Source organism: Anolis sagrei, chromosome 1, assembly GCF_037176765.1.
Source record: "Anolis sagrei isolate rAnoSag1 chromosome 1, rAnoSag1.mat, whole genome shotgun sequence".
NCBI lineage: Eukaryota > Metazoa > Chordata > Lepidosauria > Squamata > Dactyloidae > Anolis > Anolis sagrei.
In genome coordinates this window covers 301,323,827-301,612,184 of record NC_090021.1, presented here as the reverse complement: position 1 = coordinate 301,612,184, position 288,358 = coordinate 301,323,827, and the positions used below count along the sequence as shown (strand labels likewise).

Here is a 288,358-nt window from a genome sequence, read left to right as displayed (position 1 = left end):
TTCATTATGGGCTGGTGGATCGGAAATGAAGGCAAGAAGAGCTGAGAAATGGAAAGAGGAGGAAACAAACAAAAAAGTATGAAGTTTCTGAGGAATGTTTGTTGAGTTGTAGTAAAGCAAAGGGGTTGGGGGAAGTACTGTGGTGAGCATGTTGGTAAATGTGAGGGATAGTAGTGGATATTTCTCAAGTAGTGTAATGAAACTGGCAAAAAGTTGAATAACAACCAGTCCACCCAACACATACACAGAGAGAGAGAGAGAGATTCTAAAACAGAAAAGACATAGCCCTAGTCTTCATTGTAAAACATGTACAACTAGCTTTACTTGCAAATAACATTATCATAATCAAACATGTTGTGTGAACAACAAATGGTTTCAGTGTTGAACAATGTAGGACAGGACAAGGTGTGGATGACAGAAGATTAATTGGGTCAGGAGTGGGTGCTGGAAAAGCATCTGGCTATGCTCCATAACCAGGTGCAAACGAATAACATTTCACACCGAAGTCCACCTTGGCTGATGATATCAGCATACATCTGTTATGACACCTGCAATCCTATGTGCTCTCCATTAGCCACAAAACTGCCATTCAGGAAGGCTATTGCAGTAAAACTATGAGTCCAAAGGACAGGGACCTTGGGGGGTTTTAGAGAGGGACGCAGAATACCAATTCTGTAATGACAAAAATAGATACAAAGGCACAAAATGGAGATATATGTCAGTAACAGGTTGCCAGCCTATGTATTATCTCTCAGATCCCTCCCTCATTCATCTTACATGCCTTCCTTATTGGAGCTTAGGGAAAGATGAGAAGCCACCCTTCAGACCCTTCAGAAACCAGATCAGGACCCTCTGTGGGATGGATTTAATCCCCAGATTAAATATTCCCCTCCAGCTGTGCAAGAACTCCCTGTCTATCGACTGATACTGCGTCTACATTTCATGTATGATTTTCCAGTTTATATATAATAAGCTGTAATTGTAGCCATACAGCTTTAAGAAAAAACAACATTTACTGATTAATAAATGTTTGTGTGATAAGAGATTTCTACAGGACTGGTTTGTCTGTTTCCTTTTATGCACCCACCAAACACTCGGCTTTGCTTATTGTCCTGTGCCCTCCCCTCTCCTTTCAATCTTCATATTCCTACAGCTAAAAGGCAAAATGGAGCTGGTTATTGAGACAGTAACATGTATTTGTGTTCTTAAGCGGACAGCAGCAGAGCCAGAAGATAATAGATGCCTCATTTATTCAGGCTTTCAATAAACATATTTAATTCCCAGTGACAGCTGTCTTTGCCACATTAGCATTGCAAATCATCTCTGTTTTGTAATGGCCTTCTATTGAACATGATTCAATTATGCATGATCCGTAGTAAGGCAAGACACAGTCTCAGTATCTATAGCTATATTTCTCTAAGCGCTGCTCTTTACACTGCTCACATTTAAACTGTCTGTTTACAACAGTGCTTTCCTTGAACTATAGTGAACTCCCTGTACTTTCCAGATAAATAAAGGAAAATTAATATAATTTGTAAAGCAATTATATTTGCAGTCATTGCATGCCTGGCATTCTTTACAAATCCATTCAGCCAGGAAACACTTGTTAAACCAATTCTTTGTTTCTAGACCAAAAACATTCACAATTTGAACCAACTGACGGATTTTCCAAAACATGAAATACTGAGATTTTATTATTTATTCTTGCCCTGATCGGAGCAAGTAGCCTGATCTCACAATGGATATAATAGAGTGGTCCTTGCTCTCTGCGTATGCATGTGTTCACATACACTCATGTGCATATGTGTCTGAAAGAAGGAAGGAAGGAAGGGGAGACATATTTGTTCAAAAGGGTTAATTCTTATTTACTGTTTAGAGAAAACACTAGTAATGAACTAATTTTTTCATTTCATTTCATTTTGCTTTTTAACAAAGAAATCAAGTTAAGACACTAAATGAATTAAAAATGTCCAGTATTGTTTTGAAGAAAAAGAACAATTCTTTAAGATTTTGTGCACTGGAAAGGGCTAACTTAAACACAAGGGTGCATTAATGTTGTTTGCCCCACTTTAGCTGCCATGGTTCAGTGCTGTGGAATAATAGGAGTTGTAATTTTATAAGGTCTTTAGCCTTCTCTGCCAAAGAGTGCTGGTGCTTTACCAAACTTCAGCTCCCAAGGTTCCATAGCCTTTAAAGTAGCGTCAAGTTGCATAATAATAATAATAATAATAATAATAATAATAATAATAATAAATCCCACTCTATCTCCCCAAAGGGACTCAGGGCAGATTCCAAACATAAAAGGCAAACATTCAAAGCCCGAACATAACAACAATACAATACTAACAAAATTTAACAATCCAACATATAAACACAAAATTACGACTTAACAACTAAAATTAAATTAAAAACACTGCCTGTTTTAACAGACATAAGACAAAACATCAAACATCGAACAGAGGCATCCATTTCCCAATTCCTTGGGGCAAATAGATTGATCATTGCTCAAGATATCTATTGAGCTGATGGGGCGAGCAGGGCAGGGATACAGAGGTATGATGGTAGTATTACCAACTACTACTACTCCTCGTAAGCCAGTGAGCAAAGGTACGTTTTCAGCTGTTTCTTGAAAGTGGGGAGGGAGAGGGCCATCTTTAACTCCTTAGGCAGGGAGTTCCAGAGGTGTGGGCCAGCCACAGAGAAGGCCCTTTCTCTTGTTCCAACCAGCCATGCTTGGGACGTGGGTGGCACTGAGAGGAGGGCCTCCTCCGATGACCACAGCGTCCGAGTTGGCCTATAGTGGGAGATGCAGTTTATCAAATAGTTTGGATCTGATCTGTTTAGGGCTTTAAAAGTAAGAACCAGCACTTTGCATTTAGCCCGAAAGCAGACAGGCAGCCAGTGGAGCTGCCACAGCATGGGAGTAGTTCCCTCCCTGAACAGCGCTCCAGTTAGTAACCTGGCTGCCGATCTCTGGACCATTAATTCTAAAGCATAGATGCATCCCAGGATGTTAGTGAATGTGTTCTTTCTATAACATATTACGCAATCTACTACGAGCCCCTGGTGGCGCAATGGGTTAGACCTTTGTGCTGGCAGGACTGATGACCAAAAGGTTGGTGTTTCAAATCTGGGGAGTGGGGTAAGCTCCTGTCTGTCACCTCCAGCTTCTAATGCAGGGGCATGAGAGAAGCCTCCTACAGGATGGTAAAACATCTGGGCATCCCCTGGGCAACGTCCTTGCAAACAGCCAATTCTCTCATACCAGAAGTGACTTGCAGTTTCTCAAGTCACTCGTGACACACACAAAAACGTAATCTACTGCTGTTTCTGGTGATAGAATTCCAAGCTAGCACACTTTCAGCTTACATTAACCTTTTCACTCAAACATGGTATCTTTTCAAGGGTAAATAAAAGATGTCCCAGCCCATAACAAATAGCACCCTACACTACCTAGTAGTGATTACCATCTTTTTCCAAGATAGCCTCACTCAATGAAACAATCTTTTTCTATCTCCCATTGTGTACTTTGGACTAACTCTATTGTTTTCATCACAGTCAATCCATAAAGCCCATCAAGGACTCATTGCCTGATGCCACATCACATCCTTTGAGACTGCACCCCTCTCAGAGGGGGACCAATAAAAGGACCAACACTTCAAATGCTCCAGTGACAGTTTATTCAATTTCATGTCACCACTCAGGAAGTGGATCTTAGCCAGACAGTTTTTTGGCCAATCATGAACAAGCATGGTTGTCTTAAATAGCTGTTAAATTAAATTAAAATGTTCTGTGTTCACAATTGCAGAATGTTGGTACTTTGGAATACTTTTTCTACTTTTATCCTCTTTGGCCACTGAGAATAAAACTGCTTTTGCCTTCTACCAGTTTGTGTCCAATTTGGCCTTCTGGAAAGCTAGGCACACCGGGAACTCAAACTTGCACTTCTTTGGTAACTGAAATAATAATAATAATAATAATAATAATAATAATAATAATACCCTCTATTTATATTCCACTCTATCTCCCCGAGGGGACTCAAAGTTGATTACAGTATATACATATATAGGAAAACATTCAGTGCCTTTTATAGAGTGAACAATGACATACAACACATAGGGAAAGGTTTCCCTTTTCCATCTCCGGTGCCTGGAGGTGATGCTCTACTCTGGCCATGGGGAGGTGCTTTTATTCCATTTTCCATGTCAAGAAGCCTGTTGTCTGTAGACCCTCCTGGTCGTGTTTTGCTGGCATGGCTGCAGGGTGCCTTTTTACCTTCCTGTTGAGGCGGTACCTATTGATTGCTCCTGACACAAAGAAAAAAACATAAAAGGGCATATAAATTTATAATGGCACATTAGATAAAGCCATAATTACAATGTAAATTCCTTAAGGCCTCTACATACCTGTTTAGAAATTCCCAGACAAGAATTTCTCAAACCACTTACTAGACAAATGAAAACATGAACAAAGCTAAAGATTATTTTATACCTATTGTGTAAGCAGATGTTTATCAATAATGATGAAAAAGATAACAATCAGAGATACATAATGGATGGGAAAAGGACCATCTGAAAACCATGGAATGTTTTGCAAGAGTAGAAGAGGTCAATGCCACTGAAATTTTTCCACTTCAGGAGACTGCTACTGTTTTAATGTTATGTTTGTTTTTATTGTTGTTGTCATACAATACTTATTGTTGTCATTGTTTTCTATCTTGTTTTATCTTCTAGATTAGCATATTATACCAATCTGATTGAAACATTTTTTTCTTTTGGTTTTTTTGTTTTTTTGGAGGATGTGTTATTTTTCAATAGCAACATATGCATTTGACATAAATCCAGAATCAAACTCTCAGATATTTTTGCCATTTCTAAAAAACCCCAAAAAAACAACTTTTATTAAAATATCACAAAGTGAACAAAAATTGCCTAAAGGGAGCTGTACAGTGTTCATGGGGGGAGGGCGACATTATTGTCACATTAAAATGACTGTTTATTGCCAGCTGAGAAAGGAAAATAAATGAACAGGTTTCTCAGTGTGACAGATACTAATGAAAACTTGCTCATACTAATTTGGCATAATTAGAGTAAATTAAATCATTCAGTGTGGTAATTGTAAAAAAAAAAGTCAGAACTGAAGTTCATGAATACTCAAATGGTTTCCATATACTACGTTTATATTTAGCATCTTATGCTACCATTAGCACTACACATTCAGGCTGGGCCTCAGTCTGAAAAATAATTCAGCAGCACAAGAACTAACTAGAACAACGGTGGATAAGAGCTATTGTAGTGCTTTGGCTCCTAACTCAGCAGATGTCGTCTACACAGAATAGCATTCAGTGGTGGAGATGCAGCATAACTTTATGCTTATGGAATTACAGCTTGGTTTTTCTACACTAGCTTGTTACAGATTGTGATGTTACACAACCAAATTCACATCATACATTGTTACACAATGTACAATTTTGTGCAATCATGGAATAAATGCACAATTATACACCAGGCAAAAGACATGATGATGGGAAACAGCTCGCCATATATAACTCTACATTCATAAAAATACAAACAAAGCAGTTTAACTTATTAACAAGTACCTCAAGCTGTGTTTCTCTAAACTCGGTCGATCTGATTTGATCCAGAGAGTATACAAAGCAACCTAAACCTACCAAGTTAATTTCATCATCTGGGATGCATCCAAACTGATTACTGGGCAAAATGCTTCATGTGATTTTATTAATTCGGGAATTACAGAAACTTTTCCCAGTCTTTGCTTAAGTAGAGCTAGATGAATGTGATGATAATCAAATCTTTATCCCAATATAGTGTATACTCATAAGCAGAGGCGGCCCTAGATAATTTTCAACGGTAAGCAAACAGTATTTTGCCCCCCCCCCCAACCAATCACTGATATATATTTTCTGTTCGTCATGTGAGTTCTGTATGCCATATTTGGTTCAATTCCATCATTGGTGGAGTTCAGAATGCTATTTGATTGTAGGTGAACTATACATCCCAGTAACTACAACTTGCATATGTCAAGGTCTATTTTCCCCCAAGAGCACCCCTGGGCAAAATCAACTATACCGCAAATGCTTACATTGCGTAATGGGTTGAGCCGCCCCTGCACATAAGCCAGTTTCATGCCTTGTGAAAATCTCTCTATGAAATGAAAGCCAAAAAGGAAGCAGAATTCCAAAACTCATCTCTTCAGAATGGTATGGGAGCACATCAGCTCAACTGTTACTCCTCTGTGCAGGCTTGCTATCAGTTTCTCAGCTTATGAGTCTGCTGCTGCTCTACAAGGGGCCTAAAAATCTCCATCCAGCTTTGTTGTTTTCTGAATTTCTTGTGAGTAGATGGCAGCCCCAGGCCCATTCCATCTGGGTGTGACTCGGCAATCTCCAAGGAGGGAGAAACCAGAGAGTTCACAAGGATTGGGAGGACTTCCATTTTAATGTGTTATATGTTGTATTTGCCAGCTCATTGGGGGGATACTGGTAACTCTGGGATTGTTATACCAGCTGGTGGTGAGAAAGCCTGCTGAAGGGCTGGGTAGTAGTGAGAGGGCTACCCAGAATCATCTAGTCCAGTGATTCTTAACCTGTGAGTCTCCAGACGTTCTAGCTTTCAACTCCCAGAAATCCTAACAGCTGGTAAACTGGCTGGATTTCTGGGAGTTGTAGGCCAAACACCTGGGGGCCCACAGGTTGAGAGCCACTGATCTAGTTGGCTACAAGGAAGTCCCCTGGTGGAAGTAGGGTGCTGCTGGACTAGGCAGCTAATTGGCCTGATTGATTGTTGTTGTATAAATGTATTATAATTCGTCTTTTGTTGTTTACGTCTTTTTTGCTTTTGGTTGTTTGTTTGCCCCTATATTGTTGTTTTTAATTCAATGTATACAGAAACTGGGGTGGCAATACAAATTTTGCAAGACGGAGACAGCTATGGTGATGGCAGGGTCAAATGTCCTCATAGAGGAAGGTGAGAAGGTGATACCTATCCCACCTACCAGTCACCCTGCCAGCCGGGAGAACTTGGAGAGTGAGCCAGGCAACCCACAAAACCTCACCTTGCTCTTAAATGATGCCAGATCAGTCAAGAATAAGACACACATATGATCTCCTCATGGATGAAGGGACTGACCTGGCATGCTTCGCTGAAACTTGGCCGGCAGATGATAGGCTCCAACCTGGGCTCAGACTCTCCCAGTCAGGTACTGTGTCTGTGAGCAGGTGAAGAAAATTGGGACAGGGGGTAGCTGTGGTCTATAAAAACTATCTTAACCTGGCCAGATGACCTACTAGGGAGATGAATCACTTAGAGTATGTGTAACCAGGGATAGACTAGGGATTCTGTTAGTGTACCATCCATTCCGCATAACAGACTTCCTGATCGAGCTCACTGAACTGGTCTTGGAGGTACTGTTGGAATCACCCAGACTTTTGCTTCTGGATGACGTCAACATACCATTGGATGCCAATTTGTCAGGTGCAGCTCTGGAGCTCATGGTATCCAGATCAAACACGAGCCTATCCCCAAATGAACAGATCATTTCCTGATCAGGGCTAGTACCCCTGCAGGAGTGGAGAACCTATTAAAATGGATCCTTTGCAATTCCAGGAGGGCTTAGGGCAGTATGTCCAAAGTCCACCCCAGGGGACAAATGTTGCCTCCATTCACATTTCCATTGGCCCTCTCTCTCCAGGCCTCCCTCCCTCGCTCACTTATTTCTTTCCTCCCTCCCTCCCTTGACTTTCTTTCTCTCTCCCCCTTCCTTTCTTCTTGGGGATCAGGGCCCCAAAAAAGGTGGGCACCTTGGGAGGAGAGAAAGAGAAATGGCAACCTTTTGCATCCTTCACCCTGATTAAGTGTTGCCTTCCCTCTTGGTGGCTTTGGCCTAGCTCACCCCTCTCAGTGACCCCTTGTCTGTCTCTCTCTTCTAAGCAACTACATCTTTATTTCTTTGCAAATGAAGATTCCCCAATTGCCTTGCTTGCCCCAAGTGCTTGCTGCTGCTGCTGCATGGCCAGGAAGGATAGGCCCTGGAGGCCAACTGCCTACCTGGCTTCCTTCTCCTCCCCCCCCCCCTTTTCCACCTTGCCCTTGTCCTGTATCACCACCTTGCATTTTCCAAAAAGGCTGCCCTTTGCCATGACTCCTCCCTTGGGAAGTAAAGGGGAATGCCAAGAGGCAACTATAAGCCTCCATGACCACAATCAAAGCCTATTAAAATGGATCCTTTGCAATCAAGTTTGGATATCCCTGATCTAAAGTGAACAAGATTCCACCCCCATCCCTGTATTTTTAGGTGTTGGTACTTCATTAAAGGCAGGGATATGTGCATCATGCAGAATCAGGATTAGAGATCAAGACTTGCCCTGCTTATTGATTTCTGGGTGTCATCAAACTATGGTCTGCCCCCCCCCAACAGTCTGAGGGGCCCTAAACTGGCCCTTGGCTTAAAGATTTTAGACACCCCTGCCTTAGGGGGTTCTATGGCTGGCATCAACGATGATTCTGTTGAATTCTTGATCAGTAATGGAATCAAAATCTAGGCACAGCTATCAACAGAATCAGTCCCAAATGTCCTCTCCAACCTGTTACAAATCAGACTCCCTGGTATACAGAGACTATCAGGGAAATGAAACAGAAAGGACAATGATTAGAACACAGATGGAGGAAAACTCTACTTTTATGTTATAAGACACAGTATGGAGAGCACCTTTGCTTCTATAAGGTGGCAATACATGCAGCAAAGAAAACTTTTTCTCTGCACGCATTTTGTCTTCAGATTCACGTTTAATAGAGCTGTTCAGAGTGATGAGATGCTTAACCCAGGTGGCCTCCCTTCCAAATCCATTGCTAGAATTTTCATAGCTCACTGTGATGCTTTTAACAAACAGTTCGCAGATAAAATCTCTCACATAAGAGCTGACATAGATGCTGTCATTGGAGCAGAGGCCAAGAATAATGTGTCCAGCAACTCTGTAAGTGGAATTACACTGGATCAGTTTCAATTGGTGAGTACTGTTGATGTGGACAAGCTGTTGGGGCAAGTAAAGAAGACGGCCTGCTTTTTTCATCCCTGTCCATCTTGGCTAGTCACTCGAGGAGAATATGCAATTTGATCTCAAATACAACAATTATTAATGCATCTTTCAGGGAGGGAAACTTTCCATTCACACTAGCCTTCCCTGGATTCCATGGAACCTAATAATTGCACACCAGTGTCTAACCTTCCTTTTTCAGGCAAGGTGATTAAGAAGGCAGTTGCCCTCTAACTCCAGGCAGACTTGGAAGACACACACTTCCTTGATTCATTTTAAATTGGCTTCAGAGCAGGATATGGAGTTGAGACTCCTATGATTGTCTTAGTGAATGATCTTCATCTCAATACTGGTGCTTCTAGACTTCTCGGTGGTTTTCAATACCATTGACCATGGTACCCTTCTGGAACGCTGGTAGGGGCTGGGAATTGAAGGTACTATGCTGCAGTAGTTCCAGTTGTACCTCTGAGGCATGTTCCATGGTGGTGCTTGTGGATAGCTGCTTCTCAAAAAAAGGAGCTGTTATGTGGCATCCCACAAGGTGCCATTCTATTCCCAATGCTTTTTCATATTTACATAAAACCGCTGGGAGAGATCATCCATAGGCATGGAACGGGGTATTATCAGAATGCTGATGACAACCATATATTTTTGTCCATGCCTTCAAAAACAGCCTCAGCTAAGGATAGCATGTCTCCTCTGAATGAATGCCTGGAAGGGGTAATGGGCTGGATGAGGAAACACAAATTGAAACTGAATACAGACAAAACAAAGGTGCTTGCCATCAAGTGTCCTAATCTGGGATGGTGGTATAGCAACTAGTCTTGGATGGGGTTACACATCCCCTGAAAGACTCTGTTCGCAGCTTGGGAGTACTCCTGAATCCATCTCTCCAAATGTCAGCTCGGGTGGATGCGACAGGAGTGCTTTCTACCAGCTTCAACTATATGCCGGCTGTGCCCCTTCCTAGATTTGGAGGATCTGAAGATGGTAGTGCATGCACTAGTAACCTCATGGTTGGACTTCTGCAATGCACTTTATATTGAGCTATCTTTATATCAAGTTTAGGAACTCTAGCTGGTTCAAAATACAGCAGCCAGACTGGTTACAGGAACATCTAGGAGTGAACATATTACACCTATCCTAAAGTCACTACATTGGCTGCCAATCAGTTTCTGGGCAAAGTACAAGGTGTTGGTTTTGACCTAAAGCTCTTCATGGTTTGAGTCCAGTGATCACCTTCTCCCGTTCAATTAGTCCCAAACACTTAGGTCTTCTGACTGGCAAACATTTCCCAGAGGACATTTTCATCTGCCTCCCCAAGAGTGTGGAATGACCTGCCAGAAGAGCTCCAGCAGCTAAATGAGCTGCCAGAATTTTAAAACCATCTAAAGACCTAACACTTCTGTCAGGCCTACCCAACCGGTTTTTAAGCATGAATTTTAAACTCGTGTCCTTTGTTTAACCTCTGTTATGCGTATTTTAATATGTATTTTATAGAAATATTCTTTAATATGTATATTTGTGGTATATTTACAATGTTTATGTGCTTTAATTATTCTGTAATTCACTTCAAGCCATGAGGCAGGTAAGAAATAAAATTATTATTATTATTATTATTATTATTATTATTGGTGTTGGTAATAAACCTGTTAAATAAACTTGGTCCTGAGTAACAGAAACACCATATTTTATGTGTTCTGCCTTATTCTTTCAGATCTTCAAATGTAACCTTTCCTTATGTACTCCACATTTGTGAGACTTTGATTGGTTTAAACTCAAGCAAGGTCTTTTAAGTGGTGGTACATTGCACTTAGTGATTTCTATTTTCAAGTAAATACTTGTAAAGTTTCATTTTGGAGAGCTTGTAACCAGTGCCTATAGCCTTTATACATCTGATTATACATTTTTCATTTATTAGTTCTATATACTCTGGAAGCCAAAATTAATACACAGAGCCTATCATACTCTGAATATATTATGAGAAAACATGACAAGTTGGAAAATACATAGTTACTAGCATGGAATACATTAGAAAAGAGGACATCCCACATTACAAATGGACTGACTTATTAAAGGAAGTCACAGCCATGAGTTTGCAAATCTTAAGGCTGTTTATATCAGAATTTTTCAGAGGTCTTACATTCATAAGAGTCACTGTGCATTGGAACCAACTTGATAACAAGAACAGTATATTTTCAATCAATTATGTGTTAAGTAAAATTGTCAGAAAAGAAACTAAATGGATGGAAGCACTTTCAAACAGACAGAGTCAATCCAGACCATGTAAGAAAAACTGAAATTGCGAAATTGTTTACCACTGGTTAAATTATTGCTTATTTTTTAAAAGAGGTATTAAAAATCTATAGACAAACAAAGAGATAAAAAAAATTACATTTAGCTAAGACTTCTAAGCTAAGACTTCTAAGGTATTTTTTTCCACCAGGGAACTATCTCTTATTGTTTTTCATTAACTTTTCACTAATTTCAGGACAGAAGCTAAAAGGAACAGAAGCAAAAGATTCTCTGTTTACAGGCTGCACATTGTTAGCAGAATTGTAAATCATTTCTGGCTGGCCTTGGAAGTACGTGCTTCAATCACACCTTTCCTTCACCTCTAGATGATACCTCAGTGGGGTCAAGGTTCATGGTTAACAGAATAAGCATAATTGAGAACAGATACAGGTTGCTTGACTTTCTGACTCCAAAGTGATTCTCCAGAGTGGAAGGTAAAAACCAAAGAGTAATTTCGAATAATGCTTCTAGCATTGTAAACATTAGTTGGCCCTATAAGGCTAATCAACTCATTTGCTCCACATTTTAGACAGAAACCAACATTCTCATAATTCGAGTAGTGGTTCTAGAATATCATGTGACTCCAGAGTGCAGCCTGAGTTTGAAAGGTAGTATTAGAAAAAAAAATCCAATTCCTTCCTGGAGAGCTATATTCCATTTTACAGAAAGAGAAAAGTGGATGCCAGTCAGGTGAATGCAATGGGAAGATACAAACACCTGGGAAGACAGAATATTGCAAAAATGTTCTATGTCTTTGCCTACAACAACAAAATATAAAACAATAGGTGTATTTTGCTGTAAATGCCATGAGACTAGAGGTCACACATGAGACTAAAAGTGGGGCCAGGAGGGCGGGGCCAGGGGTGCCGGTGGGGCTCTCTGCAAAGAGAGCATCTGCAGTGGGGGTTTCATAGAGCGTGGGCCAGGGCCCCGGGAAAACGCAGATGTAGTGCCAGAGGAAAGGCGGCTTCCAGGCCTCACCGGGGGGGGGGGGGGCAGCCCAGGGCTAGCTGCAGGACTCTTTCTAGATGGAGTGGTGGATTCTTGCCACCAAGGACTTGATGGAGAAACAGTATTGGATCCTGCTGCCGCCATTGCCACAGAGAGCTGGAACATGGTGAAGTTGGTGACCCCAGCCGTGAAGGGCTTCCTTCCCTTTCCCTCCCTTTCCCTTTATTCCTTTCCTTCCTCACCATGCACACCCTTTCCCCTCATGTCTTCCTTGCTACCAGAACCTTTTCTTGCATGGCAGAGAGAGGTTGGACTGGATGGCCCCTGGGGTTTCTATTACTACTACTACTACTAAAAAGGCTGGATGGCCACCTGTGGGGAGTGCTTTGATTTGTGCTTTTACTGCATGGCAGGAGGAGATTGGACTGGATGGCTCCTGAGATCTTCCACTTGAAATACTGTTCAGTTTATGTTGGTTAAAATTGTTGGTATTGTTCCATTATCTGGGCAGAGACCACAAGGGGGCAAGAGAAAGCTTGGAGAAGATAGCGATGCCGGGGGAAATGGAAAGGAAAAGGAAGAGGGGCCAACCAAGGGCAAGATGGATGGATGTTATCCTTTAAGTGACTGGCTTGACCTTGAAGGAGCTGAGGATTATGACAGCTGATAGGGAGCTCTGGCATGGGCTGGTCCATGAGGTCACAAAGAGTCTGAAGCGACTAAATGAATAAACAACAAAAATGTGTAATTACTTAACATACAGAGAGAAAGAGATTAGCTGCATTCTTCTGGGATCCAGGACAAACTTGGGAGAAGTATTTTTGGTTTCCTTTTCAAATACATACACACCCACATGTACAGACATAACATATACCCACTGAAGTAAGTGCAGCTTCAATTAATTGTAACAACAGGTTGCATGAATTTCAGTGTATCTATTGAGTAACTGACCTTTTGTGAAACTTAAGTATAGCACAATAATGCCCCTTTAACTGCCATTGCAATGTAAATAGAGAATAAATAAATGGCACCCTATGGAATCCTGAACTTCGAGTTTGGCTAGGCACTAGAGCTCTCCAGTTGAGGGTTCAAATGACACATGCTTGCCAGGATCTGTAGTCATTTAATTTCATCATTCTTAATTGGAAAGAGTTGAACCCAACAGAGTAAAATCCAGGACACAAGCCCATATTCAACACACACATATGTGCACCATGGAATCTTATTGCAACATAGCTGTATTCTGGAGAAAGTACACTGAACTCTTCTGGTTCATGAATGACAAACATATGAGTAGCAAATAACAGTTACCTAAATTGTTTCTAAAACAGAAAAGTGGTTGGGTTAGAAAAGAAGAAGACAACTTTAGTATTCATATATGCAAATATGTCTTGACAAAATGTTCCAGTTCCCAACACAGCAATTTGGAAAGTTACTACTAACATTAGTGACCCTGCGGGAATGATTTTAATCTATCAGCCATTTGTGTTTGTTCATTGTGTATTCTATGGAAAAATCTAGTGCATTTTTGTCAGAAATAACTTATCTTTGCATTCTCTTTTCTAAAGCTCTGCAGAAGACAAAATAACCTAAAAGAAATTACTATACTAATTTATCCCCCTGCACATTCCAGTAATTGTCACATTGTACCGGCCACAATTAGACTGAATGACAGTCTTTTCTCTGTTGATCATAGGGATTTCTTATATATACACAAACTGCAGCACAATATCAATCTCCTTCGGCTGGTTTTTCAACCAACAACTGTGGCTGATTGCAAGTCATTTGAAAATACTGAGCCATGCATGAGCATGACAAAAGTCAATTTAGATGGATTTGCGGGAGCACAAAGACCTACAGATGTAACACAATTCAAAACGCTACATTTTGGCAGCATATGTTTCAATCCATAGCCCCTGCTATTTCATTAAATGATGTAAGAAGGTCAAAAGTTTAATAAACTTCAATTTTATGTGCATATTGAGTAACATTTTATATCTCATCCTAAATTAGCAAAGGTTGTGGTGACAATGATCAAGGTCAACGGAGCAATTTATAAGGACAGCCCTCAGCTCTGCAGGAGCAAAATTAATCACTTGACTTTGGATCATGCCTTAGGACTATTAGATGACTTTGGGGATATAAATATACATTTGGCTTTTTTAATTCCTCCCTCATCTCTTAGAGGCCCAATTGAATTCACTTCTCAGACAAACCATTAGTGCTCATGTCATGTTACATATCTCATTTAATTTTTGAAGTAGCCTTCTTTATAGACCTTCCCAAAACACTTCAAAGAGAGTGTTACCCACAGGATAAAAGAAAAGGGAACAGCTTAAGGTCACATTTAAATAGAACACTGGTAAAAGGGGAAGACAAAAGAGAGTTCTTGATAGAGAAGGCAGTTCAGCAGAGGCAGGAAACCATCAGCTATAGGGAATAATATAGGAAGAGGTGTTGAGTTTATAAATAGTTAAATACTGCTCTATGGCAAATCAAAATCCCATATAGTCCAGTATACTTCCGCCCGAATAAGGTTGTTGTTGTGTACCTTCAATGGAGCCCCTAGTGACGCAGTGGGTTAAACTGCTGAACTGCTGAACTTCATGACTGGAAGGTTGCCAATTCGAATCCAGGGAGCTGGGTGATCTCCCACTGTTCGCCCCAGCTTCTGCCAAGCTAGCTGTTTGAAAACATGCAAATGTGAGTAGATCAAGAGGTACCACTCTGGTGGGAAGGTAACGGCACTCCATGCAGTCATGCCCTTGGAGGTGTCACATGACCTTGAAGGTATCTACAGACAATGCCGGCACTTCGGCTTAGAAATGGAGATGAGCACCAACTTCCAGAGTCAGACACAACTGGACTTAATGTCAGGTAAAAACCTTTAATTCATCATTAAAACTGTCTGGATAGGCCATGCCAGAAGATATGGGTCTTCACTTGTAACTTATATTCCAACAGCTGATTCAGCTGTATTGACAGGTTCACAGTCATGGAGTGGCTGAGAATAATAATAATAATAATAATAATAATAATAATAATAACTTTATTCTTATACCCCGCCAACCATCTCCCCTAGTGGACTCGGGGAAGCTTACAAGGGGCACACCCAAGATTACAATTAAAACACACATGTAAAACACTTTAACCAATTAAAATATCATATAAAACAAATAACAACATGATAGAAAGCAATATAAAAACAATACAGCTGAAAGAAACATAGCTGAGGTCCAGATTCAATGAGTGCAATACATTTTTACAGGTGTTTGCCAGCTGGGTTTTGGCTAGTTGGAGCAACTGCCCCCCAGAGGACCTAAGTGTGCAGAGCACATTGTATGGGAGAAGGCTAGCCTATAAGTAACCTGGACCCATACCATGTAGGACTTTAAAGGTCAAAACCAACACCTTGTATTTTGCCCAGAAACTAATTGGCAGCCAGTGGAGTGAATTTAGGATAGGTGTCCTAGATGTTCCTGTAACCATCTGGCTGCCATATTTTGAACAAGCTGGAGTTTCCAAACTTGGTACAAAGGTAGCCCAATGTAGAGCATGTTGCAGAAGTCCAATATTAAGGCTATCAGTGCATGCACTATCATCTTCAAATCCTCCAAGTCTAAGAAGGGGTGCAGCTGGTGTATCAGCCAAAGCTGATAGTAAGCACTCCTGACCATCATATCTACCTGGGCTGGCATTTGAAGAGACAGATTCAGGAGTACACCCAAGCTCCAAACACAGTCTTTCAGGAGAAGTGTAACCCATCCAGAACTAGTTGATATACCTCCACCCCCAGATTAGGACCCTTGATGGCAAGCGCCTCTTTTTTTTCTAGATTCAGTTTCAATTTGTTTTTCCTCATCTAGCCCATTACCTCCTCCAGGTATTCATTCAGAGAAGACACACTATCCTCAGCTATAGCTAGCTACTTTTGAAGTCATGGAGAAATATATTTGGGTGTCACCAGCATTCTGATAACACTCTGCCCCATGCTTATGGATGATTTCTCCCATGCAAATATTTCATACAAGTATTAAAAAGCATTGGGGATAGAATGGCACTTTGTGGGATACCACATAGCAGCTGTCTTTTTTAGAAGCAGCTATCCCCCAGTACCACCATCTGGAACCTGTTTGAGAGGTACGACCTGAGCCACTGCACTACAATGCCTCTGAAACCTGGCTCCCAGGGCCGTAGCCAGAAAAAAAAATTGGGAGCGGTTGAAAATTTCAGGGGGGGGGATTAAAATTTTTGCAGGGGGGTTGAAACCTGCCTCCTAGCTCACGCTGAAGCAAAGAGCACAGCAGGGGGCAGAACAGCCTTCAATACCCTGCAGCTCCGCCCTTGTCAACCACCTCCACCAAGTCTGACCTCCTTAATGAGAGCATTCAACACTCCCCTCCTCCCCCAACTTGGTTACTTCACTACATCAGCTATTGCTGCAAGTAATGACAATGTGAATAAATTGTCAATATTTGCTTGAGATAGTGCTTGCAGTTCTGGAGGGACTCTTAATGTTTTGCGTCTCATAGACTTAGCATAGGAAATTGGTTAAGCAGTTAAAATTCATGAGTAAACCAGTTTTTTTAACATGAAAAATTTGGGGGGGGGGGGTTGAACCCCTAACCCCCCCCCCCCCCGGCTACAGGCCTGCTGGCTCCCCAGGCGTTCCAGAAGGATATCACGGTCGATGGTATCAAAAGTCGCTGAGAGGTCTAGAAGTACCAAGAGTGGTATTGAGATAGAGATCATCCACTAAGGCAATCATAGTAGTCTGAACTCTGTATACTGCTCTGAAGCCAGTTTGAAATGGGTCAAGGAAGTGTGTGTTATCCTAGTCTGCCTGGAATTCAAGGGCAACTCCCTTCTCAATCACCTCACCCCAAAAAGGAAAGTTAGACACTGGTCTGTAGTTATTAAGGTCCAGGGGATCCAGGGAGGGCTTTTCCAGCAGTGGTCTAACTACTACTTCTTTTAAACAAGATAGAAAATTCCCCTTACTGAGAGATGTGTTAATAATTTGTTGTATTTGAGATCGAATTGCATCTCCTCCCTGGACAACGAGGCAAGAGGGACAGGGATCAATAAAGTAGGTTGTCCTCCTTACTTGCCCTAGCAGCTTGTCCACATCAACAGTATTCATCAATTGAAACTGATCCAATGTAATCCACTCACAGAGTTGCTGGACACCTTGGTGTTGGCCTTGTTGTTGGCCAATGACAGTAGGTAAGTCAATTCTTATGTGAGAGATTTTATCTGCAAAGTGGTTTTTAAAAGCATCACAGTAAGCTACTGAAGGTTCTAATAACACCTACAAATTTTCAGTTTTTCTCAGTTGCGGAAACGAAATGTGCCGTTACTTAATAAATTTAGCATGCTGAATTCAAATATAATAATTAAATGTGTTAATTGGCTCTGGTTTTTATGCAACAGCTATTTCAATTTTCTCCACAATAGGTAATTCGTTAATATTATGATAATGCGCCTAACCTTACTGCATGTATGTAAACCATGAATATTTACTAAATTTTAGTCAAATTATATTGCCAATAGTTTATACATGAGAAATATTTATTTAATTAGTCTATTGTTTATGTTTGTGCAGCAAGAAACTATATTAGTAGGCCTAATGCAGTTGAAAAGTCTGAAAGTTTAAATGTCGCTTTAATCATGACTTTAGTTTATATCCTGTTTGCTTCTCTTGACTTTTCTTTTGTATTCAAGGAAAGGATTGTCTCTTACAATGCTCCAGCAGTAGTCTGACAGCATTGACGGAGTCCATTTACCTTGATATCTTTTTTCCATAATGCTTTATTTACACACATGCGAGGCATAACTACAGTAAAAAGAACAATGTAAAACGATGTTTAACGATACTGTCTCAGTCTTCAACTGACTGACCCTCACCATTCAAAAGTCTGGCCTTATATAGGGCTTTCTGGCTTTTGCACATGGCACTAATACTGCGTCATCAAATTTTCTAGAATATTCTAAAATCTTCCATAGTGTAAGTCGCAACATGCATTTTTTCAATCATATGTGATCATGTGATTGCTTATATCATAAAAACTAGAGCCAATATACATTTTTAAATGTCATTTTCATTTTCAGCACCCCAAAATCACAAAAGAACAACTATTTTCAGGCCCACAACTTTTTTTTCCATTGAACAGTGTAATGTGTTCAGAGATGAGGACACCTGGGTTAAGCCTCTCACTACTCTGAATACCTCATGTTGTTAGAATCCAATATTTGTTTATTTGTTTAGTGAGAATTGCTATCTAACCCACTGCTTCTTAATCTGAAGATCCCAAATCGAAATGGAGTCCTATAAGAGCAAATAGGAATCATGAAAAAGAAATGGCAACAGCAAAAGATTTCCGAACACTCCCTAGCAGCTGTTTTATACATTTACACAAATTAGTTAGCAAAAAATGTTGAGGCTTGATGAATCCCAAGTATCTTTTCCTTCCAATTAGATATTAGCGACAGGAGATTCAAACTACATTTTATTTCTGATCAGGACAAACTGAGGGGGACCAGCAAATTGTGTCACAAGATTTGAGCTGCAACTTGGTACTTTTTATAGTCTAAAGCTAACATATTTACAAAAACATGGGTGCACAAGCCTTTTCCCCATTCAGATGACTTCTTTTTTCCCTTCCATCTATGCCTTTTCCACAACCATTTCTCCCTCTCTTCCCCTCCTCCTGCACTCCCTCTCCCTTCCCTTCAGGCCATAAAGTCCCTTTGAACTCTTTTACCTACTTGTTTTTCAAATGTTTCTCAATTGCCTATCCAAGGCATCTGCTATGCTGTTTTCTCTAGCAGGCTGGCAGAGTGAACTTTAAATCCTGTTTCAAATTCTCCAATTCCCCCTCACTTTTGTCTCAATCTTTCCTTTTCTAACTTTCCTAAAACTTAATTCTTTATCAAATCTCATTTTTTTCAATAACATGCAATGTTTATAGTGGACTCCACAAAACAATGCTTCAGCTGTACTTCATAAAAAGAAAAATCCACCTATTTAGCAAGCCTTACAAATGCTGATTTATTATCAGTAAGGTAAAGGTAAAGGTAGTCCCCTGACATTAAGTCCAGTCATGTCTGACTCTGGGGTGTGGTGCTCATCTCCATTTCTAAGCCGAAGAGCCAGCGTTGTCCGTAGACACCTCCAAGGTCATGTGACCGGCATGACTGCATGGAGCGCTGTTACCTTCCTGCCGGAGCGGTACCTATTGATCTACTCACATTTGCATGTTTTTGAACTGCTAGGTTGGCAGAAGCTAGGGCTGACAGCGGAAGCTCACGCCACTCCCCGGAATCGAACCTGCGACCTTTCGATCAACAAGCTCAGCAGCTCAGTGCTTTAACCCACAGTAAATGATTGGTTTTTTAAATATCGATTTGATATACCTATATATACAGTGTCATATAAAAACATATTGGGCAAGTGGGAAGAGATTGCAAGTAGAAAAAAATAAGAATCTCTGATTTAACCAAAGTTCTCAATGTGTTGTACATATATGTTTAATCTGAGAGGACCCTCTTTCCCTAATTCATTGCAAATTTTCCTTCGTCCCACATCTCTGTGGCAGTTCAAACATTTAACACTTCAATGGCAACTTCCCTCTGCATCACACTTAGCAACACTTGTGTCTTTCCAGTAAATGGTTTCCCCTTTTAAACTAAGAGGAAAAGGTCGCCTCCCTTTCATTGTATAGTGCACTACACATCCTGTGTGCTTCCAGTTATTGTCTTGCCTTTTCTTTGGTTCTTTCTTTACAATAAGATAAATAACCATTTTTCTAACAATGGCGTCCTCTGAACCAAAAAGAACACTATTTATGAATTGATTGCAAAAATGTCTCAATATAGCTTTAACATATTTCTGGTTTTAGCACATGGGAGAAATAATCAAGTATAAACATATCAAAGACTTTTAAATAGTTAGGTATAATTCTATCTAAAGCAATACAAGGTACCAAAATTCAGAGGGACAGCAATAGCTGTCTATTATCTGGATTGATGCTTGCTCTAATTTGTCAGTTGTAATGTAATTCCAGCAATGAAAAACACCTACCTCTGTTTGAGGTAGGGGTGAATGTAGCCATTGGCCACCTTGATTATCATTTTGGCCTGACGGTTTCAAGGTCTAGGTTCTTACTGCCCAGGGGAATCCTTTGTTGGGAAGCAATTAGCTGGCCCACAAAATATTATTTGAGAACACAGAAATGCTGGACCACTCTGACAACATAGAGAAGCCACATAGAGAAGCCACTGAAACCCACAAGCATGTGGATGATTTCAACAGAAAGGAAAAAAAAACATTAAAATGAACAAAATCCGGCTGCTACCAGTATTAAAAAAACTCAAAAACCATAACAGTAGATAAAGAACAACACTCAAAAACAGGGGAATTCCAGACAAGAAACAACCAGCTAATAATCTCCCAACAAAGGATTCTCCCAGGCAGTAAGAAGCCAGACCTTGAAACTGGCAGGCGATTAAATGCTAATCAAGATGGACAGTGGCAACATTCACACCTACCTCAAACAGACAAGAGTTCTTTCTCCCACCCTGGACATCCCACAGATAACCCCCATTTCCTAGTTTCCAACAGACTCACAACTTCTGAGGATGCCTGCCACAGATACAGGTGAAATGTCAGGAGTGAATGCAGAGTAGCTAATAATAGGAAATTGAATGACCTGACAATGGAATTGGGCAATGCTTGAGAATAATGAGACACTGATGATGTTGCTTTTATTGCTTTTGTGATGTCTTATACTGTTTAATGTTTTTTGTCTATTATGTTTTATGTATACTGATTTGTTGGAAACTGCCTTGAGTCACCAATTGTCACCAAAGGCGGTATACAAATACAGTAAGTAAGTAAGTAAGTAAATAAATAAATAAACAAAGCCTCTGGAAAACTCACAACAACCCAGTGATTCCTGCCATGAAAGCCTTCAATAATCCAAAACTCACATTGTTTCCAGACAAGTAGAATGATGTCATGAATGTGCCTTGCAGTCTATATTAAATGGATTGCGACACAGTTGATATCAGAGTGCATTCTTGATAGTGAAACACCATGACATTTTACCAGAATTTTACAGTACTTTAGTGAATTTCAGAGGAAGATCTCAGGGGCATTTCTGATCAGTTAAAGTAATCACATTTAGCAGCCAGAAAAGTAAATCAGATAGTAACTTAACATCAATATGCAATTACCTGAAATTGTTATCCAACAAAACAGCCCAGTAACCATTAACCTTTTCATATGGTGTCTTGTAAACAAAAGGGTCCGACACTGCAAGCAAGCCACATGATGTTGGAAATTATCTGCATTAACTTTGTTTAGTTCTTATTTCACATATGATAAAAGGCTACATTCAAGATACCTTCCAAACTTTTTCAGACCCATTCTAAACAAATATATCTCAGTCATCACTAGACACATAGTGACTACTCTAGTTAGGAAGATGCCTGTGCATGAGTTTTTTTAATGTGTGGAGGTCGGTGTACAGCCGATCAGCACACAGTCTTCACAGAGTGAGATCGCACATGTGGCACGGTTAATACAACAAAGGTGACTTCTCAATCTCTTGCAGGCTTCTTCTGCCTTTACAGTCATTGTAACATTTACCATGTTATCCTCTGCCTATTCCACTGTTGAGTCTTTGTCTTGTTCTTGGTCTGGATCCTCCCCTGTGGCCCCTCCTGGGAGTACATGACTCTGGAGGTTACACCTGCAGGTTCATTGGAACATGCAAGTCCCCTCACCATGACAAGGTGACAGTCCATCGAGAGATTTAAATATGAGCTTAAAGCCAACCTTAAAAACTGGAAATTGAGAACTGGAAAGCCCGGGCCCTTGAGTGGCCCGGGCTAACTGGAGGTCAGCTGTGACCAGCAGTGCTGCAGAAATTGAAGAGGCACGAATGGAGGGCGAAAAGGAGAAACGTGCCAAGAGGAAGGCACATCAAGCCAACCCTGACTGGGACCGCCTACCACCTGGAAACCAATGTGTGAATCAAGAATAGGGCTCCACAGCCACCTACAGACCCACCGGCAAAACACTACATTTGGAGGACCATCATCCTCGGGCTATGAGGGTTTGCCTAAGTCACCTAAGTCACTCTAGTCGGGGATTCATTTGCAGTTCTTTAAAATACCTACTCAGAAGTAAACCTTACAGAGTGTGCTGAGCTGACTGGCAGGTAAGAAGATACACGATTATACCCTTATTAGTGAAAAAAAAAACTTTGATGAACACTAACTACACAATAATAAGCTTGATATACACTGGCTAAACAAAATGCTTTCACAGGTGACCTTTCCAGATCCTGAATGCTTATTCCTAATCATGCTGTGTCTTGTCCCAAATTTTTGCATTTTTCATTTAACAAAATAACTGCAAATGTCAGCTATTAGAAGAGTTGAAACATCCATTGCTGTTTGGTTGTCTTAAGACCTCCATCTTTTATTCATAGCGTCTCTTGTGGTGCTGGAAGGCAGACAGTGTTGCTATAGCAATGCCCTGCATATCCTTGTGGATAGCTTACAGTTCCACTTTTTTTAACAACAAAGAGCCATTGATAACACATGTTGCCAAAGGTTACAGAAGTTGAATGTTAAAATGGAAATATTTCTCTTTTATAGAGTTGCACTGTGGATGTGTCCTGCAAATTCAAAGAAACAGGTAAGGGTATGACCTCTTTGTGAAGAATGATGAATAGTTTGGTTTCACAACATTATTCAGAATGAAATGCAACCTTGGTTTTTATGATTTCACTGAGATATATTCTGTCGCTCAGAATGTAGAAATGCTGAAACATTTTTTTACAAAAAGAGATCAGTGTTAAAATAACCCTATATTATTTTCATCATGTCAGATAATAAAATGTTATCTCAGTGCCCAAGTAGGACCTAAGGAGAAACGTACTCAAGTCTCAAAGCAGTCTCTTAAGAAATCTCAAGCCACCCAGAAGTAATATTAAGCATGTCTGGAGTGGGTCCACTTAGGCCCTGGGGTCTCTGAAACATTTTTGTCATCCTAATTGATTTTTCTCCCTTCATTTTTTGTGAAACTGACACCAAAAGCACCCCAAACGGGCTAACAATCTGAGAAGTGACAAGAGAAGGTGAAGCACACCAGTTCACAACTGAGGAAATGAAGGAGGGTGAGATCCAGGGAAAGAAGGAAAACAACTTTGTCATACAAATACCAGGGAAATGCAAAGTGCAACAGTTTCCCTATCTGTATACACTTTGCCTGTTACAAATCAAAAGGGAAATGTGCAAACTAGTATTTAGCAAGATGCTTTTTTCCCTCCTTGATCCCACTGTAGCACTCCAAAGCTCTGAAATGCTCTTTTACCAATTGCCTGCCTCCTTGCCTGCCTACTTCTTGACTCCTTTTCCTTTCTGTTAATTGTAAGCAGTATATAAAACTTGAGAAGACAAAACGAGCCTTGTTGGGTCAGAGGAGGAAAAAACTGGGTTGCTGTAGGTTTTTTCTGGGCTATATGGCCATGTTCTAGAGGCATTCTCTCCTGACGTTTCACCTGCTATGGCAAGCATCCTCAGAGGTAGTAAGGTCTGTTGGAACTAGGAAAATTGGGTTTATATATCTGTGGAATGACCAGGGTGGGACAAAGAACTCTTGTCTGTTGGAGCTAGGTTTGAATGTTTCAACTGACCACCTTGATTAGCACTTGATGGCCTGGCAGTTTTAGAGGAGACAATAGCAGAATATTTGTCACAGCTAATCTCCGTAGCATACTCCCATGATTGTCCCAGTAGGGTAAAGGTAAAGTTTTTCCCCTGACATTAAGTCTAGTCATGTCCGACTCTGGGGGTTGGTACTCATCCCCATCTCTAGGCCAAAGAGCCGGCATTGTACGTAGACATCTCCAAGGTTATGTGGCTAGCATGACTTCATGGAGCACCGTTACCTTCCTGCCAGAGCGATATCTATTGATCTACTCACATTTGCATGTTTTCAAACTGCTAAGTTGGCAGAAGCTGGGGCTGACAGCGGAAACTCACACCGCTCCCCGGATTCGAACCTGCAACCTTTTGGTTAACAAGCTCAGTGTCCACTGTGCCACCGAGGGCTCCCTAAATAATATTATTTAATTCTCTACTTTCCTACTTTTATTTATTTGTTTAATTCATACATGTGTATCCCTTCCTTCTCACCCCTGGCTTCACAATTGGCAATCATGAGATGCCCAAACAAAGACAATTATAATAACAACTTACATTTAAAGCAATTGCTAAAATATCAAATATAAAACATCCAATTAAAATCACGCAAGTGCAAGTCATACTCCAGATCACTCCATTGCCAGTCCAATAAATCATTCTCATTATTATCGCTACATCTGCTGCTCAAATGCTTGGTCCCACAACCAAGTTTTAAATTTTTTCCTAAATATAGGAGGGAGGGGGCCAATCTGATTTCATTAGGGAGGGTGTTCCACAGCTTGGGGGCCACCACTGAGAAGACCCTGTCTCTTGTCCCCACCAGCCACGCTTGCAAGGGTAGTGGGATTGAGAGCAGTGCCTCTCCCAATGATCTTAGTGTCCGATGATGGTTGTATAGGGACATACATTCGGATAAGTAAGCTGGGCCAGAACCATTTAGGTCTTTATAGGGCAAACCAGCACTTTGAATTGTGCTCAGTGGCATATCAGCAGCCAGTGGAGCTGATGTAACAGTGGGGTGGTATGCTTCCTGTATGCAGTTCCAGTGAGCAATCTGGCTGCCACCCGTTGGACTAGTTGAAGCTTCCGAACAGTCCTCAAAGGCATCCCCATGTGGAGCACATTGCAGTAATCCAATTCCTCGACTGTCTTTAAAATGTCCCAGTTTGTTTCTCCTCCTAACACTTTCTGCTTTGTCCTCTACTTACCGGTACTTCAATAGCTGCAGATTGAGGAGTTTGCATTCACTGAATTTAGTAGAAGGGAGGAGTGTATGCCAGAATCTTCCACACAACCGTATAAAATCCACATTATCTGTTTTGAACTGGATTATATTGCAGTGTAGACTCAGGTTTTCCAGTTCAAAGCAGACAATGTGGATTATCTGCCTTGATATTCTGGATTATATAGCTATGTGGAAGGGTCTTAGGACCAGGTTCAAATGCCTATTCAGCCATGAAACCTACTGGGTTTCTATGGCCAAATGTTTTCAGCCTCAAGAGGAAGCCAAAGGCAAAGCCCTAGAAAATCGTACTCACCCTAGGGTACCATACATTAAATAAGAAAAAAAATTGAAGGCACTTAACAGCAACAAATAAATTTGGCAAGAATAGGAACAAAATCTCTGATATTTTTCAGTCAGTTTGGGCTCACCTTAAAATTCTGGAATGCCAGGATATTTTATAATGGGAGAATAAGCAGGTGGCTCTAAAAATTGCTAATTACTGAACTGAATCAATCAGCTATACATGCCTGTACTTCTCTTAGGAAGCGTGATTGCATTGTATAGACATCTCATTCTTTGTTGCTCACTGCTATCAAATTGACCCTGTGAATGAAAGACCTCTTAAGTCACCAGCCCAACTCAGGTTGTGCAGATTAAGGAGTGTGGTTTTCTTGATTGAGTCTATCCATCTGGAAAGTAGTCTTCCTCTTTTTCTGCCACCTGCAAACTTACTAAGTATTATTGTATTTTCTAGTGAGTCATGCCTTCTTGTGATATGTCCAAAGTGTAACACCTTCAGTTTAATCATTTTGGGAGAATTTAGACTTGATTTGATCTAGGTATGTTCGTAGCAAACAAATTTAATTTGTAACATTCTTTCTATAGGGAACGTGGTGGAATAGTGCAATCCCTACAAGGTTCACGGAGGGTCCAATGTGGCCCCCAATCCCCAAAAGTTGTTCATCCCACTTTATAGAACCTTGGCTGGCTGGTTGACTGGCTGGCTCCCAAAACAGAAATATTCTTGTGAAATTGTGACAATTCGCTGCATCACTTTATTGCAGATCCCACTTGTATTCTCTAAATGATAAAAAATAGAAAATATGCATTCAGGTGTATTGTATGTACTTAAATTGAGACTATATGTGAGGTGTGGGTTGCCTCTGTGCTTTTGTCAGCTGATATTATCTGCAGCCACTCAAAATGAATGAATATAGCACTTTTATACCACTTTCACTGTCATGGTTCTGTCACCAAGGCCTTGAACTGACTCCACCAAACCATAGTGAGTCCTCTTGAAAAGGAAAGAGTGTAAGAGTTTGAGCATGGTGTTTGTTATCTGAAAGAGAGGCCATTCCAGCAGTGTAGGACTTCACTTTCCCTCACACAGAATGTGTGTACTAGTCATAGGAAGAGTATACTAAATGGCCATGCTCTGGAATCATTTCTTAATCCTGAGAAATGCCTTGGGCCTATTGTGATGAGACTTTGTACCAATGATTTACAAAGACTACAGAGCTGTCAAATTCATCATGTAGTTGAAGGATAACTGCCAACACAATCACATCTGATTTCAAAAGAAGAAATTTCTTAAAAATGAAAAGACTGATAAAAAGGAAGCAGAAGGGAAAGTCAAGAGGGTCAGATCTCTCCAAGAAACTTGGTGGTTATTCATAATCACAATAATGGATGTTCAGTTGGAATGTATCCAGCAAAGATATCACCACATGAAAGAGAATGCTACGATTAAAGAGCAACATAGACGTAAGACAGTTTCCTTCAGAAAATTAAAACCTTGCCCAGTGGAGGAACACAAGCAAAACAAAAAGGGACTCAGATTTTGCCCAAAAAATGCAAGCAAACAATAAGACACAAAAGAAGAGATAATTCAAGGAGCACATATGACTTCATCAGACAGTTTTCCTCCTCTGTTTCTATACACTTCAAAGACAGTTCAAAGAAGGACTCCCACGGAGGACTACTTTCTGTGGTTCCTTACCTCCCCAATCTGGGACTTCATCTCTTCTGCAAATAAAAATGGGAGTATTTCTAAGTTAGACACAAATCAACTCCACTCCATTGCATGCTTAAAATGTGTATCTGTTTGGGGAATAGGATTTCTCTGTTACACTCTGTTTTATGGAGTACCCCTTCATAATTCTTCTGTACATTAATTATTTAAAGACAGTGTGGGTCCCACTGAAAGAAGTGGTTTTTTTAAGTCCTTGTTTCCTCTAGAGTAAGGATCTTGAGAGGCAACGGGCTGTATAGAAGTTGTGTCATATGAAGGATGCCTTATGTCACCTCTGGAGTAAGGGGTTTGACAGGAGTAAAAGAGCTTGCAAGGCAAATGACCCCATAGAAATGGTATCTTAAGAATGATGCCTTGTGTCTAAGTGAGTTAATAGTAGGAGGTAGTGATCCTGTGTGAAGACAGTACCCCATGAAACACCATTCAAAGAAGATGATTCCACATGCAAAAAAGATGGTTCCTCCTGTTGTTCACCCCTAATGGGATGAAGCCATAAATCACTAAGGCCAACAATTAAACATTATTTAAATAGATTAGAGATAAGAAACCAACTAAGGCAGTGATTCTCAATCTGCAGGTAAGAATGGTCTTTTTGAGTCTGAGGAGCTGGGAATTAGGGCAGAGGGGGCCCTACTCCATTGCAGGAGGCTGAAGACCCATTACCATCTTTCATTGTGTGATGAAGGAGAGAGTGTGCTGTTCCCACTGATTATTAAATAGGAGACACTGACCTATCTCAGCACCTGTGTCTGGAGACAGCTACCTATAAATCTATTAGCCATTTTGTGGCAGTTTTTAACTCTCTTTCTTGACAACTAGGAGTGCTTTTTCGGATTTCATATTTTCCAGAACATGGACTAGCTGTAATTTATGACTCTATTTTACTTCTTGCTGACATTGTTTATCCGGAATACTAACTTGCTGAACAACATCTGGACTGAATGATGGCCATTCTATTGCTTCTCCCTGCATCTTTCTGTATGTCCTGTGACTGCTTTTGCATTCCAAACACTTGGTTCCTGAGTCACTTGCTGACTGGAATGTTGGCCAGGATACATTTTTATTGCAAAATCCTAGCCTGGACTGAGTTTTTGGAGAAGTTTTGTGGAAAATATTTATGATAATATGATTTAGACCAGTGGTTCTCAACCTGTGGGTCCCCAGGTGTTTTGCCCTACAACTCCCAGAAATCTCAGCCTGTTTACCAGCTGTTAGGATTTCTGGGAGCTGGAGGACAAAATCTCTGGGGACCCACAGGTTGAGAACCACTGATCTAGACTTTGTGGCATCCAATGAAATATAAAATATGTGATCTAATAGAAATATTTTTTTTAAAAAAAACAAGGGATCTAGTGGGAAGTCAGTGCATTCAGTGTCAGCTGATGATTCCTGGAGTGGTGAATATGCACAAAGTTTCAGTCCTAATGTCATGTCATTTTTAGCAATTTTTCTTTTTTCTTTTGGTATTTCAAAAGTAATGGTGGTGGATAATGCCTGTAAATAATACTAAGGCCCAGGTGTTCTTATTTTTTCATATTAATAACTGACTAGTGGAACAATTTTATATTGTAATTAGGCATTAAATTGTCCATACTTGAAGCATAATGGGATACAGTCTAGATTTCTTCTCCTTTGGAATGGTATTTCCACAAATGAGGGCATGTACTTTTAAACATATTAATCACTGACATCTTTATTCCATTAAGATAGTTTGTACATATACGCCATTTTGTTAGGCATTTGTACATATATGGATTGATCTAAGAAACATAGTTTTGGAAATTTTCAACAGCAATACAGGTCAACATATACACTATTGAAAATGGTCTCTTTGAATTTTGATCTCATTCTATTTTGAAACCTAAGCAGGGTTTGGTCTCATTAGTACTTTGATTGGAGATTATTCAGGAGTACCTCTAATCTCCAGTTAGTTAGGAGAGGTTCCTGTCTAAAATCCTGAATAGCTGCTAGTCAGAGTTGGCAGCATAACTTCCAACATTTCACAGATAAATACTGAGGAAGGTTTGGCCAAACAAATCAGAGTATGGTCAAGATGGCTAAAGTTTTGAATGAGGGAGAAGACACAAACTGGAAGAGACTGTAGCAGTTTGCTCTTCTCCAAGTCTGCAAGGAAGGTGAGACTCCACCTCTTCCTGTTTTCTCCCCACCTGCTCCCCAGCTAATTGGATGCAAATCCCTTTTTTCATTTCAAACACTATTTGCAGCAAATGAAGTAATCCAAGGAAAGTGGTAAACGTAGAGGGAAACTGGGACCTTCTAACTACTTCATCACACTAGAGAATGAATCCACTTTAAATTCGGCTTCTGCCTCCTGCAGAATTCTGGGGTTTGTAGTTTAGTGTGGCTGTTAAAGGCTCCTCCCTGAACTACAAACTGCAAAATTCTGCACAAGGCAGCAACCAAATTTAAAGTGGACTCATTGTCAATGTGATGAGGTCCTAAAATCAATTTTTAAATGGTACTGGAGGATTAGGACTCCATCCCATTAGGACCATAAAGCAGAGGGAACTGTCTTCTTACCAATGTTATATGCTTTTTTGTATTTTCGAAAAACAGATAATCCATTTGCCACCATTACACGTGATGTACTTTGTTCATTTCTACAGAAATCCTCCACTCTGAGGTATCAAGCAGGCAAGTGTATTCTCTGTCCATAGTACTTTATTTCTTTTTCTAAAATTAAAAAGAAGAAACCTTGGAACTGCGGAAGTCCAAAATCAAAATCTAAAATAAGGGGAGAAATATAGCTACAGCAAACTCATAATGCATCAAAATTGCACAATTTCTGAAGGAAAAAATATTTTTTTAAAAATTACCATAAGTGTTTTATTAATGACAAGAAAAGAAGCGTCTAGGCACATTTCAAGACAGTACACAGGAATTACCACTCTTTAACACCATTACAATGATCTAAAACAGGGGAAACTGACAGTTCCATTCCAAGTTAAAATCAACATTTTAGCAATTTCTGCACTAATTATGGGCAGCTGGGTGGAATTAGTTCTGCATTGTATGATGGCTTCTGTGGGAATCCATCTTTAAAATGTTTTTAAAGTGTGTAGAAATGGGGGAACACTGCATCTGATAATGTCATTAATCTGGATAGTCCTTACCAGGTTGGCAGAGTTGGAGGGTATGACAGTATTGGGCTGGCTGGACAAATATCCCAACTTAATATAAGACTGCTTCTTATGATCATTGAGAAAAATCAGATTCCCCTACCCAGTTGGAATTAACTTCATCCCAAGTAAATGCATATATCCTAAATCTTTGAACTGACTGATCTTGGATATATTAACAAGGGCAAAGTGGTAGGCTGCAATAATGGCTGATGCATGTGCATAGAGCAAATGGAGAGGAGGGGAGAGTGATGGTGTGCAAAAACAAATTAATATAATGTGTTTCAAAAATCCAGTATGTTTCAAGAATGAACTGTGAAATCAAACACTTTCCTGATGGTTCAAAGTAACTACTATAATTAGAGACGGCAGGAGAAGGCATACAACTCACTGTAGGCTATATGCTGATGGCTTACAATATCAGTCCTGACTTTTAACAGCCAAAGTAAAATTGTGAAACACATGCTTTCCCATCATTTTGAAGCCTGCCAAAGTATTATTTGTTTTGATGGTTGTGCTCCAACTGCAGTAGGTTTACTGTATGTTTATAAGTGTAATTTCCATTCCTCTCAGAATAAAGTGTATCTGATGTTCATAATTTTGTCCCCAAGTACTTCTTTTGATTGGAGTGGAACGTCCATGGCTAGGCCTGCTGAGTATTGGCTATTTCACCCAGTTCTGGACTTACCATGAAGTGACATAAATCAATTCACTTCAGGGAGCAGGTACCACAAAAGTGTGCATGTTATTGTTTCATATCGCAGGCCTTTTATGTCATTTCAAACACCAATGGAGGTATCATTTGAATGTCAAATGTAAAAAATCTTTTGAAGCCAAGACTGATTTCAGCCCTACCCTTTCATAAAACAATGTAATTTTTATACATCTTGGCACATACCTGTACATAAGTTATGCTTTGAGTAAAATAATTTTAAGGGCATTAACTTTTGTAAAATCTAGCCTTTTAGCCCAGTAAATCAAATATAGAAAATGGAAAAAAAGATGAAACAACAAAAACAACTAGTGATAATAAAATATAACTACTTACTCCAATTTCATAATTGTGGCAGGGCCTCGTTAGTGATGGGATCACAGTTTTGAAATGGTTTCAGAATAAGGATTGCCTGGTCACTATTTTGTATGTTATTTTTTTTTTCTTCCCAGATTTTCTCTCTTCTGTTTTAAAAACTTCTTCCTATTTTTAACATCTGCACTGCTGCTGTCCTCTGCCATTGGTTTTACTTAACTTTATACTGTATCTGTTTTAATTTGTTATAGAAGTTACATTGTCTTTATTGTATTTGTGTATCTAATTATGTAAAAACACATCCACATAAAATGTGCTGTTTCAAGATATAGATACAGAATGCAATCAAGTTCTAACAAAAACTTTCCAACTCTTCTATTAAAAGCAAAACAATGGAAATGTTTAATATAATGTACATTCTAGCCCGGCTCCCAAAAGGGAATACTAGGGATTATCATTCTTGCAAAGTTTCAGAAAGATCTGGTCATGTACTGATTTTTTTTTTAATTTCTAAATTTCTCTCTCTCTCCTGTGGTTCTGTACAGGATGCCACGTGGTGTCCTGAAAGAAGGACAACTGGCTGCTGGATGTCTGAACAGGAACAGACACAGCAGATATAAGAGTTCTAGGTGCAGATTATTTTCAGTGTGTGTGTCTCCCTCTCTGCAATTCTAGAAATTTGGAGTGTGAAAAAAATTACTCTTGAGTTTAGCATTTGTAACAGGGGGCAATGCCCTATGAGAAACAACCATAACTACAGAATGCTGTGGTACTGTACAGGATGGCATGTGGTGTCCTGAAAGAAGGACAACTGGCTGCTAGATATCTGAACAGGAACAATTCGCAATGCAACATTTTGTTCCAGGTCTCCATTGTCAATAACTATTAGTCATCATCACTTAGTAGAACCTCCACATTCTGAGGCAATATAGCTCTTAACATCACATGCTGGACACAAATAACAATGGAAATATTTTATTTTATGCCATATTGTCCATTTTCACAAGAATGTGGCTGACCACTGTTGGGGAAAAAATATTGGACTTTTGTTCCTAGGCAGCAACTGATGTTTTGTGTTATACAGCCAAATATAATAGCCTTTCCCAGCCAAAATATACTACTTATAAAAACAATTAAACCTGCGGATAAATATAGCACTTGTTCCTTAAATTCTCCTGATATTTGCCATGCACACATCTACTCAAAGCATATTTCATGAAGTTCAATGAAGTTTACTCCAAGGTAAGTGTATACAGAATCGCAGCCTTATTTATGTTAAAGTTAAATCAGCATTTTCTGAAACCAAGTTGAAGGAAATGTATAATGACATGTTTACTATACTTTTGAAAGTATGCACCCTTTTCCATGGCAGTTGACTGATGCATAAATGCCTAATAGCAACAGAAATGCGGACTGGATTTTTAAAATATCCAATTAGAGGGATGTCTGATTTATTTCTGAGTATCTCCAGGTAAATGTCACAGGAAATGTGTGTCCTCTGCAAAAGAATTCCAGCAGCAGTTCTCCCTTATTTATAGGTATCCCACTTTTCATTCAAGGACTCCAATAGCCTTGGCTGGTCAATGTCTGCCTTTGTCCAATTGTGACCTACATGTTCCTGTGAGGGACATCTTTGTCTCACTTTTCTTTGGTCACAGAGTTCATGTACATCAATAGGCTGAGACTCACAGTCCATTAACAAGAGTTTTCGGCTCAGCCCTGGGCCACCCAGAAGCCCTGGTGCATGTTCTCAATGAATGGCTTCACTGGTGGCCCATTCAAATGCGCTAATGTCAGGGGGGAAAAGGCCTGAATGGCGGAGCCAATGTACACCATTGCTCAGGCAAAGTGACTGCAGCCGCCAACAAAGGCTCCCCTGTGGCGACGTTAAGCAGAGTTATCAATAGTCCTAAGGCAGAGCAAGAACTAATGCTCCAATCATGCCATCAACAGGTGGCCCAGATGCAGCCACTTCAATGCAGAAACCACAGGGCAACATTTACTGGTAATTCTATCCTCTTTCCAATTCCAGTGTGCAAATGCCACCTCTCTCTCCCTCTCTCTTCCCCCCTCCTTCCTGTGACAGACCCCCTTGAAATGAGTCCCAAAAGACTTTTTTGTTTCTCTTGCTATTCACACAGATTGTTGGGAACAGCTCAACTAGTAGCGAGCCAGAAAATCCTACTTTTTAAAAAAAACCAATGGAAAAAGATGAGGTTTCTCAAAATGAAAGTCGCCATAATATTCTTGATTAGTGAGGGAAGGGGAAAACAACATCAGATTAAAATTCAAAAGCTGACATTTTAAAAACTTGGAAGCTAGTCGTTCTCCAGTGGAACTTGTAAAAGCTACTTTTTAGAAGGACCTTACTCCCATTGCATCTTATACTGCTCAAAAGGCAATGCCTACTCCCCACCACCATCCACAGGTAAACATAGGTGAAAATTATTCCTGTTGTTATTGTTATCCTGCTTTTGTGGTGTGTCTGAAATGCACTGCTCCAGGTCTTCTCAACACACATTGCTGCCATCAACTCTGTCAGATTTCTGATTTTGATTTTTTTTTTTTAGTCCACTGGTCTCTTCTCACCATATTTCTTTGTAAACTCTTCCGCCTTCTTACAGAATTTTTTACGGTCCTTAGAGTATTCTTCAGCTAGGTTGGCCCGGAGTGGGTGCTCAGATTGGGGGTCGTTCACCAGTGCTATGAGGGACTGGATTACTCGATCAGTTTTGGTGGCTGCCTTCTAGTTTTCAGCACTTATTACCGGCAGACAAACTTGCCCCTTTTCATCAATGTTCAGGTGATACATCTTTGTTTTGAACGTAATCTTAGGAGGTTTGAATGGGTACTCTGTCGGGAAGTTGATTTCAATTCTGAAGGCTCCCTTGTCATATGGAGGGTTGTCCGGAATGATAAGCCCTTGCCAAGTCAATAAGTTAGCTTCATCAACTTGGAAATTCTTCATTCCACACTTGCAGATTTCTTCAAGTTCCTTCATCACCCTCCTGCTGGCCGCCATCTTGGATCTGCTGCCGCCGCCCCACAATGCATTGCGACAGCGGATGCTGAAAACCAGCATTATTGTTATCACTGTTACTACCACAACTGCCAGCAATTATAATGTTAAGAGAGAAACTCATCAGATTATTGAACTTGTTACATTTCTGGATCATTATTATTATTATTATTATGTTTATTTATATCTCCCCTTTTCTCTCCACAAGGAGAATCAATGTGGCTTACATTAAAAGTATTTCAATACAATTTAAAATCTACAAATATGCAAACATTAAAACAGAATTAAATATAATTGGTATTTTTAAAAATTCAGTGAAAACCCATGAAAACATAATCAAAACTAAAAACCACAGCAGTACCTGACTTGATCATAAAACCTTCATCTTTAAAAACCTGTATGAATAAAGAAGTGTTAGCCTGCCGCCAGAAGGACAGCAGGGAGGGGGCCATTCTGGCTTCCCTGGACAGGGAGTTCCAGAGTCAAGGGGCAGCCACTGAGAAAGCCCTCTCTCTCGTTCCCACCAATGGAGCTTGAGATGAGGGTGGGACCAAGATAAAGGCTTCACCTGAAGATCTCAGGACCCAGGCAGGTTTTTATACAAGGAGATGCAGTCAGCAAAATTGCATGGACCTGAGCCATCTAGGACTTTAAAGGTCATAACCAGCACTTGTGCCCAGAAACAAACTGTCAGCCAATGGAGCTGCTGCAACAGGGGGGTTATCTGCTCCCTGTAGCCAGCCCTAGTGAGCAACCTGGCTGCAGTTCTTTGGACCAGCTGAAGTTTCCAAGCACTCTTCAGAGGCAGCCCCATGTAGCATGTGTTACAGTAATTCAGAGGTGATGTAAATAAGACATGTACCACAATGATCAGATCTGGCTTCTCGAGGAAGGGGCACAGTTGACGCACAAAAAACAAACACAATGATAGTACTCTTTATTCACATTTTCTGGAAAAAGGACATACATTTACCAACTTCAAGTTTTTTATTATAGAAAAAATCCACACTAAACCACACGTGGACACTAAGAATTATCTTTTGCAAAGGGAAGCTTTTTGGATTTTAAGTTAAATACAGTATTTCCTACTGGTCTGAATGATAGACTTGATCTCAACTGTTTTTTGTAATAAGCCCCATTATCCACCTTATCTGCTTGGAGTTTACACTTCAGCTGACTGTCTGCAATTAGCCCTGCCATTAAATCCTTGCTTCCGTGTAATTGCATTGCTCACTATTGAAAACCTAACTGTAGGGCCAGCTTCATACTCATACCGTAGATAATGTAAGTAATAACATGCATGTAATCTATCTTATTGGAATGCATATAATTACTTTATCATCATTGAATGTTTGCTTTGGGTGCCTTTTTTAGCATATCTATTATGTTGGGATTTATTGTGAATCACACTCTCTTTGGAAGAAATTATAGAAATCCTGAAGGAGGGGAAGTCCCACGAAACAAGGTATCTCAACCCGGAATCCTTGTCGGACAGTATTTTGAACTATATGGACATTATTTTTTGACAGTTTACTTTCTCAAGGACTACTCCAGTGTTTAATTCATCACTTCAAAGAATGTGTAAATATTTTCTTAATACTTATCATTTGTTGTGAGAGTTCTAACAAAAGAGTGAAGATACTCACCACAGTCATGAGTAAAAGGAATATATATGATTTGGAAGAGTGAATTTATAACTCTCAAGCCTCGAGAAAACTCTAGAGGGAAATTACTGAGTAGCATTTAGACTTATACCCTATGCATTTTCTTCATTATATTTATGTGCAGTTTAAACCAATTTGCACAGTTAATGTTAACATAGTTCTGTGTTGATAACAATTTACAACTTGCATTTTGTTATTGGTCATAGATATCTGTGTTTCTTTGGCATACCATTCTTCAACCAGAGCTTGGGAAATTCCTCATGAAAACAATTTCATAATGTCACTTACTACAAATAGCTTGCAGTATTTTTGTTAAAGTACTTATTTTCTGATATTGTTTTCTTTACCTTAAGGGAGGAAAAGATGCTTAGCACAAATAAGTGAATGGCATCAAACCTGAAAAATGCCTGTGAGAATAATACCAAACAAATTCCTTTCAAACCTAATTTGGAAAAGCAACTAGAAATTTTCCTCCCAGCCAGCCTGTAAGGTGTAACAAAAGTAAAATATTTATGGATTACTAATAAAAACAACAATTTATACCAAAATACTCTGGAGGTTGGTGCTCAGCTCCATTTCTAAGCCAAAGAGCCAGTCTTGCCTGACGATACCCCCAAGGTCATGTGACCGGCATGACTGCATGGAGCGCCATTACCTTCCTGCCAAAGCAGTACTCATTGCTCTATTCACATTTGCATGTTTTTGAACTGCTAGGTTGGCAGAAGCTGGGGCTAACTGTGGGAGCTCACCCCACTCCCCAGATTTGAACCTGCAATCTTTTTGTAAGCAAGTTCAGCAGCTCAGTGGTTTAACACACTGTGCCACTGGGAGTTCCAAAATAGACTTACATATCATCAAAACAATACACAATTTGATTAGATATAAACAATGGACAATGTCAATTGATAAAAATTTTAAAAAATATAAAAATTCTAAAACATAGCCAAACCTGTGGGTCATTGGGTTTCTTCAAACACAAACCAAAGTGCCGAATAACAGTGGTTGAATGGATTAGAATAGAAAATTGTGCCTTACATAACTTAGAAGGGAACAATTTAGGATTTGGATAGTTATTTGGATACTTATGGTACTAAAAAGAAAATGTCAATGAAGATTGTAATAGACACATTATAAGAGCCAGCCTTCTTACAATCTGGAATGGAGCAAAAAAAAAACATCTCTATGGCTGCAACCTCTGGAGACAGTGCTAAATCCAGCATTTAATGAGGAAAAAACCTATAGGAAGTACCTAAGCAAAGAAAAAGGACAATGGAAACTAAAAGAGAGGTAAGAATTGGGGATAAACGACTGCTTTCATTACTTCCAGCTACATGACAGATTTATGAAAAATAATAAAGTAGAATTTCCCCAAGGACAATCAGAACTGGAGAACATTTTGGAGAAAGGGAATAAAGGATTAATTCCCAGATTATACAGATAAGTTTTAGAATACAACATAGAAGATAATGGAGTAAAAACAACAATGATTTAATGGGCTAAAGATTTAGGAAGAAATATTTATTTGGAAAAATGAGAATATTTATGGAAAAGAGGTTTTAAATGTTCAATAGCTGGTTCCATCAGAGAAAACATGTATAAAATGTTCTATAGAAACTATATAACTCCTGAGGTGATAAGTAAAGTAGATAAATCCCATTGGGGATGCTGGAGATACAGAATACATAAAGGTACCCTCTTTCATGCTTGATGGACTTGTAGACTGGTAAAAACTTGTTGGGAAAAGGTAATTAAGGAAACAAATAAAATAATTACTAAAAAGGTTAAGAAAAACCCAGAAATTTACCTCTTAGGTTTATTTGGTGAAAAAAATAATTAAAGAACATATAGAAATTTGTCAATGCAGTTTTGTAGCTGCAAGATTAATAATAGCAAAATCATGAAAGGGGGAAAAGAGCTATTTATAAAGGGCTGAAGAGGAAAATTATTAGACTATATCCAAATGCACCCCACCCCGTTTCTGGGGAGATTTGGCCTCAGTGCCTAGGATTCCCCACATCTGCCCTACAACCCCTAGTGCTACTGCCCCAGTATTCTGGATGATCTCACAATCTTCTGGATCAGATATGTATGGGTTATAGGAGACTGCAGAAGAGGGAAACCAGCAGAAACACTATTCACTCCCACTAAGCCATCTAAAAAAGCCCACTTGTTGTAGAGCCATGGCACCCCCCCCCCCAAAAAAAAATTACTGATCATCAAGAGACTCTAAGCAAGATATGTGATTTTTCCATTATTTTAAAACATTTTCCACAGCTCCAAAGTTGTGAAATGTGGAAGGGCTAGAAGCTTTGGAATGCACCTAGCAGTTGCTGTACCCTACAAACTCTATCAAATCTAAACCTTTAATAAATGTATCAACTTGATGATTTTTATATAAGTTGTATCTTTTATGGACTGTGTAAGTTCCTAAAAGTATAAAGTGTATTAACTATCAAATGTAAGTATCAAAATATGTTTTGAAAGTAGCTACTAGGGATGTGCAATCTATTAAAAATGGTTCAATGGTTATTACAAAACTGGGTGGTGCTGGCATTTCATTTCTAAAGTTTCATTTCTATACTTAGTAAAAAATTGGTTACTATAACACAAGTAACAAAATTTCATTATTATTTCATTATAGTAATTGCGCATAATTACTATAATTGGGGAAACTTCAGGGGCTTATTTATTTATTTATTTACTTTGTTTATATACCACTTTTCTCAGCCCTTAGGAGACTCAAAGCGGTTAACAATAGCAAAATTCAATGCTCAACATCATAAAAACATTTGAAATAATTAAAACTAACTTAATAAACAATTAAACATCAATATAACATCTCATTTTTTATCCCTCATTTTTATAGCTATTGGGGTGAAACTCACTACGATATAACACATTTACCACTCTTAGTCTACCGAATTTCAGAATGTTTCACTTATCCACTGATTTTTGGGGAATTTTCAAAAAAAGTATAAACATTTTTTAATAATAAAGAAAATATGTTCCTAGTTTGAAAGTATTATTTCCTGTTTAACTGTGTAGTCCTTACTTTGAAAGTGGTGGCTCTACCCCAGTAACTATGTTTTTGCATCAAAAACTTTGTTAATGGGTAGATGACAATGTTAAGTTGGTGGACTGGAGACTACAGCAAAATGTGCTGTAATACAATGTCCCTCGTACAAAGACAAAGCTTTGCAGTTTAATAAACTTTCACCATGTTTTTATGAGAGAACTAATTAGGAAATGACATTTATAACCCAGGGAAAAAAATAATAATTTATTAAAACTCTGGCTGGCTGAACAGTGCACTGCTTTCTGGGAAAAGTAGTTTAGGGCAGAGCTTTTTGAATTCTCTGATGTAGGGCTCCTCCCTTCCCAAACTACATTTCCCAGAGTTCTGTGCTGTTCCCAGAAAACACTGCTCCCCCCCCCCCCCCGCACTCCTAATGCCCAGACTCCTTTAATTTACAGAGGGGAGACAAGGCACCCTTTTGCTTTGCTTTGCTTCCTTCCAATGAATATGAATCTAACTTCAGGAGCCTTCCAAGATTAACAAAACTAAAACAAAAAAAGTACAGGGTAAGTTTTGATGCTTAAATTTTTGGCACTGGCCACTTCCACATATCAGATATCGCCTCATAAGTACAAATTTGATTTTAGTTATGAGGACTAATTAAAAAAATGCACACCCCTAGTAGCTACCTTTCCATGCCCCAGTTTGCATAATCCCTTGGGAAAGGAGACTATGGCCAGGATCCTTCCAGCTACTTCCCAAGTCATAAAACTATCAAAGTCTTTGTTTATGTATGAAGACGGATAAGCCTCTTTGTCACCAGAATAAGCTCAGGATGCTTGTTCATTCAACTTGAAGTTAAGAGTCTGCCACTTCCGCAGAAGAGGGGCTCAGTAAAAATGGACTTCCTATACAGGCAGCCAAGCCCTCAATTGCCTGGAATTAACATCTTGTCTTTTGGTTCTTGCACCTTTGTTTCACACGGAACTGGACACTTGAGTTAACCAGGGATCAATTAGTATATCCACATCAGTATTTCCTCCTGGATTGCACCCTGCCAAGGAGACCTGTAACAGATTGGCTCTTTAAACTGTACAACCACCAGCTGTCTTTCTTCCCACCACAAGAATCTTCTCCTGCAGGCTGTGACATCAAGGGAACCCCCAGCCAATCTAGGTGTGGATCCTAGCCTGCCTCTCTTGTCAGCCAATCAGAGGAGGTTATGGGAAGTCTAAATAGCTGTCAGAATTGTATGTCAACTCTCTACTTTGCCTTCAGCTCCTGTATTCCTCCCTGGCTGATCTAGTTTAGCAAAGGCTCACCAGGCAGGGACTTCTGTAACCATGGTCCTAGCTGAAATCACCACACAGTGGATTTTGAAGAATCCCATTGATAGAAGGAGCACTTTTTCCTAAAGCATTTGGGAAGTGATGAAATATCCAAGAGAAAATATAAAGAAGGCAGAAATCCTGCAGTCAATGAAAGCTAAAGGTAAATATGAAAGCCTTGGGATTTAATCAGGTCAACTGGGGTCAATGGGGAGTGGAAAAATTAAACAGATTCAAAAACAGATCTTGGAAGAAAAGAAAAAAACAGGAATGCTAGAAATGGTATGGATCTGACAAGCTTAGTTGTTAGCCAGGAAAAATCGTAGAGGAGAAGGAACTGAACTGATTTCAAAATCTGCATATTGTCTTTTCTTCATCAAGTGTCAGACTTTTTACATGCTGAAAAAGTAATATATAATGCAAAGAACTTCTTCATTTTGAGTTTCCATTTCAAAAAGACTGAGTCTTTAGAAAACTGGTTATTATTCCTAAGGCCTATTGAAATTGCATTTGTGACTTCAAAATGGATTTTTGAAAAAGTGGCACAGTGGATTGACAGGAAAGCAGCTGCACTGCAACAAATGAGAGTGAAAATTAATAAGAGACCAAGGCAAAAGAAAGACTATTGGTTTTGCACAACCACAGCAAATTGGCTGGATTTATAAGAGCACACTTTGATCTTTCCTAGACTAATTACTGCTCCATGTTTGAAGGTTTTGTGCATTCATTGCCCTTCATCGAAAAAATGAAACTACTCTAAAGCACGGCTGCAATACAAATGAAAAGGCGACACCCACAAATAAAGTGTGGCAGAGGTCACCCAGCACAATAACTGCATAATGCAACTTTAAAATACCCTTTATATATAAACAATGACATATTTACAGCACTTTAAAATAAGGAATTGACATTAATGGTGTGACGTGTGAGAGCGTTCCAGGGTAATGGGGGAGAAAGGAGCAAGTAAACATAAGACTGCTGAATGAAGAACTGTGAGCTAAATATTTCAAAGGCAACATTTGTGAGACATTTATTTTATGCGCATCTACAAGTATTACTTTCACTCACAAAGTAAGAGGGGGAAAGAGCCTCCTATCTTAGGACTGACCACACTTAAACCTACTTAACTTTAGCAGGGTTATCTCCATGCTTTTCCAGAGCTATGCTTTCTACACAGACTGTTATTTTAAAAAGAAATAAGAAACCTTGCAAATATCTGTTCACACATCACTTGTGGCAATTTTGAGTCTTCTCCAGGGAAGTTAGTAAATTGAACATGTTAAACTAATATAAGTAAGAGTACAGGGCAGGCCTGTAGCGAGGAGGGGGGGTTAGGGGTTCAACCCCCCCGAAATTTTTCAGGTTAAAAAAATAAACCTGGTTTACTCATGAATTTTAACTGGTTAACCAAATCCCCATGCTAAGTCTATGAGACACAAAAAATTAAGAGTCCCTCCAGAACTGCAAGCACTATCTCAAGCAAATATTGACAATTTATTCACACTGTCATTACTTGCAGCATAGCCAATGTAGCGAAGCAACCAAGTTGGGGGGGGGGGTTGTTGAATGCTCTCATTAAGGAGGCCAGACTTGGTGGAGGTGGTTGATAGAGGCGGAGCTGCAGGCTATTAAAGGCTGCTCTGCCCCCTGCTGTGCTCTTTGCTTCAGCGTGAGCTAAGAGGCAGGTTTCAACTCCCCCCCACCCGAAATTTTCAAAACTCCCCCCCCCCAAAAAATTTCAACCCTCCCCGAAATCTTTTTCTGGCTACGGCCCTGACACAGGACAATTACTTTTCAGGACTTCTCCCAGAATCTTAGTTGTTATGGTAGCTGGGGGATAATGGAAACTGTAGTCCAATGTTACAAAGCTATGAATATGATCTATTTTGATTGGAAGTAAAATGTTCTGGTTATTATTACTATTTTATTTCTCAGTTCTTCCTTTCTATGATCAAACTTAAGACATGCATAACCAAAGTACAAAGTTCAGCAAAATGAAAGAAGGCCCTAAAAAGAGAATCACAAAACATCATCATCCAAACTTCATATCAACAATAGTGGACAAAAACACATCAGATATTATTTATGTCAGTATTACGGGTTCACTGGGGTGAAATACAGTTTATAGATTTTAAACTCTGTCTGTGTCTGGTGCAGGACGGCATGCTATGTATTGCTATGCAAGGTTTAAAGACATAGATGTGATTCATTGCCTAGAGAGTGAACTGTGAACAGTTCCAGTATACATCACACATTCCAATGACGTGGATTTGAGATGACAGACTGCTGGGCTTTCCCTTCCAGCCATGCCAGGGAATGAGCAGGATGCATGTATGATTTCTCCTGTACATAGTTATGCTGTTTTGTTATTTTCTGTAGTTTTAGGAAGTAACTACATAAAGTACCGCTTCAAGGATTTGAAGTTGATAAAGGACTGTGCACTCCATTTTTATTGTGTGCCTCATTGCAGTTGCACTGAGGCCGAATTTACTGACTATTTATTTGTTTATTTACAGTACTTATATTCTGCCCTTCTCACCTCAAAGGGGACTCAGGACGGATCACAATGCACACACGGCAAACATTCAGTGCCGTTTTTGACATACAAGACATACAGACAGATAGAGGCCATTCAGAATTTCTTCCACTTCAGATCCTGGAGGTTGCTCGATTCGGCCACAGGAGGAGCTGTCACTTCATCCACTATGACGCTGAGCCTTTTGATCGTAGTATTTCCTCCTTGCTCTCCAGCATTTTTATGGTGTCCTAAATTAACCTTCCGACTTTAAGCGGTTCCTAATTTCTCTACTCACAGCACAGCTGTTTTTGGACTGCTTAGGTGGACAGTAAGCTGGGCTATTTTTAACCACTTTTTTTAACAGCTATTAAGAGTCAGGAGGTCAACCCCGATTTAGGCTTCAAACTCGCCACCTTTCGGGCGGCAGTGATTTATTGCACCTGATTAACCAGCTATGCTACCAGCCCAAACTGTCAGTTGGAATGAATTATCCTAAGAGCCTCTTTAAAAGGAAAAGGAGTGGTCCGATGAATCTGCCTTCAGTGGCTGTTCTACTAATCCACCAATTCAAAGGTCCATATCTCGCATCCCCATTAATTACACTTTTGTTGGTGCTTCATAGTGGTAATAAATGGGTTATCAGAGACTAGACACAGAACTCTAGCAGGCTCCTATGGATGACACTTGTCCTAGCCTTTTTCTCAAAGACTTGTTAAGTTTCTTTAACAAGAGCACATTCAGTGTCAACATCTGCCATTTCTCAGCAACTGCAAGGCCCAAAACTTCTCTTCTCAGGGCCCAAATGGGATCGTTGCAGTATCTTTCTCTTTTTTTAAAAAAAAGAGCATGTGTAGCTAATACATTTTTAAAGTATGTAAAATGTTTATACAGTCTGAGCATGCCCTATCCAGAATCCCAAAATCCAAAATATTCCAAAATCTAAATTGTCCACGTGGGTGGCTGAGATAGTGACATCTTTTCTTTCTCACTGTTTGATGTACACACACTTTGTTTAATGCACAAAATTATTTTTTAAATTGTATAAAAGTACATTTAGGTTATGTGTATGAGGTGTACATCAAACATAACTTTTGTGTTTAGATTTGGGTTCTGTCTCTTAAATATCCATCATGAGCATGGGCTCTTCCATTTTTAGCTGATATTTTTTATTAAGATGCTTATATTGGTGATATAGTATCATGGGTCTTATCATGCTTTATGCATGGATCAATGCCATATATTAATACATCGGTCAATATATAAAAACATTAAAACCACAAGGAGACTCAAAGCGGCTTGCATTAAAAGCATTTCGATATGATTTGAAGGAACCATTGTTTCAATCAAGAAAGAAACACATTAACTACCAAGACTTAGCTATTGGTTACATAGGAATAAGCAGATTTTTCCTGGTTTGTGGCAAATTAATTCGGGATTGTCGGGAACGTTGTCTGGACAGTCCCCCCCCCTTTTTTTTTTTTGCAGTTTTTGCAATAAAGGGGTTGTCTAGATCCACCCCCGGCCTTTCTGCACTGCTTAAAAAAATCATTCTCATTGCTTTTGGGACAAACCATGTTTATGGTTTTGGTTTTGGGACAAACCATTCATTTATGAATGTAAAAAAATACAGTCATAATCCTTTGCCCAGAAACTGATCCCACAGAACTTAATGGAACTTACCCATAGATATGTGTGATTAGGATTACAATGTTAGATGACCACCAACATTGTATCTCTCAGTTTTTTGAGTATTCACATAATTTATCTGAGATTGCCAACATTTTGGCCATTTATTGTAATTTATGTCATCAGTAAGAAATCTGCAGTGTATTCGTCCTAGTGAGAAAGAGCTACATACAGGTGAAATGATATCTCTTATTGGACTCAAGATATTAAATAGCACAATTACTGCTTCCTAAAGGGCCAATTTTAATCAGTATGGACAAATTTTAATTGATGGGGTTGAATGTTAAGGACATACTTGTGTATTTTTAAGGCTAATTGGGTTATACTGTATTACTGTAACGAGGAAAAGATAATGTTAAAGATGGCCTTCCTGCAGAACAGCAAACGGTCTTTTGTTTGTAAAAACGAAAGTTACCCTATTTTTATCTTTGAATCATATTGTGGTCAGAGTTCGATGAGGCGCAAATTTCATTAAATTTAATAAACGTATTAATCAACCTATCAACCTATTTTTAACAACCTGTGCCAAAAAGTGGGTGAGTCATTAGCTGACAATGGTAGCTGTAACCCTTAAACACATCTTCAAAAGTTCCTCTCCCTTAAATTACTCCCACGCGGATTTTTTTCAAGAGTCTAACAAAATGGCCCAACACACTTCACACCCCAAAGACTGTGCTTTGATTATGATCACCCCAATGCAGCTTTTGATTAATTTATTTTTTATAATGGATCAACACAGCTACTTGTGATTGTAGACTGAGAGTAAGCAAAGTAGTTTCTCGAACGTAATTGTCAGCAGTTTATCCAGTATAGCTACGTGTTGAGATATGCTGAGTTGTGCAGTCAAACATCTGAGTCCAACACCTTGCCTACTCCAGCTGTAGAGTCTGTGCACACATTCACATGAATCATTGCTAGTCCAAAATGCAGCCCAGGCGTTACATGGCCGCTACTCCTAAAACTGGTCCAAGTTATATGGTAGCCACCCAGATCCTGGGCCTTTTTTTGGCAGAGGTTCAGCACTTATATAACTGCAGTAGCCACAAAAGAAGCAGCTGTAAAAGTGGACTTGCCAGCTCCACAAAAAGAGATTCCCAGACACCACTGGAACTAGCATCCAAAATATCTTGGTGGCCAAAGATTGAGAACCTCAGATCTCGCAGAACATCATCTTTTTATGCATGGTATACTATCGTAATATTTACAAATCACTTTATCAGAGCAGCCCTAATTAACATATGGGAGACATACAAAGATTACTTTTATAACAAAACCACACTATGGTATACTTCTAATGAAGAAACCCAAAGAAGAGACACTGGAGGAGAAAAATGGCCCTCATGCAAAGAAATCATACGAAAACAAAATGGGAACTTTATGATAAAAACACAAGAAGAATTAAAAGAATTATATGAACACATTTCATGGTTTCAATATAGGCAAATAAGAGAACAATACAACAAGGAAAAGACGAGAGGATTTATGGAAAAGAAACCTTTTGGGACATGTTAATAAAAACACAAAATAAAACTATTACTAAAATTTATAAGAAATTATTAGAATGGTCAGTGGAAAAAGAAGCAGTCAAGGAGTGCATGATGAAATGTGCATCAAATGTAGGACACACTATTAGATTGAGTGAATGGGAAAAATTGGAACTTTAAATTAAAATATACTTATTCATATGAATTACAGGAAAATTGATACAAAATGCAATATCAATGGTATATTACCCTGAGAAAACTGGCATAATGCTATAAAAACTTAGACACGAAGTGTTGGAAATGTAAAACTGAAAAAGGCACCTTCTACCAGCAGTTCCTTTTAGAATATTTTCTTTGCCTGTGAATTCCCAGGAAAAGGTTTACTGGTAGTCAAAGGTGGGCAATAGTTGAGTAAAAGAGCCCAAACTTCAACATAAAGTCTGCAGTCAGTATTAAATCTTCCTTCAATACAATATTGTTAAATTCTGTAGACTACAAGTCAGGAATGGAGAGAGGTTAAGGAAATTTTGTAGGAATTGGGCATTTTAAGTTAGGATAATTTCAGTGATTTGATCAGGAAATGAAAGTCCAAGAAGAAATGGAATGGCATTAATTGTGGGAAAAGATGTAGCAAAAGCAGTCAAAAGATATAATGCAAAGACTGACAAATAATATCAATAAAACTTCATAGAAAACAACCATAATCTAAGTTCATGTTCTAGATACAGAGGCAGGAGGAAAAATTGAAGGAATCCATGCTGAAGTCCAGGAAGAAATGGATGTCACATAAAAAGAGGACTTCTTGTTAATCATTGGTGATTAGAATGGAAAAGCAGATAATGAATAACAGAGTGTCATGTTTCAGGGCTCTCATCCAATAAGAAAAACATATTTTCACAAAACAAACCCAGAATTCCCAAAACTGGTTTTATTTAAACAATAATTTAATACTGAGCATCTTCAAGGTTTTTCTATATAGCACATGGCTGAAATAAGACAAACAAAGTCTCAAATTAGAAATGCATATCCTTAGTTGGTTGTAAAATCAAGTCAGAAAAGCAGAGTAAACTGATGTTCGAAGTCCAAAGGGTACTAACCACTATTCAGGTCCATTAAACAAGCCAAGAAATCAGTCCAGATAAGAGATTTCACGGGAATCAACAGGGTTCCAAGCTTCAGCTGAGTACAAGACAGGATCACAAGAATCTGATCTGAATATCGAGATCCAACCCAGGGGGTCACAGCCAAAATACAGGTCCCATCATTAATGTTAGTTTTCCCAAAAGAAGCCCATCTTCTAGACCTCTTTTTATACAGAGATTCTCAGCAGCTACTCATCATGTTGCAACCTGTGAAACATTACTGAGAAGGGAAGGTCAACTTGACCTCTTCCAAACAGGAGGCAGATTAACCCCTTCCAAACACTCAACAGCACCTGAACCAAACCAACCAAACTGCTGGTCATGACAAAGAGTTCACAAAATAATTTAATTAAGAAATCAGACTATGCTTCATTATTGCAAAATCTTTAATTCTGTAGATAATAAAATCTATGCAATGCTCTAAAAGAAACAATTGTGTAAAACATTAGATTAGCATGACTTGTAACCTATACTCAGGACTAGAAGCTAATGTCAATGGAATGGGATGGTTTCCAGTTGGCAAAGGGATCAGTCAAAACTTTATATTTAACTTTTATGCTGAATATAATATGTAACTCAGAATGATTTGGAGGAAGGAGGTGTAAAAATTGGAGGACCATGAACAATTTATGCAAATAGTGTTATATTGCTGACAGAAAATAGCAAAGACTTACAATGATTACTGAAGAAACCCAAGAAAGAAAATGGAAAAGCAGTCTTATACTTGAATATTAAGGGCAAAATCACATATCATTTACTTAACTTTAAAGTAGATGCTGAAGATGTTAAAAGGGTTCAATATTTTCCATACTTTGGCTCAACTAGTAGACAGAGACAAGATCTACTCTGTAGAATTACCTTATTTTCCGGCATATAAGACGACTGGGCATATAAGATGACCCCCAGCTTTTCCAGTTAAAATATAGAGTTTGGGATATACTCGCCGTATAAGACTACCCCTGTTCCAACGCACACCAAATAAAAATTTTAAAAGCATCAGATTTGATTTCAATATGGTAATTTTCCTATTACTGTACCTCTTTCTCTGCCTCTCAATCTCGCACATGCGCACCTGCACCACTTCACTGCAGTCTTCAGGAGCGAGATCTGAAAGGCAGAGGAGGAGTTATGGTAATAGGATACAAGGGTGGGCCAGACAGGTAAAAGAGGTGTGTTTTTCTGGGCCCAGAGCCACTCTATCTCTTTTTTACATACCCCAGGTCCCCTGGACGCCTGCAGTTTGCTCCGCCTTTTACTTACACCTTCCCGGTGAGGCGCCCCTTCACCTCACCATCGGGACTGCATTAAGTCCACGAATCCTGATGAATGGATTTTCTTCTACTTGTACAGCATCACCCTTAAAGCTTTCATACAGTCGCTGCATATGGCAGGGACGTGGCCACTGCCATTTTTGAGCTCCCCCCACCATATTCAACAACCACAGGTTCTCCAATCCGGATTGGAAGTTTCAGCACCCGCTCTATAAGACGACCCCCGGCGTATAAGACTACTCCCGGGTATAAGATGACCCTGACTTTTGAAAATATTTTCTTGGGTTAAAAAGTAGTCTTATACACCAGAAAATGCTGTACATAGTTTTGACACCATTTTAGCTGCCAAGGTTCAATGCTATGGAATGGGGTACCAGCACACTTTGGCAAAGAAACCTAAAGACATAATGGCAGTTAAAGCATTATCAGACTGCATTACACTGGATGACAGTTGTCCATTATAGAGGGGTTCAGTGATGGCTTTTTAAATATAGTGTCAGAATAGTTATGTCATATATATGTATGTTTTTCAATGTGTTTGGATTAGTATTATAATGTATTAGTATTGCTTCTTAAAGATGGATTCAGTCATGTTCATTTACTGTTCAGCTCACATATGTTATGGTTACAAAGTTACAGGCCAGACAGTGAAACTGTGATAACACGAAATTCCTTTGCCCTGAGAGAAATTAGGAAGTGTACCAGCCAAGAACATAGATAAGACAGAAGGGCGGTTCTTATGTTTGCTGTGTCTTCTTGCTATGCTTTGTTCGTCGCCATCTTTAGTTCCACGATGTAGTCTTTGTGTGTATAGACGCTTTAAGTAAAGCTACCTTGAACTTTAAGAAGAATGCTGCCTGAGTTTGTTTATTTTGAAACCACACGCTTGCTGTGCCGAGACTGGAAAGTCTGACTGCTAACATATAGGTCTCCTTATACTGCTGTGGAAGTAGGCCTTTGGCGAATGGAAATTAAAGTGCAATATACCACACAGACCCAACATAGGAAATAATCAGGGGGATGATATCAGGATTGGTGATTTGGTTGCATGTTTTAACTGGTTTGAATTGTAATTTATATGTTTATTGATTTTATTGATGTATTATTGAATTTTTGCCAAAATCTGTAAGTTGTTTTGAGTCCCCTCGGGGTGAGAAGAGCGGGGTAGAAATAAAGTAAATAAATAAAATTGTGAAGAGGTGGGCTTAAGCTTGAAATAATCATGCTTCTCAGTCAACTACTTTGTAGAAAAGACTACAGTTTATTTTTTAAAGTTATCTGTTTTTTACAGTATGTTCTCATTTGAAAGAAATTATAATTTATTCTCTCTGTTTCTGGCATGTCTATAAATTTCATGGCAAACAATTCAATTTTGGGTTGTTCTCTTTTCTTAACTACATACACACATACACTCTCATTCACAAGGAGTTTTTAACGAGAGTGCAATTTCAGTTTAAAGGAGCTGGGATAGATTTTCTTTGATGAGTAAAATAGCAGATATCAAGTGCAATACCTATAGAGACTTCAAAGATGCAAGTATTGGGAAAAGCAGTCTGCATAGACTTAATACAGCTATAAAACTGTATTAAACAGTATAAAACAAACAGTGCAATTGGTGATTTTTAAGCATTATAGGCAAAAATGACAGCAAGATCAATGTCCAAAAACAACAAATAAAATGAAGCAAATGGTGCTAAAACATCTATATATGAAGTACTCCAGAAAGTTTTTCTCAGCTATATTTCTAGCATAATGTAACTCCTCAGCATTGACAATGGAAGCTTCATACATTATCCATGAGGGTTTTTTTCTTTCCTTCCAGATTTTTTTTTCTTTTGTCGGGGCTTTGGAAAGGTCTCCCTTGATTTTTCTGCTGTCATTTTGTCTAAAACTAGAGAAGTCACTTTTTCAATTCAGCTTCTACTTCCAGTCATGATCCCCCCCCCCCCCAACACACACACACGCACGCACACAAATAAATTAAAAAAACCCAATGGAAAATGAACAGAGAATTGCTTCTGTAAAGTTGCATACATAGATATTCAGCTGTGGGCTTCTTTGAGCAAATCAACAATATGAAGCAGAATTGAGGGAGGACAATTGTTCCATCACATTGTAGCCTTCCATCCTATGCATCCCAGACCTTTTGTCTAGTCCTTTAATTGGCCCTGGAAATGAGTGGCTCTGGTCCCCTAGTATGGCCATTGCTGAGATCGGTCCCTGCACTGTAGCATTCAGCCGGCCCCATGCTTCCCTTTTATCTCCACTAGCCTCGGCCCAGCCCGCTCAACAGTCTAGGCCCTTTATCAAAATTTTCACTCCTGGTAGTTTACTTTGCACGAAAGAAGAGAGCGGAATTGGTTTTTAAATTGGTTTTAATGTATATGTTGTGTTAACAGTTTATGCCTATGTTTTATGTTTGACATTGTATGTCTCTTGTTTTGCATATGTGGAAACCACTCTGAGTCCCCTAGGGGAGATAGGGTGGTATATAAATACATTATTATTATTATTATTATTATTATTATTATTATTATTATTATTATGCATTTCCCTGCTCTGGAGTTCTGGAAAACTTTCTGGAACCCAATTTTGAGCACGTAGGAGTACTGCAGAAGGGAGAGGATACAAGAGCCATTATACAGTGACTGCCAGTTCAAAGTTCTGAGTAGTTTTAGACTTCTTCCCAGTAATAGGTTCCTTGACTTAGCTCTTTAACCATTCTGTGATTCTTTTTAACTGAGCTATATCTTTCTTGTTCTGTGATATATGTTGAGTTTCTGTTATCACTGTTCTGATCCATGGCTCTGAGCATTGTTGAGAGACAGGGCTGCAGCCAAAGAGGGGTTCAAAACCCACCCAAAATTTTTCAGGTTAAATAACGCCTGGTTTACTCATGAATTTTAACTGGTTAACCAAATTCCCTTGCTAAGTCTATGAGAAGCAAATATTTAACAAATCCCTCCAGAACTCCAAGCACGATCTCAAGCAAATTTTGACAATTAATTCATACTGTCATTACTTGCAGCAACAGCTGATATAGTGGAAGCAACCAAGTTTGCCCACCCATAACTGACAGGCAAAACCTAAGGGGGTGCGGGGATTTGAAAGCCCTCGTGAAGGAGACCAGACTTGGTGGGGGTGGTTGACAGGGGCGGAACTGCAGGCTATTTAAGGTTGCTCTGCCTCCCAGAATAAACCATACTATTTAAATTTTGTGTTATGGAACTACTTTTCATGATTCACTAAAAAAATGTTTCAACACCCACCCCCCAAGTTTTCTTCTGGGTATGGTCCTGTTGAAAGATCTGACCCATTTGCTAATATGTGTTTTTTTATTGTGCTAACCTCACAAAAAATCAAAGGTTATATAGTGATGGTGGATGGAGTCCTATTAGAAACTTGTCTTAATAAGTGGACTTCCATTTGCAGGCATTAGAATTTGGACAATTGTGTACCATTGTCTCCAGTAAAGGGCTGCTATTGCATTCCTACATAGAGGAGCTAGTGAAATAATTGATGTGCATTGGGACTGTTGAACATCCATCTCATTATTCATTGTAGCGCCAGTTAGGGAATGCCAGTGTGCATTGATAGACCCTGATATGCATAGAGATACTCTTGTTGATGTCCTGTTACACATTCTCACAATTCACCAAAAGAGTTTCTTAGTGTCCCTGCTTCATAATTAAGTATATATAAAATTATGTAAAGGGTTATGACCAACAATTCTTCAAATTATACATTTGTGATGCTATTTCTGGGGGGGGGGGGTGTTGCATTTAATACCTAAATTATGGTAATATATATTAGATTAAATAAGGTAAGGCTGTATTGGGAGAAGGTAAATGTATGGATAGCAATTGGCTGAGTTTTGAATGGATTTTGAAAAGGCAGGTGTATAGAACTGGATCTGTCAAGGTTAGACTTGGAATCTGTTAGAATTTGGAAATGTTAGAAAGAATAGAAGCCTTGGGATATGAACTAATTAGGCCTGTAGCGAGGGGGTGGTTTTAGGGGTTCAACCCCCCCCCCCGAAATGTTTCAGATTTTTTTAAAAAACCTGGTTTACTCATGAATTTTAACTGGTTAACCAAATCCCCATGCTAAGTCTATGGGATGCAAAAAATTAAGAGTCCCTCCAGAACTGTAAGCACTATCTCAAGCAAATAATGACAATTTATTCACACTATCATTACTTGCAGCAATAGCCGATGTAGTGAAGCAACCAAGTTGGGGGGGGGGGGGGTGTTGAATGCTCTCATTAAGGAGGCCAGACTTGGTGGAGGTGGTTGACAGGGGCGGAGTTGCAGGCTATTGAAGGCTGCTCTGTTCCCTGCTGTGCTCTTTGCTTCAGTGTGAGCTAGGAGGCAGGTTTCAACCCCCTCCCCCAAATTTTCAACCCTCCCCAAAATTTTCAACCCCCCCCCCCCCGAAATTGTCAACCCTCCCCAAAATATTTTTCTGGCTACAACCCTGGAACTAATGTAAAGTGTGAGTTAGGGTTAATGTCAGCCAGGCTTCAGATGCATTAAATAAATACAATTTAGTGTTAGGTTCATTTTTTGTTTAATAAATCAGTTTTGTATTATACATTTCTGCATCTGAGAATGACATATACAAGATTTTGGTGTCTAGGCTGGCAGCAATTAATCAGGAGTGATGGTATCCAGTGCAGAGATTAAACCATGAGAACATCTAGGAAGTCCCTACCTTGGATGTCACAGTGGTGTGACAAGAGGAGGTGCTCATACTGGAAGCAAAAGGTGGGATAGGTTGAAGTTTCACAATTCACTCTTTAATATAAGTAGGCAAGCTGGATGCCCTCTGCACCAAACTCCAAATCTGGAGGGGAGAAAAGGGACACATGGTGTCCTCCCACAATATGGCATTTCTGTAAAAGATGCCCAGATAAGGAATCTGTTCCAAAATACGGGCAGGCAAATCTCCATTGCCTTCTGACATATTTTGTTTTATGTTTTACTTTCTTGAAATAGGAATATTGAGAATAAAGGATGGCAAGCTTGAACACCTTTCTCTCGCCAACAAGAGGAAAGCGCCAAAACATTGGTGGCAGCTGTTACCCAGATCCCATATGCTCGGTTGCTTTCCCACTTGGAAAGAGCAAGATGCACACAAAGCAACGCTCATCTTGAAGGAACAATGCAGTTCCTTGTTCAGCTGAACATCAGGGGCTAGATGGCAAGCATTCAAATTGCATCCTAGTGACTCCAAAATGCCAGGCTAAAAGCAACTTGGCAGTATACAAGCTTCCTAATTCTGATGCTTAGTTGGAGATTGAGCTCAGATGGCATTTAACCCCAAACAAGCTGTCAAAAACGTCCCAGAATGTTTCAAATCAATGCAGGGATATTAAGATTAAAGAAGGCTCCTGCTTTCATATGTGTCATTACTGGTCTTTCATGTGTCATTATTAGTTATCAGTCTAAGATTTATACGTTGTTCCAAAAAAAATGGAGATAGATTTTTTTTAATGTTACCAAAAATGTTTCTGTAAGGGGTTATGAACAAAGAATTGAATAGTAAATTTGGATTATTTACTTGATACATTACAACAGCAGGAAGAATATTGTTTTTATCATTTCAGTCAGAGCCAAGAGGTCAGACCCCAACCGTGTGTTGGTTATATGTCTTTTTCCTTTTCCTCTCTTTCTCTTTTTCTTACATCGGTTTCTTTTATTGTATTTTGATTGTATATTGGATTGTTAAGTGTCAAAACAAATCTAATATACAATCAAAACTATGATCAAAATTAAATAAAAGAAACAGTTGTAAGAAAAATATTATTTATTTATTTATTTAAAACTTTGATATCCCGATCTTCTCTACCTCCATAGAGGGACTCTTAGTCTGACAAATAAAATTAATAAATATCAGAATAGTTATGACCATCAGCAAATAACCTAATTTGCATATTGAAAAAACCTATTTTGCATTGGATTGCATTGATATTGATTAAATTAGTAACTAATTATCACTCATTATAATTTTGCAACATATTACAAGGAATGATATGGGTAAAAGTGTTTTAATTGCAGTGTTGTTTTCCTTTTCTCCCTTACTGTCTTCTCCTGCTGTCCTCCTTGGGTTTCTTCATGGTAGACAGTGGCAATTGCTGTGAGCAAAACAAAGTGGCTACCAACAGCAAAAAGAACAGAGGAAAGGAAGGGGCAGAAAGAGGAAATCCATGGTACTGCTGATAAAGTTGCCTCATCATGCTGCTGAAAAGAGATGGGTAAAAGAATGGATGTCACAGGCAAGGTGAGGAGAGGAGACAAAGGGGAGGCAAGGAAGACACAGAAAAAAGAGAAAAGGTAAGGACCCATGGACTGAGGAGACATGAGATGGATGAAGGGAACAGGGCATGCAAAGCAAGAGAGGAAAGACAAAAGAGTAGTCCAGTTGATTGATAGACATATGGAGAGCCCTTCCACACAGTCATATAACCCAGAACATCAAGGCAGATAATCCGCAATATCTGCTTTGAACTGGATTATCTGAGGCCACGCTGACATATAATCCAGTTCAATGTGGATTTTATACAGCTGTATGAAAGGAGCCAGAGACTAAAGGTGTGTAGAAGACACAGGATAATGAAGAAGGACAGGAAGAACACATGTGGCCAGAAGAGGAGGAAGAGCAAGAAGAGCTAAGAGAACAAGAAAAACTGGATAAGCCAATGAGGGAGAAGAGGAAAAGAGGTTTTTTAAAATTACATTTGGTACATGTATCTTCATCTAGAAGCAAAGAATTGAATACTACTATGTTTTCACAACACAATTATGCTCTTTCACTGCAGCAGCTGACCACATCTTCAGTATCCTGAGAGCATTGCAATAAATAATACTTACCATAATAGTTCTTTTGAGACAAAACTGGCCTCTGAGGGAATCGATAATTTAGTTTTTGAAAGACAAGTCAAATGGGAGAACTGTTTGTTTCTTTACTCTGAGAAGTGTTCATGATAATAATGGTTCTTGTCATTGTTGATGGGGGTGCTTCACTCCTGAAAAAAGGGGATAAAAGGTATTATTATTGGTCATGCATTTTTCCTGCATGTATATGTATATGTATATGTTTATTTTATTTTTTATTTGCGATATTTTTATCTTGACTTTCTCAAACTCAAAGGTGACTCAGGGCGGCTTACAACCAGGCAGATGTCTAACAATATACAATTAACATAATTAAAAATACATTCAATAAAACATAGAAAACCAATGCCTTCATTGTTAGTCTCGTTGTCCATAAATTGTAATCTGAGTTGTTCCAATGTTCACTTTCATCTAATACCATGTTTGACTGTTGCCTTATTTATGCCATTCAAATGGGCCTGACAGTGATAAAGGTTCAGCTGAGTTTTCTGTCTCTATTACACAGCTCAACAAAAAAAAATGTGCTGGTGTTTTGGATTTTAGACCTGTTCCTAGAGTTATTTGGGGGCCCTGATTCAGAAAATTGCATTAGATAGACTGCATCAGCTCTCGTTTCTTAGACATGGTTATCATGATTTTCTATGGGAGAGTAGAGTGTGACTGGTGTATGTATATGTTCTGTATCTCAAAAAATAGAGCTATGGGGAAACTGGTGCCATTTCTTTAAATCAGCAGGTGAAATACACCCAGAAACAGGTTTAACACTTGAGGCACCAAAATGTGTGTTGACCAGTGTTATTTGAAAGAACTCCCGCTGAACTCAGTACCTGCTATCACTGTAATATGAGTGGCAATTCCAATACAGCAAGATTTCCAAAAGTTCTGTTTCTTTTATCCTGCATGAACAATCACATATATAAGCTTTTGTGAGAAAAGAATCCAGCCTATATGTACAATTCCTTTCAAAACTAATACTGAGTGAAGAATATTTCTTCTTTCTCTCTCCACCAAATAAGATCCTATCACTTTGCTGCCAAAATGTTTTTTTCTCTCTCCAAAGTAAGGGTCAAACAGTCATTTTCAAAGTACTACATTGTAACGCAGGTCGCTTTTCAATCAAAACTACGGCCCTGATTTTAGTGGAGTGTAATGCCCATCAACCTTAGTCAGCATACCCAATGTTGGAGAATGATGGGTGCTGCTGTGCAGCAGTATCTGGAGATTCACAAGTACTCCACTCTTTCTGTTGTTGTTGTTGTTGTTGTTGTTGCTGTTTCTTCATTCAGTCACTTCTGACTCTTCATGACCTCATGGACCAGCCCACACCAGAGCTCCCTGTCAGCCGTCACCACTCCCAGCTTCTTCAGAGTCAAGCCAGTCACTTCAAGGATACCATCCATCCATCTTGCCCTTGGTCGGCCCCTCTTCCTTTATCCTTCCATTTTCCCAAGCATCATTGTCTTCTCTAAGCTTTCCTGTCTTCTCATGATGTGGCCAAATACTTCATCTTTGCCTCTAATATCCTTCTCTCCAATGAGCAGTCGGGCTTTATTTCTTGAAATATGGACTGGTTGGATCTTCTTGTGGTCCAAAACACTCTGTTCTTTTGTTTATGCCACATGTTCAAAGAGAGAGGTAACCAAAACAGTTTAATGTATCCTAAATGAGTTGTTGTGAGTTTTCCAGGCTATATGGCTATGTTCCAGAAGCATTATCTCCTGATGTTTTGCCGTAGCCAGAGGGGAGGGGGTTAAGGGTTCCAACCTCCCCCAAAAGGGTTTTAACCCCCACCCCTGCCACCACTGCCAAAACATGGTTTACTCAAAAATTGTAACTGGTTAACCACATAATGAGTAAACCAGGTTTCTTTTTTAACCTGACACATTTCAGGGCAGGGTTGAACTTTAACCCCCCACACAACTCTTGCTATGGCCCTGGGTTGAGGGGCCTGTTGGAAACTAGGCAAGTGAGGTTTATACATCTGTGGGATGTCCAAGGTGGGAGAAAGATATATAAAGTGAGGTTTATATATCTGTGGAATGTCCAGAATAGGGGAAAACTCTTTTCTACTTGAGGCACAATGCTAATCAAGGTGGCCAATTGCAACATTCACACTTGCCTCAAGCAGAAAAGAGTTTTCCCCTATTCTGGAGTCGGACATTCCACAGATATATAAACCTCACTTTATATATTTTTCTCCCACCTCATTTCCAACAGACCTCACAACCTTTGAGGATGCCTGCCATAGATGTGGACAAAACATTAGGAGAAAATGCTTCTGGAACATGGCCATACAGTCCAGAAAACTCACAACAACCCAGCAATTCTGGACATGAAAGCCTTTCACAACATATCCTAAATGAAATAACATTTAAAGAAGGAAAAATCTCAAAGTGCCCTCTTCTGGCAGCTGGTAATAATGACAAGGAAATACAACTGAGCTGCTGAACAACATTATACTATATTTTCGAAGGCTTTCATGGCCGGAATCACTGAATTGTTGTAGGTTTTTATATATCTTTCTCCCACCTCGTTTCCAACAGACCTCACTACCTCTGAGGATGCTTGCCATAGATGCAGGCGAAACGTCAGGAGAAAAATTGCCTCCAGAACATGGCCATATAGCCCGGAAAAACCTACAACAACCCAACATTATACTCCTTTTGCTACTTCATCACACTAGAGAATGAATCCACTTTAAATCTGGTTTCTGCCTCCTGCAAAATTCTGGGGTTTGTAGTTTAGTGAGGCTGTTAAAGTCTCCTTCCTAAACTACAAACCCCAGAATTCTTCAGGAGGCAGAAACCAGATTTAAAGTGGATTTATTCTCTAGTGTGATGAGGTCCATGATGGTCTCATATAAGGTTATAAAAAGTTTATGAAAGTTTTTCAGGGATTTACACAACTGAAAGAAATCTTACAGACCTGCAGTCAACCTTTTACTGTTAGGAGAAGGACACATTTGGAGGTAAGCCATACATAAAATATCCAGAAATGACCCTTTCTCAAATAGTGTATGTGTATCTGCATATCTGTACAAATGCATTGTATGACAAACAAGAGAAGTTATCCAAATATAACTCTAGAAGATGATGATTTTATTCCCTTACATTCCCTACATTTCTTCTAGTAACAGGATTCAAGTGGGCTTACAACATTTAAAACATGCAGATTTAAAACTTAATATAAAAGTTATTCAAATTGCAATTAAACAATTTATAAAGTTTAAACTGTAAACTTTAGACAATTTTTAATTTATTTATTTGCTTTATTGATACCCCACCTTTCACCCCATGAGGACTCAAAGTGGCTAACAACCACACACTTTAGTCACCATTTAATACAAAGTTATTTTAAAACATTTTTAAAAACCAACAATTAAATAATACTGTGTGGGTTAGGTTATAATACAAAAAAATAAGTAAAAATACATTTTAAAACACACGATCTCGCCACAAATCTCTCCCCCACCCCCCAGCAGTGTGCTCCTTATCCCTCCCCAAATGCTTGCTGACATAGAAAATCTTCATCTGCTTGCGGAAGGCCAGAAGGGATGAGGCCTTCTTGGGGCCTGTCCAAACAGTACCTTTATTGCGGTATATATTTGTGGCAAATTAATTAGCTAGTGGATTTATTCCACGCCTTCTTGGAAAGTGTGGGATAAATCCATTACTTTCGGTGTCTGGACTACATAAACCCGTCCTTAGACCCTTTGCCTGTAATGGAGGCTGGGGGAGTTTTTATTACTTTTCAAAGGGGTCTGGGAACTTTGGGGGAGGGGGGAGGGCCTTCAGACATTCTCCCAGGATACCCACTCCAGAAAACGCGTGCTTTCTCGGGTGTGTGTGAACAGTCCCACAGGAAAATCCGCGTTTTTTAAATGTGGATTCTCCAGGATAAAGGCCTGTCTGGATCCACCATTGTACTCTCATCAGAGAGGGTTCCACAGTCTAGGAGCAGCTACCAAAAAGGCCCTATCTGTTTTCCTACCAAATGCACTTGAGAAGGTGGGTTTGACAGAGAGAAGACTCTCCCCAGTAGTAAATAGATGTTCTGCTGCAGAAACTAGTATTCGAAAGAGGACACAACCATAAAACAGTGCAGGAAATCATTAGAAGCTATTCAGTTTGTAAAAGTCTGGTGGCAAAAGAATGTTTCAGTTACAAAGGGAAAGACGGAGAGTGGGAAGGAAGGAGGGATGGAAGAAGGAAGCCATTCTGGCCTCTCTAGGGAGGGATTTCCAAAGAGAAGGTCCTCTGTGAGAAATACTCAAAATTCACAGAAAATTGACCTATACAATCCAGAGCAAAGATTTAAATGAGAATGGAAAATTTCCCAGGAGGAAAAACATCAAGGCAATTAATGCACCATAAATCATTATTATTTTGAAATTAGTCACACTCTGGGGATTTCTTCCCTGCACCCTCACCATTGGAGATCATTGTGGAGTATTTTTGGATTCATAATAAACAATAATTTAACATTATTATATTTTCTGAGTACTTCGCAGCCCCAAGATGTTCAATGGCTCTTATGACTTAAAAAAAATAAAAGAAGAAAGAACAGCAAGTATGTTTTTGGAGACCAAAATGAATGAATTTTTGAAATCAATTGATTGCATTAAACAGCTGGACTTCACAATAGTGCCCTAGGGACTTTGAGATAAGGGCTTCAATTCAGTTGTTTATCCCAACCAATGTAGACCCTTTGGGATTTACATAAGTCACAACATAATTCAGCCATTGGTTCAATTGAGCTATCCTAATTGGAATTAGTAAATGGGTTTAGACCAATATCTGATTTAGAAGAAAGTGATTCTGCCCTTTCCTTAGTCTAGTTCATCAGAGTAACTCTTGCCATATGTTCCTTTTTAATTACATGCTTGTAACTCTGGTAACTATAAGCATCATCATTTTCTGTTCTTAAGCTTCAGGTTGTAATTTTCTTCCAGTAAAGAGAAGCAGAACTAATCCTTTTGTAGAACTCTGGATTTTTTTTTCTCCTGAATATCCCTTAATTAGTATGCTGTAGGATTAAACCCAGTTACAAATTGTTTACAACTACAAGAAACTAACTAATATTCAGCAGATATTGGAGCCCTGAGGGATGTGAGCATCTAACTCCACTATTCAGATGTTCTGGCAGGAATCTGCTGCCATCTTCAGGCTTTCACTAAAATGCATCTATACATAACCCAACCAAAAGAAAGAATGCTTTTGCTTGATGTCTTGGTTTTAAGGCCTATTCCTGGGGTTATTTGAAGCACTGATTCTGAAAATTGCATTGGATAGATCACATCTGCTCTAGTTTCTCAGATATGGTTATCATTATTTTCTATGGGTGAGCAGATGATGACTAGTATATGGCATATGTTCTGTATGTCAAAAACTAGAGCTGATAGGGGAAAACTGGTGCCATTTTTTGAATCCGCAGGTCAAATATACGCCCAAAAAAGTCTAACATTTGAGGCACCAAAATGTGTGTTGGCCAACGTAGTCTTATTATTCTGGTGATCATGTCTGAACATGACAAATACATTTGTTCTACTCCTTCTATTGTAGAGAAGGCAAAGCATAACCAAAATTGGCAATTTTATGCCTAGTTTTCCACACTGCAAAAGCAAAATGCACTTTCTGCAAGAAAATCCAGTTTCCTAAATATATAATTCACCAGGTACAATGTGGGACAAATCAGCAGACCACCTCTGACTAAGATCACCCCGTGAAATTCATGGTGTCACCATAAATCCACAGGTAATTTGAAGGTACATACACACACAGCACCCTAAAGTTGCTTTGAATCTTTGTGGAGAGAAGTGGGGAATTAAAAATCATCATCATACTAGATACTGTCTGCTCTTGGAAATTAAGAAGGGTCATCTCTGGTTAGTATTTGAATGGGAGACTTCCAGCAAATACCAAGTACCAGAGCCTTTATTCATAGGAATAATAATAACAGTAATAATGAAATAATGATATACTTTATTTATATTCCGCTCTATCTCCCTGAAGGACTCAGAGTGGATTACAGAAAACATATATGGCAAACATTCAATGGCGTTATACAATTAGCAACAAAGACAATGCATAGGCAGAGACAAGGCTTCCCTCTTTTTCATCTCCATCATCTGGAGGCTGTACTCGACTTGGCCATGGGAAGGTGCTGTTGTTCCATTTTTCCATGCCGAGGAGCCTGTTGTCCATGGATGCCTTCCTGATTGAATTGCTGGCATGTCTTTTACTTCCCCGCCAAAGTGGTACCTTTTCATCTACTCACAGTGCTGTTTTCAAACTGCTAGGTAAGCAGAAGCTAGGGCCGATGATGGGAGCTCACCCTGACCCTTGGCTTGAACTAGTTGACAAGATTTTCTGTAGCTGGCAGTTTAATCAGCTATGCTAACCGTGTCCTTGTCAGGAAGGAACTGATAAGAGTATGAATTGCCTAAGAAAACATTATGAAATGTAGGGGGTTGGCATAAAAAGACAAGCAACTTGAAGGTTCATACATATGTTAAGTTTAAGCCAATTTAAAGAAGAACTATGCTCTGCTTGAAGTTGCTGGTGCAATCCACTTGACTGAGAAAATGCTGAGAAAATGTTTGAAGGGTTGAGATTTTAAATCAACTTGTAGTTGCTCTTTCACTAAACTATTGAAGGGAGATGACAACTCTCTATTTCTAAAGCAGAGACAGGCTAGACCTACCTATCTCTACTTCTTGCATGAAATAGGGAGAGACTGGATGCAGAAATAAAGGAGCAAATATGGATCCTAGAGTACTATTTCTTTTGGTCATTATGTAAAGTCAAAACCTGGCTTTGTGAGCAGGCTTTCTCAAATGCAGTGTAGCAGATAACTTCTTGACCTCGGAATGACTGGACAATTGTGATTGGATAACAATTTTGGTATTGAGATGCGGAGGATTTATGTTTTCTTTGATTTTACTCTTTATGGAATTTTATGTATGTTATATGCTTTTAGCTGTTTTTATATTATTGTGGCATCTAATTGTGCCATTTTGTAAACTGCCCTGAGTCGCCCTCGAGCTGAAAAGGGCGGTATAGAAATATAATAAGTAAGTAAATAAATAAATACTTGGGAAGACATTATGTCATTCCCTTATTACTTACTAGCAAGATGGTTGAAGTGAATTATTTAGGTAGGCACATGTATACACCAAATTTGGAAAAGATGTATTTTGGGAGAGAGTATCTCAGAATCTTCCAGCCATTCTTATCAATGTCTGTACTGGCTGGAAGGCTCTGGGAGATGTACAGTGGGCCCTTAGCATTCACTGGGGTCTGGTTCTGGGATCATCTGTGGATACCACAATCAATGATGTATTAAAATTATGTCTCTCGCATAACATGACAAATTTTATTCCCCCCTCCTCCCCCCAAATCCAAATATTTTTAAATTCCATATGGCTGAATCTGTCAATGCAGAAACAATGGATATGGAAGGCTCATTGTACTTAAATGGGTGACCACCAATGAGTATCTGGTAGTGTAGATTATAGTTCAGAGGCAAAAAAAATCTGGCAAAGCCATTCCTAATTATTCCTTCCCTAAGAAAATCCTATGAAATTCCTGGGATCATCATACCTTGATAGGCAAGTTGATGACAGATATGCAAACACACACACATCTCTCTCCCGTACTCTACTCTGCAGTTTCTAATTCTATCTCTTTATATGGTATAAAAGTGTGACTTTTACCCATTTCCCAAAACATGGACATAGAGGAAAAGTCAAAGCAACATTATGGGCAGAAGACACCCCCTCCCCCGTCGTCCCTCAAGATTAAGATAACCCATGAATATTAAGGCTAACTATAAGCCACAAATATTTTTCCAACTGCTTGGGTACATGGGAAGAACTAGCTCAGTCGGCCACACAGAATACTGGATTAATGGTTTGAATCAGAATAAGGCAATTTCCACTGTGCTGTCTCAGAAAAATTTTGCTGAATACGAAACTTAGCATTGTGGTCTGAAGTGCAGTCTTGAGTTAATACACATCTTTGGAATTGAAAGGACGTGGTTCAAGGTAAATCGTAGCAGCCTCATGAGTAGATGCGGCAGTGGAAACTAAAACAACTTCTGCTTAGGGTTGTCTCATTCTTTAATCCATTCAGCTGTTAATGATGTTGTCTAACACAATCCAGCTTCCGCTCCACCCTATGCTTGAGCAAAACATGGACTCTAATGCAGTACAGACCTTGGGGACTTTGCCAGCTTAGCAACCCAGATGGGGCCACTGTATTGCTACACCAGCTAGCACCATCTGCCAGTGACACAAGGTATAGAACTGTAAGCCCAATACCCAATGCTATAGCATATGTAGGATTAATCATACAACTGTAGCCTTAAAATTAAAATTTACTCCAACATCAACCTATGCAGAAAATCCACAGCTAAACATCCCCGATAAAGGGATCACAACCACATGAAATATTCTAATGCAGCATTGGATCACCTCTAAAGGAAATAAAATGTAAAATCACAACAATCCCCTTTCAGAATGAGGAACACTGAAAGGAAGCAACTGTCCCCATCGACTTCTGATCTTCATGGTTGTGAATGCATTGATTTACAATGTGGCTTTTTCCATTAGCCTCAAATAAACCCACACTGTATTAATATGATGTACTAGTTAGGGATGAGAAATGAGCAAAAGATCTTCTAGTAATACCATTTGCATACTATGAGCCAAAATGTGAGGGGGGAAAGCTGTGAAAGAGAACATAAGAAAAGCCAAACTGGATCAGTTCAAAGGAAAACAGTGCTCAATTACATACTTTTGGAAAGCCCACAAGCTAATTTCTATTCAAAGCAATATTAGTAGCTACGGAAAACCATCTGTTCGTGGCCTTCACATCTTGTGGTAGTGAATTCCATGGTTTAACTCTGTGATGAATTGCTTTACAAAGACAACTAACGAATACCAGAGGCATACTCTTTGTTCTAATTTCCAATGGCTTCCAGTTGTTTTCCAGCAGTGGCATCACAAAACAGCTGTAAGAACACACAGAAAGCTATGGCAACATCATTTTCTCCTGATGTTTTGCCTGCATCTATGGCAGGCATCCTCAGAGGTTGTGAGGTCAGACCTCACAACCTCTGAGGATGGCTGCCATAGATGCAAGTGTGAATGTTGTAAATGGCCACTTTGATTAGCATTTAATGGTCTTGCGATTCAAAGCCTGGCTGGTTGCTGCCTGGGGGAACCCTTTGTTGTGAGGTGTTAGTTGGCCCTGATTGATTCTTGTCTGGAATTCCCTTGCTATTTGAGTGTTGCTCTTTATTCATTGTCCTGATTTTAGAGTTTTTAGATGGTTTTGTTCAAGGTCTTGTGAGAGTAAGATCAACATACTTGTAGGAACAAATGTTTTTGTGGTAAGAGCCCTAGTTCCTTACACATTAGGTTTCTTATATTGGGGCAACATGATGGTAATGGCTACACTAGAGAAATGACACACACAACACTTACAACAGTTGGTAGTTTCTTTTTACAGGAAGTTTACATGGCAGGTTTGTTTATTTATACACGGAGTTAAAAAATACAAATATTTTATTACAAAAAAGCATTATCAAACTGTGTACATACCATAGGGTTTGTCAAAAGCCAACCTGTCATATTTTTAACCTTTATATACATTAGGTTAACATATGTGGCATGCTAAGTAATAAGAGTACTGTCCCCAGATTCATGTTAAATACCTAAAGTTCTATAGACTTTTGGCAATAGTCAGTTTTTCCATATCAGCAAATCCACTTTCCCTTAAACTTGTGAACTGTTCATTCTTTTAAGCCTGAGGAATAAGGACCAATTGAATTGGCAAGCTGAAGACTACAGTTCACCAACACACAGATGTGTCAAGATTCCCAGCCACAGTGATGTGGGATAAAATGACCATATAATGAATAATTTCAGCCACAAGGGGCATGTCGCAATTAAACCTCAATTTGCATCCTCATAACTGGGCTGTAATGCAAGATTAGTGCAACATGTGGACAGCTGCAGGACAATATGTTTCCTATCTATTGATTGCAAGGGAATATATTGCTCATTCTTCAATTGTTTTCCTTGTCAAGGCAAGAATTTGAAGCACGAGTTAAGTTGTCAACATCAAGGGCACTGAACTTTGTTGTAGCTCTTATTCCCACCCAAATCATGGTAGATAAAATTAAAGAGACAAGTCAGAAAAATACTCGCTTGTCATTTAAGATGTTTAACAAGATGTTCTTCCACAGTATTTGTCCAGGGCTCTTGAAGCAGAACATTCCCCATTCTGAGCATATCCATATCCATCAATTGCAATGATGCTGTGTGCTGGGATTGTAATTTAAGACTTCAAGACCTAGTCCAGCTACATGTTAAGATTCCAGATTTAGCACCAACCTAACTAGCACATAAAAACACTTTTGGCAGTCCATTCCATTAGATACAAGCTTTCTCTGAAAACCCATATTAATGGATATTAAAGTGCACATAACCACCAAGTAATGTCTTCTCCCCCACCCCGACAAGAATACCTTCAACATGCCTCAGACATGTGCAGTAAAGCTAAAAGATCTTACTCCTGGATGCTAAGCTTATAAATGCAAACTTTCTAAGGGTCTGAAGCTGCAAACATGATAATTCCGTATCCAATATACAGTTACATTTCAATTGGCTACAGATACATTTTTTCACCAACGAATATGCACTAAAACCTTTGGATCGCTTTTTTTCAAGGATGGGCAGTCTTACTGGGACAGAGGGGGAGGATTAATACTAAGAGACATAATGCCATCACTTCTGCACTTCATAGCAATCTGGTGTCCACTATTAACTATGTTTAATTATTACCATCAATGTCAATAACAAAGTACCTGTGTTTTGTTATTAACCAGAATCCATAACATCGCTAGAGCAACTTGAGGAGGGGGATCCAGTTTTCTTCACTGTTCATTTAAGAATATTTCACAATCAAAATACATCAAAGTAACATTTGCACAAGTAACATGTTTCCAAGACAAAATGGATGGGGAACAGTGAAAAATAGTGATGAACTTCACAATTACTACACCATCATATCTTTTTTTTAAAAAGTAATACCACTTTGTTTCCATTTTACATAAATGGTTTTTGGACGACATTCATGGAAGCCTGCATGCCCATATGATGGAGGACCAGTTACACACCCAGATAGTGTTTTTGACAGCATCTTCACTATGCCATTCGTATAATACGAAGCAATTTAAAAAATGCTGTGTACATTTAGCTATGAGAACGGCTGCAGAAGAAACTGAAAAGACCCCTGCCAGCCAGCTGTACATACATTTCTCTCCCATACAAACACATAGCTTTGTAGGACTGCAGGCTCTTAGTCAGATGTTCGTACACTCTCCAGTAGACAATTGTCTGTCTTAGGTGCTGGATCCAAATTAGAGGCAAGATGTTATGTTCAACCTGATTATGTGTCACTTATTCTATGACATATGTATGGAAAATTACTTACACTACTACAAATACACAGATACTGCCACAAAAATAGATGAGAACACAGAGTAAATACATCTTTCATCTCATGGCACTTCAAGCAGGATAACACTGTCTGGCTGGTTTTAATGGTCAGTTGTGATTATGTTTGATTGAATATTTTCCTTTCTGTAGCTGAGAAATATACAGTTTGGATTTGCTTCCATCAGGCCTCTTAAACCACACTTCATCATGGTTAATTGTTGTAATTATGGCACTGAAAAGAAAGGAGGGGGGAGAGAAATCAGGAGCACATTAGTGTCCATATAAAACTACAATATCACCCTAAACTGCATTGCCATTTATAAACAGTACTGTAATTATTGGTAATAGAACACACAAGCATTACAACAAGTGCCTCATTAAATTAAAGACGGCTAATAGAATGCTGTAACACTGATACTGGAGGTATACCAAACATCATTGCATTTGTTTATAAAACAGTCACTTCTTTTAACAGCTCCCTTAAAGAAAGAAAGGCAGACAGACAGACGCATACATGTTATTAGCAGAAGAGTGAGTGGCTGGAAATAATCTACCGCCAGCAGGATACTCAAGAGTCAAGCAACAATCCCACCAAAAAAGCCTAAGATACAGTTGCCTTGCATCTTTGGGATCTGCTGGGATGTGGCTCCAAGATCATTAGCACCACCATCAACCCCATTTGACTACAAAAAACAATGGGTGGCCTTGAGCAAGTCTCATTCACTCAGCCTCACAGGAAAACAAACTCCTCTGAACAATCTTGGCAACAATACCTCTCAATACAGTAATAGTAAGGCAAACCTAAGTCGGAAATAACTTAAAGGACCACAACAATAACCCCAAATATTATATTCACATTAAATTATCGTTGTAACCTCACTATAAAACTAGAATGATGCATTATCATCCTACAATACTGCATTGCAACAACACTTATGATAATCTTTCTAAATATTCTGATACAAGAACTATCAACTTACAAAGCGTCTATCTGCAAGGATTTATGTTGACCATGTGACTATGTCGCAAGCTGGCCCCCTCCATAGTAAGTGAAGTCTTGAAAACACTAGCCTGCATGCTCAGGAAGCACAAAATCCAGAAGAACACATAATAAAGTCTTTTTGATGCTAATCAGCACAACGAAATGGCAGCCACCTCTCCTCAAAAATCAACACTGACTGAAATACAAAACTGCCTAAGCTCTGCAAGTGCAGAATTTTCCAGATGAAGCAAAGAGTGCTTGTGGATTGGGACTTTCGTAGGAATACTAAGGGGCTTGTTTATAAAGCTATTGTCCTCCCAACCCTGTTATATGCCTGTGAAACGTGGACCATCTACAGATATCACCTCAACTCCTGAAACAATTCCATCAGCGTTGCCGCCAAAAAATCCTGCAACTCTCTTGGGAAGACAGGCGGACAAATGTCAGTGCTGGTGGTCTTTGCTGGAAGAAGCAAAGACCACCAGCACTGAAGCAATGCTCCTACGATATCAAGTCTGCTGGACTGGCCACCTTGCCTAAATGCCTGATTACTGTCTCTCAAAGCAGTTACTATCCTAACAACTCAATAACGGGAAACATAACATTGGTGGACAGGAAAAGAGATTTAAAGATGGGCTTAAAGCTAACCTTATAAACTGTGGTACAGACACTGAGAACTGGGAAGCTCGTGCCCTTAAGTGCTCTAGTTGGAGGTACGAATGGAGGGTGAAAGAGAGAATTGTGCCAAGAGGGGCATCAAGCCAACCCTGACTGGGACTGCCTCCCACCTGGAAACCAATACCCTCACTGTGGAAGAGCATGCAGGTCAATAATAGGGGCCTACAGTCACCTATGTATCCACCAACAAGACACTACACTTGGAAGGCCATCATACTAGGACAATGAGGACAATACTAGGACAATCGCCTAAGTAAGCACGTAACTCCAAGCCGGGCTAACTGCTTATAAAATGCCTTGTTTTAGGCCAGCTGTTCTTTCCAACCATACTTTCCATACTTATCTGTTGCCACGATAAGAATCATAGAGTTGGGACCACAAAGGGGCATCCATTTCATTCCCCTGCCATGCAAGAAAACACAATCAAAGCACCCCAGACAGATGGCCATCCAGGCTCTGCTTAAAAATCTCCAGAGACTCCCCCACTCTACAAGGCAGCATATTGCATTGCCAAACAGCAAGATCTTAGACGTTTTCATCAACTCTTTCTCTCATTCTTCAATAGTCTCCCTCTCAACAATTCCTCCCTTCTGCCCTTCCAGCCTTCTTTCTTCATTCTCCCACCTTCCTCCAGCTGTTCTCTGCGTTTTCCCTTATCAAGCACTGCTCCACAGCTTTACCTTCTCTTCTCCACCCCCTCTGAAATTCCAGATTGTTCATAATTAACTCTTTCATCTCACTGTGGTCTTCCAGACTCAACTCAGGATCCTCTGCTTGGGTGGTTCCTTCTCTACCTGCAACCCTATTACAGACTGGCAAAAACAAACTAACTAGCACTAAGTTTTCTTGAGGCTTAGAGCATTAGGTTTCCTTAAGACTTAAATTCTTTAGGTGGTGACAGTGGGAAACCCAAGAAGATGACACATTAAGTTGAGTAAGACAGAGTTAAACAATATAATATGAAGGTACCTCATCATATAAATAAAACAACCTTATTTACATGCTTAATTATTCATAAGAAGAGTAATCTGCACTACCTTTACCTTGTAGGACATTCATCTTTCCTATCAATACATATTGTCTGTCCACGTCCATACCACTCCCCATTATAATAGAGTCTCCCTTCTTCCGATCTTGCATTATGTGGGTGCTTTTCCAACTTGACAGGGGCTGAAAAAAATCAGTGTACACAATGTTTACAAAACAGCATTAAATTTAAGATTTACACTTCCCTTCTTGTTCACTTAAAGACCAACATTCTGGTACATATATTTTTTACTAGAACTATTATCATGTAAATAAATTCATTTATGAGTTAGCTAGTTTGTAATTTAAACAGCATTAATTACTGATTGAATATTGTTATTCCATTTGTTTTTGTTCTGAGACAACCAGGCAAAACTCAAGTATCCTCTCTGTCATTGTAATGGGTATAATTAAAATCTTCTCATATCAAACCCTTAGACCCTATGCATGAGAATGCTTTAATTATTACACATAAAAGATTGAGGTAAAGCAAGTATTAAGCACAATGTTCTTACGTTCTGTTTTCACTCTGTGCGGCCCCAATGTAGCCATTGCCTGAAATTAAAAAAATTTAAAAATCCATGATCCTTTCCAATAAAATCAACTCCTAAAGAAGCTCCACTTCAAAGAGCAAGTTCATGACATCTCTTACAAGAAGATAGCTGTAAGTGCATATAACAGCCTATTACATCACTCCAAACCAAAGGCAAGTAGGCAAACAATAAAAGATATCTATATCTGCACTTAAAAGAGATGTGGGTTTATTTCTTTGTACAAAACTGTTCTGCTAACTCTGTAACTGATGCTTAAGAACTCTTGACTACTTTGAGATAATAAGATTATGGTTGTTGTTGTTGTTCATTCGTTCAGTCGTCTCCGACTCTTCGTGACCTCATGGACCAACCCACGCCAGAGCTCCCTGTCAGCCGTCACCACCCCCAGCTCCTTCAAGGTCAGTCCAGTCACTTCAAGGATGCCATCCATCCATCTTGCCCTTGGTCGGCCCCTCTTCCTTTTGCCTTCCACTTTCCCCAGCATAATTGTCTTCTCTAGGCTTTCCTGTCTCCTCATGATGTGGCCAAAGTACTTCAACTTTGTCTCTAGTATCCTTCCCTCCAATGAGCAGTCGGGCTTTATTTCCTGGAGGATGGACTGGTTGGATCTTCTCACAGTCCAAGGCACTCTCAGCACTTTCCTCCAGCACCACAGCTGGAAGATTATGGTACATGACCAAAAATAGCTCATTTTTTCCAAATCTTCTATATCTATCCCTTGATATACCTGGTTGTCTAGATTTCTACTGGGCCTGATGGCATGCAGCAACTTTCCAAATTAAATGCTGAGTATCTTCCCCGATGTATCCTTTCCTCCTAAGGTAAGGATGGGGAAGAGAGAGTATGCTCTTCAACTTTAGAATGGATTCATCTTTGTTATCAAGTAACCCTGAGATATTTCAAACAAAATCACCATTGTGTTGTCAAAGCTTTCATGGCTGGAATCACTGGGTTGCTTTTTTGCAGGCTGTATGGCCATGTACCAGAAGCATTCTCTCCTGACATTTCACCCATATCTATGGTAGGCATCCTCAGAGGTTGTGATGTTTGTTGGAAACTAAGAAAGTGAAGTTTACATATCTGTGAAATGTCCAGGGTGGGAGAAAGAACTCTTGTCTGCTTGAGACAAGTGTGAATTTTGCAATTGGCCACCTTGATTAGCATTTAATGGCCTTGTAGCTTCAAAGCCTGGCTGACTACTGTCTGGAGGGATCCTTTGCTGGGAGGTGTTAGTTGGCCCTAATTGATTCTTGTCTGGAATGCCCCTGTTTGAGTGTTGCTCTTTATTTACTGTCCTGATTTTAGGGTTTTTTTTTACACTGGTAGCCAGATTTTGTTCATTTTCATGGTTTCCTCCTTTCTGTTGAAACTGTCCACGTGCTTGCAGATTTCAGTGGCTTCTCTGTGTAGTCTGACACGGTGGCTGTTAGAGTGGTCCAGCATGTGTTCTCAGATAATTGCTTGTCCAGGTTGGTTCATCGGGTGCTCTGCTATGGCTGACTGCTCAGGTTGAATTATTCTATAGTGCCTTTCATGTGTCCAGAACCAACCTGGACGCAGCATATTGAGAAAACAAAAATGCTGGACCACTCGAACGATCATCATGTAGACCAACTCTAAAATCAGGACATGCTTCACTTATAATCTAAAACATGTGGATGAAGTTTGTCTTAAAGCTTGCAAATCGTATTCTAAATAGGATTCATCTATATTCATTATGCTATAATCAATATAAAAATATAATCACACAGAAACTACACATCAACACTCATTCTGAAAGTCATTGTCCAAAATTGAACTCTGCACTTTATACTCTACACAAAAGAAAACCACATGGTTGTTCACTCTTGTGCTGGCCCAAGACATTTACACCTAAGATAACATATAAGACAGTGTCCAATTCCACGTTAGATCCCAGTTACAGGCATAGACATCAACATTTCCTTTTGAAAACATACAGTCAGAGACATTCAACCTTACCTTCCTTATTGTTGTCCAATCTTCCAATATATCAAGATCCTGTAGCATATACACTATATAGGGTCGTTGGTGTGTTAAGGGAATTGCACATCTCTAAAGTGGATCATAACAAATATACCAGAAGACCAGGGTGTTGTGTGGTTTCTGGACTGTATGGCCGTGTTCTAGCAGCATTTTCTCCTGACTTTTCACCTACATCTGTGACTGGCATCTTCAGAAGATGTAATGGCAGTAAAGCAAGAGGTGTATATATGCACAACACAAATTGGCACCTAACACATGCATAGAAGGTGCAGTTACATTTCTGTCCTTCCTGTTGCCTTTCCAAAGCCAACTCATTTGCCACATCGGGAACTGATTGTTGGATCTGATCTAGCTGGGTTCTTCCTATGCTTTTATACAGTTCAGAGTTTCATAAAGCACTGTCCATTTTCCCCTTGCAGTCCATTTGATTCCTCAGGAGCAGCAGGAAAACAGCTGACCCTACTCATAGAAATAGCATTCCCTGCAGATGCGTTTATTTAGCTGTACCTCATCACCAGCTTTGCACAACTGTGTAGCACAGCTACTCAGAAAAAAATGTCCATCCCAATTCTCGCACAGGACCGAGAGGTATGATAGGTTTGTGCTCTCATAATAAACATAGCCAAAATGGCATGTATGGGAACAGACATATGCAATTTCAGTATTTTGATAGCAAGCAAAAGTACAGAACGAAACACTTACAGCATTTGCATAGCCATATAGAACATCAGTACAAACTTGAGGCTGGATAGCCATCTGTTGGGAATGTTTAGATTGTGTGTTCCTGCAGTGCAGGGGGTTGGACTGGATGGTCCTTGTGGTCTTTTCCAACTCTATGGTTCTATCCCACATTTCTTGCCATTGTTCTAGTGCTCATTCTTCTTCTTTAGCTTATTTTCAAGTGCAATTATTAGGTCAGGCCCATAAGTAAAACTGCACCCCATGTGGCAATTGCTATAGTCCTCATGAATCTCAGTCAACACTGTTCTGTGCAGAAGCGGCCCTAGGTAATTTTCAACGGTAAGCAAACAGTATCCCCCCCCCCGCGCCCCTCCCAACCAATCACTGATATATATTTTCTGTTTGTTGTGGGAATTCTGTGTGCCATATTTGGTTCAATTCCATTACTGGTGGAGTTCTGAATGCTCTTTGATTGTAGGTGAACTATACATCTCAGTAACTACAACTCGCATATGTCAAAGCCTATTTTCCCCCAAGAGCGCCTCAAGAGCGCCGCTGGGCAAAATCAGCTATACTGCAAATGCTTACTTTGCATAATGGGTTGAGCTGCCCCTGGTTCTGTGTTACTAAACTGAGGTTTTATGAAGGGTTAACAATGAGTCACATGATAATTTATCAAATTAGTGATACCTATTAGGTAACCATGAAAGGATATCTGACACAACAACCGGTTTCTTCTTATCTGGACTGAACGGATCTTTCCTCTTTTTCCTAGACTGAAGTTCATCATTCCACAACTCTGAAGAAACAAAAATATTACTGGTTAAATGACTGTTACATAGTACAAATTTGCATCATTAGGAAAAGGAGAGCTGCACATTTAAAACATATTTTAGCAGTGCTATCAGTTGATGCTTTAAACATTTAGAATAATTTTTCATGGACAGATCTGGCAAAAGCAGGGTAGAGACATATCTGATAGTTGTGCACTTGATTGTTTAAACAGTGCCTCTGATTACTGCAATTCAACTCATTAGTTTACTATAACAGCCATGACAAATACATTAAAATATTTGAAGTAATCAAAATGCACAAATTCAGCAAAATGATTTAACAAACAATCCCCAATATTGTTTGATAATAACACAAGACCATTTCTAAAATAAATATTAAAAAAAATCAAAATTACCAACAGAAAAAAATCAAATTAATGCACTGAATCTCCTTGACATTTTATGGAAGCTTTTTCTAACTCTCTAATATCTTTGCATTCAAAGCAAAAATAGCCCCTTTGTTTGTTACATAGCTGTTGGTATTTGCTCAAAAGAAAAAGTATCTATTTTTTGCAACAGAAATTCCACTTCCATGAGTCAGCAATCTCTTGTTTTGGGTTGATGTACAAGGACCAGGTTCATTTGTAGCAAACAATTATTTCCTCCTGACAATGGCTAGAGAATCTGTGAACCCCACCTCCTCCAAGGTGAACTGAACCATCTAAACTGGGCTTCACAGGCCAATGGATACTCCACTACAAACATCAAACAAGCTGCAAGAACAAGAAGAAGCCAGGAGAGTAAAGACACAGATCCACCCAAAGGAAAAGTGTTCTTATCATACATCAAGGGAACCACTGACCCCATAGGGAAGCTGATGAAGAAGCACAGCATACAAACAAATCTACAGACCCACCAAGAAAATCCAACAAATGGTATGTTCAGCAAAGGACAAGAGGGGTCCTCTCACCTGTGCAGAAGTCTACCAAATACTATGCAGATGTGGACAAGTCTACATAGGGACCACCAAATGCAGGACTGTCCAAACACGAATCAAGGAACATGAAAGGAACTGCAGACTAATTCAACCAGAGAAGTCAGCCACAGCAGAGCACCTGATGAACCAACCTGGGCACAACATACTATTTGAGAACGCAGAAATGCTGAACCACTCTAACAACTTCCATGTCGGACTACACAGCATGTGGACAATTTCAACAGAAAGGAGGAAACCTTGAAAATGAACAAAATCTGGCTACTAGTGTTAAAAAAATCTCTAAAATCAGGACAGTAAAGAAATAGGGGAATTTCTGATACGAAAAATCAGGGCCAGCAAACACCTCCCAACAAAGGATTCCCCCAGGCTTTGAAGCTGAAAGACCATTAAATGATAATCAAGGTGGCCAGTTGCAACATTTACACCTGCCTTGAGCAGACAAGAGTTCTTTCTCCCACCCTGGACATTCTACAGATATATAAACCTCACTTGCCTAGTTTCCAACAAATCTCAAAACCTCTAAGGATGCCTGCCATAGATGCAGGTGAAATGTCAGGAGAGAATGCGGCAAACGTATGATAGCTGGGACCCAGTGCTGGTAGCGCTATGCTGGTTGCATAATGCAGCTCTAAATTAGAGAAGGGAACATGTGTGCCAGACACAGCACCATGTGAAAGACGCAGCTACGACAGAGTCGACAAGGTAGTTTGGTGGGGGGAGGGAGGGGGGGGACAGCCAAGCATACTGATGTAGGCTATCCAGAGATGCTTTGCAAGGTAGTTCGGTAGAAAGGGGGAGGGGATCTCCAGATATAGGTTATCTGGAGATCATATGCCAAAACGTTCAAAACACTGTTGCACTGGAAGGAAGGATAGAAAGGAGGGGAGAAATACAAGCAGAGGTGAAAAATGAATCAAATTCAGTCACTCTTACATTACTTCACTGTTATCCTCTCCCACCTGCAGTACATTACTTTACTGGTATCCTGCCGCTGCTGTGTCTCTCACTCCGTGTGCTGTCTCACGCACATGTTCCCTTTTCTAATTCAGAGCCGCGTAGCGCTACCAGCACTGGGTCCCAGCTATCATACTTTTGCCAAGAATACTTCTAGAACATTGCCATATAGCCCGGAAAACTCACAGCAACCCAGAGAGTCCGGCCATGAAAGCCTTTCACAACGCAATGGCCAGAGATGCACAATCTAGGTTCAAATGTCACCCAATTATACCATTCAACCAAAACAGCAATTAGCATAAGTTGATATCACAGGCTGCGCTGTTTCACTCTATGGTCTTACTTTTTCTGCTGGTGGAGAAAATCTTCCCAGAAACTGGCAATATTCATACTGTTTTTTCTTTGGCCATCCTAATATCAGAGTTTCATATTGAGCAACCAAACAACATGGTGTTTCACAGTCTACTAGGTGTTTCACTTGGAGTTCTGAACCATCAACAATTCAGATTCTATCCAAGAATTTAGGAGTCAGTGAGGTATCACTGGTTAATGTGGCATGTTTGCTTCACCTGAGAGGTTTTTTTTCCATTTCTAGGTTGTAAAAGGTCTAACTGTTCTACAAGTGTACTGAAGAAACAACACATGTATAAAATGCTTGCAAGATAACAAATACCATTGACCTTATTGATGACAGGAGCAGATCAGGTGGGGAATGAACTACAGGGTGAGGCAGCATAACTTCCTTTTTTAAAATGTGTGCCATTCAGTCAGTAGAAGATGTAGTGGAGCGCTAGTGGTCTCGTTCGAGAGGCGGGAGTATAAAGTTTTGTCCTGACACAGTTCAGTTGCCATCATGCGTTGGAACAGTGAGGAGCGTGCTTTTGTCGTTGAGGCCTACTTTTCGAGCAGATTTGGAGTGGCTGGCCCGCTCTCCAGATTTGGCCCCTTGTGATTTTTTTTTCTATGGGGTTTTTTGAAATCCCAAATTTATGTGAACCATCCAAGGACCCTACAAGATTTGAAGACCAACAGCAACTTTTTACCACTTTAGAAAAAGACACTTATGGTGGTAGCTCAATGATTCTTGCTGCTACTAGCAGTGCTCCTTTATGGAATGGTTCTCTATCCTACTAGAAAAATAAGCAGCTCCTTCTCAAAACTAAAAAAAAAATGGAGTTTTTGCCTGCAAAGCTGGTCAACTGGGAGTTATGACAATATAAATAATTTTTCCAACGTCACATAAGGAGATACGCAGTCCAATGGATACCAAAGGGTACTTGCACATGGCTCCAACCCAGTGCCCTGCTACAGCTGCCAGGCTGTCCCCTTCAAACACCCTCTTTGATGATCTGTCTATGCCTTTGTTGTTCTAGACTTCAGCATAAGAATAGTAGCAAAACCTTGTACTTTGCCAGATTCAAATAAGATCTCAGCTTTTGTAAATTTCAGTAGAAAGAGTTACTGCAAGATAAGAGTGACACAGTCAGGATCCCACTGTCAAGAAAAACAAAACAGCTGACTTGTTTGTCCCAGAAATATACTATATTCCAAGGACATCATTGACGTTTGTGTTTGGGGTTGAATTCTACAGTGATGGTGTTTCACCTGGCAATTTATTGATTTGGTCAGTCTTCTGTGTATTTGTCCTCCACTAGCACTTACTTACCTGAGGTAATATCAATGCTATGCCGGTCTTCTTCAAGCCGTCTGATTTTCTCTTCTAGTTCACTCTGAACAGTGTCATACAACAAGAGCTTTTCACTCTGAAAGGCAAAGTTAACAATGTAGTCAAACATTAGCTAGTTGAAAGCATGCAATACATCGTCTACTGGATTTGACACTCAAGATCAGTGCAAGCAGATTTCCTAAACAAAGGCCTGATGTACAAGATCCATTATTTCATAACAGTATAGAGTGCCAATGGCAATGTAAAAAAGCTAGGATTGATGCTATGAAGAAAGGTCAGCACTTCCGTTACACGAAGCAGATGCAACACAGGCAAATGGAGGGCATTTCTTTTTGCAGAAGATTCAAGTGGGTGTCTACATTACAAGAGAGAGGGGCTAAAAGGTAAGGAGAGGGGTCTTTCTAAGAGTTGTTTTCAATCTGCAAAGCTCAAGTTGTACTCTGATATATGGGAAAAAGATACTTTTTGCCAATGCCAAGAGCTTGAGAACAGCAGAAACTTACACAAGGACAAAAAAGATAGACATCTGTATAATAATAATAAAAATTTGTTTTTATCCCGTCCTATCTCCCCAAGGGGATTCAGGGTGGTTTACAACATTTAAAAATTGGCAAACATTCAATGCCAATAAAATATTATTCAGCTCTCCTTTTAAAGTAGCTTGTTATTATTGTTGTTGTTCTTGTTAGAATCATAGAGTTGGAGAGCTCGTGGGCCATTCAGTCCAACCAAATGCCAAGAAGGAAAATCGCATTCAAATCACCCCTGTCAGATGGCCATCCAGCCTCTATTTAAAGGCCTCCAAAGAAGTAGCCCCCACCACACTCCAGGGCAGAGAGTTCCACTGCTGAACAGCTCTCACAGTCAGGAAGTTCTTCCTAGTGTTCAGGTGGAATCTCCTTTCCTGTAGTTTGAAGCCATTGTTTCACGTCCTAGTCTCCAGGGCAGCAGAAAACAAGCCTGATCCCTCCTCCTATTATATTTATTTCTATCCTACTATTCTCTCAGGACTGAGACGTAAACAACTATACAATTTAAAAACCCACAAAATATAAATACAAACATAGAATGAAACATCCCAATTATTTAAACAATTCGGTTAAAATTAATTAATAAAAAACTATTAAAATAATTCCTAACACCATGCAGAACCCCATGGCCTGCTCTTAAAAACTTCATGCTTTAAAAGCTCACAAATTTGTGGCAAGTGACAACTACAAAAACTACAGTTTACCAAATCCTCATGATGAGCAAATAAGAGAAGCAATGTAGCCAGAATACCAAGCCATATTAAATGTTTTAAATTGCTTTTATTGCACACCACTTTGAGATTTTTATGTTAATTTTTCGATCCCAATTCAAGGTGCAGGTTATTACCTACAAAGCCCTGAACAATTTGGGACCTGCCTATCTTTGTGACTGCATTTCCTTTTACAATCCTGCACGATCTCTTCGATCCTCAGGGGAGGCCCTCCTCTCACTCCCGCCTCCATCAGAAGTGCAACTTGTCGGGACGGGGGAGAGAGCCTTCTCCGTTGCAGCTCCTTGGCTTTGAAACTTGCTACCTAGTGAGATTAAGCTAGCTCCCATCCTGGCAGCCTTTAAGAAAGATCTAAAAACCTGGCTCTTCCGGCATCCCTTTGACAAGTAAATACATATCCCCACATCATGTCCATCCCAACTATAGTCCTCATGACTCACTTTCCCTTGACTTTAATGAAGGCTCAATCCCATTGTTCATCCCTTCTGAGCTCCCCCACAGACACCTTCTTCTCCATTCACTTGTCTCACCCAGGGTTTTATCAATCTTATTCTGTGCATTTGGCCCGCCCACCATGCTTTTATTTTATTTCTTCATCACGTTATTTTGCATCTGTTTATTGCATTTTCTGTTATTTTATGGGTTTTTTTATGTTATTGTTTGCTGTTTGTATTTTATTTTATTTTGTTGTACTGTAATTCTGGGCTTGTCCTCATGTTAGCCGCTCCAAGTCCCCTTTGGGGAGATGGTGGTGGGGTATAAATAAAGATAATAAAGATGATGATGATGATTATTATTATTTGAAACACAACAAGATGAGTCCACAGCAGACTCTGCTGGCTGTTGAATTGGATCACACATCCGACACTTCCCAAGTGTCTAGGACTGTGTGATGTATCGGTGAATAATGCATGCAGATCCCAGTAAGGTGGCCTTCTGCAGCTGGCAGATGGTAATTTTGTCAGCGCTGATTGTGTTTAAGTGCAGGCCAAGGTCTTTAGGCACTGCATCCAGCGTGCCAATCACCATTGGGACCACTTTTACTGGCTTGTGCCAGAATCTTTGCAGTTCGATCTTTAAATTCTCATATCGTGTCAGCTTTTCCAGTTCTTTCTCTGTAATCCTGCTGTCACCTGGGATTGCAACATCAACGATCCATACTTTTTTAACACAATCATGAGGTCAGGAGTATTGTGCTCCAAAACTCTGTCTGTCTGAATCCTGAAGTCCCAGAGGAGTTTGGCGTGTTCATTCTCTGTAACTTTTTCCGGCTTGTGATTCTACCAGTTCTTTGTCGCAGGCAGATGGTATTTGTGGCACAAATTCCAGTGAATCATCTGAGCAATGGTGTTATGCCTCTGCTTGTAGTCTGTCTGTGTGATCTTCCTGCAGCAGCTGAGGATGTGATCTATTGTTTCATCTGCTTCCTTTCAGGGTCTACATTTGGGATCTGTTGTCGACTTTTCAATTCTGGCTTTGATGGCATTGGTTCGAATGGTTTGTTCTTGGGCTGCCAGAATCAGGCCCTCCGTCTCCTTTTTCAGAATTCCATTTGTGAGCCACAGCCATGTTTTTTCTTTGTCAATTTGGCTCTCAATTTTCCCCAGGAACTGTCCATGGAGAGCCTTCTTTTGCCAGTTTTCCCTTTTGCTCTGGATTGTGTTTTAATGGTATCTTCTCTTTGACTTTTGCACTTTACTACTATTGACTTCCCTCAATGTTGGTTCTTGACTGCCTTTCACATAATCTGCCAGTGCATGTTTCTCTTCTTCTACCATTTGTTTCACTTGCAGAAGCCCTCTGCCTCCTGATTTTCTGGGCAGGTAAAGTCTGTCGACATCTTTACATGGGTGTAATGAATAGTCAATTGTCATTATTATTATTATTATTATTATTATTATTATTATTATTATGTATTCAGCAGGATGAAAAAATCCGACTTATTTGGGGACCCTAACTTCTTTAAGGGATAAAGGATGTTGGTCCCTCACCTGAATCTAGGCAGGGAAGGAGATGGAAATGTAAGAACTAAGTTTGATTTCATACATTTCTTCAGACATTAGCTCCATCAGTTACAGATAAATGAAAACCATATCCAGATAAAAACAGTACCTCACAGTGTTGTCGGGAAGCTTGAATTTCACATTCATATTTGTTTTTCACAGACTCTAAGCAGAGCTCTCTGTAGATACCTATAACAAATGTTTTAAACGCTTAAGAGAGACATAAAGTGCCACAAACTTCTGTGTACCTGCCTATATTTCCTCCATTACCTACAACATATTAAAATCTGAGCAGTTTCAAAAGGCAAATAATGTCTGAAGTAAAAAAAGAAATCTGCCTCCTATCTTAATGCAGCTAATGCCTGAACAAATTAAAGTCTAAATCTACTGAAATATCTCCACATGTTTTAATAATATTCCACATTTATTCAAGCACTGCTTAGAAATCTACAGAGCAGATATGGGCAACTGGAATGCTCCAAATGTTCGTAGACTATAGTGCCCATCAGCTTTAGCCAGCATAACCAGTAGTGAAGGATTATGGAAACTGTGGTCCAACCATACCTGGTAGGATTATCATGGTTGTCTGTCCCTGTTATAGACCTTAATTAATATTATCCATAAAGAATTGTTTCTGTCACTACTTATGCAGCAAGGTCAATGTTATTTGCATATATTTACAGAGCTAGCAAAAAGCTAGAGGTAGTGCTAACAAGAAACTGTCTTCAAGATTGGGTTGCTGTGGGTTTTCTGGGCTGTATGGCCATGTTCCAGAAGCATTATCTCCTGACGTTTCACCCACATCTATGGCAGACATTGTCAGAGGTTCTGAGGATGCCTGACATAGATGTAGCTAAAACATCAGGAGAGAATGCTTCTGGAACAGGGCCATACAACCCAGAAAACTCACAGCAACCCAGTGATTCTGGCCATGAAAACTTCGACAACACATTGCCTTCAAGATTCTATTTCAGAAATGTTCTTTTGTATTTATATTCGGGACAACAACAAAAATTAATAATGTATGAGCTGCAGAGGTTTGTGAAGGGGAATCTCTATGTCCAATTGATCCCCAATTCCAGTTTTTCAAACACATACCCCTGTTACAACCAAAGCTCTGGCAACCTGCAATGCAGCATGAGAAGATACTATCCAGGAAATCGGTAAAAATCCTAGGTGTACACGTGCAAGATAGTGCAGATTACCTTTATGGTTACCCCAGCTACAGGTATTTAGTAACTTTTACAGTTTCTCTTTTGATAGTTCTTCCTCCCACCAGCTCCGACATTTGCTTTTAAAAATTTAGATAAGTAAGCACAACAGGGAGAGCCCTCAGTGGCACAATGGGTTGAAGAACTGAGCTACTGAACTTGCAGACCAAAAAGTCAGTGGTTCAATTTTGGGGAGTGGGGTGAGCTGCTGCTGTTAGCCCCGGCTTCTACCAACCTAGCAGTTCGAAAACATGCAAATCTGAGTAGGTCAATAGGTACCGCACAACAGGGGGAGCCCCCAGTGGCACAGCGGGTTAAAGAACTGAACTGCTGAACTTGCTGACTGAAAGGTCAGTGGTTCGAATCCGGGGAGCGAGGTGAGCTTCTGTTGTTAGCTCCTGCTTCTGCCAACTTAACAGTTCAAAAACATGCAAATGTGAATAGATATATAGGTACTGCACGGCGCCCCATGCAGTCATGCCGGCCACATGACCTTGGAAGTGTCTACGCACAATGGTGGCTCTTTCTTAGAGCCGTAGCAAACTACTGGAAGCGAGAGCGAGCTTGTGCTCGAGCTCACTCCGAAGCCCCGCCTTTTTTTCCCCGAGGCTGCTCTCTCTCTTGCTAGTGTGCCTGTTTTCCCTTGCTAGGGAAGCGATGCAAGTGTACTCTCGCAGTTGGCAGAATTCAACTGTGAGCGTACGCTTGCATCCCTGCCCTCTGCAATGGAAAACAGGCACGCTAGCAAGAGAGAGAGCAGCCTCGGGGGAAGAAAAGGCGGGGCTTCGGAGCAAGCCCGAGCGCAAGCTTCCTGTAGTTTGCTGCGGCACGAGCATATGCTTGCAACGCTGCCCTAGCAAAGGGAAATAGGCAGAGAAAGAGGCGGAGCATCGCTCGTGCTGGCTTAGTTTGCTCTCGAAAAATCCTAGTTTGCTACGGCTCTTAGAAATAAAGATGAACACCCTCCCCAGAGTCAGACATGACTAGACTTAATGTCAATGGGAAACCTTTACCTTAAGCACAACAGGGCCTAAATAATCTAAAGGCAACAGATTCCACCTGATCTTAAAAGCTAAGCAGGGTCAGCCCTGTGTAGTGCTCGGTTGCGGGATCACCAACAAATACATGGTGCTCTTGGTTATATTTAAAAGGGAACTAGCAAAACCATCTCTCGCTACTCCTTGTTTAAGAAAACCTTATGAAATTCATGGGGTTGCCATAATCAACAGGGATGTTGAAGGCACACACATGTATCTAAGCACAATAAATATATGATATATGAGCTGAGGAAACTACAAATCAAAAACAGTATTATCTTTCTAGGTGAAAATGTTAATTTTAAAAAGTTATCTTCAGTAAAAACAATAGAGACAGTCTGCTTCATATGTCTATGGCTGATGACAAAGTAGCCTTCAAGAAATATTAGATACATATTTATTCTATGTGACTCCACTAAGCCCTTACGAAATCACTACTTGATGCCAGTCTACCACACTCACCTTGAACACATCCAATACTATCTGATGCTGACATAACAGGCAGGATTCTGCCTTAAAAGATCAGGGGAATCGATTTAAAACCAATTAACAAGGAGAGATAGGTGGAAAGTAAAGAATGGGAGCCTGATATTCACTCTTAGTTTAAGAAATCTAAATTGAATATACAAAGTGAAGTCCATTTCACTTGCTTCTTTGAGCAGTGATGTCATAAGAGCAACTGGAAAGCTGTGCACACATGGATCCCCAGTTCTCTAGGTCACAGAACAAGCCAGGATCCTGGGAGGGAGAGAGACCTCAATCCCTATCCAAGTGTAAAGCCAAAAGGCTTACTAGAAGTTATGAAAACAGGCGTTTGAGAATTAAAAATGAACAGATTTAAATGTTTTTGTCAATCTTTCACTTCTGCCCATGCCCTGCAGGATGCACCTAATTGAGTAAACAACAGCCTCTTCATGCACTTACCTGCCACTTTTGTTCGTATTTGCATGTTTTCTTGCAGAGCTGCCAGTGGTTCCAAGTACTCTGGTGCCTTTCCCGCAATGACCTCCTGCAGTTTTGCATCCACTTGGCTTAATCTCTCTTTGTAAAGTCTTAACATAATGAAGATGAAGATGGAGTGCATTATATTAAAGACATACAGAGAACAGTGCATATTAATATTTCTAAGAACTCCTTTCCTCAGATGCCACTAGCCATAACCCAGCAAATCATTAAGACATAAATTGAAAATGATTAAAGCATTGTGGAAGGCTTTCATGGCTGGAATCACTGGGTTGCTGTGAGTTTTTCAAGCTGTATGGCCATGTTCCAGCACCATTCTGTCCTGATGTTTCACCTGCATCTGTGGTGGACATCTTCAGAGATCCTCTGAAGCCAGCCACAGACACAGGCGAAACATTAGGAGAGAATGCTGTTGGAACATGGCCATACAGCCCAGAAAATTCACAGCAACCCACTATTAAACCATTAATCAACAGGGTAAAAATTAACCACTGCTAAAATCAGGCTGTACTATAGAACACATTGTGCCCAACTTATCATTTACATTTTATTTTGGTTAAATTCTGATTTAACACTAGGGTGGATGGAAAGATTATTTCTCTCTACAGAAAGTATCAGATCCAGCAGAGTAATTCTCCTAATAGTATTTATTTATTTTATTTATTTATTTACGACATTTCTATGCCGCCCTTCTCACCCCAAAGGGGACTCAGAGTGGCTTACAAGATACACACACACAATATATTATACTATTAGCATAGTACAATATCAGTATTAAATATTATTATATTGCACTATATCATTGTATTGTAATATTAGTAATATTACATATAATATAAATATATAATTATAATTTTGTATTATTATTAATAGCATTATCTTGTATTGCATTATAATATTATATGTATATACAATATATTATATTATTAGTAAAGACATTTTTGTCTCATTCCTGCCATTTTACCTCCTGAGGAATACTCCCACCCACCATTCTTGCCTCCTCGTTTCCTTCAGGGAGAACCCACACTGCAATTTTATTTATTTATTTATTTATTATTATTATTATTATATTTTTAAAAACAACATCAAAGCCCCTGTTTAACTTGAGGACCTCTTGCTGGGCCTGCTCCATTAATAGAAACAGAATAATTTACAGTAGGCACAGGAATTATGTAGGAAATGTGGAGGTGTTTGTTATGTCTAGCTTTTTAAAATAAAGAACTATTTTTGTGTTGTTGTGAGTTTTTTGGGCTGTCTGGCCATGTTCCAGAAGCAGTCTCTCCTGATGTTTCACCCACATCTATGGCAGGCATCCTCAGAGGTTGTGAGTTCTATCGGAAACTAGGCAAGTGAGGTTTCTGCATCTGTGGAATGTTCAGGGTGGGAGAAAGAACTCTTGGCTACTTGAGGCAAGTGTGAATGTTGCAATTAGCCACCTTGATTAGCACTTAATGGCCTTGTAGCTTCAAAGCCTGGGTGATTGCTGCCTGGGGACATCCTTTGTGAATCTGTTTCAAAACTCTATCTAGGAAATGTATGAGGCACTTTCCCCACATTTTTGGCCTCTCACTTTGCTATTTTAAGAACATTTCCTCATGAAAAAAGGCCTCTCGTGGATCTAAAATGGTCAAAAGACCAAAAGGATGATAAGATCTCTCTCCCCACACACATATATTGCCCCATACTGGTCACAATTGCCCATCCTTCCTTCAAATAATATACAACCAGGATTACAAGCAGAGTACAATTCAAATTAAATTCACACACATAGTCTTACTTACTGGTCTTTAAGATCTGTAAACTGTTTTTCAAGATTGGACATTTCATCTAAACACTCCATTCTTCTTCTTTCACAGTCCTCATCATCCATTTCTGTAAAGAGAATCAGCCACTTTAAGAACACATCACACAAACTGGTTGCCTCTCCTTAAATCTATTTTGTACAATTTACGGTCGCGTTGATCAAATTAACACGGCTAAGAGGAGGTAATATCTGACAGCCCCTCTTTAACTGCTAAAAAACATATCTAGCATATAATACCAAAATCAAAGCGCTCCTTCTTTTCCACGACTGATCTTGGAAAAGAGCCCAGCTGCTCGATCTTACACTTCAGTCAGTTTTGCGCTTCATCTCATAACAAAATACTTTAATATTTTAAAGTGCAGTCCAAGGAGAAAAATAATTTGAACGAATCAATTAGCGGAAATTAAAATTGGTAACCTATCTCCAGTTTCTTATATCAGAGTCGCAACTGGACAGCGGATGTGGTTTTTGCCAATCTGTTAGAGTGGGCTCTAGTGTTTCCACAGTGGTGAGGATCCTGCTGAGAAATAAAATCTTTGTTCACCAACAAAAACAATATGCTTTATTGACTCTGCAAATAGCACCCTTGTTAATATTACCAATGGATACAACACTGGCCACAATGAATAAATGTATATTGGGGCAATTTTAAATCTCTCTTTTAATATTCATGTGTTTTCTCAACAGGGACACACACTGAATGATTGTTATAAATAATGGAAGTATAACAAGTTGCTACTAAACAATTTATTTTACAAAATCTAGACCCATGGCCCATAACACTGTGTAATGCAGACAACATGGGCTGTGTAAAAAGGCCTGCCTAGAAACAAAACTAATTAGACTTACTTTAAAAAGAGGAGATAATGTCTGTGTCGTTTCTATATGTGTGTACAGATACTAATCAGAGTCAACTATTCAACAGTTGGAAGGTGCAATTCTTTGGTTGCAGGAGTTGAAACAAAAGCTGCCTCCTGATTATTAAAATATCAGGGTGCATCATATCAGGAATGGACAAAACAGTGTTAGGAATTGTGGGGATTGAAGTCCAAAACACCCGGAGGGCCAAAGTTTGCCCGTGCCCGATTTACACAGTAGTATTAGTGCAGTTTGATATCACTTTAACTGCAATGGTTCAGTGCTATGGAATCATGGGATTGGTAGTTTGGTGAGGTACCACCACTCTCTCACAGAGAAAGCCAGAGACTTTGAAAACTACAACATCCATGATTTTATAACATCGAGCCATGGTAGTTTAAACCACATTCATTCTACAGTGTAGACGCACCCATAAACACTAGTGTGAGTTGTTTTGGAGGCTTCCAGAAATATTCAGACATGAAATAATATTAGGATAATTGGCAAAATCCACCTTAACATTACAAAGTGGTAAAATTCAATGTATTGTTAAGGCTTTCATGGCCGGAATCACTGAGTTGCTGTAGGTTTTTTTGGGCTATATGGCCATGTTCTAGAGGCATTCTCTCTTGACATTTCTCCTGCATCTATGGCAAGCATCCTCAGAGGTTGTGAGGTCTGGTAAAATTCACCTTTACTATTGGTCTCTTTCTCCAGTGTGCCACTTCTCAATACCACATTGCCAGTATGACCAGTGGTGAGAAAATCTGGGAAATGAAATCCCAACATCTGGTGGACCAAGTCAGAAACTGACATCAACCATATATTAGAAATAATATGTGCACAAGTTCAAGAATCCATTCATGATTTCCTACATTAAGCTTTTCCCACATAGTACCTTTGCTTTGTTTTAAAATCAGGCTTCCAGAAGTCCCATTAAATTAGTTCAAAACAGAAAGAACAAGGACAAAACTAATAAATTGGAAGTTATTCCACAGAAAGAGGGAAGTACAGGCACCACTTCAGGAGATCCATAACTCCTGCAGTGCACATTGACATAGCACAACTGCATACATTGCATTTGACAAATAGAATACTTGCCAATGAATATTTGCGACTCAACACGCTAACCTTGCAAACTGTTTTGTCAAAGGCTCTCAACGTTTGAAATGTGCAAACTGGTCTAAAAGGGTTGAGGACTCTCAGAAGAGTTCTTAGGAGTCTTAAAAGGTTTGGTATCCAGGCTTATAAGGAACAAATCTAGATATTTTTTAAAAATATGCTGACTTATAACTAGGTCAGAGCTTAGAGATCTGAGGATTAGTGGTGATGCTCTAATGTTAGCATTACATAAAACGTTAGAGAACATTAATAAATGTAGTGAAAACAATATCAATTCATCATTGTATTAATCACTAATATGTTAGTACATTACACAGCTGTCATTTAACAATTGAACATGCCAACTTTTTAAATCTTTTTTTTTTAAAAAAATTAATGGCTACTGTGTAAGAAAATAATTTATGGGGAGTTCCCAAGTTATGAACAGAATAGGTTATGTAGGCTTGTTCTTAAGTTGAATTTGTATAGAAGTCTGAACATGTAACATTTTTAAATGTAACTCCAGCTATATATATATATATATATATATATACACACACACACACACACACACACACACACGTACACACGCACAATGTGTGTGTGTATACAGTATATATATTAAAGGTAAAGGTTTCCCCTTGACATTAAGTCTAGTCGAGTCTGACTCTGGAGGTGGTGTTCATCTCCATTTCTAAGCCGAAGAATCGGCATTGTCCACAGACGCCTCCAAGGTCATGTGGCTGGCATGACTACATGGAGCGCCATTATCTTACCACCAGAGTGGTACCTATTGGCCTACTCACATTTGCAAGTTTTCAAACTGCTAGGTTGGCAGTAGATGGGGCTAACAGCAGGAGCTCACTCCTCTCTCCGAATTTGAACTGCCAACCTTTCAATCAGCAAGTTCAGCATCTTAGCGGTTTAACCCGTTGCACCACTGGGGGTTCCATAGATAGATAGAGAGCGAGAAAGAGAGAGAGAGATTGCAGTTTTGGATAGCATAGGGAAGAGTTAACACTGCTGTGGAGTTTGTTTTGCTGTTTGTAATCCTGTTCAGAAGATTTTACCTCACTTTCTGTCCCTGTGAAAATTGTATTTTGAAAAATCAGCTTATTGTGGAAACATGGACTGGTCAACAAGCTAACTCTTCCAGGAGTGAATGTCTCTTCCTAGGGGTAGATTTCTCTCACTTCCTAGTGTCTCATCCCTGTTCTTAAGTATGAGTTGTTTGTAAGTCAGATGTTTGTAACTTGGGGACTGTCTGTACCAAACTTTAAAATAACTATTAGAATTTAAATCTGACAGAGGGAAAAACCAATTAATTTCTCATCAAAATCATACCACATAATATTCATTCTTTAATTAATGTGCGTCATGCTCTGAGATTATCTTAAACCAGCAATTCCTCTCTGGTTACAAATAATCTGCAATTGCATGATAAAATACAAAGCAGAGAATGGCTTGTAGTCTGTTTCCATTGGACACTTTTATACATGTGAACATACTACCTGAAAGCATAATGTTTTGATACAAAGGCAGGTATCAAAAGCAAGTCAAGAACAAAGAAGAGTTGCCTTATTATTTCCTCTTCCCTACAATCCAGCTTTACTCTTGCTTTATTATCATACTAGCTAAACCTGACCACACTTTGCTGTGGCTCAGTCTGATATGAAATGAATGAGAGAGTTAATAAAAGTACTGCTGCGAACATAGATTCACCGAGAAAACACATCATTCAATTCAATAACCTGCCTTGTATTGCTGTGTCTATGTGGAATGAAAGGAAAGAATAAGAGGTTTTTAACAGAAATCATTTTTAATTGTAAAGCTAGTGGATTGATTAGATATGCTATTAAGTAGTTACATCTGCTCATCCATAGAAAACCATATTTAATAATCTAGAGCTGATGTGGTAGTAGTAATCTTTCATAGGTAGACAGCCTCTCCCCCCCCCCCCCGTCATCCCCATTGCCTCGGCACTATAAGAAGGTTTCGTGAGACCACTTGCTCTCGTTGCCATTGTCCGTAGATGCCTCTGAGGTCATGTGGCTGGCATGACTGCATGGAGTGCCATTATCTTTCTGCCGAAGTGGTACTTATTGATCTACTCACATTGGCCTGTTTTTGAACTGCTAGGTTGGCAGAATCTGGGGCTAACATGGATTCAAACTGCTGGCCTTCTGGTCAGCAAGTTGTGCAGCTTAGCGGTTTAACCCACCGCGCCACAGCAGCACCTCAGCATTATATACATACCCCTATATGAGAGATTCTCTCTATAAAGACAATTTGCATAGAAAAAAGAATGCCATCAATCATGTGGCTTTGTCACAACTGCCCCACAGTACCTGTGCATCCACATTCTCCTATCTACTGCAACATTACAAAATCAGAAAAAAGATAAGCCTTTTTTCCAGTTTTAGAGCAGGGAGCTGCTTGTTAAAACACCTAACAGCTGTTTCAAAGTTGGATGGTGAATATCATCCTCATAATAGGGCCAGTATGCAGAACAGGAACCATCCTAGCAATTGGTGGCTAAGTTTTTATGACTAGACATCTTTCTTGTACAAATTTCTCTTGAACTACCCTGATCATTCATAGGTGGCTGTCTCCTGGCACTGGAAAACCAGTAACTTACCAGTAGGACAGAGATAGCAGAGTTTATCTGTGAACATAAGGTATACCTCAAAGACGCTCTGAGTCCCCTTTGACGTGAGATAGAGCAGGGCAGAAATATAGTAAATAGTAAATAAATATCTCCTCTGGACTAGAAAGACTGGAGGGCAGGCTTTGTTGAGCTCCCATGTACACAGTGTCAGAACATCAATCACATTATAATAGGGTAAATAATTGCTATGAAGTTCTAGATGAGGCATGAGGAATGTGTGGTCCTCTAGATGTTGTGGACTCCAGTTCCCATCTTGCTTTAGAACAGTGGTTCTCAACCTTCTTAATGCCGCGATCCCTTAATACAGTTCCTCATGTTGTGGTGACTCCCAACCATATCATTATTTTCATTGCTACTTCATAACTGTAATTTTGCTACTGTTATTAATCGTAATGTAAATATCTGATATGCAGGATGAATTTTCAGTCACTGGACCAAATTTGTCGCAAATATCCAACACACCCAAATTTGAATACTGGTAGGGTTGGGGGGATTAATTTTGTCATTTGGGAGTTGTAGTTGCTGGGATTTAGAGTTCACCTACAATGACAATGTTGACAATGGCTTGGAAATGGATTATGGATAAGGTAAATGGAGTACTCAATCATAGAATTCAGCTAGATAATGGCCACCAGGCTGGTAATAATTCAGTCGACTGTAAGTATATTGTTTAATGTTTTAAACTATTATAATTATTTGTGTTTTGTATTCTATTATGCGGCATCGAATTGTTGCCAATTGGAAGCTGCCCTGAATCCCCCACCCCAAGGGTTGAGAAGGGTGGGGTAAAAGTGTTCGAGATAAATAAAGAGTATTCTGAACTCCACCAATGATGGAATTGAACCAAACTTGGCATACAGAACTCCCATGACCAACAGAAAATACTGGGAGGGCTTGGTGGACACTGACCTTAAGTTTTGGAGTTGTAGTTCACCTACATCCAAAGAGCACTGTGGACTCAAACAATGATGGATCAGGACAAAACTTGGCACAAATATGCCCAAATGTGAACACTGGTGGAGTTTGGGGAAAGTAGACCTTGACATTTGGGAGTTGCAGTTGCTGGGATTTATAGTTCACCTACAATCACAGCAGGAGGGCTTTTGGTGGGAGGAATCGCAAAAGGAAGAGACGGACAGGCGGAGAGATCTTCAGCCTTTTCTGCCAAAGGGGTACCTAAGACCATCAGAAATATGAAACCCCCCTTGAGACCTCCCCCAGGAGTCCCAACCCCCAGGTTGAGAAACACTGCTTTAGAATAAATGATGGGGAGTTCTAGTCCAGTATTTCTCAACCTGGAGGTTGTGAGAGTGGTGTCAGAGGCAGAGCCATAGCCGGGGGGGGGGGGGGGGGGGTAAAAGTTCAACTCTGCCCTGAAATGTGTCAGGTTAAGAAAGAAACCTGGTTTACTCATAAATTGGTTAAACAGTTAACATTCCTGAGTAAACCAGGTTTGGAGGGGTTAGAACCCTTAACCCCCCTCCCCTTTTGGCTACAGCCCTGGTCAGAGGGATCACTAAACACCATCAGAAAACACATATTTCTAATGGCTTAGGAACCCCTTTGGCAGAGAAAGCTGAAGATCTCTCCACCTGTCTCTTCCGTTTTGGAAACAGATGGCGAATCCTCCCACCAAAAGCCCTCCTCCTGCTCCGATAGTAGGTGAACCATAAATACCAGCAACTACACCTCCCAAATGTTGGTTGGCCTCTCAACCAAGGGAAGGGCTGTTGCTGAGACTCCAATCAGAGGAAGAGAGAGCAGGCATGCTGGGCGCATGGCAGCATGGTGTGCATGCACAGACAAGGGAGAGCGTGAAGGCTGGAGGGAGGCTCACACCAGTGAGTCCCTTCAAGGCAGGGGGGAAAGTACCCACGTGATGTGGCACTGAGAGTGGCCCAGCAGCATCAGGCGGAGGAGCAGAAGCAGCTTTGGTAATTTGTAACGTTATTTATTAGAAGTCTTTCGTTTTGTTTTTTATTAATGCTACCATTAAAAAATGCATGAGGTTGCCAGTGAAATACAACTCCCAAAATCATTGGTCAATCCTCCCCCAAATCCCACCAGCATTCAGTTGGCCATGTTGGGTCTGTGTGCCAAGTTTGGTCTTGATCCGTTGGGTTATTATTATTATTATTATTATTATTATTATTATTATAACTTTATTTGTACCCTGCTAGCATCTCCCAAGGGAATCGATGCGGCTTACACAGGCCGAAGCCCCAAAACACAAGACAAACAATACAATACCTAAAGCAAATTAAAAACAGTTAAACAGGAAAAATAATAACAGTAACAATACAACAAGACACTATTAAAACTGGGCCAGCCAGAGTAGGGGTACAGGATTAAAAGTGCTGATGTGGCGGGAGGAATGTAGGATTATAATATAAGTGCAGTGTGCAGTGTACAGTGATCTTGGTTCTACTAAAGTGCTTCTAGGATTTGGTGCTGGAGGTTCCTACACTGAGAAAGCACATCGGAACAGCCAAGTTTTCAGATTCTTTCTGAAGACTGCCAATGTAGGGGCTTGTCTGAGATCTTTCGGGAGGGCGTTCCAGAGTCGGGGGGCCACCACAGAAAAGGCCCTGTCTCGCGTCCCCACCAAGCGCGCTTGCGACGCGGGCGGGATCACGAGCAGGGCCTCTCCAGATGACCGGAGTGAGCGTGTGGGTTCGTAGACAGTGATACGGTCATGTAGGTAGGGTGGTCCCAAACCGTTCAGGGATTTGTAGGTAAGCACCTGCACCTTAAATTGGGCTCGGAAAATAAACGGCAGCCTGTGGAGCTCCTTGAACAGGAGGGTTGACCTCTCTCTGTAATGAGCCCCGGTTAACATCCTGGCTGCTGCCCGTTGGACCAATTGGAACTTCCGAGCCGTTTTCAATGGCAGCCCCACGTAGAGCGCATTGCAGTAGTCCAATCTAGAGGTGACCAAGGCATGGACCACCACGGCCAGATCAGCCATCGCGAGGTACGGATGCAGCTGGCACACAAGTCTCAGTTGTGCAAAAGCCCTCCCGGACACCGCCGACGCCTAAGCCTCAAGAGTGAGCGATGAATCCAAGAGGACTCCCAAGCTACGGACCTGTGGCTTCAGGGGGAGTGTAACCCCGTCCAACACAGGTAGCCACCCTATACCCCGATCTGGTTTACGATCGACCAGGAGGACCTCTGTCTTGTCAGGATTGATCTTCAGCTTGTTCGTCCTCATCCAGATAGACACAGCGGCCAGGCACTCGTCCAGCACCTGAGAGGCCTCCTTGGAATTAGGTGGAAAAGAGTAGTAGAGTTGTACGTCATCTGCGTAGAGATGGCACCCAACTCCAAAACTCCGGATGACCTCTCCCAGCGGTTTCATGTAGATGTTAAAGAGCATGGGAGACAGAATAGAGCCTTGCGGGACCCCACGGGTCAAAGGCCAGGGGTCCGAGTAGGCGTCTCCCAGCTTCACCATCTGGGTTCGTCCCTCCAGGAAGGACCGGAGCCACGACAGGACAGTGCCCCCGAGACCCATCTCAGAGAGGCGACCCAGAAGGATACCATGATCGATGGTATCAAAAGCCGCTGAGATGTCCAAGAGAACCAACAGAGTCACACTCCCGCTGTCCAGCTCTCTACGGAGGTCATCCACCAAGGCGACCAAGGCTGTCTCGGTGCCGTGACCAGGCCTGAAACCAGACTGTGACTGATCTAGGTAACTGATGTCATCCAAGAAGCCCTGGAGCTGGGAGGCGACCACCCGCTCCAGCACCTTACCCAAAAAAGGGAGGTTGGAGACTGGCCTGTAATTGTTCAGCACCGTGGAGTCAAGGGAAGTCTTTTTAAGGAGTGGGCGAACCACAGCTTGTTTCAAGTTAGATGGAAAAATCCCTTGCTCCAACGATGCGTTAATGATCAACACAAACCAAACAACCAACCCCTCCTTGGCAGATTTAATAAGCCAGGATGGGCAAGGTTCTAGAGTCAAAGTGGTCACCCTCACGGCCCCAAGAACCTCTTCCACGGTCTCAAGAAGAACAAGCCTAAAAGAATCCCACAAAATTGGACAAGCAGATGCCTCAATCACCTCTTCTGGCACTGCGTTGAAATTGGAGTCGAGCTCAAGGCGTATCTGAGCAACTCTGCCTGAAAAATGGTGTGCGAAGTCGCAACACCGAGCTGCTGGGTCGTCAGAGATCTCCTCCACCGCAGGTGGGTGAAGGAGCTCCCCGACAACCCGAAACAGCTCCGATGATCTATTTGCTGCAGACGCTATACGGGTGGTCGTGAAAGATTCCCTGGCCACCCATATAGCCACGGAGTATGCCCTAAGAGAGGCTTTAGCCCGTGCTTGATCAGACACGTCCCGAGATCTCCTCCACTTGCTCTCTAGCCCCCTTCTCGTATGCTTCATCACAGCCAGCTCCTCGGTGAACCAGGGAGACGGCCTGTCACGACGCAACGAGATGGGGCGTTCGGGAGCGATCGTATCTATTGCCCTGGACATCTCCCTATTGTAGAGATCCACCAAGGCGTCGATAGAATCGCCAGGCTCCATGACAGGAAGAACCCCAATATTCCTCAGGAATCCATCCGGATCCATCAGTCTCCTAGGGCGGACCATTTTAATCTGTCCTCCACCCCTGCGAAGGTTAAGGGTCATAGAGAGTCAGTGCTCTTTGGATGTGGGTGAACTACAACTCCCATATGCCAAGGTCAATCATACCCAAACCCCGTCTGTATTCACAGTTGGTCACCTTGTGTCTATGTGCCCAGTTTGGTCCAGATCCATCATTGTGTGATCTCTGGCTGTAGGTGAACTACAACTCCCAAACCCACCAAACCCTTCCAGTGTTTTCTGTTGGTCATGGGAGTTCTGTGTGCCAAGTTTGGTTCAATTCCATCGTTGGTGAAGTTTGGAATGCTCTTTTATCGTAGGTTGACTATAAACACCAGCAACTACAACTCCTAAATGACAAAATCAATCCCCACCCCACCCCACCAGTATTCAAATTTGGCCATATCAGGTATTTGTGCCAAATTTGGTCCAGTGAATGAAAATACATCCTGCATATCAGATATTTACCTTACGATTCATAACAGTAGCAAAATTACAGTTACGAAGTAGCAACTAAAATAATTTTATGGTTGTGGGTCGCCACAACACGAGGAACTGTATTAAGGGGTTGCGGCACTGGGAAGGTTGAGAACCACTGCTCTAGTCCAAACTTTTCCAAGTGGGAAATTAAAAACCTCATCACACTAGAGAATGAATGCATTTTAAATCTGGTTGCTGCCTCCTGCAGAATTCTAGGGTTTGTAGTTTATGGAGGAGCCCTTACAGCCTCACTAAACTACAAACCACAGAATTCTGCCAAAATCGAATGTGAAGTGGATTCATTCTCTAGTGTGATGAAGTAGTAAACCTCTTTTCTCCAGTTTACAGAAAAAAGACCCTCCTTAGATGGGTGCTTGTTCAATGCCACACATCCCTCAGATCCTTTGGTCTAGATCCATCATCAACTGGATTCAGTGCTCTTTGGATGTGGGTGAAGTACAACTCCTATATGCCAAGGTCAATCACCACCCAAGCCCCACCTGTATACACAGTTGGTCAGAATTGTGTGTGGATGTGTTTGGGGGGAAATGGGAGGACAAGTGTGGGAAGAGAAAGGAAGAAACTCTTCCCTTTGAACATGAGTAACCCTTTTTAGTACAATGAGAACACACCCTAGGGTGCATCCTCCTACACTAGGGAATGAATGCAGTTCTGAGACCATGTTGATTCCCATGGCCCCATGCTACAGAACCATGGGAGGTGTAGTTTCACATGGTCTTCAGCCCAAGAGTGCTGATGTGTCATAGAATCACTGAGGTGGAAGAGACCTCGTGGGCCATCCAGTCCAACCCCCTGCCAAGAAGCAGGAAAATTGCATTCAAAGCACCCCCGACAGATGGCCATCCAGCCTCGGTTTAAAAGCTTCCAAAGAAGGAGCCTCCACCACACTCCGGGGCAGAGAGTTCCACTGCTGAACAGCTCTCACAGTCAGGAAGTTCTTCCTAATGTTCAGATGGAATCTCCTTTCTTATAGTTTTAAGCCATTGTTCTGCGTCCTAGAAAACAAGCTTGTTTCCTCCTCCCTGTGACTTCCCCTCACATATTTATACATGGCCATCATGTCATAGAATCACAGAATCAAAGAGTTGGAAGAGACCTCATGGGCCATCCAGTCCAACCCCCTGCCAAGAAGCAGGAATATTGCATTCAAATCACCCGACAGATGGCCATCCAGCCTCTGTTTAGAAGGAGCCTCCACCACACACCGGGGCAGAGAGTTCCACTGCTGAACGGCTCTCACAGTCAGGAAGTTCTTCCTCATGTTCAGATGGAATCTCCTCTCTTGTAGCTTGAAGCCATTGTTCCGCGTCCTAGTCTCCAAGGAAGCAGAAAACAAGCTTGCTCCCTCCTCCCTGTGGCTTCCTTTCACATATTTATACATGGCTATCATATCCCCTCTCAGCCTTCTCTTCTTCAGGCTAAACATGCCCAGCTCTTTAAGCCGTTCCTCATAGGGCTTGTTCTGCAGACACCTGACTTCCCCTCACATATTTTTATACATGGCCATCATGTCTCCTCTCAAACCTGTACTTGTGAAGGCTGATCATGCCCAGCTTTTAAGCCGCTCCTCATAGAGCTTGTTCTCCAGACCCTTGACTTCCCCTCACATATTTATAGATGGCCATCATGTCTCCTCTCAGACCTGCACTTTTGAAGGCCAAACATGCCCAGCTCTTTAAGTCGCTCCTCATAGGGCTTGTTCTCCAGACCCTTGACTTCCCCTCACATACTTATAGATGGCCATCATGTCTCATCTCAGACCTGCACTTTTGAAGGCCAAACATGCCCAGCTCTTTAAGTCGCTCCTCATAGGGCTTGTTCTCCAGACCCTTGACTTCCCTTCACATATTTATACATGGCCATCATGTCTCTTCTCAGCTTTCTCTTCTGCAGGCTAAACATGTCCAGCTCTTTAAGCCGCTCCTCATAGGGCTTGTTCTCCAGACTCTTGATTATTTTAGTCGCCCTCCCCTGGACACCTTCCAGCTTGTCAATCTCTCTCTTCAATTGTGGTGCCCAGAATTGGGCACAGTATTCCAGGTGTGATCTGACCATGGTATTGTCAGACTTCCCTTGATCTTGACACTATATTCCTCAATTAATGCAGGCCAAAATCCCATTGGCTGTTTTAGACGCCGCTGAACATTGCTGGCTCATGTTTCAACTTGTTCAAACTACAACTCCCAGGATTCCTCAGCAGTTAGAGTGGGGGTCAAGTTTAGTGTAGCTCAGGCATGAGCAAACTTCGGCCCTCCCTCCGGGTGTTTTGGACTACAACTCCCACAATTCCTAACAGCCGGTGGATGGCGGGGTTTGGGCGAGGGGCGGGGTTTGGGGCGCGGGGCTGGCTGCGGCGGGGCTGGCTGGGAGTTGTAGTCCAAAACACCCGGAGGGAGGGCCGAAGTTTGCTCATGCCTACTGCAAGGAATCCACCCGGGACAAGGGTTAGGAAGGCAGGCAGGCATGGGGCGTGGGTGGTCTAGGAAGAGGCGTGGCAGGGAGTGGAGTGGAGCAACAGAGCCTTCCTTGGGAGAGGAGGAAGAAGAGGAGGAAGCGGAGGCGGGTCCTCTGCTTGGTGGGAAGGGGCTTCACCTGAGCTGTCGCCCTCCTCGGAGACGGAGGAGCTCTCGGACTCCTCCTCCTCGGAGCTGGAGCCCTCGTTCTCGCCGTAGTCCACCTCCATCTCGTCGTGGTGGTTCTCTTTCTTCTCCCGCGAGTGGACCGGCATCGCGCCCGCGCCTCCCGCCGCAGCCAGCCCCGCGCCCCAAGCCCCGCCCCTCGCCCAAACCCCGCCATCCACCTTTTTCCCGCCGCCCCGCCTCTCCCCCCGCGCAACCTAACCCCGCGGATCCCGGCGCCGATTGGGCGCCCCGTCGGTGACGCTGCCAGGGGGCGGGGCCGTAGCCGGAGCGACGCGTGGCGTCGGCGTCGCCTGTTTTGGGGAAGGGCACCTCGGGAGATGTAGTCGCCCAAGGAGGAGGGCGGGGCTCAGAGAGGGTGGCTGGCAGTCAGTCAAGGCTTATTTGGAAAAGGGAGTGGTTTGGAACTGCCTTTTCTTATAGTTTGGGAACCACAACAGCCCCTTCAGGACTAGAATAATAAAGATCAGCCTCGTCAGGAGAGAATGGTTCTGGGACATGGCCATACAGCCCGAAAAACTTTCAGCAGCCTCTGCTGCTTTCGGGTGCCAGCTACACAGCGGGTGGGCAGGAAAAGAGATTTAAAGATGGGCTCAAAGCTAACCTTAAAAACTCTGGCATACTGAAAACTGGGAAGCCCTGGCCCTTGAGCGCTCCAGCTGGAGGTCAGCTGTGACCAGCAGTGCTGTAGAATTTGAAAAGTCACTAATGGAGGGTGAAAGGGAGAAACGTGCCAAGAGGAAGGCGTGTCATGTCAACCCCGACCAAGACCGTCTTCCACCTGGAAACCAATGCCCTCACTGCGGGAGAAGATGGAGATCAAGAATAGGGCTCCATAGTCACCTATGTACCCACCGCCAGTACACTGATCCTGGTAGACTATCCTTCTCGGACAACAAGGGATCGCATAAGTAAGTAAGTAATAAAGATCGGCCTGGGCTGCTTTCAGGTTGCAGCTACACAGCAGTTTTAATGCAGTTTGGCACCACTTTAACTACCACAGCTCCATGCTATGAAATCCTGGGTGTTCTAGTTTGGAGAGGCTCCAGTCATCTTTGGCAGAGAAGGCTAAAGTCCTTGTAAAACTACAATAGCCTTAATTCCGTAGCATAGAGCCACCACTTAAAGTGATGTCAAACTGAATTAATTCTACAGTGTAGACCAGGGGTCCTCAAACTAAGGCCAGGGGGCCGGATGTGGCCCTCCAAGGTCATTTACCCAGCCCTCGCTCAGGGTCAACCTAAGTCTGTAATGACTTGAAAGCACACAACAACAACAACAACACTATTTCATCTGCCAAAAGCAGACCCACACTTCCCACTGAAATACTAACAAATTTATAGTTGTAAAAATTGTTCTTCATTTTAATTATTGTATTGTTTTTAAGTGGCTTTTGCACTACAAATAAGATATGTGCAATGTGCATAGGAATTCATTTTTTTCAAATTATAATCCAGCCCTCCGACAGTTTGAAGGACTGTGACCTGGCCCTCTGTTTAAAAAGTTTGAGGACCCCTGGTGTAGACCATGCATTGGCCAACTTTGGCCTTCCCTTCAAGTGTTTTGCACTGCACTGTCACCATTCCTAATAGCCTCAGGCCCTTTCCTTTTCCCCGTAAGCTGCTTAAGGAAGGAGCCTGAGGCTGCTGGGAATGATGGGAGTTGCAATCCAAAACACCTGGAGGGAAGGCCAAAGTTGGCCCATGTCTGGTGTAGACACACCCTAACTGGAGGTCAGCTGTAACCAGCAGTGATGCAGAATTTGAAGAGGCATGAATGGAGGGCGAAAGGGAGAAACGTGCCAAGACGAAGGCACGTCAAGCCAACCCTGACCGGGACCACCTTCCATCTTGAAACCGATGTCCTCACTGCAGGAGAACAGGTGGATCAAGAATAGAGCTCCACAGCCACCTACGGACTCGCTGCCAAGACACCACATCTGGAAGACAATCATCCTCAAGCTACGAGAGATCGCAGGATGAAGACACACCCTTCCTCTGCCTTCTGTTAGACCCTCAAAAAGAGCAGAGAGGAAACATTGCCAGGAAGTCCTCTGGAAAATCTTCCCTGCATTGTTTTTGTTTTTGAGTGGCATCTACACTGTCAAATCAAGTATAACCCTACTTGCAACTGCCACAGCTCAGTGCTATGGAATCCTGTTTTTTGTACTATGATGAGGCACCAACACTCTTTGGTAGTGAAGGCTAAAGGCTGTGTAAAACCATAGCCGTTCAAATAGTGTCAAACTACATTAACCCGACAGTATAGATGTGCCCCCAGTTCTGTAAATTCTGTGGAGAGAGAGTGGCACATTTTGCAGTAGTTGCTATTTCTTCCCTACTTATCATCCCTTTTTCTGGACATTAGTGCTAAAAGGTTCGTTAGAGGCAAAATGGAGATTCTTCTGTCTCAGGGCCCTTTCACACAGCTATATAACCGAGAATATCAAGGCAGGAAATCTCACAATATCTGATTTGAACTGGGTTATCTGAGTCCACGCTACTATATATTCCAGTTCAGAGCAGATATTGTGTGATTTCCAGCCTTGATAGTCTGAATTATATGGCTATGTAGAAGGGCCCTCCAACATAAGGATGGTCATTCAAGCTGCACTCCTTATCTGGTCACCTAAAGGCTGGACGTCGGCAACATGTTCTATATTGGGCTACCTCTGTACCAAATTCAGAAACTTGTTAGTCCAAAGCATGGCTGTCAGATTGGTTACAAGAACATCTAGGAATGAGTATATTACCCCCATACAGCATAGGAATGTAGTAGGAAGAGCTAATTTATGGACTGTAAGAAGAATAGAAAAATGTTTGATATAAAGTATAGTGAAGGTGAATAAATCAAAGACTAGTTCTGGAGGAAGGTCATATTGTGTAAATGGGGAGAAGTGTACAATAGACATGTATGTATTTGGCAGCTGCTAATTGAATTCCAGATATTCTGTTAATCTATAACTACAAGAAGTCCAGTGGCACCTTGGGTTATTTTCTTTGTCCTTGCGGGAGCTGAGTTACAGTTCAAGATAAGCTAAAAAAATTAAAAAGCACTCTGGATAGAAAATATAGTTTGGCTGCTGGAGCACTAAATGTCAGTGGAAACAAAATAATAATAATAATAATAATAATAATAATAATAATAATAATAATAGAATCATAGAATCAAAGAGTTGGAAGAGACTTCATGGGCCATCCAGTCCAGCCCCCTGCCAAGAAGCAGGAATATTGCATTAAAATCACCCCTGACAGATGGCCATCCAGCCTCTGTTTAAAAGCTTCCAAAGAAGGAGCCTCCACCACGCTCCGGCGCAGAGTGTTCCACTGCTGAACGGCTCTCACAGTCAGAAAGTTCTTCCTCATGTTCAGATGGAATTTCCTTTCTTGTAGTTTGAAGCCATTGTTTCGTGTCCTAGTCTCCAGGGAAGCAGAAAACAAGCTTGCTCCTTCCTCCCTGTGGCTTCCTCTCACATATTTATACATGGTGAAGAAGAAGAAGACGACGACGACTCTGGCACAAACCAGTAAAAGTGGTCCCAGTGGTGATCGGCACACTGGGTGCAGTGCCTAAAGACCTTGGCCTGCACTTACACAATCAGCGCTGACAAGATTCCCATCTGCCAGCTGCAAAAGGCCACCTGACTGGTATCTGCATGCATTATTCGCCGATACATCACACAGTCCTAGACACTTGGGAAGTGTCCGATGTGTGATCCAATACAACAGCCAGCAGAGTGTCTGCTGTGGACTCATCTTGTGGTGTTTCAAATAATAATAACTACTTTATTTTTATACCCTGCCACCATCTCTCCAAGGGGACTCAGGGCTTACATGGGGACAAGCCCAAAATCACAGGTAAAGCATTAAAAACAATCAAATAGAAACACAACACAATCACATCAGCAATAACATCAAAACAAAATCATGGCTGGAAAACAGACAATGTATACAAACTGACTCAAACGCTTTAGCACTGTAGTCGCTTTATCCATGGATAAATATAAAATCAACAAGAAACAGAAATAGAGTATGCCAGTTGTCCATTTGTGGGGACAACAGTTTGAGTGAAAAATACTTTGGAAAATAAGGATGGATGCTGTAGGCTATGGCTGACTTAGACCACCTAGGATAAAAAGTGCCCTAATTTACGTACAGTTTGTTCAGAGTGTGGAAGGTAACCCAATGTGCCTTGTCAACCTGCAAAGAAAAAAAAATTAAGCTATAGGTTAACAGGGGCACACCTGAGGGTACTTCACCTGAAGGCTGCCACTCATTTATTCACCTGTAACAAAAAAGGCACATTTGTTTTATGAAAATTAGTTAGCTATTCAATATCCTATCCTCCCAGCACAGGACTCATACAGCAAGTTCAAATGAAGTCAAGCAGCATATAGCAAATTCAAATGAAGTACAGCTAACATTTCCTAACTATGCTATGATAGCACTTGTGTGAGGTTATTTTCAACAGATGAAATGAAGTAACATTTGGTTCCTACTTTGTGGCAAGCATTCTGGGAATTTTCAAAAAGAATATTAGAGAAAACTATTGCTTCTAAGTACTTAGAGACATCTCTGATCTATAGTACAACTCTGAGATGGCCTAATTCTTATACTCTGTTCCCTGTGGAGAAGGCATATTCCCTGTGGATATTTCAAAGCCAGAACTTTGGGATTTGAATGTCAGTATATATAAACGTCTGACAGCCCAAAGTTTAAAAATATGGCTGGAAATACGAGAAATAGCCAGAGTTGTCAGATCTTAAGCCAAGGAAATTTTTCCAGATGTCATGTTGCTCTTGCCAGAATCTTGTAGTATGTTTGCCTGTCTTAATACATGTTAATACATGTTAATAATAGCTGCCAAAATCATATATTTATGTCTTACACTTCTCCCCATTTACATAAAATGACGTTCCTCCTGTCTTAGTCATCGATTCGATCCACTAGTGGTCAAAGTGTGGCCAGGGCCCCTATGAGTAAAACTTTTTATTGCCCCCAAATGCCCTCTAAGGAACATGTGTGCATTTTTGCCATGCTCACCCAGGCATTTTTAGACTTAGGAAAGACATTTTGTAAAATTAGAAGTGGTTTTCCATCATTTCCTCTATTTAAAAAAGCCTCTCCTTGGTTTAAAATGGCTCTGGGGATAGATCTAAAATGTTGGGGAAATTGCCCCTGCTGCCCCCGGGGGAATTGGGAACACAAAAAAAAGTTTTTTGTTCTGTGGTTATTGCTCCCTTCTCTCGATAAATACACTAACATCCCAGAGTTGCCCACCCTTCCTTGAATGCAGTGGCTTCCATCTTAGAATAGAAACTACTTGAGTTGAGTGCACACCCACCACACGAAAAACAGATTGTGCATTGCTTTCTTATATTTGTAAAAAATAAATCTGTTTTTATATCTGTGAATCCTAAAATCTACTCTTCCTTCTCCCCCCCTCCCCCCGCCCTGCACCGCCTCACCCCTCTAATGTCACTCAAGGGAGTCTACACTATTACTCTCAAGACTGTTCACCAGCAACTAAGTAATGAAGGAAACGAATCCAGAACAGTGCCCTTTTTCTTGGAAAATGGTCAGTGGCTGAAAACAGTCGCTATATCATTCTTAACAAGACTATTGTACAGTGTCTGCCTATTTGTTTTTAATGTCTTGAATGTCATGAAGTTCCTTCTGCAAGGACGCAATGCCTTCAAATCGCCCGTTGACTTATGGCGATCCCACAAATTTCAAGAAGTGGTTTTGCCATAATAATAATAATAATAATAATAATAATAATAATAATACTTTATTTATACCCCACCACCATCTCCCAGAGGGACTCTGGGCAGCTCACAACGCATTCAAAGGTGCAAACACGCAATATACAAAAAGTGCAAAGACAACAACACAAAGCAACAACAATCAGCATAACCAAATGCTAACTTGCCTTTCCTATCCCCAAAATCCTGAAGGCTCCTAGCAGTGGCATTGCTCCTTCCAATTACAGATGCTGTACTCAACCCTTTTTCTTTACTATCTTAATCCAGTTATTCTTCTGTTTTTCTTTTTCCAAGCCACTATACTTTCTGATTACAAGTATAGTAAGGGATCACTTTTTCAACCTCCCAGGTTGTATTTTACAAGCAATACATAAAACTTTGTGGTATGAAGAAAAAAAAGTGCATTGCAGAGGAAAGGATATTGAGGCTGGCACAGAGCAAAACAGCCTGGACTCTGCAGGTCTCTTAGATCACTGCTTCTTAAACTGTTGGTACCAACCCCAAATGGAGTTTCCTTAACTCAATATTGGGGTCCTGAAAAATTCGACAATAGTAAAAGGTTTCTGAATGCCACCCAGACATCTACACAAATCTGTTAATAACATCATAGTGTTTACAGTGTACTCTGCAGAAATTGCTTCAGCTGTACTTCACAAAAAGGAAAACTGGCCTATTTAGGAAGCCTTGCAAAGGTTGATTTATTATCAGTAAATGTGCATTTTAATACTTATTTTCTATAGCTGTATAATGTATAATGTCATGTTAAAAAAATTATCAGGTGGAAAAAGCAGAAAAGGTTTAAGAAGCCATACCTTAAGAGTATAAAAAGGTAAAGGTAACTATTTCGCCTGACATAAAGTCTAGTCATGTCCAACTCTGGGGGGTGGTGCTCATCTCTATTTCTAAGCCAAAGAGCTGGCAATGTATTGTCAAAGGCTTTCATGGCTGGAATCACTAGGTTCTTGTGGGTTTTTTTCGGGCTATAGAGCCATGTTCTAGAGGCATTTTCTAGAGCCATGTTCTAGAGCTGGCGTTTTCCATAGACACCTCTGAGGTCATGTAGCCAGCATGACTGCATGGAGTGTTACCTATTGATCTACTCACATTTGCATATTTTTGAACTGCTAGGCTGGCAGAAGCTGGGGCTAACTGCTGGAACTCTGTTCTTGGATTTGAATCGCTGACCTCTCAGTCAGCAAGTTCAGCAGCTCAGTGGTTTAACCTGCTACACTTTACTCTTCTTTTCCTTTTCCATAGAATCAAAGTCGAATGTTTTGGTGTTTTACCACCTTTGAGGGAGGCTTCTCTCTTGTCCCTACGTTGGGAGCTGTAGCTGACAGAGGGAGTTCAATCCACTCTCCCTGTGATGGCACACCAGGAAGATCTAATGAAAAACCTAAATGTGTCTGGCTATTTTCCCAGTGACCATCGGTATGCCCTAATTACTATAATTCCCCCAAAATAAAACTCTATAAACAAGATTGAATCAACCAAATTGTTTACTAAATAATCTAGGCGAATTACAACAATGTACAAAGGTGTGGATTAATTATGATGGTATAACTGAGGTAAATATAACTATACACTATGGGGGATGATGTAACTATCTATCTATGACAAATATTATCTATCCTTTATTACATATATTATCTATAAACTATCTATCTAACTATCTATAACTATTCTATGGCAAATACAACTATCTACGAACTATCTATTATAAACTTTAGGGCAAATACTATCTATAAGGCAAATACGTGTTATAAACTTTAAGGCAAATACGGCTATAACTATTCTATGTATATTACTATCTATCTATAAGCTTTGGCAAATACGTGATTAGGATGGCCTGTTCAAATTGCTAGGCCAGACCAGACACTATCTGGCAACTGTCTATTAGCTATGACAAACAAAGAATGGGAAACGAAGTTCTATAACCAGCCCATTCTGGCTCTGAGTCAGAATGGGCTGCACCAACCGAACTCGGCCTCTAGGGGAAACCTAAGCTCTCCCCTAAACTTGGTAAAATGGAACAGTCCAACTGAGAAATAAACAGGCCGAGACATCACACTCCCCATATTCGAACCACAGACCTATAATAATAATAATAATAATAATAATAATAATAACAATAATAATCTCCCCCAACGGGGACTCGGAGCGGCTTACATGAGTCCTATCAGTCAGCGGTCTTGCCAGAACACAGGATTAACCCATTGTGCCACTGGGGGCTCCTAAAAATAGACTTGAAGTACCATACTATACATATCGCAAGTCCTGTCGTGTCCCTGGACTGCTAAAGTCTGAAGAAATACAGCATCTTTATGTTTGTCTTCTATTTCTACCCGTGTGGATGATTATTAGTCGACGATTACCTACACATGCACTGCAGATTTGATGCAATTCAGCACCACTTTCACTGCCTTGGCTCAATGCTGTGGAATCCTGGGAGTTGCAGTTGGGGAGAGGGATGCCTCCAGCACTCTTTGTCAAATAATATCTGGGGCCCTTCCATGCAGTCACATAACCCAGAATATCAAGGCAGAAAATCCCACAATATCTGTTTTGAGTTATCTGTGGTCCCTACCACACAGCCCCATATCCCAGAATATCAAGGCAGAAAACCCCACAATATCTGCTTTGAATTATCTGTGAGCTCTTCCACACAGCCCTATATCCCAGAATATCAAGGCAGAAAATCCCACAATATCTGCTTTGAGTTGAATTATCTGTGGGCTCTTCCACACAGCCCTATATCCCAGAATATCTGTTTTGAACTGGGTTATCTGGGGGCCCTTCTACACAGCCCTATATTCCAGAATACCAAGGCAGAAAATCCCACAATGTCTGTTTTGAACTGGGTTATCTGGGGGCCCTTCCACACAGCCCTATATCCCAGAATATCAAGGCAAAACCCCCCACAATATCTGCTTTGAACTGGGTTATCTGTGGGCCCTTCCACAAATCCCTATATCACAGAATAGCAAGGCAGAAAACCCCACAATATCTGCTTTGGGTTGAGTTATCTGTGGGCTCTTCCACACAGTCCTATGTCCAAGAATATCAAGGCAGAAAATCCCACAATATCTGCTTTGAGTTGAGTTATCTGTGGGCTCTTCCACACAGCCTTATATCCCAGAATATCAAGGCAGAAAATCCCACAATATCTGCTTTGAGTTGTCTGTGGGCTCTTCCACACAGTCCTATATCCCAGAATACCAAGGCAGAAAATCCCACAATATCTGCTTTGAACAGGGTTATCTGGGGGCCCTTCCACACAGCCCTATATCCCAGAATATGTTTTGAACTGGGTTATCTGGGGACCCTTCCACACAGCCCTATATCCCAGAATATCAAGGCATAATATCCCACAATATCTGCTTTGAGTTATCTGTGGGCTCTTCCACACAGTCCTATATCGCAGAATATAGAGGCAGAAAACCCCACAATATCTGCTTTGAGTTATCTGTGGGCCCTTCCACACAGTCCTATATCCCAGAATATCAAGGCAGAAAACCCCACAATATCTGCTTTGAGTTGAGTTATCTGATTCCACACTCAGATAATGTGGGATTTTCCGCCTTGATATTCTGGAATATAGAGCTGTGTGGAAGAGCCCTGAGTCCACACTGCCATATATTCCAGTTCAAAGCAGAAAATATGGGATTTTATTCAGCACAAGGAAACCTCCCACTCTTTCCGATTTTCCATAGCATTGAGTTCAAGTAGAGTCTCAATATCCTGTCTTGAAGAGAGGAGAGAAGAGAGGGAGGGAGGGATGGAGAGAAACAGCCCCGCCCTCTTTTTTGAGTCCCCGAGCTATGACGTCAAAGCCAATGCGGTTGCCATGGGAACCCAGGCCTTGGCGCCTGACGGCTGTCGTGAAGCAGTGGAACGAGAGCCTCGCTAAGAGAGGGAGTGAAGGGAAAGCAGGGAGGAGGCGGAGCGCGGCGCCGGGGTTGGGGAAAGAAGAAGCTGAAGAAGACGGAGAAGGAGCCGAGAGCCGGCCTTGCTCCTGCTGCGGTTGCTGCTGCTGCTGCTCCTTCTCCGCGCCGGAGGGCCTGAGGGTGCGCGGGCCGCACCCGCCGCCGAGGGGCCTCGATGTAGGAGCCTCCCTGAGGGGCGCGGATCCGGAGGCCGCAGCAGAGGGGACCTGCAGGGACTGTCGCCGCAGCAGGAGGAGGAGGAGGGCGAGCAGGGGCCCCCGCGGGCGGGATGTTCTCCAAGAAGCCCCACGGCGACGTGCGGAAATCCACGCAGAAGGTGCTGGACACCCGCAAGGACCCGCTCACCCGCCTCAAGCACCTGCGCGTCGTTATCGGTGAGGGAAGGGGCCTTCCTCGGGCCCAAGCGCCTCTGGGTGCCTCCACGCTGCGGCTGGGGTGCTATTGCAGGCCTGGGCAAACTTGGGCCCTTCAGGTGTTTTGGACTTCAACTCCCACCATTCCTAACAGCCTCAGGCCCTTTCCTTTTCCCCCTCAGCCGCTTAAGCGGCTGAGGGGGAAAAGGAAGGGGCCTGAGGCTGTTAGGAATGGTGGGGGTTGAAGTCCAAAACACCTGGAGGGCCCAGGTTTGCCCAGGGCTGTGAAATTGCTATGGGACTCTGGGGGTTGGCCTTCTCTTCCTTGGATTCCTCCCCAAACTGTAAATCCCAGGATGCCATCGCACTGAGGCGTGTCAATCAAAGCACTCCTTCCCTCTCCTCTCCATGCACTGTGGATGTAATGCAGTTTGACACTACTTTTGCTGCCCTGGCACAATGCAGTGGGGTCCTAGGAGTTGTAGTTTGGCACTATTTGGCAGAGAAGTTGAAGGACTTAGTGAGATTAACAATACTAATGTATTATACAGGGTGAGGCAGCATAACTTCCTTTTTTCAAAACTTAATAAAAATGCTAATGAAGGTGGTCAGCTGAAACATTCACGCCTAGCTTCAGCAGAGAGCTCTTTGCCCCACCCCAGCCATTCCACAGATATATAAACCCATTTTCCTATTTCCAACAGACCTCACTACCTCTGAGGATGCTTGCCATAGATGCAGGTGAAACGTCAGGAGAAATGCCTCTAGAACATGGCCCTATAGCCCAAAAAAACCTACAAGAACTTAATAAAACCCAATGTATGAATCAGAAAAAAAAGTTAATAATGTAGGCGCATAACCTAAAGTTTTGTTTTACGTAGTTTTGAATAAAACTCCTTGCAGGGTATAATGCTCAACAAAGAATAGCTGGTCCACCCCTCCAGAAGACTGTTGGTGAATTTCTCACCTCAAAAGTTGAGCTTTTTTTGATAATTTGAACCCAACCACCTGATGAAGGCTCTTGTGAGTCGAAACCAGTTGCAGGTTGGAGTCAATTCATGTGACCACTGGAGTCTACTCATATGTAATAAAGAACAGGACATTTTCTCAAACGAAGACTTTGTTTTATACTTCAAGAGAAGAACCAGTTGTTTCTACTTAATGTGAATGTGGCTGTTTTTTTTATATGTGTATTTGTAATATATACATTGAGTTAATTTAGTTATTTTCATATTACCACTATCAGTGGATTTTGGTCTACACAGTTTCAGGGAAACCCATTTTTCTTTTTTTTCATGACTCTTGCCAGCATAGCAGGCATTATGTTGGCAATTTCTTCCTGGATGTTGGTCTTCAAATCTTGTAGGGTCCTTGGACGGTTCACATAAACACAGGATTTCAAAAAACTCCATAGAAAAAAATCACAAGGGGTCAAATCTGGACAGTGGGCTGGCCATTCCAAATCCACTCAAAAAGTAGGCCTCAATGGCAAAAGCACGCTCCTCACTGTTCCAACGCATGATGGCAACTGAACTGTGTCAGGACAAAACTTTATACTCCCACCTCTAGACCACTAGCGCTCTACTACGTCTTCAATTGACTGAATGAGGCACATTTTTAAAAAAGGAAGTTATGTTGCCTCACCCTGTATATAATACTAGCCATCCCCTGCCATGCGTTGCTGTGGCCCAGTCTATTGATTCCCATGTTATCCTTTATTACAGTGTTTCTCAATATGGGGGATCGTGAGGGGGTGTCAGAAGGGTTACCAAAGACAACAGTATTTTCTGCTGGTCATGGGGGTTCTGTGTGGGAAGTTTGGCCCAATTGTATCATTGCTGGGGCTCAAAATGCTCTTGGATTGCAGGTGAACTATAAATCCCATTAACTACAACTCCCAAATGTCAAGGTCTGTTTCCCCCCACCTCCATCTGTGTTCATATTTGGGCATATGGAGTATTCGTGCCAAGTTTGGACTGGATCCTTCATTGTTTGAGTCCACAGTGCTCTATGGATTTAGGTGAACTTCAACTCCCAAACTCAAGGTTAATGCCCACCAAACCCTTCTAGTGTTTTCTCTTGGTCATGGGAGTCCTGTGTACCAAGTTGGGTTCAGTTTCATCGTTGGTGGAGTTCAGAATGCTCTTTGATTGTAGGTTGACTATAAATCCCAGCAACTACAATTTCCAAATGACAAAATCAATTTTTGAGTGATGGTCACTCCTTGGGTTAGTAGGTGTCTTGTGGCCAAATTTGGTGGCAATTCGTCCAGCGGATTTTGAGTTATGAAGTCACTCCAAACGAATAGAGCATTTATAGATATACACTAGCTGTCCCCTGCCACGCGTTGCTGTGGCCCAGTCTGTTGATCTGGAAAATAAAGTAATGAGAAAGTGTTGGTTTCTAATATATGTAATTTCTTTGTGCTTGTGGGTAAACAGTATTTTTTGCTGTTTCTTTGCCAGTGTTGATGTGGAGATTGTCTGGTTTGCCTACTCTGGAACAGACAACATAGAATTGTCCTTCTTTAGCGGTCGCTTTCAAAGCTATGTTACTATATATGTGTGTGTGTGTGAATCATATCTATCTATATCTATGGCTGGATGGCTCTTTGTCAGGAGGGCTTTGATTAAGTTTTCATGCCCTGATGAAGGGGGTTGGAATGGATGACCTTAAATATTTTCTGTTGATCATGGGGTTTCTGTGTGGGAAGTTTGCCCCGATTCTGTCGTTCGTGGAGTTCAGAATGCTCTTTGATTGTAGGTGAACTGTGAATCCCAGTGACTACAAATCCCAAATGTCAAGGTCTATTTCCCCCAAACTCCATCTGTGTTCATATTTGGACGTATTGAGTGCTTGTGCCAAGTTTGGTCCAGATCCATTATTGTTTGAGTCCACAGTGCTCTCTGGATGTAGGTGAACTACAACTCCCAAACAAAGCATTTTTAGATAGATAGATAGATAGATTAATAGTGTTGTAATATAATGGTGCAGTGGGTTAAACCTCTGAGCTGCTGAACTTGCTGACCACAATGTTGGCGGTTTGAATCCGGGGAGTGGGAGCTCACCCCACTCCCCGGATTCAAACCGTTAGCCCCAATTTCTGCCAATCAGAATCCACTGTATTATGCTCTCAAGTCTTAGGGACTCATTGCACTTGAGCCAAAACATCTGGAGGGCCAAAGTTTGCTCACACCTGGTGTAAATGCACCCAAGAATAGTGACTAAGGGCCTCATCACGCTTAAGTATTTTTCCACTTCAATCCACTTTAAATGTCGTGACTACTTTCAGAATTCTGGAACTTGTAGGGGCCTTTAAACTGCTCAGCCATGGGCCTCCCTAAACAAAAAGTTCCAGAATTCTGCAGGAGGAGGTCACACCATTTAAAGTGGATTGAAATGGAAAAATACTCAAGCGTGATGGGGCCCTTAGTCGCTATTCTTGGGGTGCATTTACACCAGGTGTGAGCAAACTTTGACCCTCCAGATGTTTTGAACTTCAACTCCCACCATTCCTAAAAGCCAGTAGGCTGTTAGGAATGGTGGTAGTTGAAGTCCAAAACACCCTGAGGGTCAAAGTTTGCCCATGCCTGATTTACACTGTAGACTTAATGCAGTCTGACACCACTTGTAACTGCTATGGCTCCGGGCTATAGAATCATGGGACTTGTTGTTTTACAAAGTCTTTAGCCTTCTCTGCCAAAGAGTGCTTGGTGTTTCACCAAACTACAGCAGCTAGGATTTCATAGCATGGAGCCATGGCAGTTCAAGGGGTATCAAGCAGTATTGATTGTACAGCATAGATACACCCACTGATAATATTATGGAAAAAGTGACATGCAAGGAGGGACATGCAAGAGCCCTGTAATCCTATCCTGTGCCTTTCTTTCACAGGTAGACCCACCCCTGTGTTATGAAGAATGTTTAAGTGTTTGTTGACTTTAGATAAAACTAGAGCAAGTATTCAGAGAGATTGTCACCTCTGTGTTTTTGCTTTGTGTTTTGATCATGGCCTAGAGGCCTGGTTTGGTGTGGCCTGGTGTAATGCTTCATTTCTTGTAGCTTCCTTTGCCTTAATTCAATGCTCTGTAGCTGAGTATTGCATTTCTGGGCACAAAACTGTGCTGCCTCTGTATTTTATTTTCCTGTTTTGTGGAGAATATGTACCTGGAAGATGAAGTTGCATTTCTGTTTGTGCATTAAAACTTGGCTCATTTTAGTGAGATTATATTTTAGTGTCAAATGTATTCCTCCTCATACTTTTATGAAATGGTCAACTTTTATGAAAGTATGTCCTTATAAACATTTTCTGAAGAATATAATTTTTTTGTATCAAAATTGATAGAGTTTTATGATACTTCTAAAAGTATTCATTATGCTATAAGCTTTTTTGGACTAGAGTCCACTTTGCTATTATGTCTTACACCAGAGGTCCTAAAACTATGACCCGGGGGTCGGATACGGCCCTCCAAGGTCATTTACCCGGCCCTCGCTCAGGGTCAACCTAAGTCTGAAACGACTTGAAAGCACACAACAACGACAATCCTATCTCATCAGCCAAAAGCAGGTCCACACTTCCCATTGAAATACTAATAAGTTTATATTTGTTAAAATTGTACTTCATTTCAATTATTGTATTGTTTTAAAGTGGGGTTTTTTTTTTTTTGCACTACAAATAAGATATGTGCAGTGTGCATAGGAATACATCCATGCTTTTTTTCAAATTATAATCCGGCCCTCCAACAGTTTGAGGGACTGTGACCTGGCCCTCTGTTTAAAAAGTTTGTGGATCCCTGTCTTACACCATAATGTATTAATCTTTAAATTGTTGCATGATTTCGCCAGAAAGGGAATCAGGACTAATATAATAAATACCGCATATAAGAGATACAAACTTGTGTACGGTCAGCTCTCCACATTCCCTGAGGTTAGAGGCAGAGGACCACCATGAAAATAAAAACTGCATATTTTAAAATTTCTATTTTCTGTACTTGAGACAACACCCCTCTAGGGATTTCTAGGTCCTCCAGGCTTTGGTCAACTTGCACAGGAAGCTAACCATAGACTCGCACTGGAAGACCTAAATATACCTTGAGATATGTTCTCTAAGTTTAACGGATAGCTTTCCTGTGAAAGTTGACCATAGAGTCATACTGGAGGATCTAGAGATTCGTAGAGATTGCTTTTTAATCAATTCTGCAAATAATCAAACCACAAAAGTCAAACCTGTAAATGTAGAGGTCTAGCTGTAGTCATTTCCAAAGGAGTATTAGTCTCTTGGGGAAAAATGATAGGGGTTGTGACATCTTGAAGGTATTATCAGCTCCACTTTATTATTAAGTCTTATTTTGTACTAGCTGTGCCCTGCCACGCGTTGCTGTGGCCTATAGTAAAACTTATCAAAGTTGAGGTAGATATCTGGAATATTATGAAAGAGAGGTACCTACCTATTCCTTCCCCCTTTCTCTCCTTTCTTCCTTCTCTACCTCTTTCTTTCTACTTGGTTTCATCCTTCTCTCTTTCCTTCATTCCCTCCCCCTTTCTTCCTTTGCCTTTCTTCCCTCCCTGTTTGCTTCCTTCTTTCGCTTTTTATTTCCTTTTATTTCACCACCATCATAACAATAACAATAATGCAATGCATTGCCTCCGGGACCTGACACCTCTCCCATTCCCCCTAAAAGGGTCTCATAGGAATAATAGCATCATAATAATCATAGAAATAACAACCTTTACCCGCCACGCATTGCTGTGACCAACCTTCCCTCTTTCTCTCCTTCTTTCCCTCCTTCCTTCCTTCCCTCCCATCTTTCCTTCTCCTCTTCCTTCTCTATCTCCTTCCTTCCTTCCCCCTTTTTCTTTCTCTTCTGGCCTCTTTCCTTCCTTCTCTCTTTCCTTCTTTCCTTCCCTCCCTCTTTCTCTACATCTTCCCCCTTCCTTCACTCCCTCTTTCCTTCCTTCATTCCCTTTTTTCTTTCCTTCTCTCCTTCCTTCCTTCCCCCTTTTTCTTTCTCTTCTGGTCTCTTTTCTTCCTTCTCTCTTTCCTTCTTTCCTTCCCTCCCTCTTTCTCTACATCTTCCCCCTTCCTTCACTCCCTCTTTCCTTCTTTCATTCCCTTTTTTCTTTCCTTCTCTCCTTCCTTCCTTCCCCCTTTTTCTTTCCCTCCCTCTGTCTCTCATTTCTTCCTTCTCTACCTCTTTCCTTCCTTCCCCCTTTTTCTTTTTCTTCTGCTGTCTCTCTTTTCTTTCCTTCCATCTTTCCTTTTCTTTCCTTTTCTTCTTCCTTCTTTCTCTAACTTTCCTTCCTTCCCCCTTTTCTTTATCTCCCTTTCTCTTTCTTCCTTCTTTCCTTCCTTCCTGTCTTTCCTGGATTTTGACAGGGCGGGAAGGGTGCGGTGGGGTTTGGAGGTGGCGTGAAGTAAAAGGAGGTAAGATTGGGGCAGGCGAGTGATGGAGCGTGAGGTTGTGTGTGTGTGTGCAGCAGCGGGGGGAGTGATGGAGCGTGGGGTTGCGCGTGTGTGTGCGGCAGCGGGGGGGAGTGGGGTTGCGCATGTGTGTGGCGGTGGGGGGAGTGATGGAGCGTGGGGTTGCGTGTGTGTGTGCGGCGGGGGGAGTGATGGAGCGTGGGGTTGTGTGTGTGCGTGCGGCGGGGGGTGTGTGTGTGCGGGAAGCGGCGCGGCGGGGCTTGGAGTGGGCATGGCTTCCGCAGAGGGAACTGTGTGCGCGCGCCAGGGAACTTGCGGCTGGGCACCAATGCGCATGCTCAGTTGTTTTGCCGTTTTGTGAGTGTGTTGTTGTGTTGTTTTTCATTTTGAGTAGATATGTTTGTACCTTATGGGTTGTGTTATGGGCATGGGAATTTTGGTTAAGTTTCGTTGGGGGGTTTGTAAGTTTTGTTGATTTGCCGTTTTGTGAGTGTGTTGTTGTGTTGTTTTTCATTTTGAGTAGATATGTTTGTACCTTGTGGGTTGTGTTATGGGCATGGCAATTTTGGTTAAGTTTCGTTGGTTTTTTTGAGTTTTGTTGTTTTGCCGTTTTGTGAGTGTGTTGTTGTGTTGTTTTTCATTTTGAGTAGATATGTTTGTACCTTGTGGGTTGTGTTATGGGCATGGCAATTTTGGTTAAGTTTCGTTGGGGTTTTTTGAGTTTTGTTGTTTTGCCGTTTTGTGAGTGTGTTGTTGTGTTGTTTTTCATTTTGAGTAGATATGTTTGTACCTTGTGGGTTGTGTTATGGGCATGGCAATTTTGGTTAAGTTTCGTTGGTTTTTTTGAGTTTTGTTGTTTTGCCGTTTTGTGAGTGTGTTGTTGTGTTGTTTTTCATTTTGAGTAGATATGTTTGTACCTTGTGGGTTGTGTTATGGGCATGGCAATTTTGGTTAAGTTTCGTTGGTTTTTTTAAAGTTTTGTTGTTTTGCCGTTTTGTGAGTGTGTTGTTGTGTAGTTTATCATAGACAGACAATTTGAAACCTTTATGTGGGCATTATATTTGCATATATGTTTTTGTTTTTTTTTTTGGTGTGGAACAACCTGTATTAATTTCAATCTGAAGGGAAAAGACAGGAAAATCGCTGACATTAATTTTAGCACACCAAATAACCAGCTTCTATGCAATGGTTGACAACTCATCCATTTCCATTATTTTAGCTTTTTACATTGAGGTATCTCCAGTTTCGCTGTGGTACTGTTAGTACAATCATTTGCATGACTGTAGAATCACTTTGTGAAGGGATCAACTCCCTGTTACTGATTAATCTTCTAAAGCAATATTTTATTTTATTTTTTAAATTCTACTGAAAAAACAAAGCATTGCCAGGTTTTCTGAATGTTATCTTTTGGTATTATACTTTTGAATTTTTTTGTATTTGAACAATACAAAATAAAAAAAATACTCTAAGCATTCAAGGTTTTCTGAACATTATCTTTTGGTATTATACTTTTGAATTTTTTTTGTATTTGAACAATAAAAAAAAATACTCTAAGCATTCAAGAATAAAAGGGAAATGATAAAAAAGAACAAAAGAGAAAGGAAGAACCAAAAGAAAAATGTGAAAACATGGTAATTCACATGCACACACAAACTCACATGCATATAGATGAATGAAATTAAAAGTGGTTAAAAGTAGACTTAACAGTTGAAAGTAGACTTAACACCAATACTAATGCACCATATTAAACTCTGAATACTAACTAGCTTAAACGCTATGAAGCTCTGTAAATGATCAATTAACAGAAAAAAATCTACAAAACAAAAGGATAGTTGTAATTCTACCATTAGAGACTTCCTGAAAATGTCCTGCCCCATAACAATGGCTACATGTAGCTCATTATTGTTTACACTGACAAGCAGGCCTACAGAACTTGTTTTCTGCCACTAATCTGCAGCCGTTCCCCACAATATTATTTTAATATAATAACATTTTCCTGAAAACCTCCATTAAATAAGATTCCAAAACATCCTATAATAAATATTCTAATATAATCACATTAAAGGTTCTTTCTAAATGTATTTCACTACAATAATTATTCAGTTATTAATGAATGCTGTGTTCAAAGCTTCCTCATTCCTCAGAGTTCATTTGGAGATAATAAAATTTATCAATGTATTTTCACCCAGTCCTTTGCTGATAATTACACCAATGATATCAGAACTAATGTTATAGATGTGGAATACATTGAGGGTTTTTTAAAAAAATCACACAGACCTCTTTCTGAACTATTTGGCTTTTAGATTTGTTCATAAGTTTGTGTAAGGAGCCCCGGTTAAACCCTTGTGCCAGCAGGACTGCTGATCGAAAGGTCAGTGGTTCAAATCTGGGGAGTGGGGTGAGCTCCCCTCTGTCAGTTGCAGCTTTCCGTGTGGGGACATGAGAGAAGCCTCCCACAGGGTGGTAAAACATCTGGTCATCCCCTGGGTAATGTCCTTGCAGACGGCCAATTCTCTCACACCAGAAGTGACTTGCAGTTTCTCAAGTCGCTCCTGACACGAAAGAAGTGTGTGTGTTTTTCCTTTTCTCCAAACCTAATAGTCATTTCAAGTTATTAAATTTATCATTCCATGTGTGTTATTTTTCCAGATTTCAACTTCTCTAGGGAAGAATACTATAATAAAACACATTATGATAAAAGTTGAAAATTGAAATAGATTGAACTATTAAGAATCCCAAAGCAATACATTTTTGTGATGGATGAATTATAACAATTAGATCCTACCTTCTCCCTGTCTCAAACACCATCATTTTTTCCCTCAACAGGGAGGGTTGGCTTTCCAAAGGACTTTCAGAAGTAGGACTTTCAGAAGTAGCACTTTTGTGCTTTTAGTGACGGGAATAAAGCCCCTAGCACACAGCTGTATAAAGTCCACACTGAACAGGATTATCAGGCAGTATGGACTCAGATAACCCAGCTCAAAGCATATATTGTGGATCATCTACCTTGATATTCTAGGTTATATTGCTGTGTGGAAGAGCCCTCAGATGGCTAAAATTTGCCCCTGATATTCCAGACCAAAGTATAGATATGCAGTCGCTTCTGGTATTTCTGTTGTAGGCCTGACGCAGGTGCTGAAGATGCATTTTTTATTTTGTACCTAATGATGATGATGATGTTATTTCTTACCCACCTCTCCTTATGACTTTTACTGCTGGTATTGAAGTGGTGGATGTGTGGCCGTAAATAAGTGCTTTTATTCACATTGCTTTGTATACCTGGACAAATTGTTTTGCTTGAAGTTCTTTGTGCTATAAAGAACATTTCCGTTTCTAGCTTTTTAAAAGAAGCAGCTTATTGGGTAAAAACTAGAGAGCAAGTCTGGTTGTGTCACTTTTCTTTGAACTGTGTGGAGAGTCTATTGGAAGACTTTACACAAAAGCATCTTTGCTGAAGAACTGATCTTAAGATCTCGCACAGTAGTTGCAAATTGCCTGGTGCTATTATATTCTTACTACATTGTTGTTAAGCCCAGGTCTTTGTACCAGCATGAGTCTTGAGATGTACAAGAAATTGTAATAGTGTTTGCTTGTAGACGTTTCTGATATTATGCAAGATACAGTGCCTTGTGATGGTATTTGTTATGAGACCTTGTGTAGGAAATTGCACAATGCCTGAGGCTACCTGCAGTATATCTTCGGATTTCAGTTCTGTTTTCTCATGAAAGGAACATGCTTTATATCAGGAGAAACCTGGTCACTCTGGATTTAACCACATTGATTGTAGCTGCATAGTGGTTACCCTGTTTTGTTCAGTGAAACTTCAGCGAAACTATCAGTGAGAGAATTATTTTAAATAATTTCCCCTCTGCTCTTCAGGTAAAACCTTTTAGAGCAGTTAACACAATAGAGGTAGAAATCACTTGGCAAAATGTTTTGAAAATATGAAATCTTGAAACCATTCTTCAGTGCAATGCTTTTGCGCAAGCGTAGATGTTTATTTACTGTGATGCATGTGCTATGCTAGATAGTATGTTTTGTTTGGAAGGGTGAGATTTCATTAGAATGAATAATCTTTTTCAATTACATAGACTCCTCAATTACTTAATCCATCAGGCACGTAATAGTTATGCCAAAGGCACACAATAATAATGAGATAAAATTAAAAAGTGAGATAAAGTAGGCATATTCTAAAATCTTACTCTTGTTAGAAACTTGAAATTGTTTGATCCATGGCTCTAATGAATGGAATATATCTCAGGAATCATTCCTGCTCAAGGTAAAAGGCAAGGATATCTTCAGGTTATGTCGTTTCCTTTGTTCTTCCTGAAAAACTGCTCTAGTATGAGATGTGGTCCTCAAAACAACTCTATATTTGTAAAAATCATTTTTTTCCTGGTGCTACAAGATGAAGGGCACTAAAGGCTAGCTGTTGGGAAAATCACTTCCACACCTTACAGTAAATAGTTTTTCCAGTTGCATAAATTCCTGGAGATCCGATTTAGCATTTGTACTATACTTAGTTAATGTTTAGCAAACAAAACTAAAATAGTATGTCATCTTATATGGGAGTCAGGCAGAGGACTCAATTATTGGTAAACATGCTCATATTTGGTGTATATGTGTTACTTGCCTGTTTACCTTTCAACTTATAGTGACTTCAAGGATTTCCATAGGGTTTTATTAGGCAATGAATATTAAGATATGTTTTTGACAGCAGTGTCCTCTGAAATTAGCCTACAGCACCTGGTATTCAAGGGTCTCCATCCAAGTGCTAACCAGAACAACTTTACTTAACTTCCGTGATCACATGTGTTTTGGTTGTCACAAGATACTCCACTTAGGCAGAAAAAACGAAATGCAAAGATACAGAATGGGGGACAATGCCTGGCTCAAAAGCAGTACGTGTGAAAAAGATCTTGGAGTCCTCGTGGACAACAAGTTAAACATGAGCCAACAATGTGATGTGGCAGCAAAAAAGCCAATGGGATTTTGGCCTGCATCAATAGGAGCATAGTGTCTAGATCTAGGGTAGTAATGCTACCCCTCTATTCTGCTTTGGTTAGACCACACCTGGAATATTGTGTCCAATTCTGGGCACAACAATTCAAGAGAGATATTGACAAGCTAGAATGTGTCAAGAGGAGAGCGACTAAAATGATCAAGGGTCTGGAGAACAAGCCCTATGAGGAGCGGCTTAAGCCTGAAGCTGGGCATTTTTAGCCTGAAGAAGAGAAGGCTGAGAGGGGTTATGATAGCCATGTATAAATATGTGAGAGGAAGCCACAGGGAGGAGGGAGCAAGCTTGTTTTCTGCTTCCCTGGAGACTAGGACACAGAACAATGGCTTCAAACTACAAGAGAGGAGATTCCATCTGAACATTTATTTATTTATTTATTTACTTTACTTTACTTTACTTGTATACCGCAGTTTCTCAGCCTAGCAGGCGACTCAACGCGGTTTACAACAAGGTACAACATTCAACAATATACAATTTAAAACCATAAAAGCATAATACACAATATTGGCACAACAATAACAATCCAATGCATCTCCTGACTAAAATCGTGATCCAGTTTCGTCGTCCATATTACCAGTCCTGTAATCATCACATTCATTGCACCGATTAACCAAATGCCTGTTCGAACATCCAGGTTTTTAATCTTCTTCAGAACACCATCAGCAAAGGGGCTGATCTTACCTCCATGGGAAGGGCGTTCCATAGCCGAGGGGCCACCACAGAAAAGGCCCTGTCTCTCGTCCCCGCCAGCCGCACCTGTGAAGCAGGCGGGATAGAGAGCAGGGCCTCCCCAGAAGATCTTAGGGTCCTGGTGGGCTGATAGGCCAAGATATGTTCGGATAGGTAGGTTGGGCCAGAACCGTTTAGGGCTTTAAAGGCCAACGCCAGCACTTTGAATTGGGCCCGGTAGCAAATCGGCAGCCAGTGGAGCTGGTGCAGCAGAGGAGTTGTATGCTCCCTGCGCTCCGCTCCTGTTAGTATCATGGCTGCCGAACGTTGGACTAATTGGAGCTTCTGAGCCGTCTTCAAAGGCAACCCCACGTAGAGAGCGTTGCAGTAGTCTAAACGGGATGTAACCAGAGCATGGACTACCGTGGCCAAGTCAGACTTCCCAAGGTACGGGCGCAGTTGGCGCACGAGTTTTAACTGTGCGAATGCTCCCCTGGTCACTGCCGAAACCTGGGGTTCCAGGCTCAGCGATGAGTCCAGGATCACACCCAAACTGCGAACCTGCGTCTTCAGGGGGAGTGCGACCCCATCCAACACAGGCTGTAACCCTATACCCTGTTCGGCCTTACGACTAACCAGGAGTACCTCTGTCTTGTCTGGATTCAATTTCAATTTGTTCGCCCTCATCCAGACCGTCACAGCGGCCAAGCACCGGTTCAGGACCTCGACAGCCTCCTTAGTAGCAGGTGGAAAGGAGTAACAGAGTTGGACATCATCCGCGTACAGATGACATCGCACTCCGAAACATGAGGAAGAACTTCCTGACTGTGAGAGCCGTTCAGCAGTGGAACTCTCTGCCCCGGAGTGTGGTGGAGGCTCCTTCTTTGGAAGCTTTTAAACAGAGGCTGGATGGCCATCTGTCAGGGGTGATTTGAATGCAATATTCCTGCTTCTTGGCAGGAGGTTGGACTGCATGGCCCATGAGGTCTCTTCCAACTCTTTGATTCTATGATTTTATCCATTATAAGGCAGAAAAATAAAGGTTAGATATTAATCATTTGGGTGGACACAACATTGATCAATATCAAGTCAGGGGATGCTGTTGCTTTTAGCTTTTAATATGTTTTTATGGATTTTAACTGAATGTTTAAATACCATTGATATTTAATTCTATTACAATATTTATATATTTGTCACTGCTAAATGGTATTGAAATGCTTTTAATATAAGCTGTCTTAAGTCTCCTTGTGGAGAGAAAAAGCGAGGTATAAATAAACACATAATAATAATAATAATAGTCTCAATATATACCTTTTAGACAGTGATTTATTTTTGTGCTTCCTTTCCACAGGTGTATCTAGAATCATAGAATTGGAAGAGCCCACAAGGGCCATTCAGTCCAGTTCATAAGCTTCTTTCATTTATCTCAGTAATTAAGTGTAACTCACAGAGGAGAGAGGTGTTGAAATGTTCATTTGGAGCAATGTCATAATGTGATGCAAATTTTCCTACATTACATAAGATCTGTAGGGTGAGCTAAAGTTTTGTCTAGGATATTTTTGATACAAAAGTTTGTTATTAGGCTGGAAATGCTAAGTCATTGTAATTGTTAATACTCGTCACAGAAAACCATACTGAATAATCTAGCGCTGATGTGGTCTATCCAAAGCGGAGGGACTAGCGACAGGGAAGGAGTGGCAGGTAGTATGAAAGGAGCAGAAATAAAATAAAATAAATAAAGAGGAAGTAGGCTTGCGAACCAGATTTTCATCCTCATGGTCCACTGGTGGTCTGCAGCCCACAGGTTAAGAACGACTGTATTAGAGGAAGAATGAACAAACTGAATAGGGAAAAGCATTTGAATATTTTGCAGCTAACTTTTATTCAAAACTAATAACATGCACATGTTAAATGAAACAGCCAGGTAAGAAATACCAGTGTGTTGTGTAAGTAAAGAAAACCCCTTGAAGCTCCCAGAGACCACTTGAAGGCTTCTTCAAAATTCATCCAGATAAACTGTCTTTCACCAGACTCAACTTTTATTATAATTTCATTTTCTACTTGATGGCCAGACTACTAGGCATAATATTTTTAAGAGGCTGGGGGAAGCCAATGAGGGAGGTTTATTACTGCTCCTTTTTTCTCTATACGGTATTTTACTGTCTGCATATGTTCAGCAAGGGATTCTGGAGACAGCTGTGATTTATCTTGCCTGTGGTAGACAGGCAAACAAAGGTAAAGTAGGATCAATTACAATTATATTCTTTCTCAGTTCATGTTTTGTTTGTTGTATTGCTTACCCCATGTAGTGCTGCAATCTGATGTCAAAAACCTGTATTTCTCCCAGAGTCCTTCACCATCCTCCTAATTCCAATGCTGCTAAAAATGTTCAACTAGAAGAATAAGGAGGAAAAGAGGGCTTGAGATGCCTAAAAGAGCCTTTGTACAAAAGAAATTCCCTGTCAGAGATTTTGTTATTTTTCTTTGGTAGACACTGTATCTGTATGGAAAAGTGAGACTATTGATCATTGTAAGACATGTAACAATTAGACAAACTTATATAGTGCAGTAACAGATTAGCATTTGACTCTTTCCATATTGGAAGCAATTTTTCTCACAGCTTGTCATTGAGGAGCAGCTATTTCTTCTCTAGACAACTAAAAAGTTACTGTTATGTGTTTTGGGTGTGCCTGTTGGGAGCGTTCTTTTTTTAGGTTTGGGTTGATGATAACTATATTGTGACAGAGGCATGACTTCCCACCTGCTCATGAATTTTGTCTCTCATTGAAATTGCACAATTGAATTCCACTCTTGTTTTACTGTAACTGTCACACTGGTAAATACACATTTTTGGTAAGACAAAACTAACCAAGAGCAAACGACATTACTTATTTTTCAAATATTATGTCTTAAAATATATTACTGGGATACAGGCCCGTAGCAGGATTTTGATTCGGGGGGGGGGGGGGGCTGAGTTTGATTCGGGTGGGGGCTGAGTCTCTACCCTAGCAAACCTTTTGTATTGTTATTCCAATACCCCCATGCATATGGGATATATTGAGCATGGTGATCAGATCATGATATGAATAAACATAACAGTTTAAATAATGTACCAGTAAGGCCTTCTCGTGGACCACCCTGGCTACATGCCTGCTAGGACATTAGAAATATATTTCTAATGAGTTGCTGGGAGTTTTTCGGTCTGTATGGCGGTCTGCCTGCCATAGATACAGGTAAAACATCAAGAGAAAAAGCTACTGGAGCATGGCCATACATCCCCCCCCCCCCAAAAAAAAAAAAAACCCAGTGATCCCGGCCATGAAAGCCTTCGATAACACATTTCTAATGCTTTGTAACATATTGAAATAGATGAATGCCTCTAGTTTTTTTTCTGGGAACTCAGAATCACTTCAGTCTTTCTCAAGTGCCACATCTTCCTGTTTACCAAGTTCTGGAACTGATTCATCAAATAATAATAATGGGCATCTTGCCATACACGCCAGAAGAGTGACGCCAACCACACCAGTGCATTTATGGAAAACCTTGTCTGAATCTTATTTCGTGTTTGCTCTATCTTGTTATATGGGCTCATAACCTCCCATAAACCAACAATGATAGCAAATGATGGTGGTCTGCCACTCTGAGTCCCTCAATGAGGGAGAGAGGGCGGGATATAAAACAAAGTAAATAAATAAATCTGCTAGATGATCTTTGCAGCAATACATTACATTCTGCCTTTTTTCTATTGTTTGTGATTGAACCAAACTCCAGCAAATGCCAAGAACCCACTGTTGAGGCCTCAGTACCCTAAAGGCACTAGATTCTGACTGATATTAAGTAAAGCAGGGTCAGCCCTGGTTAGTCCTTGGGTGGGAGATCACCAACAAAGACCAGGTGCTGTAGGCTATATTTCAGAGGAAGGAACTGGCAAAACCATGTTTTATGTGGCAAGGTGGAGTACCCCTTGCCTCAGAAAACTCCATGAAATTTATGGGGTCACCATAAGTTGATGGGATTTGAAGGCACATGCATACACACATACAGAAAGCAATGCATTTCTGCTGTTTCACTTACTAGTTACTTGGTGTAAATAAAAAATGGTTCAGACTTTGGAACAAATTGGTATACAAGCTTATTCATTTGCTTTCCGTCATGTAATTAAAATGTGAGAGGGAGAGTGTTGCTTTTGTCAACATCATCTCTTATCATCCACTCATTATAGGGCATGTCAGCAGAGGCAAACTTTCTGTCCTTGGGTGGATTCTCATTGCAACAATGATCCCTGATTACAGAGAGCTCCATGTTTCATGGAGACCCAGTCTTCTACGCATGTAGAATAATTATCCAAGTATAACAAGGTCCTCCATAAATACGTTTCCTCATTATAGATGTGGCAAGAATATCTGACTTCCCTACATGCTTGTTGGTTGGATGGAGTGGGGAACTTGAATATGACTTTGGGTTGCCTAAATCTCATGCTCCCATACACTAGCATGTGCTGACAAAAGTGTGACATTATTTTCATGTTCATCCATAGAGTTGGAATGCTGGTCAATTGATTGGTCAGATATTATCATTGGATTACTTGTTGGATGTCCATGTTCAAGTATTATCTAACATTGTAGAAAGACAAAAATAGAGCTGAGCAGGGAACCAGCTTAACTTTCTGATTTAAATATGGTTTTGTTTTTAACAAGTGTTAAAGAGAGGCAACGGCAGTCAGGGCACACTTTCAACAAATTTTATTTTAATGACTACTGCTGTAAACTAAAGGCATCTTCAAGGAACACAAGCTTACATCAGCAGCAGTTGCACTGGTCTTAATTTAATTTAAAATACACTCTGGTTTCCTAGGTAAAAGTCATAGAGAATTGTTTAATGAACCATTCACTTTTATAGATAACCTGCCAAATACATCTAAAAGTTTCCCTGATTCATTATTATTATTATATTTTTTAAAAAATCCCATAAGAACACTTAATTAATTTGCTATGGTAATTACTCTATAATTACCAGTTTGTCAACTACCCACCTTAAAAACACCATGGAAAAATGTCCAACTTTACTCAAGTACTTGCACGTCGAAATGTATCCAGATAAGACTTAAATAATAACAGGTAGAACAGTGGTTCTTGACATGTGTGTCCCCAGATGCTTTGGCCTTCAACTCCCAGAAATCTTAACAGCTGGTAAACTGACTGGGATTTCTGGGAATTGTAGGCCAAAACACCTGGGAACCCACAGGTGGAGAACCACTGATGTAGTATATTAAAAACATTAATTTGGGGGCTTTTAATGGAAAAGAGGCATTGAAATTACATATCTTTTTAAAGGAAAGCAGCTGTTTTGTTGATATCAGATTGTTTTCATGCCCTGTATTTGTTATCTGTTGTGCTTTTGCTCAACAGTGTTACTGAACTTAGAAGTGCACCCACATTAATTCAAGAAATGCCCTTGAGTAAATACAATATGCAATTCCATAACTGCAAACACCATTGTCTTTGTTTAGAAATGGTACCAGATTGAATTTGTGCACTTCCCTCATCAACTCTTCCTTTAATTTTCTTTCATTCTCCTCTCTTGCCATCCTTGTCTTTAAATTTAGATGGTAGATAATAAAGTAATGTCATTTTATACTTTGTAAGGTGTCATGTGCTTTTGTGGCATTACATAAGTAAAATGCTTTTGTTTATTAATCAGATTTTTTTAAGCAACGATGCAAGGGAATATATTTGATTTGTTCAAATCGTGTTTTCCCTTATAGTTTGAAACTTTCTGTAACATTGCCCATGACAAGCTGTCTGCAGTCAGAGTGGTGTGGAGTTACAGACTGTCTTTCTGCTGTGTGTAAAATACCATAGTGATAGCACTGAATAAAAATAGTAGATGTTGTTATCACATCGGTTACTCCCTCCCTAAAGGCTTATTTTTAAATGTTTAGCTTCTGATATCATTGTGAATGTGTCCAAAAAGCAGTGGGAAGAAGAATTAGCTATAGGAGTTGGGATTCCTGCAGTGCCATATGCTACTAAAAGGAGCAGGAAGCACTAGAACTCAGTGGTAGAACACAAGTACTGAATACATTGAATCATTGAAAACGTTTTCTACAAATCCTCAGTAAAAAAAAATCCAGAATAGTTTAATAAAGATTTATTAGATTGTCCCTGCCTTCAGGCATAAAACATATGACACAAAAGGAAGTGGGATTAAGAGGGAAATAAAATGCAACCCCAGGCACTAGTTTGTAGCTAGAAAATGCTTATGTCTGCTCCTTTTGGCTTATTACAGTTTAAATGGGATTAGGTTATCTCCTTCTTGCCAAGAGAGTCTTTCTGAGAGCCGAGGATACCTTTGTGTTGCTCTTAGTTCTCTGATTGAAACATTTAGTCAGAGTCAGCTGTGTTTATTTGAAGCGGAATATCTCTTGGCTGAAGGTTCTAGGTTTATTTTCATTGGGTTGTTGTAGGTTTCATTGTCTCAGAATAGAATTGGGAAAGCTATGTTGAAACTTTGTCATGTTCCTGCCAGTTGGTGTAGGTAGTCTGGCCTACGTAGTGTGTTGCATGGTGTCTTGCGTTCGTTTGAGTTTACACCATAATGCAAAATACCACCAGAGCAATCTTCAGTTGCTATATGATTTTTAAACTTGTTCTGCATTACAGCAATAAGAGAATCTAGAACAGTCCAAATGCCAATGACAAAACTGCCTCAGAGGGAAAATATGTATGGGCTAGATGTAAAATACCAAGGAGATTTTGTTTTTGGAAAAATATCAAAATGTATCCACATACCCTTAATAAGTATATATGAAATATAGCAGCTTTTTATTTTTAATTGTGGTCCTTGGCATTTCAGAACAAGGGTACCATCATTCAAAAAAGTTCTTTTCTACTAAGCCAAAGATATGGGGATCTAGGCTGAAGGGTGCCCTTGACTCTGTGGCAATAGTAAAGGCTTTGGGAAACAGCTATTAATATCTGCATATGCCTCCGGATTGTTAGGATAAACAAATGCTCTTGCCAAGTACGCTGTGGAATCTTGTTAACAGCCTTCTAGTGCAACAGTTCTCCTGCTTTGAAGGCAGAACCTATCCTTTGTTTATGTTCCTTGAATATCCTCCCTGTCATTTCTGTTTCCTCTGTACTGGCTGTTTTTGAAATTAACTGAATAACGAAGGGGTTACCACCCTGCCTTTTAAGGCAAAGTACTTTACAATAAAACATCTGAGAACAAAATAATTAACAAATAGTTTAATAAAATGGCAAGCGATAAGTCATTTACAATGGGACTGCTCCCTTCCCCAAGGTTTCTAGTGTCCACTGATGTAGGAGTGGGAAAGTAGAACAAATAAGCTAAATATCACTCCCTTCCCTGACTTTTTTTGAAAGCCCTAAGGGCTGGGGAGTAAGTTTGGCCTTCTCAGCTTTTTTTAGGCCACGGAAAAGCTTCCAGTGATGTTAAAACAGCCAAAGAGATTCCAGAATCATCACAAAACAGCTCTCTGTGACCCAGGGATAATCTTTTAGGGGCTTATTTTTTCTCATAGACCTGGTAAGAGCTATTTGACAGTGGAATATGCGGCTTCAGAATGTGGTGAACTCATTGGAAGTTTTTGGACAGAAACTTGGAAGGCCATCTGTCAGGAGTGCTTTGATTGTGTATTCCTGCATGGCAGGGGGTTGAACTGAATAATCCAATTCTCTGATTATTTAGGAGCATGGTGAGAGTTCAAGTTCATGTTGAATCACAAATTGGATTGGATGATCACACAGAGATTTACTGGTAACATAATAAAAGTTGTCCATATTTAACCCACAACATGGTGTTTTCTGGTGATTTCACCGGTTGGAGAGCAAAAGAGATCCTGAGGAGAGAAATGAGCCAGCATGGGGCACCTTTGTAGCTGCTGTGTTCATGGTATCTGTCCTTATGAACAGTCACAGTGCTAGGATTAAGAACACAGCCTGTGAGTTTACTCTTAGAGTTGTGGCAGGTTAATAAGGATGTGATTCTTCAAAATCTAAGAAATTTAACAGTCAAATCTTAGTTTAAATATTGTTGAGTGTTGAATTTTAAATGGAATAGTGTTGCAAATTAATCACACAGACATAGTTAAATCCTGGAGATGGTTTGGATGCTACAACTGATGTAGATTATGGCAGCCCAATGGTTCTTGGGTGTGTGCTTTAAGGTATGGATTATCATCTTGTCACTGAGTTACAGTGGCATTGAACCAGCTTACAACATTGTAATCCATTTTGGGAATTATTGCCAACAGCTTCCCTTTCAGTGTAGCATCTCCCCCTTCTTCCCCAAATTAGCAATTTCCTTGTCATGAGGGGAGGCAGGAACATGTCCACCCATTTCCAGTTGCCAGATACACAGCATTAATATCATCCTGAGGGACCTCCTGTGGATGCTTAAGAGGTCCCTGTGGATGTCTTTCACAGTGCACCTAGCTGAACAAACATAGCTGGACAGATCTCTTCTGCTCCCTCCCCTTTCTACCAATATAGAAATGGTCATCTTGCAGGGGGCTGCTACACCGAAAAGGTGATTTGGGGAGGTTTCACCAGGAAACTTGTTTCTATGTGAAAGAGATACATCTTCCAATGTATGATCTCCATCTATATCTTATTGGCCTTAAAGCAGCTGCATTGGCTACCAGTTTGCTTATCAACTCAGCTGGCTTTTGCTTAAAAAATCCTAAACACTTGAGGACAGAATATCTTTCAAAACTGTCCCAATATGAGTCTGCACAAAAGGACTGTGTTTAGATGGCTTTCTCTGTAGCAGTTCCCAGGCTGTAAAAATTGCTCCTAAGAGAAGTTGGATTAGTGCCATTGCTCTTAGGTTCTAAAAACTGTGTGGTTCTGCATGACTTTGGGCCTTAAAACCTAGCTGCTTTTGCAGTTTTAACTTTATAAGTTTTGATGTATTTTAGAAATTAATTTCATCTGTTTTTAAAGTTTTTATCTTTTTTATACAGATGTAATAATCTAAATATTCCTTTGTTGTTCGTAGTCTTGGAGACCCTGATGAGATGAGAGGTGATAAATAAATGTTTAGCAGTAACATCTTGACAGAATTTTTAAAAATTAAGTTGAAAATGCTTCAAGTGTTGCTAGGAGCTTTCCTCATGGCAGCCACCAGGAGGAGTAGCATCACGTCCTAGAGCAAAACAAAGAAAAAAAGAAACTACTGCCACTCTCCAGTAATATCATGCAAACTTATAGAGTTTTGTGACTGTTGAAAATGGTCTCAGGCAGAAAGGTCAGAAAGATCAAAAGATCAAATATTTTCACTGTCCTGAGAAAGATGTTCCACAAATGTGGTGGTGTGAAGGGCATAGGGGAGGTAGATTTCCCTCATCCCTATTCTTAATGTGAGGTTTGTTATTTTTATATAGGTCTCAAAGAGATGTGAAGTATGCTTGTGGATGATAGCTAGAAATGCAAGTACTTTTCTTTCAATAATGTTACAGCATTCTCTTCTGATTTAATTCGTTGCCATTTTGTGTTACATTTTGGTACTCTGGAATTATCAAATTTTGCCTCATTCCCTTGCACACCCTATAAAATTGGTATCTTGCAAGGAGATAAAAATTTGTTTCATTCTCATTGGTAGAATCTATACATTGAATAGATAAATATAGAAATCAAGTGTCAGATGATTTTCTAATGTTGAAAATAAATTGTTGTGCTATTTAAAAGGGGGCTATTTAAGCCTTTCATATAAAGAGTGCTTTTAAAATTTGTACCTCTGAAGTTTCTTATCCTTCAGACTAGTGAATAAAATTTATTTATTTATTTATTTACTTTATTTCTATACCACTTTTCTCAGCCCTCAGGCGACTCAAAGCGGTGAACAATATCAGTACAAAATATCACAAAACAAGTATAGGGCAATTAAAAACAATTATCACATAAATCATTAACATCAGTATAACAATCATTAGCGCCTCAACAGTAAAATCAGAATCCAGTCTCGTCATCCATTATTCCGTATTCCTATGTTCAATTACATTGTTTAATCAAATGCTTGTTCGAACAGCAGACAAAAGTCTGGTTTACTCATGAGGAATGAGCATACATCATAGTAATGATGTTACAGACCAAAGTGAGTGACCACATATGCGGACTGGTTGAACATGATTTTACCTTGGCGATTTGGTATATATGTATTTTATCCATATGTATTTTAATCTTGTATTGTTGTATGATGTTTTAACTTGTATTGGTAGCATTGAATCCTTGCTGTAAGCCGGTCTGAGTCCCTCTACGGAGCTGAGAAGATTGGGATATAAAAGTTTTAAATAAATAATAAATAAATAAATAGTGAGTTTGTGGGATAGTTAATCAGTTCCTCAAAATCTATATATATAAATTTGTTAGGGGCATCCAACGAGGAAACAAAACTCAAAAACCCCCCAACGAAACTGTACCAAAATTGCCATGCCCATAACACAACCCACAAGGTACAAACATATCTACTCAAAATGAAAAACAACACAACTACACACTCACAAAACGGCAAAACAACAAAACTTTAAAAAAACCAACGAAACTTAACCAAAATTGCCATGCCCATAACACAACCCACAAGGTACAAACATATCTACTCAAAATGAAAAACAACACAACAACACACTCACAAAACGGCAAAACAACAAAACTCAAAAAAACCAACGAAACTTAACCAAAATTGCCATGCCCATAACACAACCCACAAGGTACAAACATATCTACTCAAAATGAAAAACAACACAACAACACACTCACAAAACGGCAAAACAACAAAACTCAAAAAACCCCAACGAAACTTAACCAAAATTGCCATGCCCATAACACAACCCACAAGGTACAAACATATCTACTCAAAATGAAAAACAACACAACAACACACTCACAAAACGGCAAAACAACAAAACTCAAAAAAACCAACGAAACTTAACCAAAATTGCCATGCCCATAACACAACCCACAAGGTACAAACATATCTACTCAAAATGAAAAACAACACAACAACACACTCACAAAACGGCAAATCAACAAAACTTACAAACCCCCCAACGAAACTTAACCAAAATTCCCATGCCCATAACACAACCCATAAGGTACAAACATATCTACTCAAAATGAAAAACAACACAACAACACACTCACAAAACGGCAAAACAACTGAGCATGCGCATTGGTGCCCAGCCGCAAGTTCCCTGGCGCGCGCACACAGTTCCCTCTGCGGAAGCCATGCCCACTCCAAGCCCCGCCGCGCCGCTTCCCGCACACACACACCCCCCGCCGCACGCACACACACAACCCCACGCTCCATCACTCCCCCCGCCGCACACACACACGCAACCCCACGCTCCATCACTCCCCCCACCGCCACACACATGCGCAACCCCACTCCCCCCCGCTGCCGCACACACACGCGCAACCCCACGCTCCATCACTCCCCCCGCTGCTGCACACACACACACAACCTCACGCTCCATCACTCGCCTGCCCCAATCTTACCTCCTTTTACTTCACGCCACCTCCAAACCCCACCGCACCCTTCCCGCCCTGTCAAAATCCAGGAAAGACAGGAAGGAAGGAAAGAAGGAAGAAAGAGAAAGGGAGATAAAGAAAAGGGGGAAGGAAGGAAAGTTAGAGAAAGAAGGAAGAAGAAAAGGAAAGAAAAGGAAAGATGGAAGGAAAGAAAAGAGAGACAGCAGAAGAAAAAGAAAAAGGGGGAAGGAAGGAAAGAGGTAGAGAAGGAAGAAATGAGAGACAGAGGGAGGGAAAGAAAAAGGGGGAAGGAAGGAAGGAGAGAAGGAAAGAAAAAAGGGAATGAAAGAAGGAAAGAGGGAGTGAAGGAAGGGGGAAGATGTAGAGAAAGAGGGAGGGAAGGAAAGAAGGAAAGAGAGAAGGAAGAAAAGAGACCAGAAGAGAAAGAAAAAGGGGGAAGGAAGGAAGGAGAGAAGGAAAGAAAAAAGGGAATGAAGGAAGGAAAGAGGGAGTGAAGGAAGGGGGAAGATGTAGAGAAAGAGGGAGGGAAGGAAAGAAGGAAAGAGAGAAGGAAGGAAAGAGGCCAGAAGAGAAAGAAAAAGGGGGAAGGAAGGAAGGAGATAGAGAAGGAAGAGGAGAAGGAAAGATGGGAGGGAAGGAAGGAAGGAGGGAAAGAAGGAGAGAAAGAGGGAAGGTTGGTCACAGCAATGCGTGGCGGGTAAAGGTTGTTATTTCTATGATTATTATGATGCTATTATTCCTATGAGACCCTTTTAGGGGGAATGGGAGAGGTGTCAGGTCCCGGAGGCAATGCATTGCATTATTGTTATTGTTATGATGGTGGTGAAATAAAAGGAAATAAAAAGCGAAAGAAGGAAGCAAACAGGGAGGGAAGAAAGGCAAAGGAAGAAAGGGGGAGGGAATGAAGGAAAGAGAGAAGGATGAAACCAAGTAGAAAGAAAGAGGTAGAGAAGGAAGAAAGGAGAGAAAGGGGGAAGGAATAGGTAGGTACCTCTCTTTCATAATATTCCAGATATCTACCTCAACTTTGATAAGTTTTACTATAGGCCACAGCAACGCGTGGCAGGGCACAGCTAGTAATATTTATACATTAAGTTTCAGATCAGTGAATGATAAAATATCTGCAATTCAAAATATGATTCTAGATAAATCTACCAACCTGGCTTGTGTCATGCTGACCTAGTTGAATGATGATGGGAGTTAATCTCTGTCATCTTTGCGCACCATTATTCTCTATGCAGCAGGCAAGACTCGGGCGAAGGAGGGGGAGATTCGCAGTGGCCTATCTGGATAATAATCCTCCTAACCAGATGTCCTTTCCCTTAGTCTGAATAGTGATAATGTGTTTATTTGAAGGTAAGCAGCCAGAGCAGATTAGGGACTCTGTGGGTATACCACCCAGCTCACTGCTCAGCATTCTCCCTTCCTGAGCTAGTCATGGTAATCTCAGAGGTGCTGTTGGAGTCTCCATGGCTTGTGATGCTGGGGGACTTCAACATCCATACTGAGGCAAGCTTGTCAGAAGTGGATAAAGACTTTGTGTCCATCATGGGTCTGTCCCAAACAGAATCTAGCCCAACTCTTGCTGCTTGGCCCACTCTAGCCCTTATTTACTGCATATCATAGGTGGTATACTGGTGTTGAGGGAACCTTTTGTTGTTCCATAGTAACACTTCTTGATCAGGATTTGATGTGCTCAGACTCTGGACCTCATCACACTAGAGCAGGGGTTCTCAAACTTTTTCAACCGCAGAGCTCTTTTTGAAGCAAAAGTTTCTTGTGAGGCCCCAAGAAATGTTCATATGTTATCTATTATATATAATGTGTATATATATCTATATCTATCAATCAGTCATGGGCCAGTGGTGGGTGGATGGAGAGTGTTTGTATGAACTAATTCACACAGAGCAAAAAAGAAAGAAAGAACAATACAATATTTAAAATGAAGAACAATTTTAACCAACATGAACTTAACAGTATTTCAATAGAAGATCACCCCCCAGGGCCATCCAGTCCAACCCCCTTCTGCCATGCAGGAAAAGCACAAAGCACCCCCCAACAGATGGCCAGCCTTTGTAGTAGTAATAATAATAACAACAACAGCAACGGTAACAACAACAGAAACCCCGGAGTCCATCCAGTCCATGCAGTAAAAACAAAATCAAACTTCCCTCTGAGCGGTTGGAGGAAAATAGGGTTTTGGAAACTAAGAGGCAGGGGAAAGGGTCTGGGCAGCTAAGAAGGTGGGGGGAAGGGTCTGTGCCCCAGGAGGATGCTGGTGTTTTTGTTTCCAGCAGTTCAAAACTTTGATTTCCCTGCATTTCTCAGAAGGAGGAAAGAGGAGGAGGTGAAATGCAGCATTGTGCTGTTGAGCTGCTTACTATTACCTGTGGAGCCCCAACGGTTCCACGGAGCACTGTTTGAGAACCCTCACTAGAGCATCTATCCACTTTAAATCCTGTGGCTGCCTCTTACCTAATTCTGGAGTTTGTAATTTAATGAGGCTGAGTATCTCTCTGGCTGAGCAGTTTAAAGGCTTTCCCCTACAAACTCCAGAATTCTGCAGGATGAAGGAGACTCTGCAGGGCTGGGGCCCCATTAAGGTGATCTGACCCAGAAGGCTTATGGATCTGGATGAATTCCTGATAGCTCTTGAGGAATTTCCTGCTTTCTTGGCAGTTTATACTGTTGAAGCCTAATTGGTTTCCGGAATTGGAAAATGGTATGTATAATGGTCATAGTTCCTAAGCATCCCTTCTCACAGAGTGGATCTAAACTAGCTCACATGTTTTCTGAGGAGCTGGCAAAATGGAACAAATGAGACAGAGGTTAGGACCACGTGTAATTTCCTTGTTGGAAAATCTCCTGGCTGCTGATCTGTTGCACAATTCAAAATGCAATTATATTTGATAATTTTTAATACAGCTTCATTATGAATATCTGAAGGACCATATCTTCCATATCAAAGATCATCTGGAGTGACCCTTCTCTCTGTCCCATCATCTCCATGGCCTCGTTTGATGGAAACAAGGGAGAAGGTTTTCTTGGTGACTGCTCCCAGACTTTGGAACTCCCCCTGTAGGGATGGCTTCTTCCTTGCTGTTTTTCTGTCAACAAATTAAAACATTTTTATATCATCAGACTTTTAGAAGTTGACTTCAATGGGCTTTTAATGCTGTGTGGTGCTGTTTTTATTGTTTGTATATAATTCTTAAAAATAACTTTTAATGTATTTAACTATATAGTTTAATTGTATTTAAACATTTCTTTTGTATTTATACTTCTTACTGAAGCTTTTGTAGAGTATTTAATCGGTATCATTTAAAAGCTTCCTTGAGTCTCATTACTGGGGAAAGAAAGGATGTGAATGAATAAAATAATTAATTATAAAAGAGGTGGTCTAAGACATTTTATTGTTTATATTATAGTACTTTCCAATTATGTTTTCAATTTATTTGGTAAATGTATCATAGCACCATCTAATATTCAAATTATCTGTTCTTTATTTTGCAGAGAATGCAGAGTCTATAGATCTTAAGCAGTTTTTTGACCAACATTTTTCACACATATATTATGTGTTCTTTGAAAATTTTGTGACTATCGAAATTGGTCTCAGACAGAAAGGTAAGAAATAGAGATTAAATACGTATCTTTGATTTGGAAGTTAATATTTGTATTCATGTTACTAGAAGAACACATAAACTTTGGTTTTGCATTTCCCTATTTTATTTATTTTTTAAAAAAACCCTTTTTAATCCTGTGGGTTTTTTAAAATAGTTTTTTAGTTCACAGTTTAAAATCTAAACTGTCTTTTAAAAATGTTTCTAGATTTTGTGGATGTGAATTTCAGTGTGAAGTATTTATCATTTTGAGGATCATTTCAATTTGTTTCTCTGATACAGCTTTGTTTGATCCAATTACCCAACTGCATTGACTTTTTTAGCCCAGTTTGAATTTGTGCTTACTGCGGATTTATAAGGCATAATTGCCATATTGTCCATAGTCAGTTGTAAAAATTACAGAGTTAAGAAAGATTGACAGTAGTCAGATTATGTGGTAAACTTATTCTGACATCTCAAATAGATGCACAGATGATATAATTAAAATTTATTAACACATAGTGAAATTGCAAATCACAGATAGATCAGTTTAGAGGACATCTTATCTACTTACTACATTTATATAGTGATGCTTCATCAATGCATTCCATTTAAAATACTAGTTTATGATCTACTGGATAGCATCCAGACGAGAATAGTGTCAGAAAGAAAAGAGAAGGAGGGAAAGAATAACATTCATATTTCATGTTACAAACTGAACGATCAGTACATAAGACAGTTCTGCAAAGGAAGCAGAAAATAAATAAATAAATTGTAAATAAATAAATAAGCATCAAAATGACACTTGTCCTAGTCAAGCTGATAAAGGGATCATTATTGTCTCTATTTTACCTGTGAGGCAGCTGGTCGCATGGTCATTGGTAGAATCATCTTTGTGGGGGAGGAGCCAAATAATAGCTGTAATGTTGATTGGGCCTTTTGTCTTCTTTTTTTCATTTGAAGCATCCGGTTGAAATTAATATAAATTTGAAATTAAAGTCATATTTTTCCTTGTTACAGAACAACTATCTAAGTGTAACTCATTTTTAAAATTTAGGTCACAAGTCGCAGAGGGAAGAATTAGATGCAATACTTTTCATTTTTGAGGTAAGGCTCTTAATCTGACAAGTTCTTATTGAAGTACAGTGTAAATTGTTTATACTGTTCCTTGAGTTGTACACTTTATTCTCTTAATTCAAAGTTGTAAAAGTAATTTGGAAAGTGCAGGATTACTTTCTGATAATTCTACATTTTCAGCACAGTTCAGATTTAGAGTTTTCTCTTTTTTTATATTACCAGCTTTGATATTATCCAGAGATTTTACTGTGTTCATCTGGATTAACATACAAAGAGATCTTGTAGCACCTTTGTAATTATCTGAGAGAAAAAAATTGGTTGCATGGGCTTTTATAGACTTAAGTCTACTTTTATTTTGTGGTCTCTGGACTCATGCAAATGGGTTAGTTGCATCTGCACAATGAGTTATTCTGTAAGTGACTTAACACTAAGACAAGTCTCTCTTCCCTTTTAAGTGCATTTTGGACTTTTGATTTTGGGTTGATCTATGGAATGTTTCGGACTTTGGAATGTTTCGGAGTTTGATGGTTATTGGTTGTGTTGCCTCAAAATGCCTCCTTTAAGAAATATACATCCCATGGGACCAAGATCTCTGAGAAAGATGGTTGTTTGCTCTGTCTATTATGTCTCGGATGTGGTCATAACATGGAGGCCTGCTCTCAACCAGGCATTTATCCCACAGATGTGCTGGAACTGTTCTTTAAGACTCACAGCTCTCCTGTGGGAGTAAGCTCTGAAAACCTCCAACCAAGCATCATTAGTAGCACTTCAAACTCAGCCTCAACTGTTTCTGGTTCCTCAATTCTGGCAGTGATGGAGAAATGTTTTCAAGAGTCTGCAGCCTGTTTTGAAAAGGCCAAGGACACCAGTAACTTTCTCACCTTGGAATCTTCTTTACCCAGGGTACCCTGGGTCTATCAATTGATGTGGAGGCTTGATCCCAGCTACCTTTGATATCAGTGAATCCATGTTAGTTTCAAAGAAGTGTTATAAGAAGCATCTTGGAAAAGAAGTTTCATAAGAAAAAGACGAGGGCCTCTTCTGGTTAACCAGTTCAAGAACAGAAGCCTTACCAAAACACTTACATAATCTTTCATAACAGCTCTTGAAGTTTCCTAGCAATGCATTGTGCAGACATAGATGAACCATTTGTGTATAGAAAGTTGCTGCCTAAAGTTTAAGTGACTAGAAAGGAATGGTGGAAGGAGTTATTGGAATGCAATGTGATGCTGGCTAGAAAACAGGAGAACTGATAGGATATTGTACAAGGGAGACCTCAGGAGGCTAATGTTATCTGTAATGTGACAGAGTTGGTAATATGAAATTTAGTAATGTTACACATCCTCTAGATTAAACTAGCAGAAGTCATATTCCAAACAGTCATTACTAGCTGTTGAGAATTATTGTACTAGCTGTTGTAAGTGATTGTAAACTGGAGCTTCAGATTTAACAGCAGTTAGTGTATTCACAAGCTCTCTGGTTTAATTCTGTGACTAGTTACAAACAGATGCTAATGAATTTTCTCCAAAATTTAAAAAAGTAAAATGGCAGGAAGTGTGTAAAAAATGACATTATCTGCATGAGAGGAACACACTCCTCTCTTTCAGGAAAAAACTGAAAACATAGTTGTGGGACCAAGCGTTTGGTCAATCGGGTAGGTAAAGAAAGGATTGATATGGCCTAGGAAATGTTTAATGGAACGGAATCTGGAACCCGGAAGACAAATGCTGATGGCGTGAATGGTTTCATATAATGTGGTTTGTTTATTTCGTGTGTTTAACTGTAATAATTGTTTTTAATTGTTTTAACTATGACTTTATTATGTGTAACTGTAACTGTATAGGCATCAAATGGTGCATTGCTGTGTAAGCCGAGTCCCCCCTCGGGGGTTGAGAAGGGCGGGGTAAAAGTAACGGAAATAAATAAAATAAATAAATATATTGAGAGGATTGTAAGAATATGAAAGCAGCCCTGCAGTGAAATAGCAAAGTTCTCTTTCATTACTTGAAAAGTAAAGTAAGATGTAAATTTATTAATTGAAGTTATATGAAAGAATGTGGTGCGTCTTTCATTAAAGGATACCTGATCGGAAACAACCTTCTTGCTCCAATAACTTCACTGTATATCTGTTTATTTCTACTTTCACAGAAAATATTGCAACTTCTTCCAGAAAGAATTCAGCAAAGATGGCAGTTTCACAGTATTGGTATGTGTTGGCAACTATTAGCATTTTTACTAATTAATGCTTTAATTGTTAGCAAAACGATACATTAAAAATCTGCTTTAAACTGCTGTTTTTGTAACCGAAAATGCCATGGATTAAAGCAGGCGTGAATGTTAACGAATCCCAAGGACTGGAGAGATTTCATGACTTAATGTAGTATCTTGCTTTAATTTTGTATCTAATGCTGTGACTTTGGCTGGCTTTTTCTATTTAGTTATGGAACTAACAAACAGAACTTACTAGTAATCACCTGTGGTGGTGAAGAGCCAAATTGTGTGGCAAAATGCACTTGCGGCATTTAGACCACTATCTGGAAAGCAGCAGTACAGAAGCTGGCCATCTATGGCTTAGAATAGGTAACACAAAAAGAGTATTGTTAGTTTAGGGCAGGCATCCTCAAACGGCTGCCCTCCAGTTGGGCCTTCAATTCCCAGAATTCCTGACAATTCCTGACAATTGAACAAGTTCGCTAGGGGTTCTGGGAGTTGGAGGCCCAAACAGCTGGAGGGTCGCAGTTTGAGGATGCCTGGTTTAGGGGTTTCTTCTGTTCAAAGATAGTTAAGGGATGATTACATATGTAGTCCATGCCTTCGTACTGTTAAATGACTTCTTCACAGAAACTTCATAATTGTGTCAGGCCATTTAAAAATAATTATCTGTGGAACACGCACACTTAATAAAAAATTAAAAATGAAATTACCATCAAGAGTATTACAGAGTTTAAGATATTTTAAAGTGAATAATTATTTTTGCTATAATCACAAAAAGAGCTTTCCCCTTCTCCCAGTGTGGTTAATGAGGACCCAAGAAAAGGTTTTCTTGGGGACTGCCTGAAAAGGCTATATTGTTTTAATATGTAAATAAACCAATTTGGTCCATTATGAGAGCAAATCAGGAAAGTAAATAACAAATAAATATAAATTAATTTGGATTCTCACAATATCCATCCAAGGCTGCAGTTACCTTCTACTGAAGTTTTTTTAAATTGCTCTATTAACTAGGTAATACTGTGTAATGTGTGCAAATATTTTATTCTTATAAGAAGAACTATGATTGGATTAAATGGATAGAGGTGATCCTTTCTTCCTTCTGGCATTAAGCCAGTTGCCAGAAGATATCAAGGTCACCAAGAATAATGTAGAGATTGCCAAGGACTTGTTAAGAAGGTTTTTTCAAGTCTGACCGAGAACTCTCACACGTTATATTGACTTTGAAGCAAAAAAAGATTGAATGTATCCTTTCTCTTTTCAGGCTTAATTTTAAAGAAATTACTTCATACAGGGAATTCTTTAAAGGTATGATAACATTTAGTAATTCATTGTTTTTAGTGTAAGAGAAGGCAGATGGATAGTGTTTGTAATATTGCGTCAGATATTTTGAAATTTTATTTAAAATATTGAAAACTTGCTCATTGAATTTGTGGGGATCATTTAAGAAACATTTTACCAAATTGTACTAATTGTGAAATATTGAACTTTAGGTTAACTGTGTCTTAAGATTTTTTAAATTTTTAAATTTTATCGATTGACGTTGTCCATTGTTTGTATTTAGTCTGTATATTGTTTCGATGATATGTAATTGTATTTTACATGTGGCACCTTGAGTACTTTGTTAGCCGCCTCGAGTCCCTTCGGGGAGATGGTGGCGGGGTACAAATAAAAAGTATTATTATTGGTGTTATTATTATTATTAAATAAATGTAAAATTAAAACATTTCATCACTTCATTCTTTAAGATTCGCCGTGAAGGTGTACGTCTCTTCCTCTTATGGTTGCAAGCGCTTCAGAATAATTGTAGTAAAGAACAGCTGTGTATGTTTTCTTGTTTAATACCTGGATTTCCACCACCACAATCTGAACAAGGGCCTCGAACACTGGATACTCTCATAAACCCTGTACTGTATGTTCAAGAAAGTAAGTATGTAATTTATTTATTTATTTATTTATTTGCTTCACTTTTATACCGCATATTTCAGCCCTTGACAGGCGACTCAATGCGGTTTACAGTGCAATTAAAACACGGCAATACACCAATCGGGACGACAACGTCGCTCCACAACAATTAACATAGACAGACAAATCGACAAACAACATATATAGCGCCTCCGTTAAAGTCAGATCCATTCTCATAGTCATTGTGCCGTTCCTATGGTCATATTCATGCAATGTATTTTTGTCCAGCAGTACAATTCTAAGCATATTGACCAAGAATTAAGACCCTTTATGCTTAATATTGAATAAGTTACAATCGGTAATTTACACTGTAGAATGAATACAGTTTGATATCACTTAAACTGCCATGGCTCAACCTGTAGAACTTAGGAGTTATATTTTGGTAAGACCCCAGAACATTTTGGCAGAAAAGGCTAAAGATAGAACTCTCATGACTTCATAGATTGCCCCATGGCAGTTAAAGTGGTGTCAGATTTGATTAATTCTACAGTACAGATTCACCCTAAGAACGTTTGAGAGCATAAAACAGTGTTTTGAAGGTGCTTCTGCATCAGTGGAAAAGATTGTTCTTGGAGTGTATGAGCCTTTTTTCATTCACCTTTTTGGGCACTATCAGATTGCAGTGCATCGGTTTTACTATAGACTAGTATACATGTGATGTATTCTTCCAATACCCTCATAGCTTGGCTCTCACTTTAATGCCCTCCAGATCAGAAATAATTTGAGAACTTGAGCTTTACTGAGAATTTGGATTATTGTAAGAGACTCAGTCCTGGCTGTCACTTTGCAGTCTCTAGGAAGGGAGTTAGAGTGTAGCACAAAGAGGGCTCATTGAGCTCTACAACATTTCTCCATGTATATGCTTGTGATTGATTGGAATCTGTCCCAGATATTTATGATTCAGACTGCTTTGTAGCTGAGAACGAGGTAAACATAAATTTATTTGTTTAATTGTACACTGGCTTCTTATAGTGGTCTTCCCTGCATAGTTTTAAGGTTCATAGGGAATAAATTATTTTGTGTAAAGATAGCGATATGATTATGCATGTAAACTAATAATACATGTGATGCTTTCATAATGAAACATAATCAATATTGTAACCTTTATATTTATTTTATAAACAGCACAAGTAACTGCAGAAGAAATTATTCCCCTTGTCCCTCCACAATCAGGAGATAAAGGACAAGATGATCTAACAAGCTATTTTTTAGAAGCACTTTTGAAATATATAGTAATTCAGGTATGTTCTCATGGTTCTAGTCTATTAGACAATTCATTTTCTAAACAATACACAATGTTTGTTGTTAGAAATGCATGAATTCTAGTCCAATTGCTTTCTAGGTCAAGGAAGGTCATCTGTTTAAAATGTGTTATACAGATCTAAACACAGAAAAATGCATTATGTTTACTAAATACAATGGGTTGGGTCAGATTTAGGCACATGGAACTGGGTTGGCTGAAGTACTTGGTCCCATCATGTCCACATCAGTTCTTCTGGTGACTTGAAAGTACTACTCAAAGGGCTGGAGAACTCTGCTAAATGGGATTAGATCTGTTGAAGGGTGAGGACCGATTCCGCCAAAAATCAGATTTTGCTAAAATAAGTCATATACCGTATTTACCCAAGTGTAAGCTGAGTTTTTCAGCCCTTTTTTTGGGCTGTAAAAGCCCCCCTTGGCTTATACTCGAGTCAAAGTTATTTATTATTTTACTCTGTTATTACTGTTATTTTTATTACATTTATTGTAATGATAACTGTTACACTTCTGGGTTGGTGTAAGTTTTCCGAGCTATATGGCCATGTTCCAGAAGCATTCTCTCCTGGCGTTTTGCCCACATCTCTATTGCTGAAGACCTCACAACCTCTGAGAATGCCTGCCATAGATGTAGGCAAAACTTCAGGAGAGAATACTTCTGGAACATGGCCATTTAAGCCCAGAAACCTCAAAGTAACCCCATGATTCCTGCCATGAAAGCCTTCGACAACATATATTACACTTATTTCTTTTATCCTGATAATGCAAACAGATGAAAATACAAATAGAAACCAGTAAATACTCTGTGTTGGTAAAACTCCACTACTTTAACTTGATATTGTTACTAGTCCAACTGGAATAGACCAATGAATCAGTTGCTGAATATTGAGTCTAGCACTTAGATTTAGGCCATAATTAATAGTATACTAAATATTTCATATTTATTGGAAAATATTATATCTAAAATAAATATGAATAATCCAAATTTCTTGTTGTAGGTCAAAAGTCTAGAATGGAAGAACAAAGAAAACCAAGAAAAGGGATTCTCATTCTTATTTTCACATTTTAAGAAATATTACTTGCCTTATATTTTCCCAAACATGTGCAAGGAGAGCAGCTTGTATAACCCTGTACTTGGTAAGACTTATTTCAGTGTCTCTCAGAATTATTCCTTATTTTATAATGTAGAATCAATTTTGGGGCAAAGAAGTATAGTTCTTATCTGCATGACATAGTAAGCGTGCTGTAAACATACATTCATACAGCAGCCTTGGGAGGAGGTTGTCAGCCATAGCAATAGCTGTGAATGTGCACACAGCAATCTCAGGCCACAGAATCAGGGGCAGCTTTGGAGGGCTCCTGGCAAACCTGCAAATGGTCAAATCTGCAGGTGTTGTCCTGTGAATGGGGGTGGGCATATTGTATCATTAAATGTAGTCATAAATTAGTGTAATTTTGTTAAATAACTGTAAATAAAATATTGGCTGTTGCTGAAAAACATCTCCCACCTCAAGTCAGAGAGGACCGCAGGTTATGAATCTATGAAGACTCCGAGTCATGCTCCTGATGGCTCTTAGGACTTTAGAAACTAAAGATTTTATAAAATTTGAAGTGGTTTGGCATAAAATGCTAACTTCAGTCACAAATAAGAGTATGCTAAAATGCCAGCCAAATAAATAAAAAACTTAGAAAGAAAATAGTAATCAGCACTGTTGTAAAAGCTACTCCGACCCCATCAATCAGATTTCTGATTAATAGTTCCATTTGGAAGGGCTGCCTATCTACAATTAGGACTGCTTGTTTATAGGTTTGTTTAATCTTTTATTAACATTTAAGTGCTAAGGATCCATCATGGATGCTTGGGCTTTTCATCTAAGACCTTTTCCAGCATTTTTTGAAATCATTTTTTCCCTACAGAGATACCACAGATGAGACCAAAGCCACATTACATAATGATAAAGAAAGATGCTGAAACCAATGAAGCAATATATTGCACAAAGGAACCTTTCCTTAAAGCTCGTGTTATTGTCATCCGATGGTTGGTGTCTTTTTGGCTTGAGCCAAAACCCCATACAGGTCCTCAGATTCCTGGAATGGAAGGTGAAATTGTGCCAAAGAATATTCAGGTAAAGCTAAGAAAGTGTTTTATATGGCAAATCATATTGCGTTATTTCACTTGCTCTTTTTCCAGGGAACTCATGGCTCTCCTCTGCATTTAGGAATTTCCTGAACAGGAAATCCTCCCTGAGAGATTCCTGCTATTTGTTTTCCTGCTACTTGGAGGTCTGCTGCATAAATGTAGAGGGCCAATAATAATCTGTCCATGATTTCATGGATGGTGTATGGAATCCAAGATGGAATGCCTCATTTAGCAGGATCAAGAAGCTAGTTTATTTTTGTTCAGGGCTTGGAGATGGAGCAGAGGAAGGCATGGGGCTGCCCCATTAATACCCTCTGCTTTGGCGGTCAATGCACAGCAGAACATCTGCCTTCATTCTGACCTTGAAACTAGAGATTTCAGGGAGGGTTCCTTCCTGAATGGAACATGTATGTCAATAGCAGTCCTAATGGCTCTGTATTCAGTATAATGTCAAAGATGTGACTTCTCCCCACATTGAGGGTTTGAATCAGGACCAGGCCTAAAAACCAAGACATCACTTGATTAAGTCCTCTTCATGAATCTATACCGGAAGTAAGATTCAAACCGGAGATCTTTTGATTCTCATTTTCCACTTAGCCTGTGCTACAGTTCTGATTTGAGGGGCAGCACACAAGTGTTTCAGTGCTTATTTGCATTATCACATTCAATTTAGGGATGAATAATTGAATACCCAGAGAATCATTTGTCTCTTCTTTTCTGGTTTCAGAGAGCAGCTGCTAGTCTGGTTTCTAGAGAAGACAGCAAAAATGATAATACAGAAAGACCTGATAGAAATACAGAGCCAGAACAGTCGCATTCTAACACAAGCACACTAACCGAACGAGAACCTAGTTCCTCCAGCCTTTGCAGTATTGATGAAGAACATCTCACAGACATTGAAATTGTCCGCAAAGTTTTTTCTTCTAAAAGAAGCAACGTTAACTTTCTTACAGAAATTTTTCGTCAGGTAAATTATTTTGTTTGAATAAACATGTCAATATTTCATTAATGCTGTATTCAATGAATTAAGCATTCTGCTGATGGAAATTTCAGAACTTTCTTCCTCTCCCCCAACTTGTCTCAAAAGCTGTTGCACCATCTAGGACAGTATTTCTCAACCTTCCTAATTCCGTGACCCCTTAATACTCTTCTTAACGTCGCGGTGACCCCCAACCAAAAAATTATTCTTGTTGCTACTTCATAACTGTAATTTTGCTACTGTTATGAATCGTAATGTAAACATCTGATATGCAGGATATATTTTCATTCACTGGACCAGATTTGGCACAAATACCCGATACGTCTAAATTTGAATACTGGTGGGGTTTGCGGGGGGGGGGATGATTTTATCATTTGGGAGTTGTGGTTGCTGGGATTTATAGTTCACCTAAAATCAAGGAACATTCTGAACTCCACCAATTGTGGAATTGAACCAAAATTGGCACACAGAACTCCCATGACAAACAGAAAATACTAGAAGGGCTTTGTGGATGTTAACCTTGGGTTTTGGAATTGTAGTTCACCTACTTCCAGAGAGCACTGTTGACTCAAGCAATGATAGATCTGAACCAAACTTGTCATGAATACTCAATATTCCCAAATGTGAGCACCAGTGGAATTTGGGGAGAATAGAACTTGACATTTGGGAGCTGTAGTTGATGGGATTTATAGTTCACCTACAATCAAAGAGTATTCTGAACCCCACCAACAATAGACACGCAGAAACCCCATGCCTTGAACAGACTCGCTGGTGCGAGCTTCCCTCCCACTTCGCATGCTATCCCTCACCCACACATGTGCACCATGCTGCCATGCGTGAGCATACCTGCTCTCCCCTCTCTGTTTGGAGTCTCAAAAACAGCCCTCCTCTTGGCTGAGAGGCCAGCCAATCACAGTGGAGGAAGGCTTTTGGTGGGAGAATTTACTGTCTGTTTCCAATAAGGAAGAGAAGGACAGGCGGAGAGATCTTCAACCTTCTCCTCCAAAAGGGTTCCTAAGACCATCAGAAATTTATGTTTTCTGATCGTCTTTGGCAATACTTCTGAAACCTCCTCGCAATCCCCCCAGGGTCCTGACCCGCAGATTGAGAAACACTGATCTGGGAAATGACAAATGGGAGGTTTCAGTTTTCCAGTGCCAGTTCAGGAATACAGATTTGAGGGGTGGAGATGGAAAATTATCTTCCTCCAGCTTCTGGTGTGTGACATTGTTCCTGCAATAGAACCCAACCATGGGATAAGTGTAATGAATGTAAACTGATTTCATTTTTATATATTTGTATTATAATCTGAAATCTGGTTATATTTTATGGTTATTGCCATAACTTTTTTCTGAATTGATCTATTATCATATACAATTGTTCTGAGTATCCACCTTGAAAAGTCTTACATGCTTCATTAATTAAAATGAAACAAAATGAAAGGGAAACTGTGTGAACATGAGTGCTGCAACACTGTTTAACGGTTAACCACAATCTCTAATCCAGGACAAAAACTTAAAAATCAAGAAGACTAATGTTCAGAATGCCTCAAATTCTGAAATCAGCAGGTCTGATGACACTATAAAAACACTGTAACAGTTATTTTAAGGATACCATTTTTGATAATACAGGTCATTTGCATATTTTATGTTTCCAGAGCTTTCTGCATACATGCTATTTAACATGAAGGACTGAGTGCTGGTTTATGAATGATAAAACTCTTACATGGATTAAGTCCAGACTGACTTATCCTATATAAGTCTTCCAGAAGTCTTGAGATTCTTGAGTGAGGGCTTTTTCAGAGGCCTTTTTGTGCATATGAGGGGTTTTTGGCAGTTGTTCCCAGTCTAAGGAATTTTCTCCAATGGATGTCTAAACTGCCCCCCTCTTCTTTCTGTCCCTTAGCAGGTAAAATCAAAAGGCATCATGTTCTATCTGATCTCAGAAGCTAAGCAGGGTCAACTCTGATTTGAAATTTGATGGAAGTCTGCCAATGAGTATCAGATGCTATAAGCTATATTTCAGAGGAAGGAACTGGCAAAAATCATCTCTGAGTATTCCTTGCTGAAGGAAACCCTATAAAATTCACTTGACAGGTTACTTTAAGGCACATACACATGCAAAGATATTTTAACTAAACAGGTTTCCTGATAATCTGGGGCCTACAGGTAACTTGCTGAAAAAATCAACTTTGAGGATACCCAAAACACAACTCTCTTGTTTTATTCCATCCTCCCCTAGATGAATCCATCTATGTAACATAATCCAGCATTACTCAAATGTAATCTAATGTGCTGTGTTTCTGCTATCATAACCTTTAGCAAACAGATTTTCCTTTCTCATTGGATATGTTTTGTGTTTCTTCAAAATATACCTGATGAAGCAGACTCTTTCATGCTCTTAGTAAGTTTTAATCTTTGCTATAAAACTTTTTATAATTCTTTGTATAGTTTATTGTTTAAATGTACCAGATTAATTTTGATCTGTTTCCATTGCTTCAATATTCTTGGAGAAGGAAGCAGAAAGCCCATCTCTACAATTGGTTAATAAATTGCATTTGTATTCTGTTCACCTGAAGCTGCATATTTTGGAGTTTTGTATGTTTCCTTTTTTTTCTCTAACATACTTCCAGACGCCCCAGTAATCTTTTGAAATAAAAAAAATGTTGAATAGCTTTTAAATCAGTTCTTTGTTATGACCCCCCAGGCATTTTTACTGCCAATATGTGAAGCAGCAGCCATGAGGAAAGTTGTGAAAGTGTACCAGGAATGGATCCAACAAGAAGAAAAGCCCTTATTTATGAAGGACCCAGAAGAAATTGTGTCATCTTTACAGATAGACTGTGATGAAAACATTGGAGACCATAATTCATCAGAGAAAGGAAAAGAAAGGGACGAGGTAAAGTTATTAGAATTTCTTCCATTTAATTAATTTGTTTTCCCTTTTTCCAAAATAACCTGTTTATGTACTTTATGTCCTCACAGAATTTTTAAAAAATTGTATGTGGTAGGAAAACGAAATGTGGGATACCAGGATTCCACTTCAAAACCTTATTATGGAAACCTCACTTGACTTCCCTAAAATATGTTAGAACATATCATAGAATCATAGCATTGAAAGAAATAATGAGTGCTATCCAACCCTCTGCCACTGATGTTGTAGTGCCAAGGGTCCTCTGCCTACAGGAAAAGGAGAAAATGAAAAAAGGAATAGGCTGTTGTTGCTTTGGTGTTGAGTGGCTACAATTCTTTATAATTAAATCTCAGGTGTTGAACTTTGTCATATTTCACAATTGTCTGCATGCATGCACTACTCAGCCTTTATCTTCTGCTTAAAAAGTGCAAAATATGTCTAGCAGATTTCTGGTAATAACTGTTACACATAACCTTACAAAGGTTATGAGCTTTCAGAGAAATTGCTACCTTTGCTACCAGCACTGAGACCCAAAGCAGCTACCTTTGGCGATCCATTGTTACCCCTAACTTCTTTTCAATAATTTGACAGTGGAGGGTAACAGAGTAGACTCCTAGATCACTGCTTTTTAAACTGTGAGTCCCAACCCTAAATGGGTTTCAAAAAAGTTGGCAACAAGAAAAAAATTCTGAATATCACCTAGTTTTAGACATTTACACAAATCTGTTGTTCAGTGTTTACAGTGGACTGCAGAAGATGCTTCAACTGTACTTTCTAAAAAAGGAAATTGGCCTGTTTAGCAAGCCTTGCAAATGCTGATTAATTACCAGCAAATATTTGATTTTTATACAAGTCTTCAAAGTTCCACCACAGAAAATTCCTTCAGGAAATTAATCTCTGAAAGTAACTCCCAAAACTGCCCTTAGGAATTGAACAGTCCACTAACTGGGCCCTATTCCACAACAGTATTCTAGCTACCTACTAATAGCTACTCTGAATACCTCACAAAAAATTAACCCAATCTTCTCTAAACCCAAACTCGCTCTGAACTAACACCAACTCTTCCACTCTCTCTAACACCCAACTTCAACTGACGTTGCGTATGTTTTAGGAAACGATGGATAATTCTGGACCTGTTCGAAATTCAAGCTGGGTAAGAAATGGATGTTATCAGGAGGTTCCCCAGAAAATATCAGACTTTGATGTTGTAGAACAAGGTATACGAGCTGGAGTACAGGCAGTACTGCAGGTAAGGGGCATATTTTCCTTTCATTTTCTTGTATAACTTCAGACATATTCATGTGTGTTTACCTGCCCTGTAGGCATTGTTTAATCCTGAGGATATAGGTACATTCAATTTTAGTTAATATTTATTTATTTTAAGCATTTGTATTCATTTTTAAAATAACATATTGCTTTGAAATTTTCTCCACTGAAAAACTCTTAGTCTTTACTTTGTACAAAATATCAGTCATTTCTTCTGGCAAGAGTATTTCCTTCTCCCTCCCCCCCCCCCTTCCCTTCTCTGTGTTGCTTTGCCACTTCAGCTATTATCACCACTGTTGTCGAGTAGCACCACTATTTTTGTGCCTGGTTGTCTCCACTAAGGTGAGATCAACAGGGGCAAGTAAGGATGGTGATTCATTGACACCGAACCAGTTCAGGTCCCATTGGGCCATGCAGATGCCATCCGGCTGCCAGCCAGCTCAGACATCATCTAGTCTCATTGTTGGCCATGCAGACTTCAGTGATAGTAATTTGGAATATCTTGCTGCAGAGGAGCATCACCATTGCACATATAGATAGCCCCATTGTTTCTTTTGTAGTAGTGATATGTTTATTTCATGCAGCCAAGTTCAGCAGATTTTTCAGACAGGTTTTTTTTTTACTTCCTTTCAATTTCAGGTGTTTATAACAAATTCTGCAAATATATTTCTTCTTGAGCCAGCAAATGAGATTAAACCTCTATTGGACGAACATACCGACATGTGTAAACGCATTCTTAATATCTACCGTTACATGGTGGTGCAAGTAACAATGGATAAGAAGACTTGGTAAAATGTTTTATGTTGTAATGGTTTGTTACATATGTATCCTACTCTTCCTCCAAGCAGTGTGTAAGGGTTATCCCTGTTTAAGAAGCTCAAGAAGCTCATCCTGTATTTGGATCATTTTAGAGGATTGTTGTGGAGGGAAAATGTGATAGCTCTTTGCCTGTTATAAGCCACACATATTCTGTGGTCAGCTTCTTTCCCTGTTCATATAACTTTACAGAGTATACTTCGGCCTTGTAAGAGCGAATACAAGTAGCTCTCTGTGATTGTATGGGTCTTCAGTGGAAAGCTACCTACCATACCGGTCAATCTAGGATGAATCCCAGATGCTTTAGAACAGTGTTTCTCAACCTGTGGGTCCCCAGGTGTTTTGATCTACAACTCCCAGGAGTGCCAGCCAGTTTACCAGCTGTTAGGATTTCTGGGAGTTGAAGGCCAAAAACATCTGGGGACCCACAGGTTGAGAACCACTGCTTTAGACTATAATTAAAAGTAAGAAGACACACAACAAGAAGAGGCAAAGATACCAGTAAATTCTGGAGGGTAAATTAATACTGAAGGTCAGTACTTCAGATGGGACAAGTACCATATCCACAAATTGGGCTGTGAAAAGATGTGTGCTTTTATTGGATAAGAGATAGTTTACTAGATACCTTCAGTGTACAATTCAGTTGGGAACTAAGCAAGTTTTATTGGTCAACTGAAAAGCCGGGCAGAGGGAGAAGGTAAAAAGAAGCCCAGATAGAGTTCCTATCAGACTAGCTTTGAGCAGGCCGCCAAAGTGGGATGTCGTCTCTGAATAACTTGGTCCTGATAGCCACATACTGATAATTTGGCCTGAAGAGTTGTTCAGGTGCTGACTTAGGTTATTATTGATAAGACTATAAGAATAGATACACTTTTATTTTTATTTATTTCGTGTCAGATGCATTGCATACATAAAAATGTTATAAAGCAATGCTTTTGGGTTGGAAAGATTTAACCGTATAAGAAACATTGTCCAGGGGACGCCCAACTGTATTTACCCAGTCTTCGGGGAAACTCTTTCCTTGTCCCCCATCAATGCACTTAAGTAATGAGAAATACTGTAAAGATTTAACAAGGATAACGTGGAGACCATTTTTCAAATATGATACCAATTTTTAAAAAATTAACTAGAGTAATTTCAAAGTTATCATCAACTGATCTAAATACTATATGGCTTTGCCTAATATTTATTGTTTTGTCTAATATTGCCTTTCAGGGAACAGATGCTGCTTGTGCTGCTCAGGGTTACAGAATCAGTACTGAAAATACCATCTCAGATTTTCCTACAGTATCAAGGAAGAAAGAATTCAACGTTAGCAGGAAGGCTTGCTGGACCTCTTTTCCAGGCAAATTAATATATATCAATGTTTTAACTATTCTGAGTTTTATTAGGTTGTGTGAGATGATTGCCATTCAACTTTCCAGTCAGCTGAGATAATTATTTGCTTATATTATCTACAGAAACCTTCAAAGCAAGCTATGTTAAGTTGACTAACAACACAATCAAGCAACATAATTGCTAAAACCTTTAGATATTAGAAAATTAGTCATGTAGTCCAAACGTTCAATGATGCCTGTTACATTAATCTAGTTGTATGTAAAATTAGTCACTCAACTTTGAATAGATCCAGAATGGTTTGACTGTTTTTTTTTATTTTTTTAAAAAGGTAAGTGCTTATTAGGTAGCTAAAAGCGAAGAGTGCACCTAGACTTAATACAGCTTGACACCAAACTGCAAGCCTTGGGTTTTGTCTTATGGTGAGGCAACAGCACTATTTCACAAAGCTAGAAACCTTATAAAATTACAACTTCTATGATTTCATAGCATTGAGCCATGGCAGTTAAAGTGATGTAGAACTGGATTAATTGTACGACATACAAACATACTCAGCAACATATACTACAACCCTCTGTAGACAATACCACTGTAGTTGGTGAGGTATGTTTTAATTATGTAAAAAACCCTCTCTGCATGTGAAGAAGAAAGGTTTTTATTTTACTGACAGTTTCCATAATACATAAAATATTGAGTTATGATTTACCAAAATGATTATTCTCAATCTAGTGGTGCAGCTCTCATACAATTTTACTAAATCAAAAATGGCTAAGAGTGATTTGAGTTGTGCACCTCTGTTCTGTTGCTATAAAATAATTTTTCCCTTTTTATATGTCTGCTCTTAGACTCTTATAGTAGCTTGGATCAAAGCAAACCTCAATGTGTACATCTCCCGAGAACTTTGGGATGACCTTTTGTCAGTATTGTCATCACTGACTTACTGGGAAGAGTTGGCCACAGAGTGGTCACTAACTATGGAGACCCTGACGAAAGTATTAGCTAGAAACCTATACAGCCTGGATCTCAGTGACTTGCCACTGGATAAGTTAAGTGAGCAAAAGCAAAAGAAGCACAAAGGCAAAGGTAAGGCACATGATATTCAGGAAGTTATCTTATTAAATTTGAAAACTTGTATTACAGATTCAAAAGAAGGTGGAACAATTCAGAAAACCCTATCCTTATGAAATAGTGATGCCGAATATTCCTTAACAGTATTTAAATTTAATTACAAAGCTATTTTAAATTACATTTATATTTGTCCGCCAATTTTATGATTTTTCACTCCACTTTTCAAAAATAGTTCTAAATCAAAAACCATCCTAGGCCTTATGCAATGTTTGCAGTGAGTTCAGAGGTTTAGTCAAAAAATATCATAACAATCTTGAAATTAAACAAAAATAAAAGAGCATATATCACATCCATTTTAGATTTGATTAGCAGAAAATTCTTTCTTCATTGAAATGGGCTGAACGTGTCCATTGAAGTTGCCTGTAAATCAGGGGTCCTCAAACTTTTTAAACAGAGGGCCAAGTCACAGTCCCTCAAACTGTTGGAGGGCCAAATTATAATTTGAAAAAAACATGAATTAATTCCTATGCACACTGCACATATCTTATTTGTAGTGCAAAAAACACTTAAAAAACAAAACAATAATTAAAATGAAGAACAGTTTTAACAATGGGAAGTGTGGGCCTGCTTTTGGCTGATGAAATAGGATTATTGTTGTTGTGTGCTTTCAAGTCGTTTCAGACTTAGGGTTAGGGTAAATGACCTTGGAGGGCCATATCCGGCCCTTGGGCCTTAGTTTGAGGACCCCTGCTTTAAATCAAAGTAGGCATGTTTGGCAATCAGAATAAGCCTATGTTCAGGCATGAATAATCAGGAAAAAATATCTTAATGTGTTTGAATAGCTAAACACATTTGTATGTCATGCTGCCAGAATTAGCTAAGTCTTTGAATTGTAATAAAGATAGCAGTACCTTCTAACAGAACATAAATGAAGTTTATTTTTTTAGGCATTTGATATCAGGGAAGAGATTTAAACCGGTAAGAACATACAGTAATTTTAATAGGAAAAATACCTTTGAAATGTATTACTGGAATGATACATAACAATGAACAACATTAAAGTATCCTTTTTATCAAATTACATACTAGATCTCTCAAACAAAGAATCCTTGGTATCTGCTGGAGTTTGGTTCCAGAAACTGCCATGGAGATCAAAATCCAGGGATACACAAGTTCCATTATATACAGTGACATAGTAAAATGATGTCCATTGTATAAAATGGCAAAATCAAGGTGTGCTTTTAGGAATATTTGTGGGGAGGGGGTGAAGTTGTTTGAACACACTCTGGGAGCACTGAAGTTCAAATGTATAGTAATAATAATAAAAATAATACAACTTTATTTATATTCCACCCTATCTCCCTAAGGGGACTCAGGGCGAATTCCAACTAATAAAAAAGGGAAACATTCAGTGCCTTGGTAAAAGGTAAAGGTAAAGGTTTCCCCTTGACATTAAGTCTAGTCGTGTCCAACTCTGGGGGTGGTGCTCATCCCCATTTCTAAGCCGAAGGGCCAGCATTGTCTGTAGACACTTCCAAGGTCATGTGACTGGCATGACTGCATGGAGTGCCATTACCTTCCCACTGAAGTGGTACCTATTGATCTACATACATTTGCATGTTTTTGAACTGCTAGGTTGGCAGAAGCTGGGGCTAACAGTGGGAGCTCATCCCGCTCCCCAGATTCAAACCACCGACCTTTTGGTCAGCAAGTTCAACAACTCAGCGGTTTAACCCGCTGAACCACCGGGGACTCCACTCAATGCCTCAGTACAACAAATGCAAACATAATAACCCAAAATAACATCACATATGAAAATTTATAACATGACACCTATAAATTAAATAAAACATATAGCTTGATTATAAATGCTATTTTTGTAATATTATTAGTGAAGTGATATTTAAGGCACTGAGTAATGCCACTGTGTTAAGATGGATAAAAGCATGGTCATCAATACTGATTAATTATCTTCCTGGGTGGATGGTTTCATATGTATCACTGTTGTGTGTGTTTCCCCATTCAGGAGTTGGGCATGAGTTTCATAAGGCATCTGTTGATAAGTCTTTTTCAAGAGGCTGGAGTCGTGATCAACCTGGACAGGCACCAATGAGGCAGCGCAGTGCAACAACTACTGGATCTCCAGGAACAGAAAAGGCCAGAAGCATTGTACGACAAAAAACAGTTGGTATGTGCTAGAGAAGATTGATGTTGTATAAACATAGACTCAAAATGTATAGATGGAAGTTTCTGATTGTATACAGAACTTCTGATGGCATACACATTACTTTCTACATGTACTTTCTGTGTAGTATGCATGAGGCAGGAAGTGAAGGGAAATGGAAATAGCAAGTGCTCTATTTTCACTTCAAGTGCAAAAATATCAGTGTTTGCTATTACCCTTGATTTCATATATCTGGGAAATCCTGGAACACCCATCTAGTGGATGTGGGGGTACTGTATGTCCACATGGTGTCAGGGTGACAATTGCCATTGTACTACAGATTTTTGTACCTCTTGGAACTGTTGAACTCATTTAAGAAAATAGGTATCTGTTAGAAGCATAGTGTATTTATAGAAATGAAACACGTCTTGTTCTAGGCAGTCAACTATAAAGGTTTGGAACTGATCGTTATTTCAAAACTTTCAAAATTAATTCATTTGCTCTTGTGCCATGGTGACCTATTGTCAACTTTGTTAGACTTTGTCTTCTTTTACCATTGCTCATCTAAAATTATTTTCTAATTTAATTTTAATAATCATATTAGCACAAGCTGTTTAGAGCCTAACATTGCAATGAGAATTCTAGTTCTTTTGCATTAGTGAGATCTGGTGTATCATAAACAAATTATGATTAGTTACTGATACGTAATATTTTATGATTACATTGAAAAGCTGTGGATATGTTACATACATTGAAAGGCAGTGTAGCCATATGAAGATTTTATACAGATTTGATTAAGAATATCATATCTAGCTTTCTGTCAGATGTCTTTTCATCTGTGTTGTTCCCAAGTGAACAACTATATAGCAAATCTTTATTTATTCGTTTTGGAGAGCCAAGCACGGGGATTTAAATTGTATTAACATAGAGCTGTTCCTATACACCACTTTGAGTCGCCTGAGGGCTGAGAAAAGCGGTATATAAATAAAGTAAATAAATAAATAAATAAATAATATATGTGTGACACTATCACTGTTCAAGAGGCTATATGTAACCCAGTATTTTTTTCCTTTCCTTGGTCTTCAATGTTGAGACACAAATTACAATCCTGTACTCCCAAGTTCCAACTTTAAAATCTGCTGTCAGCTCCCAGCAGTAGGGTGCATGTGTATACTTCATACTTGATGCCATATTCAATCCCTGGCATCTGCAGGTAGGGCTAAGAAAAACTCCTTTCTAAAATGCTGGAGGTTTGTTTTCAGTCAGTAAAGGCAGTACTGAGTGAAATGTAACAATAGTCTGATTTAGCATAAAATTGGTCCCAAAATTTTACATATTATTTACTTATCTCACCAGGGATCTTCCAAAACTTTAATCAAAACTCAATTACAGGTTCTAAATAAGACTCATTGCATACACATACCAACAATTTACATTACTTCCAATAAATGTTTTTTTAAAAATAATTTATCATAATACTGATCTCCCCACCTGTAAATACAGGATGATCATCCCTTGTGTGGAATTCATATCAGGGGGACAATATTGAGGTATTTTGTTTTGTTTGTTTTTTTAATCCTAAATGTGGAGATAATAATATAATAATTATAAAACAAAATTACATTTATTTAAGAAGAATGGTGGAGAAAAAAGGATTGTGGTGTCACCTTAATAGTAACCGGTTTTTATTTTAGTATGGGTTTTTGTGACTATAAATCCACTTCTTCATATGCAGTATTCATTAAATCTCAAGTATGAAGTATATTTAAACAGTTATCAGAGTAGGATAGAATGTAATTGGATCCACAAAGATGCAAATCATGTCCCTTGGGTTAATTTTTCAAAGGGCTTGGTGAGGTAATACAGATCCTTCAAATCTTTGTAATTTTGGTTAGTATTAATAAACATGCTTAGTGAAATCCCTTACACTGGGTTCAAAGCACTCTGGAAAAAGATTCCTTATTTATATGTGCAGTAGCAGAAACATTCCCATTAATACATGTAGCATACAATGAAGCTATTTCTTTTGTTCATACCTCTGATAATGGATTGGAATTTGTGAATATAATTCGTTTTAGCTGTTTCTCTTTCTAGTCTTCTTTCGTAACTTCCTTGTTCAAGGACCATGGTCTGTAAATCCCTTACTGTATGTCCAGGAATATTGAAATGTCCTACCACTAGTTTTTGGGTATAGCCTTTTCTAATGTCTGATATATGTACATTCATACTATTCTGTAGATAGTGCCCAATAGTTTAGGGAGCATTTCAGGCATAGTTGGTATATCTCACTTTGGAGGAGGAGCAAATCAATTTACTTTCTGATGTTGAATTTAGTGCATGATATTATTGGCCTGTGTGATATTGTTCTCAGGATCGATGTAGGAGCCGTATTGGTATCTAATTTTATGGCTGGGCCTTGCATGTTATGTATCCTTCTTTAAGTAAGTACAGGTTATCCCCAAGTTACAAACAAGATAGGTTCTGTAGGTTTGCACTTAAGTAGAATTTATTTGTAAGTCAAAACAGGTACATTCTTTCAGTGTAATGTCAGCCATATTATACATTTGGCTGGAGTTTCACTAAAAAAAAAGTATGTGTGTGTGCGTATATACATACATGCATATATATATAGGCTTTGGATAGCATATGGAAGAGTTAACACCCCTGTGGTATTTTGTTTGCTGTCTGTGCCCCTGTTCAGAAGATTTCACTGCACTCTCTGCCCTTGTGATAATTGGATTTTGAAAAAAAGAACTGGCTTGTTATGAAAACAAGGTTTGGTGAGAAAGCTTTAGTGGAGACACCTTTTCACCATAATAACTCTTTCAGGAATGAATTTCCCTTCCGAAGGGTAGATTTATCTCACTTCCTGTTGTTTCACTCTTCTTAACTGTGAGTCCTATGTATGTTGGATATTTGTAACATGGGGGCTGCCTGTAGTTGAAGACTTGAGGACTGTCTGTAGGCAAGTAAGAGCCTTCCTCCCAGAATTTTGTGAGAGGAGTATGTATTCTACAGAATGGGTTGTAGCTCATCAGTGATGCATTTGAGTGATCTAAACTGTGTACTGTAAGCGTTCTTTCATTTTGTGTTTTTGGTCTATCTTGTAGTAGATGGTCTTGGTTATTACTCTTGCCTTATTGATTTGTTTCTTCATATATATTTTTTCACAGTTTGTGTGGCTTTATTGGCGAGTGCAGCCTCTCCCTTTACAATAATCAGTTACAGAGTATTGCACACAGAAAGGAGGGCAGGGAGGAAAAGAAGGAAAGGCGGGGAGGAAGGAAGGAGGGAGGGAAATTGTACATAACATGGAAAGGGTTGCTCTATTTTGTATAGCTTTCAGCTAAAAAGAGCAGGTGCTATTTTTATCTTTTTATTTTCTTCATCTTTTTAGGTGGGTGTTGTAGTTTGAGAAATGCTTTTTGTAAATCCAAGATTTTTGAGTGTCTGTCTTGCAGGTTTAAGCAGATGCAGTTGTAGTGGAGGATTTGGCTATAAACAATAGATTTGGTAGTGCATTCTGAGAGGAAAATGTAAATATTGTGGCGATCAGTTGGGTTTGGATAGGTCATGTTGTTTAAAGGTGTATTGTTTGGTGGCATGAAGAAAGTGAGTTTCTTGTATGAATTATTAATGATAGAACGGAATTTGCTGAAATCCCAATGAAACCTCTCAAGTGACTGCTTTCCCTGTGGCCAAATCATGTAGATGTCATCAAGAAATATTAGGTAGAGGAGAGTTTTTTGACTGCACGTGCATTGTTCCATGTCATCTATGAAGATGTTTGCATACTGTCATGTAGGTGCCATGTCAATTCCACTGACTTAGCAATACATATTATTCTCAAAACTGAAGTAGTTATGAGTAAGTACTAGAGATGGAAAGGCCTTGGAAAAAAACAGGGGGTGGGACTTTTCCCCCCAAATTTTCCAGTTTTTTTCCAGGCCTTCCAATCTCTAGTAAGTATGAGGTAGCAGGGTCTGGTAGCTAGGTCTGCTGTAGCTTCATTCAGGAAGCAATTCTTGTTGGCTTGTAGTCAGTCCTGACATGGGATGTTAGGGTATCAGGATTCCACATCCATAGTGGCTAAGATTGTGTTCTCTAGGGGCTTTTGAATGGAATTCATTTTTCCTAAAAATCAGTTGTATGCTTTACATAGCTTGGAAGATTGATGACATCAATCTAATTTGCCATTGGTTCTCAAGCATTATCTAGCTTTTATCTCTCCAATATCACACTGAATCAGGCCTGCACAACCTGTGATCCTCCAGCTGTTTTGGAATCCAACTCCCAGAACTTCTGGCCGTTGGACAAGCTGGCTAGGGCTTCTTGGTGTTGGAGGCCAAAATAGCTGGAGAACCACAGGTTATGCAGGTCTGCTCTAAAGTCTCTCTCTCTCTATATATATATCACACATACTTCATTCATTCTTTTCTAATCTACTTTTATCCAAGGCCATTTTGAAGAAGTTTATGCCTTTACTATTGTAGTCATCTTTGTCATTTTTGGCAAATTATCACATTTTAATTTTGCGGTCCTTTTCCTTCCATGATCATATTTGGTGTTTTAATAACTTGATATTAAAAACTAACAGCTTTTATTCTGTGTTTTAATAACTTGATATTAAAGACTAACAGCTTTTATTTGGTTTAATTTTTTTATAATTTGTTAAAGGTTTCTGCATGTTAATGTCTAAAACAAGAACAATACAGAATATTTTAGGGTTAAAAAACTTAATCTGTTTCATTTACATTTAGAGAACCTCAGTGATTGGCTTCTTCTACCAGCTACAATTTGAAAACTATGTAGTGCATATCTGTGCCCATAATTCAGAATTGTATTTAGTCTTTGTGATATCTGTGCCTCACGCATATTAATTTTGTACCTGTTTGAAAGATTCTAGATCTACGTAGCCCCAGCTTTCAACTTGTGTTATTAGTCAGAGCTTTTTGTTTTGTTTGTTGTTTCTTTAATGCTGCCTGATATTGGGAAGTATCCAATAAATAGTTACTTTTGGCAGAAACTGATTCTGTTAATTCTGCAGCCACCTGCCATGTCACAAAAACCTACTTCAAAGGGCTGGGAAACTGCCAAAACAGAGAAGTTAAGGCTGCCACCACACCCCCTGGTGCTTCCTCAAAATTCTTGACATCTCAATACATTATGTGTATGCAAATACAGATATGCCAACATATTTTTTTAAAGCCAAAATACAGGGTACTGCTGATCCCAAGCATTTTGGATAAGGGATATCCAACCTGTATCAGATTTCTAACAATAAATAATATTATGTATTGGCTTAATTGTATGGAACTATTGTGGACTGTTCTTTCTCGTCTAATCAATAGAGCAGTTGGCATTCAGGAAGACATGCCAGATCATTTTAATTGTTATTTATTGATTTGGGATGTTTATGTAGTGTTGTAGCAATAAAAACAGAGTTAAATTATTTGTTAACATTAAGTTATTCTGCTATGTGACTCCTATGACCAGGCACCAAACTATTATTCAACTTTGACTAATCTTCAAAAGAGGAAGCGCGAATTCTAAGGCACAGTTTAAATCAGTGATTCTCAGTGATGCTGTGGTGGCCTGGCTATTTTGCCCCATGTGCCAGGGACCAGTACCATATTTACATCCAGTGGTTACAACTCATGCATTTTTCCTGGAAACATGCCAGGAAATGTATCTAATGATATGTGGAATGGGCAGCAGTTCATAGACCACTACTTAGAATATCACTGGTTTGAGCTGTATTTATTGGTTATCATATTTTAGAATTGGATTAGTAGCACACAGAAATGTATTGGTTTTAATTACATTCAATTAGATCCTATTGCTTAAACCTAGATAGCTTTCATACAGTATTCAAGCAATGCCATATGCCCTCAGGATCAGGAACTGTAGAAGAAAACCCTAAAAGGGAACAATAGCATGAGTTTTTGTGCCTGGTGAATTTGTTGTTGTTTGACATAAAGCTGGCTTTCATTTATAGCAGTCCTATGATTAAAACAATTCCCTGAGTCCACACACAACTGAACAAAGAGTGATCATATCTGATCACATCTGCATGTCTTTAAAAGGCTTTTCATTGTTTTGTCTTGTCTATTCTTTTTGGTAGCATCTCCTCCTGGATTTATTTTTTAAAATCATGTTCTACTACTATTCTTCAAAAAAATATGTACAGTATAAAATATCAAAGTGGAAAAGTAACTTTACCAAACAAATCTGATTTATCAAAGCTGAAATATTGCTGAATATAAAGTGTGAGGTTGCCTTTTGAAACCCAAGATTCTACACATAAATCAACTATATTGTATTAAAGCTATTGTTTAAGCATTTCAGTTCCATAAAATAAAGCAAGAATTCAAACTTATACCTCATTTTTTAGATTCAAATTGAATTAGTAGTACAATATTTTAAAAACTGTAAGAAAATAAGAAAGCAGGTTGTGCTAAGTTGAATGTATCACTAGCACTTCAGTTAATAGTGCAGTCTAAGTTCAAATTATTTGTTTAGGGTGTAATTAGGGGTTATTGTGCATTGCTACAACGAGATAATGTAGTAACATTTTAAACTACTGTTTTAACAGTTTAGAATAGATATGTTGTGAGGTGCAAGTAATATCAGTGCAGCAGTTTAGATTTTAAAAATATTTTTATGCCAGGCAAAAAGTTACATTTTAGTGTTGTTTTTACAAGCCGTTTATGTTTGTTTTTCTGCCTCATGCTGTAATGTTTCCATTTAGGTGGCACATTTTGCTATTTTGTTCATTGTTTGTTTTATTTTATGCTTCCCTAGTATTGTGTTATTGAAAAATATCTTTAATTTTAGTTTAGAAGGGGATTCGCACACACAAATCCATATTTAATGTTCTCATTTTGCAGCCAGTCTTCTGTAGCCCTTTAATAGAAGTCTAGTAGGAATGAAATGGAATACATTATTTCAAGATACCACATTTAGAAAAAGTGTAGTCATTCATGGATTTTATTTGCATATGGAAATTAGTATCATAAGCTGAGCATAAGTATAGCTTTTGAGAAACTATTTCCACAATTGCAGTGGCTGATGAATCTGCTGCTTTAATTATTGGAGTCACCATCATCACCCCGTATTGATTGTATTCAAACTAAATTTGTCGCAGTAAAGCCCCACTGATTTCAGCTGCTATGAAATGAAGTCACAAGATCTAGGTTAAACTCACAGGATGTCCCATTCGTTTAGATGGAACCTGTGTTAATCTGATGTTGTCTGGATCCAACCATAGAACTATAGTTGTATATTGCCCAGATCGTATGTTATATTCCATATGTCAAGGTTAAGAAACGTATGGTCATCTGAACATTGTTGGACTGGAGTTGCCATAAATAGTGATGAGGGATGAAGGGAGTTGCAACCCCTAACATCTGGTTGACCACATGTTCTCCATCCATGTTTTATTCATTTATGTATTCACATGGACAGATGGAGCATATGAATGGATAAGTATTTTCAGTGTTTCACTCTTGCCCTTAATTCTTGAGTTTTTAAGAACAGATACTATTTTTTCTTGTCTGTTATTTGAAACTCAATGCAGATGCTTCACTTTAGCTCCTGTAATTAATGGTCTCTACAAAGAAACTTAGATAAAAGCAAGGTTCAGCATGTGCTTTATTGGTATAGAATTGCACTCATATATGCTGTGGCTTTCAATTTACTTTTTAAAAACCCAGTTGGTAAAAAATACCTTTTAGGTTCCAGTCTTATACATACTTATGAACCTCTAAGTTCCATTTAATTTTGTGGAACATCTTTGTGAACATACATGGATAGAACTTGTTTGTTAGTATTTTATTTTGAATGCAGGATACTGGTAATTGTGAAAATCTAGGCATTATTTCTTGTCTTGCATTTAAATAAACTCAAAATGTTGTATGTGCCACTGATTATTTTTTCCTTACAGCTCTGCCAATATCTGCCGTGCTGAAATGTTTTAATTTAAATTTTCTTCCTTTTTATCTTTGTTTTCTCTGTTGCTGCTTTTTCTGTGACACAGCCTTTCATTATAGTCACTCTTCTTTTTTTTTCCTTCCCCACTTCTTTCTTTTCCTTTTTAAAGCCATGAGAAGCCGATCCATTGGTGAATGTGCTCTACCATCGGCCTATATACGCAGTGCTAAAAGTGCTCCTGTTCTGATCCATACTTCCAAACCCTTCTTGCCTGATATTGTTCTCACTCCCCTTTCTGATGAGCTTTCAGGTAGTGCCACCTCTGCTAATTTCTGCACCCCCTTTTCACTTTTTTAATCCTTCTGCTTTCAAAAATCTGCATAACCACTGCATTTTTCACAGTAAAATATTTTGGGGTGGGGAGGAAATAGGGAAAAGAGTAAGAAGTAATATTTTGAATTATGTTATATGCTATATTTACAGCTCATTCTGGAACTGTGAGAAGCTAGTGCTGTGCCAATTACACTGAAAATAATGCAATTTTCTGCCTTTGCAGCTGAATTTTAAAAAGTTGAATTGACACAAGTATCTGATACTTTTGAAATAAAATTTCTTCATGAAATGGCAGGACAGGAGAAGGAAGAAGAAAAGTTTTATCATAAAGGCTCTTCAACACAGATGTTGAGGATATTTTCCACATACTTTATGGTCAACATCATTGCTGTTTCGCTGTTGTTTATTTCAGTTTATCAGTATTATGGCTTTATTTTTCTTTTGACTGCTTATTTAAATGAATGTCTTAGGAAACACATTGATAAATGCATGTTAACTATGCATGGTAGCCAAAAAACAGAGTACTTACAGCAATAAACAAAAGTTTAAAAATAATTGAAAGAAGTCTTGCAAAGAAAACTATGGTAAAGACTCAATAAAAAATTCCATGAAAGGATTCGAAAGGAAAGACACATAAGCCCTTTAGACTACTAGCAGATACTATTGATGGAATGGGCAACTGCAGAAATGACCATTTTTGCCCTGGCGTGGCACTTTCAGATCAAAACGGCTGAAGAGGCAGCACAGAAGTGACTGGTAGTGACTGCAAGTTTGAACTTCTAAGTACTTTGAATAAATGTTGTCTTTGTTTTTGTTTTGCATTATTATTTAAGTGCTAGGTTTTGCTGTGTTTTATCATATAACAGTGCTCCAATCAGTGTTTTCAGTCATTTCATCAATAATTTTTGCCCATTTTTATAAATACAGAGTCTAGTCACTAGGGGGGCACAAAAATGGGTTGAGGTTCCATGTGTCCCAAACACTGTGCTTTTCCTAATATTTGTAGTAATGAAATCCTTTACCATCTCTAGAGATTTGCAAAACTCCAAGAAAAGGAAACTTTAGTAAATAATTTTAACTTCAGTTCCCATGTAATGTGCTATATTGTTCAGTATATTACTTGAAGTATTCAAGAAAACTAGTACTGTATGCTTAATGGCCAAATTTTATCTTTTTCTCCTTTGAATTCCCATAATCCACCTTTCAGTTACACTTTTATTCGGCCAACCTAAATATTACAAGACAATTGAAGTTTTCAAATTCCAGAAATATTCATCTGGCAAAGTGGTAAACAAAGCACATAGTTGGAAGGGGGGGGGGTTGCTGGTGTTTAAACTGTAGCAATTACATCTGATGATACAGGCATACTTCAGTGGACACATCCTCTGACAAAGATTCTCCTTTTTAAACATTCTTTTTATCTTAAGCCATGCTCTCCTTTTTCAAGCTTTTTCTTTTTTGTAGCTGGAAATCTTTTAGCAACATGGGCATTGAGAGGTGAAGGAGGGCTGAACAAACAACTTTTGGTATAAAGTCATAGTAATGTGTTGGCAGTAAACAAATACCTTAAAGTTTGAGCTGGGAAAGAATAGGGTTCTAGTCTAAGTGATCTGCTGTGAATGTCTGTGCCTGTATACAACAGGCAAGGTGAGCAACAGCTTCCGTACTAGGCAGGTGTGAATGGCAAAGCTTCAGCTGCCCATAGCACATTAAAAAGCATAGTTCTAGAAGTCTGGCTACCAAAATGTACATTATAGGAAGAGTTGATGCTGGTGAAATAAACCAAATCACTTCTCAATATATATTGAAAGGTGCTTTCCCAGTTCAAGTTCAAACACATGCATGGCTTGCCTGATCTCTTTGTTTCATTTCATTTTAATCTAAAACATATACGGGTTTTTTTAGTTTTACTTAAATGGTTTGGAATTTCTTCTTTTTTGTGGCATAGGAGTCCCTCCCTATTGTTATTCTTCCCAAGTTATTTCTGCCTCTGGTTCCAAATTTTCTGTTAGGAAGGAATAACTAGGGGTGACTTTGTCAACAGAGGTATACCTGTACTTAAAGATGGAAAGGAGAAGGCAGACACCCAGGAAAGGCTCTATCAGTTGAATGGGCACATGCCCAGTGTCAGCACAAGTTTCTTGCTAGAAGATCAAGGGACGCATCCACTACTATGTGCCCCAATTCACTACAATAATGTTGCTCATAATGCTCTCTAGAGAGTATGAAGGCAGTTTTGTCACTTTCCCTCTGTTTCTCAGTGTTTCAGGTCTGAGATATTCCTTTTGACATTTCAGGTCTGAGATAATCCTTTTGATACTTTTGACAGCTGTTTCACTGTTATTAGTGTTCTGACAATACATAAGAGTATAAAGCTGTAACTCATCCTCCTACTCATTTTCTTGATAGACCAAAGCTGAAGAGTACTCAAGAGGAATGCGGCATCATTCTTCCAAGACTATATCTTTTAAAAGATTGAAGGTTCCTTTCCTTATATTTGTTGATCTGTCTGAAATTTTCTGAAATTTACTATATTGGTCACTTAGGTTCCCAATAGTCAAATTAGCATCTGCATTCCCCTTGAGTACTCTTCAGCTTGGGTCTATCAAGAAAATGAGTAGGAGGATGAGTTACAGCTGTATACTCATATGTATTGTCAGAATACTAATAACAGTGAAACAGCTAACATAGATCTTGAAAGTACAGACACGCTTCTTGTAACAAGACTTTTACCTCATTCAGAATTACAGCAGTGTTACAATCCCTCTTCTAGCATGTCTGTTTACAAATGTTCCTACATCTGCACTTGCTTGGGTATTAGTTAACTAGCTTCATCAAGAAAAAGTTTTTGTTGGAGTTCAGTTTATGAACTCCAACAAGAGTGGATTAGCTTTGCTGAGAGCGAAATTTGTTTCTTTGGGGCCACTAAAGCTTATGTTTTGTACAATCCCCAACCTCCATTTGGCCAGTCAGCTAAGAGATCTCAGCTATGCGCCCTTTATATAAATATCTCTCTCATCTTATTAAAACAAAGATCCTAGATGTGACAGCACACACAAAGTACAATTGGGTCTTTGCCTTCCATCCTGACTGCATCAGTCAGTAATCCTGTGAAGTTAGATTTGTTATAAGTTGGTCATTTTACTTTCATTTTCTTTTGAACATTAAAAGCTTATGCCTGTTTATAACTAGATTGGTTACAAGCCTGAAGCTATCCAGTGGATATCTCATGGTATACTACTATTTAACATTGAGACATTTCAGCTTCAGGAGGTTAAATTAGGCAAACGTAACACCAAAAATCAGTTGCAGTCTGTAACAAGCCCTCTTGTTGCCAGAATGAATTGTAACTGTAGGCACTATCAGGTTAATAATCAACATTCTACTCTAAACAATATCCACATGTGTGCTGTAACATGTAGGCACATTTGTGCATCCTCAATATCTTTGCTTGGCACACCAGATGTTTGTTGGATTGTTTCATCATCTTCTAATCTAAACAATGTAACAGTAGTGCTTGTTTACAGTTGTCCATTGAAACTGTCCCTTCTTACTTCAACCCTATTATAACATTAGTTCTTGGACTGATGATCACTCTCACAGTAGGTTGAGGTCACAGTTTTGGTCACAGCATACAATGATTCTACATGATTCTTTCTTGCACTACTAGAGGTAGTCTACCTTCAGGATGCATGTGACAGAAGACAGTTTCTCGATTTCCACAATTGACATTTGTATTTATGCCAACCCTGTTCTCAGTTCTTCTAACAGGATTAATCAGTTTTTATCATTCACTGAAGTGTGTAAGACCTGCTTAAAGGGAGTGAGAGTGCATTAAGTTATATAGAGTTCTCCCATCACTGGTTTTCACTCCTTTGCTGTGATGCACCTAAATAAATGATGGTGCAACTCACTGCTTACAGAAGTCACACAAGTGGTTGAATGGAGTTCCAGTGCCACATAATCTCAGATTGCACTTGTTTATTTATAAATATGAGAAGGATTCTTAAACAGGAAAGGATTTTTAGTCTTATTTATTTATTTTATTTATTTAAAACTTTTATATCCCGATCTTCTCATCTTCGTAGAGTCTTTGCCAACTGAACTAATGGAAAAGGAATCCTCACTGATTCACTTATAATTAATGGGAATAATTGCTATTTCACCCTGAGCTGAGAAAGTTGTTGTTTTGTTTTAGTCATAGTTGCTTCTGTTTGGTTCTAGAATTAGATCAGAAATGCTCTGTTCAGTTCCTTTATAGTGGCAGTATTAGTATCCAGGATCCCTAACCTATCCTGAAAACATCAGATGGTATACAAATGTACACATAATTTTAACAGAGCTACATTTGGATCACATTGAGTTAATTGAATATATACAAGTAAAGTATGCATTTTAAAATGCTTCAGTGGAGATGGTAATTTATGTGGCGTCTTCCAATTTATCTTTTAAATAACTGATCAATTCTCAATTTTTAAGAATTTGGGAGAATGTCTGTGCCCCGCAGAAACAAGTCGCTCTGAAATAAAGCAGACAACTAGAGATTTTTAATCTTCAGGAAAAGACCCTCCTTTCTGTTTCACTACTCTGGGAAGCATGTTTAGTGAGGATTTTCTTGGTGATCAATTCCAGACTATGGAAGCCCTATCAAAGAGATAAAACCGACCCCTTTTGTGTTTTTGGGGTGCCAAAAAATGTTTCTTCAGACATACTTTTAACATTGAAGCTGTATTCCTGCTGATGATCTTTCAGTGGGTTTGGTGTGATTTTCTTTATTGTTGATGTGTTTTAAATTGTTATTCATCTGTTTTTATATTGTAATTTTGTTTTATTCCTATTTTTATACACCTTTAGTGTTGTTTAAGCAGAAGGGAAAACTATAAATTTAAATAAATGCATTAAAGAGATTGAATCCTGAAACTCACATATAAGTCAGGAAAGACAGTTACAGGATAAGCCAACTACAATGGATCTTATGACCCTTTGCTGAGCCCATTTTGGCATTGTTAATGTAATCTAGGAAAAGTGCAATATTGTGTTGATACATGATAAGAAAAAGCAATCAGGCTTAGAAAGGAATGATGGTAAGTGATACTTCTATCTGTCTTCAGTCTGGAGCCATTCATATTAATGAGATCAAATATCAGGACAACTACTTCAACCATTCAGATAGCCTTCTCCCACAGTAGACAACTAGGAGATTACAAATTGATTAGTTTGCATTCAGCCAAAATGAAGAATGAACACATATTTCTCATAGACTGAGGTTTTCATACAACAGTCCCCTTTCCTTCCGAAAGAGCATTCTCCATGATTCCTCATGACTAATAATCCATATAATTCCCCTCTATTTCCTATATGTGTTATGATTTGCATACTTGAAGTGTTAAATAAAATATAACCAACCACTTGTGAATCAGATTTTAAAAGGGATATAAAATGTATAAATTCATAATATTTATATTTTAAAATACTAGACATTTTTGTTTGAAACCACTTTCCTTTAAATAATCTTCGTTGTCCTCTCTTAGCCCATAGTTTTGGGAACTTATTTCATTACTGGATTGATACAAAGTCTTCTGCAAAGCTAGTCTAGGCAAATTCTAACAAAATTGCTACAAAACCATATGTATTGATATATTTTTTGGCTAAATAATATATACTTAAAAATAAGACTATAAATAGATACATTTCTCCATTAATCCTCTGCTATCCTAAGGAAAAAAAACTGGTCTGCTTTAGGTGATCAAAATCTTGAGAGCAAATATGTTCTTTGACAGTTTGCAGTATACAGATCTTTGTTGCTGAATTAGATTTTTTTGCTCAAGTTTCACTTTTACTATTTATTTGTCTAAAGTTTTCATTCTTGATTTGCTGGCCTAGCAGCCTATCTGAAAAAAATCTGATCTCTCCATATAATAGTTTCAATAAGAATAGTTTTATTTCTTGCCCACCTCTCCTCACGACTCGAGGCGGGTTACAGCATTACTAAAACCTAAACAAACACATAATAATTTTAAAACACTCTGTAAAATACACATATTAAAACATACCTTCATACAATACATATCAAAATACACAAAACAAAAACAAGGCATACAGTGGAGTATAAAATTCACCATTAAAACTGTATGGGTAGGCGTGCTGGAAGAGATAGGTCTTTACTTGTATTTTAAATCCCAACAGCTTCAGACATGATCCAGCTGTTGGAGCTCTACCAACAGGTCCTTCCACAGTTGTGGAGCAGCCAGTGAAAAGGTCCTGTGGGTGGTGGTTGCCAGTCGGGTTTGGGCTAGTTGGAGTAACTGCCCCCCCCCCCCCCCCCCCGAGGACCTAATTGTGTGGGGCAGATTGTACGGAAGAAGGCGATGCTGTAGGTAACCTGGACTCAAACCATGTAGGGCTTTAAAGGTCAAAACCAACACTTTGTACTTCATTTATTTTGAGATTCTCAGAGGAGAGCTTTCTGTAAATCCTACCTCTTTGAGATATATGACTGATGAGGGTGTGACGGAGGGCCTTCCTGGGAGTAGAATCCTCCCAGTTATTTGCATTGTCCTCTCTTCTGTGTTTCTCCACCTGCATTGACCATAACTAGTTACTGTGGAGGAGGTTTACTTTACTTTTGTCTTTCACTTGTGTCTTACGTTTTAATTACTTTTAATCTGTTTTTAATTTAGTGCTATTTTAGATACAATAGTTTGTTTCATTATTTTGAAACCCTTTTCCAGTTACCATTAATTGTAACTAGATTCTGTTTCATCTGTGTTTCATGTTGTCTTGGGTCCTATGCTGGGAGAAGAATGGAATACAAATAAGATTAAATATATTGAAAGTGCCTTCCAACTAAAGTATTAAAGCAAAACAATATTGTTTGTGTATGAGTGTAGAATAGTGTAGTGCATTGTTCTGTTTTTGTAAAGCACACACACACTATGAGGAAGACCAATGCATATATTTTTTCCGAGTAATGGCTCCTCAGTTGTAGACCACCCTCCCAAGGAATGTCAGAGTGGTGCCTTCTCCTTTGTGTTTCTGACAATACATAAGACTATGCTGTTATACATGTCCTTTGGTCTATAAATAATGTATTCACTTTTAAAAACAGTTTCATTTTAAATCATTACTTTAAATAATGTTTTATTTGATTTTTTAATTGGTTGCACATTGTGTTAGGAGCCCTGGTGAGTTGAGAGACAATCGACAAATATTTTAATAAAACAAATACAAGAATATTTGTAAGGAGGAAAAATTTAAAAGACTCAAAACAGCATAAGTACAAAGGCTTGCCGAAAGGATGAATTGATAAGAACACTAGCACCCTTAATAATTTATTCAGTGGAAGGACTATTGCCATATATAATGTGTATATGCTCGCCTTGGACTTTCTCATATATTTACATATAAATCTAGAAATGTTAGCAAAAAAATCAACACAAAAAAACCTGGGTCAACCTATCCATAGGTCAGTGTGAGTAGTGTACCTTAACTCCTATCCAAAAAAACATCCATCCCCTTCTCTGGAATGGAGAATGGTGAGAGATTAGTCTGTCCAGGGAAAACATTAAAAAGCGTCGACCCCCCACCCCTCTATCCTCTCCTCCATGGCACTGTGCCTGGCTGTTTTTGAATGCCTGCTTGTAGAAATTGCATCAATGACCTGGGCCAGCTTACCCTCTTACGTGGCATTAGTGGCTTCCCCCCTCTGTGGAATAACCATCAACTTATCCACGGGTCATATCAAAATCCATAATTTTGGACCCCAAACCTTCCCTGAACTAATACATGAGGTCAACTTTTGACAACATATGAAGAAATTGTGAAGGGTTGCTACAGTTTGTGTTGTTCGTGAGAGTTCCTTTGGTTCTCCAGTGCTTTTCAATTTGTAAATTTTGATATAGCTAGTTCGTATCTCTCCTTCCAACACCATTCTCTCCAAAGAAGGCATATTACTTTTGACTGATATCTAGAACAGCAGGGGCAAAGGAGAAAGGCTGTACAGTAAGTATTCTTTTTCCCCGTGTTCTTCCAGTTTGTAGTCCAGCCTAGTGGGGAATAAGGGATACATTCTTAGAATGAAGATATAATTTTGGCAGTTTCAAGGAAAAATAAATTCTGTTACCAACGTAAGCAGTAGGTTCAAGATTTATTAGATCCTTTGGAAGACTATCATAGCTTTATTCCCCAATGCTTAAATTCTCAGTGTTTTCTTTTTAAAAAGAAAAAAAAATGCCAGTATCCCACCTGGAGCCTGAGTGGGGAGGGAAATATGCATATGTTTCTTGCTTTTGCAGAAAAGGGGAAATATTCTGCCTTCTGTCACTTTTTATGTTATAGTACTGAAAACAACAATGAACACAAATATGTCTATGTTCGTAATACCCATTATCTCAAGCTAGCTACATAGATTTTTGTGTGTGTTATTATCTCAAGCTAGCTACATAGATTTTTGTGTGTGTTATAAGTGTCTTCATGTATCTTTCTCTGTATACTGAATCATCCTGCCCCAGTTTGCTGCATGTACAGATGTATTAGACAATATAGAATACCTATCTCCCCCATGCCATTGGCTGGGCAGCATGGAAACTAAAGTCCCAACATGTATGAAGGGCACAACATTGTGGAAGACCGATGTAAATTATGTATAAAATTTCAGTTATGTGGTTAAGTATTTTTGCAATTATGCAGTATAAAAAGTAATTATTTTAATGAATATCTGTGAATTAAATTTGTTTAGTAATTCATTGGCACAGCCCTAGCTTTAATAACATTTCCAAATCCCCCATGATCTTGCTGTCTGTTTCCATGCATGTTAACATTTTAAGACTCTGTTCTAACGGTCTAACTCAGATTATCTCACATGATACTAGATAGTGAGTTTGTGTGTGCACATGAAGATGTATATATGTTTAACAACATTTTAGGTTTTTATACGATAATATTTTCTTATTAAGGAAATATTTTGTCTTCTTTTTAAAGCATATTATGACTACTGAGTAGTGAATGAATAAAACTATAATAAATGAAATATGTAAGATATAATAAATACTAAGCAAATGTTTTTTCTACAGACATGGATGATGCTCAGATCCTTCCACGTCCGCCTCGCATCAGACATTTTTCACAGAGCGAGGAAACACCTAGTGAAGTTTTTGACGCGCTGAATGAAGAGCAGCCACTTCCACGAAGTAGCAGTACATCTGACATCCTGGAACCATTCACAGTTGAACGAGTCAAAGGTGCAGTTCCTGTCATTGACGGTTCATCTCATCATGCTCCAAGCTTACAGAGTTCCACAGAGGCCTCTTCAATATGTAGATCCACTGAAAGTCATGTTACTGATACAAATAGCAGAGAGTCCTCTCTGGAAGTTGGGGATAGTATTTATGACCATCTCTGTCATTTAGTAAGCTCGGTAGAACTTTCAGATACAGCCTCTGAACAAAACCAGTATGTTGACCTTGAAGGTGAAGATGATCTTCTTTCATCTCTGAGAGAATATCTTAAAGAAAAAGAAGAACTTTGCAGTAGCATTGAAATAGATAAACATGAGTCTGCTCTTCATGAAGCTGACACAGGAATAAATAGGATTGATAAATTGCCATTGGATGGAATAGAGAGTACGAACCAGACTGTTGCATGTACTAGTAGTATCACTAACGCAGAAAGTGTTGATAATCCAGAGCTGCAACTGGAGCAAAACCAAAGTGGCTTTATAAGTAACATTGCACCTAGACAAGTAGACAGTTTTACAAGAAACCAAGCTGATAAAGTGAAACAATTAAATATTGATAGACATAGCCAAAATCCGCCTGACCAAGGGTCGTGTAGCCCTGGTGACAAGGAACGGAAGAGATATTTATACCGCCAAATTGCCACTGATGTAGATGTATCTATGGAAACAGTATTAGCTGTAAAGAATAAGAGTGTCCTCTTTAATGAAAAAATAACCAACACAAGTGTTATGCATGCAAAGAAAATACCACATAAAGCTTTGGTTAACCCAGAAATGGCTCACATTACAGGCATGAGCAAAGTGTCACCTACTAAGAGAAGTATATCTGAAACGGTAACCCATAAAGCTAAAATCATGAAAATAGCAGCTAAAAAGCGTAACAGTGTACATGTAACTTTTAGACCATCTACCGAATCCGTTCAATTTTATAATCCGCTAGAAAACAAAGAGGCCCCGTGGAAAGCGCGGCTCCGTAAACTCAGTGGTTTCAATAGTGGGAGCAGCAGCAGCAGCAATAGCAGCAACAATATGAGCACCGGCTCATCTGCTGCAGCTGTGGCAATCAGACCTGGAATATATAGGCCTCTAGACACAACCAGTGCAACTTCAGCTAGTAGTAAACAGATTAAAGAATCAGGAGAAGTTCCAGCACCTACGCTGCAGAAGGAAAGTATTGGAATAAATCCGATGCCTAATCGTAGCCCACCTAAGCCATCGAGTCAGGAGTCGGGACAACAGCAGGGCTCCCTGGGTGGTGTTTATAAATCTGTTGTACATGCTCTTTCGAAGCCGAAGGCAAATGTTTCCCCACAGAGGCAGAGCAGAGTGCCAGCAGAGGCTCCACTGAGGGATCTGTACAGTCATGTAATGGGCTATTTTGGAAAGAAAGCTGCAGGTGAGCACTAACAGCGTGCAGAGCACAAAAGGAGAAAGGCAGCACCAGTTTGGCTTAATGCACCTGAAGCAAGCTCTTATAAAGCAATCAACTGGCTTTGGGATGATCACTGCTTTTCCTGTTTGGTTTTGCATGCGCGTATGGCCAGCTGAATTTTTTCCTCTCAAGCAAAAGTTACATTTATGAACTTTAAATTACTAATTATCCCTTTAAAAACCCTTAATAAACCACTTTGCTGCTGAACAATTAAGATAAGGAAGAGGAAGATACAGTAAATAATGCACCAAAGGATCCTGTCCATACAAGTCTGTTCTTGGCAGACTTGCAATCCAATCTTGTATATGTAATTGGCATATATATGTGTGTGTATGTGTGTGTGCTTTCTAACAGAAAACGTTCTGATATCTCAACTATGTCATCCTTATCAGTTAATACAGTTGAGCCAATTACAGATTCAGTTAGTTTTTCTTCCTCCTCCTGAAAATACAAACAAAAAGGGGAAAAAAATGAAGAAGACATCAAAATTTTGTTTGGATTATTCCTTCTTAACAGACAGGTTTCTGTTTCGTCCTTTTTATTTGAGCTGTTTTAAAACATGCTTTAGTGCTTTCCTTGTGCATTCAATAGAATGGATGCACTGTTTTTGTAACAACATCTGTCACTGCTTTTGTTCTACTGGGATCATGGAAGTGCATAAAGGTACCATGATGGTTTTTCTTGAGCTATCTATGAGGCCTCTATGTGCTAATTGGGTGAGTCTGGCTGTCATTCTAATATCACCATCTTATTTGACATGTTAAGTAACCTCTAAAGAACAGTAAATTAACTTTCAGCAGTGAGGTAGGTTTTTGCCTTCTCCCCTCATTGTATTGCATGATTAACAGAATGTTACATAATGCATCCTGCATTGAGATGTTAATGCCATCTTAGGGCAGCCTTTGTAAGCATATCACAGTGGTCTGGACCGTAATACTGTATACAAATTCTTTCAGAGTGATTTATTGAAATACTGTATTTATTACAGTCTCACCTGGGAAAATGACAGTTTGGACATTTAAAATATCTATATAATATTTTGAAATTAATGCCTCAGGATTTTAATATCAAGATTATATTATACCTCTGATTAGCATTGTTACTTTATAATCCTTTGAAGGGGCCACTCTAGATCACTAAAGATAAATTGAGTGAGGGAATTGGAAACTTCAAGGTTAAAATACCAGAATGTAACCATGAAAATAGGGTAGTTTTGTGCAACATTTATCATCAATCATGAATCTTTTTTATTTTATCATGTCCTTTTTTCATTGTGTACTAATTTATTTCAGTGTACATTGTGTATACAGTACTGCAGTGAAACATACCTTCTATGTCTACAATTTGATTAGCAGAAATAGGCATAGTTGCAGTGGGTATTACACAATTGGTGATATGGAGGAATGAAGAATGTATGCTTAAAGCAAGCATTAACAACTTTGAAGTAGTGCTTATCTGTAAGCTTTCTTGCTCTTTTCAAGGTCACACTGGAAATTGACTAACACTTGCTCAGTGGTGATGGTGGGATGGGTTAAGGGTTAGGCTAGATGCACTAATTCCTAAAAAAAAAATAGGAGAGAAGATACTTTAACTGCATGTTTAGCAAGTGATTTTTGCATTGTCTAGATTTATTTGAATATACAATATTTGTTGCTAAAAATGTGCTTTACTATATCTTGACATTCATTTGCTTTTAGCCAATAGAGAGGATATGAGCCAAAAGCAGAGCCCTCTTGGTAATGATAATGGCAGTAGTAATACAAATATTCCTGACCTCATGGATGAATTCATAGCTGAAAGACTACGCAGTGGCAGCACTTTGGTAAGTTTTTGCTATTTTCTTTTAGGTTAAGATAAATGATGATGATGATGCTTGATGATTAAATTACAGCATGGGTAAGCATGTGTTAATTGTATGTGATAAGGTGATGTTCTACTTAATTTTATTGAATGCCTATCTAAATTCAAAATAAATACAGATTGAATCTCCCTTATCCAGATATCTGGCTAAATACTCCAAAATACAAAACTTTTTGCCAGCGGACACCCACTTACACCAATGCCAGGCCATGACAGAGTGGGTGCCCAGGAAACTATCTGTATCTAGCTGAGATGGAAGGAAAAAGACTTACATAGGGGAGGATTTTCCCATCCTTTTTCAGCTACTTTGCAAAAGGGGCAGAAAGTATTCTGATAGTCAGGGAGGTGTTTAGGACTTCTGCTTTTTATAGGGGCCTTGAGTAAATGTAGTCCTCATCGCCTTCCGTTTTTTCTCTTTCCCCCTTCGGCTTTCTGGCAGGGATGGATCGGTGGCTCCTTACCCCCCATTCCTCATTCACTATGTGTAAAATATAGGTATTCCAAATTCTGAAAGGAAAATAAAGTAGAAATCAAAAAAAATCTCTGGTTCCAAGCATTTCATATAAGGGAGATTCAGCCTGTATTTTCTTTCCCCCACTTCCAGAATTCTTCCACACCTGCAGTTCTCAGATTTACAAAGGTGAAGGTGAAGTAGAGAGGGCTTCTTTCCTCAACAGTATATTTTATAATTAAAGTCTAGAGTTTGATGTAAGCCATGTATGACAATGCCCAAAGCAGAAAGGGTAAATATAGTAGTAGTAAGTAGGTAAACTTTATTACGGTTGATGACCAAATCATAACAGGGGGTTTATATGCTTCAAATTTCTACAAATTTTAGGTATTTCCTTTAATACCAATGACTACTGCCTGTATCACAGCAGGGGACTCTGAATAACCCTCCACTTTTATTCCAGGATCAGGCTGAAGACCATCATCCATAAAACAACCAGCACAATCCATGGCAACTTCTGGCATAACCAAAAAGTTCCCCGAGATATGGATATTCAGGAGGTTAAAAAAAGAAATTCTTTCCTATTATAGTGTATTTTTGGTGACTGTTCCACCACTTTCAGTATTGACAATACCAATAAATGTCAACAAATAGTCACTAAAGAATTCAGCAATGATAGCTATGCTTTAGTGTCTTTCAGGGATCAGTTCTGGGTTCTGTTCTCAGATCCTTATGTCATGTTCAGCATCTGCAACAAGAATTATAATCAGACAGGTTTTTTTCTGACCAGTGCATCTTTTGCACTTTTGCCAGCTAGTCATTCTCAATCTCCTTAGCATAATTTCTCCTGCAGATAATTACCTTGAGCTTAGTCTTCATCCTGTAGTATTCACTCTCATTCTTAGAGATTAGTCTCTTCCATAGAGGAGTCTTCTATGCGTGTCATTATCACAAAGATTGGTCATAGGCCTCTGCATCTTCTTATGTTTCTTGGCATGATGTGTTTACTGACATGAGCTCTCTAGATCTTGTCAATCCTGTTCTCTTTTGTATTGGAATAGATACCACTACTGAGACTAACTGCACTTTTTGTCTCCACATTATTATTGGAATCAGAGTCCGTCATTTTCACCTCACTGGTCATCACATTCACTTTCTGCTGCTCTATAGCAACTTTGTCCAGGTCTCCCCCTTCACACACACCCTGAATGACTATGACTGGATCAAAGCTGGCTTTAGACTTGCATCTTGATTACTTCTACGGCCTCAATTGTCTGAACTCCAGACTTCAGCATCTGCTCCTACACAAGATGAAACAATGACTTCTTTGATGAACCGTAACTCATTGTTGCCATTGCCATCTTTGTTTCAGATATCTTTCCCAGATCCAGCACTAGAGAAGACTAACCTAATTTCTCTTCGTTCTTAATCATAGTTGGTCCTGCTCCTGACTAAATCATTGGAATGGGAAGTTTTATGCTGGTTCTGTTTTTGGAACCTTGTGTAGGAAAGGGGGACTCTCGGAGTCATCGTCTTAGGCTACCACCTGCAGTCGAGTATGATTGTCCCTCTAAGTGTAAACTCTTAGTTGTGGGTACATAGGTAACTGCAGAGACATATTTTTGATTGGCATATTCTTTTGCAGCAAGAACATCGATTTCCAGATTGAAGGTGGTTCTGACAAATGGTGGCTTGATGCACCATCTTCTTGACATGTTTCTCCCTCTCATCCTCCATTCGTGCCTCTTCAAATTCCACAGGATTGTTGGTTACAGCTGACCTCCAGTTAGAACATTTGCGGGCTAGGGCTTCCCAGTTCTGGGTGTCTATGCCATAGTTTTTAAGGTTAGCTTTAAGCCCATCTTTAAATCTCTTTTGCTATCCACCAACATTCTGTTTTCCATTTTTAAGTTGTGAGTAGAGTAAATATTTTGGGAGATGGTGATCGGACATTCACCAGTCCAGCAAAGTTGAAGGCAGAGGATCATTTCTTCATTGCTAGTGATCTTTGCTTCTTTCAGAAAACTGACATTTCTCCTCCTGTCTTCCCAAGAGATTTGCAGGATTTTTTTTTTTTTTTTTTTTTTTTTTTTTTTTTTAAAGTTGAAATGATTTTTATTAAGTTTTTCACAATCCACACATGGAAAGAGGGGGAACAAAAAACAAGAAGATAGAACAGTAGGAAAGGGAGAGGTACACACAAAAAAAAAAAAAAAAAACACAGAAACCCACCATATCTAACTACCATCTAATACATACAATACAACTACTCAAACTATTCTAAAACGACTTCCACTCCAACCTCAGGATCTTTTCAAGATATTTCTTCACCTTAATATCTATTCTCATCCCATTGTTTTTTCAGCTTTCTTTTCATAATCATATATCAGGGACCAATCTGTCCTCCTCAAAACTCTTCCTTCATTTCTTCTCAACAAAAAAGTTAGTTCGTCCATGTCTCTTATTTCTTTAATTTTCTTCCACCAGTCTTCAATACTCGGAACCTCACCATTCTTCCAGTATTTGGCAAAAACCATCCTAGCCGCCGTTGTGCAATAGGTAAATAATTTATCTTCATTCTCATCCAGTTTACAGTCATCATCTGTAAATCCCAGAAGATAATATTCCGGTTTCTTCTTAAAGCTTTTCTTTAATATTTTTTGTAACTCCTCATGAATAATAGACCAGAACTTTGTTGTTTCTTTACATGTCCACCACATGTGGTAAAAGGTGCCTACTTGCTCACTACATTTCCAGCACTTATCTGATACATTTTGATACATATGGCTCAGTCTACTCGGAGTCAAATACCACCTATAAAACATTTTATACCAATTTTCTTTTAAGTCCATAGCATATGTGTATTTCAATTTTTTATTCCACATCCTTTCCCATTCCCCAAAGTGGATGGGCCTTCTTATATTTTCCGCCCATTTAATCATAGAGGTTTTCACCTGTTCTGTTTCTGTCATCCACTGGAGCAATTTATTGTATAATATTGTAACCGTTTTCCTTTGTGTTTTTAGTATTCTATCCCATATATTCTCGTTCCAATCAAAACCTGTTTTTTGATCTTGTTTAAAATAGTCTTTAATTTGTAGGTAATTTAACCAAGTTATATTGCTAAATAAAGTCTTTAATTGTTCAAATGATTTCATCTCTATTGTCCCCTTCACCAATATATCCTTGTATCTTGGCCATGTCCTCCATCCTAGTAGTCTTCTTTGATGCGCTTCCATTGCTGAAATCCATAATGGTGTTGTTTTATAGAAAAGAGCTTTGTACCTCATCCATGTCCGTAGTAGGGAGGCTCGCACGAAATGATTACCGAAGTTTTTCTCCTTCATCTCTCTGTTATACCATATATACGCGTGCCATCCCACTCTTAAATCATAACCTTCTAGATTTAGGCACTTCTCTTTGTCTAAAGTCATCCAATCCCTAATCCAGGACAGTGCGCAGGCCTCATGGTAGGTCTTCAGATCGGGAAATCCCAATCCTCCTCTTGTTTTCTTATCTATTAAATTCATATAGTTAATTCTTGGTCTTTTTCCTTTCCAGACGAATTTCATTAAATCTTTCTTCCACTGTTTGAACAAAGTTTGACTTCTTATTATCGGTATATTCTGGAACAAGAACATAAGTTTTGGTAATACATTCATTTTTATCAAGGATATTCTACCCAGGAGGGATAGTTTCAGCCGGTCCCAGTTCTGCAGATCCCTTTGGATCTTCTTCCAAACTAATTCATAGTTATTCTTTAAAAGTTGTCCATTTCTAGCTGTGATCCAGACTCCTAGATATCTAATTTTCTTGACACCTTCAATTCCAGCCTGTTGTTGAATCTTTATTTGTTTCTCCTTATTCACATTCTTAAATAAAAGTTTAGTTTTTTTCATATTCATCTTAAAACCTGCCACCTTTCCAAAATCTTCTATTTTATTTATCCAACTTTGTAAATTTTTCTCCGGGTTTTCAATTGTACCTATTAAATCATCTGCAAACGCTCGTATTTTATATTCAAATTTACCAATTTTTGTTCCTTTGATCTTTTCATCTTCTCTGATTTTCTTCATCAGGATCTCCACTGCCATAACAAAAATTAATGGGGAGAGTGGACAACCTTGTCTCGTGCCTTTCGTAATTTCAAATTCTTGAGTCACTTGCCCATTTACTTTTACCTTAGCTTTTTGAAATTCATAAATAGCATTAATTGCATTATTAAATTTCTCTCCCATATCCAACTCTTGTATCAAAATCTTGAAGAAATCCCAATTCAAATTATCAAATGCTTTCTCGGCGTCTATTGACAAAAGGGCAAATTCTTTTTGATGATTGGTCTCATAATATTCCAAAAGATCTAGAACGTTGCGTATATTTTCTTTCATATGTCTATTTGGAAGAAAACCTGTTTGTTCTTCTCCAATCCACTTACTTAAAAAAAATTTTAATCTTGTGGCCATAATATTTGCAAACAGTTTATAATCCGTATTTAACAAGGAGATCGGCCTATAATTTTTAATATCATTCTCCGGTGATCCTTCTTTGTGTATCACAGTTATTTCTGCCTCCTTCCAGGAGTCTGGAACCTTTCGAGATTTTAAAGCTTCATTCGCTATAACTTTGAAAATAGGTATCAACTGCTGTTTAAACGTTTTGTAAAATCCTGCCGTAAACCCATCCGGTCCCGGAGCTTTATCTGCATTCATTTTACTAATAGCTTTCTCGATTTCCTCTTCTGTTATTTCTTTGTTCAGTTCTTCTCTATCTTCATCTGTTATTTTATCCAGTTTCATTTGTCCAATATATTCCATAATATCTTCTTTCTTTATATCCTCCTTTGTGTATAGTTGTGTATAAAAAGTCTGAAACTCCTCCAGAATTTCTTTATCCGTTTTCAAGTCCTTGTCCTTGGTACTTATTTTAGCAATATGGTTGATTTGCCTCTTTTTTCTGACCTGGTTTGCCAACCATTTACCCGGTTTATTAGCATTTTCAAAAGCCTGTTGCTTTAGAAATTTCATCTGTCTTGATTGGAATTCCAGCTCCACGTAATTTTTTTCCTGTTTCAGTGTCACCAATTGTTTCTCTGTTCGTTTAGATGGGTTTTTCTTTAACTCCATTTCTTTTACTGCTATTTCTGCCCTCAACTCGTTTATTCTTTTATTTCTCTCTCTATTCCTTCTTGCTCCTTGTTGAATAAAGTGTCCTCTCATGACTGCCTTAAAGGCATCCCAGACCACTCGTGGCTCCATTGAATCTAGTCTATTTGTTTGTAGGTAGTCCTGTATTAACTTCTTGAAATATTCTTTGTCATCTTCCATTTTTATTAAATTCTCATTTAATCTCCATTTTCTATGATAATTTTTTTGATTTACGACAAGTTCCAGAGGGCAGTGATCTGATAAGTCTCGTGGCAGAATATTAATCTCTTTCACTTTAGTAGAGAGATTCTTAGTAATCCAAACCATATCAATTCTTGACCAGGATTGATGTCTATTCGAGAAGAAGGTAAAGTCTCTTTTATCTTTATTTCTAATTCTCCATGCATCTTCAAGATCGAAGTCTTTTTGTAAGTCCATGAATTTCTGGGGAAGTTTCCCTCCCTTAAACTTCTTTTTCTTCAAACTTTTATCTATCTGACAATCGACGACCCCATTAAAGTCTCCTGCCAAAATCAGTTCATCAAATTCTGTTTCCTTTAACTTAGTATTTAAGAATTCAGCAAATTTCTTCTTCGGTCCATTGGGAGCATATATATTACAAACCAATATTTTGGAATCTCCAATTATTATTTTCACTGCCACACATCTTCCTTCTGTGTCTCTAAATGCCAATTCTGAATCTATTGAGTCCTTTACATACGTAACCACTCCTCTTTTCTTTTTTTCATAGGCCGAATAATATTCCTTTCCTAATTTTTTATTCGGAAGGTGTGCCACATGTTTATCACAGATATGCGTTTCCTGTAACATTATTACATCAAAATTCTGTGTCTTCAGACTCCTCCATACTCTCTTCCGTTTTTGGGGGGAATTCATACCGTTAATATTATTCGAAAAACATTTTATTTGTCTCTCCATCATTTTATTTATCTTTATCTGGTCCCAATCCTGTGTCGCCAAAAGCCAATTCCATTGTTTCAGTTGCCGCTTGCTCCGAACTCTGATCTCCTTTTTCTTCCTTTTTCCGTGGTGTCATTCTCTGTGGTTTTGGTTCTTTTCCTAAAAAGCCATAATCCTTTGGTGATTTATATCTTGCCTTTTTTGCCTTTACTCCTTTCCTTGGTGTAGATAATCTTCTTTCTTCACCTTCCTCTACCTCTGCTTCCTCTTCCTCTTCTTCTTCTCCTAATTCTTCTTCTTCTTCCTCTTCTCCTTGCTCTTCATCTCCTTCCTTCTCTTTCATAAGTTTTTCATAAAAAATCTTGGCCTTGTGTTCTGTTGTCAACCAATATCTTTCTTCCTTGTATGTCACCATTATCCCTTCTTTTCTTTCCCACCTGAACCTTATCATTCTTTTCTTCAATTCTTCTGTTAAAAAAAAGTATTTTCTTCTTCTTGCTAAGGTTGCCTGTGGGAATTCTTTCAGAACCGCTATTTTCTTTCCTTTGTAAAAGATTGGTTTTTTATTATTATTATAAAGCACATCATCTCGTACCTTCTTTCTTGTAAATTTCACTATCACGTCCCTATCTGTCTTATTTCTTCTAGAATAAAATGATGATATCCTGTAGACTTGGTCCACTTCCTGTTCTAATTCATCTCCCTCACATTCCAAACAATCTGCCAGAATTTTGATTATCAATAATCTTATATCTTCTTTGTCGTCTTCCATTATATTTCTGAGTCTCAATTGAAAATCCATTTGCATTTGCAGTAGTCTTTCTTGTTCTAGTTCTATTTTTTCCCTTTGTCTGTCTAATCCTTTTATTTTTTGTGTCATCTCCTTTTGCGTTCCTTCTATTTTCTCTTTAGAGGCTTTCAATTCCTTTACTTCTCCATCCAGCTGTGTTATATCTTTCCTTATCTGTCCAAATTCCTCTTTTATTTCTGTTTTCATTACTTTAAATTCTTCTGTCATTTTAGTAATTATTCCTTCTTGTTTCTTATAGTACTCCTCATGTTTAGTCTTCATTTCCTCCTTCAATTCTGTTTTCAACGCATCTTGTTTCTCTGATATCTTTTTAATCTCTTTTAAAAGATTATCCATTTTAGGATTTATATCCAATGATCCTCTTCTTGACTCTGCTTTACCTGGAGTTGTCATTTCCCAATTGCCTCTTATTTCCCAAAAATCTTTATTCTAATTACATCTATTATCAATTATAGTATTGATTTTCAAAGCAAAAGTCCATCAATTTAATTTAATTTCATAGCCAATTGTGATATAAGTCAATTTCTTACTTCTTACTTCTTAAAGGTCTTCAATTATTCAATTATTAACAAATTATAAAGTTGGTTCATTCACTCATAATATATCTACCCACTAGTATTTAAAATCTAATACTTTCACCAATATTAATTAATTTTATTTATTTTATTCTAATTTTCCCCCTTTTAAAAAGGATATGACACTATCTTGTTTAAAGTCAATTTCATGTAATAGTATATTGACTACAATGGGTTATCAATTTATCACCAATCTAAAATTTCTAAAATATAAACTTTCTTTTTTTTTTTTTTTTTTTTGAAATGATTTTTATTAAGTTTTTCACAATCCACACATGGAAAGAGGGGGAACAAAAAACAAGAAGATAGAACAGTAGGAAAGGGAGAGGTACACACAAAAAAAAAAAAAAAAAACACAGAAACCCACCATATCTAACTACCATCTAATACATACAATACAACTACTCAAACTATTCTAAAACGACTTCCACTCCAACCTCAGGATCTTTTCAAGATATTTCTTCACCTTAATATCTATTCTCATCCCATTGTTTTTTCAGCTTTCTTTTCATAATCATATATCAGGGACCAATCTGTCCTCCTCAAAACTCTTCCTTCATTTCTTCTCAACAAAAAAGTTAGTTCGTCCATGTCTCTTATTTCTTTAATTTTCTTCCACCAGTCTTCAATACTCGGAACCTCACCATTCTTCCAGTATTTGGCAAAAACCATCCTAGCCGCCGTTGTGCAATAGGTAAATAATTTATCTTCATTCTCATCCAGTTTACAGTCATCATCTGTAAATCCCAGAAGATAATATTCCGGTTTCTTCTTAAAGCTTTTCTTTAATATTTTTTGTAACTCCTCATGAATAATAGACCAGAACTTTGTTGTTTCTTTACATGTCCACCACATGTGGTAAAAGGTGCCTACTTGCTCACTACATTTCCAGCACTTATCTGATACATTTTGATACATATGGCTCAGTCTACTCGGAGTCAAATACCACCTATAAAACATTTTATACCAATTTTCTTTTAAGTCCATAGCATATGTGTATTTCAATTTTTTATTCCACATCCTTTCCCATTCCCCAAAGTGGATGGGCCTTCTTATATTTTCCGCCCATTTAATCATAGAGGTTTTCACCTGTTCTGTTTCTGTCATCCACTGGAGCAATTTATTGTATAATATTGTAACCGTTTTCCTTTGTGTTTTTAGTATTCTATCCCATATATTCTCGTTCCAATCAAAACCTGTTTTTTGATCTTGTTTAAAATAGTCTTTAATTTGTAGGTAATTTAACCAAGTTATATTGCTAAATAAAGTCTTTAATTGTTCAAATGATTTCATCTCTATTGTCCCCTTCACCAATATATCCTTGTATCTTGGCCATGTCCTCCATCCTAGTAGTCTTCTTTGATGCGCTTCCATTGCTGAAATCCAATAGGAAGCACAGACTCTAATAGGAAGCACAGACTCTTTTCCTCCACTTGGGGGCACCAAAATTTTAGATTAGTCCTTTACTTATCTGTTCCTCTTTGTGATTGTTCCTTCAATGGTTATTTATCATCCAGTTCTCCTCCCAATTATAGTAATTTTCGTCTACTTCTCTTCCTGGTCCGATGTCATCTTCTTCTCTTCCTGGTCCGTCGTCGTCTTCTTCTCTTCCTGGTCCGTCGCCGTCTTCTTCTCTTCCTGGTCCGTCGTCGTCTTCTTCTCGTCCTCGTATCTCCTCTCCGTCACTTCTATTTATGACTCTTATGCTTGCACCGCCACTCCTTTGCTCCTCCAATTCTCCCTGTCTTCCAAATGCACAAATTCCTTCTCTGCCAGTCTATAACGTTTTTTCTCTATGATCCAAAATGGCGCCAGCTCTCCTTCCGCCACGTCACTTCCTCCTTCACTCCTTTCCGACCCCTCTTGGTTCCTCTCTTTTCTTAGTCCTCCAGAGTCTCCTGCCTTCCTGTTCCTGCTCCGTCACTTCCTTTACTTCATGCAGCCAGATTGTTTATAAAGAAGGCAGGGGTAGACTCAACAATAATGGCGTCAAGGTCGGTATTGTTTATCTTTCTTTCTTCCGTCTCTAGTTCCAAAAGGAACCTCCACTAGGATTGCGTGAGGGGCTCTTTATCCTCCTTACTTCTTTTATAGTAAATTATAGTATATATATAAAGATTAATTTCCATAGATCAGCTTATTTTCCATTAATTTGATCTATTTTCGCCAAATTTCCTCTTATCCAATTTAGTCCAATTTGCCCAAGTTATCAAATCACCTATATATAATTTATGTTCCTTGATTGTCTTTATTCTTTGATTCTTTATTCTTTATTCTTATTGTTTGTTCCTTCTTCAGCCTTCCTTATCTTTCTCTTCCCTCCGTTCCTCCCTTCCTTCAAATATTATTAATTTGGGAACACCTTCCCGTTACCTGGGGTTGGGGTCTTTCTTTTTTCCTTTCCCCAGCCGGGGTTTCTTCTGTCTTCCTCTTCTTCTATTTTGAGTGGTTTTGGCGGCGGTTAGACAAGCCTCGCGGCTTGATCCTTGCGGGGTGGCTCGCTTCCCCTTCCCGCTCGGACCCTCTCGATTTCTCCTCCTTGAGGGGGGAGAGATCTTTGGGGCCTCAAGCGTCCTTGGGGTTCACGACACCTTTGCACTCAATCCGGCAAAGGGGGGAGCTTTTTTTTTAGCTCTACCTAACCACCCACGCTGGTCCTCGTCGGGAGCTCCCTCTCGACGAGGCTATCCCGTCGCCATGTCCACCGGAAGTCCGAGATTTGCAGGATTTTTCGGAGGCAACACTGATGGATTTGTTTGAGAAATTGAGAGAAATGTTTGTAGAAGGTTCATGTTATATACTACACTTGCTATGGTAACACTGTTGCCTTCTCCACTGAAGGCTGTCTTCTTTGTGCTTATCATTTCTACCCATAGTGCTAATCACATCTGCCAGTGAATTTGTGATACTACTTTTGACTGTGCTCCTTCCTTCTGAAGTTAGTTTTCTCTCTAAGGTGATGTTACAATGTGTCACCCCAATCAAGACATAGTCTTGCTTGTGTTTTTCCCTAACTTGACCTCATGTCTTGAGAAATTACTAAAGTCTTGAAATGTTTGCTTTTTGCACCCATGAATTGCTCCCTTTTGTCAATTCAGTAGACTGTTCATCTATTATGAAGGCTCCCTAAAAGGATCACCATAATTTCTCAGAAACTCTCTAAATGGATGGTGCAAACATCTCAACTAGATTATTTACTTGCCAATAAAGCTTTTCTTACTGGCATCAGAGCACAATCCACTTGGAGTGTTTTTGCATCTGCAGCTATTATCAGGGTACTTTCCTATCAGAACTTTGCAAGCAGCCACTTGGTCTCAGCCCTCCAGAATTCATATGGCATTTCTGCTTAGACTTTAGAGAATTTTTTTCAATTTTAGTTTTTTACCCTTTAGATAATTTTCAGGTCTTGTGGAACCCCTGCAGAAATATGTTATGTCATATCAAAATTATTGATTAAAATGAGTTTTTATTACAATGTCTCACAAAATCCCTAGCAACCTCTTAGGGAATCCTAGGGTCTCAGATACCTTGGCTTGAGAAACCCTGCTCTAGAGCTAGAAGGTGCGCACTTTGATTGTGCTTTGATACAATCTTTATTCTGGTGTCCTGAGTAATTTCTAATGGTAAGTTTCCAATCACCCATTCGTATGAGGCACAGAACCACAGTAAAGAAGAACATACTGCTGTGCTTACCTGTCACTGTGGTCCTTTGACTGCTCATCTGTGCCCTCATACCACCCGCCTTACCTCCCCTCTTTTCAGGTTCCAGTGCCTTATTCTTCCAGTGGATGAAACTGAGGGCAGAGTAGCCTGGTAGGCTGGAACATGCACCCTTGTAGGGAGGAGGTTGGGTTTTCTGCCAAGGCTACTGACCCCTGGAGCTTTCAGAACAGGGTCTCTAGCAGGCACAAGCCCATTTGTGTGAGGGCACAGATGACAACTAGAAGAACCAAGTTACAGGTAAGAAGCCCGTTCGTCATAATTCAGCAGCAACACCAACAATTCCTTCGCTTCTTTTCTGGCACTGACACTTATTGGTACAAAATCCAGACTTTCTCTAACGACAAAGGAGTTCACAAAATGCATGGCTGTGGTTATTTTCTTCGTCTGCACTCAGGCAATACAAATGTTTTCTTACCTGAACAATTGGCTGTTGGTTGCACCTTCAGAAGGAAAACTACACACCAGTCTCCATTGAACTCAGGCATGTAGCCGGGGGGAGGGGGGGCTTGAGGGGCTTGACCCCCCCCCCCCCGAAATTCTCATTGTGGTTCGCGAAAAGGCCTTACTGGTGCACTATTTAAACTGTTATGTTTATTCATATCATGATCTGATCACCATACTCAATATATCCCATATGCATTATGCATGGGGGTATTGGGGTAACGATACAAAAGGTTTGCTAGGGTAGACCCTCTTTCACTCAGACTCAGCCCCCACTCAGAATTAAACTTTATAATAATAATAATAATAATAATAATAATAATAATCGTTTTATTTCTTATCCTCCTCTCACGGCTCGAGGCAGGTTACTGCATTTCTAAAACATAAATAAACACATAATAATTTTAAAACGCTCCATAAGTTTAAAACATCTACTTAATTCTATAATAGTAAGATCATTACATTTTTTGCTGCCTATGTCTTTGAAATGTAAGTATGAATGTCTATTCTGACTGTACAAAACAATTAATTACTGGAAATATTTCTTAAACCAGAATGTAACGAGACGAGGGAGTAGCCCAGGAAGCCTAGAAGTTCCAAAAGATCTTCCTGATATATTGAACAAGCAGAGTCAGATGCGTCCTGCAGATGACCCAGGCGTGCCTTCTGAGTGGACATCTCCTGCCAGTGCCGGCAGCAGTGACCTGGTCAGTTCTGACAGCCATTCGGACTCCTTCAGCGCATTCCAGTATGATGGCCACAAATTTGAAAGCAAGTATTACCCCAGTTAAGACCTCCTTAGACCTGTAATATTTGCTACACTTTAATTCTTGTAATAAAAAAGTTTTACAGAAAAGTGGTTTCTCCCTTTCATTGGAAGGCTGTTTGATCCAGCAGAGGATAATTAGTTATTGGACTGTGGAGACAGTGATTTTTTATAGTTTTCTTCTCTCTCTAAAACCACTATTATAACAAAGAGTCTCCAGAACCCCAGAATTTTATTAGGGCTGCAAGATGCAACAAAAGCAGGGATTATTGGTCCTAATCTTCAATCTCCTTGTTTTGGTGACAGGAGCCCTCTCTGTTTAGAAAAGGCACATTTATTTATTTATTTATTTATTTATTTATTTAAAATATTTATATCCCACCCTTCTCCCCACAAGGGGGACTCAGCGTGGCCTCACATGAGCATCAGAGGATGCTAACAGCATAAATACCATAAAAATCACAATTCACAATAAAATCATTTTAAAACATTGTACATCATCAGTAAAATGTAACAATAAATTAGTAGATTAACGTGCCAGTAAAAACCAAATCACTGGAAACAACCACATCACTGGGTACAACTGATAATGTGAACAGGTTTCATTAGTACATTTGTTTTATCTGGGTGTTTTAACTCTTGTTCCCTGCCTCTAACTATGAGCAAGAGGCTGGTAACAATTACTTATTGTTACTGTTATTATATTAATTAACTAATCTAGAGCACACAATGCATAGATCATGGAGCATCTTTTTGAGATTTGTACATTGAACACAGAGATCTGTATAAGGGCTTGTAAAAGCATTTGGCTCTAAGTATATTTAGCAGAATATGAAAGTTCATTTAGAATCAGAGAGAAAAAAAACTATTATTCTGTTATTCTAAATGATCCCAGAGGCCACCAGGTCTAATCCCATTCTGCCATGCAGGAACTCACAATTAAAGCACCCCCAACAAATGGCTGTCCAGCCTGTGCTTAAAAAACCTCCAGAGAAGAGGAGTCTTTGGACTACACCACACCCCAAGACATTATATTCCACTGCTGAAAAGCTCTTATCATTAGGAAGTCTTTCGTAATTTTTCAGTGGAATCTCTCTCTTCCTGCGATTTCAATCCATTGCTCCATTGTGTGCTAGTGTCCAGAACAGCAGAAAAAGGTTTGCCCCCTCCTCAATGTGACATCCTTTCAAATATTTAAACACAGCTATCATGTCCCGTCAGTCGTTTTTTCTCCATATTCAGTTCCCTAAGTCATTCTTCATAGGGCTTGGTTTTGTAGACGAGCATTTAAAAGATGTAATAAAACCACTGTTGAAAGAACAATCACTGGACCCCACTCAATTAAACAACATTCGGCCAGTTTCCAATCTTCCCTTTTTGGGCAAATTCTTGGAATGTGTGGTGGCCTCGCAACTTCAGGTGTTCTTGGAGGACCCCTGCTATAGACCATGGCATCCTTTTGGGACGCCTTGCGGAAATGGGGCTCAGAAGTACTGTTCAGCTCCCAGAAGGTGTTGTTGGGGGACACCTGCTCAGCCCAGCAGCCATTGCCTTGTGGGGTCTCCCAGGGTTCAGTACTGTCCCCCAGGTTGTTTAACATTCACTTGAAGCCGTTGGGAGAGATCATCTAGAATTTTAGAGTTTCATGTCATCTGTAAACAGATGATGTTCAACTCTATCACTCCTTTTCAACTGCTGCTTAGGAGGCTGTTCAGATTCTGAACCGGTGCTTGGCAACTATGACGGTCTGGATGAGGGCAAACAAATTGAAATTGAATCCGGTCAAGACAGAGGTTCTCCTGGTCAGTTGCAAGGCCGAACAGGGCATAGGGTTAAAGCCTGTGCTGGACAGGGTTTCATCCCCCTGAAGTCGCAGGTTCGCAGCTTGGGAGTGATCCTGGATTCATGGTTGAGCCTCGGCATTGACCATGGGAACATTTGCACAATTAAAACTTATTCGCCAGTTGTACCTGTACCTTGGGAAGTTAAACTTGGACCCAGTAGTCTATGCTCTTGTTACATCCCAAATAGACTACTGCAACATGCTGTACATGGAGTTGCCTTTGAAGACTAAGCTCCAAATGGTCCAACGGGCAGCAGTCAGGTTAATCACCATTGCAGCGTACAGGAAGCATACAACTCCCCTATTGTTTCAGCTCCACTGGCTGCCCATCTGCTACCGGGAACAATTCAAAGTTCTGGCTTTGGCCTATAAAGCCCTAAACCAGTGCTTCTTAACCTGTGGGCCCCCAGGTGTTTTGGCCTACAACTCCCAGAAATCCCAGCCAGTTTACCAGCTGTTAGAATTTCTGGGAGTTGAAGGCCATAACATCTGGGGACCCACAGGTTGAGAACCACTGCCCTAAATGGTCCCAGCCCAGCTTACTTATCCGAACGTATCTCCCTCTATGAACCATTCTGGTTTAAGATCTTCTAGGGATCTTCTGGGGAGGCCCAATTCTCGGTCCAACCTCCTTCGCAGGCACGATTGGTGGGGATGAGAAACAGGGCTTTCTCAGTGGTGGCTCCTCAGCTATGGAACTCCCTCCCCAGTGATATTTGATCAGTTCCTTCCCCTTTAGCCTTCAGGATGAAAGTTAAAACATGGCTATGGGACCAAATGTTTGGAGATTAATTATAGTGCAATAAATGAACAAAGAATCTTTGAAGTAACAATTTGAAATGGCCCTGGACTATGACATGGGATTTTGTAATTTTCATAGTTGACATAACTGTTTTTATGTGTTTAATGTAGATGTTTTTACCAGTTTCTTAATGTGTGCTCTCTTGCCCCCTGAAACACGGCTTCATCTTCAAGAAATCTTGCATTTAGTTCAGAGAACCCAATACCTCAGACTGATCTTTGATTGTGGGAAAGCATTCCAGTCTTCTCATCTCACTTGTCTAAACCACCATAGCACTTTGCTTCAGTTTCCAGTTTCATTTCAGCTCTTCCAGTTTCTTGATATAGTGTTGCTGTAATTTGCACTTGTTAATGCTTGCAACTCACTTGCATTAAATACAAATTAAAGTCAGCAAACATGCTATTTCTTTGGGAGTCCTGTGTTTCTGAAATACATTTGAGCAACGATTTTAATCTGAGCAGTGGGCCTTACTGATTTTGTGTTGTGTCTGTGCGTGTGCATGCGTGTTTTTAACTTCTGCAGATTTCAGCTTGTGTCCTGAAGGTGGCACAACTTCTACAGAATCTGATGCCGGTTTGGGGAATCAACAAAGTGCAGAAGAGCAAGAAGTAGCTAGTCTAACTACACTCCATATTGATTCTGAGACCAGCAGTCTCAATCAACAACCATTGTCGACTGAAGCAGCAACTGTTACAGGTAAAACTGGGCAGAGAGAACACTCACAGCAGGAGAATCAACATCTTCTGTAGTTTTATATATAATCCAGCAAATTCCCAGAATCCTAACCATACCAGTAAAAATATTTTGGAACTTTAAAGACAAATAGACTCATGGCATACATGGAATTTGGCAAAGGTGCCAGCTCCATACTGGCCTGGTTAACTAGGATCAGCAAAAGCCCTGCAAGGTAGGACTGCTGTTACCATTTCTATTCAACTCAGGAAAATCCAGACCTTATGGTACATTTTTAAAGTTCCTTCCCAACAAGAAGCAAAACCCACATACTCTATTCCTCACTATCCCACACCAAAATAGCATTCAGAATGTCATCTGAATCAAAACAATTAATATGTATCTAAATATAAAGTTCATATAAAGTATCAATGTAGTAAAAGTATTTAAAAATGGAGTTAGGCACTCAGCCACTCACTGATTTAGAAGCAAATTACCTAAGTATATAAATTTATAGAATGTTAAATTTAAAAAATCAGTTTTTTTATTTTAACAAATAAAACCAGAAATTCTTAATAGCAAAACCTTAAACATGAACTGGATTTGTCAACAGAATGCCATCTTAGAATATATTCTCAAAGGCTTTCATGGCCGAAATCACTGGGTTGTTGTAGGTTTTTCAGGCTGTATGGCCATGTTCTAGAAGCATTCTTCTAGAACATGGCCATACAGCCCGAAAAACCTACAACAACCCCATCTTAGAATATTTTAAAATGTTTTCCTTTTAACATAGCCAATATTGTGTTAGCATAAATACTACTTGCATATCAAAAAGATCTGTGAGTAAATGTACTTTTAATTCTGATAGTTAAAGTATCATTGCAGGTTCTGAAAGTGCTTCGCCGGTCCAGTCTGCCATTGGATCACGGTCCCAAACTCCATCACCTGCTACTTTGAGTGCTGATCACAATGAACAGAAAGACCTACAGCTGGATGAGAAGCTCCACCACTCTGTTTTACAGACACCAGATGATCTAGGCAATGTCTCTTTTGTCTTATTGGCAAACTTTAAAATGCCTTTTCTTTATTTTTTTGGTGCAGAATCTAATATTATCAACTTTGCTTTGAATCCTTTATGCTACTTTTTAATAGTTGCTGGCTGTTGCTCTAAGTCAGGCCTGCACAACCTGTAGTTCTCCAGGTGTTTGGGACTTCAACTCCCAGAAGCCTTAGCCAGCTTGTCCAATAATTAGGAATTCTGGGAACTGAAGTCCAAAACACTTGAAGGGCCACAGGTTGTGCATGCCTACTCTATTTTTCCTATTAACAAATTGTCCCATGGAATTCTAAAATTACCTGTAGACTCTCCAAATTAAAGGCGCTTTTCAATATTTGATGTGATGGTTGTGAGATAGAAAATATAGTAGTTATATTTGCTGAGAGGACAAATCTCACAACAGTTTGTGTTTACTTTTGTCCCTATGAGTCACGGTCAGCATTGTGCAGATCTTGGCTAATGAATTAATACCAGAGATTAAACTTTTCTTCTCAAAAACTTCTACTTTTTTCTCTGCTCCTATGCCTAGAGGAATAGCAAATGGATAATTGTATGTTTTTCTCCTTTTACAGAAACTAGTGATTTTCCATCTGAATGTTGTAGTGTGATGGCAGGAGGAACCTTGACAGGATGGCATGCAGATGTGGCTACTGTAATGTGGAGAAGGATGCTAGGAATTTTAGGGGATGTCAATTCTATTATGGACCCTGAAATTCATGCACAAGTTTTTGATTACCTTTGTGAACTCTGGCAAAATCTTGCTAAGGTATTTGGAGAACTGAACATTTTCATTAATTCAGTCTGAAAAGCCTTTGCTTTTGAGGCAGAAATTCAACTGTCTTCATTTGGACATCCTTTGTGTTTCCAAATTATTTCAGATTAGAGATAATCTTGGCATTTCAATTGATAACATGACATCACCTTCTCCGCCAGTTTTAATTCCACCACTGAGAATTCTAACTCCATGGCTTTTCAAGGTAAATTCAGGATGATCTTATGTTTTTGAAAAAATAGGTTTATACATTGTCTGAAAGGAAGTGTCAATTTAGAACAATGCTAATGCTCTCCTTTCACTTTCAAATATTAGGCAACCATGCTGAGTGATAAGTACAAGCAAGGCAAGTTGCATGCTTATAAACTCATTTGTAATACAATGAAGCGAAGACAAGATGTTTCCCCGAACAGGGACTTTTTAACGCATTTCTATAATATCATGCACTGTGGGCTACTCCATGTTGATCAGGTAAGGTATTTTCCTGCCCTCTTCCTATTTTAATGATGTTTATTGCAACATGTAGTGTACAATAATTTATAAAGTAAGCGTGTATTTCAGTGATAACAAAAATAAGCCTATTTTGAGTTCATTTACTATAATGAGTTTTAAATTAGTGGTTTTTAGTCTTTCTACCCTCAAGGGAACCTTTTATATATACATGTCTTTACTATAGAACTGTGGGTTTTCAGAACTCACTTTGGAAACTGTTTTAAAGGAGTCCTTTGTTGAGTCTTAGCTAATGCAAGCAGAAGATAAACCGGTAAATCCTCGTTTGATATTTATTTATTTAGTTATTTCTTCCCTTCATTTCTACCCCGCCCTCCTCCCACAAGGAGACTCAGGGCGGCTTTTGAATTGTATGAGGGGACTCCATATAAGAAAAAATTGAAATATCCTGTATCTAAAAACTAGGTATTAGCTATTTTATACTATTTCTTTCTCTGCTGCATCTACTGTCTAAATAACTAAAGTCCGTATTCAGGTTTACTGCGTTATCTGTCTATGAGAAATAGTCCAGAATGTTCTGTTTATAATTCTACATTATGTGTGACACGTTTTGCCTCATGAATACAGTTTCTAGTCTTGAAAAAAATCTAATTACCAATTTATAACAGTTCTGGTAAAGCAATGCCTTTTTTGGCCTAATTGCCAAGAATCCGTCATACTGCTGAATAAGATAACTTCCCAGAAATCTACAGGTCATTGGCAAATAATGAGGCTTTGGTTCCAGTAATCCTATTCAGATTTCATCTTCTCTTCGAGAAAGAGATTTACATTTCAGAAGAAAATGTACTTCTATTCACAGATGTAGTTTTATTTGTGATACATTTGACTTACTTTTGGTAACTAAATAGTTAGCACTGTGTTTTGTGGATATGTTTTATTTATTCATACCTCTGAAAACATTATAAATTTAAATTTATTCAGGCTGAAGATTATCCCGTGAACAGAAATCTTACATTCCTGCTAGATCTTACTCTTTTTGATAGGGAATAAAATTAGAGAAGGAAATATTCTCTAGTAGGTACAGCAGTGTCATTTCAAATAATGTCGCTATAACAGCAAATTCTAGAATGAAGGAAGATACCTAGTTTGGTTCCACACCCGAAGAAGGATTTGCTTTGAACTTCAAAAGACCACTTTTCAATATAAGTCAGTATTGTATTATGAACTATAATTTTGTTGATGATTACAAACAGCTCAGACCAAGAATTTAAATTCTCACCTTAAATTACTTTAAATTACAAACTCATATTAAGCCAAACATGAGACTGTTGGCAATAATTTACCATATTTCATTGAATCTAAGGTGCACTTTTTCTCGTTTAAGGGACTTCAGAAATAGGTGCACCTTAGATTCAATTGTGGTTTTTTAAATGTAATTTTTATTGATAAGATATAAGAAATAGGGAGGGGTACAGGAACAGATCTGGAGTAGGGACTTTTTAATATCATCCAATATAAAAAAGCTACTAAGATGTTAAAAAAGAGAGAAGAAAAAATGAAAAAAATCATTTTTTCTTTATAGTTTTCTGCGAATGCATACAGATGGAGTTACTGCACCTGCACCTTTCAAATTTTGGCAGTAACCCCACCCACCTCTCCCAGGGCATAAAAAGTGCTCTGGATTTGTGCTTCCCAGTTCCTTTTGTTTGTTTGTTTGTTTGTTTGTTTTTGCCGCATAGCTCTCTTTGGAACTTTGTAGAGATGTGAACGATTCGCTTCAAGTGTTGCACCCAGTGTGCATCAAAGATACCAGACTCCAATTGCCATGTGAAATGCCTACCCTGCCTCAGAGAGAACCATGTAGTTGGCTCTTGCCACCATTGCCAGGTTTTAATGGCCCAGGCCAGAAGGAACAGGGCGGCCAGGCTATAGGCCCTGTTATACCAACAGGCCTTAGACCCCTCAATCTCCACGGCCCCCTCAACTGTGACGCCATCGGTGGCTCCCTCAAGGGCTTCAGCTGCTTCAATAGGTTCAAAATCTTCCCAGGCATCAAAGACCACATGACCAACGAGCCTCAACTTAGAATTACCTATCCGCCCACCAGTGGCCATGCCACTGTCAGCCTCAAGCTCAATGGCTTCAGTGCAATTGACCTGGTCAATCACGGCCACACCACCCTCTACCTCTTCTATGCAAATTGTATTCAAGCAGGCGCATGAGACCAGATGAATTCAGGTAAACAAGTCAGGACAAGCTCCCTCCCTCAAAGCACAGCTCACTTCTCAGGGTCAGTAAGCTCCCAAGAAGAGAAGGCGCAACAAACCTCATCCTCTTCTGTGTCAAGGAGAGAACAAACCTCCTCATCAGCGGCTTCATCTCAACAATCCTCACCCTCTCTCCAACCAGCCCAGCCTGTCTTTTCATCAGTGGGCTCAATGGTAGAACTATTGTCAGATGGAGATATCTAAGACTCTCTCTCTCAATCCATACAGTAATCTGGGCTCCGACTCAGCCTCTGCTACTCCCAGTCTTGCAAGTTCAAGCCCAACAAGAGTTGTTTTCACCACCAGGCAAAACTCCAGAGAAGGGCAAACCAAATTTCATGTCTCACCAGGGCAGCACAAGGCTTGGCGTCAAAACAAGCCCCAAGAATATCAATAACCCTAGGGCCCCGGAGGCATCGGTTGCACCCTCCGGAAGGCCATCCTTGCCGGCAACACTACTGCCACCTCATCAACCAGTTGGAAAAGATGAACCTGACTATATATCCATTAAACAATCTTTATGTGTTTGCTTGGGTATTTGCACAGTTTGTGCATATGCATATATAAATATAAATAAATAAAATCATTTTATATGTCAACACAAGGAGAGTAGAGAGGGAGCCAGCATTGTCTATCAGAGAGGAAATTCCAAAACTTGGGAGCAACCACCAAGAAGGTCTCTCTTTCATGAGGTTATCATAAGTTGAAGTCAACTTGATAGCAGTTATCTTTTTTTCCTTTTTTATTTCGACTTTGGTACAATGGCATTAAGCAATATCATTTTACAATATATGTAATAATTAAATAATAAGATTATAATTGTATGATCATGTTTGAAATACAGGAAGTGATCAGGAAGGACTAAACCAGAACTTTGTATAGGCTTCATTCAGGAGGACCAAAAGTGGATAATGCATATCATGGATATGTAATAAAAGAATGCCAGATCAAGACAAATTCCTTTTGGTCATTGTTTTTACAGGTGCACAATCGATGTGCCATCATGTTTGTTGTTGTTTATTCAGTCGCTTCTAACTCTTGTGATCTCATGGACCAGCCCACGCCAGAGCTCATTGTCGGCCATGGCCACCCCCAGTTCTTTCAAGGTCAAGCCAGTCACTTTAAGGATACCATCCATCCATTTTGTCCTTAGTTGGCCCCTCTTCCTTTTTCCTTCAATTTTTCCCAGCATCATTATCTTCTCCATCTTGTTTAGCAACGTAGTATTGCGCACCCTGTTTAAAAGACAAATTGCTTGAAGACCTCCACTTTTTAGCTCTATATGATCTTGCAATTGAATGCAATAGAAATATGAAATCTTTATTCTAAAGAGTATCACCATCTTCTTTGTATATTATCAGCTCTAATGGCACCACAAAAGGTGATTTTTGGATTAGTATTTCAGAAATAGGTTCTTGTGGGTTTTTCCGGGCTATAGAGCCATGTTCTAGAGGCATTTCTCCTGACGTTTCGCCTGCAGCTATGGCAAGCATCCTCAGAGGTAGTGAGGATGCTTGCCATAGATGCAGGCGAAACGTCAGGAGAAATGCCTCTAGAACATGGCTCTATAGCCCGGAAAAACCCACAAGAACCTAGTGATTCCAGCCATGAAAGCCTTCGACAATACTATTTCAGAAATGTTGCCAGGTATTTCCTCCCAGAATTTTGCTATTCATATAGAGTGAAAGGAACACTACTCTCCACATCCTCTCCTGTTGAGTAGAGAAATAGAGTTGTTTAATCTGGACAACATTAGAAGAATCAAATACTATGTATGAATAAGTTTATAAACATTGCTTCTGCATGGATTTGGGAAAGGTTTATATAAAGGAGCAAGTGTAAGCAATCTGCTTATTATATGGGTTGTAAGTTTTTTCGGGCTGTATGACCATGTTTATTATATGCTTCCTTCTCTTCAAGGACATTGTGAATACAATAATCAAGCACTGTTCGCCTCAGTTTTTTTCACTTGGTTTGCCTGGTGCTACTATGCTCATCATGGACTTCATTGTAGCAGCTGGCAGAGTGGCAGCATCTTCTTTTCTCAATGTAAGTTGATTTTTTCCCCCCAGCTGAATATCTATTTAATGGCAATGCATATATGTCTTTGATAAATCTCTCCAATGTGTTATATATGATTGCAGGATTTATTTATTAAGATTCCTCTTGATAAATAACTGTTTGTCCTTATTCAACCCAGCACATAGAATATGACATAAATATATAATATTACCATATTTCTTTGATTCTGAGACACCAATGATTCTAAGATACACACCAAAAAGGCTTTGTTAGTGTGTGTAGCACCTGTGATTCTAAGACGCACCAAGTTATTAGAGATGTTTATATGAGGGGAAAGTATTATTTAAAAGCTGTGGGTGATAGGTACAAATAGCTTACATTGTCACGGTTTGTTTTCTTGACACATAGTCTTGAAAGTTTATATTTTTATGTATTTGTCAAAGACAATGTTGTTGAAAAGATAGCTAGCAGTACAATCATAACAATGGGGTGGAGTGGAGGAGGAGCCAAGTTATGCCACATCCCAAAACTTGTTCAGGCCAGAGAAACATCCCCTGTTCTGATACAGTTAGGCCGAAGTTAGGATTGGCCTAAATTGTTCCAAACACATAAAGACAATGGGATCTCCTCCACAATAATATTTCTGGGTCCTCATCCGTGAGCCAGAACCACACCTATCCTAGAAGGACCAAGGTTTAGATCAGTGGTTCTTAACATGTGGGTCCCCAGATGTTTTGGCCTTCAACTCCCAGAAATCCTAACATCTGGTAAACTGGCTGGGATTTCTGAGAATTGTAGGCCAAAACACCTGGTAACCCACAGGTTGAAAACCACTGGTTTAGATTCAGCACACCTTCACTCAACATAATACTACCTCAGCTGGCTATTGGCCCTCTTGCTATCCTGGGGTATTTCTGGTCTGTATTGAAACAGTTCAGCAAGGACCCATTGCCATGCTTTGGTTGTGAATTCCTGCATGGCAGAGGACTGGACTGAAAGGCCCTTGCGGTCTCTTCCATGGCTCTATGGAATTTGAGAGTTTGGCAACAAAAGAGAGGTACACATTATAGGGTGAGAACAAGGATATGCAGTTACAAGCATTTAAACATGTTTCATTTGGTGATAGAAACTAAACTTTATAGTCTGTGTATATTTCTACCTTTAACTCAGGCACCAAGAGTAGAAGCACAAGTTCTCTTAGGTTCTCTGGTTTGCTTTCCGAATTTGTACTGTGAACTACCAGCTCTTCATCCAAACACTCCAGACATTGTTGTGTCTCAGTTTACAGAAGTTAAGGTGAGTTCTGCAATGCTCTGTGACATTTCTATTGCTTTCTTATTTTAAGACATCTGTTTCATCTGACTTACTGACTCATAACGCAAGTCATATGGATGTCTGCCCAGAAATCTCACTGACAAAAGTAAAAATGTCTGATTCCCACATCACATAGCCTGCTAAACATAATTCTAGCAAACAGTATGTCTTTTGGTATTTCAACAATGCATCTTTCTGCCTGGTTTGGATGTCAGGGTACAGTAGCTTTGACTCTATATCACTGTCAGGTTGCAAAAAAATCCCTTCTCAAACTGCAATGTCCCTTTCTAACAGAAAAGAAAAGTGCATTCAATTATATTGGGTGGAAACAAATCAAAGTATATAAAATAAATAAATTAGTACTTATTATGCCCAAACGTGCACTCTCATCCACATAATTATAAACCATAATACTGAGTATTATGGTTTGCAGGCTATGTGATGAGGAAATGAGCCATTTTTATTTTCCATTGTTTACTATATTTGTGTGCATTGGCTACAATCGCCTTTTTACATGGAAAACTCACCAGGAATTGTCACCAGTCTGGAAGTCACCACTTTGAGTAGCAATTCCCTATAATCTACATTTTGTATGAACAGTTTTCCTAGTATAAGCAAACAGAGTTTTCAGTCCTTCCATCCATTTCTGTGAATATTTTTCAACGAAATGATAAACTTTATATTCAGTGACTGATTTGATCAATCTTACTTTAGGAACTGATCATCAAAACAATATTAAGTTCTGCAAGAGAGGAACCATCTGGACCTGCAAGGTATGTGTAGATTGCAGAGCATTTGCAAAAAAATTTTTTTTAATTATGTCTTCAATTAAATGCTTAAAATGATGTAACTTGAAATGCAAGGGTCCTTGCATTCAAAAGGAAGTAGAGTAAGATAACATTTGATGAAACATAGTGGTATCTTATATGAATGAAAGTTCTTAACACTATGTGGTGTTCCCCTGACAATCTGTATTTGGTATTTCTCTGACCAAAGTTTGTTTACTCCAGTTGAAACTCCTGACACTAGATAGATTATTTTTTCTCTGCCAAAGCTCTCTGGTTTGGAGAGTCTTTGGAGCAGCATGAGGGGTAGAGTTGTAGGCTGAAAGAGGCAGGTGAAAATCATATCCCTTTCTGTTCTATGTATGGAAGTCTCAAAGGGATTTCCCTTGCTAGACATCACTAGATACAACCCTTAATAATCACATTAGGGGAAAACTTCCATTATATTTTACTGAGTGAACTCTTAATAATAAATAGTTTTATAAATTTGATATCAATTTGTAGCAGACAATTAATTAACCTCTAAATTGCTGTCTAACATTGCTTTGCAGATGTGTTGCTCTTTGTAGCCTTGGCATATGGATCTGTGAAGAATTAGTGCATGAATCTCATCATCCCCAAATCAAAGAAGCCCTGAATGTAATATGTGCCTCATTGAAAGTAAGTATGTAATCATTCAGGCTGGAATGCTGCAGGTGGACTGCAATAGAGACGCTCCCAAGTTACATACAAGATAGGTTATGTAGGTTTGTTCTTAAATTGAATTTGTATACGAGTCGGAACAGATACATTTTTCTCTGTTCAGAAGATTTCACCTCCTTTTCTGTCCCTGTGATAAATGGATTTTGAAAATTTTGATTTGTTGCGGAAGCAAGGATTGGTGATAAAGCTTCAGTGGAAACATATTTTCCCCAAGATAACTCTTTCAGGGGTGAATTTCCCTTCCTAGAAGTAGATTTCTCTCACTTCCTGTTGTCTTACCCATATTTGTAATTATGAGTAATTTGTAAGTCAGATGTTTGTAATTTGGGGACTGCCTGTATATACTTTTAGCTTTGGATAGCATAGGGAAGAGTTCACACTCCTGTGGAGTTTGTTTTGTTGTCGATGTTCCTGTTCAGAAGATTTCACCTCACTTTCTGTCCCTGTGATAATTGGATTTTGAAAAAATTGAGTTATTGTGGAAACAAGGGTTTGTGATAAAGCTTCAGGAAGACATATTTTCCCCGTGATAACTTTCAGGAGTGAATATCCTTTCCTAGGGGTAGATTTCTCTCAGCTCCTATTTCCCCGCTCCCTTCCCATGAGTCGTTAGTAAGTTGGATGTTTGTAACTTCCTGTGCATTATATCCAATGCATATGTGATCATCCTTATCTGAGTTCTACGTGAGCAGCACAGCTTGTAGCCAGAGCTGCTTGGTGAGAATGCTTCCAGGGTCTGGCAGTGTATGTAACCATAACTTCTGGTTGTCCATCCTGAGCACATAATATAGCACAAATGATAGAGCTCAGCAAACAATATAGGCCATAGGGAGATAACAGTTGTTGTCAAGATGGAGTTGATTGTGCCTACTAAAACATCACCATACAGTTGAATCTTAAATTCCTATTTTTTTGCCAATCCAATGAATGATTGAATTAATTGAGATTACATTTAATTATACAAGAGTTCTCCTCTTTCCATTTTGTGCCAATTATGATAAAATGGTAGTGTGAATCATGGAATCCATTGTAGTACGTGCTATGACCATCACTGTGGTTTCCAAGGTATCGTTTTAGTATGGTTTAAGCGTCAAGCATTAAAAGAATGAGCTATTAAACAAGGCTGCATATAATTTCAGCATTTTTGGCACCTTACCTGAGTTTATAGGCAGAATCACAGGCCTTACTATTGTTGCAAGTACCTTACCTGGCTCAAGCCTTTTGATTGAAAGCTAAAATACTGTGGACTTTGTGATTCAAAATATTCAAGCTACATCTTTAATTTCATATTAGAGAATATTTACGCAGTGATGCAAGAAAGAGGAGGAAGTGTTCCTAGTGCCTAAAGTTTCTCAAATCCTAAAGTTGTTTTAATAAATAATTAAGCAAATCTTAATTTAGGGTTTAATGTTAGCTTCTTGTGTATTTAGAAACTAGATAAGATCATGAAGTATAAATAGATATAATTATTAAATATAAAAGTCAGAATCACCCAGGCCACAGTATGTCCAATTTCTATATATGGTTGTGAACATCAAAAAAGCTGACAGGAAATGTCGTGCTGGAGGAGAATCCTAGGAATACTTTGGACCATTACCAAAAATGAATGGATCTAAGAGCAAAAGAGGATAAATTTTTTATGAGAAACCAAGATGATTAAACCAAACCTTCAGTAATTTGGAGATACCAGAAGATGACATGACTCATTGGAAAGGATTTATGAAAGGCAGTTCTTCAGGTAGATGCATTTGGTAAAGGGTTCTGGCCCAGCTTACATGTCCAAACATATCTCCCTCTATGAATCATCATGGAGGTTAAGATCTTCTGGGGCAGCTCTGCTCTTGATCCCGCCTTGGTCGCAAGTGCAGTTGGTGGGAATGAGAGACAGGGCCTTCTCAGTGTGGCTCCCCAGCTCTGGAACTCCCTCCCCAGTGAGATTAGATCAGCGCCTCCCTCCTAACCGTTAAAAGGAGAACAAAGGCATGGTTGTGGGCTCAAGCCTTTGGCTAGTAAAATAACGCAGTACAAAGAATAATTAAGGAACATGTACAATGACAATTGGAATGGCTATGGTGAACATTTTTTTGATTATGCGATTTTAATATTTATTTACTATTTTTTATTTATTATTTTATGCTAGGATTATTTTAATGCTTTGTTTGAATGTTTAAATTGGTTTATGTCTTATGTTTAATGGTGTTAATGATTTTAAATCAATAATTAGTTATTATGATTTCTTTATGTTACTGAATTTATGTTATTGAATTTTTGCCATTGAATTTTTTCCACTTTGGGTTCTCTGTACTTCTATGTTCTGCTACCTTTGACCATGCTTGGTGGGGTTTTTGAAGCTGTTTCCCAAAATATCTGAATGATAAATGTGCTCACATCCACATTAAACAGCTTCTGAAGAATTGAGCTCTGTGAATCTGGCATAACAGTGTTAACATTGGAGCTGTGTGTTCACATATTATTTTACTTTTAAGATTTCCTTCATACTGAAGTGCACAGGCACACAATCGTATGCACACTTACTCAACCATAAATTGATACTCATCCTAAAGAGTGTAAATTCCTTTACACAGTGTATTGGTTTTGAATGTTCATATTTACCATCATGTTTCCTCTTTCTCTGGAGAGAGATTGGTTTGCAACTATCAACCTACAAGATGCATATTTTCATATTGCAATCCACCCAGAAAATCAAAAATTCCTCAGATACGTAATAAATAAGGTTCTCTTTCAAACAAGGTACTGTCCTTTGGCCTATCAACTGTTAACTGTACCCAGGGTTTTCACAAAGGTTATGGTGATAATTGCAGCACATCCCAACCAGCCCAACAGGGCATACTAGTCTACCATATATCAACAACTTGTTCTGTGTTGCCACAACCAAAGTTAAATTTCATTGTGTAATACAGGCAGCAGTCTCTATCTTCTTTCCCATCCCATCCTATCTGTCGGCTTCAACAAGTCCAACCTGCTGTGTACTCAGAGCATCCATTTCATAGGTGCCTACCTGTCATCTGTTCAAATGCAAGCCAATATTTCCCTCAACAAGCCACACTATGTATGTGATTTGCCACACACATAGTTTCTCATGCAAGTAGACATGCAAACTCAATCAGTCCACCTTACTCTGCCTCTTTTTCTTCAGGAGGAGGTAGTTGAGATATAGACTGACAACACCACAGTCATGGGGTATGTCAACAAAGCAGGTGCCACAAAGTTGCCTAGTTTGACTTCCATAATTATGTCATTAGTGCCATCAACACAAGTGTGCTGTCGCTGGGCCTGTGCATATGACAGAACATAAATTCTGTGTGCCCAACGGGACGCCGGGGCTGCCTCAGATTAAAGGCCCTTGGACCTCCCCAAAACAAAGTTCTGTAGAGGCTTAAAGTAAGTCCAACAAAGTTCTTTATTTATGAAAACAAACAGGTATTTTAAAGCTTTCTTAACAGTCTATTGGCTCTTGCAATCTTGTTCACTGGGAACAGGCACTATCTTCATAACTGTATATTAACTAATGGGGAAATCCTTAACTTCTAATCTGGGCAGTCTGTACTTTCCTCTGTTGGCGTGGAGCCCCTGCACCCGGTACCAACTATGTCTGGCTTCCGCGAGAGACCCTTACCAAGCAGAGCTTTGAAGACTTCCAGGGAAAAAGGAGTTCAGGTTTCAGTGATGGCTGGTTGAAGTCCCTCAGCAAAGGAGCTGTAAGGCTGTATATCTCCCCGGCCAAGCTGTAGGCTGTATATCTCCCCGGCCAAGCTGTAGAACACGAAGCTTTCTACAGGAGCTCTTCGTTTTATGTCCTGTGCGAAACACTTCTCTGTGTGGACTGACTCAAAAAGGCTCCTATTTCCTCCAAAACTCAAAAAGGGGCGGGACCAGAGAACCTAATGATAATTGACAGGTGGCTTGCCCTATGTTTGCAGCCAAAAGAAGCCACCTATCTGCAGAGTCCCTGAAACTTAGGACTATAACAAACATTAAATGCAAAGCAAATAAAATTGGAGCTCCTGGTACAGTTCTACCAGCACAACAAGATTCAGCTCATAGCCATTCATGTGGCAGTAGTCCAAAGCTTCCTAGGAGAACAGCTGAGGAGGTCCATCTCAGAATCTTACCTCCTGTACTACAAAACAGAACGTTCCACAGATGAACCTTTCAGCAACCCCACAGAACATCCTTTTGCCTTGTTTTTGCAGCAGAATGTCAGAAGGTGATATGTTCCTTTTTTGCAAGTCAAGGATGTTTGCTTGCCTGTCTCATTTCCTTGTCCTGCATCTGAAGTTCCACAGACTGAAATTCTAACATTGAGGTTAGATCTGTGTTGCCATGAAGCAGAATGTATTTCATCCTCCTGGAAGTTAGAAAACCCTTGATGCGCACTTCCTACAGCTACAAAGAGTTGTTTCAGATCATCATCCAAACATGCAAATTTGCACACTTAACTCTGAGAGACACCTTTATGAGTTACTTCATGAGAGCCATTGCCACATCCTGGACCTTTTTAATGGCATCCCTTCCTCTACCTGTACTGGAGCACACAGTCTCGGTATGCTCTTCTACTTTCATTTAGTAATATCACCAGGACATGGGGGTTTAGGGTGATGCAGCCTTTGATAGGTTCATCTGTCTTCAAGTTTTAGCCTCCCTTCATTTTAGATGAATGAGCTGGCTGATTAATTCCCATATGTGTGATTCACAGAGACCACAAAAAAGGACAATTTGCTTACCTGTAACAAATGCTTTTCAAATAATAACGACCCGCCCTTCCTCTCCTCATTGGTGCTTTTAGTACTAAATGTTTCTGCTGCCACTATGCCGGAAAAGTTGGAACTGGGAAAATGGCAGACAGAGCATGTCATTGCTACCACTGCAACTTTGCTAACTACAAGTTCCGGGTAGTGTATTTCTGCAGCTACAAGATCCATATATATGAATGCATAGATCACCACTCAAAGTTATAGGTAAACAACCTGTCCTTTCTACTATTTTTATTTGAAAGTTTTCACAAACCTATAATGTAATTAAAGCACATTTAAACATTAATACATACTATATAAAATAGTACTTAATGTGTTTCTTTTTAATGCTTCAGAGTGAGGAGGAAAAATGAATCCTGTTTTTTTCTTCATTTTTAAACTGAGATATAAGTTCACAAAATATAGTATGTGTCTGGAAGAAGCAAATCTTCATCTCCTGTTTGGAAGCCGGAGAAGACACATTATTCGGAGACACTTGGACTAGGCTATTTTTCTTGCCGAGAGCATGAATGAGCATAGATATCAAATGCTCTACTTCCTGTCTTATTGACTAGTACACAAACTATTGAAATTGAATGATAGCTAACAAAAGCAAATTGCAGGCCTATATCACAGATGCAGCAATACTTTCTGAACTCCAACCAAGCTGCTCTGGCAAAATATAGGCAGTGTTTATTTCTTCTAGACAGTGTGAAGTCACAACTTTTGTCTCTCTACCATAATGAAAGCCTCAGCACAAAGATCCTAATCACTTCTCTCAACTCCTGCAGTGAAAGGCTATGTTATGTATCCCTCCAAAATAGCTTGGCTTTTGAGTAACTACAAAACCTTATCCATGGTACAGAAAGACACTATTGGTTGAACCATTTTTTAAGCAACAGGTGAGGCTGAACCATTGTTGAAAGTTTAGATGAGAAAGTATATTCACTCCATGAATTGACTTCAGAAAACCAACCTGAAGTATAAATTGCTTTCTATTAAAAGAAAACATAATAGAACAGACTGTGGCATTTTACCTAACAAAAATGTTAGAATCTGTGAACAGCATAATCTGGAAAGCGGGTTCTTAAAACTTTGTTACTGAGCCCATAGAATATTTTTGCAAAAATAAGAAGACCCGGAAACAGAAGAGTAAATGTTAGTGTATAATCTGTGCATCACTTTTCAAATAATGGTGTAGGTCTATATAATATTAGCAAACTTTGTGGAATTTTGAGGATGAATGAATAACAGCAGTCTTGCATAGTCCACTCAGACATACTGAATCCATTGATGCTTAATTTCTGGTAATTCTGGTACAGAATTGCAGTTTAAGAGTATTTGATAAAATGGAAAATTGACTTGAAACAGAATAAATTCAGTAGACAGAAACAAAATAAATATTCTTCATTGAAGAAAATGATATGTAATGCATGGGTGCAAGATACATGGCTATCAATTCGTGTGCAGAAGTACCCATGAAAAGGATCACTGGGTGTTTATCATGAGAAGCAATAGTTCTGCTTTATTTTGCAGTAGTCCAACCTCCTATGTAGTACTATGACAATACTAGGGACTGCATTATATGAAGGATGTAAATAAATGGGAAGCAGTGAATGAGACCAATAGTATAGGAAGATATACATGGAAAAGCTTAAAATGGGTATATTTAGCCTATAGAGAGAATATTTGGTTTGGATATTACAACATTCCTCAGATCGTTGTCATTTCTGAGAGTGTGAGTAAGAACAATTTGTTAGTTGTAGCGAGAAACTTTCTCCTTTATTTCAAATTGAATTTGCACAGCCATTGTTAATCTAACCCTGGATGTCTTGCACTGGAGAGCAGGTTAACCAGCAAAATCCTACCCATCTCTCTCAGGAAAATGAGAACATTACTCAGAACTTTCAGAAAACTTTCATCCTAGAGATGTTCCCTCTGTAGTCAACAGCTGGCCATCAGATCTGCAACAGATTCAGCATTCTTGGTTTCGGTACAGCCATTCCAATAATGAAAGTATAGCCATATACACTAATGGAGGGATGTCCAGGTAGATTAATAGTGAAATATAACACCAAATAAATACGATGTGACACCAAGTTAGTCTGAAAAATCCCATACAGTATTAGACATTCCAGAGCAGTGTTAAAACAGATTCCTTAGCTTACATGTGCTTTATTTATTAGCATGTCAGAAAATCATATTCTGTCATAACTTTTGTTTTGCCCTACAAATGTTGTTTTTCTTAAATGATGACCTATTACAAAGGAAGCAATATTCTTTGAAATTCTACATGGACAATACCTTTCTTCCTGCACAGCTTTCTAAATTTAAGAAAAAGGAATAGGGTACCTAAGAGAAAAGAGCTTCTGTTCAAGGCTTCCCACAGCAAAAAAAAAAAAAAAAGGTCTTTCACACACTGTCTCACTTCCTTACAAATAGAATCTGCTACAAAGAAGGATATATCTGTCATATTGGTTTGATGGGAGAGGAACAATCATGTTTTTAATTCAACCACTGAAATCTGGAGGACTCACAGGTGCTTGATTTTTATAGGCATAACCACAATATCGAATTATTTTTAGCCATATTTCATAATGTTGCGTACAATATATTCATTTATAAATACATCTATGCCCTTACTTTAACCAAAAATGTTCCCATACATAGTCTGACATTCATAGAATCATGGAATCATAGAGTCATAAAGTTGGAAGAGACCTCATGGGCCATCCAGTCCAACTCCCTACCAAGAAGCAGGAAAATCGCATTAAAAATCGCATTCCTTCCCTCATGTTTACATTTTAATTTTAGACATAACACATAAAGAGAAAAAAGGAAGGAAGGTTGTAATATTACAACGTTTTAAAACAGTATTTATTTATTTATTTATTTATTTACTACATTTAGATGCCACCCTTCTCCCCCCCAAAGGGAATTCAGAGCGGCTTACAAGTTTTAATTGTTTCTGATTTGTGCACTACTTTCTTTGGACTTCATTCTGATCTTGATGTATACAATAAAGACACAAGGAGTCATTCAATAGGTGTTGCTATGGCCGGGCAGCCAGGCTGTTGAAGTACTCTTGCCGCGAGGCTGTGGGGCCATGGAGGTGCCCTGCCCAGGAGTGGTAAGGCAGCAGGGCCAAAGAGGTGTTGCTATGGCCCCATGCAGGTATTGCTATGGCTGGCAGCGGGCAGCTTGACTGTTGAAGTACTCTTGCCACAAGGCTGTGGGGGCCGTGGAGGCACCCTGCCCAGGAAGGGCTGAAGAGGTGTTGAATAATTTAAATGAACTGAAAACATATTAAACATAAAACAATTGAATCCAATTTTGAAGATGAAACAGTTTTGAAATATGTGCATTAGCATTTGAGAGAAATTAGTGAGGCCCAGAGACTTTGATAAAATGTATCTGTACTACATAAATATATGGTCATTTATTCAAATCTGATCCCCTGGCAAGAGGAAAAAAGAGACGGATTTTCATAAAATAAGATACATGTAAGAAAAGCATGCATATTGTTTTTAATAAATAAATTTATCATTTGATAACTAAGTGCAAATGAATAGCTGTAAAATTCTGAGTATATACATAAATAGTACAGTATAGTAAATATTTTCTTCTGAAGAACACATTGCCTTTGGCATGCAGCCAGAGCTTCATGTGGAATAAATTGTGCTTTCCCCTGATCTCCAAAGCAGTGGCATCTAATTGCTGACAATCTGGCTACATAATGTTGCTTGCATTGTCCACATTTTTTCTTATTTACCTTTAAACTCAGCAACAGAGCATTGTTAGATAGACATCTCCAACTTCTTCCCCTATTGTCTGTGTTGTGTAGCATATGTTTGCTGCAAATCCAGTTTCTGAAGGACACCTCCAGCTATCTGCATTTGATTTTGGTTCCTGTGATCACGTTGTTTGTCTGATTTTTTTTCTTTGATGTTCATTGTAATATGTTGGAAGCTACCCAAGCTCTTAAGCAGACGATGTGTATTCTGGCTGCTGCATTCTGCTTTCCTGGTTCTTCAGAAGCCTTTGGCAAATCATAAGAGGCCCCTGCCATTAAGACAAGTATTTCGGTATTAAGTTTACTATGCTAGTTATGACATTCTAGCTAAACAAAAAAGTTAGATGATTTGCACGTTTTATTGTAGTAACATTTTCACACATATACCACACACACACTATTTGCCAAATAACTTTTTTCAAAATATTACATTTTAAATCATAAATATTAAAAATTATTCAAAATTAAAGTAGTTTATTGGTTATTCTGTGGTGTTATGAAAAAAATGCAAAGTGGTTTTCAAGATGGCATGATCCAGTGTCATGCTATCAGCTGACCCTATTGTGATGGAACTTCCTTCCCTACTCGCACTGAAAGGGTTTTGGGGTCACACAGAGAGAAGGCAGGAAAAGGACCTCCTGGTCCTCTTGACAGAGATGTCCTTGTGGGTGATTCCCGGAATGCTTTATGGCAGAATTTCTCAAATTGTGCTCCTCTAGATGTCAACTCCTACAATTCCTAACAGCTGGTAAGATGGCTGGTATTTCTAGGAGCTGAAGTCCAAAACACCTGGTGGAGCACAGTTTGAGAAACACTGCTTTATGGTTATGAAAACAATTTTTGTTCTGTTTGCCATCAGATTAGCTTCAATTTGTGGTGATTTTATGAATGAGACACCCCCAAGAGCCCCAGTTCTCAACTGCCTTGACTTCAAGCATTGCAAACCCAAGGCTTGGTCTCCTTAATTAATTCTGTCTTTATTGTGATCTTCCTCTTTTCCTACTGTCCCCTACTTTACAAAGCACAACCATTTCCAGTGAGTCAACTCATCCCATAACAAGTGCAAAATATGATAATCTCAGTTTAGTCATCTTGGCTTCTGGTTTGCTGTAGGACCCATTCATTTGGGGTTTTTTTTGTTTTTTGTTTTTTTGTGGTTCATATTACCCATAGTACCCATAGGAGTATTCTTGAACACTACATTTGAACATTGTTGATCTTTTTTTCTGTCAGCTTTCTTTGCTGACAGAAAAAGAGTTGATAACCATACATAGAAATAGAAAGACTATGATGAGTATTCTGACTTTGGATTTTATACTTGAGAATTAGTCATCTTATGATTTCTTGGTGATAGTCTCCATTTGGTTTAGTAACTGAGCCACTATACAGAGGAACGAGTGTTTGGTTTCAGTCAATTTGAAGGAATCATATTTACACATTCCTATGACCCCAAATTGCACGAAATACCTTAAATTTAATTTCAAAAGCAATCATTACCAGTTCCGTTTGGTCTGGCCTCAGCTCCTATCAATTTTAGATTTAAATCTGCTAAAAAAATAGATAACAAAGTTTATTGCTCTCTTGCTTTCTGTTAAGTATCTCATTTTCCTCTGAGTTTATAATAGCAATGATAGGCTAATCTGTCAAACTGTATTTCATAATGTTGAAGTCAATGTATATATAATCTATTTCTGTGTTTTTACAGTTTCCAAATAAAACAGTTGCACATGTTGCCTGTAATATGCTCAATATGCTGATTCAGTATGCAGACAGACTGCAAATGTACCAAGCTGATTCACCATTAAAAATTATTCAAGTAAGTAAATATTTGAATTTTGTATTTATCTAAACTCTTTGAAAATATTTTGCATTATATTTCTAAACTGGCAAAAGTTAAGTGTGCCTATTGCAAATTCTCTGACTTTTCATATAAGGTTTGTTTTGATCAGAGTTTGTTTGCAATGCACAAATTTGTCATGTTAACCATGTCAAGTATAAATAAATATTAAGTATGAGTAAAGGAAAGAACATTAAGACCTTTTAAATAGTTATTGACAAATAAAAATTCTAATAGCTTTCATTATACTACAGAATACATCGTTTTATTGAAAATGTAGTTTACTTTTTGTATTACGTTCATTTTGTAGCATAGGTTTCTGCAAACTCTGAACTCATTCAAAAGAACAAATGCATATCATGATCTGAAAAGGGTCTTTGCATAGGAAGATAATCTGTTTTCATATTTACTTCCAGACTGGAAGCTTGGGAGAGTTTTTTTCCCAAAAGAAAGCACAGTGTGCCACTGGATATTCTTAAAGCAACATTACCTTTGAGCAGAATTAATTGTAGATCCATGAATCTTTGAAGATTTGTTTGCTTATTTATTTTACACAGTATAACCTCTGTAGTTACATTTTGAACTGGGAGGAGAGTGTATTAACCCCTGTCTCTTTCAGATTTTTTTCTGATGAAAATTGTCCTCCCAAGGTAGTCTGGCTGTTTGTATTATTTGGGTGTAAAGAATATAAACTGGGGGGAAGGAGGAAATCTTAGCAGAAAAATGGCATGAGGTTTTTGCAGAAAAATTGTATGATAATGAAGCCTCTCTCAAGTGCCCTTCAGGTTTTCAAAATAATTGACTACATTCAAAATGAACAAAATGTCTAAAAAGAGTCACAGAACTAAATGTAAAACAGTGTCTTCCATTAATTTTTATGAAGAGTAAAGCCTATTTCCTTACTGGTTATGACTTCAAAGATGCTGTACATTACTTCAAGTAGCATAAGAAAGTGAGGATAATACTTAGTTTTTGCATTCTCAACAAAATGTATCATATGTTGAAAATGGGCTATTGATGATGCTCTCTATCCGTGGATGAAAATATCATATAAGACAACTATGATAAAAAATAATTTTATATAGTGGTTCTCAATCTCTAGCTATCTAGATGGATTAGACCTCATAAAAGGCATCAATCCGTATAGTAAAGTCCTCAGAAATTCTGAAGCCTAAAATATCTAGATCAGTGCTTCCAGAAATTCATTTTTATTCAGATGTGTGAGGGATCAGCACTGGATTTGTGCCCATTGGGTACAGTCCTTTCTTTCCCGCAAACCTGCCAGGTATAAATAGCAGCTGTTCCAAGGATCACCATTTTGAGTAGCACTGCTCTAAAGAACCAGAGTTTGAGAACCACAGGTTTAATATACCAGATAGCACTTTTAAAGTACACTGTATCTTCTGTTTATATAAACTTAAATAAAAGTAATAGTTTTGTTGTCTAAATCAATATAAAATTGAAGAAATTAAATAATTCTTTGTCCATCTCATCTTTGATTGCTTCAGCATACATTTTAATAAATTGAGATGAAATTAAAGATATTAAGGATACATATATTATATTCATATTATTATTTCTCATAAGGTGGAATGGGGAATTACAAGGAACATGGTAGCATTCCATTCTGGTTTGGAGATAAAATACTACTTGTTAGGTAAATCTATTAAGATCATTGCATTAAAAGCACTGACTTTTTAAAATAAATCCCTCTAATATCTTACACGTAAATGGCTCTGATTTGCTTACCTCCTAGTATATTGGGCTTCTCTGCTGAACACTCAGGACACAAAGTTCATTCAGCATAGAAACCAAGTGGGTTTGTCGACATAGTACAGAAGAGCTGGCCAATGAAGCATTTCCATCTGTCATTCCTCTAGGGTAAAAAAAAAGTGAATAAAACTGCAACAACTAACTTTTCTGGGCTAATCTACAAACCAATCCTGAAATACAATCAAGTGTGTAGAGTTTCATAATTGCAGTGGTTCCATGATGGCTGAAATGTCCATTCTGCCCTACACAATAATTTGCAGAAGAGATCATCTTTTGTGATGGTGGCACTACAAATCCAACCATGTCTTTTCAAGAGTAACCCTGGTGTTCTGGAATGCTTTGGACATTCTTTAGTTTTAATATCTTATTGGGATAAAGCATTTTCATTGTTATGCTTTATCCCAGTGAAACCTTTGCTAGCTTGTAAAATTAATGCAAACCATCACTAAGTTTCACAACTTTAAAATGAAACAGTTAATTGCAGCTACCTATTATAAAGTTCCTCAGATATTCAGATTCCTCGGATACAGATATAAGAAACAAATAACACAAATACAAAACAGTGACAACAGTGATCTTTCTGTTGGAAATGTCAGCTATTTTTAATGTAATGTCTCATAATTTTTTAAGGTGTACATAGTAATGTTTATTTATGTTTTAGTTTTTATGTCTTTGATGCTTAATTCCTTGTTGTAAGTTTTCTGTTGTTACTCTTCATTATTTTGTATTACTTGAGTGTTTCCACCTATTTTGAGGCATTGAATGATTGCCTTTTTACATATAAACCTCCCTGAGTCCCTCCGGGGAGAGAGAGTGGTCTAGAAATAAAGATGATGATGATGATGATTATTATTATTATAAATATATTTGGGCACAACTGTTTGAATGAAGAAGAATATTTTAATGCCTTTCAGTGGAGTACTTCTGCTTTTGCCACAGGCAATAGAAGCCACTAAAATAGAGCAGACAGCAAAATAAAGCAGACAGACCAATTCTCAATACCTACTTTGAAATAAATTATACGGAAATCAAGGGGACTGATGTCTACATAAATGTGTTTAGGATCCATTTTGCCAGTACTGATAATAACTCTTAAAGACTGCTATCCCAACATTACTCAGGTTTACAAGCAGTTTAGAATCAGCACCCTAAAACTTCAAAGAACAGTGTTTTCATATGACTTGCTAAGTGATGCAGGAATGATCAGCATGTTGAATGGGAGGAGAATAATTGTTCTAACAATGGAATTGTTCAATAGTACATTTCAAATGTATATTTGCATTGGTCAACTACAATAAACTGAAGCAATTGTGAGGTAATTGCATTGATAACTTGTCCATGGGTCATATCAAAATCCATAAGTTTTGCCCCCAAGCCTGCCATCAACTTATACATGGATATATATGATAAGTATTTTTATATTGTTCGCCACAATATATGTGAACTATTAATGTGATTAAAAATCCCTCACACAATGTCAAGACACAAACGCCTTAAAGGGCCACACACAGTATAAGTTCCAAAGTAAAGTTTATTGCAACAAAAACAGAAGCTCAGAAACACTTAATCTTCATTGTCTCTGGCCAAAACTCAAAAAAACTAACCAAACTTGGTTCAAAAAGCAAACGGAGATATAATCCGGATTAACCAGAGAAAAAGTTTGGATCAAAGCACAGTATTTAGCAGCAAACAAACCACGCTGCACAAAACAGTAAACAGAAGCCGCAGGAAGAGAAACCAAAGCCAGTCGAAGTCCAGAAGTCGTCGTAGGAGTAGTCCAAAGAAGCGTTGTTTCCAAGTCCGTTAAGCAACGGCGGTGTCAAGTCAGTCCAAGATTCAGGAAGGGGGAAATCCGCATTCACGAGAAGTCAATCCAAGTCGAAACACACAGGAACAGGAACTCCAGGCTGCAGAACCCGAACCCAAAGCCCGACACAAAAACAGACAGCGACAAATCCACATGATACACGAACGTACCCAACACTTTGCCTTCTGCAAAGAGTCCCCATTTCAGAGCCTACTTTTATCTTACACATCATCATCCGAAGATGAGCTGACCTCCGCCCCATCATTAACTCTTGCAGCTGTACTTGATTCCACACGTGAACCTCTGCTTCCATCCCTCCAACTTCGCCATCTTCTGTCAAGACTTAGATCCCCCCCCCAAGACTCAGATGTATCTCCCGGTTGCCAATCCTCATTACCCAAGAACCCCATAAATGTGTCACTAGATGTTGGCACCGCACATACATCCTGAACCTCCTGTACCTTAGTCCAGTCCAATGTGTCATCCCCATCCTCATCACTCCCAGACCCATCACTCCCAGTGAAACCCTCAAATGATTCTTCCTCTGTGGGAGCAGTAAGTTATCCCGGATCCTCTTCCTTTTACGCTTCTCATTCAATTCTTGCTCCCGAGTAACCCTCTTAGTTCCCCGATTGCCATCCATTGTATCTCCTTTCTCTCCCTCACTCATTGACCCTTCGTCACCAGAGAACCCTTCGAATGAGTCTTCATCAGTAGATGCTATAAGTATATCGCGGATCCTTTTCCTTTGCTGTTCCTCATCTGACCTGCTCATGAACACCCCTTTTCCCCCTTTTGGCACCCATACTACCACTTGCAACATTACTTACAGGCTCTACTACAGCACACAATATGTTGTTATCAAAGATTTTGAAAAACCTAATAATCCATAGTAATTTTTTGAATCTTGCTATCCACAGATCCTGATAGCTACCATCACTCATCTGTTGCCTAGTACCGAAGCGTCTTCATATGAACTGGACAAGAGGGTAACCAATTTTTTTATTTATTTCACTTCTATATTGTTCTTATGCTTGCATTTATATTTCATTTTGTGGTGCAAAGTGTGTAGTCTAAATGTAAGCATAAGTTTTCAGGTTTTTGTTGCTTATGTCTTAACCATCACACACCTCCTTGTCCATCAGTGACGCCCTTCTGAATTTTATTAATATGTTTATGTGTTTTTATGCTTTAATTATTGTGTGATTTAGGTTTATTTGGTTATATGTTTATTATTATAATATTGGCCTTTTTCCTTGGTAAGCTGCTCCGAGTCCTTTCATGGAGAGGGGGCGGGATATGACTAAAGTTTCTTCTTCTTCTTCTTCTTCTTATTATTATTATTATTATTATTATTAGTTATGCAACTTAGATCCTTTGCTGGATCCCATATTCGAAGAAAGACAGGATATGAATTTTAAAAAGCATTTCTTATTTAAGTACTGGTATTTATCAATGAATTATGACATTTGTGACTTTCTGCTGAATTTGAATAATTCATTACCACTTTCACACAGCAAATATGTTTGATTATGTGTACATTTTTATCATGGTTACAAATGATCTCTTGACCCTCTTTATTCCACTGCTATATTTTTAACACTTAATTGTGCAAAATAGCTGCAATTCGTAGACTGTTTGTGAAAAGAAAATTGTCTTACTGTAAACATGTTGGAGCAACACGAGACCTAATGTTTGTGTTTCTCCAGACCTCCACCATTCTCTTAGTACTGATTTTGCTTTAAAAACTTTCAACTAGAAAGGATGAGGAAAGATGGGTGCTGAGTGGATTTATAAAGGAGCTTCACTGTCCTTTATGAATTGAGGTATGCCTATCTTGGCATTTAGCTTCAGATTAACTCTCCACTGAAACAAAATGGGCTTGGATTAAAGCAATCCTGCCCTATATATGTGATGTCTGAATTCTTTCTACAAAACTGTTTGACAGTACACAAAACACAATGTGCTATTATTGATTCTTTAGATTGATTTCTTATGAGATTAAATTTAAAAGGAAAAGAGAACAAATAGAGAATGATGTAATCTGGTCTTTATGGCTCTATGTAATTTTAAAATTCTTATATTATAGCTGGTGGTATCTTTACTTCTGTGTCTGTTGGATTGGATAATGGCCTTGCCTCTTAAGAGACTGTTACAACCTGTTCAAACTGCAGGATCTGAAAATGATAAAACTGAAAAAACTGTTCTCAGCTGCATATACAAGGTACTTCCTTCCTTCTCCGTCCCCATTTTGAATTGCTTTGATGTGATTGAAAAAAATGTAATTAACACTTTTAAGTTTTTCCAATGAGAAGGATAATTTTCAAAAATTAAAACCAAAACCATCCTATTACTTTTTAAGCCTACAGAACACGACCTTAAGAATCAAGAAAAGGTACCAATTTGTTTTCACATGGTTCAATGTACAAAAACTTTATTCCATACACATAATTATTAAAAATTGTATAAAATTGCCTTCAGGCTATGTGAATAAGGTATGTGTGAAACAGAAATGAATTTTGTGTTTCAACTTGTGTGTCATCTCCAAGATACCTATTATGTACATGCAGGTACTAAAAAAAACAAAAAAAACCCCAAAACCAGAAATCCCCCAAACCCCAGAATAGTTCTGGTTCTAAGTATTTTGTAGAAGGAATAGTCAATAAGAATATGTCCACATACTCTTCAACACTGAAATATTTTCTGTGTGAAGCCCTACAATTGGATCGTTCAATAAATGATGGTTATTTCTTATCATGACTAGGGAGTCTCAGGGCCTGGAACCTTTTTTCTCTTCCTTAGGAGAAAGAAATCTCAGGGCATGAGCCCTACTGTGCCATGTGTGTGTGCTTTATTTATTAGAAATTGTATGAATGGCATACTCTCTGTGCTTGTGGTGGATACTTGCTATATCATGCTTATTGATATCACTAGGAACTGCCCTTTGTAATATCCTTGTAACATCAACAGGGACCTCTCCCTCTAGTCACATTAGAAGGGCTTATCATTAAGTTTCAGGAATATACCTCTGAAAATTCAAGACTTGGGAAATCCTTATCTCGCAACCCTAACTAACTATGACTCTTCCCAAAACTCCTGTACCAGAAATGTAGAAATCATAAAAAAGATGATCATATGTAATCTCTTGGGTGTAATAAATTGTTATTATTGTTGTTGAGTATCTTATACCATTTTAGATCTATATAGTTTTTTTCTAGTTCTTCTGAAATGTGAAAAGGCAAGTCTTTGTGTTTGTTTGTTTATTTATTCATTTATTGCTTTTAGATTGCCATATAACAAGCCATACCTGGGTATTCCTTGTGACTTGCTATTCAAAATATAAATATCTATCAGCTGCTTAATTTTTTAGAAATAATGCACAGAAAATAAACACAAGTACACACTGTCTTAAATATTTTATTCATAATTCTAAAAACACGTTGCATATTTTAAATTTGTTTTTTAAAAGGGAGGTTTGGAGGGAAGGCAGGAACACACAGATATTCACACATTCTATTTTCCCCAAGGCTTCACCTGTTTAATAATGCCATACTTCACTTGGCAGGAGCTCTTGAAGGGCCTGGGATGATCTCTTGGTCTAACTAGGAAAGAAGCATTCTGAATTTTCAAGTCACAAATGGTTTTAAAGGTCAAAACTAGTGTTATGAATCAACACATACCTGCATATTATTTGGAATAGAGTGAATAAATGAATATAAATAAATGAAAGCCTAAGATATTCCTCCACTACTACCCAGTTAAGTTGATAACTACTTTCTTATGTGCTTGTTGTATATATAACATAGATAATCACAGGTTAAGTACTATATATATATATATATATATATATATATATATATATTATCCATTATATGGCAAAATGGCAATACCACCCTTCATCTTAGCTTTTGTACTTGTAATACTGATTCCCTGGCCTTCAGTGAAAATCATTTTTATTCATAGGTTCTTCATGGATGTGTCTATGGATCTCAGTGCTTTAGCAACTCAAAATATTTTCCTATAAGCCTCTCTGATTTGGCGTCTCCAGATTATGATCCTTTTATGCATTTGGAAAGTTTGAAGGAGCCCGAACCATTACATTCACCTGATTCAGAAAGGTCTTCAAAACTCCAGCCAGTCACAGAAGGTCTGTTTACCTTAACACATTCCTCTTTGTGATTAAATTATGTAAATTTCCAAACCTGAGTGTTTATCTAGATGTGGATTTTGAATTAAAGCTAATGCCAATATAGAAAATAATCAATATGAATCAATGGCAATAAATGAGCAGTAATTGCAATTTATTTTTTGAAATAAGTCTATTCTCAATCTAAAAATCAATTTAATATGGATCTTTACCCTTTTGTACATTGATAAACAAGTAACACAATGTATATTGTATGTTTTATCCTGATCTGACTTGTCCAGGCAAGATGCAGATACAACATGCTGAGCAATAATAAAAACAATATAAATGTGTATGTAACAACTTTTTAATCATTACAGTTTCTCTTATGTGGATCTTGTTCAGCAATATTTATCTGAACCTTACTTGTTTGCAGAAGAGCTCTCCAATGTCGGCAGTATGTTTTTTCCTTTAAAAATAAAGATTTCCTAAAGTTTTAAGTTGCATGTTTCTTTTAGTAGATATGAAGTGGTCTAGGTGGAAGAAAATTTGGAGAAGATGGGCTTTAATATGGATACCACATATTCTGTGTAGTGTCATTCTCCTCCTATATTAAGCTGTTCCCTTTAGGCTTCCTTAAAGGTATTAAGGACTAGATAAATGCAGAACCTTTTTGTAGCAGCTGTGTGCTAACAGCAGGTGATTTTGTGGTCTGTAGTGACTTCGTGCTGTTTTTTTTATGTGGAGAAAATGGCTAATCATTGTGCCCTTGTCTAAGGCATGTTTCATCATCTTCAAGTACTTTTTTGGCCAAAGAATTCTGAACACAGAGCTGTCCTCTAATAAGCTCAGTATTGGATTGAACAAATCTGATTTGAGAACTGTTGGCAGGAGGAGCGGTAATTATTAAATTTACTGAAGAATGAAGCAAGGTACTGTAGTTGGCTTTTTGTCAAATGGCTGTGGTCTTATTAGCACAGAGTAATCATCCGCAGGGTCAGCATGAAAGAAGCATTGAGGGATTCATTCTGCCCTAATTACAGTTTCACCTATACACATTATGCAAAACTAATATTTAAAGAATTTGCCAAAATTAACTTCCCCTACATGTTTCATTGCAAGTGTAGAGAATTGCAGTAGCTTTTTGTGCCTTGCTGCCTTTGTGTGCTCTAATAATGTGTAATTATGGGTTTGCAGCAAATGCTGTGTGAGATCTGACAATTTGAAAAGACAACCTTGAATAGGTTTTTCCCCTTTTGAATGAATGTCTGTTACACACAACCCTAGAATTGCTATCCTTCATTTGTAGGTTTCCTGTTATAATCCTAAATAAGAAATTTCATTTCTACCTTGCGATGTCATCTTAGCCAAGTTAGTAACCTCCTTCTTTAAATTATTTTCAAGGATGACTCCTGTAAATTTTAGGATTAGATGAGGCACTTCATTGATTAGTTTTTTTCCCAAGGATTATAGTGCTGGCTTAGCTGTACCAAATAAGCATTTTACTTTCCATAATTCCATAGCCCCCTATAAATGCTGTTCTACACAGCGAATGGAGCTAGTTGCTTTGGTCGTCAGGGGTGATATAATGTCAGTAAACAAGATCCAACTCTAGTCATTAAGGACTCCTGATGGGGATGTGTTTCTTTTATATTTTTTCCTTACCCCCAGTTTGCATATTTCTTCTCCCTTATTTTAACCCACTTGATTATCAAGCCCTTTTGCATATGTCAGAAAAAGGTGAGGATTGTTTCTACAGAAATATGTGGTTCTGAATAGAGCATATGTAAGAGTGGCTTCACACAGGGGCTTTTACCAATTCAGTACCTCAGACTCCCTTGGCAGAAGCTTCATTGATTATATGAATGGCCCGGGCCCAAGATTTCCAGTTGAAACAAGTTCTTTAGATTTTCCACAACTCAAAATAAATAGTGGGGCTTCAGCATATGGCAATGTAGTCCTTTGTATTTCCAGACAATTTAAGGACCCAAAGCTGAGTATAGTAGGCATTTGAGTGTGAGTCTAGGTTATACTTCTTCATAATTGTCATCATCATAATCTGTCTTGTATACTTTTTATTCTGCTTTTCTTTTTACTTTATCATCTGCAGAGGTTTCAGGTAAAACTATCATTACCACCATAAAATTATGCATTGCTATAAGTTTTACACCCTTATTTTTCTGCAAAAACTGGAAATGTGTGTGGTGGAGAAAAAACTTGAGTTGGTTCATTGAATAAAGTTTATTTAGATTTCTGCTCCTTCTGCTACGCTAAGACAGTTTGAATGTTAAGAATATTATGAAACCCTGAAACAGAAATATTGATCCCAAAGGTCCATCTTGAGATAAATGGAGTGTTGGACAATGAATTTCAGCAGTCTTTTAAGACCAGAATATAGTTATGTATGTTGCAAATACATTTTATACATTATAGTGGATTCTTTCCAGCTTCTGGCATGCAAAAGCAATATTTTGCTTTGTCTTTAAAGTTCTTTTAAGACTTATAAGTGAAATGCCACATCAACTGTTCGAATCCCAGTATCAGGAGAAAGGGAGGATAGAAATAAAGTAAATAAATATTGTTGTTGTTGCTGCTGCTGTTTTGTGTGGAACCATTCCAGTAAAAATATTGTAATATGAGTATGTGCATTTCCATATTCTTCAATTCTCTCCAAATTTGAAGATCCTTGACAAGCAACTTCAAATCAATATGTAATGCACTTTGTGGTTTCAGATCTTGAGTTACGTCTTGGTGGTATGTGACAGTATAAGATTTTTAAGGAAAAATATAAGCATTGCCGATTTAAAACATTAAATGTAAACATATAAAGCATTGTTTATTAAGGCAATTAGTAATGTCTTAAAATTGGTTTTAAAACCAAATTCCAAACCAGTAAACATGGGATTTAAGGACCAAATCCCATTCAATACAATGGATTTGGGGCTCATCAGAAGCTCAAGAGGGATGGAAGCAGCCTGACATGTCAGTGTATCTAAAAATGACTTATTCAGAAAAACAAATAAAGGAAAGCAACAAAACCGCAGAGTTTCAAATAAACCAAAAAGTCTTTCTTAACTTAGCCAGTTATGTTTCAGTTGCTTAGGTTTCAGGGCATGGGTGGAATCCCTTATACAAAAGATGGTTTGAGACAGCATGCAGAGCAACATGAGTCACTTAGTTTGCATGCTTCCAAAGAAGACAAGGAAGTGAAGTGGTATTGTATATAGGGGGGGGGGGGGGGGAGGGAGGATTTGGAGACTTGTGAAATTACCCTCCTATCTAAGATTAAGTATAATTTGAGATAAGGAAAAAACAGGGCTCCATTTTGTATACAAGGTAGCAAGTCAATAGAGGTATTTTTGGTGTTTCTGAGCCAGTTTAGACTAGTTGGCTAATATAAATATGGGGCAGGGATTAAAAAGTTCATCACAATATCTTTAAACCAGTAGTTCCCAACCTGTTTTTGACCAGGGACCAATTTAGCCAGAGACCACTCTCCAACATTAGTACCAAAAGTATTACAAATTAGTTTTTGGTCAACTTTAGATTCAGTTTGGTTATTTGGGGTGCATTGGATAGATCGCTTCAGCTCTAGTTTCTGACACAGAACATATGCCATCCAGTATTATTTATTATTTATTTATGATATTTCTATCCTACCTTTCTCGAACCGAAGGTGACTCAAAGCGGCTTACAACCAGGCAGCAATTTGTATAAGAATCTACAATTAAAATGACATTTAAACAGAATTAAAAATACATTCAATAAAACTTTTAAAAACATATAAAACCAATGCCTTCATTGTGAGTTTCATTGTCCAAAAATCATCATCTGAGCCGTTCCAATGTTTACTTTTGTCTAATTTCATGTTTGACTGTTGCATTACATTCTGAAGGCTTGTTCAAATAGCCATATTTTCACTTTTTTCCGGAAAGTCAAGAGGGAGGGGGCTGATCTAATATCAGTTGGGAGGGCCTTCCATATCTGAGGGGCCACCACTGAGAAGGCCCTGTCTCATCCCCACCAGTCGTGACTGAGAAGAAGGCAGGACTGAGAGCAGGGCCTCCCTAGACGATCTTATTTATTTATTTATTTACAGCATTTATAGTCACAATCTGCTCATCCACAGAAAACTATATTTAATAAGCCTCGGCACTCTAAGAGGGTTTTGCGAAACCAGTCACTCTCATTGCAATGGTGTAGTAACTATGAGGCCGCGGACCATATTTTAGTTCTTGCAGACCACAGGTAGTCCACAGACCATAGGTTGGGAACCACTGCTTTAGACAGACTGTGTTGTTGGGATAGGGATGGTGTTAATTTATTTTATTTGTTATATTTATATCTCATCCTTCTGGGAACTTTAAGCAGCATACATGGATGTCTTCCTCCTTAAATTGTATTCAGAACAACCTTTTGAGGTAGGCTAGACTGAGAGAGGGGGAATAGTATACAGTGAATTTCTTGAATCTGTGTGAGTAAAAACATGAATCCAATCTAAGACTATGACTATTAAGTTTCACTAGCTCTCTGTACTCAGTGCTTAGAAAAGGTTAGGTGGTTTAGAAAGAAAAGGTAGCAGCAACAATGATTTAACTGTCTGCTTTGTGATGTTGTGAGGCAAAAAGTTCACAGCAGGATGAAAATGTTTCATCTTCTGCTATTTCATACAAAAGTCGAAAAACTGCCATCAGAATTTTTTTTCTTTTCTTTTCAAACTGTTTAGCTTTCTTTGGTCTTGTAGCTTCTCGGAATGCTTAAAATCTTTAGAAAAACAACATTTTCATTGTAAGTGTTATGTGTAATCTGGTTCCATGTGAATCATACTGTGATCCTTCACATTTAAATTTTTCTTTTGTATATTGCTGTTGGTTTTTTAATTGTTTATATTTGTCACTTTCTTTTTCAGTAAAATCTCATATGCAACAAGGACTGATCTCTGTGGCAGCTCGCACTGTGATTACTCATCTTGTAAACCATTTAGGCCATTATCCAATGAGCGGAGGACCTGCTATGCTAACAAGTCAAGTATGTGAAAACAATGACAATCCTTACAGCGAAAGTCCCGAGCTTTCCCCTGACCTGTTTGAGAATCCCAACCTCCAATTTTTTGTATTAAACAATACAACTTTAGTTTCATGTATACAAATCCGAGCAGAAGAGAACATGCCTGGAGGAGGTTTGTCTGCTGGACTTGCATCTGCTAATTCAAATGTCAGAATTATTGTACGTGATCTCTCTGGGAAATATTCATGGGATTCTGCCATTCTGTACGGACCTCCACCTCTCTGTGGGTTAACTGAGCCAACGCCTTTTGTGCTCTCATTAGCCCATCAAGACAAACCAGAAGAGGCCTCAGAATGTTCTCCATATGTAGAAGAACTGTGTGTAAAAGACGGAACTGCACTCCCAGTAAAAAGGAAATTTAGAGAGACTATGCCAACATGGGACACAATCCGGGATGAAGAAGATGCCCTTGATGAGCTCTTGCACTATATAGGAATTACCAGTCCTGAGTGCTTGCAAAGGACAGGGGTATCACTTAATGTTCCTGCTCCTCAACCTGTTTGTGTCTCTGAAAAGCAGGAAAATGATGTCATCAATGCAATTCTCAAACAACACACAGAAGAGAGAGATTTTGTTGAAAAGCACTTCAGTGACTTAAATATGAAGGCTATGGAGCAGGATGAACCAACCCCTCAGAAGCCCTGTTCAGCGTTTTACTATTGCAGATTGCTTCTTAGTATTCTGGGAATGAATTCTTGGGATAAAAGGTAAAAAGATAACTTTATTTGCTGTTCTTTGTTGTTCAGCCTTTATCATTCAGTAAAGAGAAAGGGCTGCCACTGACAGTAGCAGCCACACTTACCTCCTTCACTCTGGTAATGTAAAGTACTACAAAATATTAGATGTATTTCCAGCTTACATCAGAATGCAATTGAATGTTCTCATAATTTGTATTTTGAAAAGTTGCCTGTTGACTTGTGATGATCCCTCACATTTTATAGGATTTTCATAGGCAAGGAATATTCAGAGGTGGATTTTGCAGTTCCTCTGAAATATATCAGGGGAGAAAAGGGTCTGCTATGCTTGTCCAGACCAAACCCCATTTCTACTAGCATCCTCGTTTTCAAGGCCAGCAGGGACAGGACTCAAAGCAGAATTGGAAATCTTTGATGGATATGGAAGCCATTTTACCTCTAGGGTATAAAAAGTCAGGTGTTTGAATTTCAAAGAAGAAATGACCAATCAATAACTTTTGGGGTTTGAAACAAAGACCACATTTTCAGACTTCTATTTATGGAATGATCACAATTCCTAGTGCTTCAGGAAAGTGTTCCTCCATGTTCTGAATAAAATAATAAAACAGTAGATGGGGGGGGGGGGCTCAAAAATAGGCTAGAGCCACATGTGGACTGTATGTTACCCACTCCTTATATAAGGGCCACAGCACCTCCCAGCAGCTGCTGCTACTGATCCTGAAAGCATTGTATAGCCATTGTTGAGGTAATCCTTGTGGTGGCTAGAATATCTCATCACTTATTGTCTGCTATTTTGGTTGATGCCATGAATACGAATCTCATATGAAATACGCCTCTCATATGAAATATGCCTCTCATATAAATATTGGCAATAGTCTTCCCTCCCCTGAACAAGCAACGAGAAGTTACTTGTGTGCATCAGATAAGATTGACTATTGTGTTACACTGGAAATGAAATGGAGCCTTCCACTTTACACCTGAAAGTAATACATTCCAAAGTAGCTGTAAGAAGCTACTTCCAAATTCTGCATTTATCCCTCTGTCAGATTTGAATTCAGATTTAAAGAAGAAAGGGGATGTCTATCCATTTTTATTCTGTATTCGTCCCTAAATTCCTCCATGGATGCACCATTTTTCCCTCACTAACCTGATTTCTGAAATATAGTACCTTACCACACTAGAGCGTAGGCAAAGAGTGTGCATCCCGTCTGAAATTCTGTGGCTGCCTCCTGCAAAATTCCTGGGGCTTGTAGTTAGTGAGAGCAGTCACAAGATTTCAGGTGGGACACACACTCTTTAAGCTCTGATATAAATCATAGTCAGTTGAAACTGTTTGTTACTGCTTATATCTTTCAAACATTTTTATAGGAAAGGGTGTGTATCAACCTGTTCTAGATAACTGCACAAGACATCAAAATTATGCAGCAGTTCTCTATTACTACATAACAAGGTCAGATGTCCAAAAAGAGACTTACTGAATTTGTAGTTTTCTTAAATGTGAAAGAGTCAAACTTTTAAATTAAAACCTTTATTTCAGTTTATAGTTTTGTAAACATAGAAAAAGACCACTGTTCATTTTGGGAACTATTTAAATATACTTAACCAGATATTTAATTAGCCCAGCTTCTCTCTGAGGCATACCATTATGTTTAGAACACTTGATACAATAAATGAATAAGTGTTTATATGAGTTACAGTGGGGGGTGGGGGGATTTAGTCAGATACCAATTGTAAAAAGTTCTCCCATTTAAAAAGATGAGAGAGGCCTGTAATTGACATCATAGGTAGACTTCAACTTTGAGAGACAACTAGAGAAAACACATCCAGAAAATCACATTGTCTGATTTTTAATGAATTTATTTGCAAATTATGGTGGAAAATAAGTATTTGGTCACCTACAAACAAGCAAGATTTCTGGGTCTCACAGACCTGTAACGTCTTCTTTAAGAGGCTCCTCTGTCCTCCACTCATTACCTGTAGTAATGGCACCTATTTGTATTTGTTATCAGTATAAAAAGACACCTGTCCACAACCTCAAGCAATCACACTCCACTATGGTGAAGGCCAAAGAGCTGGCAAAGGACACCAAATTGTCACCCTGCACCAGACTGGAAAGACTGAATCTGTAATAGGCAAGCAGCTTAGTGTGAAGAAATCAAGTGTGGGAACAATAATTAGAAAATGGGAGAGATATAAGACCACTGGTTATCTTCCTCAATTCGGGACTTCATGCAAGATCTCACCCCGTGGGGTCAAAACGATCACAAGAATGGTGAGCAAAAAACAGGGGAACCTAGTGAATGATCTGCAGAGAGCTGGGACCAATGTAACAAAGGCTACCATCAGTAACACACTACGCCACCAGGGACTCAGATCCTGCAGTGCCAGATATGTCCCCCTGCATAAGCCAGTAAATATCTCAGGCCAAATGAGGTTTGCTAGAGGGTATTTGGATGATCCAGAAGAGAATGTCATATGGTCATATGAAACCAAAGTAAAACTGTTTGGCAGAAACACAATTCGTCATGTTTGGAGGAGAAAGAATGCTGAGTTGCATCCATAGAACACCATACCTACTGTGAAACATGCGAGTGGCAACATCATGCTTTGAGGCTGTTTCTCTGCAAAGGGACCAGGACGACTGATCCGTATACATGAAAGAATGAATGGGGCCATGTATCATGAGATTTTGAGTGCAAACCTCCTTCCATTAGCAAGGGCACTGAAGATGAAATGTGGCTGGGTATTTCAGCATGACAGTGATCCCAAGCACACCACCAGGGCAACAAAGGAGTGGCTTCGTAAGAAGCATTTCATGTTCCTGGAGTGGCTTAGCCAGTCTCCTGATCTCAACCCTATAGAAAACCTTTGGAGGGGGTTGAAAGTCTGTGTTGCCCAGTGACAGCCCCAAAACATCACTGCTCTTGAGGAGTTCTGCATGGAGGAATGGGCCAACATACCAACAACAGTGTGTGCCAACCTTGTGAGGACTTACAGAAAACGTTTGACTTCTGTCATTGCCAATAAAGGATATATAACAAAGTATTGAGATGAACTTTTGTTATGGACCAAATACTTATTTTCCACCATAATTTGCAAATAAATTAATTAAAAACCAGACAATGTGATTTTCTGGATGTGTTTTCTCATGTTGTCTCCCATAGTTGAGGTCTGCCTATGATGTCAATTTCAGGCCTCTCTCATCTTTTTAAATAGGAGAACTTGTACAATTGATATCTGACTAAATACTTTCCCCCCACTGTGTATTGATCTCAAATTGTTGCACTAACCACTCCCTGTCAAAGCAGGCTATTTTCCTGTTTTCTTTTGTCAATACAGTACTGTTAATATTTGTCACATTTTTAAGTGTGCCAAATAATATATGAAAAATATATTTTTTCATGCTAACTTCATTAGGATTTTTAAATTGTATCGCTAATCCAGGAGAACCTCTACCTTTGTTTTACCCTGCTATATTGAATCCCTTGTTTGTTTGTCTTTGCTGCCTTTGCTCTTTTGGCCAGCATGCAAGTACCTTTTTCACTAAACAGCTATTGCTTGTCCTACTAAAAAGCAGGATTTATGTGCTCCAAAGGGAGTCCTGTTCAGATTAAATGGAAAGAAGTGGAATGAAGTGGGGATTATATTCAAGGCACTAACAAGGATGCAAAAGGCCAACTGGGATAATAAAAAACTATATGTATGTATTTTTTAAAGATTTATTTATCTTTGATATGGAAAAAGCCTTTCAAAAGGCAAGAAAACCATAGGAGACTTCATGAATGGAACGGCATGTGTGTTGTTGTGCTGTCCTACATCTGTCATTGCACAGATGATGGAAATGTTTGTTAAATTTTCCTGTTTAGGAGAAGCTTCCATCTCTTGAAAAAAAATGAAAAGCTACTTCGAGAACTTAGAAATCTGGACTCAAGACAATGGCAAGTTATCTCTTAATATGCAATCTTCTTTATCAGTTAATTGTTTTCTCAAGTGCACATACATTATATTTTACAGTACAACAAGCAGAGTTGTTTCTGGTTACTCCTGCTGCTTTCTGCTCAAATTAGTAAGATTTACCTCCAAGCGATTCATTGCATTCACGTCACTATATGACAGTATTCAAGATTCCTGGCTCATTGTCGGCGAGCCAGCATGCTGGTGCACACAGTTTGATCACTTCCACTTGCTTCCTGCTGCAAGCAGAAACACCTAAATGAGCCACAGGTCTTCCATACATAGCATGTTATCGTTGTATATGAACTGGACTGTGGCTTGTGGAAAGAAAAGCCAGCCAAAGTTCCCAGTTTCCATATAATGGTAAACAAACTGTGAACAAAAGGTTTTCTTATGTACTCCTACTTGCAATTGAGACATTTGGGCTAAGCTGGGATTCCAATGGAATCCTGAATTATTGTTTTGTTCAAATTCAAGCCACTGTTTTTAGGAATGACTTTCAAATCCTTCTTAGTTAATTTCCATTGTGTTTAGTTGGCTGTTTGTGAAAGCCAGTCTAAAACACTAAATTGTAGTTTATTTCTTAGCTTTCTAGCAAAGCTTTTTTCAAAGATATCTTGAAAGGAATAATGTAACAGCTGAGGCTTTCCAAGAGAGAGAAAAATAATTATTTCCCATTAACTTCAAAATCAAGACTTTCTTTGGAAGACATTTATTCAAATCATTTTCCTAATTGTTAATTATCAGTTACTCTTGTTTTTATTGAAGAATTATAAATAGATTTGGTTGTTTTTCTTAGTTTACTCTTGTTGCAGTTTTATTTTTAGTTTATTTTTAGTTACTGTTTTGTTCTATCTATCTTTTGTGAACTGCTTTGGAATTAAATGAATTTATCAATTGAAACAAAGTAGCATTTGAGTTCTTGCTTTCTTTCTAAAAATAATGGTGGCAGCCAAGGAAATTGGCAACATCATACCAGCATCAATCTGTCTTTGGTACCTAGATATTTAAATAGTTTTACCTATGTTTGGAGGCCTAAGATTTTGAAATTCTAGATTGTATGTCTTGATTTCAAAGTGACTTTAGAGTACATTCTCACATAATCGCAGTTCTGTTTTTACAGCCGAGAGACGCACAAAATTGCAGTATTTTATGTTGCTGAGGGTCAAGAGGATAAACACTCCATCCTTACTAATACTGGAGGAAGCCAAGCATATGAGGATTTTGTAGCAGGCCTTGGTTGGGAGGTATCTTTTCTTTACTTTTTAATAATTTATTTTACTTTATAGATTATAGTTTTATTATGGTATGTAAGGATAATAGTAGCAATTACTCAAGAATTCACATTGGAAAGCGGTGAGAAGATGTCCTGATTTTCAACAGGCTAAACCTTTTGAGACTATTGGAGAACTGATGGAAGAGAATCTTCCCAAAACCTGTCTGTGGTAGGCATCTTTCTTCTCTTCATCAGGCTAAATATCATAAAAAAGAAAATGCCTAATCAGACATAGGAAACTTTTAAAGATCTGGGGATGTATTTTTTAGCAATATTGTGCTTATCACCATACATTTCAAATTAATTTTAAAGTCTTAACAATAATGATGTGATACATGTCTAACCACATGGAGTAGGTAAGACTGGTTAGAAAAACACAGAAAGAACACATTAAAACTGTAAGAGACCAAAAGCTCAACTCTTCATGTTATCTGTTGTTGTTGGGTTTTTTGTACTTATTCCATGGAAAAACTGATGAACAATTCTTTTTCGATTTAGTGAACTCTCATAAAGATCCGATCCCTATATTATTATGTTTTATCTTACCATATACAGTTTAACTGACCTCCCAACATTGGACGAAATAAAAGTTCACAATACATCCTGTTTCTATATTTCTATACATCAGCTTTTCCTAAGCTGTTACCCTCACATGATCGCTACACCCCTTTTAATGATAAGAATGTGAACTTAAAATTAGTTTTGGTAATAGAAAAAACTTAGCAATTATAAACAATATAGTTCTGTGTGCTTTCTTGTTCCCTTTTCTGAATATTTTGGAATTGCTTGTGTGCTACATAATTTGATTGACTTTCCTGTTAACCTCATTAACTAGGATCTTCAGCTTAAAAAAATAGTAATGATGTATCAGATCCCACCTGAGTACTTTATATGACTTTGCTAACACATTAATAAATAGGAGGAAGGGAAAAAAGAGAAAAGGCTATGTGGCAGCACCACTAATGCTAACTAGTTTTTAATTAGCATCAGTTTTTGAGGATATAAACCCATTTCTTCAGATGCAATACGTATCGATATTCCAGTTGTGAAGTGTATTTATACAGTTGTGGGAGTGGTATAAAATATAATAGAATTCAGAATGATACAAATCATGTCACTTACATTTTTTATGCTATGAGACAAACATGGCTACTAAAAAAACCCTACATGAATGGATGCTTTTTGATAAAAGCCCCTATTCTTGCTGATACTTTTTTCTCACATGGTGATGATTTCTGCATTTTAGGTAAATCTTACAAACCATTGTGGCTTCATGGGAGGGTTGCAGAAAAACAAAAGCACTGGATTAACCACTCCATATTTTTCTACCTCTACTGTGGAAGTAATGTTTCATGTATCAACTAGAATGCCTTCTGAATCAGATGACTCATTAACAAAAAAGGTAAGTTTTTAAAAAAACAGCCTTGTCCCTTAAATGACAATAAGCAAGACTTTGACATTTTATTGAGACTTTGGGCTAATCATATATTTGACTGATTTTGTCGTCGAAAAGTTTTTATCACAGCACACATTTTGAACTTTCTAGATAAGAAAGTTTGGTAATCTACCAAGTGAAGCTGCATAACAGAAAAGGGAAAGTAGGGTTACCAAATCTCTGGACCTGGTCTGGAGTCTCAGGGCCTGGCACCTCCTCTCAAATCCTCAGGACGAGCAGGAGATATCTCAAGGCAAGACCACTATTTTGAAAAGCAGGTGTGTGTTCCTTATTTCTTAGACTTGGCGTTTTGTATTTCCGTGGCATACTCTGTGACATCCAAGGTGTTGTCTCTAGATCTCCAGATTTAGTCCTGAGATAGCCTGGCCAGTAATGACCTGGCAACTCTACTTTAGTGTCTCTATTAACATATGACCAGTTTCTCCCTGACTTCCTCCAACCATTCCCTGGCTAAAAACCAACCAGGTGTTTCTCTTTTTAGCCTAGTTTATGCTGTGTGAAATTGAGGTTGGAAGCAACTCAAAATTGCCCTATCATGTAGTTTTACAAAAGGAATCTCACTCTGTGGAATCAAAAACAGTGCTGCCTCTCAACTGCAGACCTGGTCTAACTATTAACAGAAGGAGATGAATGACTTAGTCAGCAAATGTTGGGGAGTGGCAAGTATGGCAGTCCATTACTCCGCTTACAACCATCACCTCCAGAGTTAAAGTAAGACTGAAATGCAATTCCAGCTGGATTCTTGGATCTTAGTTATCAGGATGTTTTAGACTTACTTCCAGAAGTGCCAGGCATCATGGCTAATGGGCTCCAATTCTGGTAGTCAAATTTGAAAATGTCAGAAAGACCAAAGTTTGAGAACCCTTGGGCTATTTAGACTGCTTTTAGGGATTTTTAACATATTTTAACTGGCTTAAAATGTTTTTATCTTTGTATTGTTTTGATTGGTTTTTATTTGTTCTTCACCTTTGGAAACGTGGGGCTGGGAGGCAACACAGAAATATTATAAATATGTAAATGAATAAATACGAGTAAATACAATTGTACATTACTTTTATTAATTAGCTCTATTACTATTCCATGTATTATTTTGTTCTCTGTATAATGTAATAAACTCTGTGTTAAGACCTGAAACATTTGCCCTGTTATGAATGAGCAATTGTCTGTCATTAGTTTTTCCTGCCTTCTTGCAGTACATATATTTTCAGATGTGCTAATCCATTCAGCAGACACATTAATGAGTACTGGTTGAAGTGCAATATTGGAGGAAGTGAGGCTGTCTGACCTCAGCATGGAGTTTAATACTTGTAATCGAATTAGATTGCCGACAGTTAGTACAGAGAAATAGCTATGCCTATGGCAAACTTCAGTTATATATGATGTTTTTATTCTTTGCTTAGCATGTGTGTTATTATGTTCTAAACATTTTTGCTGTTATTTTAAAAACTTGAAGAAACTGCTTAATATTCTTATTCACAATGACAGCCTGGATAACATTCCATCAAGAACAATCAGCTAAACTGATTGATATTGTAATGGCTGCCTTGTTTCAACACACCAAATTAAAATCATCTACAATTCAAGACCTAGATTCAAATGGAGAAGACTGTGGTTTATAAGTCAAAACATACAAAGTCATTGTCACAATTCCTGAAACTTGCTGCAGGGCTAAGCTGTAGGCCAGTGGATCCCATCCTTTTTTTGACCAGGGACCATTCTCCAAAATTAGCACTAAAAGGGTTATGAATCAGTTTTTGGTCAACTTTAGATTCTGTTTGGGATGGCAATTCAGAAAATTGCATTGCATAGGCCACATCAGCTCTAGTTTCTGATACAGAACATATGCCATGGTCAGTGACAGGAAAGAAGTGGCAGGCAGCACAAAAGGAGCAGAAATAAAATAAAATAAAGAGGAAGGAGGCTCACAGACCAGATTTTCGTCCTCATGGCCCACTGGTGTCCCATGGCCCATAGGGTAAGAACCACTGCTGTAGGCAGAGGTCTAAGATGACCAGGGAAGCCTTGAGTCAGGTGTTGTATTAAATAAAATGACAAGGGTAAAAATCAAAACTCAAGAAAAAATCTGGATATAGGATCAAAGAGCTCAGCAGAAGTCGGAACTAAAGAACAACCGAAAGGATACAGATATGCAACAGAACTCAGATAGACCATATTAGAACCTTATACTCAGGCAAGGAATGTTGGAAGTGAAACAGGAAACCTGCACATTTGCCTTCCTCCTATGTAGCCTGGTGTGGAGTTGGCCTATATACAGCCTTGGGTCCCACTTTTGAACCCCAAATACTCCCCCACCCCCATTTTCATTTTTTAGCACACTTGTGTTAAAGAGTCCTGATGCTTCACCAAACTACAGTTCCCAGGATTGCATAGCATTGAGCCATGGCAGTTTAAGTGGGGTCAAGCTGTACGCACTCTACATGGTTCAGAGGTGAGTGTTGCTTTTTTAGGGCCAAGCTTTTTCTCCTCCACTGTGAAGCCATAGTGTCCCACCCCCCACCCCCCACCCCCCGGCAGCCACTCCCTCCTTTCCTTCAGTCTCAGAATAGGCAAGATGAAAGTTCTTTGTTCTGTCTCAGGGAGGCTCTAGGCAGCAGCAGCATCACTCCATTTTATGTGTAGATTTCAGTCTCTCACACACAGAGAGAAAGTTGTCTCATTTTGTCTTAGTCAGGTGCTGCCTGCGGAGATGAAAGACAACCTTGCAGCGCAACTGCTCACAGCCAAATGCATTGTAAGGGTCCTGGCTGTGGGGTTTAAAATCTGGAAAATTGGCTGCCTGTGACCATGCATATGCTCACCAGGATCCAGTGATCGCCATGGATGGCCAGACAATCCATGTCTGATAGCAGTACTTTTCTGCCCCCGACTTTGGAATCTGTAGTTCAGTGACTAACCACACGAGGCATCCGTACACAAATCCAAAGGCTATCGGCTTGAGTCATGTCACATCTTAACAGATTCACACATTCAGCTGCAGTTTCACTTCTGGTGTGAAAGAATTGGCCATCTGCAAGGACATTGCCCAGGGATGCCCGGAAGTTTTGATGTTTTATCATCCTTGTGGGAGGCTTCGAAGCGACTTGCAGTTTCTTAAGTTGCTCCTGACACAAAAAAAGCTGCAGTTTAATGCAGAATGATAGACATAAATGTATGAATCAGTCTTGATCAGGAACCAAGAGGCTAAAGTGTGTGCTTTAACTAATCGTGATGACTGTCTTCTCTATTCAGGTTTGAAAAATAATAATTTGCATTCCAAACCATCTATTCAATATTCCATTCATGGAATTCAAGATGAAGATGTATGAAGTAATATCTTGTTTCCAGTCGGTACTAATTAGGCTCCTTGCATAGTTATGGTCAAGGCTGAGTGACTGAGTACGAAAGTTTAGGAGAAAAAGCACAGCTCAATAAAAGTGAAAGAATGCTACCATGCCTTTAAAGTAACTTGTTGTAATTTTAGACAGCTCTTTATCCCAGCTTTTTTTTTTTTTTTTTGGTTGCGGTGTAGCTATCAAAGTAAAATCAAAACAAAATACAATAAAGGCAATGAAAGAATAAAGCAATAAAATATCCCATTCAGAATAATTGAGGCACTGACTGGTACTGCTGACAGTCAGGAAAACACTCAAACCACCTTACTACTTCATCACACTAGAGAAGGAATCTACTTTAAATCTGGTTACTGCCTCCTGCAAAATTCTGGGGTTTGTAGTTTAGGGAGGAGCCTTTAACAGCCTCACTAAACTACAAACCCCAGAATACTGTAGGAGGCAGAAACCAGATTTAAAGTGGATTCATTCTCTACTGTGATGAAACCTTTAGTTTGAGTTTACTGAGAGCATTCCATAGCAGGAAATTTAAGGCCTTCTCTATCCTGCAAACATGTGATAATCACTCTAGCACATGAAAAAGTAAGCTAGACCTCCCCCAGAACATATAGCGTGGGGCACTCTGTTTTTTAGATAATTGGCATTCCTCAGTAGTTAATTTCTAGCCAATGCAGAGATTTCAATAAGAAGATATATATGCGTAGTGTAAAGTTACATTGAGCAACCTAACGTATTTCATTAATTGTAGCTTCCACAGCATGTTCTACTTTATTCATAGCCTCACATTCCAGCATTTCACTCTTGAAATTACCGTTTATGGATCACAGAAGCCAAAACTGTTCTTGTCTATGAATAGTTGTAATTTGTATGCCAGATAAACTCCATGGTGAGTGTTCTTTGTCACTAAGGCCACTTAAGCATCTGATAGAGATTAATCCAATATCTACTGATAGAGATTAATCCAATTATATATCTATTCTTTCAGAGGAAATGCAGCCGTATCTAGGATATATATTTGCCCAACTCCTAGACCTAGAATCTGCCCACCTGCAAATCTTCTCTCTTACCATGGTTACTTAGTTAGCCCTTATCACTGCATTCAAGCACTGATCAAAGTTGTACATGTCCATGCCTGATTCGGATGTAACAGAAAAATGAAAAGCTGAGTGCCACATGTATACTATAATACCTCATCCCAAAATCCCATATTGACTGCGCCCAACGGCAACAAAACAACCATATTTGGGTCAATATGTACATAAAATTGTCTTTAAGGGGATGTTTGGTGTTATGCTTCATGTTATTAGGGGTTAAAATACAGTTGTGATCTAACTTCTTAACCTTGAGAGACTTAAAGAAGACTAAGTTAGACTTAAAGGAGAATAGTCTCATAGCACCCAATCTGTTTCTTCACAGAATGATTAACAATGTTGGATTCCACTGTTAATTTCATTTGAGAAAGATTTTCTGTCTCTAGGACCCCAATAAATCACTAAAATCTTATGTAGTTTTCCATATTGCAAAGTCTTTCCTGTCTCCAAAAATCCTCCTAGGTAATGATCCTGGATTTGGCTAACAAATTCTAAGTCTGTTGAAGGTCGTGTCTTTCTTTTTTTCTTTGAAAAGTAGACTCCCATTTTATATTAAATGTATTTTGGAAGATATCCTCAGTTTCAAAAGCAATTTGTAGTTGTTTAAGCAATAAACATGATCCCTCTTGTCCTTATATGACTTTTTTTTTTTTTGGTGCTTTGGATCTTTTCCATGCATATTTTTTCTTATTGTTTTATCTTCCCCTCTCTGATTTCTCTTCACTGTGGTTCCCGTTTTTAGTAGAATACACCATATCAATCAGCTTTGGTTTTTGGTTTTGTTGTTGTTTTAGCATGCATTTGAGCAACCAGACTCCTTTTCCTCCTGATTACCAAATCACTAGACTTTTGAAGCCATGTCTTCCTGACTCTTAAAGGAATCTGGCCATTTTACAGGGGATAGCCTTTCTATAAGTGGGAAGTGATTAACAAAAAAAAAAAAAAACCTCTTCTAGATCATGGCTTTCAGGAAGTTTTAATGTCTTTTCTCATTGTTTATTTAGATCACACATTACTGATAATTCTGGCAAGAGTTCAAGGGTTAATGCAATAGATAAATAAAAGGAACTTTCTGTAAATTGAGCCCTGCATTATTTCAGTTGTCTTTTATTTCCAAAACTAACTTATTTAATTTTTTAAGTAAATACTTGAATTCTTCCTGCCAGTGTGCTTTGCTTTTACTATCGTTTATTACTTCAATTATACTTGGTATCACTTAGAACAATCTGCCATTTGGAAATCTCAGTGTAGCCTGCAGCTTAGTATTAACTCTGGCTGGTATTGTAACATGTACAGCATATGACATTAATGTATCAAAATTAGATTTGATCATCCCTCCTGGTTATATTTATTTCACATTTCTTTCGTACTCAGTTAACATAAACTTATTAGGAAAGCTGACACATGGCGGTTACTATAAAGTAAGAATGTTTCAAAGTATGTTGATTTAAAAAAAATGAAATCTCAGTTATCTCTGCTTTTTCCGTTTGTTCTTTTGTGTAATGATGGGATGGAAGTTGTAATCCTGTGCTAAAATAGTTTGATATTTATGCAGGTTTATATTACTTGCAGCTACCCATATTCACAAAGAATAAATATTTATAACATTAGCAAACCCTTCTTAAGGAGAAACTATAGTGAAAAGAGAATTTATAAAGGAAAGGCCATTCTTGGTAGCTTTGTCATCAAATACTACACTTGGAGTTGCTGGATACTCTCAGACAAGATTAGTTTGCATCTAAATGTTACAGAAAGTACTTACAATATTATAGTATATTGTAAATGCGTGTATGTCCTTAGGATTGTATTGTCATGTTCATGTTGTTACACCAGTGCATCACCAGTATTGAAAAGAGATAGTAACATCATATATAATACCTTTATTTTGTACTTATAAATGACATTCTCTGTCTTCCACACCTTTTCCAGTTCCTCCTCCTCCATCTCTTTCAACCTTTTCTGTAATCTTGCTTGATGTGTTGGCTACTCAGTTATTCATGTGCCCCCTTGATACTCTCCTCTCCCTCATTGACATCTTCACCTCTCTCCTCATTCCTTATCCATTATGTTCAAACAAGGCACTGTCTCCATTCATAGAAAACCATTCCTCAAGTCATTCTGATTTTCCAACTTCCTCATCATTTCTATCCTGCCTTTTTCCTACAAACTCCTGGAATATACTGATCACTCTTACTGACAGTAATTTATTTCTGCCAGCTTTTGTCTGGATCAGCCTCGGTCCAGTCTTTTGACCCCTGCACTTCACTGAAACTGTCATCACCACATTTTAGAATCTGCTTCATCCTCATTTTTTTATCTCTTTGCTACATTTCTTACTGTTGATCGCTTTCTTCTGCTTCCCTTTTGTTATGATCTAGGACTCTGATTCTTTTCTCAGACAGTTGTTGCTCAATGTTTAATTAATATATGTATGTATGTTGGAGGGATGCTTTTCCCGTGTTTTTTTGCTCTTTGTTGGGCTGTCTCCAGGACCTGTTCTTTGTCCTCTGCTCTCTTCTCTACATTTTTTTCTCAGTAAACATATGTAGGAGAATTTGTATCTAAAGTTTTGTATTTCAGAAGTATATTCTTCATTTGTTCATGATAAACAGTGAAAGCTGACAAACTGAAGAGCCAAAGGCTGAATTGATGGTACTTTCAGGCAGAGAATGCAAGGAATTTCTTTAGTTATGGCATAAGTATTATTTTTTAAAGTTTTGCCAGTTATTGAAATATTTGAGTGTGGAAAAGAGACATTCAGATTTAAAATTGATTTTGTATTCTAGCTTAGACATTTTTCTCAGTGGCAGTTCTAAAGCCAGTCAAAAGCAGATGAGGGGGTCTTAGTGGTGTGTAAGCATTCTTGTCAACACAGAGTGAGGCCTGCTGGAAAGCTGGCAAAGAGGTACTGGAATCTGCCAATACATATGAGGAGAGCTCACCTATGTAGATGTCCCTGCTGTGATATTCTAGTAGTGTTGGGGTTGGGGAGCTCTCCACCACTATCACTATTAAATTTATTTGTTGATTGTTATATATTTATAATTGAGTTGTTTCTCATTTTAGTTAAGACATTTGGGAAATGATGAAGTTCACATTGTCTGGTCAGAGCATACTCGAGACTACAGAAGAGGAATAATTCCTACAGAATTTGGAGATGTGCTCATTGTTATATATCCAATGAAGAATTTCATGTTCAGTATTCAGATAATGAAAAAACCTGAGGTACGGTTTTAGAATTTTCTTTTCATAACCAAGTACTATATTGTCTAAGATTTTTTTATAGTTTAGTATAGATACCGTTGTCTCTCATTCCTAAATTCTATGTCTCTTTTTCTCTTCAATACATTTTAGAATCTGAATTTTGAGAGGGAACCAAGATGGCATTAGCAACATTTTTTACTCACCCTTATCGCACCTATAGTCTTCTTTTACTTTGGAATGTGCTGTTGTGCCAAGTATCTACTGTATATAGTCATGTATACGTTGATGTTGTGTATAATTCAAGGGCAGGGGTATGGATATGACCCATGGATAAGCTTGAGGGCATTCCCCAAACAGGAAAACACGAATGCTTCCTCAGACTAGTCTCCCCAGACACCACCATAATTTTCCCACCCGGGGATTGAAAAAGGCCAGAAATGGTGCCACAGCAGAAAGAGTAGAGATGATTGGTTCTTCTAAGTTCTCCTAGCACAGACTAAGCACTTGCATTTTGCCACTCGACTCAGAGCAGGTACAGTACTCACATTGACCTATGAATAAGTCAGTTCAGGTTTTTGGGTTATTTCTTTGCCCAAAATGTCTAGACATATACATGAGTATATAGGGTAATAGTGTACATGCTGAAAGGCATGAAAAAAAGAGGGGGGAAACAAATTCTGGATAAATATCTCTGTATTTGCAAAAAATAAATTACCATTTAATTGTACGAATGACAATTGATAAAATTGGAAATCAGCTTTTTGAATTCTTAATTATGTTTATGTGCTCTGTTCATATATGAGAGTATTACAAATTTGCAAAAGCAAAATAAAGAAATGAACAGATTTTCATATGGTCAAAATCACCACATATTGAAAGCAAGAATTGCAGATATTAATCTTTTCATCATTTAGCCCTGTTTGAACTTATATTTTTTGTCTTGCTAATTTGGAATTGAAAATAAACATTGAAACCACAGGCTTCCCCCTTCCCCTCCTCTCATCTTACATTCCTTCATTGGTACACTAAAACCAATTAACTTAAACCACAGTTCCACATTTTAGACATAGCAGAGATCTGTAGTTTAAGATAACAAAATGCTGTTCTCATCAAGGAAGCGAGCAGATGAGAAAAGTAGTGGGAGAGCATTAAGCCCTTATGTTCATACCAGGTTGCTAAATGATATATTAACAAACCAAGAATTTTTTGCTTGAACCTGATCTGTTTCAGTATGTGTATCAAGGTATCAAGGAGGAATGTTGAAAAGATGAAAGAATGCATATAATTGGAACTACTGCTTTCATCCATTTAGCCTATCGCCATTCCTCCTTTTTGTTAATTGCAATAATCCTGTAAAGAGAATAGGCTTCCACATTCAGAACTTCTTGCTGGATTGGGATTATTATGAGTAATAAAATGTTGCATGCACAGATAGTCCCCAAGTTACAGACAAGATTGGTTCTGTAGATTTGTTCTTAAGCTGAATTCATATGTATGTCGAACAGGTACATTTTTAAAATGTAACTCCAACCACTATCTATCTATCTTATCTATCTATCTAAGCTTTGGATAGCACTGAAAGGGTCAATGCCCCAGTAGCGTTTCTTTTGAGGTCTGTGCCCCTGTTCAGAAGATCACTTTTTGTCTCTGTGATAATTGGATTTTGAAAAATTTGGCTTGTTGTGGAAACAAGGAATGGTGAGAAAGCTTCAATTGAGACACCTTTTTGCCATGATAACTCTTTCAGGAGTGAATCTCCCTTCCTAGGGGTAGATTTCTCTTACTTCATGTTGTCTCAGCCCTGTTTTTAAATATGAGTTGTTTGTAACTAGGGAACTGCCTGTACATGGTGGACATGTACTTGATCTTGGTGGACATGTATTTGATCTTTTAATCATATCCACCAACTGGGGCTTGGGCTTTAGGGTTCAAAAATTGTTTCAACTGTAGAATAGTAGAATCAGCCAAAATGCCTAAAATAGTACAAAAATTGTCTGTCTTTAGATATAATGTTATTTATTTAACAATTACATAAAGCACAAATTTGTGTAGTGCTAAAGTAAAATTACAGTATTTAATATTGTACCTGCTATTATATATCTATATTTTAACAGCTATTCTAGTTACTTGTTCATCAAGTACTCTAACATATATCTGAACATAAGCTACAAGCAGTTTTATTTGTCAAACTGATTGTGTCCTTTCATCAAGTTTGCTGCTAAGCTAATCAATCTGACCACGTCTTTGACCTTCTGGAATTTGACATTCATAACCATTAATACATTCTAATCATAAATTGTGCCTGAATATAATATATTTTTTAAATTATTCTTAAAATAATGTTAGGTTAAAGATTCCTTACTGCAGAAAATATCAAGCAATCATATCATCATACCTTCATAAGGTATACCATCTCTTAAAGTAATTTGAATAGCTGTTATGATTGATTAACTGGAGGTAAGAAGAATTATCTGGTTCAGCAATCCTTTTTAATGTTGATTGCTAATTGTTGCATAAGAGACTAATTTAGCAGCTGAATTTCTCAATTTTCTGAATTCAGGTTCCATTCTTTGGTCCATTGTTTGATGGTGCTATTGTGAATGGAAAGATTCTTCCTATTATGGTTCGTGCGACTGCTATAAATGCAAGCAGAGCGTTGAAGTCCCTCATACCATTATACCAAAACTTGTATCCTTTTCCTTACTTCCAAGTGAATATGCCTAAGATTATTGTTATTGAAGGTTTCAATAAATACTGTGTAAGTGCATGGAAATATCTTAAGTAAGAAAATAATTCATTGAAAAACATTTCTATTGTATGTCTTCAAGTCACTTCCACTTATGAGATAACTGTAAGGAAAACTGATCGGGGGGGGGGGGGTTCTTGGCAACATTAGTTCAGAAGAGGTTTGCCATTGCCTTACTCTGAGGCTGAAAGAGTGAACTGCAAAACCCCAAAGTGTGGATGCGCACAAAACCAAAAAGCTACATCTATGATTCTGTGCTTTAACTTAGTTTTGAATGTGTATAACTAGAGCCAGGTGTACCCAAGTCAATGGAACATGGGACACCTAGATTCAACTCAAGAGCTTTATTTGGCCTGAAAAGAAATTCAGAGGGGGCCAGTTTAAGTAGATTGACCTTTGCTACAATATCAAAGGTATGAGGGATTTTCAGTAGGGAAAATCCAAACAAGCCTCAGCCCCGTTTTTCTTCTGCAGCAATAAAACTAGACTAAAGTACTGCCATTACCTTCGACCTGTTGGCAAACCTTCGCACTTGCATTAAAATGTAATAGCGAACTCATATTGTGGCTCTTATATACAAATCACTCATCACCAACTGCAGAATTGGGATAAAAACAATATCTAGCATTGCAGGGTGTTGTATTCATGTTAATCTGTAGTAAACTTTTAAGTCAACACTGCAAAGGTATTGTTAATCATGCAATGCCTAACCTGCAGAATTGAGCCCGGAAGATTGATTACCTGGATTGGGGGGGGGGGGGGCAGTTTCATTGTTGAGGAGGGATGTCATTGGTGTCATTCTACTGTATTTGTAAAAATAACGTTGTACAAAGTTCTTTGTTGGGTTTTTTTTAATTTTATCCTGCCTTTCTCCCAATATAGGGATTGAAGATGGCAAAACACAAATATGACACAATGCAAATTGATACAATGTCATACTTTAGAATAAAAATCAAAAATCCATTTTACATTATTTACATATCAACATTACTCCTGTAGAAGGGAAATACAGCAGTATCCCTCCCCCAGATGGGTGTGTAGTTGAGCAGTGCTAAGTTTTTACTTACATGTTGTGATGTCTACAATTTAGGAGAGAAACTCTCCCATGATAGGAGCCACGTGCATTACCTCTTCCAGGTCTTACATTTCACCGTATCTTCAGCTGGGCTGGAACATGAGTCCTCTCTTTGATGAGGATGTCCATGCCCACTTCCTGGTCCAAATAGGTCTCATCCAGTACTGCTATTTTAGCCTGGCCAGCAGATTTTAGGGAGCTATTGTAGCTGTCTATTTCCATGCCAGTTTGGGCACAGTTTTTCTTTCCTTGCCAGTAATCCTTGCTACCTAATATTTCTGTGATAACAAAGCTAGTCAAACCACTTCTTTCTTCCTCTTACCCCAGGCCACACCACCGTCCAGAATGACATTGAGCAAAACCTCAATGTTTTTGGTTTTAAAAGGAACAAAAAACAGTTCTTTTGGCTCCTACTTTAAAATTAACATCTTTCTTGGCAGTTAGTTTGAACACTGTGAGATCGGTTATTCTTCCCCCTCACTTTGACGGGCAGGAATGCTACAGACTTTTGAGCAGCACTCTCTCATGACATCAGCCTCTGGTAAGACCAGTCTTCATTCCTGCCTTTTACTCCATAGATCATGATTTTTTTTCTTATTCCTCTCAAAAGATTGCAAAATAACAGTATCAGCAAGAAGACTTTCCAGATTTCTGCTATTCTTCAGTGACACACACTGTGGAAATTTCTTCTCGCCCAGAGTGGACATTTTATCCACTATAATCTGTTTTTCATGTGCTGAAGAGGCTAATCCAGGCATGTCCAGGGCCCTGCCTTCTCAAAGAATAGCCAACAGGAAAATCCATGAAGAGCTAGCAGGTGAGGAAAACATGCAGGATTTGGACCCTACTTTTGTAACCACCAAAGAACACCACCACCACCACCCTCTTACCTTTCTCCAAAGCAAATGTAAAAAAGATCTGGCACAATTTCAGGCAATTCTTAACCCTAAACTTATGCAGACCCCCTTCTCTTGAAAATATATGAAAATTACCCCCACCTCCTCAACCTTCCCAGAATCACACAGTACTCCGAAATACCTCCCTCTTCATCTGATGCCTTTCTAAAAATGACAACAGGAAGTGATGCGATTTAATTTCCACACCTTAAAATGTGGATGAAAATGGCAGTGCTGAATTGAACTGACAAGCCCAAGGGAGTATCTAGTGGAAGCCTGTCCCCAGTACTCCTCCCTAAAAGCATCATTCACTGTGAAAGAAAAAATAACCTGGGCAATAGCACAAACTAATTGATCTACCACACACTACAGACTGATTTTGGAGAATGAATCCCTAACTACTTGCCTCTCCCATAGATTTTCCTTTCTGTCTATCTTTTGTCAACTCAACTCAGAAGGGTGCTACAATAATGTAGCCTCAGCATAAAACCTAGACCTATAATGACCAATAGGAACTGTAGATCCAGTATCTGTGCTGCTATCAGATATTCATATTTTCTCTAGTCTTCAGAAATATCCTGTTAAACTGATAATTCAATTTTATGAAAGAAAAGTCACCTTTACATTGATGTAATTGTTCTGTGTAGAAAGAATAGAAAGAGATTCTGTGACATCTTTGGGTGCCCCCCCCCCACCGCCCATTTGACCGAAAATGGGGTCACATAAGCTTTCAAAGCAATTGTGCAAGATGGGGGATGGATTGCTAAAAACCAGAAGTCCTTGTGTAAAGTATATTTTGAAAATGCTGAATGGAATCCTAAAACCCTTTTATTTTGCTGCTTTTATTAAGTGTTTGTCTAATTATTTTATTTTATTTTGGTTTATTTTATTTTCATGTTTACATTGTAAGTAAACAAATGGTGAAGCAAAACTAAAATGAGGTGGTGTTGAAATCATTAAGACAGGAAAAAAAACTATTGGTAAATGACTCACATTTTAAAATGCTATAAGTTCCTCCTATATCAGGAGAAAGACTGAGAAAAAATAAGTTAATGAATAAAACAAATAAATAAACATGTAATATGTCTTTTTACCAGATCTTTAGGAATTGATAAATTTAAGAAATATATAATGTTTGATTCACAATAATGAAACCCCTAAAAGGATTTAAATTATTTCTGTATCAGCTGTGTCAAATATTTTAGACTCACAGTTCTGAGATTCCAAAGCATAAATTGTATGATTTATGTGCATTAAAAGTAGTCTGGGGCTTCAGCACGTCTTGGCTAACTATGTATCTAATGCTGTTCAGTAAATTACAAGAATATTGATTGGCATATGCTGCCTGAATCGATTGTCCTGACAGCCAGAATTACAGTAATCTGTCAGTATTGATGAGTGTCTTTCAGGCTTTCATTCCTCTTCTTCGTTTGACTTGTCATACTTTTTTTTTGAAGTGCATTTTCCTGCAACCTCCAGTTTTGTCATGGTAGGCACTTGATAGGCCTTTTTTGTCCCTCAAGACCAATTTATTGGGTTGATCATGCAATCAGAGATAAAATACAGCACTGGGGAACATGAGTAGGCACTGTTCTGCTTAACAATTGGACCTTAGGTGTACTGTAGGCTTGTTCTCAGTCATTTATTAGTTAGCTTTTGAAAAAGTAGGATTGGTGTAGGTTGGGGGTAATGACTAATTCCAAAGCATCACTTTAAATGCCTTTGATTTTGGGCACTATAGAGTGCTGATTAAGTAGACATTTGTGATTGGTTTTAAACTTCTGTCTTAATGTTTTTCACCTATGCCCCGTTAAGGATTTTACATTGATTATCTGTATGTGTGTGCTTGGTCCCCTTTTCAGTAAGGGCCGTATGTCAATATCACCAATATTCTGCCCTGCCTTCTTTCTCATGAATTGCACTCAGAATTGGACACTTTAGATAGGTAAAAATAGAGTGATTCCAGGGTGTTTCTGTTTTCAAAGTAGAAATTCTGTTTTTCTCTATCAGAGAAAGCGGAGCTTATTGGAAAAATATTAAAGAGCAAAAAGTAAATGAAGTAAAATTGTTTATTTATACTAAACAATTTTGCCATTTGCATTCTCAAAATAGCATGCTGCCTTTGCTGTATTGCTAATAATTTTTTAAAAGAAACGCTTAAAGATATTCTTGCAGTATTTTCAACAATGCAAGCAAATACTACTAATTTGCCTCACAAATTTGCAGGGCTTCCTAGAGAAATTCCACAAGATTAACTTTATATCGCTGTTTTTAGAAGAATTAAAGAATATTTACATAATTCCAGTCCAGTTAACAACTGTTAACTCAAAGAAAAACAAAATGTTTTAGGAGGAATGCATTCTATGCATACAACATTTAAGGTACTTTTTAAAAAGAAAATTATAATTGTCTGAAAATGTACTGGGGTTAATTTTCATATAAAAACCCCAGCAAAATGTGAGCAGTTCTGTTATTGTGGTTTCCTTTTATTATTGCTACTAGAATTAAGATTTTTCAGATAAATAGGATTCTTTACATTTATGGGGTGTAAGAGTATGTGTATATGGGGAGTTGTGAAGTGTGTGGGTATCTATATATTTCACAGACTCTTGCATTTTGTTTGAAGCACTTCTACTTACTATGGGAATGGTCTTTTAAAATCTTTAATTCCTGTTGCCAAGCCACAGTTTTCATCCATCTGTTCCTGCCAATTGTAGAAAGGTTCAGTTTTCAGCAAAGCCATGCATTTCACAGAAGGTGAGTGAGGTGAAATTTCACAGGGGACCTGATGGGTCCTGATTCTCAGCGATAAACCTTTGGGGCCAGCAGGGTTGGCATATGGTTCAGCATGATAGGAAGGCTTGGGTTCCTTGGCTTTACTTTTTTTTGGCGTGGAACTGATAAAACCTGGCTGTGTATTGTTTCACTGGACACCAATCATGGACAACAGGAACTGCCCATTTTAACTCTCTGTGGGAAGGAAGCCCAGACACCGTTCACAATAGTACTATTGTCATGTTACAAACAACTCTGAACAGCTTGACAGCTTTGGGAAGGAGGGGGAAATGGGTTGATTTGCTAATTGCAGTTCCAAAGAGGGATGGGAAAAATCTCTCAGCATTGGTATGTTTTATATTGCTTTTTCTTCATAAAAATAATTAGCTTTTGATAATAAACAAAAGTGAAATATTTTATTAGTTGCCTTCTAAAGATTTCCTAAAATCATAATCATATTTTAAATTAAATTTAGTAATATAAAAAACATTAGGCAAAGAGATGAAATGGAACAAAATTTCATTTATGTGACTAAATTTAGATTCATATGTAAATATTTACAATCTGGTGTTTTAATTGTAATATCTACACAAGGATCCATATACCATTGTAATATCATAATGTATATTTTAATACAGAAGCAAAGAGTTTTATATGTCTTGGTTTTCTAACTTCCCTAATCACTTTGCTGTCATTTTTTGTGGTGCACTAAGATCTTGCATTGACTCAGCGGGACTTCATTTGAGTGAGTGATTCAGGGAGGGAGACACTGAAGAATTATTTCTTTTCCCATACATATGTAATATGTATGGGAAAGAACTCCCCAAAGAACTAAAAACTGCCCCTCCTTACTCTTTTTTAAAGAGAAAACTGTTAAAAACACATTTATGTTCCTTAGCATATAGAGAGGAGGAGGTTTAGAATATCATGTATAATTACCTCAGACTGGAAATGGCATTTCACTCGAGCTTGGCTGGCTGTATAAGAAACTTAATAATTTTAAAGCAAATTTTAGATTTTCTTAAATTTCTGTCATGTATGAAGTAGTTGATCAGTTATGTTATTACTTAATGTTTGTTTATTTCTCTTTGTTAGTGTATTCTGGCAGTGGAAACATTTCAAACTCTCAAAACTAAGTTCTTTCCTCTAGCACTTTAAGATCCACCAACCAGAACCTGATTCTAGAGTCATGCATATAGAGCTAAATAATTATTTGCACAGGAATTAATTTTGACTAAGGAAGCAGAATTTTGCTCACAGTCCTTCTATAAATAAATCATTTCTTCATTGTCCAAACCTGTCTTGATTTTAATAGTGAGGTTTATATTTTTAGGAGGGTTCATTGGCCAAGATCCTATATGGCTACAGTATAGTGTAAATATGAGCTGGCAGAGTTGTATTACATAGTTGCAGTCAATATTAGCATATGTGACTCAATTGTCAGTGTGCATGGCTAGCAATCCATTGTGCAGTTTCACTGCTCAGTGTACAAATACAATGCATAGTGATACTCATTCGTGCAATACCTTAAGACCCTACAGCATGTGCATTAGTCTTACATAAGTAACCAACTCACCACCACCCCCAATCACTCCATATGCAATTTATGCCTGCTTATGTCTCTAATGAGATGTTGGCTGTTGTGAGGTTACTGTAGCTCACAAATCCTTGCTGGTCAATTGCTATTTTCAGCTAACTGAAAGTGTTTTTTTTATGAAAAAATTTTTATGAAAATTACCAGTATTAACAATTAGTGATAGTCTTTTTAGCATTGTTCACAGCACAATTATTAACACCACACTTGATTCCAAAATACCAATCCCTGCTGAAATAAGATTGCATGCACTTTTGTAGAAGTATATGAATTTGTATAGTATACTGCTCTATAAGGCATACTGCCCTATAAGGCATACTGCCCTATAAGGCATACTTTGAACTGAATGTGTCCATTATTGATTATCAATTTGTGTTAGTCTTCATCAAAGTCGTGTCGTGTTTCACTCTCTTCCAATTCATCCATTAGTTTAATGTTAATATGGCCCACTAAGATTGACTAACACAAGGAACTGTACACAACTTGTCAGGAGTATGAAATTACCACCTGATTACCTTTAAAATATTGTAGTTCACATCAGCGTGCAAGTTGTTATAAGATATTATTCTTTTTTTCTACTTATCTTCCCTTTTATTCTGGAATTTTGGATTTGGAAACTTGTAACTCATGAAGAGGTAGAACTGATAGAGTGGACTTATTTTCCACTGAGAAAATAGTTGACCAGTCACGTTCTGCCATCTTGCTCAAATGTACAGGGTTCCTTTCAGTCTGCATGTTTAACATCCAACCATAAGAAGAAAAACTGCTTAGATGTTTGGTTTTAGAGGATGGAAAAAGCAAGCAGTGATCAAAGTAGAGTCTGCTTAAATTAGTGAGAAAATCCATTAATGTTCTATTTCATAATAGTAATTCATTGGATGCCCATTCTTCCTCTTACAGCAGGGCAGATTATGTTTAAGTCAAGATTAATGGATAGATTTTGATGTTAAAATCCAGTCTCTGAAGCTGCCATTCCCTAGAGGCATATAGTGCATTAGTTTAAACCAATATGCAGCTTATCATGGATACTATGACACAGTCTTAAATGACGGGTTGCTGTGCATTGTTGCTGCTTTCTCGGGTAATAAAATCACTATTATGTATTCTTGATCATTACAATATTAAATAGAAATGTAATCAGATTATTTCACATTTAGATACAGATAGCTCTTAAGTAATTGTCCACTGTAAAATTTCTATTTTTTTTTCTTGTGAGAACTGTCAGTGTGCATGTTCAAGTAAAATAGGATACATAACATGGCCCTGATTAGTTGAAATAAAATGTCTGCTTTTTCTTTTTAAGACCTAATTTTTAACCCACATATTCAGATTTTAAACACCTCAATTCATACTTGCCTTTTGTCACCACCTTCCACTTTTGGAGGCTAGTGGAGTGATAATCCATTTTTTCTTTGCCCCTGACATGAGAAAACAGAGATAAGTTATAACCAAGCTTCTTCTCTATGGTGTCATTTTTACAACTTGATAGCCAATATCAAACTTGAAATTGTAGGGATCCTAAAACAATAATCTCTGAGCTAAACATAAAACCATGTGAGACAAGGTGGTGACAAAAGGCAAGTATGAATTGAGGTGTTTAAAATCTGAATATGTGGGTTAAAAATTAGGTCTTAAAAAGAAAAAGCAGACATTTTATTTCAACTAATCAGGGCCATGTTATGTATCCTATTTTGAGTATAGCAATAATCAAACCTTTGCAACATGTTCTGAGGCTGCTAGAATTAGAGTCACATAAATGGGAAGACTTTTGCTTACAAATGCTGTCAACACAATCATGCAATTGTTCTTTTAGAATACAAACTCAATACATTATGAACATTTTGAAAAGCGGGACCCAGGTTTTGTCCTTTGTTTTTAGTTGGGATGGAATAGAAATTCTTCAGTTTCCCAACTAGGGTTGAATTTAAGTTCCTACCCCTAAAAAAAACTTAAGGAGCAAGAAAAATAGCGTTTAGAATGTAACTGTTGCACAAAACATGGGCAATGCTGTGGGGCCCCTTTGCTCAAGCCCCACAATTTGAAAGTTATAGCTTTTTTTCAAATCACAAGCTGCACAGTTTTCTGGAAGGGACTGCACAGTTCTCAGTAGAAGTTGTGTAGAAAAGCTGTGTAATTTCCCATCATTACAGGAGAGGGAAATCTTGCGTTTCTTGAACAGAAAACTGTTTCATTGATCTTGATAATTGTTGGGACTAAGAAAATTTGAGATTAACCATCCCAAGTCCTTAGCCTTCAGTCCTAAAATTGCTTATTCATGTGATTCAAATGTATTAAATAAAAATAATATATTTCCTAAATAGCCACTTCAGATTGCAAATCAAATTAACAATCTTAAATGTCAAAATAGAGTCAAGTTCTGTGGTTTCAAAACCTATGGCCGTATTTTATTTTTTTAAAAACCAAACGTGGCAAAGGAACTGGGATATTTCACTTCCACTTGGCACTTCTGTATTACCTGGCTAAGTCTGTTAACGTGGTCTGTATTTTATCTGACTGCAGCTTCCATTAATGGGGTTCTATTTGCAGTACCGTAGCACCTGTTATGGATTTTGAATCATCTGGCAGCCCCTGGGACTAAGATAAAGAAGTACCAGGTGTCAGGCCTGTTTCTTAATTGATACTCAATGTAAACGGTATAGTCTTGGCAATACAGTTGTAGGAATGGATTAAAGCCGACTATTGTGCATTCTTATTGATCACAGGCTTTCTTGCACTAACAGTAATTAACTGTATAGAAGAATTCAGCCCATCAAAATGAAATAAAACTAAAGAACCCATACTTCTATATTGTATTATGTGATAGGAGGTGTCCTTAAAATTTACCTTAGTTTGAACATGGAACTAAAACCATGGAGACCAGAGCTTGTCTCTGTTTATGTGTCTGTGCCTTCAGTCACCTGTCGATTTATGGTAACACTATGAATTTAATAGTATTCTCTTGGGTAAGAAATACCCAGGTGTAGCTTTCCTTCCTTTGTAATGTAACCCACAGCATCTGCTGCTCATTGATGGTCTCCCACCCAAATACTAATTATGGCTGACCCTGCTTTCCTTCTAGGATCAGATGGGATCTGGTGCCTTTAGGGTAATTATCCATGAAGTTCAATGGAATCTACATTTCCAAATAAATATACATAATATTGCCTTATTACACTAGTTGGAATATTTTTTTAAAAAAATCTTAAAGCTGTAGAAAGAGTAGTTAAACACTTATAATAATATTAAAATCACCACCATACCTATTATCCTGTCATATTACATGCATTGTTTAATTATGTGTAATGTGATGTTAATTTTAAAAGATAACAAAATGCATTTGTTAATTGAATGTGAATGGTTTCTTATCTCAACCAGTATGAGTTTTTATTCAGATCTGATGTAATGAAATTCTTAATATTGCCAAATTCCGTAGAAGCACCATATCAGTTCTGCTACTTTTACTTTGCTGAATTTTGAGTTATACATTTCAAAAATTGTTATTGTATTGGAGGTACCTCGAGATAAACAGAGTAATGTGTATATTCCTTAAATAAATAGTTTTAGTGAAGGAATCTCTTAATATGCAGATAAAAGATGGCAGTGCACTCAAATGCCTTGGTCATTATTCACCATGACTTCCTGAACACAGGAGCTGGGGAGTGCTCTCTTGTTGCTTTCCTGAAGCAGAAAGGACCAGGCTAAAAATGAGAAGTTCCTGCTTGTTTGGAAACCTAGATGAGAAGTTCCTGTTTGTGTGAAAACCTTTCACCTTTCACACAGTCAAGGTTTCTGGTATTCCAGGGCTTTTGCTTACATGGAAGTCCTTCTTGTGAACACAACCTTCTCTTCAAATATCTCATTTCCAAATGTGATAAAAATGTTGCTGTCAGTGATGGAGTTAGACACTCCCTTGCTCCTATGATCAGGAAAGTATAGGGAGTAGTGCTTGAACAGAACTACGATGTTTCAAAGAAATATCCATAGCAGACTAATCTGGCTCATTCATCACTTCATCCACAAACTGTAATAAAGAATTTCATTTCATATATATCTATATCTGTAGTGTTATGTTTTAGTCCTTGTCCTTGATTGCATATACTGATGTTCCACCTTTTGATGAAAAGGTCAAATTAAAGATGTTGATTGATGAATAAAGCTTCCCGAAAATAGTGAGGAATTTGCAAATTTCTATAGAATAAAATTCCATTCGTTAGAAGGAGGTAGTGCTTTTCTCTTGGAAAGCCTTCTGAGCTTGTTATTGTCTTTGAATCTTTGGAGTGTGAATGGTATTGTTAACAGGTTCTCAGTCTTGTAGTTGAAATAAAAATTTAAAAGGCGATTTCAGAGAGTCACATCTCACTTCATAGCAGGAAGATCAAGGATATCAGGGCAGGCACTGGCTTAGTGATCTATTCTGATCATCCCACCTCGTGAATAGACACAAGTGAACTAACATCATCCATGTTAGTACTCAAGCACTGGACTTGAGGGTACTTTGTGACTGATGAGTTGTTGGATCTACATTGTTTCAATTGTTGTGAAGTGTGTGAAATAGAAATTACAGACTGTTCTTCACATTCGCTGGAGTTAGGGACACAGGACTCTGTGAAAGTGAAAAACCACTGCTATTTTTAATCTGAGAACACCTCTTTAGGAATTTCTAGCATGACTCTATGGTTAACTTCTGCTGGAAGCTATGATGTATGCCAGTCAGTGCAATTGGAATGCCGAAATTGAGGTTTTTGCTTTTTTTTCAGAATGACTGGCAACAGCATTATAGGAAAAACATAGAATGTCCTTGCTATTGTATTGTCACTATCGAGTTTTCAGATTTCTTGCTCATTTTATCTGGTTGTGTAAAAGGAAGATTTATATTTTGAACATTTTCTTAGGCAAGTTTTCTTATGCATTCTTCCTTTGTAAGAAAAGATGATGCTATCTTTCCACGTTAACCTTAATTGAGATATAGTATACTTGCTTTCTTTGGAACTTATTCATTCAAACTACAAACATCAAAAGCATTAACTTTGCTTCATTTCTGCCCTATTTGTATATACGCACTATATATAATAAAGTAAACCTCAAAGGTTTCATTTTGAGACCTCTGAAACAGGAGCATTTTTAAAGCAGGTAGGTGTCTGCACCCTGCTTTTCATAAAGCATTTTACCCATTCAAACAGACTTTTAAAAACAGCTTGTTTTGATAGCAGGCTGTTCTCCTGTGGGCCTTCAGCCTTTGCTTCCTGGCAGCACCTTTGGTGCGAAAAGAGAGTGCTCAATTGGGAGACTATCAGTGCCAGCATGCATAGAGTGATAAGTTAACACACCACTGGGAATTTCTGGGGCCCACCAAGATACTTCACTTCTAATGTGCTAACAAGCTCATTTTTCTACCTCTTGCCTCTTCAGTTATTTTTTTTTCTCAGAAGAGCTTAGAAGTTGAGTGCATCAGGCATAATGAAAAGCTCTGTAGGAGGGAGAAGCAATAACCCAATTTTTCCCTTTTCAGCCAAATAGAAAATTAGTTTCTGGTAATACACAAAGGCCAGTATTTTTTGTGCAAGGGGCACTGCTGTGAATCAAAGGACTCTATTAACTGCAGAAAATTCAGCAGCTGTGAATCTCCCCCAATGGAAAAAAGTGCTTTTCAACAAGTTGTGAGATATGTAGTATTATTTAGACTTCAACCATCAGTTTCATCCTCTTCCACTTATATACAGCCTCTTAAAAACTGTGCTATATTACTTTCCTGTGTTAAGGCTCAATCTTGTGTATGTCCTGCAACCTAAGAACCTTCACAACAAAGGGCTTTTCTATTTCTCCTTGTCCTAATGTTGCTATTTATGATGTTTTCAGAAGCAATTTTTGGACTGCTACCCCAATTTAAGAGGACAGCCAAGCATAATCAATGAATATGATGCAGATCTGTGATAAGAATACCCTTGATTCTTTCTTTCTGAAATATTATTGGTACCCATCACTAATGTGCTGTAAAAATAGTATAAATATTTTGGATGCTTAGAGAAGTGCAACACATTAGGACTAATAGAGATCTCCTTATGATTATAGGATTATAAAGTAGAAAGGCATATGTTCGGCTCTCAATTATTTGCACCTATTTCAGTAATGACCACTTAATTACTGTGAAAATTCATATCCTATAAACAGGCTGGTATAAATCAAAAATATTTAACTTGTCCCAGGTTTATAAGATAGAAGGATAGTACCTATTTCCAGACTCAGAAGTAATTATGGAATTATAAAGATGGAGAGGTGTACAGGAGGCAAACAACTCCCCTGTTATGTCAGCTCCACTGGCTGCCAGTCTGCTACTGAGCACAATTCAAAGTGCTGGCTTTCGCATATAAAATCCTAAACAGTTCAGGCTCATCTTACCTGTCTGAATATGTCTCCCTCCTCGTAGGTTAAGGTCTTCTGAGGAGCCCCTGCTCTCTGTCATACCTAATTTGCAGGTACAGTTGGTGGGGACGAGAGCCAGGGCCTTCTCAATAGTGGCCCCTTGGCTTTGCAACACCCTCCTCAGTAGAATCAGAGCAGCTCCCTCCCTCGTTGCCTTTAGAAATTGAAGAAATGGCTCTGGGACAAGCCTTTGAACAATAATTCAGTGCATTAAGTAGATTTAGAATAAGTGCAATTACAACTGGAATGGCTCCTGGACTATGAGTTTGGATTGTGTGGTTTTTATCTAGTGGTTTTAATGCTTAGATTTTTTTTTTTTACTTCCATTTTTTAATGTATATTATTTTATTTGTATGTCTGTTCATACAGCGTTGAATTATTGCCTACTTGTAAGCCACTCCGAGTCCCCTTCAGGGTTGAGAAGTACAGGGTGTAAATATAGTAAGTAAGTAAATAGGTAAATAAATAAATAAACTAAGGATAACAGGAATTGTGTGCTAAGATTCTTAGAAACACCCAATGCATTATGTAACAAAATTTGACAGAAAAAAATCTGTTTCTGTTTTGAAATTGTTATTTCCTGTTTAATTGTGCGGTGCTTACTTACTCATTTTTGTGGGTGCCACAAACTATGTTGAATTGGTTGAGACTCTATGAGATACTCATTGAAAAACTATAGGAAAATGTGCTGCAGGATGTCCCGCAAAAACAAAGGTTTTGCAGTTTAACAAATTTTTTCCATGTTTTTGTGATAGAACCAATTAGGAAATGGCATTTATAAACCAGGACAAAAATCTTGTTACTTAGTGTTATTATTTTCAGAGAGGGCATCTTAGCCTCTTCTTTTCTGAAAAAATTACTGTGAGGGAAATATTTCTTATGAATTCTTATAGATTTCCACTCGTATTTTTAAAAAAACTTTGCAGAATGGTTCTTTCATGGGAAATAAATGTATATGACATTTGAAGCTATTTGTTCATATTAAAAACATGCTAAAATAGAAAACATGAATATGAAATAAAAGCATGTTTGCAAAGTAATAATTAGATCAAGCACATTAGATTAATGATTGGATTAATCAGATAAATTGGATTGATTTAGCAAGTACAGCAAGGCAATCTTTACAAATTGTATGAGAAAGGTAGCTGATTTTTAAGCCAACTATATCAGCCTATGACACTAAGCCAGCATGGAGTTTTTTCTTGATAATTGTATGTTGCTGCCTGCTGTTCTACATTTTGACAGCCATTTCCATAGTTGCTTTCAAGAACAGCAGAAATATTCTCTCCCTTTCTCGCGCTCTCTGTGCTAACAGTAAAACCAGACCCCTTGGAACAAGAAGCCTGAAGAGAGTTCTTCAAAAGCAACAGCACTTCAAGATACCAGACACTTGTCAATAATATCAGCTTTAAAAGGATGAAAAGGAGAGCAGAAGACGTTCAGTGCTTTGTCGTTGATCTCCTGTAGATACTTTATTTGCTAATGCACAAGGCTCTGGTGGATTTTTTGTAAATATGCCTACTTGTTTCAGTGGCATAATTGAGTCGTTATTTTTCTTTAATATGCTAACTGTTTTATTTGTTTTATAATTTTGAAAAGAACAATTTTCAAGTTAAAGGCGTAATGTTTGTTAATTCTGAATTATTCTTCCTTTAATACTTCAGGATTTAAATAGTAAAGGTTCAGTCTCACCCTCAGTCCGATAGAAGTGAATGCAATTATGAGTGAGGCTGCACTCGTGATTCTAACAATGAGAATGCATTGACTTTGAGAATAAAACGAAGAAGATAACATGTAATTTAAGATAGTGTGAGAGAATCAAGTTTGGCATGAACTCATATTTTAAGATCCTTAATATGTAATAGAAATCTTTAATGTAGAAAAGCTTGTCAACATTGAAGTAAAAACCATACCTTTCTTTTCTTATAGGTTCAATCAGGAGATTTAAATTTTAATCTGTCACTATAATATTATTCACATTACGCTTCTGTGGAATGACTATTAACTGCTGCTTGAAAGTTACAGGATGATTTAAAGCCAAATGCCATATGTACAAATGCAGTTGCTTCCAGCCATTACCATGAGTGTTGTTGGAACTATTCTGCCCTCATAGATAGGGGGAAGTTGAGCTTTACCTTAGACATAATTCATTTCTTTCAAAATCTGAAGATACTATTCTTGGTGTGTCAAGGGCTTTCGTAGTCAGAATAACTGGGTTGCTGTGAGTTTTCCGAGCTGTTGTGGCCATGTTCCAGAAGCATTCTCTCCTGATGTTTTACCCACATCTATGGAAAACTCACAGCAACCCAGATACTATTCTTGTTCCTGTTATGACTGGTATTTCTAACAGGCAAGTATATAAGAATTGCCTTTTGATATCTTTTGGTCATTTAGAAGGAACTCTTTAAGAAACACTTTACAATCTAGGGATTTTGGAGTCAAAAATGCTTATTCAAATGAAGAATGTTAACAGTAAATTACCATCAGTTGTAAAACCCATTTTTGAAAAATCCCTTTATTATTTAAAAATGGAAATAATAATTTTAATGATTGTATCTTATGTTCAAAAGAGGCAAGGGTTCAATACATGATGTTAAGAAATGCTGTGTATTTGAGTTGGGAAAATGTAAACTGTGAATTTGAATATTGGTACAAAATGTGAATTTGACTTTCAAAATGTTATTTATATGTGCAATAAAATTTATATTTTAGCCTCTCTTCAGCAGAAAGTACTAAATGTCAAAATTAAAATACATTTAAAATATGTAATGGAATTCTTAAAGGAAAATGGGTTCTATCATTGATCAGGACATTGGCTGTTTGTTTTATTCTAAACTTTACATTGATCCTTAATAGCATAAAACTAGCTATGAGGAGCGAGCTCGGTATCTGCAAACGATTGTTCAGCACCATTTAGATCCTTCAACCTTTGAAGATTATGCAGCTCAGGTTTTCTGTCCAGCACCCTGCCACCACTTGCCCTCTGAAAATGGTGAGAAAACAATACTTAAATGTCTGTTTAGCAGTTCAAAAATGCAGTATTTCTCAGTTTTTGGAAATATTTCAACAATTTTTTTAAAAAAACATTATTTTTTATATTTTTGAAAGTTACATTTCATGCTATATAATTTGATCTTTCAACTACTAAATCAAAGCCATCCTTTGTTTGTTGATCTATGAAAAACCATCATCATATTTACATTATTTCTGAGTGTCCCTAAATATGTGCAATTCCTAAATCTGTAGACAGATCTTTAAATCTGCAAGAAAAATGTTATTTTCACTGTGATTTGGGTATTTATATATAAATGTATATAGTTTAAAAATGAACGGTTACGTGGTCCTTTGCCCCAAGAAATTATGTTTTGATTTTTTTTTGTATAAGATACTGCATTTTTGTTTACTAATCACTATAATCACTGAGAAGAATGAGTAACTCTCGAGGCCTACCTGTGCAAATAATTTCTTGAACTCCTGATGATTATTTCATTTATTTCCCTTCTTTAGATCATTAAATATCTGTTCTGTTTATCAGAAGGTAAGACAAAGTGTCCAAAAAAATCCCTCTGTTCTTATTAATCTATTACTAAAGCTCTAAGCTTGTAACATTGTTATATGCAAACTTTCCTGACTGCCCTTATTTTTACTACCAAAAGGGAGAGAAATTCACACTGATTGAGAAATTACTACTATGTTCTCTTCAAGTTTAGTTTTACTAACCCGGGTCTGCATGAAACACTAACACTGTGGTTCTAGGATTAAAGTAACTAATGGGAGTGACATCTGTTGAGCTAGTAACACTTGATTGTGTCTGACCTTTTGTTTCTCAGCATGAACAAATAGTACTGAATGGCAGTGGTGTGCTTTGTACCCTTTACTATCTTTCTTTGATCTTAGTGGATAACTTATAAATTCAATATTTCATAGACTAGAAAGGGACAGTAACTTGTTTGTTGCTGGTTGCTCTGCAGCATCAAAACATTGGAAAAAATTAAATATTCCCACTGAATATTATTCACCTACTTGCAACAGAGAACAATCTCAAAATTCTGTTTGCTTTTTACCTTGAAAACAACTGATAGAAATTCAGTGACATCAAAAGGAAAAAATATGTGTAACTTTATTTTAATTTACCCTGTGATTTAAAGAAACTAGATCCCAAACATATTTATTTCTTACTTTCAGTGCTAATAGCTTTTACATGAAAAGTAAATAGAAATAAAATAATCACATGACATAAAGAATGCCTAACTAAAAACAATAAAAGCCTTTAGATATCAATATTTTAAAACAACAAATTACAAAACTTAAAAATAACTACTGTGTGAATTCCATCAGCCAAGTAGGTAAAAATGATACAAAAATCATAGCTGTACAGGCTTTCAATACCTGTGCTTCCTCTGGCAAATTGATCCATAATACTCAGGTGAAAAAGTTTGTTTTTCTGTGGGTGTATTTTGGAGAAAGAAATATTTTTTTTTCCACATTAGTGAATAAAGAACAGCACAGTTCTCCTGGTATATATTTTCCAAGATAGATGGAAATTGCTTTATAATAAGATGATTATGAAGTGCTAAGTTAAACAAATGAATTGGCTAGCCGAGCCTATCCCCCTGTCCCCATATTAGGGTTACTTTTTAAAAACTGACGGAAAGCATTTAAAAAAAATTAGCAACAGTGTGATTAGTAATTTTGAGACTTCTGTATATTGGAAAATTATTTTAAAAAAGAAGACAGCCATCCTCAACAACAAAAAATAATGTATTAAATCAAAAAAATTAAGCAGGTTATATGAACTCCCTAAAGAGACAAGAGTTTTCTGTGTTTATTTTCATTTGAAAGAAAAACTGAAAGCAATCAGCCAATCGTTAAATATTTTTATTAATGAAATACTGCCTTACATTCTGTCAGTCCAGTGGCTATCATGCCATGTGTTAATTGGTAGCAAAAGTTCATGGTGCTTAATATTCATTAAACAAACAAACTTTGAGTGTGGCACTCAAAGTTTGAGTGAAATTTGAGTGAAATTATTTTTCTGATAATGCAGCTCTCCAAACAGGACATCTAAGAGAAGTGTCCGTAGTGAAGAGCATTGATGCTAGTAAGCACTGAGCTGTTGAACCCTACAGGGTTCATTTGCTTGGGTCCATATTTAGTCATACTCACAGCAGAACAATGAATTCAGCGGGACTAATATTAAACATGACTAATGTAAGTCCTGTTGATTGCAGTGAGTTTACTTGAGAACTCAATCTAGATCCATCCTGTTAGATTTATGCCTTTCTAAATACCTGAATGCACGTTTTCATAATTTTTAATCTCCATTCCTTTAGAGCAAGGGTGAAAAATATGCAGCACCTCCGATGTTTCTGGAATATAACTCCCATCATTACTGTATTTCAGAAATCTAGGCTAGAACTGCTGGGAGTTGCATTGAATCTTCAAAGCCACACGATCACCACCCTTGCTTTAAGAGATACCCTAAAATCCTGATTTGCTATTGATGTAAATAATTGCTAATAACAGGAATGCTATCATCCCATAGAAGAACCACTTAGACTGTTCTCCACAAAATAGATATACAGATGCTTCATTTTTATTAATTCACTGATATAATTAGTAATATGTATTATGAATGGATAGATCTGCATAAAGTAGCACAGCACATTACAGTGCAAGATGACGATATAACTATTAATGACATATTTGGTGCTATTGAACATTGTGTAAACAGAGGGCAAGCTTACAGGACAGTTTCTGCCTCCAACATCCTTCCAAGGTTTGGAAGACTTAACCAATGTTGTGTTCTCTCTTACCAGTCTTCTATGATGGGTGAAAGACACAAACAGTGGAAAGCTTAATGAGTGATGCAGAATATTTTGGTGAATTCGTTATTATTCTTACTTGAAACACAACAAGTTTACTACACAGCAAACAAGATCACTCTGCTGGCTGTTGTATTGAATCATGAGTCAGACACTTCCAAAGTGTCTAGGTCTGTGTGATGTATTGGCAAATAATGCGTGCAGATCTGAGTAGGGTGGCCTTTTGCCGCTGACAGATGGTAATTTTGTCAGCGCCGATTGTGTTTAAGTGCAGGCCAAGGTCTTTAGGCACTGCATCCAGTGTGCCCATCACCACTGGGACCACCTTTCCTGGCATGTGCCAGAGTCTTTGCAATTATTATTACTATTACATAGAGAAAACACCACTCTATGCCCCTTCCTCCCAACACAAGCAGAACTGTGCTGAACATATGCCTGGACTCAGCCCAGTGGTATTGGCTTCTGACTAGCCAACTGTAGCATTATTATTACTATTTGAAACACAACAAGATGAGTCCACAGCAAACAAGATCACTCTGCTGGCTGTTGTATTGGATCATATGTCAGACACTTCGCAAGTGTCTAGGACTGTGTGATGTATCAGCGAATAATGCGTGCAGATCCCAGTAAGGTGGCCTTTTGCAGCTGGCAGATGGTAATTTTGTCAGCGCCGATTGTGTTTAAGTGCAGGCCAAGGTCTTCAGGCACTGCACCCAGTGTGCTGATCACCACTGGGACCACCTTTACTGGCTCGTGCCAGAGTCTTTGCAGTTCAATCTTTAAATATATAATTATATATATATATATTATTATTATTATTATTATTATTATTATTATTATTATTATTATTTGTACCCTGCTTTATTTCTCCCACAGGAGACTCATAGTGGCTTAACATAAAAACATCAGCATACAATTGAAAATATACAAATATTAAAACAGCATTAAACATCAATAGTATTCGAAACCAAACAGTTTAAATTCATAAAAACATAAAACCACATCAACCCCTGACATGAGTTTACTCTCCCACTTCATCAACTCCATAAAAAAACAGACCCCAGTGTTAGGCAGTTCATATCAATTCTCTGGAAAGTGTAGGTATTACAAACAACAAGAAGGTGAAAAAGTACATGGGCTGCCTCCTTCTTGTGAAATGTTGTATATCATACAGTAAAGCAATTTTGCAAGAAATCACCAAAACTAAAGAAAAACAAATATTACAGAATGGCACTGGCAAAACATAGAGCAGATTACTAGAAGGGGCACCATTCAATTTTAGATATCATCACTCAGAAATATAAGTGTTAGATTGGTGTAGAAATTTGAATAATGTGAGATTTGTGGGTGAACATTTTGTGCAGAGTTTTTCATGAACAACTGGGACAGATTTCATCATTTGATAGACATCAATATCCTTCTGAGAAATTAAACCATTAACAGTTCGACTGCATGCATGTCACTCAGATGTAAATCTCACTGGATGCAATAGAATGTAGTACTTTGTGTGCATAGTATTCCAGCTTAATTGATACATCTGTCATAATAAATCCCCCAGAGAAAGCATGATGTTTCCTGAACTACTTCTGGTTTACACTCAGTGATAGCCTCCCATTCAGGCAAAGCTGTTTTAATACATGAATAATAATATTAATATTCCCCAGAGAATGTCAGGTACAATAGCCCCAGGAATTACTGTCCCATAAATACCTCTGGAAATTTCATCTATAATGCATGGTTTGTTAAATATAGTTTTAGACATATAGATAATATATACATAATCTATATTTATAGTTATTTAACAAGCCAGCAGATTGGGCTGCACCTAATGAAATTGTCTGACTTTAGAAGAGGAATTTCATCAAAGTTTTGTCCTTATTAGCAAGTATGAGCAAGGTTCAAAGGCACATGTGTATGCACCTTTTTTAAGGAGAACAGCCACTTTCTATACAATTAATTGTGATTGACAGCAGTATAAATTATGGAATACCAACACAGATAGAAGGTTATTTATTTTGATTAAAATGATTTATGCTGACACTAAGACAGTTCCATTCACCTTGTGGAATGAGACAAGGAGATTTACTGGCACTTTGTCTGAATTCCAGTCACATATTTCCCTCATTTATCTTTGCCCATCTTTTTGATAGACTCTTATGCACAATAGCAACTGAACTGAGGCATATACTAAAGTAATGTGTAACTTTTTCTCATAAAAGGCATTCCATGTGAATGATAAAAAGGCCATAATTCTGTTTTTGTAAATCTGACCTCTTCACCATACATAGTTTCTTCAGATAAATTGTTCTACATATTTGTGTGTGTGGTTTTCACACACACACACACAAATAAATTGGACTACATTTTAACTCCATCTAAAGTTGAACATTGTTATGCAAACAGGGTAATATTTGGATATTTCTAGCTACAGCAAAAATCAATATTTTCTTCTATTTAGGATTTTCCTGGGGTAACTATTTCTGCAAATTACATATGGAACTATAGTATAAGTTGGTGGTGATTCAGATACTGCAATCATTCCAAATTTGTTTTAAATCTATTTTAGTTCTTAGACCTTGGAGTACACTCCTAATAAAATATAGTGAGGCAAAATGAGTTTTGAGAGAAGATTCTTATAGCATCCCTGATGTACTATTTTAAGTGTGAATGCTCTAGAGAAAGGGAATTACTAAAAAAAAACTTTTAGCCAGACTGAAATCCTATAACCCTTTAGTCCTATAACCTCTTAGACTGTATACAGCTCTTCTGTTGCTTCTGACTAGAAGGGCTTTTCCTATTTACAGAATAAACTTGGGTGCGAAGGAGTTAACTGTGTAGCAGGAGGACTGTGATTTACTTCATTGCCCCATTCCTCCACAGCATCACTTTTCCATGTTCTTCTGAAGAGTCCTTCAGCCCCTCAAGGACAGTATGATAATGAAATTCTGGGCTGAATGAAGAAAGAGAGAAAATACCGCTCTATCCCCCTTCCTCCAACACAAGCAGAACTGTGCTGAACGTATTTCTGGATTCAACCCAGTGGTATTGGCTTCCGACTAGACAGATGTAGCATTGTATTATTAGATCAGGTGAAATCTGAAGTGTGAAACTCCAAATTATTTATGCAAAAGGATGTATACGTCCTCCATGCCTTTTAAAAATGTAGAATTATTGGCAAATTGCTTAATAAACAGAAGCCTTATGGTTCTTGTGGGTTTTTTCGGGCTATACGAAGCCTTATGATTTTTACATTAACCCTTCTTTTGGATTTGCAAAAATAGTCCATGTTCTGGAGCAGTATTTACTTTCTCGTTCCCACCCCTGATTATTTTTGGCCGTAAGATCACAATAGGTCATCACTGTATCTTAAGAGATGACATTAAAAGGCTTCCCGTATTGTCCTTGCTCCATATGGCTGAATTCAATGTCTCCCTGGCAGCTGTCTGTTAGTGCAATTGGAGTTTCCCCTGCTGCCCTCCAGCAGCCTTCCTCCTTATTGGAACTCTGCTTCAGCAGAATTCCCAGAAAATGGGGCTATAGCGGGGGAAGGGCAATCATTCTTCCACATCATTAGATTCTGGTCTCTTATGTGGAAAGTTTGTATGCTTTTTAGTTCCAATTTGCCTCATTTGGATATCTGGAATATATATATGAAATGAAGATGATCAGTTGAAAATATTTTCCATCAAATATGTTATATTTATCAAAGCCCAATGTGCTGTAGCAACATAGTATAAGAAATGACAAATTATGAAGGTAAATATGGTGGTCTGCAAATTATCTAACTCTGGAGATTTTGGACACCTTATCTTGCTTTTAGAGATTTTGTTTTGTTTTCTTTCCCTTTATGATACTTTTAACAAAATTAGTTTTCTGTGACTAACTTTGATATATTTCATGTTAATATTGTTACTATTTTAACAGTGAATTATTGATTGAATTAGGCAATTATCACTAAAATTAGACATATAAGCAGTATTCTATATGAAGAGTGGGATACTCATTGTCATATTTGTTTTTGTGGAGAGACTCTTCTGACTGTTAAAAACAACCTACATGTTAAAACATAGACTTCTCATTCTTTCAGTTCCATGGTAATAAAACCATACATCCGGTTATAGTAGTTACAACTACAATTCATTAACTTATATTTGCACAACTTTACTTTCATTCTTTTACTTTTGAAAGAGGTATTTCAGCCTCATGCTATATTCTCATTGATATTTTTATGTTTTCCCTAATTGCTTCTAAGGCAACCTTCTCAGCCTGGGATACTTCAGATGTTATGAATTAAAACTACCATTACTTCACTATTGATCATTCTGGTTATGCTGGTGGGACTTCAAATCCAAAACATCTGGAGGTTACTAGGTTGGAGAGGGCTCTCATAAGGTGAACATGTTGAATAGAAAAGAACGATAACAATATCCATATATTTATGGATTTAGTGGCAATGTATTTTAAAGTATTTTAAATTTCAAGCATGCTACCCAAAAACCTTGTTAATGAAAAAGTAACAATATCATATTGCATGGAGATAAGAAAATAACTGCCGTTATGCTCACTCTAGTAATCCATATATCCCAGCAGTATCTGTTCTGACAGCAGCCATTCAAATGCCAGGTACTCAATTTTATTATGATCACAGGTTGGTCATTAAAAATGAGAAAAGCAGATAGCAAAAAAATCTGGGGTCTGTTTGTGAACACCAGTGACTGTTCAACAGTCATCTTGTAAATCGGTACCATTCAGGAGGATTAGAGTGAGCTGTACTGAAATTTTACCAACTTTCTCTTAATGAAATATAGAGAACTTTGCTATCTTCTAAACTTATTCTTTGGAAGAGTCTGAAAGAAGACTTAAAGATGTAAAATGTATCTATATGCCTGGAATCTTTTCAGAATTGGATCTATGCTTTGCTTTTCAACTCCAATTGATCCCGGCCAGCATAGCCAATGGTCAGAAATACTGGGGCATGTCCAGAATATCTGTAGGACAATAGATTGAAGTATACTTCACTAATGCCTGGCCATCGGAAATATACAAAATGTAGATAATATATTTCTGTCTGCCGTGATTAATCCTTATAGAAAAATATGTCTTCTGAATAATTATCAGGGTTTGAAATGACATTTTAAAATGCATTTGTTTTATCCAGTATTCTCAAGCAGTAGTTAGTCTATGAAATCTAAGGGTCATTTGCTTTTAAATTTGTCTTAAGAGTGTTTTTCTTACCTGCTAGGGGGAGGGAAACTGATAGAAAAGTATCCTTTCTTCCACAAAAAGGCAGATGTTGCTGAACAAAGAGCATGGAGCTGTGGCTATTACTGGATCTATGGTTGAAATATGCTTGTCTTTCATATGAAATCCTGGCAAATGTTAACCCCGAAGTCCAAAAACAGTAACAGTTACAATGTTGCTCCCAGTGTCACTCACATTTTTGTAACATTAGTTAATAAGGAGATTTTTCTAGTTTTGCATATTTTTTCTTGAAGTGCTCTTAGTTGTAATCTTGCTTCTCTGTTTTGTGTCATAAAATACTTTCAGTGTTTGTTAATAGCAAAAGCATATGTACAGAGCAGAACAGTCATTTCTTTGCCTGGATGCAGTCCTGCTCCAGTAATATATCAACAGCTTGCTATGACAACATGATAACATGGATGTAAATCATGGTACATACATATTTGCATGTACACACATGTTTGTGTAACACACAGGTTTGGACAATGTATATGTAATCCTGACAACCCCTCTTGATTGCTTGAGTCATGTTACTAGAGTTGTTCAATCCAGTTACAGGTTAGCAAGACCACACTACTTCTGTATGTAACTTGTTGGTTCCGTCTGTCCTTGCTGTGCTGGGTCTATAAAAATGATGTATGTGTATTGTGCTCGCATGCCTGTACCTTAAACTCACCTGTCAACCTGTGGCAATCCTATGATTTTCATGGGATTTTCTTAAGTAATACTCAGTAGTTTACCATTGCCATCTTCTGAAATATACCCCTACAGCTTGTTGTTGTTGTCTGCCTTCAAAGCTTTTCTAACCTTAAAGCAAACCTACCTTGAGGTTTTCTTGTTCAGAGAGTGTTTACCTATTTCTCTGATGCTTAGGCAATGTGATTTTCCCAAATCAACCAGTTTACATGGCCAAATCAGGATTTCAACCAGTTTTTGTCCAGCATTCAACCCACTACACCGTGCTGACCTACAACTTACATTATTCTAAATGGGAATATACTGTAATACCAGTTCGTAACTTTAGGAAGAGAGTGAGGTCATGGACCCCTTTGAAAATCTGATGTGAGCTATCACCTCAAGAAAAATGTACATAAAGGTAGTTTTCAAAATGTCAGTCAGGAAATAAAAGGGTTAAAATGTCCTAGGTTCACAGACACCCTAAAGCTAATCCAAGGATTACTTAGGGGTAAATGGACTACAAGTTAAGTATTCATCTGCTATAGTTTGTTTCAGTTCATTTCTTAATTAAAGGGAATGGTCCGTCCTTCGATTATTGCAAGATGAAAAATTTAAATATTGTAACAGTACTTTTTACAAGCACATCATCAAGCTAGCAAAGGATGATAGAAACAAAAATTGGCATAGTATACAGGCCTATCTCTGTTTACAAAGCCTGTGACAAAAGAAACTCCTTTTTACATCTATATAACTTCACTTTTCCTCCTAGCCCTCTATCTAACAGAATTGGGTTTTTTTAATCAACACCAGCATTAGGAATAAGAAGGAGGACTGCAAAAACATAGGACATTGGTTTTGCCTTGCAGCAGTATATTAGTAAATACTACAAGCTGGAAAAGGCTGGCTTCCCACTCTAGCCAACCCTGTGTGCCTACCCTCAACAGAGAAGGTGAACAGCAGCTGTCCTTAATATCCATTATTGAGCATGCAGAAACACAAAAGAGAGGAGAGCAGATAAGTTGCTCTCACCAGCTTACCCTACGTGTTAACGAATCAGAGATAATTTTTTTCACCAAATTGGAAATATTAAGAAAAGTGAAGGTTGGTGAAGGAAAAGTCACCCCTGGGTTTATTTTGGAAGAAGCTCTCAAGTTGTCTCTCATTTAAAATGTTTGTATACTTATACAAGACTTGCCTGACCTGGTTATTTCATCTTCTATGTGCATATTGTTAGCTTTGGATAAAAAGTTTGTTGAAACATGTTGGACTGCTCTTCTTTTTTGTTGTGCAGGAAAAGATCCCTATTCTTTCATGTTATTTTTTTACCTCAGATACCAAATTTTCTGTTAAAGAAGTAATACCCAGGAACACATCTACTTCCTTAACTGAGGTATATCTGTACGAGTATTTTTTGACATTTGTATAGTGGAATTCTGCACATCGAATGGTGCTTTTAGATCCTGATTCTCTTCCCCCCAGAGGGTTATAGAAACATCAGAAAAAAATGAAGGGTAGCCTGAAGTTTTCTGTTTAAAGCAGAGAATTGTCTTTTTCTGCTTCCAGTTATGGAAGATTCTTTGAGATCTCTCCCAGTTCCATAAATGGTGGAGGCATGCTCAAATAGAAGAGGTCCTTTTGTCCATGGAAGGATAACTTTGGATCCCATCCATGTTACAAGAGTGTTGTAGTCCCATATCCCCTGTCATGTTTGGAGATAATTAATGGTAGAAGATACACCAGAGACTCCCTGCTGTTCTGTTTCTGATCAGAGATAGCATTGTCTCCCCTTCCTCCCAAAAGAGGCTGTTGAGAGGGAGAGGTCAGGATAGTAAATTTGGTGACCCAAATTCTGACAGTCCATCACTTAAATTAGACCAAAGGTTAAACAATTCTTCTTCGTTTCTGTACTTTCAAGATCTAAAAACTTTGTGCAAAAACTTCAGTGTTTCTTGAGAAGAACAACTAAACTGCTAAAATCTTTTATCTTACATAGACTCCTTCAGTCATCCACATACATCAGTAAATTACCTAAACCTATATCAGCCACAAAATCTAACCAATGCGTTACTTTACAAAAATAGTAGTAGTAGTACCCCTCTTTTCTCCCCTTACTGGGACCCAAAGTGTCTCACAGCCTTAAAAACTATTCATTTTAAAAACCTACAAAAGTACAAATATTAAAATAGAATTAAATATTATAATTGTTAAAGCATTATAAAAACAAATATAATAACTGTTAAAATTACTCACCCTATGGAGAACTTCTTAACTCTTGCCTTCCTGAATAAAAAGGTTTCAGCTTGCCAATGGAAAGACAATAGGGAGGGGGCCATTTTAGTCTCCCCAGAGATGGTGGTGGGACTGAGAGAAGGACCTCTCCTGAGGATCCGAATCCAGGCAGGGAGATACAATCTGTCAAATAGTTTAGACCTGACCTTTTTAAACCATGTCCCTCAAAATATAAGCTCTAGTTCTCCATATTATAGGGAGGTGTTTTGGCCAAGATCCTGCATAGACAGGAAGAAATGCAATGAAGGAATATTAAATAATTACATCTGACAGTGCCACACTCCTGCCAGGCTGAAAAAGTAGGATTTGGAGTCTATTTCCATTAAACATGAATCCCTTCAATTATAAACTTGTACATCCAGTTTACAATCTCATAAATACTGAACAAGATGCCAGCCTAAATATATGTAGTATTTTTGTTTATTACTATTTTTAATAGTAGCTGCAATGCTTTTATATTTGATTTTTGGATTAGAGTGAACATTGTAATGCATTGAAATATTTCACAAATCCAAATAATTTACATATGAAGGCTTACTTTAGACATACATGGGATTGGAGTAAACCCCTCACTCCAAGTGCTATTTTGATTTTCTTTCCTATTACCATACATAGACTTATTCTGCACTTATACCTCTGGTTTATCAAGTTGCTGTTTTCACAAGCACTAAATATATTCTAACTATAAATAAAATAATTATGAACTGTTTCTAACATTTATAGTTCTTTTGCAAGTTGGTGATTTTTACTGTTGAATATTCTCAGTGGAATATGTTTTGAAATAAGAGAATAGGCATAATTTTAAAAACAAGTTCATTTATTTTTCATTAAACCTAGAGAAATTGCTGTTTACCTACATTAGCTGTTGTCATGCGAATATTTTATCCTAGGGTTTTTAAAATATAAATGAGTAAATTATATTTTTATCATAATGTTGTATCTTATTTATAGCAATGAGTCTGCTGGATCAGAACTATTTTTATACACATCTTCTTTTTCCCTTTTTTGTTTGGTTTTTTTGGGGGTAACCTCTAGTCGGTGAGTATTCTTCCTCAGTGTTGAGCTCTTGGTTCATTTTTTACTACTAATGCATCCCTCTTTAACCTTCAGCATGCACGTCAGCGACATAAAAAAATTCTAACTTTCTCTTTTTTCTGTACTCATCTGTAAATGCCCTCCAACCTCTGCCGTTCGTGTTTCATGTCTCACACCTGTTATCTTTTTATCTTTCTTCCCTTTTCCTCACTTCTCTCCACCTCTCCTTCATCACTTCTTCATTCTCAACAAAGAAAGAAATGGTGTGATATTTCTTCTCCTTCCCAAGCCACCACTAGAAAGCATGGGCCACTTCAAGGTAAAGGGCAAAGGCTTGAAACGGAAGGTCTTTCACGCTAGCTGTGAATGGTATGCTGTGCAGAGCACCAACGGTTACTTTTTACGCTCTACCTACCCCGCCATTTGGACTGCTTTAATTCCTTGTAAAAGTAGAACAAGATAGAATTTCTGAGTGTTTGTTTATTCAGGAAGGTATGGCTTTTTAAAACAAAAACACACACCGCACACAGCATTTTCCTGTGTGGAAGAGATTTGCTTTGGTTTTTTCCCCCCCAAAAGCGACAATAAATATTCTGTTATCACTATCATTCCTCTGTAGATTGTTTGGAGCTGCTAAGCCTGGATCATAAAGAGAAACATTCCCATTTGGAGAGGAAAGTGAGGGATTTTGCCAGTTACAGAGAGTGTTTGGCCAAAGCAGACACAATAGCATTTGAGTTATTAGATCAGGCTTGTGGCAGTGTGCTGTTAAAAGCAGTATTAGACTTCTGACCCAGCCATCATAGCTTGCAGTAACCTCTTTAGGAAATCTAGCAGAATGAAAGCAAGAAATGTTTCCTGAGATTTATTTGCCTCCAGGAGGAGTCCAGGCATTAAGGTAGATTTTGTGTTACTACAAGGCTAGTGAAAATCTTTTCTTAAAGCAAGTTTCTGCTTTTAAGTATTTTTTTTATTAAGTAGTAGTAATACTAGATATACAGTATGAAAATATAACATTTTAAATTAAATTTTATGTCCAAAAAGAAAATCAGTTTGTTTCAGAAGCATTTTTTCATAAGCTTGCATATTCATGATACGGCATCCAAACTTCATATATGGAGCCCACAGTGCGATCTATGAGAAATCTTTTCTGGGGGAGGCTTTCCATTGCAGCTTCACTTCTGAAATGACCTCTGAAAATTAGGGGACCCTTTAGAACACAATTTCATACAGTGCACAGTGCAATGTTAGCAAGTCAAAGCTAACAACTTCCACCGTTCGAATCTGGCTTGTGGATCAGTTAAACCAGTTCTGAAGCAAAGATGCTCTGATTGGTTTTGTAACAGCTGAGCACATGGAAGGAAATATTTTACTTTAAATATTGCAATATGCAGAATCCCTGACAAACAGTACTGAACAAATGTGGCCTACTAATCCCAGCTGCACTTTACAGAAAATCTTATGGTAATATGTATGTGACCATAAGATCTGTTCAAAACAATTGGCTATATGTCAAAATATACACTTAGTATCAAAATGTGGATTTGTTTGATTCTAAGAATGGATTATGTATTTAATTTCAGAATTGGCACATATTCCTCTGATGAAAAACAAAATTCAGGAAAATAGTAGAGGTAAAATACTAACCCCATATCCACAGGGGATATGTTCCAATTCACACATGAAGTTACCCGAAATCCTGGATAATATCAAGCCCTATATTTTACTATACTAGAATTGGAAGTATGGCATAGAATCACAATGAAAGACCTAGAGCAGTGGCTCCTAATTTTTGGTCCTCCAGTTGTTTTGGACATTATCTCTCAGAAATTCTAACCAGTTTACTAATTGTTAGGAATTGTGGGAGCTGAAGGATTTTTTTTAGTGTAGGTAAGCGAAGTCATGTATATTGAATCCATGGGTAAGGAGACGGGGGGTGACACTGTAGTTTTAAGTACTTGTATCTAAAATAGGAATCACATTTGTCCAGGCATTTGTCCAGGCTTTTTTGCCTAGGGAAATAGTACACTGCCCTTAAAAGTGTAGTTAGAGGGATCTGAAAGAAGGATAGAATTGACACTATACAAGTTCATTAGTAGATGGTATAAATCTCTCCTACTATTGGTACCATCTCATTTTTAAAAACAGAAGAAATGGTGCTCTTTCTACTTCTATGAAAGTATTCATTTTGTAATCTACAACCTATTTTAGCAGCTAAAACCAAGCAAACGTGCATTTTCTTTCTGAGAACTACGATTTGTATGTAACTCAAAGGACTGATTGTGGTTGTAAATAAATGCTGATCTATTCCGCATCTCATAGAAATTTTTGTTGCTGCAGAAACATTGGCAAGGTGATTCCCATGCTGCTGTTCCTGCCCCTTTATCTTTTGTCCTATGTGTTGGAAGCCATGCTACTGTGGGGTATGAACCAGGATTCCTCCCAAATTCATCTTGTTCCTTTTACAAAGAAAACATATCATGTAGTGCATTCAACTAGCATGCTTCAGCCCTGTTGAATCCAATAGGAATGTGTGTATCAAGAGTATAGAACAGGAAATAGTTGCCACCCTGGTGCCTTTTCAGTGCCTTCCCAGCCCTCTTGCATTATTTTTACGAACTAGTTCCTTTGGAGCATAGAGTTGGACCATTCTTTAGCCATTGCGTTTATCTGACTGCATAGAATGCAATGGGTTTGTTGTTTCTCCTGGCAGTTGAACTAGCATTTTTATTTCTGCATCAAACAACAAAAGGGCAGCTATTTCCTTGGGGCTTGATCTTTCCTGATCCTTTACTTTAGCAGTTTGATCTAATGTGTATGGTCTTTTTTCTTCTTTTTTTTTTTTCTTTTTTGGTAGGCTCCTACCCAGAGACTCAGGCGTCCGAAACTCCAGCAGCAGCGCAGATGGACGGGCCCGATCTAGCCTTCCCCATTTCACCCCGGTCTAGCAAGAGTCGCATGTCTATGAAGCTGCGGCGATCCTCTGGCTCAGCAAACAAGACCTGAGAACAGAGGACAATTCTGAAGCCAGTACACCCTTGAAATCTGACTTGCTACGCTGAATATTTGTTCTATATTCCTCCATTCTTATATTAATTTTAGAGAATGATACGGAAATTTTATTTCAAACTAAAAATATTTTAGCTTTCGTTAGAATATTTTTTTATCAGACTTCCTGCTGCCATACTTTGCCAGTGCAGGTTCCCTTTTTTGCACTTTTTAATTTTTTTCCTTTGAGATATGTTCAGCTGTTAGGTAACCACTCTGTTTTAACCGTTAGGAGTGATTGCTAGCCACCCTAGAGCTGGAGACTGCAGGCATGTTCCAGTCTTATTTATTGTGCAACCCTTTCAATAATAAAAATGTACCACTTTTCAAATGACAAGGCATTTCTGAAGTCCTCTGCAAAGCTCACTCGAACACTCAGAATTACGTACAGAGTATGTGTGTATGTATGAAGGATAAAAATCCTTTCAAGTAAACATCATCACCTCTGGTATTGTCATTCACTGCTGGACAGAAACACCAGCTGAAGTGCTAGTGCTGAAGTGCTTTCTACTCCCTTGCAGTTATTTGCTTGCCTCTTGGGACTTATGGCTACAGTCGGCCTTCCTTTTCCAAAAAGTGAAACTGTCCTTTAATCTAGCTGTGTAAGATAAAAACACATACACACCCACACATATATTTTTCAAGCACTTTGCCATGTCAATCATTTGCTCCAAGCTGTGTCCGTTACAGGGAGGAAAGGGACTGTGCCCTTGTAGCGGCCAACTTATACGCTAACACATTCCACTCCAAATTCCCACTACCCCCCAAATGTATTTTCATACCGAAGAAGAAATACAGCTGCATCGTTTGCCATATTCTGCTCTAACAAAATGTAGCATGGCACCGGTACTAACTGCATGTGTAAATATCTGCCTTCACCCGGGCAACTATAGAAATATATATTGATGTTTTTGTTCACCGTGTAGTATATACAAATTTGTAATGGTTGAAGAAAAGACATGCTATTTAATAATACAATAAAATTATTCTTACCACTTTCGGTGTGTTCTGTATTCTCCTGCAAATACTGATTTGCACAAACCTGCTCGATGTGAAGAAGAGCAGAAGACAGCTATGAAATAAATAGCTGACCATTTAGTTGTAAGCTTGCAAAGCCCCTGCACTAAGTCTTTTCACTTAAAACAATTTAGTTCAAAGATGACTTAGTCAGTTCACTTTCTTCTGTACTGTCTAATAATCACAAATTTCCTTAGTTGTGTAAATTTTGATTAACCAGCTTGATAAAGCTGTACAAAGTAAAGTATTTGTGTCACATTAATTGTGCTGAAAACATCCTTTAACATGCCAAAAAATCTGAAAATCGTTTTCTTGCGTGTTCGTAAGGTTAAATTCAGAACGAAAATACCTACATTGTACAGCTTACAGTGCAAAAATAACTTCTAGAATATCTGAAAGAAATAATATTTAAAAATTCAGCTGAAAAATATTCCTCAACTTCCTGCTTTTAAATTATACGTAGAAGTTGTTTTTCAGGTGGCATGATAAGTGTCAAAATAACATGGATAAATTATATGCAATTCATTGAAAAGCATTTTTATTTATGTTCAAAATGAATAAAAATGTCACCTAAAATATTCCTCATCTTAGTCCTTATAAATTATATGTAGAAGCCACAGGCAAATTATATCAGAAATACATAAACATGAAGTAAAACCTAAGTTGTGCTTGACTGGTGTGCTTCATTGAACAGCGTCTTTTTACACATTTGCAAAATTGATGTATAAAACTTATCAAAAAATTTAGAATGGACTTCTTGAAAATGCATCCGTGAAGAATTTAGAACATATAGTCCTGGTTACCAGAATCTCCAAAAAGCTGACATTTCTTAATCTCAGCAACAGAAAATAATTTCATCCCAGTAAAGTTCAATACACCAACTACCTTGATTCCCTGCGTGGCTATTGTACTGAACAGATGGCATAATGATACCTATGCCATCTTGAAATCTGTAGTTAAAATAATCTTTGGTTTCGTAAACAGTATGCTGTGTAGGATGGGAATGTTTGAAAAATCTAAAACCATGGACTTGCTTTGAACGTGGTGAATTTGAACTCGCTGTATCTGTGTGGAGGGCACACCCTTTTACCGTTTGTATTTTTGTAGCCTAAGTGCCATACAAGATACTAGAAAACAGGTAAAATAACCACAAGGAATAAAGAAACCATCACCAATCCAGAATTTAATAGCCAGCAACGAGCAAGAGCAGACAGAAGAAGAAGCACTTGTAGGGGTTTGACAGGATGAGATGCTGACTTGCTACTAATCTCTTGACTATATTGCAATACAGGGTACAACGAATAAAACACTTCACTGTAAATTAAATGTTTTAAAACCAGAAGCCGGGGAAGCTGTTTCCAACAATTAAATATATAAAGACTTTTTTGTTCTCCCCCCTCTGGTCTTGTAAATAAGTATTGAGATATACTTCAATCCCAGATACAGGAATAAATAGAGTGAACATTGTCTAGGTCCCACTCTTCCCCCGGCAGCTTACTCACACAAGTTAGGCACACAGATGGCTCTAGGTTTGGCTACACTGTAGTATTAAGCGCACAGAAAAGTTTCTTTTTTTCTTTCTCAAAGCAGGGCAGTTTTTAAGTCCTAAGGTGGAAGAAGGGGTATCTTCTCCCTAAAGCATTGGTGTGTTTTGCTGAAACAATTTCAGCAGGAGGAAAGTTTCACTTAAGGTACTCCTCATTATAACCCCTTTATAAGGCAGCAAGGGCAATTTGTGACCATTAATTTAAAAAAAACATTTGGCACAGCTCATTTCAAAGTGTGTTGATTCGTTTTGGCTGTGCTCTTCCAACTTGAGGTGCAGCTACACCGGGTATGGGTAAACTTCAACCCTCCAGGTGTTTTGGACATCAACTCACACAATTCCTAACAGTTGGAGACCCCTTTAACTGCCACAGCTCAGTGCTGTGGAATCCTGAGAGCTATAGTTTGGCGAGCACTCTTTGGCAAGGCAGGCTAAACTACCTTGTAAAATAACTACAATTCTAGGATTCCATAGCATTAAGTAATGGCAGCTAAAAGGATGTAAACATGCATTCTTTCTACACTCTAAATCAGGCATAGGCAAACTTTGGCCCTCCAGGTGTTTTGACTCCAACTCTCACAATTCCTAACAGCCTCAGGCCCCTTCCTTTCCCCCCTCAGCTGTTTAAGCTTAGGCGGCTGAGAGGGGAAAGAAAAGAGCCTGAGGCTGTTAGGAATTGTGGGAGTTGGAGTCCAAAACACCTGGAGGGCCAAAGTTTGCCCATGCCTATTCTAAATGCAACCTATGTGGACCAAGAGAAGAAAAGAGATGCACCTACACCGGGCATGAGCAAACTTCAACCTTCCAGGTGTTTTGGACTTCAACTCCCACAATTCCTAACACCCAAAGTTTTCCCATGCCTGATCTTCACATTGTAGAATGATTGAAGCCTGACTACTATGGAATCATGGAAGGTCTTTAGCCTCCTCTTCCAAAGAATACTGATCCCAAACCAAAGTATATAACTCCCAGGATCCCATAGCCTTGAGCAAGGGCAAGTGTGAAACTGTACTCATTCTAGATTTTGTGTGTATGTATCAGAAGTGACTTGAGAAACTGCAAGTTGCTTCTGGAGTGAGAGAACTGGCTGTCTGCAAGGATGTTGCCCAGGGCGACACCGGGATGATTGATGTTTTGCCATCCTGTGGGAGGCTTCTCTCATGTCCCCGCATGCAAAGCTAGAGCTCAACAGAGAGGACTTTCCCCACTCCCCAGATTTGAACCACCAACCTTTCTGGTCAACCAGTCCTACCACCACAAGGGTTTAACCCATTGTGCCACGGGTGTTTTGACCTTAACCCGCTCCCAGATTTGAATCGCCAACCTGTCTGACTGACCAGTCCTGCTGGCACAAGGGCTTAACCCATTGCACCACCGGGGGCTCCTATTCATTCTAGATCAATGGTTCTCAACCTGTGGATCCCCAGATGTTTTGCCTTGAACTCCCAGAAATCCTAACAGCTGGGCTTTCTGGGAGTTGTAGGCCTAAATACCTGGAGACCTACAGGTTGAGGACCACTGTGATAGATGCACCAAGCCTATTTGGATTTGGTCCTAAGGCGGTGAAGGAAGGACAAGGCCACAGGGCAAGAGGGGGAGGCGGGAGAGTCAAAGAGATGCTTCCAGCACCACGCCGCTGTCCGTGGTGCTGATCCCGGCTGTTCTCTTTCCACGTGGGAAGGACTTCCAAAGGAGGAGGACTTTCAAGGGAGGAGGACTTCCAAGGGAGCCCTGCGTTTGGTAAGTCTTTTCCTTCTCAGCATCCCGGCCGGAGGGGCATCTGCAGGAGGAGGACCTGCCTGTGCTCGGACGGGTGGCACTTGTTGATGTGCCGGGTGAGCCCCGGCGAGCTGAAGAAAGTGGAAGGGCAGTGCTTGCAGGAGAAGATCTGCTGCTGCTGCTGCTGCTGCTGCGGCTGTGGCTGTGGCTGGTGCTGCTCCGCGACGTGGGCCTCGGGCGGCCCCAAAGGCAGGAGCAGCTCCTCCCGCACGGCGTGCCAGAGCCGGTGCTTGTCCCTGATGTCCGCCGAGGGGAAGTGCGCCCCGCACAAGTGGCAAGGGAAGCTGATCTGCTGGGGCTGAGGGCTGTAGGAGGAGGAGGAGGAGGAGGAGGAGGAGGGGGCGGAGGGCCCTCCAAGTTGGTGCGTGCCCAGGTGTTTGCGCAGGTAGGCCTGCCTCCGGAAGGCTTTGTGGCAATAGGGGCAGAGGAAGAGCTCCCCGCTGGGCGGGACGGCCGAGGCGCTGTCCGGCGCGTCTCTTCTGCAGCAGGCGCCGCTGTCCGTGGTGCTGATCCCGGCTCCGTGGTGCTGCTCGCGGCTGTTCTCTTTGCCGATGCCTTGCGCGGCGGGGGCTTGTGCCGTCGGGCGGGGCTTGTGCCAGCGGCGGTGTGAGGCCAAGTTGGCCGGGCAGCTGAAGACCTTGTGGCACTCGGGGCAGCGGTACTCGACGCGCACGATGCGGGAGCAGCGGTGCTGGGCCAGCGCCAAAGGGTCGGCGTAGGGCTCCTTGCAGAGCTGGCACACGAAGCCGCCCCGCGAGGAGAGCAGCCTTCGCCGCGAGCCTTCCTCCTCCGCCTCCTCCTCCGTGGACGCCGCCTTGATGCGCAGCCCCAGCACCGGGGAAGTGGTCACTTCGTCGGCGAAGCTCAGCTTGCGCGCCGCCTTGGGCTTCTTGGGCCTCGGGGGCCTCTTGAGTGAGGAAGGCAAGGGCAGAGGGAAGGGCGGCGGCGTGCGAGGGAGCAAAGGCTTGGCCTCCTCCTCCTCCTCCTCTTCCAAAGCCGCCTGGGATGAGTTTCCCGCGCTCCAAGCCGCCGCCAAAGGAGACTCCAGCAGAGGCTTCTTCTCCTCTTCCTCCTCCTCCTCCTCCTCCTGCCTCGGCGCCGGAAAAGGAGAAGGCAAAGGCGAGGAGGGGTCCTCCAAAGGGGTCCTGGCTCCAGGGCGCACCCGGTAGCAGCCCCCCGGCCTCCGGCTCCGCTTCACCAGGAAACCCCGAGGCATCTTCAGAGAAGACACAGGCTGACTGCGGCTCCCTTCGTTGCCCCAAGGGGCCTTTTATACCTCCGGCGCCTCTGGGGGGCCCGCGCGTCATCACGCCCCGCCCCCTTAGGGCCCCAGGCGACCAATCAGGAGTTGGGGAGGAGAAGGGAGGGGGAGAGCGGGGTGGAAAAGGCGGGAGAATCCGAGGGGCTAAGATCTGAGTTTTCCTCAAGATCAAGAGTAGAACGAATGGGATTCGATACCACTTTAACAGCATGTTATGGAAATCCTGGGAGTTGGAGTTCCACAAGGTCTGCCAAAGTGAGCTGGTGCCTCACCAAACTACACCTCCCAGGCATGGGCAAACTTCGGCCCTCCAGGTGTTTTGGATTTCAACTCCCACAATTCCTAACAACCTATGACAATGTGTTTACTAATAGCTGTTAGGAATTGTGGGAGTTGAAGTCCAAAACACCTGGAGGGCCAAAGTTTGCCCATGCCTGGGCTAAGATCTGAGTATGCCTCAGGACCAAGAATAGGAGGAATGGGATTCAATACCACTTTAACAGCATGGCTCAATGTTATGGAAATCCTCGAAGTTGGAGTTCCACAAGGTCTGCCAAACTGAGCTGGTGCCTCACCAAACGACACCTCCCAAGGCCCCATAGCATTGAGCAAGGGCACTTAAAGTCGTGGCAAACTGCATTAATTCGACAGGCATGGGCAAACTCGGGCCCTTCAGGTGTTTTGGACCAACTCCCACAATTCCTAACAGCTATTAGTAAACACATTGTCATATGTTGTTAAGAATTATGGGAGTTGAAGTCCAAAACACCCGAAGGGCCGAAGTTTGTCCATGCCTGGGCTAAGATTTGAGTTTCCCTCAGGACCAAGAACAGGACGAATGGAATTTGATACCACTTTAACAGCATGGCTCAATGTTATGGAAATTCTGGGAGTTGTAGTTCCATAAGTTCTGCCAAATTGAGCTGGTGCCTCACTAAACTACACCTCCCAAGGCTCCATAGCATTGAGCCAATGCAGTTAAAGTGGTGGCAAACTGCATTAATTTGACAATGTATAACAGGCACGGGCAAACTTGGGCCCTCCAGGTGTTTGGACTTCAACTCCCACCATTCCTAACAACCTCAGGCCCTTTCCTTTCCCCGCTCAGCTTAAGCGGCTGAGGGGGGAAAGGAAGGGGCCTGAGGCTGTTGGGAATGGTGGGAGTTGAAGTCCAAACATTTGGAGGGCCCAAGTTTGCCCAGGCTTGATACAAACCATAACAGGCAAGATGACTCCACACAGGCGCCATAACAAGTCTCCTGAAGCAAAATGACGGTCTCTTACTCACCCTTAAAAGCAGTTTCTTCAGACTACCCAAAAAAAGGCGACAGTAAACCTGCTTTTGGTCTTAAACATCCTCCCTTTCCAAGCACAACACGAGGAAACTCAAGACTTTGCATTAGGAACCGGAGAGGCTTCGGGCTTTGGAGCTGTCCGGCATCTCTTGGTGCTGAATCTCTCTGAGAGGAAGGCTGGCCATGACTGCACTGCGTGCTGTTGTTTTTCCCCTTCCGCGACCTCTTCTCTCCAGCAGAAATGCCCCTCCATCCATAACCAGTGGGATAGCCGTGTTTCTTCATTGTAGCAAACAAGGCTCATTAAATATGTATGCTTCAGGAACACTTTGCTTGGCCAGCTATAACCTGCAGTTCGTTTGCTGCTTTGGGAAGACTATTTTCGTTCTCTCATCCTCTCCTGAATTCAGAAGCGTGTAGTTTCGCCTCCGAGTCTGGTGGCTGGAAAAGCTAAAATGCACAGGAGTATTTTTAAAAACCCCTTTCAACTAGTGATTCATGTCAGACAAATGCAAAGAAAGGAGTCCCTGAGTATAAGCTTTTTTCCCACCCTTTCCATTCTTTTGTCTGTACTTTCTGGGCAACCTTTGCCTGACAAAATATTTCACCTGATCTCGGTCGGGGTTGGCTTGATGTGCTTTCGTCTTGGCACGTTTCTCTCTTTCGCCCTCCATTAGTGCCTTTTCAAATTATACAGCACTGCTGATCACAGCTGACCTCCAGCTGGAGTGCTCAAGGGCCAGGGCTTCCCAGTTCTCAGTGTCTATGCCCGACTGAGACCACCTTCCACCTGGAAACCAATGCCCTCACTGCGGGAGAAGATGCAGATCAAGAATAGAGGCTGGATGGCCATCTGTCAGGGGTGATTTGAATGCAATATTCCTGCTTCTTGGCAGGGGGTTGGACTGGATGGCTCATGAGGTCTCTTCCAACTCTTTGATTCTCTGATTCTAATAGGGCTCCACAGTCACCTATGGACCCACCAGAACACCAATCTTGGAAATCTATCCTACTCGGACAACGAGGGATCACCTAAGTAAGTAAGTATTTCACCTGAGAGCAATAGCAGCAAAAGCAAATCCTGGTTGCCCCACATCTTCACTCTTATTCACTATCCCTTCATTTTCCCCATCTTCTCCCTTGTCTTTTGTCAACAGGTCTCCACTCTCATGGCTGCCCCAGATTCTCCTGTGAAAAGCTTTCTGTTTCCATGATATCTTATCCTTCCTCAAATCTGTCCCTTATATGTGTATATGGCATCACAGGGCATGGCAGGAACATCATAGCTTATCAGTGACAGAATGGAGCCTCTGGTGGTGCAATGGGTAAACCCTTGTGCCAGCAAGACTGAAGACCAACGGGTCGCAAGTTCAAATCTGAGGAAAGCACGGGTGAGCTCCCTCTGTCAGCTCCAGCTCCCCAGACGAGGACATGAGAGAAGCCTCCCACAAGGATGGTAAAACATCAAAACATCCAGGCATCCCCTGGAAAACATCCTTGCAGACAGCTAATTCTCTCAACAATAAGTAACTTGTAGTTTCTCAAGTTACTCCTGACATGGAAGGTGACAGAATACTCCTGTGTTTTCCTTTTTAGCAGTAAGCAAGAGACATACTTGTGAAAAATATAATATTAGACTGTAGCAGGCTGTTGTTAGTATGAGTGGTAATATTAGGCTGTAGCAGACTTTTGTCAATATGAGCGGTAATGTTAGACTGGAGCAGGCTGCTGTTACCACTGCTGTGAATTGCACCTTTTGAATACAAGGGCCATGGCAGGCTGGGATATGTGTCTTATTGACTGAGACATCTGGCAGGTAGCATTAAAGGGAGGATATGATCAATACCTTAAAGCTAACCTTAAAAACTGTAACATAGGCACTGAGAACTAGGAAGCCCTGGCCCTTGAGCACTCTAACTGGAGGTCAACTGTGACCAGCAGTGCTGCAGAATTCAAAGAGGCATGAAAGGAGGGAGAAAGGAAGAAATGTGACAAGAGGAAAACACATTAAACCCCTGACTGGGACCACTTTCCACCTGGAAACCAATGCCCTCAATGTGGAGTAAAGGTGGTCCCAGTGGTGATCGACACACTGGATTCAGTGCCTAAAGACCTTGGCCTATACTTAAAAACAATCGGAGCTGACAAAATTACCACCTCTCATCTGCAGAATTTGTACTCGTTATTCACTGATACATCACACAGTCCTAGACACTTGGCAAGTGTCCGATTTGTAATCAAATACAAAAGACAGCATAGAGATCTTGTTTGCTGTGTGCTAATCTTGTTGTGTATCAAATAATAATACTTTATTTATATTCCGCCCTATCTCCCTGAGGGGACTCAGGGCGGATTCCAACAAACAAAAAAGGCGAACATACAATGCCTCAATACAACAATAAATACAAACATAATAGCCCAAAATAACCTAACATAAAAACAACTTATAACATGATATCTATAGATTAAATAAAATGCATCACTGTGTGGTTCTGGGCTACAGATTATACTGCATGGAAGAGGAGGACTATTTGCAAGTGAAATGACAACAGAATGTTTTCCCATACATATGCAAGGAAAGAAATAATACAAATTGGCAAGAATATATACTAAGTGCATTTTCTGGAAATCTGTATAGTGACATGTGTTTCCCCGAGAAATCTATAATAATCTCATCAATAAGCGAGTTTATCAACAACTGGGGGGGGGGGTGTAAGTGGGCGGAGGACCATCGCTTCAATGCTGGTGGTCTTTGCTTCTTCCAGCACGCTGACATTTGTCTGCTTGCAGGATTTTCCGGCGGCAGCGCTGGTGGAATCGTTCTAGGAGTTGCATGTGATGTCTGTAGATAGTCCACATTTCGCAGGCATATAGCAGGATTGGGAGGACAATAGCTTTATAAACAAGCACCTTGGTATCCCTACGAATGTCCTGGTCCTCAAATACTCTCTGCTTCATTTGGAGAAATGCTGCACTCGCAGAGCTCAGGCGGTGTTGTATTTCGGTGTCAATGCTGACTTTGGTGGAGACGTGGCTGCCAAGGTAGCGGAAATTGTCAACATTTTCCATTAAGCTGTATCTCTGGCATTGGAGAAGGATTGGCTGGTGACTGCTGGAAGAGGGCTTTGGTTTGCTCGATGTTCAATGAGAGGTCGAGTTTCTCGTATGCTTCTGTGAAGGTGTTTAGAGTGGCTTGTAGGTCTTCTTCTGAATGCGCACAGACAACGGTGTCATCAGCATACTGGAGTTCTATAACAGATATTGTTGTAACCTTCGTTTTGGCTTTCAGTCTTCTGAGGTTAAATAGCTTGCCATCTGTCCGATAAATGTTTTCCACTCCGGTGGGAAACTTCCTGTCAACAAGATGAAGTATCGTAGCAATGAAGATAGAGAATAAAGTTGGGGTGATATCCCTGTTTGATACCCGATTCCACCTTAAATGATCAAGGGTCTGGAGAACAAGCCCTATGAGGAGCGGCTTAGGGAACTGGGCATGTTTAGCCTGAAGAAGAGAAGGCTGAGAGGAGATATGATAGCCATGTATAAATATGTGAGAGGAAGCCACAGGGAGGAGGGAACAAGCTTGTTTTCTGCTTCCTTGGAGACTAGGACGCGGAACAATGGCTTCAAACTACAAAAGAGGAGATTCCATCTGAACATGAGGAAGAACTTCCTGACTGTGAGAGCCGTTCAGCAGTGGAACTCTCTGCCCTGGAGTGTGGTGGAGGCTCCTTCTTTGGAAGCTTTTAAGCAGAGGCTGGATGGCCATTTGTCAGGGGTGATTTGAATGCAATATTCCTGCTCCTTGGCAGGGGGTTGGACTGGATGGCCCATGAGGTCTCTTCCAACTCTTTGATTCTATGATTCTATGATTCTATGAAATGGGTCACTTTGGGAGCCTCTGCTGTCCAAGACTGTTGCCATCATGTCATCATGGAGGAGTCGCAAGATGTTCACAAATTTGTTAGGGCACCCGATTTTCTGGAGGATGGCCCAGAGAACGCTGCGATTCACTGGGTTGAATGCCTTTGCAAGGTCAATGAATGCCATGTATAGTGGTCGATTTTGTTCCCTGCATTTTTCTTGGAGCTGTCGTGCAGTGAAGATCATGTCCACCGTTCCTCTGGAGGGGTAGAAGCCGTTCTGGGATTCTGGGAGGGTGTCTTCTGAGGGGGGTAGAAGGCGGTTTACAAGGATTCTTGCGAGGATTTTCCCAGCTGAGGTTAGAAGGGAGATACCTCAATAGTTTCCACAGTTCGTTCTTTCCCCTTTTTTTGAAGAGGGTGATGATGGTGGCATCCTTGAAATCTGCTGGGATTTTCTCGGTCACCCACACTTTTTCTATGAGCTGGTGGAGTTGTGTCAGCTTGGGTCCTCCTTCTTTAAAGATTTCAGCAGGGATCCCGTCACTGGCTCTGTTATTTTTTTGTTGGCTGATGGCATTGCTGACTTCTTCCAAACTAGGCAGTGCGGCAAGCTCATCCCTGGTTTGTTGTTGTGGGGTTTGTGAGAGAACCTCTTCGGCCACATTGGAGCTGCGATTCAGGAAGCTTTGGTAGTGTTCTTTCCAATGTAGTGCAATTGATTTTTTTATCCTTCAGAAGTTTGTTCCATCTGATGAGTGTAGAGGCTGTATGCCATGGTTTCTTGGTCCATAGATGACGTTTGTGGCTTTGAAAAATCCCTGAGCATTACAGGTATCTGGCAGGTGTTGGATTTCTTCAGCTTTCTTTGTCCACCAGATGTTCTTGAGTTCTCTTGTCCTTCTTTGGACCTCAACTTTTGCACTGGCGTAGATCTTTTTCTTAGTAGCACAGTTGATGTCTCTCTGCCATGTTTGGAAGGCTTTCCTTTTCTTGTCAATTAGCTGTTGGAACTCGTCATTTTTGTCAAACCAATCTTGATGTTTCTTGGTTTGGTATCCAATAGTTTCTTCACAGGCTGTGATGATGGAGGTCTTCAATTTGTTCCAATGTTCCTCAAATGTTGAGAAACACTGGTCTAAATAAACAAAACCGTCCTATGATACATTTACATTATCTCTTTGAATTGCTTGGATTCCTTTCTTTCTTCCGATAGGTGGGGAAGGCAGGTCTCAGCAGTTAGCGCATGTCAACATTGATACATCTCCAGTGTTGATAAGAAGTTCATGACTAATCCTCTTGTGGAGTTATAGAAATAATTTCATTCCATAGTAGTATGTGCCATTTCAGTTGGTGATCCAGTTGTTGCATTGGTTGCCAAAGTTCTGGATGTCCTCAAAGAGACTTGCCTCTGCCAACAGAAATATAAATACTTAGTATATACTTTATCTTGTCCTCTTTCATCGGATTTCTCTTTCTGTAATCTGAACTGAGTCGAGACAATTTGTATTTTGTATGCTCCAGCTGCTTCTATTTGATTTTTCTAAAGTAAAAAAACACCTTTCTAATACAAGTTGCTTTGTTTTTCCATTGCTACATCCCCTGACCCTTTTTCTTGTCTCTGAATTAAAGCTTTGTAAAATGGATTTTCTCTCTCTCTTCAGAATATTTTTTTCTATTCCATTTCTATGTTAACTTGAAACCCATTTTGAGCATGAAGTGGGATATAAATTCAACCTTAAAGACATAAACCATCACTTGCATTAATTATGTTTTTCTGCTAAGAAAATAACTTGAAGAAAAAAAGGATAGAAGAGGAAAATACAATGGCACGGTGTACTTTACAACAAAACATCTCAATGGAAGATCATAATTACATTGAATGGCAGAGAGGAAAATACTAAGTTTATCTTTCAGAAAATATAAATCATGTACCATAGGATGCATTACTAAAAATTCTAGTGTGAAAGGGCTTAAAGATATGGAAGAGATTTCTTCAAACAAACAAAAAAACAGGACCTTGAAAACCAGTTAGTTCATCTGACATGAAACTTTGCTGGCACCCAACTACTTCACCAGAGTATGTGTGTAGAATGGAGCAAAATTCTTGTAGATATTGAAGTACATTTGGGAACAAATTAAACCAATTAGAAGTGGAAATACAAAACATATTCTGAGTGGCAGAGCACAAAAATAACATTATTCTTATTTCCTGTCTACATACAGAGATCAGGGAAAATACACAGACCAGTTAGATATGATCTCACTAACATTCCTAGTGAATATACAGTGGAAGTGAAGAACAGATTTGAAGGACTAGATTTAGTAAACAGAGTCCCAGAAGAACTATGGACAGAAGTCCATGACATTGTTCAGGAGGCGGCAACAAAGTACGTCCCAAAGAAAAAGAAAACCAAGAAGGCAAAATGGTTGTCTGCTGAGACACTGGAAGTAGCCCAAGAAAGGAGGAAAGCAAAAGGAAACAGTGATAAGGGGAGATATGCCCAGTTAAATGCGCAATTCCAGAGGTTAGCCAGAAGAGATAAGGAACTATTTTTAAATAAGCAATGCATGGAAGTGGAAGAAGACAACAGAATAGGAAGGACAAGAGACCTCTTCCAGAAAATTAGAAACATTGGAGGTAAATTTCAGGCAAAAATTGGTATGATAAGAAACAAAGATGGCAGGGACCTAACAGAAGCTGAAGAGATCAAGAGAAGGTGGCGAGACTATACAGAAGATCTGTATAGGAAGGATAATAATATCGAGGATAGCTTTGACAGTGTGGTGAATGAATTAGAACCAGACATCCTGAGGAGTGCGGTTGAATGGGCCTTAAGAAGCATTGTTGCTAACAACAAGGCAGCAGGAGACGATGGGATCCCAGCTGAACTGTTTAAAATCTTAAAAGATGATGCTGTCAAGGTGATGCATGCCATATGCCAGCAAATATGGAAAACACAAGAATGGCCATCAGACTGGAAAAAATCAACTTATATCCCCATACCAAAAAAGGGAAATGCAAAAGACTGCTCAAACTTCCGTACAGTGGCCCTTATTTCTCATGCCAGTAAGGTAATGCTCAAGATCCTGCAAGGAAGACTCCAGCAATACATGGAGCAAGAGTTGCCAGATGTTCAAGCTGGGTTTAGAAAAGGCAGAGGAACGAGAGACCAGATTGCCAATATCTGCTGGATAAGGGAGAAAGGCAGGGAGTTTCAGAAAAACATCTATTTCTGCTTCATTGACTACTCTAAAGCCTTTGACTGTGTGGATCATAATAAATTGTGGCAAGTTGTTGGTGGGATGGGCATACCAAGCCACCTTGTCTCTCTCCTGAGGAATCTGTACAAGGACCAAGTAGCAACAGTAAGAACTGACCACGAAACAACAGACTGGTTCAAGATTGGGAAAGGCGAACGGCAAGGATGCATACTCTCACCCAACCTTTTTAACTTGTATGCAGAACACATCATGCGATGTGCGGGGCTGGATGAATGCAAAGCTGGGGTGAAAATTGCTGGAAGAAACATTAACAACCTCAGATATGCAGATGACACCACTCTGATGGCCGAAAGCGAGGAGGAGCTGAGGAGCCTTCTAATCAAGGTGAAAGAAGAAAGCGCAAAAGCTGGGTTGCAGCTAAACATCAAAAAAACCAAGATTATGGCAACAAGAATGATTGACAACTGGGAAATAGAGGGAGAAAATGTGGAGGCCGTGACAGACTTTGTATTTCTAGGCGCAAAGATTACTGCAGATGCAGACTGTAGCCAGGAAATCAGAAGACGCTTACTTCTTGGGAGGAGAGCAATGTCCAGTCTCGATAAAATAGTAAAGAATAGAGACATCAGACTGGCAACAAAGATCCGCCTAGTCAAAGCCATGGTATTCCCTGTAGTAACCTACGGATGTGAGAGCTGGACCTTAGGGAAGGCTGAGCGAAAGAAGATCGATGCTTTTGAGCTGTGGTGTTGGAGGAAAGTTCTGAGAGTGCCTTGGACTGCGAGAAGATCCAACCAGTCCATCCTCCAGGAAATAAAGCCCGGCTGCTCACTGGAGGGGAGGATACTAGAGACAAAATTGTAGTACTTTGGCCACATCATGAGGAGACAGGAAAGCCTAGAGAAGACAATTATGCTGGGGAAAGTGGAAGGCAAAAGGAAGAGGGGCCGACCAAGGGCAAGATGGATGGATGGCATCCTTGAAGTGACTGGACTGACCTTGAAGGAGCTGGGGGTGGTGACGGCCGACAGGGAGCTCTGGCGTGGGCTGGTCCATGAGGTCACGAAGAGTCAGAGACGATTGAACAAATGAACAACAACAACAACATACAGAGGTGTAAGATTCCCCCTTGCTTCTCAATAGTTATGTGCATGCACATACATACTACGTACGCACACATTGCAAACCCAAAAAGTTCTTAGAGTAGCTTCTAAGAATCAGTAATATCGCCCTGCTCTCAAGTTTGCAATCTGAATAACATAACAGAAAAAGTGGACAGGATGATTAAGAAAAAACTCTGTAGTTATGACGTTTCCTAATGAAATCTGGAGTGTGTATAACTTAAGGAGAAGATAAGCCACAAGACATTGGTCTCTTAGCAGAACCAATGGAGTGCCTGCTTCCTTTCTCTCCCCTTGTTGCAGACTATTGGAAAGGATACTACCAGGTAAAAACTGACTAGTTGTAAATGATCCTCTAACGCTGATGGACTTCAGCATTAATGGTGGAGCAGAGGTTTCCTTGGTGGAAAACAAATAGAAATATCCTGTGTCAGACTCATTTGTTTAAAATAACTTTCCCTGTCTTTTAGCCAAAAGGACGGGGATGTAACTACACTGAAAACCATGACAGAAGAAAATACAACAAAACTGACAATCTTACAAATATTCAGATGCAGTATTCCGTTGCTCTTGCAGTAGCAACAAAGGGTTTGAATAGGTTTGGACACTGCATAGTCCATGTGTGACACATGACCTGTTGTCTGGTTTGTGTGGGTGACCACCCTGCCACTGAATTTGCTGTTGCAACCATAAAATGTGGAGTAGCT

The 288,358-nt window shown here is 39.0% G+C and overlaps 3 protein-coding genes and 1 pseudogene across 14 annotated transcripts; 1 reads left to right on the top strand and 3 right to left on the bottom strand.

The window, feature by feature from the left end:
- Positions 1–34,004: 34,004 nt before the first annotated feature.
- LOC132761826 (ubiquitin-conjugating enzyme E2 L3 pseudogene) lies at positions 34,005–34,473 on the bottom strand (annotated as a pseudogene).
- Positions 34,474–64,960: 30,487 nt separating this feature from the next.
- On the bottom strand, positions 64,961–98,082 carry BRMS1L (BRMS1 like transcriptional repressor). Of its 2 annotated transcripts, none has more exons than XM_060759088.2 (10): positions 97,906–98,082; positions 85,563–85,653; positions 83,743–83,870; positions 80,680–80,759; positions 77,286–77,382; positions 73,611–73,694; positions 72,191–72,255; positions 70,172–70,211; positions 69,674–69,800; positions 64,961–67,202 (listed from the first exon to the last, which is right to left on the bottom strand). In XM_060759088.2, exons 1-10 carry the CDS (start codon positions 98,039–98,041, stop codon positions 67,079–67,081), a joined length of 972 nt encoding a protein of 323 aa, XP_060615071.1. In that variant the 5' UTR covers positions 98,042–98,082; the 3' UTR covers positions 64,961–67,078. The 2 variants fall into 2 exon arrangements, with proteins under 2 accessions (XP_060615071.1, XP_060615077.1); XM_060759094.2 differs by having other exon boundaries at positions 67,115–67,202; positions 69,668–69,800.
- Positions 98,083–107,551: 9,469 nt separating this feature from the next.
- On the top strand, positions 107,552–273,539 carry RALGAPA1 (Ral GTPase activating protein catalytic subunit alpha 1). Of its 11 annotated transcripts, none has more exons than XM_060759103.2 (42): positions 107,552–108,037; positions 135,153–135,263; positions 136,296–136,345; positions 138,464–138,521; positions 139,791–139,834; positions 140,275–140,452; positions 141,617–141,732; positions 142,747–142,885; positions 143,666–143,874; positions 144,616–144,855; positions 147,574–147,765; positions 148,892–149,029; positions 149,686–149,834; positions 151,078–151,207; positions 152,043–152,280; positions 154,292–154,453; positions 162,531–162,671; positions 171,766–173,325; positions 175,059–175,183; positions 187,842–188,058; positions 191,221–191,394; positions 192,256–192,408; positions 193,000–193,193; positions 193,306–193,404; positions 193,515–193,670; positions 197,837–197,965; positions 199,109–199,234; positions 199,967–200,025; positions 200,589–200,697; positions 210,992–211,102; positions 215,624–215,692; positions 216,793–216,927; positions 218,667–218,850; positions 223,739–224,603; positions 228,458–228,529; positions 229,669–229,792; positions 231,068–231,223; positions 238,785–238,943; positions 241,483–241,610; positions 257,296–257,420; positions 269,751–269,865; positions 272,354–273,539. In XM_060759103.2, the coding sequence occupies exons 1-42, from the start codon at positions 107,932–107,934 to the stop codon at positions 272,442–272,444; spliced, it is 7,836 nt and encodes a 2,611-aa protein (XP_060615086.2). In that variant the 5' UTR covers positions 107,552–107,931; the 3' UTR covers positions 272,445–273,539. The 11 variants fall into 11 exon arrangements, with proteins under 11 accessions (XP_060615086.2, XP_067318983.1, XP_060615107.2 ...); XM_060759116.2 differs by having other exon boundaries at positions 107,553–108,037; positions 269,751–269,815; XM_060759159.2 differs by having other exon boundaries at positions 107,554–108,037; positions 171,766–171,933.
- Positions 273,540–276,333: 2,794 nt separating this feature from the next.
- On the bottom strand, positions 276,334–278,192 carry INSM2 (INSM transcriptional repressor 2). The gene has a single exon (XM_060759190.2). The coding sequence runs from the start codon at positions 278,100–278,102 to the stop codon at positions 276,864–276,866; it is 1,239 nt and encodes a 412-aa protein (XP_060615173.2). The 5' UTR covers positions 278,103–278,192; the 3' UTR covers positions 276,334–276,863.
- Between the last annotated feature and the right edge of the window lie 10,166 nt (positions 278,193–288,358).

Bases quoted from the DNA above. Each gene is read 5' to 3' on its own strand.
- BRMS1L (XM_060759088.2), bottom strand. From the start codon at position 98,041: ATGCCGGTCCACTCGCGGGAGAAGAAAGAGAACCACCACGACGAGATG. The intron at 83,871-85,562 runs GTAAGTAAGACT...CATTATGTTAAG, and splicing joins TTTACAGATCTTAAAGACCA to ACTTTACAAAGAGAGATTAA. The intron at 80,760-83,742 runs GTAAGTGCATGA...CATTTGTTATAG, and splicing joins AATACGAACAAAAGTGGCAG to GTATCTACAGAGAGCTCTGC.
- RALGAPA1 (XM_067462882.1), top strand. From the start codon at position 107,932: ATGTTCTCCAAGAAGCCCCACGGCGACGTGCGGAAATCCACGCAGAAG. The intron at 142,886-143,665 runs GTAAGACTTATT...TTTTCCCTACAG, and splicing joins CTTGTATAACCCTGTACTTG to AGATACCACAGATGAGACCA. The intron at 200,026-200,588 runs GTATGTGTAGAT...ATTGCTTTGCAG, and splicing joins GAACCATCTGGACCTGCAAG to ATGTGTTGCTCTTTGTAGCC.
- INSM2 (XM_060759190.2), bottom strand. From the start codon at position 278,102: ATGCCTCGGGGTTTCCTGGTGAAGCGGAGCCGGAGGCCGGGGGGCTGC.